A 288358-nucleotide genomic window follows, 5' to 3' on the forward strand; every position below is an offset into this window, starting at 1 on the left:
ATTAGATATTTGTTTTGCAAATACTTTCTCCCAGTGTGTAGCTTACCTTTTCATTTTCTTCACAGTGCACTTTGAGATCACTTTTTAAATTTTGATGAAATGTAATTTATCAATTTTTTTTCTTTTGTGGTTCATGATTTTGGATCCTATTAAAAAAATCCTTGATGTTACTAAGATTTTCTTCCTTATTTTCTCATAGTAGTTTTCTAGTTTAAATTTTATACATAGGACTATGATCTATTTCAAGTAAAATTTTTTTTAAAGATTTTATTTATTCATTCATGAGAAACACAGTGAGAGAGAGAAAGAGAGAGAGAGAGAGAGAGGCAGAGGCACAGGCAGAGGGAGAAGCAGGCTCCATGCAGGGAGTCTGACATGGGCTCGATCCCAGGTCTCCAAGATCAGGCCCTGGGCTGAAGGCAACGCCAAACCGCTGAGCCACCCGGGCTGCCCCCAAGTAAAATTTTTTGAAAGAATGCTCCTTCCCATCTTGTAGCCCAACAAGGCACCTGAACCCATTACCCTGAAATCAAGAACTGAGCTGAGATCAAGAGTTAGATGCCAAACCAAGTGAACCACCCAGGCACCCCTCCAGTAAATTTTGTATGTGGAATGAAGTACAGAGGTAAAGATGAAAGTTTTCTTTTCCTATATATATGTTCAATTGTTCTAGCAATATTTATTGAGAAAAACGATCCTATATTTAATTGATTTTTCTCTTTTGCAGAATATCAGTCGACCTTTTATGTATTGGTTTATTTCTGGATTCTATCCATTCTATCCTCATGCCCATCATTTCGCTAACATAGCATGCCGTGGTAATTCCTATAGCTTTATAATAAGGCATGAATTCTGGTTGCATTCGTTCATCAACTTTGATTTTAAAAATTATTTTGGCTATTTTAAATCCCATGCTTTTCCATGTAGGTTTTATTTTTTTTAAAGATTTTATTTATTTATTTATTTATTTATTTATTTATTTGAGACACAGAGAGAAGCAGAGACATAGGCAAAGGGAGAAGTGGGCTTCCTATGTGGAGCCTGACTCGACTTGATGCCAGGACCATGGGATCGTGACCTGAGCCAAAGGCAGATGCTCAACCACTGAACCACCTAGGTGTTCCTCAGTATAAGTAAGAATCAGCTTGTGAATTTAAATTTTTAAAAATCCTCCTGGTATTTTGATTGAACTGGATTGGAATTATAGACTGATTTGGGGAGAATTGACATTTTAACAATAATCGGTCTTTTTTTTAAAGATTTTATTTATTTATTTGACAGAGCACAAGCAGAGGGAGTGGCAGGCAGAGGGAGAGAGAGAAGCAGGCTACCCACTGAGCTGGGAGCCTGACAGGGGGCTTGATCCTAGGACTCTGGGTTCATGACCTGAGCTGAAGGCAGATGCTTAACTGACTTAGCCACCAGGTGCCCTAATAATTGGTCTTTAAACTCATTTCATATCTCCATTTATTTAGGTTGTCTGTGCTTTATCTAATCAATGTTTTCTAGTTTTCAGGCTATACATATCTTGCAGGTACATTATAATATATACATAGTGCACATATTTTGTTGTCTTTATATCTAAATATTTCATGTTTTCCTGGTGTTTTGTAAATGATACTTTAAAAAGTAAGTCTTTTAATTATTCCTTTTCAAAAAATATTTATTTATTTGAGAGAAAGAGAGACCTCCAAGCAACGGGGGAAGGAACAGAGCTGGAGGGAGAGAGAGAATCTCAAGCCAACTTTTGCTGAGCATGGAGCTAGACACAGGGCTTCATCTCATGACTCTGAGATCATGAGCTGAAATCAAGAGTCAGATGCTTAACTAACTGAGCAACCCAGTTGCCCCACTTGTTCCTTTCATAGAAAGAAATAGAATTGGGGCACCAGGGTGGCTCAGTGGCTGAGTGCCTGCCTTCGGCCCAGGGTGTGATCCCGGCGTCCTGGGATCAAGTCCTACATGAGGCTCCCTGCAGGGAGCCTGCTTCTCCCTCTGCCTGTGTCTCTGCCTCTCTCTGTGTGTCTCTTATGAATAAATAAATAAAATCTGAAAAAAAAAAGAAATAGAATTGATTTTTGTATGTTGACACTATATCTTGTGACCTTGCTGAACTCATTAGTTCTAGGAGTTACTTTTGTGGATTCCTAGGGATTTTCTAAGCAAAAAATCATGACTTGGTGAATAGGGACAGCTTTATTTCTTCCCTTTGAATCTGTATTATTTATTTTTATTGACTTTGTGCACTCATCAAGTTCTCTGGCATGATGTGGAATAGGACTGGTGAGCATAGACATCCTTGGGAGGATCTGTAGGAGGAAAATATTCAGTCTTTCACCATTATGCATAAGCTTATCTGTAGGATTATTATTATTTCTTTTGGCATATGCCCTTTATCAGATGTAGGAAATTCCTTTTCATTTGTCACTTGTCAAGAAATTTTATTATGAGTGATTATTGAATTTTGACAGTATTTCTTACATTTGTTGATATGATGAATGAATTACATTGCCTTTTAAATCCACTGGACTTGCATCATGAAAATATATAAAAATGAGTGATAATGCAAATTATAATTACTTTATTTATTGTATGCTAACAATATGCTCAGTACTTCCTGATTGGGAAATGTTGATTCTTTAGGCTACCTGACTCACTTCTGCTTCCATTGAAAGTAAGCCTTCTAAACTTCAAGGATACTATCTGAAGGAAAGCATTTGGGAAGGGAGTAAGGAATTATCATAAGTACATTAAATGGAACATGCCGTGGTAAAATATACAAATCTGCTAGAACGCAGAGAGTAGAGGTAGGTAATTTTAAGTAAGGAGTCTATTTTTAAGTAAGGAGGAAGAGTGGAACTTTTGGGGGTGAACAAGTAGAGATTTGGGCAGAATGGCATGTTCTGAAAAGGCATGAAGACTTAACACCTGTACCCACATTACTTGACCCCTGCATCTATTCTATCTCATATTCTTGAATTATGTACCTCTATAGTAATCCAGTTATCTAGTTCCACAAGAAAGAGAGTCCAAGAAGAAAGAAATGATGGTAGTGATGAAAATGATGTTGAATTCCAAAGTATAAGTGAAGGGTATTAGGAGTGGTGCTTTGTGCAGGCTAAGTCACCCAGGACTGCCATTGGCTGGAGCAGTGCCTTGATGACCAAACAAAGGGCAAGGGTGGGGCTCTCAGGAAGGCATGTATACAGAGATCATAATCACTGAGATAGACCACTGGGATGTTTCAACATGGCTGAGATCATAGTAAACTTCAGGATTTTAGCATAGATATGGACCAACCAACCACAAACACAGAACAACCAACCATAGGTAGGGAACAGCCAGCCCCCAGTAGGTAAGAACTGACCCCTATTACAGAATAACCATCCACAAGTGGTGAAGAAGGAATGGAAAGGTTGACCCCCTATCAATGTAAATCCAGAGAGTGCCACAATGTGGGATGCAACCATGTAGGTAGAGATGTCCACAAAGCTTGTACAGTGAAAAGATCTTCTGAAATAGCTATCACCCATTCAAGAAAGCACAAAAGGTTGAGACAAACAACATTTGTTACCACCTCCTGTGGAAGAGAATGAATCAAAATAGGAGTCAGAATCAGAGCAGAACTGAGAGATGGGGTGGGTGTCCATGGATCAATGTAATAATGTACTTTGTTTAGAGAGGCCCTGGAAATTTATGGATTATCTGTTGCTTCTCCAGAGGAGCCTGTCAAAAAATGGCCAACCACATAGAGACCAGATGTTATACCAACAGGGCACACAGATGGTGACAATTAAAATAAAATCAACAAGATATTAAAAAGAAAAAAAGAGGGCAGCCCAGGTGGCTCAGCGGTTTAGTGCCACCTTCGGCCCAGGTCGTGGTCCTGGAGACCTGGGATCGAGTCCCACATCGGGCTCCCTGCATGGAGCCTGCTTCTCCCTCTGCCTGTGTCTCTACCCCCCCCCCCCGCCCCGTGTGTGTGTGTGTGTGTCTCAATAAATAAATGAAATTTTAAAAAAAAGAAAAGAAAAAAGAAGGGCAACTCTTCTCCTAATCCTTGAGTCTTATATTGAGTCAACACAAATATTTGGAGCACCTTTATATATACCAAGCATTGTGCTAGATACAGGATATACGGCAATGCATAAGACCAATAAGGCTGTCACCCTTTATGGGTCCTCCAGTCTAGAAGGGAAGAGAAACCTAATCAAGGAATAGCACAATGTCTAAAAAAGAACTTTGGTAAGTGGTAACTAGGAAATCTACATGATACAAAGACTTCATTATGGAGGTTAAAGAAGCAGTTCTTGAGAAAAGAGGGGAGGAGAAGAAATCTGGGCTTCTACCAGGCTGTGTCCTTTATGGCTGCAGGAGGTAATCATCCCCAGAGAGTTCAACACGAATAGCATACCCAGGAGTTGTGCAATGTGATGATCCTGGAGAAATTGATGATTGAATGGAGATCTATAGATGATTTGGCATGGCATAAGTTAATATCATGAGGGCTTCTTTCTAGGAACAACATGTACGGAGTTCCCACTGCATAAGAGAGCAAACATGGAATGCCGGATGATTTACACAAAGGTTAGTGAGGCCAGAGTACAAGGCAGAAGAATGTGCAAGATAAACCTGGGCAGCCAGGAACAAGAACACTCCTGGCCTTAAAGATTTTTGTGGAGAAATGTATTTTTATCCTAAGAACCATGGGAAGCCAGTGAAGACTTGAGTCAGAAGTAGGGGAAGTCATGATTTAAAAAATTTCTGTGCCGTATATTAAAATAATTTGGGGCTGGGTGGTACATATGAGTAGATAAATTAGAGCCATGTGGAGTATTTCAGGCATTCATATTGAAGCAGTATATTAATGATGCTGGTAGAACAGAAAATTCAAAGGATTTATGTGTTTTTAGGAGATAATTTAGTTTTGGTTGTATATGGGAGGAGAGGAGAGATGTAAGGATGGCACCTAGTTTTTGTCTTGTGAAAATGGCTGGTTAGTGGTTCCATTCACTAAGAGGAAACTCTGAACATGGACCAGGTATGATTCGGGTTAGGGGCTGTTAACACCCATTCAGTTTCAGGGATGATTACTTTCAAACATCTGAGATACCATGCAGACTGTTGCTTATTCAGGTTTGCATTAAAAAAAATTGTTAACCATTTTGACTAGGATGTTGGTAGTGGAACCGGACTAAAGGGTATGAATTCAGAGGATATGTAGAATGCAAATTCAACACAACTTAGATAAATGGATTAAATATTAGGGATAAAGGAGCAGGAAATATCAAGGATGACTCTTCAGTTTCTGACTTCTGCAGTGACAGGGAAAACCCTGATCAGCAATCACTACTTGGATTAAAAGCATAAGGCTTTGGCTGTAGTTTCCCCCATACCATGGAGAAAAGGAAGGTGAATGCAAGAAAGGGTGTAGAAGGCAGAGGAGCTCCGCCATGTGCATATGTGATCAAAATGTGTGTGCACTTTTGCTGTTTTGCAGCATTAATTAGGCCACGAAGGATTCTCAATTGCTCATTAGCTCTTCCCCCACCGCTTTGGTTGCATAAGTAATCATTTCTAAGGCAAGTACTTAAAAACCGAATGTCATCACTTTGCTGGGAGGTGTTTCTATCTATCCTTTCAGCACAGAGACATATACTTCTGGGGCAATTATGTGATCTGAATACATTTCACTGGGTGATATTTTTCTTTGCATTTTCATGGCTGTGGTTCTGCTTTATCAAAAGCAAAAGGAAGATCAGTCATGAAGTTTGGAAATCACATTGACTAAACACCTGTTATAGCTTTTGCTTTCTATGCTAGTGTACCATAAGACTTGAGTTAGCCTCATAAATTTTGCATCACTGGCAATTATATGATGATTCTTCCTTCACAATGAAAATCCACTTGGGTTTGCCATGTAGACCATGGAGATAATTAAAGGAGATTAATCAAAGGCCCCTGTGATTAACAGTTTTTGACATACCCGCAAATCTACTGTAGGCGTCAGGTGATGACTGCTGGCATAGATTCTGTCTCCAGGACCGCTACCATTTGAATATTGATGAAAACCAGGTTAAAAAGGATTCTTCGTGAAGGAGCATTTTAAGAAAATCTGTATCTTTAAGTGGAACTTTTAATGGAATGGAGTAATCTTTTTCACCTCCAATACCTTCCACAGATTATCAAGTGACTGGTTTCTTCCTGTGTTCTTTTTTCAAACATGGCCAGGAGTGTCTGCCAAGCTCATGTGATACTTTTCAACAAGTTCTATCAGAAATGTAGGGGAAGGAAGCGAGGCCATTTGCAGGGCTTCCTTCCATAGAGGCAGATGGAACCACTAAGGTGACTTTGTTCTTGCCTCAGTTTGGAGAGTCCCTTTTCTTGGCAGCACTCCACACCTGCAAAGAGCACCTCCTAGAACTTGTGAATCCATTTTCTTAATGTAGTGACTGTTTTATACCTGAATCCTGGGAAATGAATGCTACTTTGGGAGAGATGCCCACAACAGGGAGTGTATAGACAGTGTGTCTGATATCATTGAGTTTTTGAGATGTCCTCTTTGGATTGGGGCCAGTGACTTTCTGAAAATATGTTGGTAAAATGAACATAAGGTATCCATGAGATGTGATTTTGAGGGCATGGCCTGGGTCTCTTTGATTAGGAGCAAGACATTTGGATGAAAGACCAATCCATTCCATTTTCGCCTTTCAGAAAAGGAATTGAGCACATGTGCCAGAGACAGCCTCAATCTCTATGTGGTGTCTACCCTATCTATGGAACTCATCTGTCTCATTCCATTCCATCCCTCTGTTTTATTTCATTCCATAACCTGTCCGTGATCCCTACCTCAAAATTTGTCCTTGTCAAAATATCTTGTGTTCTCTTGTTTTCAGCTGTGGTTTATTGGTCCTGACAATCTTTCTGGAAGACCTACTCTCAGGTCTCCTCTGCCCTATCTCCATCGTTTCTCTTCTGCCATTGTGCTAGTCCATTCCAGTGGGGATTGCCCCTTCCCAAAGCGTGAGGCCAGGAAGGCACTAAAAACTGCCTTTATAAATTAAGTCAGATGAGAAACCTGCATTTAGAATTCAAATAATAAAGAGTACCCGGAAAAAAATGAAAATCCCTCCTTATCCCATGATCCAGAGACAAGCCACTGTTAAGAAACACCTGGTGAACATTCTTCCGTCTAATAGTAGAAACCGAGATAGTTGCAAGTTGAAATGCCCGAGGTTACCCAAACATGCCATTTTATAACTTTCCACCCAAAAGCATTAAAGATCTCTTTCCATGTCAAGATAGGGAGTACAGTCATTTTTCATGGTGGTGAAATGGTGCATTGTGCATTGTAATAGTATTTATTTAATTGGATCGGCTGTTTGAACAAGGCAGGCGTTTGAAGTAGACAAAATGTGTCTTTATTGTCTTAGTCTTCTATTTGCTCCCATCTGCCCTTCTTGTTTTCTTCTTTGTTCTTCCTGTGCCTAGGTCCCTCTTGAGCTAACACACTGAAAAGCCTACTCTACTGGGACTTCCTGTGTCATCAGAGAATCTCTTGTAGTCTGAAGAAGTGGCAAGTCCCACATGTAGGGATTCCTCCTCGGTCCTTCAGATGGGTGGAAGGACAGATTATTCAGCATTCTCTGTCATTTGCCTTTTTTCTTTTCATTGTCAACTTTCCAGAATGACAGATTTTTCTGTAGCTCTTTTCCTAAAAATCACTTCCAATCCCTTTCTCATCCCCCAGGTGAAACTGTATTCTCACAGGCTACTAGTGATTTTCTGATCACCAGATGCAAAGCTCTCTTTTATTCCTTACCTCTATGCGATGTCGCTGGATTAGCCTCTCTTTAGAAGTCTTTCCTTGTAGATTTGTCCTCCTGCATTTCTGATTGTGCATCCTCTGTTCCCTTTGATGGCTTTTCTTTCTGCTTTCTTACCACAGGGAGCCTAGAGACTTTCTGTCTTTGGCCTTTTGTTCTTTTATCTTTACTCTTGCTCTTTTTTTTTTTTTTGTTTTCCCCTTAAACCATGCTCCCTTCAAACTTCTCTGTGTCTGTCAAAGGTTGACACCATGCTTTAAATCACTCAGACCTAAGAATTTGAAGTTCTCTTTGACTGTGCTTTACCCTCCTAATCTACCAGTCCTCACATGCTGGCAGTTATTTCTTCAAAATAACCTGCAGGCTCTTTCATATACTGTAAATTGCTACAACTTCTTTGAAAGGTGCTTAGACACTATCTATTAAAATCTAAAATGCATACATACTTTGACCTAGCTGTTCCAATTCTATGAAAGTATCCAATGGGAATACTCAAGTGTGCCAATATTATGTGAACCACAGTTTGCTTTGAGGCACTGTTTATAATAGGAAGAAAAGAATCTCCCCACAAGCTAACGGGGAACTGGCTAATAGTACATCCATTCCCTGAAATGCAGTTATGAGTAAGGTTGAGGTCAATCTGTGTGGTGACACAGAAAGATGCTCATGCATATTGTTAAGCTAAAATCATGTTTTCACTCAAAGCATCTTAGTTTTGTATATGTACCCATACAGAGACACATACACCCATATTCATGTTACATGTGTAAAAAAGCTGTTATGCACCAAATGGTTAAAATGGCCACCCATTGGAAGAGGGATTTGGAGGGAGCATGGGGTCTGCCCTTACTTTGTAATGCATATACTTATAAACTGTTTAGATGCCTTAAAATATTCATATTTTATAATGCTTCAAAATCTTTTCTGTATTATTTTTGTTATCCAAACTTAAATCTGCATCACCCACCATAGTCTGCGAAAGGCCTCCCGCTAGCTCCAACTGATTTACTAGACCTCTGACCTTGGACTTTGAGAACTTCTTTGAAATGAGGAGAATGGCTATCCAGGCTATCTCCCAGTCTTGAGATTCAGAGGAAATTGTGCCTATGCATGGGCTTTGAAAAACCTGTGAACCCAATGTTAACACAAGGCATCATCCCTGTCCCCTAACTGGTGGCATCTCCTGGGGTCTAAAGACGAGGAGGACCTTCGAGGTAACTTTGAAACACTGGAACAGCTAAGTCCTGCAAGGAGGTTCTTCAGCTTTAATAAATGAACCTTTCCAAACTGACGTTAACATTCAAATCACCTTTGCTTTTCACAAGATTGGCTGGGAGAGCAGCCTCCTAAAGCAATTCATCTTTGCAATGATAAACAATGCAAGCAGCTTGCTAGAGCTCTGCCATTAGACTCACACTTATTTGGAAGCCTAATTGGCACTATTAACATTCCAAGGACAAGGGAGCCTATATAATAATGTGGGCACAGAGCTAGAAATGTTTTCTAAATATTTACAAGTACATCAATTTCCCTTTAAATTAGCTGCTTTAATAAAAGCATATGGTCTGCCTAATGAAAAATCTCATTACTTGCATTGAGCTGTAGCAAAGGAATTGCAGATAGTATGTATGCGGTACAGGTGTGAAACGTGTTTACTGTTGCCCTCATTGCTTATTGTGTCTATGAAGACGTCAAAACATTTGTATTGGTATTATTCTTCACTTGCTATGAAGACAAATTGAAGAATTAACTGAGAGATTTGTGATGCTGCCATAGTCTAGTGCTCCTGTTATTTGAGTCCTTGGACAACATTGTCACAAGTTCTGTTTCTGTGTGGCCGCTGCACATTTATCAGACTATGTGGTAGGTGTGGCTATTACTGCAGGTGCCCGAAAGTGTGAACCAGAAGTCAAACATTGGCCTCAAAAATATATCTAGTTCTGGCAGCTGCTGCCACTCCCACTCTTTGGGCCACAAATGAGAAGAGGTAAGGGCATTCAACAAATGTCCCCCCACACACACACACTAGAAATCAGGAAGTAATAATTGCTGTGGGTACACAGGAGTGGACAAAGCCCTGCAGAACCTTACAGTCTACCAGATGGGTGTTCCTGTCCAGGGAACTTGATAATGTTGGTTGTGGTTGGCAGTGAAACTTAGGAGACAGAGAGGTCCATAGTGCTTTCCTTGCCAACATGGCAAGTTCTAGGCGGTGATGATTAAATAAGGTTAGGGATTGTAGGATATAGAGTTTATATTTATGGGCCAGCCACATGCTTTTTTAAAGTTGACAACACTGGTGCTATGCCAAACTTGTATGTATGTAACAATACGTTGCACTATGTTTTGCTGCTAGTGATGTGGGAGAGAGGTATGTTTTCTTAAGATAGGCTTCATGTTTCCCTTGGATTGAGTTCAGAAATAATTCACATTTTATGAGCAAAACACATATTTTATGTGGTAGATATCTTAGTCTATTTGGGCTACTATAACAAAAATACCACAGAATGGGTGTTTTTAAACAGCAGAAATTTATTTCTCACAGTTTTGAAGGCTAGAAAGTCCAAGATCAAGGGAATGGCAGATTCAATGTCCTGTGTGGGCCTGCTGCTTCTTCCTGTGGTGGTGCTGTGTCCTTACATGGTGCCAATGGAGAGAGAATGCTCAAAGGGTCTTTATTTGAAAGTCGTTAATCTCATTCCTGAGGGCTTCACCCTCATGGCCTAACCACTTCCCTAAGGGCCTATCTCCAAATACCATAAACTTAGGTTTTAAAATGAATATTGGAAAAAAAAAATAAAAAAAAAATAAAATGAATATTGGAAAGACAAACATTCAGTCTATATAAGTAGGATACTGCTTTATATCATTTATTGATATGATCTGTAACATTCATCAGTGTGAATCTATTTATTTATTTATTTATTATTTTTACAGGTTGGAAGTGGAAGTAATGTTAATTTTTTTAAATTTTTTTATTGGAGTGCAATTTGCCAACATATAGCATAACACCCAGTGCTCATCCTGCCAAGTGCCCCCCTTAGTGCCCATCACCCAGTCACCCCAACCCTGCCCACCTCCCTTTCCATTACCCCTTGTTCATTTCCCAGAGTTAGGTGTCTCTCATATTTTGTCACCCTCACTGATATTTTCAGTCATTTTCTCTCCTTTCCCCTTTATTCCCTTTCACTATTTTTTATTTAAATTCAATTTGCTAACAAATAGTATAACACCCACTGCTCTTTCCAACAAGTGCCCTCCGTAGTGCCCATCATCCTATTCCCCCACCCATCTCCCCTTCTGCAACCCTTTGTTTCACAGTAACTCCTCAAATTTAATTGGGAATTTCATTCCTGGGTTTTGGCAGTACAATTCAACCGGGCTTCATTGTTCCCTGCTATGTGCTGCAGGCACTATTCTAGACACTGGCCGGTATTACAAAGATGCGTAGGAAATAATCTTGTTTTCTTTTAGATACAGCAGCTAAAGCAGTAGGCTAAGTGTCCTGTGTGATCCTAAAGTCCAGGATGCACTCTCACATTATTCTTACGTCAACAAGAGAGGAAATACCAGTATTCTGGAAAGAAAGTGGTAGGTCAAAAGCAGTTGGAAGACGCAAAGGGCTGGTAGAGAAGTTGGTGTAACCATGGCCCATTGATGACTAGTGACTTATTGAGCAATCCTTGGAAGTTGAACATTGAACCATTCAAAATAAGATCTTCAACTGATTTTGTTGCTTTATGTATTATAGTATAAAGAGGCAAAACTTATTTCTACCCTGCTTAAGAAAGTCAAGTAACTTATAATGACCCAAGGATACATATTATGAAAAACAGTAACAGAATTAATGAAGTAGCAGTTTTAAAGCAGCTGATTTATATTTATCACCTTATTATTTCACAGAGAGACATCAATAATCTTTTAAAATAACACCTAGGGAATGACAGAGTTACCAAAGTTGGATCCAACAAATGCCTTATTGTAAGGTTGTAGATGATGAGTTCTACAGCAATAAAATGTCAAGGTGCCCGTGGGCATTGATGAGTTTCTGGGTGATTACACCATGAAACCATATTTCAAAATGTCACCTTTCTTGGCATATAGTTGAGTAGTTTGCAAAGCATGTTCAGTGTCCTGGATGGAGGCCACCAGCTCATGGTTTGTGTGGGGGCCACACAGTGACAAACTGTCAGCTTCTAACCTCTTAGACCAAGGCCACAGAAAGAAATCTTTTAAACACTTGCTCTTACCAGAGGATCGTGAAAGTCTAAAGCAGCTTTACTAATTAGAGAACATCCTGTTGATTCATTCTGAAAGGTAGCTTATTAAAGCCACTTAATTTTTTGCTTATTTAGGAGGTTCTGTCCACAATTGTGGAATGCTGGCAAGAATAGAGATACCTCAGTGACCCTCAGTCAGTGTACAGAATGTATAGAAGGTGTAAAATTAGAGGCTTCTGTTAGGAATTTAGTAGGTAAATTGTTCCAGAATTTCTGGGAAAGTGGTTTGGAGTTTCAGATTTACAAACCTAAGAACAGTATGCAAGTATAAAAATGATGTCTATAAGGAATTGAAGATACCATGGAGAAATGCTTAGAATAAATGAAGAAAAGCGGACAGCAGGGATCCCTGGGTGGCGCAGTGGTTTAGCGCCTGCCTTTGGCCCAGGGCGCGATCCTGGAGACCCGGGATCGAATCCCACGTCGGGCTCCCGGTGCATGGAGCCTGCTTCTCCCTCTGCTTATGTCTCTGCCTCTCTCTCTCTGTGTGACTATCATACATAAATAAAAATTAAAAAAAAAAGCAGACAGCAGAAATGTATATTTAGTACTCTCTCCACTATGTGGAATTAAGGGACCAAAAATGTGAAGGAAGTATGTGATATGTGTTTACAGTGTGTTTCTGTAGGAAGGTTTTGGGATTATGGGTGGTTGTTGTTTTCCTTTGCCATATTTTATGTCCTTTCCAAATACTTCTTCATGAATATGTGGGTTAAACATGATATGACTACATAATACTTTTTTAAGATTTTATTTATTTCTTCATGAGAGACACAGAGGGAGAGACAGAGACATAAGCAGAAGGAGAAGCAGGCTCCCTCCCAGGAACCTGATGCAGGACTCGATCCCAGGACCCTGGGATCACGACCTGAGCTAAAGTGAGATGCTCAACCACTGAGCCACTCAGGTGCCCCACACATGATACTTTTTATTAGAATAAAGCAATATGGACGAAGCACAAGAAACAAAATAGAAGTCATCCCTAACCCTCCCCCATGGCTTTTCATATTTTTAAATTTTGTATATAAACTTGCAGTTTCCGGCAACCTTACTATTTTTTAAAGTTTGATTATAGCATTAAATATAATTTGGCTCCTTTGTTTCATCTGCTGTGGTGTATTCTATTTCGTGACTTGAGCACACTTTATTTACCTGTTGTCTTGCTCATGGACATTATTTCTAATCTTCCAACGTTATGAATAATGCAGTGAATATTCTTGTGCCTTTCTCCTCATTTGTGTATATATGTGATAGTTTATCTAGGCAGTAATCAAGAAATTACACATCATGGGCCAAATCTGGCTTGTTGCCTGCTTTTGTAAATAAAACTCCATTGGAACACTGCTACGCCCACTTGTTTGTGTGTTGCCCATAGCTGCTTTCATGCCATAATGACAGAATTGAGTACTTGCCACAGAGATGGTATGGACTTCAAAATCTAAAATATTTACTGCCTGGCTCGGATTCAGAAAAATTGGTGACCCCTAATTGGGGGTCTTACCTAGGTATGAATGGTTGTTTCATGCAAAGTACACATCTGACAACTTGAGAGGTTATAGCTGAGTTACTCTGTAATTCAGTTGTGCAAAATGATCCTTTTTCACCATTGTGTATGATTTCCTGTGGACTTCATTTTTTTAAAAAAAAGATTTTGTTTATTTTAGAGGAAGGCAGAGAGAGAAAGCAGGAGCGGTGGGGAAGGGCAGAGGGAGAGGGAGAAGCAGGCTCCCCACTGAGCAGGGAGTCCAAAGTGGGGCTGGATTGCAGTACCCTGAGACTGTGACCTGAGCTGAAGGCAGACACTTAACTTACTGAGCCACAGGCGCCCATGAGACCTCCAATTTTGCCAATATTTGTCAATGTAAAACTTAAAAAATTTTCCCCTGGTTTTGGATGATACCTTGATCTCTTGTTATGTTAAATGGCATTTCCGTGATTGCTAGTAGGGTTAGGCAACTTTTCAAATGTTTATCAAGCTCTTTTTTAAATTTGTGAATTACCTGTTAATAGCCTTTGCCCAAAAAAAAAAAAAAAAAAAAAAAAATAGCCTTTGCCCATTTTTCTATTGGGCTTCCTGGGTTTTCTTAGGATTATTTCTTTATATAATTTTCTATTTTTTATTTTTTAAAGATTTTATTTATTTATGATAGAGAGGCAGAGACACAGGCAGAGGGAGAAGCAGGCTCCATGCAGGGAGCCCGATGTGGGACTTGATCCCGGGTCTCCAGGATCACGCCCTGGGCCAAAGGCAGGTGCTAAACTGCTGAGCCACCCAGGGATCCCCTATATAATTTTTTAAAGATTTTATTATTTTTTAAGTAATCTCTCCACCCAATGTGGGGCTCAAACTTACAACCCCAAGATCAGGAGTCACATGCTCCACAGACTGAGCCAGCCAGGCACCCATCTTTATATAATCTCGATGCTAATCCGGTGTTTATGGGTTTTTTTGGTTATTTATTAGTATAGAAATCTATTCCTTTTAATGGAGTCAGATTTGGCAGTTTCTATTATGGTATGTGCTCGTTTACTGATGTAGGAAAGATGTTATGGTTCGAAGCTGACAACCAAGAAAGAATTCTTGAGACCTTTTTGGTGCAAAGAAGTAGTTTTATTAAGGCACAGGGAAAAGACCTGTGGTTGGGCAGAAAGAGCTGTACGGGTATCATGAGGAGTGGCCTGTTACATACTTTCAAGTTGAGAGGGGGTTAGGGATAGCTTAAGTCTCTGAGGTATTTAGGAAGCAAGGTTTCCAGGACCTTGAAGGGGCTAGCTCTCGTTGGGAAAAGGTCATTTATTACCATCTAATAAAATCTGAGTCATGAGGCCCTTCAGATGTATATCAGTGGGTCATATGTGTGTGGGATGATTGCCAACACATATCTTGGGGGGGGGTAGCCATAAGGCAAGTTTTCAAAGGAATTTTTATATGTTAAAGTAGACTTACAGAGTCCTGGAGGTCGAGCTAAGATTGCCTGTTGCCCTTAGCGAAGTATTAACATCAAGGCAGTTGAGTTCCTTGAGGAATGTCACCCTGCCTGTTTTGAGGACTTGTCAGTGGGCTGCAGGTAGGAAGGAAATTTAATAATTTCTCTTCTGCCTTTGTTTCCCACATCATTTACTGTCTATTTTGAAAATTTTTCCCATCCTGAACTTATTTTTCTGCTTTCAGGACTTTCAAATTTTGCTTCTCATACTTATATTCTTAATCTACCTTTAGTTTATTTTTGTGGTGTGCCATGAATCTTTACCTGCTTTTCCACATAGGTCATGAGTACCTTACCTTGTCCATAGAGAGATCTATATAATCATTTTAATGACTGCATAATTGTCTATCATAATTTATTCAATTAATCTCCTTTTATTTTATATTTTGGCTAGATTTTCCCTTTATAAATAATGCCAAGGTGCACGTTCTTCTTTTTAAAGATTTTATTTATTCCTGAGAGACACAGAGAGGGAGGCAGAGACATAGGCAGAGGGAAAGGGAGAAGGAGAAGCAGGCTCCCCATGGGAGCCTGACTCAGGACTCGATCCCAGGACCCAAGATCACGACTTGAGCCAAAGTCAGATGCTCAAACACTGAGCCACCCAGGTGCCCTCCCCCTTTTTTTTTAAGATTTTGTTTATTTTTTTGACAGAGTGTGTGGGAGCACAGAGGGGGAACAGCAGAGGGAGAGGGAGAAGCAGGCTCCCCACTGAGCAGGGAGCCTGATGTGGGGCTGAGTCCCAGGACCCTGGGATCATGACCTGAGCTGAAGGCAGATGCATAACTGACCCATGCACTCCAGTGAATGTTCTTTTAAAATGAATGCATTTGCCATCAGAAAAGCAGAGAAAGCACAAATAGGGACACTTTGAAAGATACCAACGACCTTCAAAGTATTTCTACATTCAGAGTTCATGAATTCAACGAGCATTTTAAAGTACATCCTATGAGCCAGGAACCATAACCATATCTGGGTGCTAAAGATATATGGTATTTATGGTAGATTGTCCCTCAGCATCCACTCCAACTTCTTTCTAGTATGCTTTTCTGTATTGTCGAGGTTTGAAAATTAAAAGCCTGTGTCTCCTGAAGTCTCCTTGTAGCTAGAGTTCTGCTCATATTCATCAAATAGGTGCATTCCCATGGGATCTAGGGCCAGTAATGAGGTGGTGGCCATCTGGCTGTCTTAGCAGTTGCCCTGAGTACAGCTGTGAAGAGTGAGGGCATTTCTGATGCAGCCTTCTGGGATCTATTCACTAGCTTTGTGGGGGCCAGAGGCAGGATGTTGGTGGCTGTGCAGCTCAGTCTGGATTATACACATAGCAGTGTGTTCTGTACCTCAGTGGTCAGAGAAACAGCCCCCTTGATTCTCCACGTTTCGGAGGGGCCAGACAGACGTTTCCGGGAGCCATTCGTCAAGACCCAGTCCAGAGCCTGCTCCTCTGTCACTTCCAGCAATCTCATGAGTATCTAATCCTTTGTGTTATATTGCTTTCTGATTAAAAATTCTGGCGCGGGGGCACCTGGGTGTCTCAGTGGCTGAGTGTCTGCCTTCAGTTTAGGTGGTAATCCCAGGGTCCTGGGATTGAGTCCCATATTGGGCTCCCTGCAGGGAGCCTGCTTCTCCCTCTTTCTATGTCTCTGTGTTTCTTCCTCTCTTTGTGTTTCTCATAAACAAACAAACAAACCTTAAAACAAAAATTCTGGTGTGGTTTCTCTTTCCTGCCACTGAGTCCTGTCTTCTACAACTATCTGAAGGAGACAGAATGTAAGCAAGTAATTCCCATAGAGTTTGCCACATGCCAATCCACCTATGTATGTGCTAGGTGCTGTGGGATCACAGAGAAAGGACTATTTTTGTCCACCAGCTTGAAGAAAAAATTCACCTAGGAGGTGACTTTTTGGCTGAGAGAGGGTAATATGGGTAGAGAAAACAGCCTGAGAACGTCCAGAGACATGTGAGCCTGACACAAATAATTTGGTGTGGCTGATCTTGGGGCATGTGTAGTATAAAGAACATTTGCCAGTTGTATCTGGGGCAGCTTGGAAAGGCTTAAAAATGTAGCCCAGGAGACCCACGAGGAAGAGGATAGGACAGATGCAAACATAAATAAATGAATGAAGAAAGAAAGAAGAGCACATGATAGATTAGAGCAAAGTCAAGGATTCCTAAATTTTTATCTTGTAAATGCCCCCTCCATTCGGGCAAAAGCTCCCTGTAGTTTTTTTTTTTTTTAAGATTTTACTTACTTATTCATGCAGAGACATAGACATAGGGAGAAGCAGGATCTTTGCAAGGAGCCTGATACGGGACTCGATCCCAGGGACCCTGAGATCATGTCCTGAGCTGAAGGCAGATGGTCAATCACTGAGCCACCCAGGGGCCCTAAAAGCTCCCTGTGTTAAAAGGGAAACTGAGTGGGGAAAAATTAAAGAGGAAGACAAATCAGGAGAGACTCCTAACCCTGGGAAACAAAGAGTTGCAGAAGGGGAGGGGGTGGAATGAGGTAACTGGGTGACAGGCACTAAGGAGGGCACTTGATGGGATGAGCACTGAGTGTTGTATGTTGGTAAATTGAATTTAAATAAAATATTTAAAAATATAAAACTTTAAAAAATGGCAACTCAATCCTAGCTGTGTTATTTTCTCTGTGTCCCTTATAACTTGCAGCCCATGATATTGCTAAGTATTGGTTGAATTTTTGATCTGAGCTCATTGATTGTTCCTTTAAGAGTAGTTAACAAAGATAATCAATGTGCTATTCTGAGTCACTGTTTTGAGAAGATTTAAACCCTTGCCATAGATTATTAAACATTTTTTTAAAAATTTTATCTTTATGTGACTCAAGCAATAGCTTTTTCTAGGTTTCTTCATGAGTTGATCAGAAAAAGTATTACTGTATATCTCTAGGTTTTCCTGTCAGGTAAAATATGTCTTTCCCTAAAGCATTTGCTACACTTATCACTCCTGCAGCAGAAAATCTAGCTCTTTCGTGTCAAAACCAGCAATGGTCTCTAATGATCTTGGTGCCAACACTACCTCTGTTTATAATTTAAAAAGATATGCCATAAAACATTAGAGACCCTTTACTCCAGAGTATTTCCAAGCCCTGTTTTGAAGTTTTCTGTAGTCAGAGTTGGGATTTCTTTTTTTTTTGGGGGGGGGGGATTTCTTTTGAGTTAAATCTACTTTTAACATTTTTTTTCTAGGAGTAGAATAAGCCATACCTTTTTGTTCCTTCTTCTTAATAATATGAGGGTACTTGCTAGTTAATTAGAATGCTTGTTTTACTTCAGGTGCCATGGGTTAAAATCAGAAGGACCTTTTTAAAAGATACAACCAAAACATAGAACCCATCACATTTTGAGCAGTTAAAAGAATTCCCAGCTTTTTCACCCAATACTACTGGGGTTCAAACAAGGGAAAGATCACTGGTTAGGGGAAATCTGTAGAAACTCAGCTGAGCAAACCTTGTGCCGTGCTTTGAAGGAGGGCTAGGATCTGGGTAGGGAAGGAGCATTAGTCAGAGAAAGTAATATGGAGGGCAAAGATGTGGAAGTGAAAGTGGGGGATACAATACAAGCAACAGAAATTAGAAAGTACTGGGAGAAGGCAGACAGTCAGATGTTGAGAGGGCACATTATTTTGTTTCCTTTCTTCATAAGAATTATTGTTGTAGGCATGTGAGGCTGGCAGGGCAAGATTGGGATGATTGTCTAGGTGTTGGCCATCACTTGCATTGCAGCATGGATTGGACTTCCCAGATATTGAGCTATTATGTCAGAGCTGGCAGGGCCCTTAAGGGATCTTTACCTCCCTTTACAGATCTGGAAACTGGAGCCTAGTAAGAAAGGACTTTTTCTGACTCACAAAATGAGTCAGGCATCTGAATCTAAATAGATCATTGAACCTTAGTGGTGAAATTAACCTGCCAAATAATAAAGGGAGAGGTGTCAGCTGACTACCTTACTCTACTTACTTTCTGGTAAAGTCCCTACCTCTGGGAGGATGTTGCTTTCCTCTTGTTGGGTCAAAGCTGTTCCACTGAGTCTCTGTATGTCTAGTCTTGAGGGAGCACATGACTCTATTTGTTGACTAGGATAGCATTTCCTTTTCCTTCGTCCTCGTAATTACAGTTCTGTTTCTTTATTGAGTGAGGAAAGGAAGTACTTTGCCTTAAAATGCTGAAAAGGGCCCTTGTGGAGGAGCAGTGGATTTTGAGCTGGAGTTTATACATAGCAAGGTGGCTATTGTGTTCTGGTAGCTGCAGCTGGAGGAGAAAGAAACCGTTTCCAAAGTGGAATACCTTGTAGATGGGCATCTCTGTTTCCTAGGACAAGATTTCCTCAAGGCCTGTGGCTCAGATTCTCTTCCTTTCTTCTTGAAACCATGAGAACAAGATAACTCACGCTGATAGCCAAGACCAGGCAAACCTTAACACTGGAGTTTCAAGAGAGGATGTTGAAGAAGAGGACTTACACCTATTCTGTGTTGCTCAGGTAGTAAACTCTGCCAGAATAATGTTGCCAGTGAATTCACTGACCTAGTGACCACAGGAGAGATTATTTTTTTAAGATTATTTATTTATTCATGAGGGACAGAGAAGAGAGAGAGAGAGAGAGAGAGAGAGAGAGAGAGAGAGAGGCAGAGACACAGACAGAGGGAGAAGCAGGCTTCATGCAGGGAGCCCAACATGGTACTCAATCCCGGGACTCCAGGATCAGGCCCTGGGCCGAAGGCAGGCGCTTAACTGCTGAGCCACCCAGGGATCACCTCTTTTTTTTTTTTAACTTAGTTTTTACTTTACATTTTAAAAAAGATTTTATTTATTCATTTAGAGAGAGCATGAGTGGGGAGGTGGAGGAGCAGAAGGAGAGGGAGAAGTAGATTCCCCGCTGAGCAGGCAGCCCAACGTGGGGCTCGATCCTAGGACCCTGAGATCATGACCTGAGCCAAAGGCAGATGCTTAACTCACTGAGCCACCCAGGGGCCCCCACAGGGGAGATTCTTAAGATAACTAGGAAGTCTGAGACCGAACCTTAGGGACAGGTGGGCAAGATGAAGAAAATGCACTCTTGAGACATTCAGGCACAGATGAAAACAAGAAGCAAGGGCAGTTGTACGTAACCCAACTCTTGGTATAGAAATCAGCTCCTAGGATATACTAGTATTGGGTTCCAAGTGCAGAGTACTATAGATAGGCTTCCATCATTCTGATGAGTCTGGAAGATGGGTTTCCACTCAGTACAGTGAAGGTTATATATGAATACGATAATGGAAAATGACAGAGGTTGGTGACAGTGAAGAGAATGGCAGGAGAAATTCAACAGAAACAGCTGTCATTGATGTAGTAAGTCTTGGACATTAGAAATGAGACTTAGGAAATGCAAAATCTCTAAAGAATGCATTTATTTAAACATGTTTATGCTGCAGAATGTTAGGCCGTCTGGAGTTTCCTGAAAATGAGTAAAATCCTGTAGTGGGAATAGTATAGTGCAGTGATTCTAGACTTCGCTTTTGTCTTGATATCAGGCTTCCAACCCTGTGCCAGACATCTTCTATGTATGTGTCCTTGGACAAGTTATTTCATTTCTCTGATGTTCAATTTCCTTGTTTGTAAGGTAGAGGTAGAAATAGGATATGTCTTTGGAAGGGTTGTGGAGATTTCATTCGGATTATACATATATGGTATTTAGCGTGGTGTCTGGCACATAGAAAACATTAAAATATTGGGATCCCTGGGTGGCGCAGCGGTTTGGCGCCTGCCTTTGGCCCAGGGCGCGATCCTGGAGACCCGGGATCGAATCCCACATCGGGCTCCCTGCATGGAGCCTGCTTCTCCCTCTGCCTGTGTCTCTGCCTCTCTCTCTCTCTCTGTGACTATCATAAATAAATAAAATCTTTAAAAAAAAAAAAAGAAAAGAAAACATGAAAATATGACATCTAGATTCTGTTTCTCTGTTATCTTTACTCCTATTGACTTTGGTATTCTTTAAATAAACTTTTTGTGTTGGAATAACTTCTATGTGACAGAAAAGGTGTGAAGATGATACAGAGAATTTGTACCTTCCACCTAGCCTTTGCAAGTGTGTGTTACTTTGTACATTTGTCAAAACTAAGACAGAGTTGTTCTAACAGTTTTAATTAAACTCCAGACTTCACTTGGATTTCCCTAGTTTTTCCATTAATGTTGTCTTTGTATTCTAGGACAGAATGTCTTCTAGGATAGAATGTCCACTAATGTCTTGTATTCCAGTCTGGGATACCATATCATATTGAGTTGTTCTATCTCCTTCAATTCCTTGGATAAGTGGTAATTTCTAGTTGGTGTTTTTCATGACCTTGACAGGTTGGAAGAGCGCTATTCAGATATTTATAGAATGTCCCTCAGTTTAATATGAAAATTGTTACTAAAACTTTGCCATTAGACACTTATGGTAAGAAGATCTTACCCTTTCTTTAAAAAAAATTATTTATTTATTCACTAGAGACACACAGAGAGAGGCAGAGTTATGAGCAGAGGGAGAATCAGGCTCACAGGGAGCCTGATGCCGGACTCCATCCCAGGACCCTGGGATCACGCCCTGAGCCAAAGGCAGGCACTCAGCCACTGAGCCACCCAGATGCCCCAAGATCTTACCCTTCTATTAGTGAAAAGAGATGACAAATTAACTGAAAAGTGTACTTATTATATATTTTGTAATTAGCTGTGGTAATTAGATTATGTCTTCTCTTTGTATCAACAGTTCTTAGGACTATGCCTAGCACAGTTGGCAACTCATATTTTTGAAGGGGGATAAATCATTGTTCCTGATTTAATTTTTTAAAAGATTCATTCATTTTAGAGCATGGGAGGGAGGGACAGAGGAAGGGAAGGAGAATCTTAGGCAGGCTCTGCACAGAGCCTAACCTGGGGCTCAATTTGAGGAGCCTGAGATCATAACCTGAGCCAATACCAAGATTCGGACGCTCAACTGACTGCATCACCCAAGTGCCCCTTGATTTAATTGTTTATAGTACTATTTGTATTTTGATACATCTGTGTTGATGTATTTTATTTTATTTTTTAATATATTTTTTATTTTTTTAATAATAAATTTATTTTTTATTGGTGTTCAATTTGCCAACATACAGAATAACACCCATTGCTCATCCCGTCAAGTGCCCCCCTCAGTGCCCGTCACCCATTCACCCCCACCCCCCGCCCTCCTCCCCTTCCACCACCCCTAGTTCATTTCCCAGAGTTAGGAGCCTTCATGTTGTATTTTATTTTTTAATTAAATGATATCCCATTTAATAAGCCTACTTAAGCTTTATAAACAAGAAGCATCTAGGTAGATTTCACTATGTCTGTCTTGTCTGGGTCTGCTAAGTGAAACAGACATCACGCACACACTTGATACCCAACAGAGATGATCACTGATTTCTTTATTGATTGCTACGATCTACACCTATATGAGAAGGGATCTTTAAAATGCTGCAGGAAACTGAATAGAAAATGTCATTACAAAAACCAGGAGTAGCAAGAATTGTATAAAGTCAGAAAATTTCCTATGAATGATTGTATAAGGAGAGTATATGTGCAGATATGTGCACATGCGCCTGCATTTCTCCGGGTGTTAGAAAGTTTGTGGAACATGACTGGCAAGATACATATGCAAATGTGAAGTGATACTTTTGTTGGTAAGGGTGAGCTTAGAAGAGTGGTAAATATCAGAAACCACCTTTTTACTTTTTCCTGCTGTTAAACTTCTTTGTCCTAATGAGCAGCAATGAAGAAACACATTTTCAAGGAATTCACTGTGCGAACTCTATAATAAACTACAGCAAATAGAAGATCAATGCTTTTAAGATTCTAGGAAGCAACTAAATTTAGGATGAAGGATGTTTATTTATTTAGAGATTTTATTTACTTATTGGATATATAGAGAGAGTGAGAGAGAGAGCACGAGCAGGGTGGGTACACAGGGAGAGGGAGAAACAGGCTCCTTGCTTGGGATCCTGATACAGGGCTCAAACTTAGGACCCTGGGATCATGACCTGAGCCAAAGGCAGCCACTTAACCAACTGAGTCATCCAGGCTCCCCAGAATGAATGGTGTTTAGACCGCTGTTGGAAGACTCTGTCCATAGGGTTGCTGAATTTAAATGTGGACAGTATACGTAAATGTCTAGCTATTATGATTAAATTGTTCAGCATGCCATGTGGATTCCAGAGAGACCTAGGAACAGACAATCCAAACTACTTCATGTTTTCCCATCTGGAATTAGTAAACACTGTCAGATTGAATGAGAACAAGATAGCCAAGACCTCTGCCTCCTTCCCCATAGCTGAGACCTTCTCCCAGAACCATGCCCACACAACCCCACGAATGGCAAATGGAGCCAGCAGCTGGAATGTGCTTTTGTGTGGGCATTTGAACCCATTTACTGGCTATGTGCATAGACTGGATATGGAGAGATGCAAAAGGAATTTGTTTTTTTGTGCATTCTGTTCATGGTGCTGCTGTGCAGCATATGATGGAACAGAGTGCAGGAACTGTTAATATGTGATCTGACGCTGAAGGCGATGGATTTGGAACAAGTAGTTCTACTTCAGCATAATTGCTGCCTTCCCCTCACGCTTTCCCTTCCTGCGCCTGCTTTCTTCTCTCTGCGCCACTGTTGGACATTTCCTAATGCAGGAGGCAATTAATAATGGAAGTTGTGGTTAATCCAAATAGCTTGGTAAACAATAGGCTGATGGTTTATTAAATTTAGTTCTATTTTTTTGATTCCCAAATAGCCGTAACTAGAAGAAACGGGGAAAATAATTTACAAATCTGATGAGCTTACAAATTCATTGATTCATCAAACATTTATTGAGTACCTGTTATGTCTCAGGCACTATGTCGAACGTGACAGGAAGAACTAATGGCAACATGGGACAGAACTGTATCTGGTGTGCGCTCAAGAATGAAGTATTCCTTGGCCCCATAGTGGCTGGCGATGCCTGGAAAACAAGAATGTAAATCCTTCATGTTAATTTAGCTTTCTGACAAAATGATCGTTTGATTGTGGGAGACAAAAAGTGAGACAGATACTACTTTTAACCATGTAAAGCAAAGTACAGGATAGTTTGGTCTAATTTGCTTGGTTAAGTGACATTCTATATAACTGATTGAGAAATTCTAAAGTGCCATCAGTGCAGGCAGGGTTTTCATCCGTCTTCTCTTTCTGCTACAGAGTGATCATTTGCCCATTATTTTTTGCTCATGAGCTAGAAAGCCTGAATACTTAAAGTTCTATTTTATATCAGGGGCTTATTTTTTAAAGAAACTACTTAGAGCTGCATGGTGCTTTAGGTTTTAGGGACTCCAACTGTTGACTTTTTGTAATCTTTACTAAGTGTTTGGAGAGCACAGAAAGCCCTCTGCTTGCATGCTGGAGCACAAGTCCATTTAGGTCTGGGAAGCTTTCCATCTAGATATTTGAACAGTATTGTGATTATTATGATTATATATATATATATATATATATATATATATATATATATATATACACACATACATGTACTTTAAAAATCTCTAAAAGGGCAACAAAATGTAAGGTACATTAGACCCCCTGCTAGGCCAGACTTTTATCCAGTAGCCTCTGTATTTTAGAATACTTAGTCATGAATTTCAAAGTTGGGGAGAAAGAATTATGGACAGGAATGGATATTACGAAGCCCATGCATTGAAACTATGTACTTTACATAAGAGTATCAGGGTTTAGGGGGCACCTGGGTGGCTCAGTGGTTGAGGATCTGCCTTCGGCTCAGGTCATGATCTCAGGGTCCTGAGCTCAAGTCCCCCGTTAGGCTCCCTGCTCAGTGGGGAGTCTGCTTTTCCCTCTGCCCCTCCCCTCATTCTTACTCTCTCTCTTAAATAAGTAAATAAAATCTTAGAATAAAAAAAAAAAAGAGCGTCAGGGTAGCACACTCTGAGTCTGAGCTTCGTTTTTTTTTTTTTGTTTTGTTTTGTTTTTTGGTAAAGATTTTATTTATTTGAGAGAGAGTACCTGAGTAGGAGGAGGGGCAGAGTGAGAAGCAGACTCCCTGCTGTGCAGGGAGCCTGATGCAGGGCTCCATCTCAGGACCCCAAATCATGACCCAAGCCACTTGGGTCAACTGAGCCACCCAGGTGCTCTGAGCATTTTTTTTTAAAGATTTTATTTATTCATGAGAGACACACACACAGAGAGGCAGAGACACAGGCAGAGGGAGAAGCAGGCTCCCTGCAGGGAGCCCGACGTGGGACTCTATCCCGGGTCTCCAGGATCACACCCTGGGCCGAAGGTGGTGCTAAACTGCTGAGCCTCCTGGGGTGCCCTGAGCTTTTTTTTTTTTAAATACATGCTTCTTAATAAGCCTGGTTATGTGGTTGAGATGCAGCAGATAGTGGAATGCAGGTAGGGAAGGAAAGACTATTGTAGGTAGTTTCCACGACAGAAGAGTAGGCAGTCCACAGCCTGACAAGGAAGAAGAGAAACATGGAGAGAGAGCTAGAGCTGGATTCCCATACAGCATAGTGACTGTGGGTCCTATCAATGTCTTGGAGTCATTGAGGAAAGGTTAAATTATGCCTGTGTCATTTGAGATGACAGAGAAGTGGATAATACAGTCTCCCACCAATGTAGTTCAGATTTCAGAGTTTAAGATGTAAACTTCAGTTACCTGGAAAGCATCCCAATGTGAAACATGTCATTTTCCTGACAGAAAATTGAAGCATTGTTATGGGAATGTAATTATGAATTGCTCTTAGAAATGGATATTATCACTTGTTTTATGACAAAATAGCACCAAATGATTCCTGGCCCTGGTTTCGTGACACTCTATCATATTTCCAGTTATGTCACAATGTGTGAGATGTATTATGAAGCTCAAGCCAAGAGACCATAAGCAGTGGGAAGATTGCTTGCTCTCCATGGCATGCCCTGTGTCACACAGGATCTGATACCAACGGGGCCATCAATATTTTTGTTGAGTGTGTGTGTATGATATGTATAATATACACATTGTCTTAGGATATACAGCTGACCCTTGAACAAAACAGATTTGAACTATGCAAGTCCACTTTATATGCAGATTTTTCACAGCACAGTTCTGTAAAGGTATGTTCTCTTATGATTTTCTCAACTGTTTTTCTTCAGTTTATTCTAAGAATACGGTATATAATACATATAATACATATGACATACAGTTTAATTAACTGTTAATTAACTGTTTAATTAACTGTTCATGTTATCAGAAAGGCTTCCAGACAATATTAGGCTATGTATAGTTGTTCCTGCAGCGAGTCAAATGTTGTAAGTGGATTTTTAACGTTGTGTAGGGTTGGCACCCCTAATCCCTGTGTGGTTCACAGATCAACTACATATATATTACAGGAGGGGATGTTGAAAAGTCAAAGATTTTAGTGCATCCTACTGTTTTAAAGGTCAGTATAGAATCAGCTATTGCTGTATATCAAATAACAACCAAAATTATTTTGCTCACACGACTGTGGGTTGGGGGGGTGTCAGATTTGTGGCTCTTAGTTGCTGATTGGTTGTGAATTTGTTCTGTGGGTTTTGGACTACCCAGTTATTTTGGCATATTTTTCTCATGGTGCAAGAAGGTGAACCAAAACAAGAGAAACCTGAAGTCCTTCTTAAGATTGAGTCTCAAAACTGTAAAACTGTCTCTTCCACCCACATTCCACTGTAGAAAGTAGTCACATGGTCAAACCCATAATGTATACTGCTTTTAGGGGATGAAGTGTAAAGTGACATGGCAAAGGAGTGGGTCAAGGCAAGAGTGATGAATTTGGGGAAATAATTCAATCTAACATACTTATAAATCACAAATACATTAACAAGACTTGAAATCAGGTCTGTGATTACTATTGTTGGGCAATAATTGAATCTTTTCCTTTTATTTCTATAATATCTTACTGAGATCCAGAGTACATTCCAAAAACTAATTATTCATATAGAATTGAAAATTTTCTACCCAATCCTTGATATTCTAAATTCATTTTTTAAAGCTTTTATTTTTAAGTACGCTCTCCACCCAATATGGGGCTTGAACTCAGCACCCTGAGATCAAGAGTCACTTGCTCTATGGACTGACCAACTGGGTGCCCCAAATTACTATTAACAAACATTCTAGTAGAGCAGTATTAGAGCACCAAAATGAAGCCTCTGCAGCCACATTTTCTCTGTGCCTTTGGAATAGCCATAGCACAAAAATGCTATGGTACTTAAGAAAATAAATGATATTAAACAGATTGCTATTTATCTTGTGAGTGTGTCTCATTTAACTTTAGTGTTCAATAGAGGGTTAATGTGCTCTATTCAGTGGAGATTAGAATACCAGAAAACACCTCTTTGATGGGCAGAAGTGTGTTGGGTTGCATGAAGGTATCTTTTCTGTTTGACAGCTCCTCATGCTAAGAGTGAGTCATTATCTTGATGTTTAACATGTATCATCTGAGATAATACCTGGCACTGGTAGGCGCATTAGTATGGATTGGCACTTGGAGGGTAGTCACAATGTTTGCTAACATGTCTCTTAACTAAATTTAGTTACACAGATAGGCGAGTTCGATAATTTCTTAGTTGAATTCCCACAAGTCTCTTGTTAAAATACTTGAAAACATGTATTGCAATTATATTAGAACTCCTACCTCAAAATTAATTATTTCTATCCCTTTGCTTTCTTTATGAGGATGAAAATGGCACTGTGCATTTAAGTAGAATGTCGTGTACGAATCATCAGAAATAGTAGCTCTAATGTGCTCTAGATCTACCTAGGGTAGAGATGCTTAGCATGGGGTCCACAGATGGGCTTTGGCACATTGTGGAATAATCGATCATCTGCAGAATATGAATATATACACCTGTAAGAATTTCTTTCTCCAAAGAATGTCTGTAACCTTCATGAGAGTCTTTTAAAAGTCTAAGACTCAAGAAACCCTAACAAAATACTTGAAACATGTCTAGTGGAGTTTATTTTCTGTTGAGCCTCTTGACTCCTCCTTAATGGACCTCTATTTCTGCCTTGGTCAGAGAAAAAGGATGACTTCTGATAGCTTGATCAGAGTAGCAACCCTAAGGAAAATTGGCACTGTTCCAGATATGTCAAACTCTCAGTTCACTGTAGAATTGCAGCCTTTATGCTCAAGCACAACTCAACTCCTTTTTGAGGAGGCCTTCAATAAGAACCAGATCAGCAGCTTACTGATTGATTGATGGCCATGTTTTCTGATTCTTACTTCTGTGCTACTTACGTCAGTGATCAAAGGAGTAGTGCACACATAGCAGAGGGAGCTGTGATATCTCAACCTGCTGACCTGTTGTCTTAAGGATTCTTCTTAAGAGAGCATCACATCATATATTCCCTGTGTCAATGGTTCTCAAGTTTGGACATACAGCAATTGTGTGTTAGGAGCAAGCTAAAACTCTTTCTTATTCAAAATGTACTTTAGGATGAAAGTGAGTGAAATTCTTTTGATTACAGGGGTAGTTTTGAATCATCTTTAATTCATATTAAAAATGTTCACACACTCTGGTAATTTATTTTTAATAAGAAATGGATCTCATCCCATGCTAACACAACTGTCCCCTTGAGTGCTTTGGCTGCTATAAATTTCTGCAATTCCACTTACTGGGAATCTTTGTTCCTGTGTTCTTATCAGAGTCCTCCACTCTTTCAGCCTTTTAATTTTATATTCAAATCTAATCATGACCTTCCCTTGTCTTTTCTTAGAGGAAGAGGTTTCTAAGTCTAACCTGTCCATGCTTTGGGTTCAATAGCCCACATGGTACACAATGTAAGACAGTTCTATTATGTGGCCAATTGTGGGATACAACTTATAGTTGCTCTAGGCATCTGTAGAAGAGACAGCATCATGTAGGATAAGAGTTTTTGATAATTCTGTTCATGAACCAGATTGCTTTCTTATGGAAACCACAGAGGAATTTATGGAGCAGGTTCTCAGGATCCCCATTTTATTAAAGAGGGATGGACACTCATCAAAGTTAACAAAATTTCCAGCAGTCTCAAAGATGGTAAATATTAGAACAGATACTCAAGTTTCTCTGCCTCTAAAGCCAGAGTATGGCTGTTTTGACTACATGACTGTCTTTGTATGAAAGTGGGAATGATAGGGTTTGAGACAGGCCTCAATAGGCAAATAGGGTTTCAATAGGAAGGTGGGAGGAGAGAATTCCAAGGACAGAGAGTGAATAAGTGAGGGCAGAGTTGACAATGATGACCTTGCTGGTAAATCACAAGACCCACCTGGTTCCTGGTTTTAATGGAGACTCTGGGTTAAGGATAGGAATAAGAAGTTGCAAAAGAGGGCTGTTTTTTCCCCTGAAATCTAAGCCCTGTGGTTGAAGTTTGATGACAGAAACCACAGTAAATTTTTATTCTCTGATTTGAGAGGTAGGCTAGTGCATTGCGACAAAAATTAAGTCTTTATTTGGTTAAATCAGTTCCATGAAATATTGTTATCCTACATGTTTACTGTTTTTGTTTTTGTTTTCCTGAGAAACAGCAATTGAGGCGGAGTGGTGTGGGAGGAGGGGCAGGGCAGAGGGAGAGCAAGAATCCCAAGCAGGCTCCATGCCCCAGCAGGGAGCCCAGGTAGGGCTCCATCTCCTGACCCTGACAGGAGAACCTGAGTTGAAACCAAGAGTCAGATGTTTAACCACCTGAGTCACCAGGGGCCCCAATTCTACACATTTATTTTTTTTAATAAAATAATTTTTTATTGGTGTTCAATTTACCAACATACAGAATAACACCCAGTGCTCATCCCGTCAAGTGTCCCCCTCAGTGCCCATCACCCACTCACCCCCACCCCCCGCCCTCCTCCCCTTCCACCACCCCTAGTTCGTTTCCCAGAGTTAGGAGTCTTTCTTTATTTTTTTTTTAATTCTTATTTATTTATGATAGTCAGAGAGAGAGAGAGAGAGAGAGAGAGGCAGAGACATAGGCAGAGGGAGAAGCAGGCTCCATGCACCGGGAGCCCGACGTGGGATTTGATCCCGGGTCTCCAGGATCGCGCCCCGGGCCAAAGGCAGGCGCCAAACCGCTGCGCCACCCAGGGATCCCGAGTTAGGAGTCTTTATGCTCTGTCTCCCTTTCTGATATTTCCCACACATTTCTTCTCCCTTCCCTTCTATTCCCTTTCACTATTATTTATATTCCCCAAATGAATGAGAACATACACTGTTTGTCCTTCTCCGATTGACTTATTTCACTCAGCATAATACCCTCCAGTTCCATCCACGTTGAAGCAGATGGTGGGTATTTGTCGTTTCTAATGGCTGAGTAATATTCCATTGTATACATAGACCACATCTTTATCCATTCATCTTTCGATGGACACCGAGGCTCCTTCCACAGTTTGGCTATTGTGGACATTGCTGCTATAAACATCGGGGTGCAGGTGTCCCGGTGTTTCATTGCATCTGTATCTTTGGGGTAAATCCCCAGTGCAATTGCTGGGTCATAGGGCAGGTCTATTTTTAACTCCTTGAGGAACCTCCACACAGTTTTCCAGAGTGGCTGCACCAGTTCACATTCCCACCAACAGTGTAAGAGGGTTCCCTTTTCTCCACATCCTCTCCAACATTTGTTGTTTCCTGCCTTGTTAATTTTCCCCATTCTCACTGGTGTGAGGTGGTATCTCATTGTGGTTTTGATTTGTATTTCCCTGATGGCAAGTGATGCAGAGCATTTTCTCATGTGCATGTTGGCCATGTCTATGTCTTCCTCTGTGAGATTTCTCTTCATGCCTTTTGCCCATTTCATGATTGGATTGTTTGCTTCTTTGGTGTTGAGTTTAAGAAGTTCTTTATAGATCTTGGAAACTAGCCCTTTATCTGATACGTCATTTGCAAATATCTTCTCCCATTCTGTAGGTTGTCTTTTAGTTTTGTTGACTGTATCCTTTGCTGTGCAAAAGCTTCTTATCTTGATGAAGTCCCAATAGTTCATTTTTGCTTTTGTTTCTTTTGCCTTCGTGGATGTATCTTGCAAGAAGTTACTGTGACCGAGTTCAAAAAGGGTGTTGCCTGTGTTCTTCTCTAGGATTTTGATGGAATCTTGTCTCACATTTAGATCTTTCATCCATTTTGAGTTTATCTTTGTGTATGGTGAAAGAGAGTGGTCTAGTTTCATTCTTCTGCATGTGGATGTCCAATTCTACACATTTAAGTGCAAATGAATGTTCATTTATATAACCTTTTAGGGATTTTAAGGGGGTGAGGAGTTGGACTGTTTTGTGGGATTTTGTGAGTCACATAGCCACTACATTGGATAGAGACTCTCTAACAAAAGCTGATCTTATTTTTGGAAAATATATCTTGGGGTGCTCTGATGGCTCAGTTGAAACAGCATGTAAGTTGTGATCTCAGGGTCATGAGTTTGAGACCCCTATTGGGAGTAGAGATTACTATCTCTCATTTTGTTCCATTATTGGATTTTAATCAAGAGAAACAGTTGAGTCCACTAACCCCTTTTAAGCTACCACTTTCTGGCAGAATGACCTAATTTAGAGCTAAGTTTTTTTTCTTTAACAATATATTTATTTTAGAGAGGAAAGAGGGTGTGAGTGGGAGAGGGGTAGAGGGAAAGAATCTCAAGTTGACACCCCCTTAATGTGTAACCTCTTGCAGGGCTTGATCCCTTGACCCTGAGATCACCACTAGATCCAAAATCAAGAGTTGGCTACACAACTGACTGAGCCACCCAGGTGCCCCTACAGCTAGGATATAAAATTGGAGACAGTCTAGATAAGGAGCAGAGGTTTTCAAACTTGAGCCTATATCAGAAAGAGTCGCCGGAAGGTTTGTTAATACACAGTTCTTAGGGCACCACTTCCAGGAATTCCCATGCAGTAGGTCTCTGGTGGGTCCCTAAAATTTGCCTGTTTAACACTCAGGTAATGTTAATGCTATTTTTCATTGGCCTATACTCTGAGAATCGCTTTCAAAGGCTGATTCCTCAAAAGCACCCATCTCAGAATCAATCAGGTGAAATCAAAAACTAAATCCTTAGCTGATTTAAGGGAGAATGGAGCACTTTGGTAGAAATGTCCTGTGTTCAAAAATTGGGGTCAGTAATGGGGAGATCGTATCTTCCTTTCTTATGGAAAATAGTTCTGTAAACTGGAAAGAAAACTTTACTTTGGAGTCAGACTATCTGGATTCCAATCCCAGCTGTGATTTTACTAGATGTATGGCTTTGTAAATCAGTTAACTTCTCTGAGCTTCAGTGTCTTAACCTCTAAAACAGATTGAATAATTAGGATTGCTGGGAGGATTAAATGCAACAATGTAGGTTGAATTTGGATGTTTGTGTTGATTAGCTATTTCACCAATGTGAACTTCACTGAAGAAAATGGTACTTAAGTAGATTTTTTTAAGGTGTAAGTGGAATTGTGTCTTTACTTGCGCTTTCCCTTTATCAATTTGAATATTTATTTTCCTGAAGGTTGCTCCTCCATATCATGTTGCTATCTCTATAATGTCGTATCATAATTAGATTATTTGCCAGTTGGGATCTATGATTAGAAAATAAGTATTTCTGGGGTTCCTGGGTGGTGCTGTTGGCGAAGTGTCCAACTCTTGGTTTTGGCTCAGGTTGTGATCCTAGGGTCATGAAATCAAGCCCTGTGTTGGGCTCTGTGCTCAGCATGGAGTCCACTTGGGATTCTCTTTTCCTCTTCCTCTGCCCATTCTGCTCATGCTCTGTTTCCTTGTCCAAAATAAATGAATAAAGGGTCTCCTTGGTGGCTTAGTCAGTTGGACATCTGCCTTCGGCTCAGATCATAATCCCAGGGTCCTGGGATGGAGCCCCAATGTCAGGCTTCCAGCTCAGTGGGGAGTTTGCTTCTCCCTCTGCCCCTTTCCCTCCTGCTGCTTGTACTCACTTGCTCTCTCTCAAATAAATAAATTAAAAATAAATAAATCTTTGAAAAAAAGGAAATGAGTATTTCTGAAATTTTCCTAGAGTCAGACTCCTTTGAATTGGAATAATTTTGAAGTAGAAGGAAGGTTGCTGTCATGAAGAGTCAAAGGAGTAGCTATTTTATCTCACATTCCTGACCCTTTTCAGAATAAACTGAAGGAGAAAAAGGTTCCTGTGAGCCTATAAAGGCCTAAACTCTTGAGGTATAAGATTTGCTTTTGTTCCAGGGCAAGTGTCTTAGACAGTGAATGCTGTTGACTGGTCTGACAAACTATAACTACCATAGGTGTTGGCTTGGACTCTGTCATCTCCAGTCAAAGCTTGGGTCTTGGTCTCTGAATGGATTGATGTGATCTTTGATGTGCCTTTGGGTTGTAGTTGTCTGTCGGTTTGCTGCTATTTTAAAAATTATCTTGATATGTTAGTGTTCCTCTCTGAAACCCTAAAATCTTGCTACATAAAGTTTGGTCTGTGAGTCTAAGGTTCTTATCCAGACTAATGAGTCAGAATCTTCATTTAACAAGATCCTGAGATGACTCCCATGCCCGTTGATGTTTGAGAAATACACCTCTAGGTGACCTCCAAAGTCCTTTGAGGTCTAATGTTTAGGATTCTAAGGAAACTTGTAAATATTTGTACTCCTATTGTTCTCACTGAAGTTATTACTTGAACTAATCTTTTTTGTGTCTGTTACTTTCCCTCCCCCTCCACACCTAACGCCTGTCTTGTTCAATAAACAACTCGAATGTCAACTTCTGTTGTGAATAACTTTTGTTGTATTGATTCCCATTTCGCTTGTTCTTGTAAAATAGTATGTTATCCTATTGTATTCCAATAGACCAGAGATTTACCAGCCTGACTGTGAATTCAAATTGGCTGTACAGCTTTTTCTAAAAAAGATTCTATTTATTCATGAGAGAGAGAGAGAGAGCGGCAGAGATGCAGGCAGTGGAAGAAGCAGGCTCCATGCAGGGAGCCTGATGTGGGACTAGATCCTGGGACTCCAGGATCATGACCTGAGCCAAAGGCAGACGCTTAACCGCTAAGCTGCCCAGGCATCCCTGTGTACAGCTTTTAATCAAACACAGATTCCCAGTCCAGATCATTGAATCACAACCTTTGGTAGGTACAACTTAGGGATAAATATTAAAAATAATCTATGTGTTAAATTTGATATGCATTTTGAAATTGATGTATAATTGATATATAAAATTAGCTTCAGCTGTACAACTTAATGACTTCACATTTGTATACATTGCAAAGTGATCATCACAGTAAGTATAGTTAACATTTGTGACCCATAAATATACAATTTTTCTTTTGTTAAAAACTTGATTTCCCCCCCCGTGAGAATTGTGATTTATTTCTGAAGCATGCCAAAATCACACTAAGGATTCACCAAGGGGTGTGGGTGGGGACAAGGAGGCTCAAACACATACTGAGTGGCTAATCAGGAGTTGAGAGTGAAGGGGGAGTGGGTAGCTGGGGCCCTCATATGTCCCTCCGCTTTCTAATGGCACAGAGCCCTCTTCAGGCCAGCACCCCTCTCCATTCCCCATGTCTATTTTCTCTCCAGGGAGGTGGGGTAGGGGACCATGGGAAGAGGGTTTAGTGTGAGTGGGTCCCAGGAGGGTAAATGTGCCAGGGTGGGGTGGAGGTCCAAGCTTAATATGCACTTATCAGGCAGATTTCCCAGGGAGCTGAAATGGAAAAATATGGAACATTTCATGAATTTTCATGCCATCCTTGCACAGGGCCATGTAATCAGTGTATCATTCCACTATATACATTCCATTCCAGTATATACATTGAGTATATGTGCTGCCTTACTTAGTGAGCGAGCTCATGTTGAGAACTTTGAGGATCCTACTCTCTTAGCAACTTCCAAATATGCAATACAGTATTAACTGTAGTCACCATGCTGTATGTTACATCATCATGACTTAGTTATTTTATAACTATTTTATTTGTACCTTTAGCTCTCTTCACCTATTTTGCCTAAACCCCAGCCCCTGCCTTTAGCAGTTGCCAGTGTGTTCTCTATTTACGAGTTTGTTGTTGTTGACATTTTAGATTCCTCATATAGGTAAGACCAGATAGTTTTTATACTTTCCTGTCTGACTTAGCATAATGCCACCAAAGTCTATCCATGTTGTCCCAGTGGCTAGATTTCCTACTCTTTTATGCCTGATTAATATTCTATGGGGAGAGAGAGAGAGAGAGAGAGAGAGAGAGAGAGAGATCATATGCATGCAATCAGATTTTTCCTTATCCATTCTTCCATTGATGGTCTGTTATGATATTACCATATCTGAGCTATTGTAAACAATGCTGCACTGAACACCAGGGTGCAGATATGTTTTCAAATTAGTGTTTTCAGTTCTTCAGGTAAATATCCAGAAGCACAATTGCTGAATCCTATGGTAGTTTTTGTTTTAATTTTTGAGACACCTCTGTAGTGTTCCACAGTGGCTATTCCTCCGATGCCTATTTTTGATGGAGAACCAACATGAGAAAAAAAATAACTTGTCCATGGGCCAGGATTCCTTCTTTTTCCAGTATTTTCTCTGAATAAATACTTATTAAATGACAGACAGATGAATTACTTATTTGTCTTTCATGATAGCTTAGACTCTTGCGTGGCAGATCCTTGTGTTTCTATCTGTGACCTGTTAGAAGGCCTGGAAAATGATAGGTAGTCAACACATTAGTTTCTGTATTTGTACCCTTTTTGAAGGCTTTGGAGGCAGAAACAAACCTGAGTTAAATTCCTACCACTGCCATGTTATAGCTCTGTGACTCTAGTATTTACATGATTATTCACCTCTGTTCATCTCATCCATGGTTTTTGATATTTATTGACTGCTACATGCCTGGGACACATGCCAAACAAGGCAGATAAGTTCCTATTTTCTTAGAGCATACATTCTAGTAGAGTGACAGACAAAAGGAAATAAGTAAAAAGACCAATTAAATAAAAATTTGAATCAATGTGGTGAAGGCAACAAAACAGGAGGCTGAGAAATTGAATCATGTTCAAGGGTGGTGAAGGAATGAACGTTATAGGGAAAGATATTTAAGTCAACAATCAAAGGATGAAATGGATCTTGTGAAGGTAAAGAGGTGCTAATGGGCATATCGGGTAGAGACAATGAGGTGTGCGGTGGGTCTGAAGCAGGAAAATGCTCAGGATGTTGAAAGCCAAAGAGAATACCAATGTGACTGGAGCTCAATGAGTAGGGAGGGTTTCAGGCTAGGTCATGTTGGCATTAATGGCAGGGAAATAAGAATGCCTAAAAGTTGCTTTTGTCTACTTATCCTCCTCTGTGAGAAACACTGTATAGAATTATTTTCAGTCGGGCTAGTGCCCAATAATCTACAAGTAGTACCAAGGAAAACTGGTTTGAGGATTGATATAGCCTACAGAGGGCCTCTACCTTCAGCAAACTGATACCTATTTCTCAGATCTCTTGGCCTCTGGCCAACCATGACATGGAAATTTGAGATCATTTTCCATGTGAGGAAGGCAGGATAGATCAACATGACTGGGTTTCAAGGGATCTTGGCCCATTCGTCAATGTCAAGGAGTGTCATAACATGCTTGTGACCTTATTATGCAATGCTACCCCACCTAAAAGAAATGTCTGTCACATAGTGTCATGGATATCAATCAAAGTAGCAATTCTTTTAAGGCCTGGGGTGCCAAGAAGTGCTGTGGGAAGCAGAGAATTAGGAGAAAAGCCAAAACCTTCTACCCCCTTCTTCACTTAAACTGTTTGAACCTTAAGGAGACTTAAAGCAACTCTATCAAATAACTAGTGTGAGCATAAAATAAGACAGTGCATGTACAGGCATCCCTAGTGTCTGTCAGTAGATGATCTATTCTTCTTAGGTGACTAGGATTGAGTGTAAAGATGATAAAAACACTTTCCAAAATTATAGTGTACAAGATATTCCATGAAGGTAGTCAGTATGGTTCTTCATCCCTGCCTGCTGGTATCCGCCATGCTTGGTAGCCACAAAGTCTGAGAGCTAAGATACATTTGGAAAATGGACTTAATTGAAAAGTGCTAAGGGAATACAATTTCCTGTCCCCAGTCCATGGTGGATTTTTATCTGAAAAGAGGGATGAAGAGAAAGAACAGCTTTTCTTTTCTTCTTTTTCTACCCACCTGAAGCCCTGACAATCAGCTTGTAGCCTATACATTTGGCCCCACAGATGGGTGAAGGCTGTCGCTCATAGTGAGGTACATCGGTAAGTACAAGCAGCCAGTGAAGATTCTAGAGGTATAATGAAAGAAGCAAATGACAGAGGTTAAAGCATTTACAAAAATTCATGTTGAATTTGGCAGAAAATATGAGATAGGTTCTAGGAGAGTGTGTGAGTGGTGTGTGTGGGTATGGAAGATGTAGTGTATGTGGTGTTTGTGGGGCCCGATGTGTGCATCAGATGGCATGTATGGTATGTATTTGTGTGTGTCCAATAGCATGTGGGGCGTGTGTGTGTATGACAGGAGAGGACAGACAGGGACCAAGGATCTCCAGCATCTTTTTTCTCCCAATCCAGGAGCCTGTTCCTCCTTTGCCTTCTAAACCAGATTGTGGTGGGGAGTAGTACGTTCTTGAATTGGCCTCTTTGTTGTGTGACATATATTCCTTTTGCCAAGGATAAGTCATTTTTGTCAAACTCTAAATTGGGTCATTCATTAGTATGGAAATAAGGTTTTTTAGGACCAAGAACAGCTTATGTATAAATACTCTTTCACTTCAGCTCTGAACAAAGGAAGGATTGTGACTCAAATGCAGTCCGAATCACCACTCATGTATGCCGAAATGGTTGATGGTCTGTCCTCACCAGACTTTGCTGCTGGTGCACATTGGGTTGAGGAGATAGACATTACCAGCCGGTACTGAGAAAGACATGAAATGAATATGTGTAGTCTGTGTGGGTGGTTGGCAGCACCTCAACCTTCCTACCCTCCTTTGCTTGCGCCTTACTTGTCTGCAGGTGACACAGGTCCACGTGTGGATGGGGACAAGTAACCCAGAATTGAGGTTAGGTCGGCCTCACTGTGGGCACTAAACAGACATATAGAGGACTCTGAATATAAGTCTTGATACTTGTTTTTGGTAAATATTTTCTTTTAAAAATCATTAAGGCTCCCTGGAGTTCTTTCAAATGGAAAACCAATGTGCCATAATTTGGATCCCCCATAGGCTAATATGGAGCAATCCAGCACAATTTAGCTTCTATTGTAAGAGGTGATCATGTAAATATAAGGCTTTATATGCCCATATGACTAAGAGACTACTTTTACAGTTGGACAAAGAAAACAAACAGGCTAGGATATCTGTTCCTGTATGAAGCAGTGATTCTGCTGATGAAACCAAGTCACCTTCCTGACCCATCCATGGAATCACGTGGTCGGGAAACTCATCTTAGAGTTGCTGCTCGAATAAAAGAAAATATAACTATCCTTCTTTTCAACTAAAAGTGACTTGGCGAGTTGTGTCAATTAGCTAAGGCTTTGGCGTCACGTATCCTGTTTTTCTCGACCTATCCAGCCATCAGTAGCTAGCAATTTCATGGTTTGGAATGATCTGAGTAGCAATTCAAGAAAATACCATCCAGAACAGGTTTGGTTTTTTGGCATTCCCAATGAATATTTAATTACCAATGCACACTTCACATAGGACGGCAGGAAGTCATTCCTAAATGACTTCAAGAAATTAATCGTCTCCATAAAGAGAACAAAGAACCCAAATCTGGTTTCAGTGATAGTCCAAGTTTCATTCATCTCTACAAGGATTTAGTACAGAGGGTGGAAAAGCAAAATGTTTGGTCATATTTGATACAGACTTTCTTTCAGTCTAGATGTTAGTATTGAGAATATAAACTTACTTTATTTTCCTGGCTCCAATTAAACTGTTTCTGCCTGGATACAATGGAGGAAACATCAAATGGGCAAAGTCCAGGTCTTATTAAAAAAAAAAAACAAAAAGCACCAGAGGTCATGATCCTGGGGTCTTGGGATCAAGTCCTGCAGCAGGCTCCCTGCAGGGAGCCTGCTTCTCCCTCTGCCTGTGTTTCTGTCTTTCTCTTTGTGTCTCTCATGAATTAATTAAAATCTTAAAAAAGAAATACAAGCAAAAAGGAAAGAGTGGCACCCGGGTGGCTCAGTCGGTTAAGCGTCTACCTTTGGCTCAGGCCGTGATCCTGGGGTCCTGGGATCAAGTCCTAATCAGGCGCCCTGCTAGGCGGGGAATCTGCCTCTCCCTCTCCTCCTCCTCCCCTGCTCGTGTGCTCTCTCTCAAATACATAAAATCTTAAAAAAAAAAGAGGGAAGAAAGATAATATCAGAGTATCAAGCTCGTCATCTGTATTTATTTTCAGTGCTTCAATTAGTGTGGTGCAAGGATGTCTGTGAAGTCTAGAACCTAGACATCTCAGTTCCTGAATTCAAACTGTTTCCTGTTGAGAGCTGCCGGCTGCTTAGACTCGGCTGCTGGGCTGGTCACTGCTGATTCCTAATGTGTGTGTGAGAGAGCATGAGTCAGCCTGCCTGTGTGTGGTGTGCAGGGGCGAATTTTGAGTGTTTTCCGAATTCTCTGTCCCCAGTGTGTTGCAGATACTTTGGCCCCAGCATGCTTCTGTATAAGAGCCACATTATCTAAAGCCAGTATTTTGAGGAGACAGAGCCATATAAGTTGTATGAATGGGAGGAGGTCTCCTGTTGATAAGAGCTATCTCTCCAGTTTAGTGTAGTCCCAGAGGAGGCATGCACTTGAACTGATTCATCCTGTTTCCTTGGGTGGTGGGAATGTGTAGAGAGAAAGCTTTCCTAGACACAAGAGCAATAAGGGTCGGTCACAGGCGAGTGACAAGGACAGGAGCCCAGAGGACTAACTGGTACATGGGACCGCCACACAGAGTGGCTCTATGCTTCTAGGTACTTAGAACATAGAGTTGGTTAGGAAGCTCCCATTACACTTTCACTTTTTCACTCCTGGAAGGAAGCTTAGCAGAGAGGAGGCAGACTGAGTTTTATTTATTTTTTTTATTTTTAAAGATTTTTATTTATTTATTTATTCATTCATGACAGACACAGAAAGAGAGAGGCAGAGACACAGGCAGAGGGAGAAGCAGGCTCCATGCAGGGAGCCCAAAGTGGGACTTGATCCCGGGTCCCCAGGATCACACCCTGGGCTGAAGGTGGTGCTAAACCGCTGGGCTACCAGGGCTGCCCGTAGACCGAGTTTTAAATTGTAGCCTCACCATTGCCTCATCTGTGTGACCGTAAGCAAGTCATTTTTCTCTGAGCTTCGTTTTTCTCTCATGCAAAAATCAGGGTAATTCATAATGACCATGTAATTCTCATGTAATCGTAGGTTGAACGGAGTAGAAAGTTTCCATATATTTATGGGGCTTTTTTAAATTATTCCATAAATGGTAATTGTATTAGCATTGACTCATCGGCCTTGGGCTGGCTTTAAGTTCATTGTATCTGGAAGTGACTTGATTTAAAGGAGAGTGATCTCCTGGGAGCAGAAGTAATTATTGACTTACTCTTACTGTCCCATACTATTCTATTATTCTTATAAGATTTATATCCTGCTATCTTCCTGGCTTATGGAGCTAGTTTCAGAGCCTTCTCTACTCTTTATTCATGCAATGTCCTCAGTTGAGGTTCATGCCATCTGAATCATACCACTTTCTACTTGCTTTTTGGACCTTATAAGTCAGTTTCGTTAGCTCATGATTCTTTTTTATGTATTAGAAAATACACTTGGGATGCCTGAGTGGCTCAGTGGTTTAGTGTCTAACTTTGGCTCAGGGCGTGATCCCGGGTCCTGGGTATAATACTGCATCAAGCTCCCTGCGGGGAGCCTGCTTCTCCCTCTGCCTACGTCTCTGCCTCTCTCGGTGTGTCTTTCATGAATAAATAAATAAAATCTTTAAAAAAAAGAAAATACACTCCTTTCTCAAAGCCTTTTACTTATATTTGCTAGAAAATTATTATATGAATGTATCTGCTATACTAATGGTGCCATGTAGAATTGTACAGTGCACAACATGCACAACTGTACATGGTAGTCCACTATTTTGACAGTATTCATCCCTACTTCATTTCACTAACCTAGAATTACTACTCCACCTCCATCATATTACAATCCGATATCTTACTTTTAGACTGCAACCTCATACTTTTATTTTTCTTTCTATCAGTCTCAGTACAACTGCTCATACCCATGATACTTCGATGTTCATCCTCGTCTCCCAATGTCTCGTATTAATATTCTATTAACTGGTATCTGTATTCTGGGGTTCCTAAGGCTGAAATTAGGTGTTGGTTGGGCGAGGGCCTTATCTGGATATTCTAGGAAGGAGTCTTCATTCTTGTTCATTCCAGATCGTTGCTAGAATTCATGTCCTTGCAGCTGTCAGACTAAGTTCTCATTTCCTTGTTTGTTCTCAAACTCTAAAGCCTGCTTGTATTCCTCAGCTTGTGACCTTCTCCATCTTCAAAATCCACAACAAATCCTCCTGTGCTGCAATCTCTCTGATCCTCCTTTCTGGCACCAAGTTGACCACAGTCTGCATTTAGAGGACATGTATGATGAGATTATTAACACCCAGGTAACTCTCTTTGGTCAAGTAAGGTCATGGGAGTAGCATGCAATCCTGGGAGTAACACCAGGGGGGTAAAGATCATGGGAACCAAAATCTGGCCGGTGACATCGTATCTCCTAATTTCATAAGCAGTCCTAACCCCAAAGTTTATCACATCTGTCACATTATGCCATCATTCTTTATTTTCTCACCCCAAAATCTTAACCACTAATAGCCTACTGTTGCCTGGAAGCCTTACCTATAACCTAAATGATCCATTAACATGTTTTAGTATGTTATATATATTATCTACTGTATTCTTACAATAAAGTGGATAACAGAACATGCTTTTGAAATTACAAGGAAAATACATTTACAGAACCGTACTGTATTTATTGAAAAAATCCACATAGAAGTGGACCCATACAATTCAATCCTATGTTGTTCAAGGTCAGCTGTACTCAGCTACACTAAAATTATAGAACTGACTTCAGTTCAAGGTCTCCTTCTAATTAAGAACTAAAGGGGTTGCGAATTTTTGCCCTATGGAGTTCAAGGTTTTCTCCATTATCGTATTCAAACTTTTTTTCTCTTCCTAGAGTGAATAGTGTGTTTATAAGAGATGGAAACAGAGTGAAAGAGCCTGGTGTGCTTCTCTCCTGTTCTTCAGTCCTTGGTCATAGTTGAAACTTTGAACTAGGTAATCATTCTGCCATCTGGTGATTCAAGTTGTACTGAGGACAGAAGTGGGATACCTTTTGTTGGAAGAATCCATAAAAATTTGTTTTGGATTCTCTTTGGCTTCTTTCTTTATGCTCTTCCTGCCTCCTAATATATTTGTTACTTCATTATGTTTTTCCAATTTCCTTTAATGTGCCATGATTATAGATTTTTCTTTGTTTCATTTCTAAAAACTAATTGAATAGAATGTACAAAGTAGTTGAGTTTGAATTCTCACTGTTCACTCTAGGTGTACAATAAATCCTTTCCTTGAAGGCTGGTATCTAACATTGATATAAACCATGAAGCAAAACAAAAAATAAAAAAAAAACCAAACAAACAAAAAACAAAACAAAAAAGAAACCTGAAGCAAACCAAACTGAAGGCTGTATACAGGATGTCCCTGGGAATTTTTACCACCCTCAATTCAGTGTATTAACTGTGTTCATTTGGGCTCCTATATTTTTCTTAATGCAGTTTGGTAAAAAGTGTCCTACCTTCTAATCTAAGACCTTTAACTGGGTGATAGCACTTAGACCAAATGCTTCTATATTCTGAATATGGTCCTCTATGTAACGAGCCTGTAGATCTGACTTGTGCTATACTTTAACGATAAAAAAAGCCATTTAAGCACCTTTGAGTCAGAGAAATGAATGTAGTTTCAGTGGATAAAAATGAAATTCAATCTCAAGTATCAAGTTACGTAGCTAACTCAATTATTCACATTTTGGAAAAGAATGATGGGCTTTCTCTTGCTCTGTTAATTCCCCAAGTTGTTCTTAATTTAGCATGCTTCTCTTCCTGTGGCTTAATTTCTTCATTGTATAGATGCACAAGGAGCTTCTACTGTTAAGTTCTCCATGCTCTCTGGTAAGTACAGGTGCTCCTGCAGTTTTTAATAGCCCACAGCCTGTCTTTATTGAATTCCTTATAATCTAGCATTTCTGGAAGGATGTACCTATTGTTAGGAAATATGCTGTTGACATTATGGAGGGGACATTATTGGATAACCAAGGTTATGAACAATCCTGCTTTGAAAGGCAAGCACTGCTCCCCAGTACTATTAGGAGTACTGGTTGCAAAATGAATGGAGATAAGCACATAGCAGTAGATCATACGCCGTTTAGGAAAGTTTTTATGACAATCCAAAAAAGATGCAAAGGGCCAAGTGAATTTAGAAAATTGAGCCCCCTTTTCCCTTTGTGCTACCTTATATTAAAACCTGACCAAGAAACTTTACAGAGAAACCTGGGAATTATTTAGCTTACCCTACTGCAGGCATTTTACTAAGGGTAGAACTCTTGCAATGAGACGAAAAGCCACTTTCTTTAAAAAACCACAGATATTTTCCCATCCTACTTGGATGTACCCTGTGGGTCACAGCTGAGGGGATTAGCGGTAATATGCTTGTTCTTTCACTAACTGACGAGGTAACTGAGCCCCAGAGAGGTGCTGCGAACTGCATAACATCATACAGCTCGTTAGCGGCAGAACGAGGACTGGGCTGCTATTGTCTGTCCCCGGGTACTTTTTTACTGTACTACACTAATTTTCTGTATTTGTTTTTCCAACTCCAAACACTGTAGCAATAGCAGAAGTATCCCAATGAAAGAAAAAGTTACTTCCTTTCAAAAATCATTGATAATTTTCTATCCTACTTGGGGTGTATCCCATCTGTAACAGCTGAGGGGATTAGCTAGTAACATGCTTGGTTCTTAAGATAGGCTTGCTACTTTTCAAAAGGAATGATTCCAGAAATGCTTTTTCCATGCTTAGTAGAGTGTGCAACTCTGGTATGTGAGAGAAACCTCTTTTGTACTGTATGAGAGCTCCTTTGTTGCTTTACACTGTAGACCTTTTTAATGGAAGGAAGGGGGAAGGAGGCTATTATGCTGTTTTGTATTTAAGATTCAGAATTGTGTCCTTGGTGGTGCTGAAAGAAATTTTATGTTGGGATGTTAGGAAGTGTTAGGACTATTCAGGCAATTATTTATCAGTCTTTTTCAAGCTTTTCCATGTTAAAAAAAAAAGTGATCAAATGAAACTGAAATTGTGTACAGTGAGTTTGATGAAATCTTATAAGTACTTTTGGTTGCTAGGGCAATATTTCCTTTTGTCTCTGGTTAATGTGACCTCTCTCTCTCTGCAGCTTGACTTCTTGCAAGTAGATACTTACATTTAAAAAGGAAAAAATTCTGTGCTTACGGCAAAAGAATAAGGGCCCTTATGCGAACTTGTATTTCTTCAATAAAACTTAAAATGCGAAAAGACATCGTGTTCATTTGCACAGGTAATATGAGGCAGAATGGTTAGGCTTGAGTGTCCGAGTTTGAGCAGTTCTGTGCTTTTATACTTTTCTGGATGACTTTTAATGATCAGCCCAGCTTTGAGGTAAGGAGGCATTTCAGTACCACTTGTAACCTCCACCCTAATCATGAGTTAGTCATCCTGTGCCCATTCTCTGCCCACTGTTTTCCAAAGGGACACCTAGCTGAAATGGTGGGTATGAACAAATGTTGATTTGTTTGCATTTTCAATTCTTCATTATTACATACATATTTGTGTTACTGCAGCAACATGTTATCCCTCTGCTTTTTTCACTCTGCCCTGTTACCAGTTTAGATCAGATAATTCATTCTTTGTCATGGGGACTTGCCCTTGTCCTGTAGGATATTTAATAGCATCCCCACTTCTACTGACCAAATGCTAGTAGCAATCCAGAAGTTGTGAGAATGGAAAATACTTCGTCAAAGTGCTAAAGGTTACCTGGGGATCCAAATGGCTCCCAGTGAAGAACCATTGCTTTATCCTAAGGCAACCCATCTATTTTGGCAATTTAATTGCCTGTAGTTTGGGCAATGAGAAAATGAGTAAGTGGGGACTTGAATATAGTTACATATTTTAAAGATGTATATTTTGGGCCTTTTGATACTGAACTTAACTGGCTCCCTACTTTTACATGCTTAGGATTGGAGTGTTTATAATCCATTTTCCCAGTGGATTTTGTTCAACATCTAATTGACGTATAATTTATTGTTATTTTATTTTCTTAAAAAGATTTACTTATTTATGAGAGAGCGATGAGGGGAGAGAATGAGCAGGGGGAGATACAGAGGGAGAAGCAGATTCCCTACTGACTAGGGAGACCAACAATGGGGCTCAATCCCAAGACTCCAGGATCATGACCTGAGCTGAAGGCAGACGCTTAGTCAACTGAGCCATGCAGGTGCCCCTTGACATATAATTTAAATGTATAGCTCAGTGAATAATCTATTTAACTACCATCCAAGACAGTTTATGTTGCTTATTATCTCCTAATGTCCCCTTTCTGGGTAATTCCCTTAGCCCAAAGGATGATCACTTATCTGCTTTGTGTTACTGTAGATGGGTTTTGTCTTTTCTAGAATTTCCTACAAGTAGAATCGTATAACGTGTGGCTGTTTGTATCTAGTTTCTTTCCCTCAGCATTAATGTTTTCCAGATCTATTCATTTTTGCTGAATGTATAGGTATTTTTTTTATTATTGTTAAGTACCATTCCGTTGTATATTACCATTTGTTTATGCACTCATGTGTTGATGGACATTTGAGTTATTTGTGGGTTTTTAGGTTTTTTTCTTTAGTATTGTGAATATATCTGCTGTGAGCAGTCATGTGAAAATCTCTTTGTGGATATATATGCTCATTGTTCTTGCATATATACCTAGGAGTAGAAATCTTGTGTCATACCAGGTCATAAAAATATTTTAAGTGATTAAAAAATATATTCTAGGGGCACCTGGGTGGCTCAGGTCATGATCTTAGAGTCCTGGGATCGAGGTCCATGTTGGCCTCCCTGTTCAGTGGAGAGTCTGCTGCTCCCTCTCCCTCTTTCAAATCAATAAATCTTTAGAAAAATAAATACATAAATTTTAGTCCACAGAGAAAGTTCATGACATTTCAGCCATGAAATCTACCTGTAATATAGATATAATGAGGATCTGAGAAGTTGAATGGGAAAAAGGAATATATAGTGTTGAAGAACATGGGTTTTGGGGTCAGTAGACTCATATACGAGTCTTGGCCCTGCTACTTGATAGCTGTGTGGCCTTGGGCAAATTACCTGATGTCTCTGTGCCTCCATTTCATTGGCTATAATGAACAGATAATAGTAATAATAAGATAACAGATGATAGTAGATATAACAGATAATAGTAGTAATAAGCTGATAGAATTGTGAGAAGTAATTGTGATAATGCAGGTAAGACATTTTGCAGAGAAAGGGGCATATATTGCTATTAATAACAATGCATTGTATATGTTCTAAATCCTATTGTATGGGAAATTTATCAAGTTAGAGATTGTAGTTCAGAAATGCAGAACACTAAATGGAATGGGAAGTTGAGAGCGCAACAGGTGAGTGTAAAGGACCAGGGTTGTTCAGTGCCTGGGGCTGTGAACCAGAAGACAGGATCACATCATACTCACTGATGAACTGATTCAGATGAGTTGTCCAGGGCGGTTAGTCTACTGGAAAAAGTAAAGGCAGTAAGAGTTGAGTATGAGTGTGAAGAATCACACCAGAAAGAAAGGTGTTTAGAACAAAGGAGGAAGTAGAGGACCTTTTGTGTTAGAACTAAGGACTTGGGATGCTCAGTTATTTTTGGATCCCAGCCTCCTGTGTGAATCTTCTAAAAGTCCAAAACACTCTCCCTAGAAATCTACATGTGTGTATCTGCATGGAAACTTTTGCCTACAGTGTCAGAGCATTTGAAGATCCCTGAGGCCCAGACATGGACCCTACTAGGAATCAACAAACCATGGTCAAAAAGGGACATATCTGTAACAGGACGCAGGCTGTTGTAAGGACTTGGAACTGAAAAGAAGATCTGGAGCACAGTCATTTTCTTAGTAATAAAAGGGGCTGAAAGATACTGTTCAATATAAAAATAGGGTAGAAAGATTGAGGTGAACTAGATAGGGAAGACAATGAAAAACCTAAACATTATGTTATCATAGGAGCTAGTCCATGTCTGACCTTCTTGAGGTGTGAAGCAGAGTGTGTAGAAGACACAGATTCATGCTATGTATGTGCTGAGCCAAGCTCCTTGGGTCACATGGAGCTATCTCCCTGGCCTTTACCAGCTGGGGGAATTCCTAACATGGATCAGAGTGCTAAAAGCTCTGAAAAGAACTTTACAGGGCACAAAAGTACAACACTGTCATTTGACACATAGGAGAGCTGATTTGGAAGGAGTTTGCCTGAAAGCATATGGCTGCTTGGTAGCCAAGAGAAACTAGAGTCTTGATGTTGTGTGTTCTAATCCCTGTATTGTCCAATGTACTGCATTGCTTTGTATCCTTCCTGTGTTTAGAAAATAGCTAGGACAATTGAAAATATTTTAGAGAATCCTTGATCTTGGAGCTTTTGAAGGATTTTAACCAGAGAGAAACTGATTAGGCATAGAGTTTTGTGAGATGATTGAAGGTTGATGGTTTTGCTGCTTGTTTTCCCTAAGTGTCCCTTCATTGTGATTTTGGGGTTAGAGAATAGGATTAATATTCTTTTCCTGATATAACATATATGAGCAGCTTATAGTCTGAAGCATATTTTTGACATAATGGCAAATCTAAATATGGAAGAGGAAGTCATGTTGACATTGATAAATGAAGCAAGTATCTTGGCAAACAAAAATTTCCTAGATAGCTATCTCTATGCTTCTGTATGCTTTTAAGAGCAAATTGAAGGTGTAGGATTCAGGCCATTAACATAACTTATCTCACAGGTTTGGGGTTGGTGGGGGAGGGGGAATAGATGACAGAATAACGTTTGCTTTCTGAAAAAAGTATCCAATTGAAATATATCATAAATCTAAGGATGCTCAGTCAGTTTTACATGGAAGGAGATTGCTTCCATTTCTCCCTAACAATAAGTAAAAAAGTGAGCTGAATGAAAATTCAATAACTGTTCTTAAATCCATAAGAGAAGGAAGAGGAGAACACAGGGTAAACCAGTGCTCCCAAGATTGGAGAACTAGGTAAATACTGTGAGTTGTGGCTTATTAGGGCAGAGACTAACAAACAGAAACTGCCTTTAGAACCAGTGTCAGGGTAGGAAAACCCTGGACTGTAATTGTCAAATTTCTAGAAGCTCTGTGACAAACTCCAAGGCATACCTAGTCATAGGGTGGTCCCCATAATATTGTGAGATTTACCTTTCAAAACCCCACCAGATTCACTCAATAGATATTGTAGAAAAATTCCGTAATGCTTCTAGGAGATGCAGGAGAAAAGAAACCATTTTAAGCATTTATTTATTTATTGGGGGGGGGAAGCGAGCTGGTGGAGGTACAGAGGGAGAAAGAGAGTGAGCATCCACAAGCAGACTCCCTGCTGAGTGAGGAGCTGGAACCCAGGGCTTGTTCCCAGGACCCTGAGATCATGACCTGAGCCAAAACCAAGAATTGGCTGCTTAACTGACTGAGCCACCCAGGGGACCCAAAAAGGCAACTTAATTAATGAATTAATGAATTAATTAAGATTTTAGTTATTGAGGGAGAGCATAGTGGGGCAAAGAGAAGGGGAGAGGAACAAGCAGACTCCCCACTGAGTGGGGAGCCTAAGGTGAGGATTATGACCTGAGCCAAAGTTAGATGCTCAACTGAATGAGCCATCCTGGCACTCCCCCCACAAGGAACCATTTTAAAATGCACCAGATCACTCTGTTCCTAACAGGGCCTGCCATCATGGGAAACTCATTAACTAGAGCCTAACCTGCTGGAATATTATCAGAGCCTAAGTAAGCAGGGGAAGGGAAATAGTCAGCTGCAGCCCATTTTAGCCATCTCATTCCCCATAAGGAGTGGGGGATAAAAATACTGAGAAATACTTGTGAAATTCATAGTCCAGAGGGACAGGCTCACTAGAAGACTGAGACCTAATCATAGGACTACAGAACACTCCCTCTCTCCACACCTCCTCACCACATTACTAATGGCCTATTTACGGTAGTTCCTTTATCCTGTCTAGCTATCATGAAAAATTCACAAGACATTCCAAAAGGCAAAATACAAAATTGATAGGGACCCTGGGTAGTTCAGTCAGTTAAGCATCTGACTCTTGATTTCAGCTTGGTTCTTGATCTCAGGGTTGTGAGTTCAAGCCCCACGTTGGGCTTTATGCTGGGCATGGAGTCTGCCTTAAAAAAAAGAAGAAGAAAGAAGGAAGAATGAAGAAGAATGAAGAAGAAGAAGAAGAATGAAGAAGAAGAAGAAGGAGAAGAAGGAGAAGAAGGAGAAGGAGAAGAAGAAGAAGAAGAAGAAGAAGAAGAAAGGAGGAGGAGGAGAAGAAGGAGGAGGAGGAGGAGGAGGAGGAGACGACGGCGATGACAACGACAACGACGACGACATGGCAGACGTATGGGAATTATCAGATCAGGAATTTAGAAAAACAATAAATAATATGCTAAGCGCTCTAATGGATCAAGTAGGTTCCATGAAAGGATAGGCAATGTAAGCATAGAGATGGAAATCCTAAGAAGGAACCAAAAAATGCTAAAGATCAAAAAACACTGTAGCAAAAATGAAGAATGCCTTTGTCAAGTTTATTAGTGGGGAGAGTTGAGGAAAGAATCTCTGAGCTATGGAGGATATTTATAGAGGATATATATCAATAGAATCCTTAACAACGGGCACTGGGGGTTATTCTGTATGTTAGTAAATTGAACACCAATAAAAAATAAATTAAAAAAAAAAAGAATCCTTAACAACTTAAAAGCAAAAAAGAAAATAAATGGCTGGGGGAGAAAAAAACAGAATATCAAAGGGTTGTGGGACAGGTATAATATGTGTAACATGTAATGGGAATACCAGAAAGATAAGAAAGAAAGGCACAGGAGAAGAAATATTTGAAGCAGTAACAGTGGAGAATTTCTGCACAGTAATAGCAGGCACCAAGCCACAGGTCCAGCACCTGAACTCAGAGAACACCAAGCAAGACAAATACCAAAAATTACACCTCAAAATAAACATCATTATTTTATCTTATTTTGAATTGAAGCAAAGTTGACAATGTTACACTAGTTTCAGGTGTAGAATATAGTGATTCTAAACATCTATGCATTATTCTACACTCACTGAAAGTGTAGCTGCCATGTGTCACCATGCCACTGACTTTTTTCCTATGTTGTACCTTTCATCCCCATGACTCATTTATTCCATTACTGGAAGCCTATATCCCACTCCCCATCCTCATTTTGTCCATCCCTCTCACTCCCATTTCCCCTGGTAACCATCGTTTTTTTCTTGGTATTTATGGGTCTATTTCTTCTTTTTTTTCATTTGTTTTTTAGATTCTACATACAAATAAAATCAGTTGGTATTTTTCTTTGACTTATTTTACTTTGCATAATATCCTCTAGGTCCATCTAAGTTGTTACAAACAGCAAGATTTCATTCCTTTTTTAATCACTCAGTAATATTCCATTGTATATTTATATACCACATGTTTAATTATTCATCTGTCAGTGGACATATCAATTGCTTGCATATCTTGGCCATTGCAAATAATGCTGCAATAAACATAGGGGTTCATATATGTTTTTGAATCAGTGTTTTTGTTTTATTTGTGTCAATACCCACAGTAGTGGAATGACTTTATTGTATGGTATTTCTATTTTCTTTAAATATTTTATTTATTTATTTGACAGAGAGTGCACAAGCAGGGAGTGTAGCAGGTATAGGGAGAGGGAGAAGCAGGCTCCCTGCGAAGCAAGGAGCCCAGTGCAAGACTCGATCCCAGGACCCCAAGATCATGAAGCAAGCTGAAGGCAGCTGCTTAACTGATTGAGCCATCCAGGTGCCCCAGTATTTCTGAGTTTTTGAGGAACCACCATACTCTTTCCACAGTGGCTGCACTGTGCATGCGGGTTCCTTTTTCTCCACATCTTTGCCAAGACTTGTTGTTTCTTTTTGATACTAACCCTCCTGACAGATGATAGCTCACTGTGGTTTTGATTTGCATTTCCCAGATGATGAGCAATGTTGAGTGTCTTTTCATGTGTCTGTTGGTCACCTGGATGTCTTCTTTGGAGAAATGTCTGTTCAAATCCTCCACCCATTTTTAATCAAATTATTTTGTGTGTGTGTGTGTGTGTGTGTGTGTGTGTTGATTTGTACAAACTCTATATTTTGGATATTAACCCTTCATGGGATATATCATTTGCAAATATCTTCTCCCATGCAGTAGATTGCCTTGTCATTGGTTGGTGGTTTCCATTGCTGTGCAAAAGCTTTTTATTATGATGTAGTCCCACTAGTTTGTATTTGCTTTACCAATAAATGATTGGTCAGTTGATTGAGGAGACCTATCTAGAGAAATGTTGCTATGGCCAACGTCAAAGAAATTACTGCTTATGTATTCTTCTAGGAGTTTTATGGTTTCAGCTTTCACATTTCTGGTCATCAACAGACAAAAAGAGGAAAGTTACATGATTCTATCAATAGATGCAGAGAAAACATTTGACAGAATCCAACATTGTTTCATGATAAAAATTCTCAATAAACTGGGGCACCTGGGTGACTCAGTGGTTGGGCATCTGCCTTCAGCTCAGGGTGTGATCTCAGGGTCCCGAGATTGAGTCCTGCATTGGGCTCCCCACAGGGAGCCTGCTTCTCCCTCTGCTTAGGTCTCTGCCTCTCTCTCTATGTCTCTCATGAATAAATAAAATCTTTAAAAAATTCTCAATAAACTAAGAAGAGAGGGAAACTTTCTCAACTAGATAATGACTACCTATAGAGAACATGCTGGTAATGTCATACTTAATGAAAAACTAGAAGGTTTCACACCAAGGTTAGGTACAAGGTAAGCATGTCCCCTTTCACTACTCCTTTTCAGCATCTTACTAGTTTCCTTGTTGATGCAATAAAGCAGGAAAAGTAAATAACAGCTATATAGATTGGGAAGAAAGACGTGAAACTGTTTTTGTTTACAGTTGACATGGATGTCTATGTATAAAATATAAATAAAAACCTCTAAGAATATGCATTTACAGCAAAATTGTAAAGCAAAAGAATAGCGTGCAAAAGTGAGTTGCTTTCCTATACACCAACAACGAGCCAGTAGAATTTGAAATTAAAAGTACAATACTATTTATATTCACATTCCTAAAATTAAAAGACTTAGATCTAAATCTAAGAGAATATATACAAAATTCATATGAGGAAAATGATAAAACTTCAAAGAACAAAATTAAAAAATGGAGAGATAATGCATATTCATAAATAAGATTCAGTATTCTAAAGTTATCAGTTCTTCATCTATAGATTAAATGTGATACTAGTCAAAATCATAGGAAGCTATTTTGTGGATATTGATAAATGGTTTTTGAAAAGATTTTATTTGTGAGCTACAGAGCAAGTGACTCCTCACTGAGCATGGAGCCTGATGTGGGCCTCTGTCTCAGTTGACCTGAGCTGATACCAAGTGTCAGACACTCAACCTACTGAGTCACCAAGGTGCCACCTGACAAATGAGTTTAACAATTATATGGATAGGCAAAAGCCCCAAAATAGCTAATGCAATACACAACAGAGGAAAAATCTTGGATGACTGGCACTATCTGACTTCATATCAAGGGAAAGCTACAGTAATCAAGATAGTATGGTATTGGTAAAAGAATACAGCAGTGGAACAGCATAGAGAGCACAGAAATAGGTCCTCACATACATAGGGGATCAATCTTTGACAAAGGAGGAAAGGCAATAGAAGGGAATAATGACAGTCTCTTCAAGAAATGGTGCAGGAACTGGACATCTCCATGCAAAAAAAAAAGAAAAAAAAGAATCTTCACACAAACTATGCATTCTTCACAAAACATAACTCCAAATGGATCACAGACCTAAATGTAAAATGTACAACCATGAAACTGCTAGGAGATAACACGGGAGAAAACCTAGGTAGCCTTTGAAATGGTGATGTCTTTTCAGAGAGATCACCGAACATGATCTATGAAAGAAATAATTGAAAAGCTGGGCTTCATGAAAATGAAAAACCACTGCCCTGTGAAAGGCAGTGTCAATAGAAGAAAAGCTGTAGACTGGGAAAATATGTTTGCAGAAATCTCACCTGTTAATTTGCTATCCAAAGCATATATAGAATTGTTAAAACTCGGCAATTAGAAAACAACGTGCTTTAAAAATTGTCCAAAGACCATAGCAGACACCTTAGCAGAGAACGTATACAGGTGACAAACAGGCACATAAAAAAATGCTCCCTGTTCTATGTCACTGGGGAAAATTCAAATTAAAACAGTAAGCACAGTCCAGTGCCTATTCAAATGTCTGAAATTCACAACTGATAACACCAAATGCTGATGAGAGTGTGGGGTAACAGGAACTGCTACCTTGCTGGCAGGAACACGAAATGGTACAGCCACTTGAGAAGAGGATTTGGCAGTTTCTTTAAAAAGTAAACATACGGGGATCCCTGGGTGGCTCAGCCGTTTAGCGCCTGCCTTTGGCCCAGGGCACGATCCTGGAGACCTGGGATCGAGTCCCACGTCGGGCTCCTGGCATGGAGCCTGCTTCTCCCTCCTCCTGTGTCTCTGCCCCCCCCCTTCTCTCTCTCTCATAAATAAATAAATCTTAAAAAAAAGTAAACATACCCTTAGTACTGGATCCAGTGGTCACCCCCCTTTGTATGTAACCAGAAGGGTTGAAAACATGTCCACATGAAAATCGACACCTAGACATTTACAGCAGATTCATTCATAATTGCCTATACTTGGAAGCAACCAAGATGTCCTTCAGTAGGTGAATGGAAAAAGAAAGTGTAGTACAACCAGACAATTGAAAACCATTTAGCGCTAAAATGAAGTGAGCTATTAAGCCAGGAAAAGACATGGAGGAAAGTTAAATGCATATTATTGAGGGAAAGAAGCCCATCTGAGAAGTCCACTTAGTATATGATTCCAACAATATGACAGTCAGGTAAAGGCAAAACTAGGGAGAAAATTTTTTTAAACAGGGGTTAGGATTTGTGGTCAATGCATAGATAGAAGACAGGATTTTGGGGGCAGTTAAAATATCCTGTATGAGGGATCCCTGGGTGGCGCAGCGGTTTGGCGCCTGCCTTTGGCCCAGGGCTCGATCCTGGAGACCCGAGATCGAATCCCGCGTCGGGCTTCCGGTGCATGGAGCCTGCTTCTCCCTCTGCCTGTGTCTCTGCCTCTCTCTCTCTCTCTGTGTGACTATCATAAATTAAAAAAAAATATCCTGTATGATATAATAGCGAGCACATATCATTGTACACTTGTCTAAACCCACTGAGCCAATAACACCAAAATTGAACCCTTAGGTAACCTATACACTTGTGCTGATTATGTGTCAATGTAGGTTCATCCTTGGTAACAAGTGCACCATACTGGACAGTGGTATCCATAACAGGGAGGCTCTTCCTGTGTGTGGGCAGGAGAGACATAAGGGAAATCTCTGTATCTTCCTCTCAAGCTTGTTGTAGCCTTACAAAACTGCTTTAACAAATCATCTATACAAAAAGGTGCCTCAATAAGTGTTTCGTGAGATAGAGATAATATGTGCCATTGGAATTCAGGGGAGGAGGAAATTCAAATTGTCGTCGCAGTGATTGGGAAAGCATTGTTGGAGCATTTAGCTTTTGAAAAAATGTACTTTGAAACGTGAAAAGGGTTAACTTTTAAAAAAAGATTTTATTTATTCATGAGAGACACACAGAGAGGCAGAGCCATAGGCAGAGGGAGAATAGGCTCCCTGCAGGGAGCCCGATGTAGGACTCGATCCAGGACCCCGAGATCACTACCTAAGCCAAAGGCAGATGCTCAACCACTGAGCCACCCAGGCATACCAAAAGCATTAACTTTTTTAAGCTGTAAAATACATTTCAAAAATGAATAGCAAAGTCTTGTATCCTTACATACTGACTACATATATGTATGTTATATGTATACATTATCTCTATAGATTTACTCATACTGAATGGATAAAGAAGATGTGGTCTATGTATACAATGGAATATTCCTCAGCCATTAGGAATGACAAATACCCACCATTTGCTTCGACGTGGAGGGACCTGGAGGGTATTATGCTGAGTGAAATAAGTCAATTGGAGAAGGACAAACATTATATGGTCTCATTCATTTGGGGAATATAAAAATTAGTGAAAGGGAATAAAAGGGAAAGGAGAGAAAATGAGTGAAAATATCAGTGAGGGGGACAACACATGAGAGACACCTAACTCTGGTAAATGAACAAGAGGTAGTGGAAAGAGGTCGGCGGAGGGTTGGGATGACTGGGTGATGGACACTGAGGGGTGCACTTGGCGAGATGAGCACTGGGTGTTATGCTAAATGTTGGCAAATTGAACTCCAATAAAACAAATTAAAAAAAGATTTACTCATACTATACATAATGTTTCACAACTTCATTTAAGGAATATCCTGGATATATTTTCATATGAATGAATACATATAAAATTTCTAATAGTTCTATAGAGTTCCATCATATGGCTGTATGATAATGTATTATACTTTCCGTCATTGCTGGATATTCTCAATTTTGGGGGGTGTTTAGTACCATTACAAACAGTGCCACTTAAACATGCTTGTACTTTTATTTTTGTACATTCCTGTGGATTTTTCTGTAGGGAAGAATTCTTTGGAATGTAATTTCCAGGTACAAAAGTATATATGGTTTTACTTTTGTTTGGTAGTGTTTAATTTATCTGCAAATAGCTTATAACCATTTATATTACCACCAACCGGTTAATGCAAGTTACTTTTATCCTCATCCTTCCCAACACATGGTATTCAAAGTTTTACTCTGCCAGTCTTATGTGTAAAATATATCTTATTGTACTGCTGGGGATTTACCCCAAAGATACAAATGCAATGAAACCCCGGGACACCTGCACCCCGATGTTTATAGCAGCAATGTCCACAAGAGCCAAACTGTGGAAGGAGCCTCGGTGTCCATCAAAAGATGAGTGGATAAAGAAGATGTGGTTTATGTATACAATGGAATATTACTCAGCCATTAGAAACGACAAATACCCACCATTTGCTTCGATGTGGATGGAACTGGAGGGTATTATGCTGAGTGAAATAAGTCAATCGGAGAAGGAAAAAAATTACATGGTCTCATTCATTTGGGGAATATAAAAAATAGTGAAAGAGAATAAAGGGGAAAGGAGAAAAAATAAGTGGGAAATATCAGAAAGGGAGACAGAAAATGAAAGACTCCTAACTCTGGGAAACGAACTAGGGGTGGTGGAAGGGGAGGTGGACGGGGGGTGGGGGTGACTGGGTGGCGGGCACTGAGGTGGGCACTTGATGGGATGAGCACTGGGTGTTATTCTGTATGTTGACAAATTGAACACCAATAAAAAAATAAATTTATTAAAAAAAATCTTATTGTCTTAATTTGTACTTATGTATGAATGAGATAGAATCTTACATGTTGATTGGCTATTTTATTTTTCAGTGAACTTTTTCTTCCTGTTTACCATTCTTTTTTTAAAGATTTTATTTTTCAGGGGTGCCTGGGTAGCTCAGTCAGTTACTCATCTGCCTTTGTCTCAGGTCATGATCCCGGGATCCTGGGATCGAGCCCCACGTAGGGCTCCCCACTCAGCAGAGAGTCTGCTTCTTCCTCTGTGCTCTCCTTTTCTCTCAAATAAATAAATAAAATATTTTATTTTTCAATAGTCTTAAAACTGACATGGCAGCCCCACATCAGAACTCACAACTCTGAGATCGAGTCACATGTTCCACAGACTGAGCCATCCAGGCTCCCCTTCCTGCTTACCATTTTTTATTCAGTTGTTGTTGATTTTATGAACTCTTTGTCATGGAAATTCCATTCTGTGTGTTTAAATACATTTTCCAGTTTGTTATCTGACACTGATATTTTTTACCATATAGATATTTTAAAGCTATATAGAGTTGATCTTTCATTATTAACTATTCTTCTCTTTGGGGTAGGGCTTTGAATGGAGTGTTCTTATCAAGTAGTTATGATTAGGAGCTGTCTGCGGAAGCTTTAATACCTGGCTGAGGACTTGATCATGTTGCTGATGAGCAACCACTGCGGAAAAGAGGAATTGTAGGGTTTCAAGTAGACAGCTTTGGCAACATGGGAGGTGGGAGGTAGATGATAGAAGGGAGAAAGATCAGATTGGAGGTTAATGACTTATTATTCAAACATATTAGGACTGAAGTCTCACCTAGGGGAGTTTTGGTGGGCTTGGGAAGGTTTTATGAGATATTCCAGGGGAAGCGTTGACAGAATTTGCTGACTTGCCTGGGTGATAGTAAAGTTACCGATTATTCTGAACTGGAAGGTTTCTGATTCCATTGAATAGCATGATGATTCTCTCTTGATGTGAAATGGAATTGCATTTTCTTTCCTGCTTTATTTAGTTCACCAGTTACTATGAGATGCTCTATGCCAATGCCTGTGCTTATAGCTCGTGAGATATACATGGATTCTGGCCTCAAGGAATTCACAGTCTAGCAGAGAAGGCAGAGTGACGCATAAGCCAAACATGGCATTACAATGTGCCAAGTGTAGCAACAGAAGTATTCACAAGAGGCAGAAATGATACAGAGGAGGAAGGAGAAACTGCCTGGGGAAGTCAGGTAGAGTATAGCAGAAGGATGGTGTATATCAGCAGGCTTTGACAGGATAAATAGGAGTTTGCCACGTGAAAAGAGGGGAAAGAATATTTAAAGAAATATTTTTAAGAGATTTTTTGATTCATTTTATTTGAGAGAGAATGGCAGGGGGGTGGTAGGGCGGGGCAGACTCCCCACTGAGTCAGGAGCTGGACCTGGGGCTTGATTCCAGGACCCCAACATCATGACCTGAGCCAAAGTAAGATGCTTAATTGACTGAGCCACCCAGGTACCCTTTCAAGATGTGTTAGTACCATTACCAAGGCATGGAGGTCTGGAGCCCAGTTGGTGTGTTTAAGGAGAGTTGTGTGTATTAATAGCTGAATATGACAATGTTAAACCAGAAGGACGAAAAACAGGAGATGTGGCTGCAGGGACAAAGCAAGGCCAGGTGATAGAGGGAAGCCCTGCCAAGAATCTTGGAGACTCCAACCTCGGAAGGGTTTTAAACAGAGTTACTGACTAGGCTCTTAGTTTAGTGAGGTAACCCTCCTTGAGGGCTGATGAGTGGATGGTCAGTGAGAACTGCTGCAAGGCAGTTGTGAAACATGATGAAGGCCTGACTGTGGGCAGGAGAAGAGAGCAGAGTCCATTTGGAAAAGATTCAGGAGACTCTAAACTATATATAATTTATAGAAGATGTGAATTTCAACTAAATTGTCTTTTCCTGAGGCAGTTCTTAATAGGTTTGCTAATGCAATTTCCATGGGGATTCCTAATGGAATGGATGTGCAACAGTGGCAGGACAGGAGTGAAGGGCCTTTGGTCCTTCAACTTGAGCTTAATTTAGTGATTCTCAACTTGTTTGCTGCCTCCGCCCTGTGAAATTGACATCCATCAGCAACATCATTCATTACCCTGCAGTGATTTTCATCTTGGAGCAGCCGGGTTGGTATGAGCAAAGTTCCAGAATATCCCAAGGAACATGTACAGTTTGAAAAAGCCCCTGGGAACTCTATGCACCCGTCTTCCCTGATTCCTCCGAACACACACACATTTGAGAAATACTGGCAATTTTTCCAGCACTGGTGCGAGCGTGCACATGTGTGCACATGCACACACGCACGTGCGCACACACACAGTTGGCAAATGAATTCACATTCGCCGAGTGTATGTAGGCCTTTACTAAATCGGCCCCTAGTTACAGATGAATAAGAAGCAGCATCATTACATTCCAGCTTTCTTCTCTGTGATGCTGTGATTTTTAATACATTTCTGATAAATATAAATCAACTCATTGAGAGAAAGATAACCCATGGGGAGAGAGTTAAGGGGAAAAGCATGGAATAAATTCCCAATCTAGATAGAAGGGAATATGAGATGACTAGTTACTTTCACACAGTGGTGATTTTCGAGCTTAGTGCCATGGTAAAGCTTCCAGAGCGTGGCAAGTAAGGTAGCAAGTGCAGTTGCCAGTCGCGGGGGCAGGAGGAATCCTCTCTTTAAGACCAGGTCATTCTCAGAGCTCCCACACATTGCCTGGATGGCTGTATTTGACGTACCTTCTGTGCAGGTTAGGAGTTGACTCAGCAAAATGGTGTTTTTCTTCCAGGTCCTTCTGCCTCCCCTTTTTGTCACTGGCTTCCTAACTCACCTGCCTAAATCATTAGGTTCCATGTCACCCCCACAGTCCCTGCCATTCAATCGTGAGTTGGTCTCAATAAAAATGTCTGCAGCCTGCGTTTGGAACTACAACCCGGGGTTGTCTCAGCCTTGTGGATGCGTAAATAACATATACCAGGGAGAGTACTTGATTTTTCATACTTCCGTAAGGTCAGAGAGGAAGGTCACTTGGCATAAGAGCCCTGGTCTCCACCCTCATGGGGTTTGCAGTGTACCAACTGAGTCAGATGATGAATAGGCAATTATACTCATGATGACTCTTCCAGGAGGGGCAGTGGTAGGTAGTGACTTGAATAACAGCACGTTTAGATAGGAGCAAACAGTGTGATGTTTTGTGTGGTGATGTTGCAGCCTTTTTTTCTGATATGGCTTGGAACATACCCTAATATTATCAGGGTATTTATTTATTAATTAAAGATTTTATTTATGTATTTATTTAAGAGAGAGAGAGTGAGCCAGAAGGAATAGGGGGAAAGGCAGAGGGAGAGGGAGAAGCAGCCTCCCCTCTGAGCAGGGAACCCCATGTGAGGCCCCATCCCAGGACCCCAGGATCATGACCCGAGCCAAAGGCAGACACTTAACTGACTGAGCTACCCAGGTGCCCCAATCGAGGTATTTTCTATCATCCTATCTTTCAGAATGAAAATCTCTAAAGAGACTCAGTCTCTGGCACACTGCAGGGGGGATTGGCCTTCTGTTCCCTGCTTGAGTTTTCTCATTGAACCCTTCCCTTTCCTAGTGTTTGAGACTTGGGGAAGGAAAACCATAGTATCAAAGATGGATCACGTTCACTAAAATCAAGTTATCTTTTCCATGTAGATTCATCACACATTCTTTTTAAGGATTAGCCATTAAGAGAGAAACTCACTTCAAAGACAAAAACATAGTTGTGCCTCAACTGACTCAGTTCTGCGTAACCAGTCCCTCTGCCAAGAGTGGTTGCCTCCCCTGTATCCTGTCACTTTTTGATTTTTTTGAGCCATTTTTATTCACACATGCCATAAAGGCTTTGCACATGACTTTTCCTTCCTCTTGCAGCGAAGGGTCTACTATATACCTGCATGTTTGCTCACTTAAGTAACTATGCTCAAAAAACTCACATTCACCAGAAACTGATGGGGGCTTAAACTCTAGCAGCTCAGGAGGTTATGTGCCCGAGATTAAAGGTCATTTTGCATTCGTTTCCCAGTAATCTTGTGAGAAAGCATTCAGCAGACTTTTTAAATGTTGATTTTTTTTTTCTTTGCTTGTCAATTCGGGCCTCAGAAGTTTGGTTTCGTTTCGTTTGGTTTGGATTTTTTGTTTTTGTTTTTTTTTTCTGTTTTCGGGTTTGGGTTTTCATAAACTGTCACAGGGTCATGATACTTCTTGGCACTACCCAAATTATTTTCAGTAATTTCATTGATTTTATTACTATTCCTTATGTGAACATTTATGTTTAATCTGTACTTACATTTAGTGTTGCTTTCCATGTCTGAGACTATCCTTTCCAACTTCCAAAATCTTCTAGCACGCTGTTTAGCTTAGTGTGTTTTTGTGGTTGCATTGTGTACAACCATTCTGACTGGTAAGCAACACGTTTTTGAACCTGGATAGCTGTAGAGTCTCACAATTTTCGTGGGCCTATTCCAGCCCCTTGTGTCCTTGCTTCCTGTATTTGATGCTGTTAGTAGACCTGACTGGGACAATCAGCAACCAGAAGTGGTCATGCCAGTCACTGCTGCTACCAACGGGCTCATTTAGGGTGAACAGAATACGTTATCTTTGAGTATCACAACCCAGTGAGACAAGGCTTCCTTGGCACTGGAGTATGATGGGAATGGTCAGACTGGCAACCTAAAATAGGAATGTGATTCTGGATTGGAAATCAGAATGTTTCTTGTATTAGTTATTGCCAGAAGGTTAATGCGAACCAAGACTTGGGGACCAAGAAACCATGGTGAGGAGGAGTCAGATTTATCCATGCTCAGAAGAAAGCTCAAAGTCTGGAATCCAGGCGTCCGGGCATGGTGCAGAAAAGAAATGACATCTCTGAGGTAATGGCAGTTAGAAATCCAGAATTCTGGGTCCTTTCAGACCACAGACCGGCCATAGAAGCACAGGGGTAAGTCCTACTCTTAGGGATTGCTGAACTTTTTTGTTTGTTTGTTTGTTTTTGGTAGTTCAGACTGAGGCTAGAACTTCTGACTGAATGGAAGTGTAGCCCTTTATCCATGGGTATGAGTAGGGAAGTAGCTTAAAATGGATCTTAACCTGGCTAGGACTGGTTGTGAGAGCTGAGACTCGTAAAGAATCCTAAGCCCAGTGAAAATGGGTTAAATGATGATCCTGATAAGGACAATACTAATAACAAGTATTTTTTAAGTCTCTAAGAATTGCTGACATGCTTCATCTCATTTTACCCTTATAACAACTTGTGTGTAGGTGCTATTAATATACCCATCTTTACCAATGGGAAAATCCAGGCTCAGAATATCTTATTGATTTTTCCCCCAAGATCATTAAGTTGATAAACCGCAAAGACAAGTTGCACATCCTGCCTCTTTTTGTTTTTAACTATGTAGGCTGACATTTCCCCCTGAGCACCCACCCACCCAGGCAGGCAGTGAAGATCCTCATGAAGAAAGGAGTTAGGGTAAACGTGGTAAAGTGGCTGACTTCAGCACATACTTCTGACTCTCCTTTCTGCTTTGTTCCTTTGATGTCTGCCTGATACATAGTCTTTCAGTTGATCCCATTGATCAGAACAGGCATCTCCTGGGGGAAGTACTTCTAGCCTCATCCTATACTGTGCTATCTGAGGTTGTCTTTGTCACATGTCACATATTCACATTCAAATGAAAATGGTTCAGGATAGTGATATTTAACGTCAGTAGATTACGCCTAACTCTGTGGTATGATTGCTTTCTGTAATTAATTCTTCTATCATTGCACCATTATTTTTTTTGACTCTTTGTCCTTGGCTGATTACAGGCATGATTAAAAAAAAAATACTGCCGTGCTATTACTGTCAAGGCCTATTTCTTCTGTCTTCAAGACAGAATCTCTGTTACCCTCATTTCACATAAGCCTTTCTTGTCCAATTGTTGGTTTTTAGGTAGCCTATGGTGTTGCTGCTGTACGCCCTAGGTCTATAGGAACACTATCTTATGAAGCTGGTTTCCTCGAGCAATAATACCTCTATTTCATCACTAGAAGCCATCGCATATTTTTCACTTGGTACCTGAGCCTATGCCAATGTCCGACTTGATACCTTTGGCATTTTATGATAAGAGACCGGATCTCACATATAGGATTCATCACCAGTTTGGACTAATTGTGTGTCCAGATTAACTCCAGAGTCAGAGATCTTTCAGGATCATTAATTTCCCAATCTTTTTCTTTTGTCCCACTTTGAGGGAACCTTATATCTCTGCCTCCAACGTTCGTGGAACATATCCTTTCCATCCCTATTTCCTCATTTTGTCAGACTGTGAAATGGGGATAATCATTCTTGTGCCTTCCCTTACCCACAGGGTAGCAGGAGGATGGATGTGTTTTGCTTGTGGAGTCCTTTGGGCCCTTGGGGAAAATGACACTCTTATTAATTCAAGGCAGTAACATTGAGAAAAGATGACTGTCGGGAACACATATAAATTATTTAGCTTGATCATCTCAATTTACGTTTACCCAGGATTTTTTATAGTGTTTGTAGAGATTTCAGAGGCTGCAACAGATCACTCCAAAGCCATTAAGGGAGTTTTCAGGCATATGCTGATATTAGTTTTAGTAAAATATGGGGTTGCCCTGTGAGTAGGATCATTAAAATAATTGATTATTGGAGTATATTTCTTAAGAAAAGTAATCCAGAGTGAGACACCAACTCTCTCTCAGGCTTATAAAAAACAAAACCATACAATCTGTGATTGCAAGGCACAAGTGACGTTAGGGAGATGTCACTAGGCAAATAGACTCTTAAGTCTAACAAGAGGCGCGTGCCTGTTTCCTTTTATTCTCAGTAGACACAGGGCCCTTGGGGGCCACTAGTGGGGGTCCTGTGGCAACCATCTCTTGCAGTCAGTGTATGTCCTGCCCCCAAAAGTAGCAGCCAGGTCCCTGAGGCTGGATCTTCTGAGATCTAGGGCCAAATCTTGTGAGAACTCTCCTTGGCAAAAATGCCTTAGCCCTGGCCACAGAACACAAAACCCCAGTCTTCCATGTTATTAAACAAACAACAAGAAGAGATAAAGAGCTACTGACTAGGTCATATAACTGAACAAAACTGACATTGGAGATTAAAATGGAGCCAAAAAGAACTTCATATTCTCCTGCAGTTAATAAACCAGAGTTGAGGGATCCTGCATGGACGGCGAGGCTCTTCCCGGCCTCTTTTGGGGAGTGAGAAATTTTTCTTTGTCCTGGTTCTGTAGCTGTAGTAGGAATTAAATTTTCATGAGTCAGATTAACAAGAGAAAATCAAATTTCGTTTCCCACCTACAGAGAATCCACACAGACCTCAAATTCCAAAGACAGGCGAAATGAGGTATCTGTCATCCTCAACTAAGGAGAGAGTAAGGTAGCGGCCTGGGACTTCAAAGAGAAAGAGCCATTCTCAGGAAGATGAAACAATATTTGGCAAACAAATGTCTGTTGGGCCATACAGAAACAATGGGACTTTGAAATTTTAAACAAACAGGCCTTGCTAGGTACCTCCCTGTCTATCATACTTGGTTCATATTATAATGTAGTTTTATAGGAGCAAGAATGTCCTGTCCCCTTGTTGGGGAGCCTGAACTCTTGTCCCTTTAAAGGTCTCATTAGCAGGACCAAGAATCAAATTGACATGAGATGGATTAACAGGAGAAAATCAAATTTAATAGGTGTGTGTATGTGGAATCCACACAGACCTGGAAATTCCAAAGACAGGCAAAATGAGGTGTATATGTCATTGTGAACTAAGCAGAAAGAGTTAGGGGTCTGGGACTTCAGAGGAATGGACTGAACCATAAGAAGAGCAGGTGTTTGGTAATTACACGTTTGCCTTGCTATATAGATGGCTCACTCAGGTAAAACTCATCTCTGCAAAATAATAATAATAATAATAATAATAATAATAATAATAATAATAATAAATTTTAAAAAATAAAATAAAATTCATCTCTGCTAATAAATCTTATTCTGGAAAGACCCTCCAATCTGGATTCTCCTTTGGAGTTAAGGGAGGGGAAAAGTTTCTCTTGAGCCTGCAAGGTCTCATTTGCCTTCAGCTCAAAATAATTCTCATGTCAGATTGGCACATTGAGGGGTGGGGGAGCTGTCTCAAACCCCTTCATAGTTATCAGTGGTGAGCACTCTCTTCCTGGGGCAGATCTTCTGTCCATATTCTTTTTAGGCAGTTATGGGGGAGGGCCAAATTTCTTCCTGAATCTTTTGGTCTTGTTTATTTTCAGGTCAAAATAATCTAACATGCCATTGTAGCCTGCCTTGTGGCAGCCTCTCCTTGGCCACCACACCTCAGTGATAATCCTTGATGAGAAGCTCATTTTTCCTCTGCTATCTCCTGTTTCAGAGTGTGTTTTTAGGAGCAGTGGTAGGAATAGAGGTGGTTGGGGAACAGTGAGGAGGTGATCTTGTGTGGCTCTGCCCTCTATACTGGGCCAGATTGAATATGACACTTTACCCTGACCCGCACTTGCCCTTAAATAGAGTGCCCCTATCAGTTCTTAGAATCCTGCAAAATCTCTACAACCCCACAGGTAATCATTGCAGTTAAAATCTGTCACCTTTCCTCTCTTGACTTCTCCTTGAACTTTTTATGCCTTTCTCGATTCACTTTCACTTTTGTAGATTTACATTCTTGTTCTTCTCATTTGGAGGTTTTTATTGAAATCAATGTCCCTTCAGAATGATGAAAAGAAGAGATGAATTTTAACTATAAAAGTAAATAGCCAATCACTGATACATCAGACAACATCCCATCATCCACTCAGGAACCTCTGAAAGGGAAGATTACTTCTGTTGCACATGATGGCTGACTTGATTAAAATATTTAATGTTTTTTTATTCAAATACAGTGCCATCATCAAATGTTATCATGAATATTTACATACTCATCAAGTTAAAGAGAGGCTTTTCAGATTTTTCTGTTGGGTTTTGTTTGAGTCCTTTGATAACTGAAACAGAGCTGTGGACTGTTGTGTTCTTTCCAGCATATTCACAGAACTGTGACTGCAGACACACCGTTAAAATCTTGTGCAGAATCTGAGGCACAGATCCTGTAGGTCCTGTAGTATTTGTCAATCCCGAATAGCTGAGGAGAGGAAAATAATTTTCCCTCTACCCTTCTAGATACATGGCTGAGATCCCCCTGTAATAAAAAGACAGATTAATTGGAAAACAAAGTTTAATAACATATATACCTCTTGCATGCATGGGACCTACCCAGAAAAACTGAGTAACTCCCTGAAATGGCCCGAGGGGTCAGATCACCCTACATACTATAGTCAGCTAAAGACAAAACAAGTCCTTGAGGGGTGCAGAAACCAGTTACTGGAGGTTTTCAGGAAAGCCACAATGAAGGAGGGTATGGTGGTTATACAGATTTACATCTGTGCCTTCTCCATTGATTAGAACTTCTAATCCATTGGTCGTCTCTCCCACCCCACCCCTCTTATTGGTACAGAGAGGGGAAAACACCCTTACAAATGCAGATATACCTTATAAATGTAAATGTCTCTTACAAAAGGGAAACTTACAGAGCTTCACAATTTCTGTTCTGTTGTTTGTTGGAAGTAATCAGCCCTGAACAATCAATGTGTTGGCGTGGCATGTTCTGAGGTGGCAGATTCTCCTTCCCTTCAATTTAAAAGCTTCTGACAGTATCAGGACTTAGCAGAACACATGATTCCATTCTCAGCCTCAGGGCGAGTATTTTGCATAATTTGTTAAAGGTTTGTAGTGTGCCATAGTAGGAAAGATATGTAAAATAGAACCAGATTGAAGGTCTAGTATGTATTAATTAATGACTATGCCCAAAGCCACAAAGCGAGTAAGTGGCAAAACTGAAGCTCAAACCTAGGTTTCTCCGACTAGATAGCCTAATCTTCTAGATTCTAGCCATGAGGCTATCCCAGGTACAGTGACTTATGACAATTGCCATATTGTCTTGAGCATGATGTGCTAGACATTCTTTATGCATGATTGTTACAGTAGGCAATTGGCTAGATTCTAACAGGATACCTGTAGGCCAGTAAACCCAAAGTCTCTGCCTACCATCAAGAGAGTCCAAGGTTTGTCCTGGCAGTGCTCCACAAGAAGCCAGATCAAATCAGACAGGCCCAGGATAGCGGGTGCCATGACAGGAAACCCTTGACCAAATAAGTGGGAGAAGCCTTGAAACTCTGCTTCCAAGCAATCCCAGCTCCAAGTAATAAACATTCCACCTCCTTGTTTACAACTGTCATAAAAGGTGGAAACCCAAACCCCTGCCCTGGGCATTCATTGTGTGTGTGTGTGTGTGTGTGTGTGTGTGTGTGTGTGTCTGTGTATAGAGCAAAATGGAGTCTATCATGTCAAGCAAGGGCCTGTGTCAAACAATGACGTAAGCAGTTACAGTATTGCAGCTAGGAGATGTCCCTGAGACCAACATGAGCTGACACACTAGAACTGATAACCAGCAGACCCAGAGGAGGTCTGCAGAGACTCAAAACTGATTCAATCCCTTTAAAAAGGGAACGGTTTTGGCTGCAAACTGTCAGAATCTTCAGACCTTGACCCCTCTATGTCTGACCATTTAAAAAAGGCAACTGCCACCGAAGGCTCTGTCCGATTGCTCTCTGAACAGAACCGAGGTTCTTCCCTGCTCGAACATAAGCAGTAAGAGCCCAGAACTGACCCAACCTGCCCGAGGTCTTACCTCAACTGTGCACCCACAGACTGACTTTGCGTTCAGCTCATTCACTTCCTGCCCCTTTCCGTGATCTTGTTTGTTGTGTGGCTTGTTCTCTGTCCTGCTTGGTGTGCTGTGTAAAAAGCCAAGTTTAATCACGTGGGGAGTTGTCATGGAGTTTGGAATCCTGAACCTGCTTTGTAATTGTGATTTCACTTTGCTTTGCCATTGAATAAAGCTGACGTTGTGGAAAGACGCAACTCACGTGTGTGCCTTCAGAGTGTGCTCATGATGCTCCTCCCTCTGTCTTCGTCTCTCTCTTGTGGCTAGTTTGCTGTGCTGTGTCTGTCCTTGAATTCATTCCCTTGATGAAACCAGGATCCTTGGGTGACATCTTTGGGACAGGCTGGGTTGAGGGCCCAGGGTCTCCTCAGTTCACCTGAAAACATGATTACATTTAACGTGTCATGGGTGACTCCCTTGAAACTTCAGGAGATCTCTTTACAGTGTTGAATATGTCACTTCATTCCTTTGGACCTGACTTGCCTTCTCTTTTCCTAGGCTTTCTCAATCCTAAGTGTCCAGGAAGACCAATCAGGTGGTATGTATTATGAGGATATTGAGTTCCTGCCATCAAATTCTATGTGCATAGTCTGTCCTCCCTCACCCACTTCCTTTCTGCCTTTTGAGTCTGTTTTGTGGTACTGCTAGCTGCTCCCATGTTTCCGTTTCCCATATTCTCCTCCTACTACCTCTGCTCCATTGTTATCCTGTCTTGTCTCCTACCTCTCTTTCCTAGCAGCATTTAAATATGTTTACTTGTTCCCTTTTAAAAACTATCAGAAAACTCCTCCTTTACAAATCTGTGCTCTTCCTGGATTTTTGTTGTTGTTGTTGTTGTTTTCTAAGAGAGAGGGAAGTGCAGGGCAGAGGGAGAGAGAGAATCATAGATAGGCTCCACACCCAGCACGGGCTCCATCTCCTGACGAGAGCCAAAATCAAGAGTATGATGCCCAACTGACTAAGCCACTCAGGGGCCCCAACAATAAAATTGTTTGAAAGAAGTGTTTTCACTCATCACCTCTGTTTTCTCACCTCCAAGTTCATTTCATAGTGATCCGCCTTCTGCACTGTCCACTGTCCCTTCTCCAGATTCATTTCCTTTGAGTGCCAAAACAAATACACAAGTTTAGTTGGTTAAATGCCCATTTATTTTCTTACAGTTTTTTTGGAATCTGACAAGGACTCACTGGGTAAAAAATTAAGGAGTGGACAGGGCTACATTCTTTTTCTGGAAGATCTAGGGGAGAATTAATTGCCTTTCCTTTTCCAGCTTTTAGAGGTTGCCCACATTCCTTGGTTCCTAACTCTTCTTCCTCCATCTACAAAGGTTGTAATGTTGGTTTTATTTCTTTGGTTCTTTCTTGCATAGTCACATATCTTTCTGACTATAGCCAGGAATGATTGTTCTCTTTTAAGGACCTGTGTGATTAGCATAAGCTCACCCAGACAACTTCCCCATCTCAAATGAACTTAATTCCATCTACAAAATGCTCTTTCTTCTATAATCTACCATACTCCCAGGATCCAGGGATTAGGACATGGAGGAATAATCTTCTGTCAACCATGCCTCTTTTGGCCACCCCCCACCCCACCAATGTTCTCACTGAAATTGCCAAAAATTTCATTGTTGAGAACTCCAATGAGTATTTTCTAAAATATTTTTTATTGGAGTTCAGTTTGCCAACATATAGCGTAACACCCAGTGCTCATCCCGTCAAGTGCTCCCCTCAGTGCCCGTCACCCAGTCACCCCCACCCCCATCCTCCTCCCCTTCCACTACCCCTTGTTCGTTTCCCAGAGTTAGGAGTCTCTCATGCTCTGTCACCCTCTCTGATATTTCCCACTCTCCAATGAGTATTTTTAATACTTCTTTTGCTGTTCTTTGTTTCTACGTGTGACAGGGGTAAGAAACTCTTTCTTCAATCCTTTAATCTATCTCCTGTTAAGAGCAGTTCTTTTCTATCTTTCTGGTATTCATCTACTTTTTCCTTTAAAACTTGATGTTCTCCAGAATTCAATCTTCAATGCAATTCTCTTCTTTTATCTGTACAAACTCTGTTATTTTATTTATTTTAATGACTGAAACTGAAGTTATATATGCTGATGATCACAGTTCATAGCCCTTTTGAGTCCACAGACTTTAATGTCTGACTCTTACTATAACTTTAAAAAAATAACTTAAAAAAATTTTATATCTTCAGGCTTTATTTTTTCAGTTTTCTTGAGATGTAATTGACAACTGCGAGTATATGTATTTAAGGTGTACAACTTGATGCTTTGATAGATGTGTAAATTGTGAAATGATCAGCACACTCAAGCTAAGTAATCTATCCATCATTTCATGTCCTTACCATTTAAGAATGACCTTCTTAGCAAATTTCAAGTCCATTACAGTATTATTAACAGTAGAGTCACCATGCTGTATATTAGATCTCTAGAACTCATTCATCTTGCATAAGTGAAACATTTTATACATTGATCAAAATTTTCTTTTTCCCACCCTCCTACCCCTGGCAACCAGCATTCTACAGTTTGCTTCTATGAGTTTGACTATTTCAGATTCCACATCGGTGACAATGTGTAGTATTTGTCTTTATGTGTCTGGTTTATTTTGCTTAGCATAACAGCAATCAAAACAGTATGATACTGGCATAAAAACTGATATATATCAAATAAATAGAATAGAGAACCCAGAAGTAAATCCACACATTTACAGTCAGCTGATCTCATAAGGGTGCCAGAAATGCACAATGGGGAAAGGATAGTCTCTTCAGTAAAGGGTGATGGGAAAACTGGTTATTCACATGAAGAAAAATGAAATTGGACCCTTTATCTCACATCAAATAAAAAAATCAACTCAAAATGAAGACTTAAATATAATACCCAAAATTTTAAAACTAGTAGATGAAAACAGGTAGAAAGCTTCTTTATATTGGTCTCGGCAGTGATTTTTTTTTTGTTATGACACCAAAATTACAGTTTACAAAAACCAAAAACAGACAAAGAGGCTTCTGCATAGCAAAGAAAACCATTGAAGGAGTGAAAAAGCAACCTATGAAATGGGGGAAAATATTTGCAAACCATATATCTGGTAAGAGGGGACTATCCAAATGTCTAAAGTACTCAACAGAAAGCAAAAATTAAGAAAAACAACCAACCTGGAGTCCTGGCTGGCTCAGTTGGTAGGTAGAGTATGCAATTCTTGATCTCAGGGTTGTGAGTTTGAGCCCCATGTTGGGCATAGAGATTATTAAAAATAAAATCTTTAAGAAAAAAGAAACCTGATTAACAAAAGGGCAAAAGAACTGAATGGACAGTACTCACAACAAATATAAAAATGATCAACAGGTACATGAAATGATGCTCCATATTACTAATAGTTGGGAAAATGCAAATCAAAACCACAATGAGCGATCACCTCACAACTGTTAGAATGTCTATTATCAAAAAGAAAAGTGTTGGTGAGAATGAGGGCAACGGGAACTTGGGTGCATGTCTGTTGGGAATTTTAGCTGGTACAGTGATTATGGAAAACACTATGGAACCATCTCAAAAAATTTAAAGTTACTATATGATCTGGCAATATCACTTCTGCATATATATCCAAAGGAAATAAAAACAGAATCACTAAAATCATCTGCACTCTCATATTAATTGCAGTAGTATTCACAAGATCCTAGATAGCAAATATCCTAAATGTCCTTTGGTGGACAAATGGATAAACCAACTGTGTTCTACATGGAATGGAATGGAATATTATTCAGTCTTTAAAAAGAAGGCAATTCTTCACATTTGTGATAAACGAGGATGACTCTGCAGTCACATTTTTAATGTATTTCTCACAGGGACTTCAAATTCGGCATGCTTAAAAGGGAACTCAACAATTTCCTCCCGTATCCCTCCAAATCAGCTACTTCTGATTACTTAATTGGTCAATGGTAACAAATTGGCTCAGCCATAACGTTTCACAACATTCCTGGCAACATTCTCTTCCAGGCCAGCACCAGCCACTTCTGATCAGCAACTATATGCACAGTCCTTTCTCTTTGGGCTCTTTTCTTTTACATTTCTACTGCTACTATCTGTTGCCATTATCTCAGTTCTTGACATCGACAATTCTCAAGATTATTACATAGAACTTCTTGCTGCCTCTCTGTCCTCACAATCTTCTCCATACCATAGCCAGAAGAGCCTGTTTAAGACATGTCTTCTTAAGGTCCATTCGTTAGTTTTCCAGCACCTTCAGCATAAAAATTCAATCTCCTTAGTTGGACACACGTGTGTGTGTGTGTGTGTGTGTGTGTGTATACACACCTTTATGACTTGTCCTCATTTTATTCCATTTTCAACCCACCCTGTACCTTCCCTAGCACTCACCCCCAGACTTGTCATCCCTGATCCCCTGCAATCTAGTATTCTTTTGCCTTCTCAGGCTTTCATGATTTAGCACATGTTGCTTTCCTTCTTGACAACACTCTTCCTTCCACCTCTCCCATTCTTATTTAAGAAAAACAAAGACAAAATCAATAGGAAGAAAAAACAGGTTATAGAGATAAATGCCCTTTTTAGTATATGCCTATTTTATTTTTTTTCTTAATTTATTTTTTATTGGTGTTCAATTTACCAACATACAGAATAACCCCCAGTGCCCGTCACCCATTCACTCCCACCCCCCGCCCTCCTCCCTCCCCTTCCACCACCCCTAGTTCATTTCCCAGAGTTAGGAGTCTTTATGTTCTGTCTCCCTTTCTGATATTTCCCACACATTTCTTCTCCCTTCCCTTATATTCCCTTTCACTATTATTTATATTCCCCAAATGAATGAGAACATATAATGTTTGTCCTTCTCCGATTGACTTACTTCACTCAGCATAATACCTTCCAGTTCCATCCACGTTGAAGCGAATGGTGGGTATTTGTCATTTCTAATCGCTGAGTAATATTCCATTGTATACATAAACCACATCTTCTTTATCCATTCATCTTTCGATGGACACCGAGGCTCCCTCCACAGTTTGGCTATTGTGGACATTGCTGCTAGAAACATAGGGGTGCAGGTGTCCCGGCGTTTCATTGCATCTGTATCGTTGAGGTAAATCCCCAACAGTGCAATTACTGGGTCGTAGGGCAGATCTATTTTTAACTCTTTGAGGAATCTCCACACAGTTTTCCAGAGTGGCTGCACCAGTTCACATTCCCACCAACAGTGTAAGAGGGTTCCCTTTTCTCCACATCCTCTCCAAAATTTGTTGTTTCCTGCCTTGTTAATTTTCCCCATTCTCACTGGTGTGAGGTGGTATCTCATTGTGGTTTTGATTTGTATTTCCCTGATGGCAAGTGATGCAGAGCATTTTCTCATGTGCATGTTGGCCGTGTCTATGTCTTCCTCTGTGAGATTTCTCTTCATGTCTTTTGCCCATTTCATGATTGGATTGTTTGTTTCTTTGCTGTTGAGTTTAATAAGTTCTTTATAGATCTTGGAAACTAGCCCTTTATCTGATATGTCATTTGCATCTATCTTCTCCCATTCTGTAGGTTGTCTTTTAGTTTTGTTGACTGTATCCTTTGCTGTGCAAAAGCTTATCTTGATGAAGTCCCAATAGTTCATTTTTGCTTTTGTTTCTTTTGCCTTCGTGGATGTATCTTGCAAGAAGTTACTGTGGCCGAGTTCAAAAAGGGTGTTGCCTGTGTTCTCCTCTAGGATTTTGATGGAATCTTGTCTCACATTTAGATCTTTCATCTATTTTGAGCTTATCTTTGTGTATGGTGAAAGAGAGTAGTCAAGTTTCATTCTTCTGCATGTGGATGTCCAATTTTCCCAGCACCATTTATTGAAGAGACTGTCTTTCTTCCAATGGATAGTCTTTCCTCCTTTATCGAATATTAGTTGACCATAAAGTTGAGGGTCCACTTCTGGGTTCTCTATTCTGTTCCATTGATCTATGTGTCTGTTTTTGTGCCAGTACCACACTGTCTTGATGACCACAGCTTTGTAGTACAACCTGAAATCTGGCATTGTGATGCCCCCAGATATGGTTTTCTTTTTTAAAATTCCCCTGGCTATTCGGGGTCTTTTCTGATTCCACACAAATCTTAAAATAATTTGTTCTAACTCTCTGAAGAAAGTCCATGGTATTTTGATAGGGATTGCATTAAACGTGTATATTGCCCTGGGTAACATTGACATTTTCACAATATTAATTCTGCCAATCTATGAGCATGGAATATTTTTCCATCTCTTTGTGTCTTCCTCAATTTCTTTCAGAAGTGTTCTGTAGTTTTAGGGTATAGATCCTTTACCTCTTTGGTGAGGTTTATTCCTAGGTATCTTATGCTTTTGGGTGCAATTGTAAATGGGACTGACTCCTTAATTTCTCTTTCTTCAGTCTCATTGTTAGTGTATAGAAATGCCACTGATTTCTGGGCATTGATTTTTGTATCCTGCCACGGTACCAAATTGCTGTATGAGTTCTAGGAATCTTGGGTTGGAGACTTTTGGGTTTTCTATGTAGAGTATCATGTCATTGGCGAAGAGGGAGAATTTGACTTCTTCTTTGCCAATTTGAATGCCTTTAATGTCTTTTTGTTGTCTGATTGCTGAGGCTAGGACTTCCAGTACTATGTTGAATAGCAGTGGTGAGAGTGGACATCCCTTTCTTGTTCCTGATCTTAGGGGAAAGGCTCCCAGTGCTTCCCCATTGAGAATGATATTTGCTGTGGGCTTTTCGTAGATGGCTTTTAAGATGTTGAGGAATGTTCCCTCTATCCCTACACTCTGAAGAGTTTTGATCAGGAATGGATGCTGTATTTTGTCAAATGCTTTCTCTGCATCTAATGAGAGGATCATATGGTTCTTGGTTTTTCTCTTGCTGATATGATGAATCACATTGATTGTTTTACGGGTGTTGAACCAGCCTTGTGTCCCGGGGATAAATCCTACTTGGTCATGGTGAATAATTTTCTTAATGTACTATTGGATCCTCCAACCTTTTATTTTCAGGCTGTAGGTGTCCTTATGTCTACAATGAGTCTCTTGTAGACAGCAAATAGATGAGTCCTGCTTTTTTATCAGCCCCAGAGTCTGAAACCCTGAGCCTTTTGATGGGGTCATTGAGCCCATTCACATTCAGAGTTACTATTGAGAGATATGAGTTTAGTGTCACCATGATATCTATTCAGTCCTTGTTTTTGTGGATTGTTGCACTGAACTTCTTCTTAAAGGGGAATTTTAAGAGTCCCCCTTAAAATTTCTTGCAGAGCTGGTTTGGAGGTCACATATTCTTTCAGTTGCTGCCTGTCTTGGAAGCTCTTTATCTCTCCTTCCATTTTGAATGAGAACCTTGCTGGATAAAGTATTCTTGGTTGCATGTTCTTCTCATTTAGGACCCTGAATATATCCTGCCAGCCCTTTCTGGCCTGCCAGGTCTCTGTGGAGAGGTCTGCTGTTACCCTAATACTCCTCCCCATAAAAATCAGGGATTTCTTGTCTCTTGCTGCTTTAAGGATCTTCTCTTTATCTTTGGAATTTGCAAGCTTTACTATTAAATGTCGAGGTGTTGAACGGTTTTTATTGATTTTACGGGGGGGGGGGGGAATCTCTCTATTTCCTGGATCTGAATGCCTGTTTCCCTTCCCAGATTAGGAAAGTTTTCAGCTAGGATTTGTTCAAATACATATTCTGGCCCTCTGTCCCTTTTGGCGCCCTCAGGAACCCCAATTAAACGTAGGTTTTTCTTCCTTAGGCTGTCGTTTATTTCCCTTAATCTATCCTCATGGTCTTTTAATTTTCTGTCTCTTTTTTCCTCAGTTTCCCTCTTTGCCATCAGCTTGTCTTCTATGTCACTCACTCGTTCTTCCACCTCGTTAACCCTCGTCGTTAGGACTTCTAGTTTGGATTGCATCTCATTCAATTGATTTTTAATTTCTTCCTGATTGGATCTAAATTCTGCAGTCATGAAGTCTCTTGAATCCTTTATGCTTTTTTCTAGAGCCACCAGTAGCTGTATAATAGTGCTTCTGAATTGGCTTTCTGACATTGAATTGTAATCCAGATTTTGTAACTCTGTGGGAGAGAGGACTGTTTCTGATTCTTTCTTTTGAGGTGAGGTTTTCCTTCTAGTCATTTTGCTCAGTGTAGAGTGGCCAAAAGCAAGTTGTATTGGGAAAAGGAGAAAAAGAGAGGAGAGAAAGAAGAAAGAAAAGAGAACAAGAAAAAAGAAAAAAGGAAGAAAAAAAGAAAAAGAGAAAGAAAAAGAAAGAAAGGAAAAAAAGGGTGGGGGAAGGGAACAAATCAAAAAGCAAAAAACAAAAACAAAACAAAACAACAACAACAACAACAACAACAACAAATACACGGGGATGTATCTTCTGATTCTGTATACTTTAAGTCCCTTGACTTCCCCTGGAACTTGTCCGTCTCGCTGGTCTTCTGGGGGAGGGACCTGTTGTGCTGATTTTCAGGTGTTAACACTTGGGGAGCTGCTCAGCCCCCTGCCTGGTGCAGGGCTCAGTGGGGGTTGTTTACCCCGTGAGGCCCCAGGAGGAACAATCACAGTGGCAGCGGCCAGCTCTGGAGCCCTGGATTCAGCTCCTGCAGTAGCTACAGAGCTCTCCGTCTGCAGGGCCTGGAGGCTCCGGGGCGGGGCCGCTGATCTGCTCAGCTCGGGTCAGGTGCGTCCTTGCTGTCCTGGGCCCTCCCGGCCTCTGCCTGTCCCGGGGGGAGGCCGGATCCTGGGCCGTGTCCCCGGCACCCTGTGCTCCGGAGCCTGCGCAGTTGGATTCACACTCCCGTCTGCGCAGCCCCTCCGCGGAGCCGCCGCCCGAGCCCCTCCGAGCTGCTCCGGGTCCCGCCGTGCGCGCTGCAGCCCTTTAGGGAGCTCGGCGCACTCTCCTGGGCGCGCAGGTGTCTGTTAGTGTCCCAGGGAGCCCAAGGGCATCCCCGCCCTCCTGGGTCCTGCTCCAACTCCTTGCGAGCCCCTTTCCGCCCGGGAAGGTTGGTGCAGCTCCTGCTTCTCCGGGACGGGGCTCTCCTGTCCTGGGGACACTCACTCCGGCCTTAGCCCGGCTCCTCGCAGGGCCCCTCCCCCTTGGAGGCCTTTTGTGTCTTTATTTCTTTTTCCCCGTCTTCCTACCTTGATAGAAGCCCGAACTCTTCTCACTGTAGCATTCCAGCTGTTCTCTCTTTAAATCTCAGGCTGAATTCATAGATTTTCAGGATATTTTGAAGGTTTTCTAGGTAATTTGGTGGGGACAGGTGATTTGGAGACCCTACTCTTCTGCCATCTTGCCCTTCCTCCTAGTATATGCCTATTTTAAAGTTATTTTTAATTTTTTGATGCTTTAGTATATAAGCTTGTTGAAAATTATTTAAATATTTAAAGTTTTGGAGATCAAGCTAAAGTTTTCAATTACTCATTTCAACAACTATATGTATTATCCTACCACTTGTTTTTTTGACTCTTTGTCTTGGAGAGCTATGTCAGAACATTTAGATATATCTTATTCTCTTTAATTGTTGCCCACTATTACGTAGTATGGTCATGCTATACGTGCATGCAGATACTCTGGTATAGAAAGGTTGTCTCTGATTTGGGGTTTTATGAACATTGCCGCATGGATTGTTCCTGTAAAAATGCCATGCTGTGGACATGTGCAAATGTTTCTCCATGGTAGTTGACAGTGGATAGTATACCAATGACACTGGCTATTGTTTCCCATAATAGATAGTATCCATTTGCTTGTTTGTCTCTCTCACTGGTTGACAAGTTCCTCAAGAGAAGGAAGTGTATTTTATGGTTTGTGTATACTGAGACTTAAACAGAGACTGGCAAGTACGATGTGTTTAAAAAATACTTGTCAATTGAATGAGTCTGGATGCTTTCATTAAACAAGGACTGCTTCCTCACTGTTCCAAAGGCTTCCATACCTCTTTTTTTACTGTGGTCTTAATCCATTGTGTTTACCCAGAGGCCCCCTGAATCTTGAGCCTGGGGCCATATTTCTCTATCTGTTGCTTGAGAAAGACTTCTTAAAGCTATTTGAGCATGATTTTGAAGATACCACCACTTGAGTTAATTTCTTCCCCTTTCTTTGCAGACCTATCTACCTCCATTTCCTGCACCCAGCCTCTTGGGATATACACATTTTTGAACAGCATCACTCTGCAAGTCTCCTCCTTGCAGGTAAGGTAACAGAAGGTCTAGATGACTGCTTATTTTCTAACTATTGTTAATTCTTTGTTCCATGTCTGTAAAATGAAGACAATGTCTATCACTTATGTCCCCCACCATGCATATAGTAAGAAATACTTAGAATATCCTTTGAGACTTTCCAACAGTGGTGCTATACATACCGTATGAGTCAACCAAAGAAAGGTCTGTGTGCACATGTGCCCCATCAGCCCATTGTATTATGACCCTTTACGTCTGAGACTGTATATCATTCTCTTTTTACTGCCTGTACTTTTTACTCATGTATAGCTGTATATGCATTAAATCAGTGCAGTGGATATCATACTTACAAAGGTGTGACCAATATTTCGTTTTGCATGATTGACTATGCTAAGTTCTACAGTATTGGTTTGTTTCAGTCTGTGATACAATGCATTCAATGAGTGCCTCGTTTTTGCCAGTCATTATGCTTGCTGCTGTTGATACAGTTGTGAGCAAGACAAGAGTACCTCTGTTATTGTGGGATTTCAGTCTAGGGATCTCATGGCTGAGAGCTTTGTAAGGGGCTGTGAGGGTGAGACTTCCTCTTGCTCTACTATTACCCAAGGACTTTTCAATCACTTGGTCCCTAGGACAGTCTTTGCAGTCAGGCCTTACATAAAATGCTACCTGATGAAAGGGCATTAGTGACCACCTCTCATGCAGAGTTTTGCAAAGGGAAAGGACAGCCATTGTCTTGTATTATCTGTCATGGTTGGTAGAGATACAGAATATGTTCCTCTAGAACCATTACTCTCTGTTATTCCTTACAATGGCATACTCTTTATTGATGCAACTGAATCATCTTTCAGTACCTCTTACTCATTTCAATGTTTTACCCTAAACTACCTTCTGTTTCCTATCAAAATTAACTCTTCATTGTCTAAATGCTTGCTACTTTTATACCCATTTCATGGTCTTGCTTGCTTATGCTTTGCCTTCAGCCTGTCTTCCGTTGTTTATTGTGGCCAAACTAATTTTTGTTGCTTTTTCTGTTTTGCTAAACTAATTTTTCTAGCCTTAATCCTACATTCTCAGTGCTACACTGATCCTTCATGCTCTCATCCATTTAAAAACTCACCTCAAGAACAAATGACAGCATGCTGTCTTATGATTGTCTATATTTTCCCAATCAGATTAACCCTTGGAGAGCTGATGCCAGGTATTCTTCTCCTTCACAGTATTAGGTGCAGAATAGGAGATCAATAGAGAAATTTATTAATTTAGGGCTGTATCATGTAAATGACATTTGTGAAGACATGAATGGGTGGGAGATGCTTGACGCAAATGAATGAGGCTAAACCATTGTTTTTGTAACATTTTATTTCATTCTACATTCCAAAATAGCCTCTATGTGCCATGTGTGGTGATAAATTCCGGTGATTCACAGATGAATAAAAATAGGCCCCCTTTCCCTCAAGTATCTCATAATCTAGTTAGACAAAATAGACAAAATTTATTTATTTAACAAATAAATCCAGTATGGTATGATGACTGCTATAATGGAAGTATGCTGGTTGTGCCATGACAGTTCAGGGAAGCTGGCCTTTCTCCATCTAAGAATAGTCAGGGAAGGAAGGAAGTCAGGTAGAGCCAACTTTTGCAAGAGGTATATGATGAAAGTCATATTCAGTTTATTGGAGACATTGAATCCCAGCTACTTCTGAGATCTGTGATCCACCCAAATATCAATAACTGATATCAACTCCAGTCTGATGGGAGGAATATAGTGTCCCTGTGGAAGTATTTAGATGCTATTCAGGCCTTTTGATAACTTCAGTGCAAGAAAGCACTGAGCAGCCAGAAAGCCATTCTTTCTAGAATCTGAGCAACCTGGCACTTCTCAGCTGCAAGGCCCTTTGGATTGGGTGCCAGTTCAATATTAGAGATTTTTGAAGTCTTCAAAGTACACTTAGTAAAACAAAGTGGCAGGTGGAATACAATGTTTTCAGCATTTAAGGTTCTCATTGCTTGGCTAAACTTCATTACCAATATCAACCACCCCTATTGCTGAATAATCATCATCACTCCTTCATTTAGGAATAAACGCTAGTACTGAGTATACAAGGGAAGGGAAATTACATTGGCTTAGTTTGCTTCCACATGCTACATCCAAGGAGGCAAAATTCTATATGACTCTTAACTTACTTCTTGGCTGTACACATTTCAGTACTCTGTGTATGTTAATGTGTGGAGAAACTCTTTATTATGAATTCTTAATGAGCAGCATTGCTAAGAAAGCCACCTTTTGGAGTTGAGCTGCATAGGCAGGAGGCCTGAGTTCATGCTTCCAAACCTTTGGAGACTAATACCCTACCTCCTCTAGAGGCAGTTCATCTTCTGTTGATGTCTGAAATTGGCCATTGGCTTCCCAGAAGCAGCAGTACTATCGAGACAATCCAAGGAGAATATTCACTTTTGGCTGGACTTGTGGGAGAGCAGGTGGTTGGGAGTAATTAAGGTCTGATTCCTGGTGGCCTCTCACCAATCTAATTAGGTGCCCTCCACCACTAATGACTCTCATCCTCATGTTGGGCTATTTAAATCATCAAAGAAAGCCTTGGCCACAAAGATGTGTCTTGTATCACATTCAGTAATGACCTGCTGGGCTCTCTGGTCCCAGAACTCTAGTTTTCATGACTGAGGGCATTTTTAATCACCTGCACGTTCAGCCTCACTCTGGACTCTGGGCCTAGCCCTGGCTGAGATCGCAAGATTTTAAGGTGTCCTAGGACAGTAGCTTAGTTCCATAGGCATTATATTTGACCAGGATTTGATCTCATCTATTCGTCTAACAATTGAGATTCTCCTTTGTTTCTATGACAAAGACCTGTTCTTATACTCTAGTCCTTAAAACTGGGCTTCTATATTAGACACCCAGCCTTGAATCTTTTAGTCCTAGGTTCCAACCTTATTCTTTCTCTAGCCTTCTTTGAAATTTGAGCTGTTTCCCAGGATTCAGTGCATTGGGTTACTCTCTGCTAATTGCTAACAGACAAATAGTTTCTGGATGTCTAATGTTGTGTGCCATCTATACATCGGACTTAACACTGTCTTCTTACTTCTCGATGATTCTCATGTTGACCTTCTGCTTACCTCAACCAGCTATCCCATTCTTTTAGGTTTGTTTCAGAAGAATTCCTCTGGGGGCACCTGGGTAGCTCAGTGGTTGAGCATCTACCTTTGGCTCAGGGCATGATCCCGGGGTCCTAGGATAGAGTCCTGTATCAGGCTCCCCTCAGGGAGCCTGCTTCTCCCTCTGCCTATGTCTTTGCCTCTCTCTGTGTGTCTCTCATGAATAAATAAATAAAATCTTTTTTTTTTAAAGAATTCCTCTGAAGGCCACTTCTCAAATCTTGAGCACTTGTGCTTTTCTTTCTTTCTTTCTTTTTCTTTCTTTCTTTCTTTCTTTCTTTCTTTCTTTCTTTCTTTTTCTTTCTTTCTTTTCTTTTCTTTCTTTACTTTCTTTCTCTTTAAAGATATCAGCACACAAGCACTTATCTGGTTTTGTTGTTGTTATTGTCTCTTAGTAGCTATCACCACCACAATTATCCTCAAGTGTCTTCTCTCATAGATTGACTAGGGGATGAGACTGTCTTAGTTGCCCACGCATTGCTTGTTGACCTCAAAGTCAAGTCTATAGGTCCGGTCCTTTTTAAGGCTTTTACTTTTTTGTTGTTTTGTTATGTTTTACAAGGTGGGGAGAGGCAGAGGAAGAAGAAGAGAGAGAATCTTTCTTTTTTAAATATTTTATTTGTTTATTCATGAGAGACACAGAGAGAGAGGCAGAGACCCAGACAGAGGGAGAAGCAGGCTCCCTATGGGTTGCCTGATGAGGGACTCCATCTCAGGACCCTGGGATCACAGCCCCAGCCAAAGGCAGATGCTCAGTCACTGAGCCACCCAGGTGCCCCAAGAGAGAGAATCTTAAGCAGGCTTCATGACCAGTGTGGAGCCCATCATGGAGCTCAATCTTAAGACCCTGAGATCATGACCTGCACTGAAATCAAGAGTTGGACGCTAAATGATGAGCATCATTAGTGATGAGCCAGAGCCACACTGGCTTTTACTTCTAACAAGATAGGAACCTGTAAACATGGAGTATTAGAAGAGTTCTTATAGACTTTCTCTGTAATTTCTAACAACCTTGCTGTATGGTGCATTGATTTATACTCCTTTCTGTTATTTGTCCCAGCTTTTTCACCGTATTTCCAGTCCCTCCTTCCCCGTTTTATTTGGTAAAAACCTTGCTACAGTGAAAATCCCTTATTCTAGAAATGTTTATGTTCATTTACCTGTTCAACAATTGTTGTGTGCCTATTACATTCTATGCACTGTTATAGACACAAGGAATAGAGTGTTGGAAAAGGGAAAGCACACTCCTGCTGTTATAAAGGTTATGTTTTAGTAGAGATTTCTAATGAACACATTAAGAAGTATACAAGTAAAAAAATTATACACCAGTAAGTGATATGCAGTAAAATAAAAGACTATAATGGGAAAGTGACTGGAAGCTCATTTTTCTGATGTCAGAGGCAGCTTTTCTAGGAGGTGATTTTTGTGCTTAGAATTGAATAACATAATGGAGTCAGGAATGTCAATCTCTGAAGGAAGAACATTCCAGAAAAAGAGAACAACTGGTGCAAGGATTCTAAGACAGCTACAAATTGGCAGTTTTGAAGACAGAAGCATACTTTAATGAAGTGCCTAGTGGATAATAGTGATATAAATAAGCTTCGAGTAGAATCAATAGGACTTGTCCATGGACTAGATGTTAGGAGGTGATGAAATAAAGTATGGCTATGAGATGAGTCCTAGATTTTTCTTTAGATTTATGTATGTATTTGAGAAAGAGAGGCAGAGAGAGGAGTTGGGAGGGGAGAGGAAGAGGGAGAGAGAGAATCTGAAGCAGACTGCTGCTGAGTCTGGAACCCGACATGGGTCTCAATCTCACGATCCTGAGCCAAAATCAAGAGTCGGGTACTCAGCCAACTGTGTCACCCAGGCACCCTAATTCCTAGATTTTTGATTGGCCACTGTGTATATTTGACAATGTTGTTTTCTGAAATGGGGAGGAATAGTGAAGAATGTGTAAAAAGAGAGGGAGGGATGGAGGGAGATTGGTAACTTTTTGTGGACATTTTGTTTGAGATGCCTATCTTATATGCAAATGTCAGGTTATGGTTTAGGGGTAGAGATACAAATTTAACAATGCTCAGTAACCTGATTATATTTCAATCCATGGGATTACATAAGACTACCTAGAAGGAATGTAGCTGTATTTGAGAATACAGCTGGTGCCTGGGTCTGAGCCTTTGAACATTGTAACTTCAAGAGATGTAGCAGAGGAATATTGAGCAGTGTAGATTTAGTAGAAGTGACCAGTAGGAAGAAAGACAAGGGCACAGTATTAAGGAAGGCACAAATAAACGTGTTAAACACTTTTAGAGAAGAGAGTGGCAATCTATGCCAAATGCTACTGAGAAATCATGTAAAGAAAAGAGCAAAACTGACCACTGGATTTTACTACATGGATATCATTGGTGACTTTGACCATAACCATTTCAGTCATATAATGTTGACATAAGCCTGAGTAGAGTGGGCTGAACAGAGAATGGGATGTGAAGGAGCAGAAACAGATACACAACTCTTTGAAGAAATGGTGCTGGGAAATTGATTAGGGCAATTGAGTGTAACTGTATATGTATATCCCATATGTATGGGTATGGCAGGTTAAGATACAATTTTTATTTAATTTTTTAAGATAGGAGACACTATGTCATGTTTGCAGATTAGCATAATCTGGTAGAGTTTCAGGAGAGGACATAGTGATAGGATTGAAATTCTTGATCAGGTAAAGTGAAATGGGATCTAGAGGACAGAAGAGTGGTTCAAATGTAGCCAGTCTGAAGATACTATCAAGGCAAAATAATAGGTAAAATCTTGTCTCATGTGGATATTTTTCATGCATTTTTAAGTCTCTCTAAAAGTAATATACTCATTAGCAGTGACCAGTCTGTGAGCATTTGCTTATGACACCACTAAGATCTCTTAGTTGGACTTTTGCAGATAATCTATCTATCTTACTTTAATCTGGATGTTTTGGCTCCAGGCCTAGTGTGTTATGCAACCAACTTAGCCCTGGCACTCTAGGCTTTGAGCACAGATATCCTAGAGCTTTGGGAAGATCATGTAGGGCTTCAAAGGCACAGTAAAGAGTTTGGCAGCTTTATTGAAATATAATTAACATGTAACATTGTGTTAATTTAATGTGTACAAAGTGATAATTTGATACATGTATGTGTTGCAAAAATGGTTACCATAAGAGGGTTATTTAATACCTCCATCACCTCGCATAATTACATTTTGCATGTGTGTGGTGAAAATATTTAAGATCTACTCTTTCAACAACTTTTAAGTATATAAAAATGGGTTGAAGGACACCAGATGCTTCTTAATAGGAGATTAAGTGATGTGCTTTACCTTTGAAGATGATAATTCTTGCTATTCTGTATTGAATAGATTGGAGGGGGCAAGAATGGAAGTTGACTATGTCCAGAGGACATTGTTGGAATATTTTAGATGAAAGATGGTCACTTGTAACTATGAGTATCCTGGCTGTAGGGATAGAAAGAGGTAGATGGATGTGAGAATTATTCCAACTCAGTTTTATGATTTGATTAAATGATACTACTGCTTAAAGGAAAATTGATTTAATGAAAAGAAATACACACATATTTAAAATTTGAGTTGCTAATCTGTAACTGTGAGATAATTACGTGCTAGGGAAATAACCAATATAAGAGCACTTGGCACATAGTGGGCACTCAATTAAAAAGTGTTAAAACTGTCTTAAAATTTAACGTAGAGCTAAATAGTTGACTTGTTATGGGGGTACTTTGAGAAACCATAAATATAACCTGAAAGCATTACTTGGAACATTTCAAATTAATGGATAAGTTCCAAATCATTAAAATAACTGCAGACTTATTTCCAGCTCAGGCATCCTTCTGCATGGTTGTCTTCCAAGGGATAAATGCGCACACATACACATGCACACACACACACACACAATCATTAAAATTGATTCTGATCATGTATGCATGCTGTAGCAGGTGTACCAAGGGCTCTGCCCATTTGTAATTCTGTCCTTTGGAATTTAAAGAGTAAGGCAGGCTTTGCCTCTGGCATGGAGATATTACCCATTCATTAGGACTGGGCAAACCAAGTTGTTTATATAAGAATGGATCCAAGTATTGGCTTCGTCCTAAAGGCTAACCATTACCATACTAGATTCTGTGATTCTCAGTTTGCATTTTAAAGGACCACTGTAATAATTGGTTATCATAGGAAACCACACAGCATTACTTGGAGAAAAATCAAGACTGTGCAGATTACAGAGCATGTTTATGGTCAGACTAGGCTTGACATTTCTCCAGTGTTTGTTAAAGCGACCATCAAGTTATAGTAGAGGCTTTGTGTTATGGAATATTATGAAAGCAGGCAGGCAAAGTAGGGTGGGGGCCAGATCGTGGAAAGCTTTTTAGATCTTACTAATGAATTTGGACTTAATCCTGATTGCAGCAGGGATCCACTTGAGAATTTTAAGCAGGGGATTTTTTAAAAGATTTTATTTATTTATTCATGAGACACAGAGTGGGAGAGAGGCAGAGACACAGGCAGAGCTGGAGATGCAGGCTCCATGCAGAGAGCCTGACGTGGGACTCGATCCCGGGACTCCAGGATCATGCCCTAGGCCCAAGGCAGGCGCTAAACCTCTGAGCCACCCAGGAATCCCCTTAAGCAGGGGATTTTGAACATGATTTTCTTACAACTTCCTAAATAGAGAATTTTCCTTTACTTACAGTAAGCACCAGGGAGGTAATGTCCCTCAGTGGGCCTTTTATCACTCAGCTCTGGTGGCTCCTTAATATATTTGCTTTCTTATCAAGCCTCATCTCTTATTCCTTTGAATTTGGTGGTGATTTACTAAATGCCTATCATGTGCAAGGCTCTGTGCTAGGCACTTGTTTGCTGTTTGTATAGTAGAGATCTCATGTCTAAATCTTTAGGCAGTAGGAGTTCTGAAGAGGTATCTTGTATAGCAAACTGTATCTTTAAATGCTCAGATTTCATTTTCTTGCTGGGGGTTATTTTGTGGTTTAGGTGATTAACCCAGGGCTGCTAGATCCTACCCATGACTCTGCAGTCACTCCTGCCATTACGCAATGTTATTTCCTTTGCCGGTTTAATACTGCAACTAAGATCAAGTCCAAATGCCTTGGATTGGCTTACCAGGTCCTCATAAATCTGGCCTCAACCTGCCTTTCAGTCTTGTGTTTTCTGTTTTTGAACTTTCACCCTGATGTGTTCTGCATTCAACTTCTCCTAACCAGATTACAGAGCAAGCTTGACTCTGCCATTTTGACTTCCCCTCAGTAGATCATGATATTTCATATCTTTGTACTTTTGTATGACATTGCAGTTGATGACAATGTGTCATATTTGTTGCTTTCTTGGGACTGAAAAAAATTATGTGTTGAATTATATCTCAAACTTGCGTTATTCAAAAATTATAAATTATTTCCAGACAGGGACTATGTAAGGTTTGCCTCCATTTCTCTTCTTCCATTCAGGTCCCTGCTGGGTGGCTGGCTGATAGGAGATGGCCAATACAAATCAAGTAAATGAATGTATGTGCAGAAAATTTAAACTTATTTCTGTATAGCCCAAGCCAGGCAGAATCAGGATAGTGAGTTTGCCAGAGGCCAAGGGGTGTAGTGTAGTAGAGAGAGAAAGGGGGAGGATGTGTAGGGAGAGCCTGCGAGCCAGTGGGTAGAATTTTTGATTATCTACTGTTTTAGATCATCTGCCTCACTGCTTCACTCCATTGGTGTGTATAATTGAGAGCAAGGAATGGATCTTCTAGTTAATTGGCTTTTCTGGTTAACTAGTAGTTGACTGGAAAGTTTTCTTCTTTGGGGAAAAAAAAAACACTGTCTACCATATAGTAAATACTATTTTTCATCAGTGTAGCACAAAGCAAGAAATACAATTCTTTATTACTTGAGGAATCATATCTTTATGAGGATCAATATTTTAATACTAATTTATTGTAAAATCTGGTATTATTTAGTAAATATGTATTAGTTTGTACTTAGTGCAAAGCCTCCTGGAGGATACAAGATGAGTGATACCTGCTGAGTGGATAGGAGCCTGCTGGGTGCTTTGGGAGAGATTCATGGAAGAAATTGCTTGAATGCTGGCACTTGAAGAATGCTTAAGGCTTAGGTCGTGGAGAATGGAAGGGACAGAGATAGATTTCATGTTGTGAAAGTATGAAGCAGCAAGGCTTAAAGAACAGGTTGCAATCAGAGATTAGCTCTAGCTACAGAATGGAGATAAATAAGAGGATGAGCACCTTAGAGCAGAGCTAGTGCAATAGGGGACAAAACTGGAATGTTTAGGGGGTTAATTTGGATAGCTTTGAAGGTCAAGCTAAGGAATGTGGACTTTATTTTGTAGGCAACTGCAGCTGGGAAAAGACTTGATTTAAGCAGATCTCTCCAGCAGACGTGTAAAGGATGTGCTGGAAAGGAGAGACTGGAGACAGAGAAACCAATTAGAAGGTTGTTTCAATAGCCAGTTCATCCATCCATTCACTCATTTACTCATTCTTTCATTCACCAAGCATTAAATGAGCAGCTATTTGGAAAAGGCAGTGTTTCAGCCTGGAGAAACAGCAGGCTAAAGGAATGAGAAAGAGTGAGAAAATTGAAAAGAGACCTAAAGGATAGGGATGCAATTCCAATGTTTCCAGCTTGGAGGATTGTGCTAAAAGTTTGATTGAGGCTGGGCTATAGGAGTTGTCTTCTCCCTGTGGAATACTGTTGACCTTTGCCAGTGTAAAGCATGGGCCACGGGCCAGGCACCGGATTGGGGATAAGGGACCAGGATATCCCCTTTCAGACTCCTTTTCCTCGGATTGCACAGGAATCCTATTAGACTCATTCTTATGTGTGGGGAAAATAAGTCTGATCTCAGATCCCTCTGGGACTTTGGGAAGGGCTTGACTTGGGTCAGCTATTGCTAGTTCCCCTTTTATTGGCTATTGGAAAGGGCAGCATATCTTAAACATCTGCAATGTACCTGTGGAACATCAGGTGGAGGTCTACATTGAGGTTGACAAAATTGTTCTGAATTAAGGAGGAGGATGGTATTAGTGTAGATTATTAGGTACTACATTTTCAGAATTTGGTTATTTGATTTTAGGGGTGACATAAAGGGATGAGTAACTTTGAGGCCATTAATACCATTATCTGGATATATCTTTCCACATATTTATGTCTCTTTTGCCTCATCTGCCAAATGAGGTAGTTGAAATAGATCAATTTGGGTAGGGTGAATAACAGGTATCCTAAAGTCGTCTGTGTCCTTATTCAGAACTTATAAATATGTTATTTTATTCAACGAGGGGCAGGAGTAAGTTTGCAGATGGAATTAAGCTTGTTGATCCGATGATTTTAAAAGAGATTATTTTCAATTAGCTAAGTAGACTCAGTGTAATCATGAGGGTATTAGGTGGGGAGGAGGAAAGCAAAAGAAACAGAATCAGAGAGATGTCATCATTAGAAGCACTTGACCAACCATTGCTGGCTTTGGATATGGAAGCTGGCCACAAGCAGAGGAGTGCAGGCAGCCTCTAGAAGCTGGAAAAATTTTTTCCCATAGAACCTCCAGAAAGGAATGCAGCTCCATCCATACCTTGATTTTAGACCAGTGAGACCTATTTCAGACTTCTGCCCTTCAGAACTATAATATAATAAATCTATGTTGTTTTAGGTCAGTAAGCTAAATGTCATTTTTTTACAGCAGCAGTAGGTTACTGCTATGAATTTAGTGACCTCATTTCTTCAAATCTCTCTTAATCTAAAACTTAACAGAGATGCCCATCTTAATCATGTAGTGCAAAAATTATCTCATCTCCATTCTGAGAGAGTTGGATACTATAGAGCCAATGTTGAGCCCTACTATCTTATGCTTAAAAACTTCCAGAGGTGATTCTAATATACTACTTTTGAAAATTACTGTAACCTCTCCCTAAATGTCCATCCAGATGAGACAAAAGAGCCAAACAATAGATTCCTATAGTTGCAGCTATAGAAATTAAGGGGATGAATGAGTGAAAGAGGTGGGTTGTGAAGCCTTGAGGTTGTAACCTCATTTTTGGTTTTCATGTTTTAGAAACCTGCAATAGAATCTCTTGTGTAAATGTTGGAGAGGGTATGGAGAAAGGGGAACCCTCCTGCACTGTTGGTGGGAATGTGAACTGGTGCAGCCACTCTGGAAAACTGTGTGGAGGTTCCTCAAAGAGTTAAAAATAGATCTGCCCTACGACCCAGCAATTGCACTGCTGGGGATTTACCCCAAAGATTCAGATGCAATGAAACGCCGGGACACCTGCACCCCGATGTTTATAGCAGCAATGTCCACAATAGCCAAACTGTGGAAGGAGCTTCGGTGTCCATCGAAAGATGAATGGATAAAGAAGATGTGGTCTATGTATACAATAGAATATTACTCAGCCATTAGAAACGACAAATACCCACCATTTGCTTCAACGTGGATGAACTGGAGGGTATTATGCTGAGTGAAATAAGTCAATCGGAGAAGGACAAACATTATATGGTCTCATTCATTTGGGGAATATAAAAAATAGTGAAAGGGAATAAAGGGGAAAGGAGAAAAAATGAGTGGGAAATATCAGAAAGGGAGACAGAAAATGAGAGACTCCTAACTCTGGGAAACGAACAAGGGGTGGTAGAAATGGAGGTGGGCAGGGGGTGGGGGTGACTGGTTGAAGGGCACTGAGGGGGGCACTTGATGGGATGAGCATTGGGTGTTATGCTGTATGTTGGCAAATTGAACACCAATAAAAAATAAATTTATTAAAAAAAAAGAATCTCTTGTGTAGGAGCTCCTAGGTGGCTCAGTTGGTCAAACATCCGACTCTTGATTTCAGCTCAGGTCATGAACTCAGGACCATGGGATTGGGCTTCGCATTGGGCTCTGAACTTAGCGTGGAGTCTGCTTGTCCCTCTCCTTCTACTCCTCCTCACCCTCAATCAATCAATCAATCAATCAATCAATCAAAGTTTTAAAAGAAGACTCTCTGGGTAGGAGCTGTCTACCTGCTATGCTTATTAAACAAAAAATTTACTGCTGTAGAAAACTTTTGGTAGTATGTAACTATAAAAAAATCTTTTTCTTCTTGTCTTTGCATAAAGCAAATTATATTGTCTTGCTTAACGGTTTTTCTTTTTAGGTCAGCACAGGTTTAAAAAAAATTCTATAGATGAGTCATTTTTACATATTCTCAGTCTTAGAATGTCTCTAAAAATCACTCAAAAATCATTTTTCAAAGAACCATTAGCCAGCATAAAGTTTTGTGAAGTCCCTTTCTTGAACATCATTTATGCTATACACTCAGTAACCCTGAGTAGTTATTAATATTAAATTCTTCTTAGGACAATCCCCCAATACATTTTTTCTTTAGTGATATTCCATTTAAGAACCTGTTTTTGTCAATCATTTTCTACTTCCTCTTAAGAAGTTTTTTTTTTTTTTTTTTTTTTTTTTTACATTTAGATTTGGTTGGCAGCTGGACATTTTCAGGATACCACAAAGATATTTAAATCTTTTTATTGCACAATCTATTTTAAGTGAAAGAAATAGACGAGCAGGGCAGGAAGGATGAAAAAAAAGTCAAGGAGAGGTTCTAAAGTAATCCTGCCAGACTTCCTATTGGTTCTGTTCCAGAAGCACAAGACTTGGGTCAGCCAGACAGGAGCAGTTACCCATCAGTGCAGAAATCAGTCAGTTGGTCAGCCTGTGGCCCTCTGCAGATCCTCAATAGGACAGCTGGCAGAGCCTTAGGGGCAGGGAAATGAGGAATGGGACCTTTGGGTTCGAGGAGTTAAATAGGATTCCTTGTGAAGACAGAAGACAAGGCTGAGCACACAAGGGCTTTGCTTCAAAATGAGGGATAACTGCAGTGATTAAACACTCGTTTTAGCTCATTACCACAGAGGAGTGACAGCCCCAGTGGCAGCATATAAAGCAGGGGAAGTAGACCAAGTTAGAGCAACAGGAAATCAGGCCTTCTGTGTGCCAGCACCAAAGGAGCTTCTGTCATCACAATCTGCCTGTGACATGTAAGTGAGGTCACTTCACATGAATAATGCATGATGGCTAAGAGGGAGGAAAACAAGCTTTCACATCCAGCTGGGGCCTGAAAGTTTGCATTATATTAAAATAGATTATGAAAGGATAGCTCCCCTATATGTCTATGGGATTTCTGCTAGAGTGGCTCCCCTAGTTTCTCCTTTGTCCACTTTCCTATTTAATAGGCAGAACCCTTCCTCACATAGCCACAATATACCAATCCTATTTTTATAGATCAGTCATTAACCATAAGATCTGGCTGGGGCAGTATCCTGGACAGGGATTTAGATGATTTGAGTGCCAGCCATTGTTCTAGCTAATGATGTGATTAAGCAGATCATTTGACCTCTCTGTGAATGGGTACGATGATACCTAATCTTTAGTGCCTTACACATGTATCAAGGATCAAATAGGATGTGAATGAGTATGAATACTTAAAATATATATACCTATATATATAAACCAATCTATGTGCGGGGTATGATGGTTATCATTGTTTAGGCCTCTCCGTCTGGAGTAGATTTGCTTCAGGTCCAGAACAAAGAGGACCTTCCAAAGTAAGTGAATATCATGGATAAATGACCTACATACAGAAGCCCAGAAGGAGGGCAATGTTGTCAGCACTTATAAGTTATCACCATATCAAGCAGTGATTACCTAATTCTATTGTTTTCACAGGCCTGTTCTGGTGCTCAGTGTGGGTCGAATGAGAGCCTCAGATTTTAAATGATAACTAAGTAATTGTAGCTTTTCTTAGTGAGTACCATTTCCCTGGGAATAGTGTATTCCTAACATTTCAAAATGGGAGCAAGCACTTATGCTTCTGCACAAGATTGTAAAACAGGACCAGATTGACCCTTTCCCACCTGATATATACAATGGACAATATAAGTGAAATGATGGTTTTCAAGACACTGGACGTTAGGAAACAAAGTCAGTGATCCCATAGACAACTTCAGCAACCTTTATGACTGCCCTGGATTCCTGCTTGGTGAGACCTTCCAGGTCATACTTCAAGGGGGCACAATCCAGGCAGAGCCCAGTGAAATCTGGGTTCTGTGTTGAGATGGAAATGAGAGTCCAGGGAGACTACCAGAGCTAGAATTCACAGTGCAGAATAATGGGGGAGGAAAGAGTTGCATATAAAGAGAACTCTAGAAAAATGTAGACAACCTCCTTTGAACATTCAGATTAAACCAGATGAGCATTTGTATATAAAGAAATGAGACAGCTGGCAAAAGGAAAGCTCTTAAAGGACAAAAGTTAACAATGCTTGGCACTCAAAGCACTGAGAGTAGTACCTGTTTGTAACAGCTAGGCTGAAGACCTCAAGATTTAAAAGGTATTGGAATAGCGTTCATTCATTCATTTCATTCCTTTCTTCCTTTATTCATTCAGGCTCTACACCCAACAGGGGATTTCAACTCATGACCCAAGGACAATAGTTGCATGCTGTACCAACTGAGCCAGCCAGGTGCCACAGTATTGGGTAGCATAAATGGGAAGATTTCGAGTAGTGGAAACAATAATCCCTAGACTGAATGCTGCTCTGATTCTACCTAACAAATTTTAACATGAAGAGCCAAAAGGATCAAATTGTTCAAACCTAACTGTATCCCAGAATAGTGCTCAAGAAAATTTATACAAAGATAAAAATATCAAGCACTCAAAAAGGAAAAAATCCCAATGCCTGACATGCAATCAGAATTTACCAGTCATATAAGGAAATAGGAAAATTCAATTTAAAATGATGAAATCATCAAAACTGAACAAGAAAAACACAGATATTAGAATCAACAGACAAGAAATGAAAACCTTTATTACAGCTATATTTCTTTTTTAAAAAAGATTTTATTTCTTTATTCATGAGAGACAGAGAGAGAGACAGACAGAGAGACAGAGACAGACACAGGCAGAGGGAGACGCAGGCTCTACGCAGGGAGCCCAATGTGGGACTCGATCCTGGGTCTCTAGGATCATGCCCTGGGCTGAAGGCAGGAGCTAAACTGCTGAGCCACCCTGGGATCCCCCTATAGCTATATTTCTTATGTTCAAGAACTTAAGAGTCATGAAAGATGAAAACATGGAACAACATTGAACTAGAGATGAAAACTACCATATCAGAGATTTAAAATACACTGGATGGGATTAATGGCAGACTAGAGATTGCAGAAGGAAATATTCATTAACTTGAAGATATAGCAATACTAAATATCCACAGTGAAATAAAGAATAGAGAAGAAAATAAAGAACAGTATTAATGAGCTTTAAGATCACTTTAAGAAGTCCAATATACATATAATTTGAAGCTCTGAGAATTAGCAAAGAGATAGAGTCTGAAAAAATAATGGAAGAAATAATAGCTAAAAATGTTTCTAGTTTGATGAAAACTATAAGCCCTTAGATCCAAGATGCTAAGTGAATTTCAAGCCCAAGTTAATTGAACTACCCCAACACCAACGAAATCAAACTAGTTAAATCATTGTTAAAAGAATCGGAGGGGTACCTGGCTGGCATAGTTGGTGGAGCATGTGACTCTTGATCTTGGAGTTGTGAGTTTGAGCACCATATTGGGTGAGTTTGAGCCCCTCTACTGAGGAAAAAAAATTACCTGAAAGTAAAATATTAAAAGGAAAGAATTGGAAAGCAAAGGGAAAAAATATTACATTATGAACAGAAGAACAATGGTACAGATGGCAGCAAATTTTTCATCAGAAACCATTAAAGCAAGAAGATAGCAGATAAACATCTCTAAAGTACCAAAAAAAAAAGAAAAAAGCAAACAACTTATATTTCTATATCCAGTAAAAAATACCTTTCAAAAATGAAGGTGAAATCCTTTTACAGATACACAAAAGCTCAAAGAATTCATCTTCAGTCAGGTCTCACTATTCCAAGTAGGGTCTCTATTCAAGCAGAAAGTGATACGAGATGGAAATCTGTATCTACAGAAAGGAAATCTGTGTCTATACAAACTACTATTTAAATGTACTGTGGAGTTATAGCATATATGAAAGTAAAATATATGGCAGCAAAAGTACAAAGGTCAGGAGGGAAAAATAGAGATATATAATTTGTAAAATCCTTGTATTATACACACAAAGTAATATAACACTACCTGATGGCAGACTGATAAGTTTAAAGATGTATGCTGGGATCCCTGGGTGGCTCAGCAGTTTAGTGCCTGCCTTTGGCCCAGGGCATGATCCTGGAGTCCCGGGATCGAGTCCCACATCGGGCTCCCTGCATGGAGCCTGCTTCTCCCTTTGCCTGTGTCTCTGCCCCTCTCTCTCTCTGTGTTTCTCATGAATAAATAAATAAAACCTTTTTTAAAAAATAAAGATGTATGCTGTAAACCCTAAATATATCACTAAAATAACAAAATAGAGATATCTACTGAGGCAAAAAAAAGTAATGGAATCATTAAAAAAAATTCAATGAATCCAAAAGAAGGCAAGAAATAGAAAAAGAACAAAGAGCAAATGGACAAGTAGTGAATAGCGAGATAATAGACTTAAACTTAATGCTATAACATTATCACATTAAATGCAGATATTTTAAGCATTCCAAATACAGATATTGTTATATTGGGTAAAAAATAAATAAAAACACAAGAACACTTTAAATGTAAAGACAAATAGGTTATACATAAAGATGAAAAAAAAACTTGCTAACAAAATTACCTTGCATATAACATGCTAATCATTAGCCAAGTAAATATATTAATACACAAAGTAGATTTCAGAGCCAAAAATATTATGAGAAATATGGATGCTTATTTCATAACAACAATGGGTCAATTCATCAAGAGGCTAAAAACTCTAAGGGTGCCTGGTGGCTCAGTCTGTTGAGCATCTGACTTTTGATTTTGGTTCGGTCATGATCTCAGGGTTGTGGGGTCGATTCCCATATCAGGCTCCACAATCAATAGGGCATCCGCTTGAGATTCTCTTTTTCCCTCTTCCCCATCTCTGTGCTCACACATGTACTCTCAATCTCATTTTCTCTCTTTCGCAAATAAATAAATCTTTAAAAAAAAAGGCTATAAAAATCCTAAATGTTTATGTATCCAATAGTAGGGCCTCAAAGTATGTGAACAAAAGCTGATAGAACTGCAAATAGAAATGAAAAAAATCCCCAATTATGGTTGGAGATTTCAGTATCCCTCACTTAGTAGTTAATGGAAGAAGTAGGAACACCTAAGCTGTCTCAGTTGGTAGACCGTGTGACACTTGATCTCAGGATTGTGAGTTTGAACTCCAAGTCGGGTGTAGAGATTACTTAAAAATAAAATCTTTTTTAAAAAAATCGAAGTAAGTGGAAAATCAAAGGAATGGCACACTGTCAACCAACTTGGCCTAATTGACATTTACAGAATATACCACCCAGCAACAGCAGAATTCACATTCTTTTTAAGTGCATATGGAACACTTATGGGCATGGACCACATTATAGGCTATAAAAGTAGTTTCAAATAATTAAAAAGAATTGATGTCCTTCAATGTATATTCATGGACCACCATGAAATTGAAGTAGAAGACAATAACAAAAGATCTCTGGAATATCCATGAATATTTGGAAACTAACACACTTCTAAATAACCTATGGTTGAAAGAATAAATTAAAAAGCAAATTAGAAAGTATTTTGAGCTGGATGGTATATTTTGGTATAATTTAATGTAATTTTGGTATAATTTAATGCACTACCCATCAAAATGCTACCAGCATTTTCACAGAACTAGAACAAACAATCCTAAAATTTATATGGAACCACAAAAGATCCCGAATGGTCAAAGCAATTCCGAAAAAGAAAAAACTGGAGGCATCATTATTCTAGATTTCAAGCCATATTACAAAACTGTAGTCATCAAGACAGTATGGTACTGGCACAAAAACAGACACATAGATAAGTGGAACAGAATTGAGCACGTGGAAATGGACCCACACCTATATGGTCAACTAATCTTTGACAAAGCAGGAAAGAATATCCAATGGAAGTAAGTCCCTTCAACAAATGGTATTGAGGAAACGGGACCACTTTCTTATGCCATACACAAAAACTAACTCAAAGTGGATGAAAGATCTTAATGTGAGACAGAAAACCATCAAAATCCTAGAGGAGAACACAGGTAGAAACCTCTTTGACCTTGGCCACAGCAACTTCTTACTAGACATGTTGTTGAAGGCAAGGGAAATAAAAGCAAAAAATGAACTATTGGGACTTCATCAAGATAAGTTTCTGCACAGCAAAGGAAACAATCAACAAAACTAAAATGCAGCCTATGGAATGGGAGAAGATATTTGCAAACGACATATCTGATGAAGGGTTAGTATCCAAAATCTACAAAGAATTTATCAAACTCAACACGTCCCCCCCAAAAAAACAACCCAGTTAAGAAATGGGCAGAAGACATGAATAGATAACTTTTCTCAAAAAGACATCCAGATGGCTAACAGACACATGTAAAGATGCTCATCATTATTCATTGTCAGGGCACTACAAATCAAAACCATGATGATATACCACCTCACATCTCCATGGATGGCTAAAACTAACAACCCAAGAAACAATAGGTGTTGATGAGGATGTAGAGAAAGGGGAACCCTTTTGCATTGTTGGTGGGGATGCAAACTGGTCAGTCACTCTGTAGAACAGTATGAAGTTTCTTCAGGATGTTAATGATCCTATGATCCAGCAATTCCACTCTAGGTATTTACCCAAAGGATACAAAAATACAAATTCAAAGGGATACATGTACTCCAGTGTTTATAGCAGCATTATCAACAATAGCTGAGTTGCTGAGAGAGCCCAAATGTCTATCTACTGGTGAATGGATAAAGAAGATATGTATGTATATGTATATGTGTGTGGGGATATATATATAATGGAACATTACTCAGCTATCAAAAAGAATGAAATCTTCCCTTTTGTAATGACATTGATGGAGCTAGAGTCTATTTTGCTAAGTCAAATAAGTCAGAGAAAGACAAATACCATATTATCTCACTCGTATGTGGAATTAAAGAAATAAAACGGATGAACATATGTGAAGGGGGAAAAGAAAAAAAGGAGTGAAATAAGCCATTGGAGACTCTTACGGAAAGAGAAGAAACTGATGGTTGATGGAGGGAAGTGAATGGGAAATGGGCTAGATGGGTGAAGGATATTAAGGAGTGCACTTGTTATAATGAGCACTGGGGTTGTATGTAAGTGATGAATACAATAGAAGGAGCGCACTTGTAAATTCATTTACAAATGAATCACAGAATTCTACTCCAGTAACCAATATTGCACTGTATTAACATACTTAAAATTTAAATTAAAAAAGTTGTGTTATAATGCCAAAGAAAATTAATTGGAGGGAAATTTATTGCACATAACACCCCTACTAGAAGAGAAGAAAGATCGTAGGTCAATGATCTCAACCTCCAACCTTAGAAAACCACAAGAAGGCAAAGCAAATTAAAACAGAAAATGTAGGGGTGCCTGGGTGGCTCAGTAGGTTAATTGTCTGGCTCTTGATTTTGGCTCAGGTCATGATCTCAGGGTTGTGAGATAGAGCCCTGAGTTGTGCTCAGTGCTGGGCATGGAGCCTGCTTAAGATTCTCTCTCTTCCCCTACTTCCTCCTTCTCTTAAAAAATGTAGAGGAAAAAAAATAATAAAGATCTGAGCAAAAATAATAATACAGAAAATCAGTGAAATCAAAACCTGGTTCTTTTTTTTTTTAATTTTTGTTTTATTATCTATGATCGTCACACAGAGAGAGAGAGAGACAGGCAGAGAGACAGGCAGAGGGAGAAGCAGGCTCCATGCACCAGGAGCCCGACGTGGGATTCGATCCCGGGTCTCCAGGATCACGCCCTGGGCAAAAGGCAGGCGCCAAACCGCTGCGCCACCCAGGGATCCCAAAACCTGGTTCTTTTAGTAGATTGGTAAGATTGATGAAGTTCTAGCTAGACTGATCAGGATAAAAATAAGAAAATATACAAATTAAAATATTAGCAATGATACAGATAATATCTTTACATATTATATAGATACTAAAAGGCTAGTGGAGAAATTATGAATAACTTTATGCCAATAATATGATGGCTCCGATGAAATGTGGACACATTTTTAAGCACACAAACTACCAAACCTCATGTGCAATAAACTCAATAACTTGAATACACATGTATCTAGTTTTTAACAATTGAATTTACAAACCTTAACAGATCTAAATAGCTTCACTGTGGAATTTTGCCAGATATTTGAAGAAGAAATACTATCAACTGTATAGAAATCCTTCTAGAAGTATTTATGGAGAGGGAATAATTTCCACATTGTTCCAGTCCTCCAACATTGTCATGATTCTAAAAAGCAGAGGTAACACATTATGAAATAACTGCAGGCCTATATCTCCTATACATGGATTAAATAAATGTTCACAAATGAAATCTAACAGTATGTAAAAATGCTAAGACATCATGAACCAGTGGAGTTTATCCCAGGAATTCAAAGTTAGTTTAGTATTTGAGAGCCAATCCATGTAATTCACCCCATTAGCAGATTAAACAAGAAAAACCATAGGATCATATCAATTTGTACATAAAAAACAGTTGATAGAATCTAAGATCCATTCCTGACAAAACCTCTCAGCAAACCAGGAAAAGAAGGGAATTTCTTCAACCTGATAAGAAGCATCTACGCAGGTAGTATCATAATTAAGCTGAAAGACTGAATCCATTTCCTCTAAGATTCAGGGGATTGCCAGAGAGAGCAACAATCATTCCCCACAGGGTGAAGGACTGGTGCTCTCTTCATTCATCCCTACCGCATATTCCCTACCGCATTTCCCAACAATATCATGCATGTAGTTAATACTTAAGAAAACTATTTTTCTTGTGTTATAAGCTTTGAAGATTTACTCCCCTGGTAATGTTAACTAACTAGAATTTAAATAAAAATAAGACACAACAACAAAAAGCTTTATTTCCTTAGTAACTTTCAGGTATAAAATGCAGAATTAATAACTAGAACTATAGTCATCAAGCTGAATGCTACATCCCCATGACTTATTTTATAAATAGAAATTTGTACCTTCTGACCCCCTTCATTCAACTGCCCTCCCAAGCACCAGTCTATTCTCTATGAGTTTGGATTTTCTTGTTTTGTTTTTAGATTTACACAGAAAAGTCATATCAAATGGTATTTTTTTTCTGTCTCACTTACTACACTTAGCATAATGTGATCAAGGTCTGTCATTGTTGTATAAGAAGCCACAGCAGATCTCTTGGCTTCTTGTTCAGTACTTCCTCTGCACAGTTTTTAAAACATTTTATTTGCTATACAGCTCCTTGCTTGTATTGTAGTGCAGTTTGGTCTAGTGTTTTAGAGCAAGGTTCTTTTTTTACTTGCTGGATTCCTATACTTAATACAGGGCTGGATAGGACAGGGTGTGTGTGAGGTGGGTGGTGTTCCTACCCACCTTTCTATTTACTCTTTTTTCTGTCTCCTCTTGTGAACCTCCCTGCCTGTTTTGGTAGACTGCTTTCATCTGTTCTGCTTTTAAAACCACAAGTTCTTTCTTTTCTGCCTCTGTGTAGCTGGGAGTTCCTTTAGGTGTTAATTCTTTTCTGATCACTTCTTTCTCTCCATTGATCGATTGTTATGTGTACTTTGTTTAAAGGATCAAATAATTTCATCTATGTTGTTTAGCAAGAATAGTGATGTTGTATGTTATTTAATATAAACCGCTGGTTTTTATTTTTTTATTTTATCTTTTTTTTTAAGATTGTATTTATTTATTCATGAGAGACACAGAGAGAGGGAGAGGCAGAGACACAGGCAGAAGCAGGCTCCATGCAGGAAGCCTGATGTGGGACTCAATCCGGGGTCTCCAGGATCACACCCTGGGCTGAAGGTGGCACTAAACCACTGAGCCACCCAGGGATCCCCCCTAATCACTGTTTTTTAATGTACGTTTTCCCCCTACATAAACACATAAGTGTATTCAAGAATAACTTGTGTGCCTCTGGTGGATACACTTTTCAGAATCTTTATTTTCCTTAACAGTTTTTCTGGCTCAATATTTTATTTATTTTTAAAAGATTTTATTTATTTATTTGTGAGAGAAACAGAGAGAGAGAGAGAGTTAGAGACATAGGCAGAGGGAGAAGCAGGCTCCCTACGGGGGAGCCTGATGCGAGAACTCCATCCCAGGACCCGGAATCATGACCTGAGCCAAAGGCTGACGCTCAACCACTGAGCCACCAGGTGCCCCTCTTTCTTAATATTTTAAATTCATTTAATGTTACCAAGTCTACTTGTTTATAGGGTGATATCATATTGACATGCAAAGCATAAATTGTGTGTCTGTAACTAGAACTTCCTAATTTCCTCTCCTTCTTCTCATCCCACCCCAGTAAAAAAAAATTTCAGTAACAATGCTATATATTGCATGGTTTGTATAGGATTTACTCAGTCTTATAGACAACCAGGCTCCTTTATTGCCGTCAATGGGGTAACCAGTGACATTTGCCCATGTTGTCAGGTCAATTTAATTCTTGCATTTTCAAACAACCTTGTCATTTACACAGGTTGGCTCTGATTCACAGGATATAATAGCCAAGGGGGTGGTTACTTCCATTTGATTTTTTAAAATGCAAATGTAAGGCTCTGAAAGCAGCATGAGGTATGAAATGCTTTCCAAGTGCTAGGAGTGCAAAATACAGAGTGGCACCCACATACACTTATAATGGCTCTAAATACTCCTGTCGCAGAAAGGAAAACGGAAGAGTCCTGAAGTGTTTTACTGCCTCACAGAATACAGATGGAAAATCTGGGTCTAATGACTTTTCACTCGGTGTAGTTCAGCTGGAGGAAAAAAAGTCTTATGTAAGAGGATTTCATTGTAAATAAAATGAATCACTGACAAAATTTTTAAAAGAAAGCAATGCAAAAAAGACCAAAAAAAAATGGCTGTAAAGATGACCTAGTTTTTTTTTTGAAAGTGTTTATAACAAAGATAGAGAACATATGTACTGTTCTCGATGCAGACATAAAGAGCAAGATCCATTAATTTTCCATTAACCTGGTGGCTTTTTAGGTGTGTAATTAATGATCTATCATTATCTGTATCTCCCTGCAGTTCGAAAATTGAGAAAATGTCTGGGTCATTCAGGCCCTAAAGCAGTTTATATGAACTCTGTAAAAATTAAGGCAAAAAAAAGGTTTTGATTAGAGTATTATTAATAATGGCTTCTGTTCTCCATTTCACCATGTGCGTTGGTAGATAGCCTAAGACAGCCATCCAAAATGCTTCACTGGAATTATTAGTGGACCAAGAATAAACATTTCTATATTTCACATTAAAATGTTACCTGATTTTCATGAAAGTGTTACCAAGAATTCCATCTCCAAAGGAAAAATAAAAATATAATGTGCTTATTTTATTTATGACAAATAATTAAGGCAATTGTAAGACTTCAGCTTTCCTTCTTTTTTTCTTTACCTGCCCAGGGCAGCAAGGTTTTTTGTTTTTTGTTTTTTTTTTTTTTTGTATACTTTTGTATTGGAGTTCGATTTGCCAACATATAGTAAAATACCGTGCTCATCCCATCAAGTGCCCCCCTCAGTGCCCATCAGTCACCCCATAACCCCACCCACCTCCCCTTCCACTACCCCTTGTTCATTTCCCAGAGTTAGGAGTCTCTCATGGTTTGTCTCCCTCTCTATTTTTTTTCCATTCAGTTCCCCTCCTTTCCCTTATAATCCCTTTCACTATTTCTTATATTCCCCATATGAGTGAAAACATGTGATGATTGTCCTTCTCCAATTGACTTACCTCACTCAGCATAATACCCTCCAGTTCCATCCACGTTGAAGCAAATGGTGGGTATTTGTTGTTTCTAATGGCTGAGTAATGGTCCATCGTATATGTAGACCACATCTTCTTTATCTATTCATCTGTCAATGGACACTGAGGCTCCGTCCACAGTTTGGCTACTAAGACCTTGGCTTTCCAAGTTAGAATCTTTAGGCTGCTTCATGTAACTAGAAATTGTTCCAAAGAGATAGTAAAAATGGAGTGCAGATAGTTTCTGTCCCTAGTAAATGCGAAGAGCTTGGCGTTTTAGCCTCTGCAGCAAGATGTCTTAACCTCTCTGAATTTAATATTCCTAATCTGTGAACATGGCAGAAATGTTTGGGGAAAAGTGAAGGATTAAATGAAGGTAATGGTTGTTAAATGATACTGAAAAGTACTAATCATTTACTGATCAATAAATGATACTCATGGGAAACAAAGGCAAAGGAAAAATGAAATTTACTTACTCCTTACAGTCTACTGGCAAGTCCTCGAAACAGGCAGAGTGACCTTCCTCTAGCAACTCGGCTGCCTCGATGTTAATACTTCGCTAAGGGCAAAAGGGAATCTTAGCTTAACATTATCCCGCCATCCCCCCGAGGATCCTGTGAGTCTACTTTAACATATAAAAATTGCTTTAGGGATCCCTGGGTGGCACAGCGGTTTGGTGCCTGCCTTTGGCCCAGGGCGCGATCCTGGAGACCCGGGATCGAATCCCACGTCGGGCTCCCGGTGCATGGAGCCTGCTTCTCCCTCTGCCTGTGTCTCTGCCTCTCTCTCTCTCTCTCTGTGTGACTATCATAAATACATTAAAAATTTTGAAAATAGGGATCCCTGGGTGGCGCAGCGGTTTGGCGCCTGCCTTTGGCCCAGGGCGCGATCCTGGAGACCCGGGATCGAATCCCACATCAGGCTCCCGGTGCATGGAGCCTGCTTCTCCCTCTGCCTATGTCTCTGTGCCTCTCTCTCTCTCTCTCTGTGACTATCATAAATAAATAAAAAAAATTTAAAAAAAAATTTTGAAAATAAAAATAAAAATTGCTTTGGAATCTTCCTTTATCTCTACCCCCCAAGATATTGTGTTGGCAGTCATTCCCTGAACATATGGCCCACCGAGATACATCTGAAGGGTCTCATGACTAGGGTTTTACTGGACAGTAATAAATGACCTTTCCTAACAATAGCTGGCCCCCTCCAGGACCTGGAAGCCTTGCTTCCAAAATTCCTTAGAGACTTAACGCTCTCCCTAACCCACCCCTCCCAATCTGAAAGTATATAGACAGTCACCCCGGCACAACCTCACTGCAGCTATTTCTGCCCATGGGTCCTGCCTCTGTGCTTTAATAAAACCACCATTTTGCACCGGTGACATCACAGTACTTCTTTCTTGGCCATCAGTTCTGAACCCCCAAGCATTTCCTACATCAACACTGTTCTCACTCATCAGTAAGGTAGGGAGCAAGAAAGAATATGGTAAGGCTTACAAACACTATTATGGTTGGCACTAAATACCTTTGTTCCTCTGTATGCTGAAATGGTAAATGGTGAATAAGTATTAGATCAGAGTTGATCCACCAGGAAGCCTTTTCCTAGAAACTCTGTCACTTTCCCTCTTCTCTGTGGTGTAAGTGTAGAACATGTGGCTTGAAGTTGATTAGCTTTCTCTGTAAGGAACACAGATCCATTTCTTATTCTATACAGCCCTTGTAATCCATTGCCAGTGTATCTAACTAAATAGTTTCTTTCTTCTCAGGTCTGTGTACTTTTTCAGTTCTTTCTTATTTAAATACCTGGCTTTGTATATGGGATCCATTGGGTTATGAAAAGTGGAAATGCCTTTGTTTGCTGGGATAGATTCAGGAAAATGACTTCCTTGGTGAAGCTCTGCCATGTACTTCATTTTTACTTCTGTTACAGATCTTTGAGTAGTATTTTCTAGTCTTTACCATTGGTATACACATCCACATCCTTGACTCAATTCTAAGTTCTCTAGAGGCAATGCTGGTGTCTTGGTTTTGTGACCTTCATAGTTGAACGCAATACCTGATAAAAAGTGGATGTAACAAATGTTTGTTGATTCAGTAATTTACAAAGACTCTCCTATGTAAGAGATGGATGATACATTTTTGCCTGTCAAAACAAGAAGAATGATAATTCCAAGTATTGGTGAAACAGCAGAGGAACTGGGTAGCTGTATTGGTATTTACACCGTCCTTAAATTATTTTTCATGGCAGTTGTGTATAAATGAGGCAATGTTCATGGAATGCATTTTGACAATATGTTTTTAAAGTCTTAAATATTTTCATTCCTTTTGACCCTTATAGCATTTTTCTTTGGAAAACAAATGGTTGCTACAATTTAGCTATAAGAATCATCATAGCAGGGTTGAATATGATACCAAAAATATCTAAACAATTTCAGTATCTATTAATGTGAAAGTAGTTTAAATAGACTGTGTGATATGCATACATGATGCCACTACTAAAAAACAATGATGTAGAACCACTTCCATTTTTAATATACATCTGTGTATCTTAATATATCTATCTATACTTCTCTATATGTAAGTGCTGAGGAACCAGATACCAAAATGTTAAAAATGTTTATTTTGGGGTGGCTTAATTACATATGTTTTAAATTTTCTTTTACTCTGCTGATTAGTGTCCTCTTTTCTGAAGTGAATGTTTGGCACTCGTGTTAAATTTGTTTCTAAGTGAATACAAGAAAGGTAGGAGAAATGTTTGAACAAATGAATAATTACAGAATACTTATTAACAATTTCATGCTGATTCCATTCCTGATGGCTTAGCCCCAAGTCAGTGAAGTGCAAATGAGAATATGAATTTTAAAAAGGGTAATAGAGGTCATCCCAGTTTTCCATTTTAAAGAGAACTGACATGGAAATAGGACCCTGTTTTTCATTTTGGGTAATGAATACTTTGCAAGAACATGAGTAAATATGTGGTGAAAATGTTATTAAACATTTTTAAGCAATTAAAATAATTATGATTACCCTGTTATTTGGAAATGCACAGTGATTTTCAAAGAAAAATATATTCAGGTAACCAGATTGTCTCCTACTTTTCTGTGTGTTTGAATGTCTTTTTTTTCTTAAGATAGGGAAGTCTGGTTTTAATATCAGCCAGAATATGTAGAAAGAATCAGCATGATCATTTGACTATGGCCTACTCAAAACACATACACACATTCTTTGCTGAATGATTTAGTCTACTGATGTCTTTTTAAAGATTTGAAGACTATGGCTAAGCCTATAACAACAGTGCCAAATTTCTTTATTAAAAGATAAAGCAGCACTGTTTTGTTTTCCAGAAATACCACAGAAAAACAATGTTGAGCACTTTGGCATCTGCTTTAAAGCAGATGTGCATCACTTCTTAAGAAGTGAGAGTTTCAAAGAAACATAATTTCCACTGCCTAAAGGGAGATGGGTTGTGATAAGGGAGGGAATGGGAGACAACTGTAGCGTTGAGAAGTGTCCATGGAGAAGGATGATACTCCTGGAATCTTGCTCTAATAGTTCTCTCTTCTGTAGAAGCCAGTATTAGATCCATCTGGAGTTAGGTCCTAGTGTGTCCAGGGTATTTTATAATAAGGGTGAACTCACCCTATCTCGTAGTCCCATTATGAGGATGTCAAGGGAAAATTCATATTTGGATAAATGCAGATGTAGAGCATTGAATTCCCTTTTATCATTTTGCTTCTTTCCGTCTTTTTCTTTCTCATTGTTCTTTCTTTTTTTTTCCCCCAAAGGTTGATAATACTGAGATGAGCATCTGTGGTTGTGTGGATTATGTCACCCATTGATAATGGTAAGGAAATCAATTTGTATTTCCATAGGTGCTAAATAACCTGCAGAATCCAAAACTTATAAAGTATACTTACAGAAAACACTTACGGTCCTAACTGTCCAATAATCAAAACAAATGTATTTTCTCCTTGATTTATTGAAAGTATCACAATTATATCCTGTTTTATTATTTTTCATGGTACTTAACTACCTCTCAACAGAGTCTATATTTTTAAAAAAGTATTTTTTAATTATCTTTTTCTTCTCCTAAAATGTAAGCTATCTGAATAAAAGGAATATGTCTTGTCCTCTATTGTGTCACCAGCACTTAAAGATCCTGGCTTGTAGGAGGTGTTCAGTAAATACCTGTTGAATTATGTTGATTTTCCATTACTTTTTCTTGTATGGATAATAGTAGGGCTTTATATCTGCTTGTAGTTTTTAACCCTTTTAACATTTTATGAGAATGTTCACACTGTAGTCACCTTTAAGTTCAGAATGATCCATCTATCCCACTTGATGGTGACTCACATGGTTAGAAAATGGTGCATATGACAGTAAGGTTTGTGTTCTACTTCATTTTTGCAAATATTTATTGCCACTTGCTATGTTTCTGTTCATGTCCTCATTGCTGGAGATGACCAAAATATAGTCCTTGATCTAAATGCGCTCATAATCAAGGAGACAAAATTGCAAAGAAGTGATTTTGATATCTTACACTATGTATGAAAGTAGAGGGCCATGGTAGTACAAAGGAGGATGTGATTAACTCTAGTGGTTGAGAGCCACCTGGGTGGCTCAGTGATAGAGCATCTGCCTTCTGCTCAGGTCATGATCCCAGGGTCCAGGGATCGAGGAGTCCTACATCAGGCTCCCCGCAGGGATCCTGCTTCTCCCTCTGCCTATGTCTCAGCCTCTGTGTGTTTCTCATTCATCATTCAATCAATTAATCAATCTATCTATCTTTAAAATAAAAAAAAACCTCTGGTGGTTGGGAATCAAGATTGGAGACATGGTCCTTTGTCTCTGAGGCATTCACAATCAAGTAAGGAAGATAGAGACATAAATAGTATAATGTACTTTATGTTGTAGTAGAGATATAAATCAACTAACATGACCACATCAAGAAGATAACAGTTCTATCTAAGCTGTTAGGATAAGGCTTTATTTAACAGTTGATATTTGCATTGGGCCTTGCGTTCCCTAGGCACAATGAGTATAGAAGATGGAATGGGGTTGAGGCAGAAGCAGATGCATAGAAATTAGAGTAGCTGAAATGTAGTAGAACAGATGGAAGGGGGATCCCTGGGTGGCGCAGCAGTTTGGCGCCTGCCTTTGGCCCAGGGCGCGATCCTGGAGACCCGGAATCGAATCCCACGTCGGGCTCCAGGTGCATGGAGCCTGCCTCTCTCTCTGCCTGTGTCTCTGCCTCTCTCTCTCTCTCACTGCGTGCCTATCATAAATAAAAAAAAAATTTAAAAAAGAACAGATGGAAGGTACAGAAAATAAAGTCAGAAAAATAGATTATGTTCTATATGGAATCCTAGGCTTAGGTGCCTGTATAGTATAACATGAATAACGGTGACACTGATTGAAGATTTAGGGGTTCCTGTTTCTGTGTGGTTTTAGTTCCATGGGTTAACTTTAGTGATGTTCATCCCAGGTTGATATAGCTCTGGGAAATAAAATTTATACCAGCAAAGTCCCAAAAAATGTTGAGAAGTTAACTTATTAAATGACAATGATAAATATTTCTATCAAAAGGATTGGGATACTTTTTTTCATCTTTTATTTGGAAAAATCACAATAGGGCACAATTAGATGAATGAAAAGGTAAAGTGAGTTGTTATTAAGAAGACAGATCTATGGAGATGTTTGACTGGCTTGGTCAGAGGAGCACAGAGCTCTTTATATTAGGGTCATGAGTTCAAGCCCCATGTTGTGTGTAGATATTACTTCAAAACAAAACAAAACAAAACAAAACAAAAAGCCTTAAGGAAGAAGTCAAATCTGCGATAGCCAAATAAACCAATATCCTATTTTATAGCCAAATAAAGCCAATCTTACAAAATTGTGCCTGGGGGCACACAAACCCAGCCAGATATCTGAGGGAGGCTTGATTTCACTTTGAACTGTGTTCAGTGACTTCACCTGATTTACAATCTCCTGATTCCTCTCTAGTACTCAATTCAAGAATGTATCCTGCATTGCTCTCTAATGCAGAAAGACTTTCAAACATTACATGCTCTTACTGCTTTGTATAGAAAATTCCCATTAGGGCTATGAGTGGATGCAGGGTATTCATCCATCAGTCATTTTAATTTACTCTCAACATTGTGCTGTAAGGGAAAAAAGATGAAATATCAAGTAAATAATGATAGTGTACACCATAGCCAAAACATCTGTCTTTGAAGTGTAGAAACAAGAATTTACCTATTGTTTCATGGAAGTAAGGACACCAAACTGAAATCAATATATGTTAAAATTAAAAATGGCAACAGAGGCACTTCAATAATTCTAAATGTGGCCAAATTACAGAATATGTAAGGGCATGGGGAAATAATAACTCTAGAAGCAACTATGAGGGAGAAGAGTGGAGGAGGGAAGGAGAGAGCAAAGGGAGAGTAGTAAGTTAGAGGGAAGAGGAATCATGCTTGCAAAAGGAGATCTAACCTTCAACTTTGTCATAAGCTACCTGAGAGAAGGCAGCTCAAAAATGACCATTTGAAGCACTAACTTTGTGGCTACTCCTGATGGATTTTTTTTCTTTCATTCTTGCCACCTGTTTTGTGAAAGATAAGCTGAAGTGCCACATCACTGAGAGGAGGAGTAGGTATTAGTTGAAAAATTGGAGGAGGAACAAGGAAAGAATTGTTCTCTATTCTCCCAAGAAAGTACAACATTGCCTTAGGTCTCTAAATGTTTGAAAGCCACATTTATGTGGGGAGTTTTGAATAGCCTTTCTTTGGCTGTGTCAGAAACATCCTCTTAACTAGATATTTTTCAGCTCATTTGACGTTTATTACTTAGTCTGACATTATTTCAAATACCCAGAAGGAAAGATAAATGTGGGATCTAATTCGCAAAGAGTTCTCGGAGGAATGGAAAGGCATTATGACCCTTATCTAGGCCATTCTGGCCTTGGTTTTGTCTTCTTTCTTTTAACTTAGCCTCTGTTATTGAGCTCAATCTGAATTCAGTAGGATGATTTTTTTTGAGTTTCATTTAAAAAGTGACCAGCAATTAAAAACAAAATCTCCAATGTTTGGTGGCTTATGTTGGAGCTGCTGGAAAGGAAGCTTGAGAGATATGGAGAAGCTTGAGACATGGAGAAACCACACTGGAAGGTTTAACATGGGACCAAGTGGAGCAATTTTTTGTAATTCACAGCCATGACTCCCAGTGGTTGGATCTTCCCCATTTTGCTGTGCTCTACACTTTCTTGCATAAGCATTTGATCGTTTATTCAACAAACCTATATTAATAAGTGCTTACCCTTTATCAGGAAACTTGAAATACACAAATGAATAAAGATGTCACATTCTCTCTCAAGGAGCTGATGGCATAAAAGGGAATACAGTGCATAGAACCAGCAATTTACGAACTTACGAGCTTTGACAGGCATGTACAGACATAGGATTCTATGAAGACATATAGGAAGATACTTAACAAATTGTCATTCAAGGCTTTCAAAAGAAGATAAGGCTTGAATTTGTAGGGTAGGAAAAATAATTTTCCTTTTACCCTTCTAGGTTCTTGGCTGATACCCTCCTATAATAAAAGACAGATTAATAGGAGAAGAACAAATGGAAGTTGAATAACATGTATATCTCCCACATATGAGGAAGAGACCTGGAAAAACTGATTTAACTCCCCCAAATGGCCAATGATATCACCTTAAATAGTATCTCCACCAGAAAAGAAAATAAGATGTTGTAGTTGAGGGGGCCAGTTATGGGAGGTTATCAGGCAAAGCCCCCTAAACAGGATTAAGTTGTTCTGTAAATTTAAGTTCCTGTGCTTCCTATTGATAAGAGTTTCTAGAGATTTACTCATTCTCCTCCTCCTTGTACAGAGAGGGAGACATCCTTACAGATGGATATTTTCCTTATATCTACTAGGTTTTCAGAGCTTTGTTTGTGTCTGCTATATCCTAAAAATAACCAGCTGAAGGAAATGCAAATTGTACTTTTTACAATGAGATATCCCCTTGCACCAGTGAGAATCGCTAGTATCAAAGAGACAAGAAATAATAAGTATTGGGGAGGATGAGGAGGAAGGGGACCCTCGTGTACTGTTGGTGGGAATCTAAATTGATACAGGCACTATGGAAAACAGTATGGTGGTTCCTCAAAAAATTGAAAATAGGAATACTTCATAATCTAGTCATTCCATTTCTGGGTATTTACCCAAAGAAAATGAAGACACAAATTTGGAAAGATATGTGCACTCCTATGTTTATTCCAGCATTATTTATAGTAAAGATAAGGAAGCAACCTAAGTATCTATCAATAGGTGAATGAATAAAGAAATGGGGATACACACACACACACACACACACACACACACACAATCCCTCAGCCATTAAAAAGAATGAGATCTTGCTATTTATGAAAGCGTGGGTGAGCCTAGAGGGTATTATGCTAAGTGAAATAAGTCAGACTGAGAATATGAATATCATGTGATTTCACTTCCATATAGAATCTAAGAAACTAAACAAAGAACAAAACAGGAATAGATTCACAAATCTAGAGAACAAACTGATGGTTTCCAGAATGAGGGATGAGCAAACCAGGTCAAGAGGTCAAGATTAAGAAGTGTAAACTTCAATTTATAAAATAATGAAAAAATGAAGTCTCATGGGTAAAAATTATGGGGAATATAGTCAATAATATTATAACTTTGTATGGTGGCATGTGGTACTACACTTATGGTGAGGATCTCATAATGTATGTAATTGTAAGCTCATGGTGTTGTACACCTGAAATTAATATTGTGTCAACTATACTTCAATTAAAAACATATAAATTTAAAAAGGAAAAAAAATTCAGTCTTCCCAAAAGTTAGTTAAGAGAAATGAGTTGTAGAAGCAACAATAGATCACAACAGCATGAATAAACAAACATGTAAAGCTATTTCTACAATAAAAAAAAGTCAGTGGCTCAAAATAGTCCTTATATCAAAGATTGGGGTAGTGTAGCTCCCCTTCAAGCTGAATCAGAAAATTCAGAGTGAGAAGGATTGTCCAGGTAGAAGAAATTACATATGTCAAAGTATGGATGTATATAGGGAACTGTGAAGATAGTATATGACTGGAGGGTAGGGAGTGTTGAGGGAGGATCTTGGGAAATGAGGTCAAAGATATAGGCAGGAGTTATGCCATGCATGTCAAGTGCAGTTTGGGGGAGTGTAAAGTAATGTCACAGATCTATTTTATTTCCAACTGTATGTCTTTGTAGGTTTTCAGTGATGTAGGTACCCTATTTTCATCTAGCTTCCCCTGTAGTTGTTGCCTTTCATATAGTGCTTATTAAAGCTTCATTGACTTTGAACCTTCTGTCAGGCTAGTTGACTGGATGAATGGCCCTGAAAGAGTAAAGATAATGGGGCTAAAGAGTCTAGATTGGAAAATGTTCTTTGTGTCATTAGTGGGAGACCCCATGGATAAACAGTCTGCTATACTGAAGTTTCTGTTAAGGGAAGGAATGAGAGTACTGACCATTTCAGCCTAGGACGCATTGGGTGAATGCCCTTCTTGGTAAGGTAACTCAGGATACTGGTTTTGTATCTTAGTTTTTTTCAGAACAAAATCTCATTAGATCAGTTTGCCCACACAAATCAAAATCTAACAAATAAGATATTCCAAAGAAATCCAAATATCTCTCAATTTATGATAAAGATTATATCTGGCAGTGTACCTGATATCAATCTTTTGCACAGGGCACACACTTCTGTTTGGAAAGTTCATTCTGAAGATCAAATGGTATATCAGAATATTACTTTGAAAATATAGAGTTAGAACAAAGGTAATGTGGTGTTCTCTGGGGACATTTCCATCAAGCTATCTATGGTGGTGTGACTGATTGTCCTTCTCCACTCCTGAAATAGTACTCTTCAGAGAAGTGGTACTTGTTTTTAGAATCGGAGCACTGATTCTCCTGGACAGAGCACACTGACATAGTCTCACATGATGACTCTTCCTAGAATCCATGCAAACACTATTCTATCTCCACTTGTTATGACATGGCTTGTCACTAGTTTGGTCGGCATAGAGACTGAGTTGACATTAGACACTCAGCAGCAGCATATTTGCAAACCATTTTTTAGGATGGAAAGAATTTCTCTAGGTAGTCTGCTTTATCCATTACTTTCTTTTACTTTCAGAAAGTAACTTTCTAAGTTTGACAATTAATGAGAACAGTCCCCATTTTAACCTGCTGCATTTTTAGATCCTCCTGCCAAATTTGCCAATTAAGAGTTATACATTATCAAACAGGAACAAATTCATGAAGATTTCACTTCAATAATTTGTGAACAGTTTTTCAGCACCAGCATTCTTTTTGGAAAATGAAATTGTGTCCAAAACACACATAAAAATATTAAAGCAGGGCTCCAAGGGAACTCTATTTTTATCTGCTCATTTTACAGATATGGAAACTGATTTTCATAGAAGGTGACTTTCCCAGCACAGCTCAGCCCGTCTGAGGCAGATTGAGGACTAGAAGCTAGGTCTCTTGATTCCTAGTTCAGTGCTGTTTTTACTCCACCACTTAGTACTCATAAAATATGTACAAAGACAGGTATGGAAAGGCGAACTGATATCTGCATTGAATGATCTCTGCAAGGTACTCTTTGACAATTCTGGCTAGAAAATCTCCATTGAAATCTTCAAATACTCTTTTGATGGAAAAAAAATGAGCAATGGGAGGGATCATTTTTTCTACTAAAAATTTCCCCTAGAACCCCTGTACATCATTGTATTTTCTGACCCTTTTTGTTATTCAAACAGCCTTAGTGCCATTTACTTGAAGACACGTTCATGCTTTCAAAAATTGAATGTTAAATATTATGTACATAAACATAGAATATTTATTGAATATTCTTAATATGAATATATGCTACTTCTGCCAGAAACCCAGGGCAATGTAATTTAGCATTAATACAATTGTGTGGGTGGGGTGGGATTGGGTGGGGGGGGTAGTTGACATTTGTTGGGAGTATTTTTATTGTATGAGAAGAGTTTGAGCTGTATGGATTTTGAGGGCTCTTACTATATCAGAGAGATTGTATTCTTTTTTTAGGTTTTATAACTTGAGCTGGCCTTGATAATTAAGTAGGGCTGACCCTAGAAGATAGGTAGAAGAGTCTTAGGAGTAGTGGTTTTGCATGCAGTGGTTATCTTTCCTGGCTGACTGTTCAGCCAATAGAGTGCTGTCATATGGTGGAGAGATGGCTCTCGGATGTTTGGTTTGGGTGAATGGCAAGTCCTAACTCCTCATTGGGTCTCAATGTCCATCTCTGGAAAATGAAAAGGTAAAGATTATCTTCTAGCTCCCTAGCAGTTCTGACATCATACAATTATCTGATTCTTTAATTTTTCTGTTAATAATGAGTGCTTCGGGATCCCTGGGTGGCGCAGCGGTTTGGCGCCTGTCTTTGGCCCAGGGCGCGATCCTGGAGACCCGGGATCGAATCCCACATTGGGCTCCCGGTGCATGGAGCCTGCTTCTCCCTCTGCCTGTGTCTCTGCCTCTCTTTCTCTCTGTGACTATCATAAATAAATAAAAACAAAATTAAAAAAAAATGAGTGCTTCATCATTCAGAATCTGTGAAATATTGAGCATCTAAGCCATGGTACACTGTGTGCTAACTATGCTAGGATCTCTAGCTCTTTCTTTACAGCCTAGACATGTGCCCTTCTCCCAGACCCACCACTCTGGTCCATGAAAATAACTACTTGTGTGTATTCCATTGCCCCCATAGCTCTTGGCTTTTTTTTTCAATTAAGTTTTAAATTTTAATTCCAGTATAGTGAACACACAATGGTTATATTAGTTTCAGGTATACAATATAGTGATTTAGTAATTCTATACATTACTCAGTGCTCATCTGATAAGTGGACTCTTTAATCTCAATTACCTGTTTCGCCTATCCCCTGCCCCACAACCTCCCATCTGGTAACCATCAGTTTGCCTTTTATAGTTAAGAGCCTGTTTCTTGGTTTGTCTCTTACTCTCTTTATTTTCTTGTTCCCCCACCGCTGCCCAAATTCCACTTGAGTGAAATCATATGGTACTTGTCTTTCTCTGACTTCTTTTACTTGGATTGTAATCTCCAGCTCTATCCATGTTGTTGCAAATACCAAGACATCATTCTTTTTGTGGCTGAATAATATTCTACTGTGTGTGTATGTATGTATGTATATATATCACATCTTTATCAATTCATTTATTGATGGACACTTGGGCTGCTTCCATAGTTTGTCTATTGTAAATAATGCTGCAATCAATATAGAGGTGCATGTATCCCTTCGAATTCGTGTTTTTGTGGTTTTTTTAATACATACCTAGTAGTGCAATTACTGGATCATAGGATAGTTCTATTTTTAACTTTTTGAAGAGACTTCATACTATTTTCCACAGTGGCTTCCCTAGTTTGCATTCCTACCAACACTTCATGAGTGTTCTTTTTCCTCCACATCATTGCCAACACTTGTTGTTTCTTATGTTTTTTATTTTAGCCATTCTGACAGGTGTTAGGTGATACATTACTTATAGTTTTGATCTGAATTTCTCTGATGATGAGTGATGTTGAGCATCTTTGCATCGTTTCATGTGTCTATTGGTCTTTTCATGTGTCTGTTGGTCATCTGGATGTGTTCATTGGAGAAATGTCTGTCTGTTCATGTGGCCTGCCCATTTTAAATTTAAATTGGATTATTTGGGGGGTTTGGAGTGTTGTATACATTTTTTTATATGTTTTGGATATTGACCCATTTTCAGATAGATCATTTGCAAATATTTTCTCTCATACAGCTGTTTGCCTTTAAGTTTTCTTTTCTTTTTTTTTGCTTTTAAGTTTTCTTGATTGTTTTTTTCATTGTGTAGAAGTTTTTTATTTTGATGTAGTCCTGGTGGTTTATTTTTGCTTTTTCCCTTACCTCAGGAAACATTTCTCAAAAAATTTTGTAATAGCTGAGGTCAAAGACATCACTGCCTGTGCTCTCTTCAGGATTTTGATGGTTTCAGGTCTCTTGTTTAGGTCTTTAATCCACTTTGAGTTGTTGTATGTAGTGGAACAATTTGGTCCAGTTTCATTCCTTTGCCTGTAGCTATCCAGGTTTCCCCTCGCCATTTGTTGAAGAGACCTTTTTCCATTATATATTCTAGCCTCCATTTTTGAAGCTTAATTGACCATATAATCATGGGTTTATTTTTGGGCAATCTATTCTGTTCCATTGATCGATGTGTATATTTTAGTGCTAGTACCATACTGTATTATTTGATACAGCTTTGACATATAACCTGAAGTCTGGAATTGTGATATCTCCAGTTTTGTCCTTTTTCAAGATTGCTTTGGCTATTCAAGATCTTTTGTGGTCCCATACAAATTTTAGGATTTGTTCTAGTTCTGTGAAAAATGTTGGTATTTTGGTAGGGATTCCGTTAAATCTGTTGATTGCTTTGAGTAATATGAAACTTTAAAAAATTTGTTCTTCCAATCCATGAGCATGACATGTCTTTCCATTTCTTTATGTTGTCTTGAATTCCCTTCACCAGCATTTTATAGTTTTTAGAGTATAGGTCTTTGAATTCTTGGGTTAAGTTTATTCTTAGTTACCTTATTATTTTTGATGTATTTATAAATGGGACAGTTTTCTTAGTATCTCTTTGTGCTGCTTCATTATTTGTGTATAGAAATGCAACACACTTCTGTAAATTGATTTTGTATCCTGCCACCTTCCTGAATTCATGTATCAGCTCTAATATGTCTTTTGGGTTTTCTAGATATAGTATTATGTCATATGCAAATAGTGAAAGTTTTACTTCTATCTTACTGATTTGGGTGCCTTTTATTTCTTTCTGTTGTCTGAATGCTGTGGCTAGCACTTCCAATACCATGTTGCAAAAAAGTGGAGAGAGCGGACATCCCTGTCTTGTTCCCGGACTTAGGAGAAAGGCTCTCAATTTTTCCCCATTGAGTATGATGTTCACTGTGGGTTTTCATATAAGGTATTTATTATGTTGAGGTATGTTCCATCTAATCCTATTTTGTTAAGGGTTTTTTACCATGAATGGTAGTTGTACTTTGTCAAATACTTTTTCTACATCTATTGAAATAATTATGTAGTTTTTATTCTTTCTCTTATTGATGTGATGTGTCATGTTGATTGACTTCTGAATATTGAATCACTCTTGCATTCTGGGAATAAATCCTGATGAATTTGATCCTGATGAATTGTTTTTTTAAGATTTACTTATTTTAGAGAGCACATGAGCAGGAGGGGCAGAGGGAGAGGGAATCTGAAGCAGACTCTGCGCTGAGTGCAGAGCAGGGATCAATCTCACAACGCTGAGATCATGACCTCATCCAAAACCAAGAAATCAGTTTAACCAACTGCACCACCAAGGTGCCCCAGTGAATGATTTTTTAAAAATGTATTGTTGGACTCAGTTTGTATTTTGTTGAGGATTTTTGCATCTGTGTTCATCAGAGATATCGGCCTATAGTTCTCCTCTTTTTTTTCCTTTTTTTTTTTTAAAGTAAACTATATGTTCAACATGGGGCTCAAACTCACCACCCTGAGATTAAGACAGCTAGCCAGTCCCCCTATGTAGTTCTCTTTTGTTGTAGTGTCTTCATCTGATTTGATATCAGGATAATGCTGACCTGATAGAATGAGTTTGGAATCTTTCTTTCCTCTTCTATTTTTTTGGAATTGGTATTATTTCTTCCTTAAATGTTCGGTAGAATTCACCCGTGGAGCCATCTGGTCCTGGAATTTTTTTGGGAGTTGTTTGATTACTGATTTACTTTCATTGCTGGCCATCAGTCTGCTCAAATTTTCTATCTCTTCCTGCTTCAGCTTTAGAAGGGTTTATGTTTCTAGTAATTTATCTATTTCTTCTAGGTTGTCCAGTTGGTTGACATCTAATTTTTCATAATCTCTTATAATCCTTTGTATTTCTGTGGTGTTGGTTGTTATTTATCCTCTTCTATTTGTGATTTTGTTTTAGTCCTCTATTTTTTAAATGAGTCTGGCTAGAGGTTTATCAATTTTTATCTTTTCAAAGAACCAGCTCCTGGGTTCATTGATCTGTTCTATTGTTTTTTAAATTTTCTGTATCATTGATTTCTGCTCTGATTTTTTTTTAAGATTTTACTTATTTATTCATAAGAGACACACAGAGAGAGGCAGAGACATAGGCAGAGGGAGAAGCAGACTCCCTGCAGGGTGCTGGATGTGGGACTGGATCCCAGGACCCCAGGATCATGACCTAAGCCAAAGGCAGACGCTCAACCACTGAGCCACCCAGGTGCCCCTCTGCTCTGATCTTTATTGTGTCCTTCCTTCTGATTGTTTTGGGTTTTCTTTGTTCTTCTTTTCCTAGTTCCTTTAGGTGTAAGGTTATGTTGCTCATTTGAGATTTTTCTTGCTTCTTGAGGTCGACCTGTGCTAGTACATACTTACCTCTTAGAACTACTTTTTGCTACATCCCACAGGTTTTGGACTGCTGTGTTTTCCTTTTCATTTGTTTCCATGTACTTTTTATTATTTCTTCTTTGATTTCTTGGTTCACCCATTCATTGTTTAGTAGCATATTATTCAGCCTCCACGTATATGTGCTCTTTCCAGATTTTTACTTGCAGTTGATTTCTAGTTTCATAATGTTGTGGTCAGAAAATATGCATGGTATGACTTTGATCCTTTTGAATTTGTTGATACTTGTTTTGTGGCCTAACATGATCTAGTCTGGAGAATGTTCCATATGCCCTTGAAAGCTGTGCATTCTGCTGTTTTAAGATGGGATGTTTGGAATATATCTGTTAAGTCCATCTGGTTCATCATGTCATTCGAAGCCACTGTTTCCTTGTTGATTTTCTGTTTGGATTATTTGTCCATTTATGTATGTGGGCTGTTAATGTTCCCTACTAGTATCATATTAACTATCAATTATTTCCTTTATCTTTTATGTATTCAGGTGCTCCAAATACATAAATATTTGGGTGCATAAATATTTACAATTTACAATTGTTATATCCTTGTTGGATTGTCCCTTTTATTATTGGATAGGGTACTTCTTTGTCTCTTGTTATAGTCTTTATTTCAAAATCTTGTTTCTTTTGTCTGATATAAGTATTGGTACCCTGCCTTTCTTTTGACATCCATTTGCACAATAAATGCTTCTCTGTCTCTTCAGTTTCAATCTGGACGTGACTGTAGATTTTAAATAAGTCTCTTTTAGGGAACATATAGAGGAGTCTTATTCTTTTATCCGTCTTGTCACCCTATGTCTTTTGGTTAGAGCATTGAGTCCCTTTATATTCAAAGTAATTTTTGATGGATATGTTTTTATTGCCAATTTCTTACTTGTTTTGTTGTTTCTGTAATTATTCTCTGATCCTTTCTTCTCTTGCTCTCATTGCTTACTGGCTTTCTTTAGTGATATACGTCGATTCTCTTCTTATTTTTTGCATATCTATTTCTGGCTTTTGATTTGTGGTTACCATTAGGTTTGCATATAACATCTTCTACATAGAGCAATCTGTATTAAGTTGATGCTCACTTATTTTGAATGAATTCTTTACTTCACCTCACATGTTTTAGGAATATTATGTCATATTTTAACTTCCTTTTATTTTGTGGATCCTTTTTAACTTCCCTTTTATGTTGTGGACTGATTTTTAGATATAGTTATTTTTACTGCTTTTGTGTTTTCTACTTTTTATACTCTCACTTATGATCTTTCCTTTCCACTCAAGGTGTTCCCTTTAATATTTCTTGTAGAGGTGGTTTAGTGGTCATGAAGTCTTTTAGTTTTTGTTTGTCTTAAAAACTCTTTATCTCTCCTTCTATTCTGAATGATAGCCTTACTGAATAGAGTATTCTTGGCTGCAGATATTTCCCACTCAGCACTTTGAATATATCATGCTACTCTCTTCTGGCTTGCAAAGTTTCTGTTGAAAGATCCAATGAAAACCTTATGGGGTTTCCCTTATATGTAACTGTCTTTTGTCTTATTTCCATCATCCTCCCTCCCTCTCTCCCTCTCTTTCTTTCTTCCTCTCTTACTTTCAGGCTCCATACCCAATGTGGGACTTGAACTCATGACCCTGAGATTAAGAGTCACATGCTTCACCAATTGAGCCAGCCAGACATGCCTCTGTCTTTCTCTTTCTGCTTTTAAAATCTCACTTTTTTTTAAACCATTTCAGTTACTCTATGTCTTGTAGACCACTTTTGGTTGAACTGGTTCAGGGATCTCTCTGCCTCTTTGATCAGCATGTTTCCTTCCCCAGATTTGGGAGGTTTTCAGGTTTTCTTGGAAAAAATTTTCTGCTCCCATTTCTCTCTCTTTTCTGGATTCCCTATTATGCAAGTGTGATTGCATTTGATGGAGTCACTGAGGTCCCATTTGATGGAGAATAAGTCTATTCCATTTGCATAATTCTTTTGTCTCTCACTTGCTCACTGTGATTATTTTGCATTAGTTTGTCTTCTAGATCATTAATTTTTTTCTCTGCTTTGTCTAGTCTGCTTTTATTCCAGGAAGTGTATTTTTAATGTGAATTTCTGTGTTCTTCATCTTTGGTTCTTTTTTAACTCTGTATTAAGGCTTGCAGTGATGGCCTCCCCTCATTTCTCAAGACCAGTGAGTACCTTATTGATCATTACTTTAAGTATTCAATTAGGCACATCACGTATCTCCATTTCACTTAGGTTTGTTAATGCAATTTTGTCCTATTCTTTCATTTGAACCGTACTCCCCTGTCTCCTCGTTTTCCCTAATTCTCTATGTTTATTTTCATGTGTTAGTAAAGTCAGCTATGTCTCTTGCTCTTGAAAGTAATGGGTGGAGTGTGTGCTTGTAACAAGGTGGTGCCCATTTTCTCCTACAGGGATGCACCACTGCTGTGGTAACTAGACCAGCCAGAAACTTTGCACAAAGCCTGCATGGATGCAGTTTTAACAAGGTTACATGTGTCCTCCACAGGAGATGGGAAATGGCAATGTTGGCAAGGTTTGCACCAGTGGTTTTGGAGAGGGGAGCCACAGGGCCAAGACTGAGACAGGCCTGATTGGATGGGGTGGAGCCCCGTGTAAGCAAGTTAGGTGGTAAATGCTGACAACTAACTTGTTCCTGCATGTGACCATTTGTTTATGCTGGGTGGCATGGGAGGGAAATGGTGCCTACTTCCTCCTCTGTTCTGAGAGAAGTCCCTTAGGGAACTCTGAGATTAGTAACTAACTCTCCCTCCCATATGCCTGAGTCATTTACAAAATGCTGCTTCTGGGATGTGTCTCACTGGGTTGTTTGTTGTACTGTCTCTTATAAGGGTATAGACTCAGCTTCCTATGGCCCTCTGGCCTCTACCAGATCTGAGCCAGGGATTTTTAAAGTTCCAGGCTCAAGTCCTGCTGGTTGTAAGAACTTAGGAAATTTGGACCCTCCTGATTTGCAAAGCCAAATGCTATAGTTTTCATCTTCCCTGTACAGGCTTCCTGGTATGATAGCCTGTTTCTCATCCCTCTGTGCACTCATGGCTCCTTCTCTCTGGTAGCCAGACTTGTGGAAGTTAGCTCCCTACCACACCTCTGTCCTTCCTACCCTCTTCAGTGTGGCTTCTTCTCTTGTTTTGCTAGCCTTCATGTAATTTTTCTGGGTTATTTGCATTGATATGAGTGTTATCTAGTTGTATTCCTGGGAGTAGGTGAGTTTAGGGTCTTCCTGCTGTGCTGTCTTCCCCAGAAGTCAGTTGCTCTTGGCTTTTTAGTCTCATATTAAATTCTCTTTGACTACTGAAGATCAGATACTATCCTACATGCTAGAGACACAAAAATAAAAATTCCCATCTTTAAGTGGAAGAGATAAATAAGCAAATAGGTGAGTAGGTAGTGGTAATGCATTGTCAGAAGTGTTCTGGTAGTGGTATGAATGTGGGCCCTCTAGGGACAAAGAGGAGTATCTAGGACAGATATCTGTAAATGACTTTTGTAATTACCCAGTTTTTGTAAGTAGTTAGCCGTTCAGATTACCTAGCTCTAAACTTGACCTTGGGTAGCTTAGAGAAGCAACAGCAGAAGCACAGGGCAGCCCCAGTGGCACAGTGGTTTAGCGCCACCTTTGGCCCTGGGTGTGATCCTGGGGACCCAGGATTGAGTCCCATGCTGGGCTCCCTGCATGGAGCCTGCTTCTCCCTCTGCCTGTGTCTCTGCCTCTCTCTCTCTCTCTCTCTCTCTCTCTCTCTCTCTGTGTGTGTGTGTCTGTCATGAATAAATAAAAACAAAATATTTTTAAAAAAGAAAGAAAAGCACAGAAAGTTTGTGACTTGTGTGTGGCTTGCATTCCTGTATTGTGTTTGTGAGTCAGCTCCTTGGAATGTGGAACGCATTTTTCCCACAGAAAACAATGGTATCCATGGTAATTAGGTTCCCAGGACAGCCCATAAAAGCCTATGCAATGCAGAATCTAAAGGATCATGCTATATTAATACCATACATGCTAATGACCATGCAAAGCTATGCCTCTGTGGGAAAATCCATTCCATGTTTTAACCATGGGTCCCAGAAACATAGTCTTTCCCACTAAAGCTTCAATAGTGTGTGAAGAAATGCTTGCTATGCCATCCCTCTAGATGGTAAACCAGTGGGCTCAAGTATTTCCTCAGCTGCAGGTTTAATTCTGAGTGTTAGATGGAATTGGGAAGAGGATATCCCAGGAAGAGAGATGGAGGTAAGCAATTCCTCAGGAAAGCAATAAAGATGTAAAAAGAAAGGAGAGTCAAGGAAGTGAACAGCTACCTTAGAGAAGCATGAGTTCCCAAGGTCAACATAGGCAGGAATGAAAGTATAGCCAGGAAAGTACATCCTTACCCAGGGTAGTAGAGGGGAAGAAAGAGAGTAGTTATTCTTTATTGACTTCCAACTGAGTTCTAGTGTGCCTTAGATATTTTACATGCATCTTTTTAATTTTTATTATTTATTTTTAAAGATTTTATTTATTTATTCATGAGAGACAGAGAGAGACAGAGGGAGAAGCAGGATCCCTACAGGGAGCCTGATGCAGGAGTTGATCCTAGGACCCCAGGATCACCACCTGAGCCAAAGGCAGATGCTCAACCATTGAGCCACCAGGTGCTTCTACATACATCTTTTTTAATCCTTAAAACAATTTCTCAATTTCTTACTATTCCTATTTTCAGGGGAGATAACTGAGAAGCAAAGAAAAGACCTTCCCAGGATCATGCAGCTAGTAAGTGGCAAGACTGGGATTCATAATCAAATTCCATGAAGGTTTCATAAGAAACAAGTTCATTAGTAAGTAGTATTTGTAAACTGGCGATGTCACCTCATTTTTATGATGAGAAAAATTGAAGCAAAGGCTTTAAGATTCATTCTTTCAGAATATCACTGCTATAGAAAGGTAGTACCATCAGAGTCATAACTATGGTAAAGCCTGACTCAGCCCAGTGAGGTTCATTACATGGATTACCTTCTATCAGCAAGATAATGCATGTTCCTCCAAGCCTTTAGTGTACTGTTGAATGTTTTTGTATTTAAATAACATTCTGGTAGACTAAGTCTGCCTACAATAAGTGAAGCAATAAAGATATAAACACAGTACATTAGAATAAAATGGAGACCATAATTCTGACTCAAGGGATCCGAGGAGGTTTGTGAAAGACACAGTGGTAGTATCTGGAGTTGGGCCTTGAAGACTCTTGATAGTAAGTAATAGATAAGCAGACCTGGAGAGAAGACATTCTGGGAAGAGTAGCCAGATGCAGTGTGCCCATTTGTTGTGCACTTTACTTTGTGTTGGTGTCCTGGGTAACACTTGGTCAGTGTATGTTTTATGAAAATTATTTATTCCTAAGTGTAATCCTGTAAAGTGAGTAAATTATTAACTCGATTTTATAGATAAGGAAATTAAGATCCAAAATAGGCTATTTGTCCAAATCTACACAGCTAATAAATGGTGGAATCTAAAACCTACAAATTGAGTCTACACATTTACCCTTTTAATGGGGTCATTTTATGTGCTTTAGGGGGCACTCACTGTGGACCGAATTCTTTCCCCTCTACATTCATACATTGAAGCACTAAGTCCCAATTTGTTACTGTCTGGACGTGGGGCCTTAGGAGATAATTAGATTTAGATGAGTTCATGAGGATGGAAACATTAGGATTAGGGCTCTTATAATAAGAGATAGCAAAGATCTTGAACAACACCCCTTTATCCCAATCTGAATGTGCAGCAAGAAGGCAGCCATCTATAAACTAGGAAGAAAGAAAGCTCTCACCAGAACCTGACTATACTGGTACCTTGATCTTGAACTTTTAGCATCCAGAACTGTAAGGAAATTAAAGTTCTGTTGTTTAAGTGCCCCAGTTTACAGTATTTCATAATGGCAGCCTGAGGTGACTGAGGAGACATAGAATTTTGCCAGAATCTGGCGAGATTGGCTAAAGCAGGAATTTGAATGTTATATTCAGGATTTTGGACTTTGTTCACTGGCTTCCTCATATCAATTAAATATTTTTAGGATGAAATATGTGATTTGATCAGATGCTAATATTCTGTGCCCTCTGCATGGAACCAATAGAGAACAATGCAAAGATATTCAGGTGTAGACAAAATCAAGTAACAAAGTCTTTGGTAGATGATAAATTGAGTAGGTAGTTGGAAGAAAGAGAATCATTGGCTGCTTCACAGAGGAAACTGAGGTGGGGCTAGATAGGATTTGCCTAGGAGAGAGCAGGGAGGAGTACTCCACGGGCATACCTCATTCTGTTGCACATTCTTTTTGTTTGTTTTTAAATATTTTGCTAATTTGTTCTTGAGAGACACAGAGAGTTAGAGACATAGGCAGAGGGAGAAGCAGGTTCCCTGTGGGGAGCCTGATGCAGGGCTCAATCCCTGGAACCTGGGGATCACAACCTGAATGAAAGGCAGAAACTCAACTACTGAGCCACACAGGTGCCAGTTCTATTTTTTCAATAGCATTTGTCCACATTATGTCTGTCACATTTTATTAATTCTTGAAATATTTTAAACATTTTCATTATATTTGAATTGCTGCAATTTCATGGTCAAACTTTAAGGAATAAGGAGTTGCTGCTTCTTATGGATGAGCAAGGGAAGTGGCTTCTTGAGATGGAATCTACTTCTGGAGAAGATGCTGTGAAGATTGTTGAAAGGAAAACCAAAGGTTGTGAATATTATATAAACTTGGTAATGCTGCAGCAGAGTTTCAGGGGTTTGAGAGGATTGGCTCCAATTCTGAAAGAAGTTCTACCATAGGTAAAATAGCCTTGCTTGTTACAAAGAAATTCTTCATGAGGGAAAGAATCCATCAATGTGGTAAATTTTGTTGTGGTTTTATTTTAAGAAATTGCCACGGGGACCCAAACCTTCCCCAACCACCGTCCAGATCAGTCAGTGGCCATCAATATCATGGCAAGACCCTCCCCAATCCAGCAAAAATATTATGACTCCTTGAAAGTTTAAATGATGTTTAGCAGTTTTTAGTGATGAAGCATTTTTAAATTAAGTTACATATATCATTTGTTTAGACATAATGCTATTGCACTTAACTTAAAGCACCATATAGTGGAGACATAGTATTTATATGCACAGAGAAACCAAGAAGTCATCTGACTCATTTTATTGTGGTCTGGAAGCAAACCCATGGTATCTGCTATGCCTGTATTCCTGGAGAAGGGAATGGCATGTAGAAAGTCACATGAGGGGGAGTGAATGTGGTGTGTATTGCAGGACACAGTCCTGTTTGGCTGGGTCAGAGTGAATTGTAAAGGAAGATAGAAGAATGTAGGTTGTCATCGCTACACAAAGAACTGCCTGAGGGAACTGAGATGAGGTCTGGGGCCACATGGTTATGTCACCTTTCCTGAAGCTGAAGGACATCAGGCAGAAACTGTGCTTGAGATTCGTACATTTCTTTTGGTGCTAAACACTGATTGCTATATACTCAGTACTCTTCTTGGTTGTGTGCAGAGTTCCTGCCCTTAGAGAACTTTGAATCTAGTTAGGACAAATAGTCATATTTAGGCACTCACTAGTTAATCTGAAACAGAGTTGGGCAAAGAGACAAGGAGGGCTGGGTATCCTGCAAGCATATGTGCCCATGTTCCCCTGAGCATGAGGAGGGTAAGAGTTGAGGATAGGAGGTGGGACAAGGCCAGCTAAGGGAGACAAATTCTATAAGACTGGGATTTAAGGAAGAGAGGAGATTCCTTTTCATAAATATAAACACTTCAGCTATTGCCTCGGTGAAATTTCTCTTATTCTGTGAGAGGCAAAATTGGGTTATAGATGATGGTCTGCATATAGAATGTATGTCATTGACACATTTTAGAGGCCTGTCCACTGAGAGCTTATAGTTCTTGTTGAGTTTATGTACTTTTACTGAACCATTATTGAAACAAGTCTCTTCATTTCCTCATTGCTTTGCTTTCCTTTAGCATCTGAAATACCACAGAGACTCTGCTGATTTCCTACACTCAGAACTTTATTATTATTAACATAAAGGCTGTTTCTCAAGTTCTCCGAGCATTGATCAATACAATATCCTTTGAAATCAATTGGATTCATTAAGTAGAAATCGCAGAACAGAGATCTAGTCATCTTGAATGTTTGGAGCTTTGTTGCAAGTCTTTGTGTTGATGCATTTGTTGTTGTTGTTAGCAAAGAATATTTATATTGTAGAGGACAAAAAACATGGGGGTATTTAACAAAAAGAAAACAAATCAGGAATGATGGGTTTACGTGTAGGTATTTTCGTGTTACTATTCACACCCATCAATCTCTTCATTAACTTATAAGCCATTTATTTAGTCCAGCTCTAGGCAACATTTTTAAGAGCTGTAGGAGGCTGAGAAACAAGCACAACTTTGCCCCCGTCCATTAAGAGGTTTATAATTGGAGATATAAATATTACTTAACTAGGACTGTGTGTTATAAGAGTGGTGTAATTTGGAGAGGGGGATCTCATTATGGCTTGGCTTGGCTGCCAGAAGCTTGTTAGAAGGGAAATCCATGCTCAGGCTTGAGGAATGGGTACAAGGTGGAAAGTGTGAGAATTCATATGAGGAGCCCAGCATCAGTTAATATGCATAGGGAAGACTAATCATTGCTTCTTCAGTGGGCAGTGAAAAGATGGAAGTGGCAGTAGTGGAGGATTTGTGTAAAGGAGTCAGGAGATAGGACTTTGAAATAGCTGATTGGGACCAGCCTGTGGAGAGCCTTATATGTCAGGCTGAGATTGGACTTGATCCCTTAGGCAGTGGGGGAGTCATAAGACTGTGGTTTAGCACCTTATCCCTCAGACAGATATTAGACTAAAGATTAATTGTACCTTTATATATGTGTCATATCACAGATCACCAAAGGCTGCTATTCACCGTTGCAGTGTAAGTTAAGTAAGATCTTGAATCAAAAAGCACAGGGGATGGTTCGATATAAGAACAGGAATGGGAAAAAAAAAAGCATCATTAATATTCAAACCCTGTCATAGTCACAGTTGCACCTCACTTCTTTGTTCTATTCTTAATCTTCTTTAAATATTTTTAGCATTAACTACACTATATAAAGAATGCTAATGAAGAGTTAGGACCATTGTGCACTTGGTATCAAATTTTCTGACAAGATATGAATCCCCTTTAAGTGGATCAGTTAAGAGGGTATGGTGCCTTTAAATCGTTATAACAGGATGACTAGTACCAAATTGAGGGCAAATTAGGTGAATCACTACTATAAAACATCCAATCTATCCATACTGTAGCACACATTTTCTCTTCAAAATCAGGGAGGCATTAGAGACTCAAGCAGACATGCCTGGTGTTTTGATTGGGAGCCTGATCCATGATTTGGCATTCCAATAAGTAGAGGAAGGCTGTGTCTACACGGTGTTGATTTCTCTGTTTTATGCTGGGGAAAACAGAACTTTGGCCCACAATCCAGGTATTTCTGCATATTTCCAAACATTTCATACCAAGTAGGCAGCTTTTTTGCCGAATGTTTTTTTTTATATTAGTTTTGGGTAGATACTTGGCAATGGGTAAACAAAATTCTGTTCATGATGAGAAGGCTTTCTATTCAAATTTCTTGTGGAATTGTGTGTGTGAACTTAGAATCTTGGTAGAAATACGCCATTGTTAAGAAACTGCTGAAAACTGACTTTTGCTCTCTCTCATTCCTTCCCATCTCTAAAATGCAGCTGTCTAAGAAGCAGGTACTGACACATTTTATTCAAAGGGAAAGGCATACCCAGAAACAACCCATTTTTTGGCCAGCTCAGTTAAGAGATTTATACCATCCTAGGAAACAGCTTAATCTGTCCCTGTCTGATTTGTAAATCACAGCATTTGGCACTGTATTCCAGAAGCTAACAAATTGTTCACATTATAGTCACAAGATTTTTTTTACCTATTAACATATGTAGGAAAGCCCTGGGTTGGGGGTCCTTAGAAATTCCTAATTCAGTGACCATAAACACCTTGTCACTTGTGCTTTAATGCTCTAAAACCTTTCTCTTTGCCTATATAAATCCCACTTACCATGTAAGGTCCAGCTTGGATGTCCCCTTCTTCAGGAGGCTTCTACTGATGATACAAAAAGGAAGCACTCTCATCTTTCTCTATACTGGCACCTTGTTGATGGTCATGTAGCACTTACCACATGTAGCCTTGTACCAGAGTAATTTGGTTAGATTTTTCCTGTTGTGGAGGGCCAATTTCCAAAGGACAGAGACAATATCTCATATTTTTATATTGTCCCACAGAACCTACACCATGATGAGCACATAGCATGCCCTCTGCAAGCATTAACTGAATTAATTCAGGCATGATGTGTATTTAACTATAGACTTTCAAGGAGGGCAATGGGAAATGACATCTTCAACATGTGAGGCAAAGGCAATGCTTTGAAACACACTTTTAAGTTAATCAGTTTAGTTTTTGTGTGCTGAGTCCTACCATGGATGAATTTGAGGATATAAAGCTAAATTAAAGGGTCAATCTCGTTTTGGAAGAACAAGGGAAACCTGATCTGGGAACAGAAAAAAATTGGCACCATTCAGTAAACATTGAGTCTGACTTTCATGCCAGCTACTATGCCAGTAGTAGGAATCGAGAGATGAATAAGACATAATTCCTGTCTTTAAGAGGCTCCTGGTCTATGAACAAGGAATTTGGGGAGGTGAGATGTGTCAAGAAACATAAGGGAAAGACATTCGAGATTACCGACACCAATTAGACATTGGAGACAACCCAAATGAGAGCAGATTCTTGAAGGCCTAGTTTCCTACCTTACTGTTCCATGTTCTTGGCGACTTTTGATAATTCCAAAGGCATACTGAAGCAGAACAGGAAATGTCAACCGCTATCATAAGGTGATATGCACATTGGACTTCTTGTCAGACAAGTCACATTTGATTTCACTTACTCTTCCTTGGTACCTCCGCATACCTGGTGTTAACGTCAAGAATATGGCTAATACTCTAAGAAAAATAGAAAGGACATTTGCGAGACAGAAAAAGGCCAAAGAGGATGATATCTAGGGCCTCTGAAATTTTCCCTTGTCCTATATATACACACACAACCTGGACCATAGGGCTTCATCTACACACACATATACAACCCGTATTCCTATATTCTCTCTCTCTCTCTCTCTCACACACACACACACACACACACACACAGATGTGCACTGACATGTGTGCACATGCACACATACATACATGTTTGCACCCTTAGAAGCCCTGAATGTAGCCGCTGGCTCTTGATGGCATTCTGTCAGCCATGAGGTTTGGTGATAAGGTTATGGTGTGAGTTGAGTTGGAGGCTCACTTGTTATTCCTCCCCATGCCCCACACACCTCCAGCCACTGGAACCTGGTTTCTAGATTTGGAAGTGTCAGGTCTCCTTGAGAATCTCCTTCCTGGGGTCTGAACATTCATCCCAAGGAGGCCAGATGACAACCTAATCCCTTCACCTCTTCAAAACTGAGTTCCTTTTCATGGACAGTATTTTTCTTAATCATGGGGAAATATTTAAAAGAAATAGAAGAACAAATTGGTGCACTAATACTGGTTTTTAAACATGCAAATCTCTGTGCTGTTTGTGCTCCATAAAGAACTGGGCATAGGGTCTCTGCTTCAGATACTGAATTTTTGCTTTGTAGTGTTTGTCAAGTGGCAATGATTGCATACCAAACTGACCATCCGATATCCATAATGACCAGGAGCCATCTGCATGACTTTCAGGGGACAATTCATCTAGGATCCAAGTCTCTGGTTGGGATAACTTTAACTAACAAGGAAAGTCACAAAACTCCTTTTGAATGCCCAGAATTTACTGCCTGTGGGACTGGTGAACACGATGTGTTTTACAAAGATCAATAATACAATTTAGATGCTTGCTGTATTTCAAACTAAATGGAACAATATTAATTCAAAGTATAAACAGCAGTGAAGCAGCCCAAATGTCAAAGTTTTTGAAATGAGACATGAACTGAACATATTCCCCCCTCCTCCCATACCAAGGAGCATCTTAGCTATTTTTAATTAGAACTAGCTAAATATAGCTCTTATCTTTATAGACTAGGGATGTGGTTGACATTTGGCTAAATCTTTTTTAAATACAAGGCTTATAAGTTATGTTAGTTGCTGGGAGAGAAGAAATTAAATGCTCAGACTCTGAGCTGACCTAGTTTAGAGGTTCAAGCCAAAGAGAAAGTTCACAGAATACAACGAGAGTTGGAAAAACAGGATTTGTTGCTGCCTTAGTAGTAGCCTCCACTGAGACTGGGAGAATGGAGGCGTCTCCATGACAGATTTTTGAGAAGTAATTGTAGTCTTGGTAAAGGAAATCAATCACAGTGATATGGAGATCATCAAATAGGTCACACAGGAAGCATTGCGTTTTGGTCCACTGCAAATGGGTTGCCCCTGTTGGGGCATAGTAGCTGAGCTCCTGTGAGGGTTCAGAACATAAATAGGTTGTGTTACCACCTCTTTGATGGGCCTGTCTGCATGGCCTCTGTGTCTACCTGCTATGAACCCAAATGCTGGCCATGACCTCCCAGCTTGGCTTGATCATTTTGATGATGAAGATTATGGCTGACCTGAGCAGTCAAGCCACAGGATGCTTAGAGTTCTGGGAGTGAGGAAAATGGAAAGGCTGCTGAGGTGTCATTTGAGGTGACAGGCAGGATCCGCCAAAAGGAAGAGTGAGGATTTTCTAAACAAATCCTCCCAACATTTTATGAAATACCAATATCCATTCAAAGAACAGTGCTTAGGGATCCCTGGGTGGCGCAGCGGTTTGGCGCCTGCCTTTGGCCCAGGGCGTGATCCTGGAGACCCGGGATTGAATCCCACGTTGGGCTCCCGGTGCATGGAGCCTGCTTCTCCCTCTGCCTGTGTCTCTGCCTCTCTCTCTCTCACTGTGTGCCTATCATAAATAAATAAAAAACTTAAAAAAAAAAAAAAACAAAGAACAGTGCTTAGAAACAGTGGTTTGGGATAAAACTTATTTTTTCACTTTGATTCTCTGAGGACCAGAGAGCATGTGTAGAGCATGCAAAATGTATTTTCAGAGCATATATTATGTCCCTCCTCTTCTTTATCTCTACATGCTAGAGATTATAGAAACATTAGAAAGATAGGAGTTCATTTAGTTTACAAATGTTTTTTTATCCCCTGAGTGGGATGTTGTAGAAAAATATCCTCAAGTATTTGAGTATTGTAGAGAAATCAGATAATGTAAATAAGCAAAAATAAGAGCAAAATGATGATCACCCATAATGCAAACCCAGAGGCAACTATTACATTATACAATTTCTTATGCATTTATACATTTGTGTATGTGTATGAAAACCAGAGTATTATAAATATATATATAAATATGTAATATAAAAATAAAGACTGATGCAATGCACATGACGTGTATGTGCATAGAAAATATTGTATTTTTTAGACAATATGCCATTTTATATGCTACTGTTTTGTTTAATAACATTGTTTTATTCATTTTTTATTTTTTTAAAGATTTATTTATTGAAAGTGTACATGTACACGAGCAGGGGGAAGGGAAGAGGAAGAGGGAGAGAGAGAATCTCAAGCAGACTCCTGGCAGAGCATGGAGCCTGATGTGGGGCTCAAGCCCAAGACCATGATATCATGATCTGAGTTGAAATCAAGAGTCAGATGCTTTACCGACTGAGCCACCCAGGTGCCCCAACATTGTTTTATTTTAATAATTGGGCTCATGTAACCAAATAGTGGAGTTAGTACATATCTCACATCTGCAAGTTCTTTTCTCCTTCCTACATAGCCCAGCCAGATAATCAGGCATGTCCCCGTTGTAAGCGTAGTAGTGGTTTATAGCCAGCATCTGTTCTATTCTGATTGCATGGTGTCCATGCCATACTGATTGCCAAATATTGAATATTACCTCTGAATACTACAGGAAATCTTGACATGCTAAAGAATATTATAGAGTTGTGAGAATTAGGCCACAGGCAGCTAAGCAAAAACCTGCCATGTGTTAAGATGGCCATAGGAAAAATGGATGTCTATATCTCCTTTGTAGATGTAAGCAAAGGTAACAGTGCTGCTACTCAGTATTGACTAGGTTCATTACCCAATGAACAGTAGAGTCTGCAGAGAGAACTGGATTTACAAGCCTGGGATAGTTAGAGGTGGCTTCACAGAGGTGATACTATTTGAGATAAGAGGAGAAAGTGGGATGCAACTCGAGTGAAGTGAATAAGAAAAAGATATACTGTATTCAGGAACCTGGAAGATTAGATTTGCTTTTAGATTTATTCTCTTGCCTTGCTCTGTGAGGGTTTTGACCCTTGCAAACTTTATTGTTTGGTTTTCATAGCCAAATGGCTTCTGGTTTGATTTGACCAATAGGAAACATGAGTCAGTGATTGGAGGACAGAAGAAGACTGGAAACCATGGTATTTCCCCTCGCTATAGTTTGGGTTTCAGCCAGTTGGCAACATATCCTCTCATTGGCTCTTGTTCTTACTGAGAAGATGTAGGTAGAGTCTCAGATTTTGTTGAGTGTTATCTTCCTCTGAATTCCAGCTCCATTTTCTGGTCAATCTCACTCAAGTTCCCAGACTTATAATATTATTTCCTGCCTTTGTCCCTCAGCCCCATGGGTGGTAGCAGCTGCTTGGTGTTACTAAGCTGTAGGTTGTCTCATCTTTCCTCCCTATTTGTTCTTTCTGTTCTTCTAACTTGGTTATAACTTGTTTCCTATATTGAATTCTCTCTATTGAGCTAGCTGTTATGGGTTGTTTTCCTGGCTGGATCCTGACTGATAAGGATTGATAAAAGACAAGGCTGTTAAGATGCTTAGGGCCAGATTGGTGAACAACTCTATTTCTTGCACAGGTAGGCAAGCTTGCCATGCTATAAGAACCTCCAGAATGGTAGTAATATACAAACATATTCAGCCACTGAAAGGCTCATATTTGTCTCCTGTGAATTTCAGTTTATTTCCCAGGATGTCTCCTGTAGCAAAATTGGAAGTGAACTGTGCTTCTCTTCCTCTTCACTTCATGCAGTAATAGGCATCTGGTAGAGAGGAAGAAGATCAAAATGGAGTGTAATTGAGCTTCTTGGTCATGAATCCTGTAAAAGAGATAGAAACATACACTTAGTGGGAGCACTGACACCTGGTTCTGCCTTGGGAGCTATAAAAGCCTATCAGGAGGAGCCAATGTCTGAACTAAATCCAGAAAGTAAGCATATTCGTTTCCAATTGCTGCTGTAGGAAATTACTGCAAATGCAGTGCTTTCAAGCAACACAAATTTATCATATGACAGTTCTGGAGGTCAGAAGATTGACACGTGTCTCACAGGGCCAAAATCAAAAACTCAGTTGTCATGACTGAGTTCCTTTTGGAGGCTCTAAGAGATAATCATTGCCTTGCCTTTCCCAGCTTCTAAAGCTACCTGTATTACTTGGCTGGTGGTCCTCTTCTTTTACCTTATAAATCTGCACATCGTGTGTTCACATCTCTCTCTGACTCTGGTCCTCCTGGCTCTCTTATAATGACCCTTATGATTACACTAGGCTCAACTGGAGAATCCAGGATAATCTTGAGAATCAAATTTGAAAAATCCCTTTTGCTATGTAATGTTACATTCAAAGATTCTGAGAATAAGGATGTCTATGCTGCAGGGGAGTGGATCCATTATTCTGCCTACCATGGTAGGTTAGGTATCCATTAGGTAAATTGAAGAAGGGAAAGTATATTCTCTTCAGAAGGAGCAGATTGTGCTGTACAGAAGCATAGGAAAATGTAGCACATTCTAGTCCATCAGCAGATAATTATCATCACTGTCATTTCTCCAGCCAAAAAAAGGCATATTCACTAGGACCTCCAAAACAGACACTGGGCCTCACATCCCAACACTGCAAGAAGTATGTTTATGTAAGCCAAAATACAGGCTATCCTAAAGCTCAGCTGAATATAATCCTTTAGCAAAGTATAAAGGACATTGGACTTGGAGTCTGATGGTCCTGTAACCTGTTTCAGCTTTGCCACCTGTCTTAGTCCTTTTGGGCTGCTCTAACAAAGATACCATACACTGGGTAGTTCTGATCAACCAAAATTTATTTCTCACAGTTTTGGAGGCTGGGAATTTCAAGATCAGAGTGCTGGCAGATTCATTGTCTGGTGAAAACCAGCTTCCTGGTTTCTAGCTGGCAGTTTGTTTGCTGTATTCTCACATGGTAGAAGGGAAGAGGGAGTCATCTGGAACCTCTCTTATAAGGGTACTAATCCTGGTCACTCATGATCTCATCACCTTGAAATGTTGCACCTCCACATATCATCACAGTGGGCATTAGCTTTCAGCATATGAATCCTGAGGCGGGCGGGGTGGGGGCACATTCAAACCATAGGATCACCAAATAGCTTGTATACTTAGGGGAGAGACACTTACTCTCTTTTAACCACAGTTTCCTTCTCTTTGACATGGGTATAGAGCTCTTAACTTTGTGGGGCCATCTCTGACATCCAGGGAGATAAGTCCTGTGGAAGCTCCAAGCAGCTTTCCTAGCAGAGAGCTCCTCCTCTATTCAAGAAGACGAGGACAAATGCACCATTTTTCAAGGCTGAAGAGGCTGTGATCTGGTAGTTATCAGGCAAGTGTACCAAAAGGAGGACAGAACTAATACTGGAAATAAAGAACTAGCAAATGACACTGGAAAATCCCTTACAAAAGACAAAGTAACTGGGAGAATATTGATATATGGGTATTTTAGAAGAGAGCATGTATGGCAAGTGAATTAACTGCTACCATAGTGGGAAGCTATATTTTAGAGAGTCTTTATTCAGAATGTTAATACAGGAAAGAAGGACTCCTGGGTGGCTCAGTGGTTGAGCATCTGTCTTTCTCAGCATGATCCCGAGGTCCTGGGATCGAGTCCTACATCAGGCTCCCCGCGGGGAGCCCTCTTCTCCTGCCTATGTCTCTGCCTCTCTCTGTGTGTCTCTCATGAATAAATAAATAAATAAAATCTAAAAAAAAAAAGACAGGAAAGGGCCTGTATGAATCCCACCAATGCCAGGCCCTGAAGGGTGTAGGCTATCCGCCACCTTAGGCCATATTTAAAATACCTAGTCAATTTATGGACATGCTTGAAAGAGTTAGCCATTACTCAAAAACATGATCAAGCTAATGCAGTCATCAATCAAAATCACAACATTCAGGCATTTTGGCAATTATATGTAAAAAAAAAAAAAAAAGATCTTTAAGAATTATGTTTCTCATCTCTAGTGCCTAATACTGTGTGGAAAGCAAGCACCAGGCCAGGATTGAGTAGTAAGCAGATGTAATGAAACTCAGTAATTGTCCCATTTCTCCACCAATAACAGTTGCTAGCATTTAATGAGCACTTGCTGCATACCACATGATCTTCCCATCCCCATTCAGGGGAATGCACTATTATAATATCTACTTTATCAGTTAGGAAACAGGGGTTCTTTTTTTAAGGTTTTATTTATTTGAGAGAGACGGGTCCAGCACGAGCAGGGGGAGGGGCAGAGGCAAAAGGAGAGGGAGAAGCAGACTCCCCGCTGAGCAGGGAGCCTGATGCAGGACTTGATTCCAGGACCCTGGGACCATGACGTGAGCTGAAGGCAGACACTTAACCGACTGAGCCACTCAGATGCCCAGGAAACAGGTTTTGAGAGTCAAAGTGACTTACCCAAATTCACGAAGCCAGTAAGCAGTTGAGTTAGAAACTGAACCTAGTTAAATGATCTTAATCACTAAAAAAAAAAAAAAAAAAAAAAAGATCTTAATCACTACATCATGCTATTAATGTTCCATACCTCAAAAAAAAAAAAAAATCCCTCTCTGCCATTGGAAAAATGAATCTTAGTTTTCCTTTTTTTTCCTTTGTCCAACTTGTGCTCTGATCTTCTCAGTCTAGGCTTTTCTTAAGCTGGTCACTCGTTCTCTTACTTTCTCCTCTCAGTTCTACCCTGTTTCTATCCCTAAGCCCACCCATCCTTCAGGGCTCATGAAAATGAGATGGGCCTTGAAATTAGAATACACTCAAACTGGGTGACCTTGGACCAGAAATTTCTCTAAGCCCTGTCTCATCCATAAACTGAAGATAATAGAGCATAGTTCTTTTGTGAATTAAATGTAGTACCTCAATTGATCTCTCCATTCATGAGAGTGTTCAGGGATTTGTTTGGGTAGTCACCCAACCAAGACTGAATTCCAGTTCTATCACTTACTAGTTGTGAGACCTTAGGCAAGTTGTCTAACTGCTCTGTGCCTTAGTTTCCTAATCTATAAAATTGGAATAAGAATAATAAGAAAATAATATCTACTCTGTAGGGTTGTTGTGAGATTTAAGAGATGTAAAGTGCCTAAGTGCCTGACCCATAGAAAGTTTTCTAAATGTTAGCTATTACTAATAATATCCAGTGGTATCTCAAGGCTATGTTGAATTTCTAAATATCCCTTACTTCCTTTCTGTTCCCCATGGAATACTGATGTATTAATAATCACAAGTATGGCCTTCCCAATTAGAATTCAGTTTTCTAATCCAACATTTCCTCAACTGTAAAATGGGCATAATTATATATATAAAACAACTCTTTTGTGGTAATGTTCATCAGGAATAATTGGCAATAAAATATGTAAACCACTTAGCAGTGTGTGGCATGGTAAATTTTCAGTAAACACTGGCTGCTCTGTTTGTGTGGTCAACAAATATTTATTGAGCACTTTTTATATATCTGGTACTGTGTTAGGTGCTAGGGATGGGGTGCTCTCTGCCATCAGAGAGATTACATTCTAATAGGGAATAGAAATGTAGTGGTAATTGCTATCAAAAAGGGAGAAACAGGATGGCCAGGTAAGTATCTTCTGACAACCTTGAATCAACATGACATTGTAATAAGTTGATGAAGAGACAAAGAAAGGACTGGTCTGGCAGATGCCTGCATTGACCATTTGTGCTGGGTGCTGCATTTGAAGCTTAAAATGGCAGACAGTCAAAAGGCTGGAGGGTGCTGACTACAATTTGGCCAACTGCAGTGTCATTTGGCAGCAAGCCCCATTGACAATTAACCAAAGTCAGCAGTGAGGCAAATAGAGGTGACGTACTTTCTTTGTGAAAATCTCAGGATGTATTAGACTCTTTAGTTTTTTTTTTCACCCTCTTCTGGACAAACTGGTCCAAATGTTCACATTTTTTAAAAACTTTATAAAGCTAACTATAGCCCTTTGTTAGCCTCCAGAATGAAGCCAAGATTGCTTCCTAGGGGTTTCATGAAATGTATAGATCTCTATGGGACCTCATTTATTCTATGCATGAAACATGCTGATGGTACTGTCAAAAAAGGAAGTAATATCTAGCCAATAAACATCTTTAGGTGGCAGTGCTACCCGACTAGTGGCAGATTTGAAGATAACCAGTGCCTAATTCTAGCAGTACTTTTCTATTTGACACTACAAAAGCAGCCTCACTACTAAATATATTTTACTTTGGATTCATGTAGAGTCACTGACTTCTATCAAAGGGGCTAAATACTGGTAGACATGCCCACTATGTCAAAGCGATGTCTACAAGACCAGAAATGAAGATACTCCAAATTTAAACTAGACTTGCATTTGATAGCCTCTTTGGGATTTTACAGGATGAAAGTGCTGACAATTAGGGAAGAGTGACAATGAGCATAAATGATTATGTTCATCACATGTGGTAGAAACAACTTAATTGGATGACTCTTGCCCGTCAAGCTTAACTACCATTCAGATAATGAACTTGGAGGCCTATGGTGTCACTAAAATGCCATGTAAACTGCTCAGGTATTGAGAAATACCCACAGAAAATTTCAGCATTTTGAGAGAACAAGAAAGAATAGTGACATTGACTTTGACATTTTAGAAAATTAAGTAACAGAGATGCATTGACAGATGAACAGAACAGCATGATAGGATTCCATAGGAGGCAATATTAGGACAGACTTGCAGGTAGCTAGACAATGAAATCTTGTTAGATAACTGGGCCTCAGTTATTAGGAGTGATTAAGAAGTAGGCTCCACATCTTAAGACAGAACCTAGAAATACTTCGATTTTAAGTAACAAGATGTGCCAGATGTAATCAAAGTCTGATCTGTGCCAGACACTGGACTGGACACTTGGTACATACCAGCTATGTCATGCAGAAGCTCTCCAACCACAGGGAGAGACAGATTAGTCATTTAGTACATTAAGTCATGTTGGATGAAGAGAGTACTGTGGGAATACACAAGAGAGGAGCTAAAGCAAAACAGGGGTGGGAATGGCCCAGCTGATACCTGATAAGTTGGAATTAGTGAAGGAAAGGATAAGTTGAGAGGGGCCCAAAATCCTGGAGCACTTTGCTTAATATCTAATTGGTTTCATGATGGTGGTTTCAAGGTGAACTATTCTGAGTTAGTCATCACCTGTATCTGTACTCACAGCTTTCCCTCTACTTAGATGGTATGCCAACCTATTTCTCTTTCTGTGACCAACCTAACCATTCTTGACTTACATTGAAAATTTGCTGAATTTCCTGCCCATGTATTTGATTAAAATTGATCTCTCTCTGTTCATATATAGGTAATTCACACCACCCCTTTGTTTCCATGATTTTGAATGGAATATTGTTCTTGAGAATAAATTACATTTTGATGTCTTCTATTTTTCCTTACGGTGTGATTGAACTTGTTCCCCTATTCCTTAGAGTTCTAAAAACTAGAATTTAATTTTTAAAAAAGATTTTAACTTATTGGAGATAGAGCACAAGAGAGAGAGCATGAATTAGCAGGCAGAGAGAGAGGGAGAAGCAAGCTCCCCACTGAGCAGGGGCTTGATCCCAGGACCCTGGAACCATGACCTGGCTGAAGGCAGATGCTTAACCAACTGAGCCACCCAGGTGCCCCTAAAAACTAGTTTAGAACTAAAGTTTATTGGATTTGGGTTAAACATTTTTCATAGGAGCACACCACATCATAGATGAGGCTGTGTGTTATATACTACATGATATTCAGAGACATAATGTGTGCTTGACTCTGTATTAGTGAAAAAAAATCACTGGTTTACTATGATGACTGCTGGCTTCCTCTGCTGAAAAGTTCCCCTCTCCTACCTGTTCAGCTGACAAGTAATCCACAGGGTGATACTTTGACACCATGTGAATATGTTGTTCCCTGTCAACCTATCATCTCATAGTTTTCATATTCCTTTGTGATCCTTGCCCAGATGAATTACTTCCATGGGGATTTCAGTGTTGCCTATTCTTATGTATTTTGAAGGGAGACATAGGTTTTGTTGGAAGTTTTGCTTAAAGGCTAATGAACTTGCTCTGTCAGATTATATATGAGTACCATTGAGTAGTAGTCTTTCCACATAACCATATTTTCTCATCACCATTGATTGCCCTAAATCTAGTGTCAGTAGAGTTAACAGTCATTCAGAGGTTTTAAATAGTCTCTGAGCCAACACTTTGTGGGTATAGGTTTAAATAAGAAATATCATCATAGAGATGGGGCAGGAGCAGGAAGTTAACAACCAGGAAATGCCGGTGCTAGGATTCCTGAAACAAGGAACATGGCAAGAGAACCAAGGTAGAAATTTAAGTCAGAACAAGGCCACAGTGGGGTTTCACACTGAGTGAGTATGGCTAGATTATGGGTCACACTGAAGTGCCTTTAGAGACTGAGAGGTAAGGGAGTGGAGCAAGCCAGGTATAAGGAACCAAAAGCAGTGATGAGGCCTATGACCAAAATGGACTTCCTAGGTCCTGCGTAGACGGCTTCTATTAGCAATAGCTAAGTGTTGGGGTAGCGGTGGAAAATGCATCTTGTGTTTCCAGACCTTTTGATATTGCAAGAGAGACTAGAAGTCTGAATTATCAAGTTAAAACAATTTGAAAATGGGTATGACTGAGTCAAAAGATTAAATTGAAAATGTGTATAGTGTGACAAATCTGTTCCTGGGCCCCATATGGCTTGTGAGATACCAGTTTGCCAAATTTGGCTGGAAAAGCCTTACGCGTGTATTATTAAAGTGAGAAATCCAAGGGGCTAGGTTGGGAGTTGGGAGTATTCACTTGATGTAGAGAAGGGATCCAAAGCTCAGGAATTAGATAGTGCATGATAACAAGGAATACTTACCCATCAACTCTGTCCCTAACACAGTGCTTTCCTATTTATCTCTACTGCCTGTTTCTGGAATGGTTTCTAAGTTCTTTGAATGTAGGTACCTTGTCTTCATATCCATAGCTTTTTGCACATTACCTTCCATGTACTAGGCCCTCAATAAAGACATGATGATGATGATGATGATGATGATGATGATGATGATTTCTACCCAATAAAAATCAAGGTAAGTTATTTCATGTTCTTCTCATTATAGCTAAGTGAGAATGATGCATTTTGCACATAGCATAAAACACTGCAGAGTTAATCTGTGATCTGATTTTACCATTTAACGTTATTTTCAACAAAGCATTCATAAAATTCATGGCTGCAGCTGTTCCACGTTATTATGTTCTCTCTTGCAAATTTTCTTAACTATATGCCATTCCTCATTTTTATGTTGTAATGTTTGAGAAAGTAATGAATGATTAACGTAATCAGAAATACATGAGGTTGGGGGAAGATACACACACATATATTTTTAGTCATATTTGAAGAGTACTACTTAAATGATAATGCACTAATTCTATCATAACATCAGGGAAATTTATATTGTCTGCCTGGTCCAGCTCCATTTTCGGGAAAAATAAGTTCTTAAATATGTCACATCTATCACCCAGCTTCCAAAATCACACGTCTAAACTAGAATTGGGAATTTTTCTGTGTTCCACTTTCTCCCAAGCATTTTCTGATCTCTCTCTCTCTCTAACAAAATACCGATTTAAGGACAGAAGGGCACATTTAGACGAAAGTCTAAATGTAGGTGCTAAAGGCACATTATGTATTTTACAACTTTGGCTAGCAATGGCTCTGTTTAAGTGAGTAACTCATTAACCCAAAGGAGTAGATGTTTAATGGTGGCACTTTGGCAGAATGATTTTCCATTAATAATTCCATTTACTAAATGTCTTTCATGTGCCAGGCATTGTAATAGGTAATTTTAGTACTAAGTGTCAAATGATGGTCTCTATTTTTCACTACAACCTGGCAAAAGAAAGTGGTGTCATCCCTGCTTACAGATGAGGAAAGTGAGGCTCATAGGGTTTAAGTAACTTGTCTAATGGCACACATCTAGTAAGGACTGAAGTTATGATTAGTACCTATGTCTGCTGCAAAGCTGATGTTCTTGCCCACTGTCATTGTCATTCATATATGTATGTATGTATATATATGGGTGTGTGTACACACACTCTGTATTCACATTCCATAGTAATGTAGTCCTTAACTTGTATCAAAATTTATGAGTTTTGGGACGCCTCAGTGGCTCATCAGTTGGGGGCCTGCCTTTGGCTCAGGTCGTGATCCTGGGATCCGGGATCAAGTCCCACATTGGGCTCCTGCGAAGAGCCTGCTTCTCCCTCTGCCTATGTCTGTGCCTCTCTCTCTCTCTTTCTCTCTCTCCCTCCCTCCCTCCCTCCCTCTCTCCCTCCCTCCCTCCCCATGTCCCTCATGAATAAATATATAAGTCTTTTAAAAAATTTATGAGTTTTGCCTTGGAGATATGTAATTATAATGCACTCAGATCCCAGTAGTTTGGAAAAGGAAAAGCAAAAACCTTGATTTTTGTTGAAGTTGGTGGTTGACCAGATAATTCTCTATTAGTTTTCATGAGAAGGAGAGATTGGAGGGTTAGGAGCATTTGACCAATTTCCTGACTTGAGGAGGATCTTGTTCCCCTTAGTTGACAGTTACATGTGTGAGAGCTTTTCTTGAACACCACCACAAAGCCAGTGCCCTCCTCTTGGATCCCTGCCATCCTTGGATACTGCTGAAGATACTGTCCATACTGAGTAGTCCGCTGGCCAGACAAACATCATACTTGATAGTCACTGGGTAGGTGCTGGTGTTTGTTGAGAATTTATAAGATGTACTGAGAAGGACTGCTCTCATGTATGGTGGACAGACTCTGCTTGCTAATATCAAGTATGGGCAGAATGGTTCCATGAAACTCCTAGATAGTGCAACAGTGCTCTTCACAGTAGCCCTCTGCCATGAAATGCTCATTTATGTTCCAGCCTCCTCAGATCCTGCCTTCTCCCTCTCTCTACCCCTCTGACCTCATTATTCATCTCACCAAAACCTTTTTGCCCACCTCCTCCTTGGTTTGTGGATTTTCTTTTGCCTCTTAGAGGAGAATCCAGATTTATGAAAGCCCTGATGTTTCTCTCCAAACTCCTGTCTATGCCTGGACTTTTCTCTCTTCTCTAAGATCTCTAGAGACTAAATCTAGGTTTTGTTTCTCCTTTCTGTTATCTCCCTCACATAAAGTAATGACTATAGGACAGCCTTGCAACTTTGAAGGATGTGAGATTGTCTGGTGGTTCTGAGTGAGTAGAAGAAAGGCACTAAGGTTAACATTTGGAAATATTTCCCTGCCATCTATCTATATTCTTATTTATAATGTGAGATAGGAAGACTGATCTTTCCTTGATCACTAGAACCTGCATTCTGTGGTGCATTCATTTTTTTCAGGTTAATTCTGTTTTGCCCTCTCCTGACTGTTAGTAAGAATGCAAAATGATGCAGCTGCTATGAAAACAATATGGAGCTTCCTCAAAAAATTAAAACTATTGTGTAATCCCACAATCTCACTTCTAAGTGTTTATGCAAAAGACTTGTGATCAGGATCTTGGAAGAGATTTTAACACACCCAAGTTCATTGCAGCACTATACACAATCGCCAAGATGTAGAAACAACACAAATACCCATCAAAAGCTGACTGAATGGATCAGGAAAATGAGGTGTATACATAGAATCCAATATTATTTGGCCTTTAAAAGTGTGGCTATTCTGCAATATGGAACAACATGGATGAAGCTTGAGAAAATTATTTTAAGTGAAGTAAGGTAATAACAGAAGGACAAATGCTGCATGAGGCATCTAAAATAGACTCACTGGAGCAGAGTTGAACGGTGGTTGCTAGGGGCTAGCGGGAGATGGAAACAGAGAGTTACTGTGTAAGAAGTATAAAGTTTCAGTTATACAAGATGAATTGGGGCTAGAGATATCTTTTTTTTTGGGGGGGGGCTAGAGATATTTTGTACAACAATGGGCCTATAGTTAAAAATACTATATTGTGCACTTAAAAAAATCTGTTAAGAGGGTACATCTTATGTTAAGTTTTCTTATCACAATAAAATGTTAATAAAAATGAAAACTAACATAATGCCAGGCAGAGAAGAGAAAACTATAGTTACCTTTACCTCTGAAAACAAGGAAAACTAATCTGTAGTAATAACAGATCAGTGGCTGTTCTGTGGGAGGAAGGTGACTGGGATAGGCCACCATAGAAATTTCTGGCATTCTGGCAATATTCTATATTTTAATAAGGGTGCTGGTTATGCAGTTGTATGCATTTGTCAAAGCTGATTGAACTGTATAATTAAGATTGATACATTTCACTACCTGTAAATTATGCCTCAATAAAATGTTAAAAACAATCACTTAGAGCACAGCATTAATAGCTTAGTGTTAGTTTAATCATATACATCAACTAAGGCTAAAACAACTTCTTATCCTTAGAAAAACTTCTTTTACAGCAGACCTTACAGATGATTTGGAGAGTCATCTTGGCTATTTCAAGAATTTGAGAAGGCATTAACATAAGGTATATGAGTACTACAAAGTTGTGTAACTCTCATGTGTTCCATTTCAAATATTTATGTCAAATAAAATAGAAACGTAATATTTACCGAATGTTTGCCATGTACCAGACGTTACTCTAACAGCACAGATGAGTTTTGTCTGTTTTTGTACTTTTTATAAAATATAAAGTCATATTGAAAAGGAAAAGTAGTCTTTTAGAAAACCCTAAAGAAGCTACCAAAAAAGTACTAGGATAATTGAGATCAGTAAGTTCACAGGCTTCAAGCTCAATATACAAAAATTAATATACAAAACTCATCCCTGATGTTAGAACAGTACCTGACCCTTACCAAAATATATGCCTTTCATTTTCTTATTTCACTCGCTAGAACATCAGGTAGAATGTTGAAGTGTTGAGTGGACAGCTTAAATTCTGACTTTGAGGGAAACCATTTCGTCTTTCACTATTAGTATGATGTTAGCTGTATGTTTTTCATAGATGCCCCTTTTAATGACAATTTTTATAATGAATGTGAGGGAATTTCTTATGAGTGCTTTTTCTGCATCTATTGAGGTAGTAATATGGATTTTCTTCTTTAGTTTGTTCCTATGGTGATTTACATTGATTGATTTACAAATGTTGAGGCAGCCTTGCAATCTTGGGATAAGGCTTAATTGATCATGATGTATTATACCTTTTATGTGTTGCTTGACTCAGTATTCCTAGTGCTTTCTATTTTCCTGGACATTGGTGAATACATTTCTTTATTGTAGTATCTTAGCCTAGTTTGGGTACAGGAGTATTGCAGGCCTCATAGAATGGGTCCGAGTGTTCTTGTTTCTATTTGTTGGAAATATTTGTGTAAGGTTGGCATGACTTATTTTTAAAATATTTCATAGAACTCACCAAAGAAGCCATTTGGGCTTGAAGTTTTCCTTGTGTGAAAGTTTTTAATTGTGAATTCAATTTCTTTAATAGTTGTGAGGTTATTCAGATTTTCTATTTATTCCTGTGTCAGCTTTTATACTTAGTGTCATTTGTGGAATTTTCCCATTTCATCTGATTGGAGGATTTATTGGCATAATATTGTTGATACAGTCTAGTCACTTTATTAAAATATCTGTAGGATTTTAGAGACATTCTCTCTTTTATTCTTTTGTTGTAACTGTTTCCTTATTCTTGATTCATTTTTGGTTTGTGTTTAGGCTTTACTAGTCTGAGTCAAAAGAATATACTTTATTCTATGTTTACTTTAAATGCTATTACGAAGGTGTGACCTCCTTTGGTCTCCACTGAATGCTCTGGTGCTCAAAGAGGTGTTGACAATCTAGCTCAAAATCCAACAAACTGTAACCTATGGATCAAATCCAGCTTGTGGACCGACTTTGAGTAGCTTGAGAGGTGAGAATTATTTTTCCATCTTTAAAGGGTAGTTAAAAACAAATAAAAAGATGATTATGTGACAGACACCATTTGGGACCCACAGAGCTTAAAGTATTACTTATGTGGCCCTTTAATGAAAGTGTTTGCCTGCCCCTGCTAGCCAATGAGAACTAGAATATCTTGCAATCCTGTGTGAGCTCTGGGAATTGTTCAACTTATGATTTCCCTATAGTTGTTCCCTTCCCATCATCACAGAGTGTCCCCTTGGACATGAACAACTTCCTGTTCAGCCAAAGTGATAATGAGACTTGTAGATATATTTCTCTGGCCCATCTTATTATTTTTGTTTCAAGGATTTCCAACCTGTACTGTCTGTTGTCTCCTATATAAAAACAGATGCTTCCTATTCTTTGTCCTTTTATATTTGTGTTTCTAACAGCAGGAGGACAAGCCCAGGAGTGGTCACTCTTCCATAAAGAAAAGTAAAATACAGTTCTGATGGATTTTGTCAATTATGTCTTTATGGCTGTAGAGGAAGAGCAGCTCTACAATGTGGCTTTGGTTTACAAAATTGCCATATAACCTCTACCTCTGGAAGATATTTTGCTGATTGAGGGAAACAACAAAACTTCTTCAGAATAGTGATATGGCATATAGCCTGTTGCATTACTTCATTTTCACAGCAACACTCTGGGGTCCACAGAAATTAACTTTTCCATAGGCCATGGGTTTGGAATGGCAGAACTGGAATTTTAATCTACATTTGTTCGACTCCAAAACTTGACTTCTTGTCCAGTTCTTAACCACTATCATAAACTGCTTTCATGTAGCACATTGCAAAACAGCTGTGAGAGGGGAGAAATATGATGATAATAAGAAGGAAAGACCATAAAGTTTGCCACCTATCTCCTAACTTGTTCCAGATTCTTCCTGAAGAAATGGCTAATGTTTCTTTTCAGCCTTCTTTCTAAAAGAGAATATCGTTATAGAAAAATCTAACTCCATAATCACAAAATGTACTGGGGCCCATCAACCTTAAATCCACAGTGATTTTTCTCAATTTTTATTGGCCACTAAATTATCTCTTAACTGGAAGGACAATTAACACTCTTCTTTAGCGGTATTAAGTATGCATTGGCTCAGCCACTGAGCCTCCTTCTGGATCAAAGAGTTGTCATGAAATAACCATTGAATTTCAGTTTGTAGAATGCAGCAGACAGTACCCCAAAAAAGCTTTCTTTCATTTATAGGATACTAATTCAAGAATTTCATAAACACAATCATTCCTATAAGCAGGCAGCTTTGTTCTCAGATTCATTTGGGGGACATTGTAAGGCATCACTAAAATATGCACTTTTTTATGTCATGAAATATTCACATTCATTGCTTTGCCTTATGAGTGTAAACTGATGAAATGCAAACCACAGTATTGATATAAGCATATCGAAGCTTATGTTAACTAAGGTAATCTAGAAAGTGAGTGGAGAGTTACTGTTGAGACAGAAGGTGGTACAGCTGGAGTTCTAGAGTTTGACAACTGTGTGTGGGCACAAGTATCAAATTAGGCTCTACTATTGGTAGATTCTAACCTTACTTGGTATTGTCTGAGTGAAAGGCAGTATACAGTAGCATGTAAGAGATGAGCTTTCAAAGCAGGCAGACCTGATTGGAGTTCTAGCTTCTTCATTTGCTAGGTACAGCTGCCATGAACATTGACTGTGTTCACTAGCTATCTTAATGTTTGCTGCATAAATTGTAATATATTTAATGTTCAATGCTAAACTATTTATGATGGTCTGACCTAGGGAAACATAATGGCACTGAGTCAATGAAGGATGGACATTGGGAACAAAGGGGTTTGGGGTACAGGCCAGATTGTAAAGGGACACAAATTCTGAATCCATATACGGTGGGAAGAGGTTATGTTTAAACTTGTTGTAGGTACTTCCTGGATAGAGCCAAAACATGTTGTGGAGGGACATTTTATGTTTACAGATCCTTGGGCCAGAAATTGGGTCATGCTCAGGGTCAAGAGGTGGGGCAGTATTATTGGGAGGCAGGCTTTGATTGAAGCTGATCATTCCAGGACCAAAGTGAATGAGGCCCTTCCTTCTAACATTGGCCTTAGGTGCTCCTCATCAGCTCAGGTACAGAAGAAGATCTTGTTCTTAAAGACCAGAGGCTATGTCCTCACCTACTAGGCATCACCCTATGTTGTTAACTAAGGGCAATGCCACATTCTCTGGTGGACTTTGGTTTCCTTTTCTGTGTTTAGAATGTGAGTTCTTACATGTAAAGTTATCACTCTGGTATTAAATTCATGCTATTGGGTACACCAGGGAAGAAAAAAACATTTAAATTATGCTTTTGTTTTGCATCAAATGAACAAGCTGCTTTTTTGGTCTCTAATAATGGTTTGAAGTCTTAGGGAGACATGAATGAATGAGATTGGGATTTTTCATTGCAAAATTATCTGACTGTCACATCCTTGTATTTATGGCCACGGACTAAACTTAAAGCATAAGCAAGCCCTGATTTAAGGAAATGAAAGTATCAACAAAATAATAAATAAAACTATATTAATTTCCTATTGCTACTATAACAAATTGCCACATACTGAAGTGACTTAACACAGATTTATTATTTTACAATTCTGGAGGTCAGGAGAATGACATGCCTCACTGGGCTAAAACTGAGGTGTCAGCAGGGCTGTGATCCTTCTGGAGCATCTAGATGAGAACCTGCACTTTGCTTTTTCCAGCTTCTAGAGTCATCTGACATTCCTTGGCTCATTGCCTTCTTCCAGTAATCACATAAGTCCCATTCTGCTTCTGTTGTCATACCTCCTGCTCTGACTCTCCTGCCTGCCTTGTTCTCTTCTTGTAAGGACTCTTGTGGTTATATTGGACCCACCAGATAACTCAGAATAATCTTTTGGTCACAAGATCCTTAACTCAATCACATCATCAATGTCCCTTTTGCTACATATGGTAATATATTCACAAATTCTGGTTATTAGATCATGAATGTCTGAAGGATGGTCATTATTCTGCATAATAAATTTACTCATTATATTTTCCTGCCACCAAGGGTATGTTCTGAAAAGCTCTTTATCAAGCAGATATTTGAATACCGAACTGTATATTGCTATTTATTTTCATTGTGAATTCAGAAACATGCTCTTGTAGAAAAATATATTAAAGACACGGTAGAAAGAACTCTTAGTATTTCCTCCACAGACATCTTTCCCTTATCACTGGAATGCATATGCATTCGATTTTTCCATTTCAGTGTTACAGGCCATTGGTCAAACAAATAGTCTAACCGTGATCTTTCACCCTCCTTTTGAAAAGTACACACATATTACAATCTATCACCCAGGTATATCCCATTCAAACTTGTCATGCTAGCGTTTTAGGTGTTTAGAGGAGCTCTAAATATCAGGATACTTCTAAAGACAAGGTAAATAGACCCTAATTTGTCCAAGGTAGTAAAGATATTCTTTCCTCTTCAAGTATCCTTGACCAACTACCAATGAATGTTTATGGATCCTAGTGAATAACTGATTTCCAAAACGTTCCATCAGAGAAGTTAATAGGGAGGTCTGCAGTGCCATTGGACAAAAGGTTATGTGTTAAAGAGGTCTAGAATATGTCATAGTGGTGTAAGGATTATTTTGAGATGAAAACATTTAAGAAACAGCCGCAGGAAGAGGCTTTTTCTTAATTCCCTGTATCTTCCTAAAAGCAAAGCCTCCAAAAATAATTCAATTGGCATAAATCCCCTTCCTTGGGAGTTTCCCAACTGCAGAAGACCAACTCTTATCACTGACGAGAAGTCAGCACATATCAGCACCTGGATACAAAATCACCTAAACAGACATTGTCATAAAACTGTCACATTTCCCTTCTCTTTTCCTCAAGGCCCATTTCTTTTTCCTAAAAGCCATTTATTCTCCCACAAATAGGATATAATTGTTTGGAATACAGTCTAAGCTGTGTGTACCTAACTTCCTATTTAACAAAAGTTATAATCTAGTCCATTAAACACCACCCAATTTGGGCAATCTCATTGGGCCGAGTTTCAAACAAGCCCCTGGAATTCGGCCTTCCTGTATCCAAGCTATGTCTAGTTGTGTATGACCTTGGAACCAGTCACTGAATGTCTAGGGGTGACAGAGCCTCTTCTTTATATGAGCCTCATCAACTTTATGGGACAAACATTATCTCAGTATGCTCTACTCTGAGCTTAGTATAGTCTTGGCAGGGAGTTAAGCTTCATGGGCTGCTGCTTATTACCCCAAGTATCCTCAAAATGAATTTAGGCCCATTCTCCATTAATATTTATTGAAAATTGACAATGGTGCTATGCCAGGCCCTTGGTTACAATTTTCTCAAGGACTCTAGTCTTGTGTACTCATCTAATCTGTGTATTCACACATTTACAAATGCCAGGTGAAAATTATATATTCCGATACTTATTAGCTTTGTGATCTTTGGCAAATCAATTTACTTCTCTGATCCCTAATCCTTCCTAGCTTAAACAGGGACCCGGTGTGTGAAAAGGCTTATGAATTGTAAAATAGCATGCAAATATATGCTGTTTGTAATCTCCTGGACGCTCTTAAAGTTAACACCATGTCTAAATGATGCAAACAATTCAACCATGCTATAGCAGATAAGGTATATTTGACTATTCTTATGATTAACTGTAATAAATTTCATTTTATGCTTGCCAGTTTATTTTGTGTGAACAGCTTCAGCCATAGAGGAAATATACACAAACATAAATTCAATGTTCAGAGAGTGCCTGTACATAAAAAACACAAGGTTATGTGAAAATCATGGCAATGAATAGTCTTCATGTGTTTTGAGGCTCATTGTTTGAAATTCCTTATGGACAGTTCCTGTAAAGAACCAGATTACTTCCAAAGGGAATAGACTTTAAAAAAAAAAAAAACAAAGGGAATAGACTTGAATGAATGAATTAGAGACAATAATATTGTGGGAGACAAAAGTAGAAGGAGGAAAGGCCGTATACTCTTGAAATGGTGGTTCAGAGCTGCTTGAGATGGAAGTGACAGGCCAGTGTTAGAAGTTCGGAGGCCCAGGGAAGAGAAAAACTGTGTGGATTAAGAAAATACTCTCTTCTCTACTCTTTCCAGGTGTTTAATGCTCAAGGTAACTAAAAAAGGTTTAAAATAGGTAATGAATACCTGCCATTTAACTCTTTTTAAGAACAATGTGAGAGTGTAAATAAATGAATATAGAATTAGTACTCGTACTCAAAATAGTAGCTGAGAACAAAATGGTGAGACGTGGAGCTTGAGACAACCTGTAGGAGGAAAAAAAAAAAAAGAGCCAACATTTGAAAAGCTAGGGATTATGTTAGGTTAGTGATGTCTGTGGGTGGGGCAGGGGAGTGTGTGTGTAGATTTTTCCTCTGTCCAAGCTTCTTTAAGATAGACCGTGAATTAAATCCACATGAGCTAGATTAACCAGAGAAAATAAAATTTCCGACGTAGGGGAGAACCACACACACACACACACACACACACACACACACTCATGAGATTCCAAAAACAGGCCAGCTGAGATCTGTATCACCCTGAACTAAGAAGGGGGGGATTGGGGTCTGAAACTTCAGAGAGAAGGGATGTAACTGTGACAGCAAGATGACAAAGGGGAAATGTTTGCTGGGCCACACAGAAACAAAAATGGGACCTAGAGAGGAATTTTAATGAACTGACTTTTCTAAATTATTCCTTGCCTACCACTGCTAGTTCATATTACAATGTAGTTGTCTATGATGATAGCTCTCTTTCTAGAGCACGTCCTTTATTCTAAATTTTCTTTTGGCAGTTGTTAGGGGAGAAGGGTGGTGGGGTGACCAAAGTTTCTTCCTCAGTCTTGTGGATCTTAGTAATTTTCATCTCAAAATCTCTATGCCATTGAGGCTTCTCTCTCGAGGCAGCCTGTCATTGGCCCCTAAGGTACCAAGTACTTTATCTGAGTCTTCCTCTTCAATTTTTGCTTTGATGTATCTGCCTTCCAATTTATCAGTATATATGCCACTGTCCAAATAAAAAAGACTGTGTGTTTATAGAAAAGCCTGGGGAAGAGTCTTTCCAGTGTTTCTCTTTTTGTACTCCCTCCTTAGAGTCCTCAGCAACTTTCATTTCCTCCCTCTGCATCACTCCAGAAAGGCTTCACCCAGAAGCGAATGTCCACAGTTGGGTCAGACTCAGGACCTCTCTCAAATTTGCCCTGTGACTTCATGTTGCTTAAATGCTTAAACTGTCCTGATTGTTTCCTAGGATATTTCATTAGGATGAGATCTTAGCTGCTGAGAAGGTTTGAAATGCCAATTGTTTTTATTGTTGGAGGGTTTCTTTCACACTCACTGAGGCGGGAGCTGGAGCTGGTAAGAGCATGTGGATCTTAGCCCCAAGAAGCTTCATCCTGAGAATGTATCTTCAATGTAATATCGTGTGGCAAACTGAAGATCTGTGTTGAAAGGAAGAGTGTCACCATAATGACATCCATTTTTAAGGCTTTTAGGAATAGATGACTAGACTATGAATCCAGCCTGTCCCCTGGGGAGTGTATTAACGCATTTAGGCCATAGGGTCGATTGAGAAATGACTGCTGTGATGTACTTACTCACCAACCAGGGCCTCAAAGAGTTACTGAACCACTCCGAGGCCCTGAGAGTAATTTATACACTGAAAAGATTTGACTGAATAACTACAATCTGATGCGTTTTAATGGGCTTTGAGGAGCATCAGAGACCAACTTTTAGAAGAGCACTTGTACTTTGTAGAGGTGGGATTGAGGGCTACGCCATTTAGAATTTCCATTGCTTCTTTTGAAATAGAACAAAACTCCTGTTACTTTGACCTTTCCGGGGAGTAATTTCTTTTGCAGGCTAATGCTCTTCTCCTCCTCTAAATGGCTCGATAACAATTGAGGAAGAGGCAGATTGGGCAATCAGTCAAGATGCAGAGTGCTGAAAATGGCAAATGTTCAGACTGATGAAATTAGGAGACATTTCACAGATGAAAATCTGCCAAATGGAGTTTTATAAACACACAACATTGCCCCCATCCTATTGTAACCCCCTTATGCCACTCTTCTCCGTACAGGCGATGCTAATAGGAATTAGTCACAGCGGTGGTTGGCCTGTGTTTTACATTACAAAATACATCTTTTAGACCTACCGATATTAGAATTCCATTCTGTGTTTACTCCACTTAACAGCCTCCCAAGCATCACGTATTTCAAAAGTGATATTTTACCCTTCATTAAGCCTCGTATTCCAAGAAAAAGTGTCTTTGTGACATTTAAAAGAATGACGTTAGGATGATCTTTAAAGTCTAGAGACAGGATTCACAATGAAATAATTTGGGTGCCTAGTATATAATGAATCCATTTGAATGAGAACCAAGGGAAGGGGAAAGTGTCTTAAGCAAACATTTTAGGGTCTCACACAGGTTGCAGTTTTTTCCATCACTAAATTAATATAAGGGATACAGTGTTAGTTTCATAAAAGTTAATTAACTCCCCCCACAGCAGTGCTTCTCATAGTCTGGTCCATGGACCACCTTCACCTGCATCACTTGGAGTGCTTATTTAAATGCAGATTTTGGGAGCACCTGGGTGGCTCAGTCAGTTAAGCTTCTGCCTTTGGCTCAGGTCATGATCCCAGGGTCCTGGGATGGAGCCCTTGCATTGGCATGTTCCCTGATCGGTGAAAGCCCGCTTCTCCCTCTCCCTCTGCCCCTCTGTCCACTTGTGCTCACTCTTGCTATCTCTCTCTCTCTCTCAAACAATAAAATCTTTTAAAAAATGTAGATTTTTGAGAATTACCTCTAACTTGGAATTCTTCCTTCCTGGGACAACTGAGTGGCTCAGCGGTTGAGCATCTTCCTTTGGCTCAGGGAGTGATCCCAGAGTCCTAGAATTGAGTCCCACATCTGGCTTCCTGCATGAAGCCTGCTTCTCCCTCTGCCTGTGTCTCTGCCTCTCTCTGTGTCTCTCATGAATAAATAAATAAAATCTTAAAAAAAATAATTCTTCCTCTTCCATCCTTCCCTCCCTCCCTCCCTCCCTCCCTCCCTCCCTCCTTCCCTCCTTTCTTTTCTTTCAGAGGGAGGGTAGGGAAGGCCAGAGAGAAAATCTTAAGCAAGCTCTATGCCCAGCACAGAGCCCGACAAAGGGCTCCATCTCATGACTGAGATCATGACCTGAGCTAAAACCAAGAATCAGACACTTAACCAACTGAGCAACCCAGGCACCCCTCTAACTTAGGATTTCTTTTTTAAAAAAGATTATTTATTTATTCATGAGAGAGAGAGAGAGAGAGACAGAGACCAGAGACAGAGAGAGGCAGGCAGAGACACAGGCAGAGGGAGAAGCAAGCTCCATGCAGGGAGTCTGACATGGGACTCGATCCCAGGACTCCAGGATCAGGCCCTGGGCTGAAGGTGGCACTAAACCGCTGAGCCACCCGGGCTGCCCTAACTTAGAATTTCTGAGCATATGGGTATGAACCTTCATTTTAACTAGCTCTTTGGTGATTCTTTTGCCCAATAATGTTTGAGAATCCCTGTTCCAAAGTGGAACAGGATATGCTGATAGGATCTCATGTCAAAGCTTTTGGCTAAGAACACTCATGTAAACACATTTATTCGAGGGTTGTAGGCTTGTCAAACCACTATGAAAGTTACCACAACTGGATGCTTCATCAGTCACAATAAGGAATGCCAACCATGTATGTATAGCTGCCATATTGAAGAAATGATCTTACAGTTATGAAATCTGGAGGGTAAAGGAGATAAAATAGCTGGACATTGGCCAGTTGTAGGTGCATAGTAAGTGTCAGGGGAAGGAGATGTGTAGGGAACAGAGGAAAGGTAACAACATTCCCTGGAGGCAATTTTTACAGCCATTGACAGAGAGACCTAACAGAACAAGTAGATTTGGGACTTGGTTTAATCCATCAGAGGATGGTAGTGATAAAGACCAGGAGAGTTCAAGCAGAGAGGAAGCAGGAATATATGAGAGGGGTGGGCACTGTACATATACAGGTAGGGCCAAGGTTCCTTTAAAGTCCACGTACATTGACCATATAAGTCTTCTTAACATGGAGTCCTTCTACTCCCTGCATTATCACTTGTAGGTATTTGTCAGAATGCAAATTTCTGAATCTCAACCCACAAGGCTACTTCGATCCTATCATGTGGAGTTGAGAGTTCAGGAATCTGCACTGCGAGCATATTAAAGCAATCCTGATGGAAATGAAAGCTTAGCCCTGCAGTTAAGGTAACTATCACAAGGCAAAAAGTAGTACTCCCTTAGGATAGCAAAGCTTAATTCGGGCATTGTATGAATTTTTTATGGCTGTTGTGACAAGCTACCACAAACATGAGGCTTAAACCAACAGAAACCTATATACATATTTATTTATATAAATTAATTATCTTATATAATAAGGAGGAAGGGGCAAGGGAAAGAGAAAATCTTAAGCAGGCTCCATGGAGCCTGAGGCGGGGCTTGATCTCACGATCTTGAGATCATGACCTGAGCTGAATTCAAGAGTCAGATACTTAACTGACTGAGCTACCCAGGCACCCTAAGAACTAGTCTACAAGTCTGCAAACTTAGACAAGCTCCTTAACTTCTCTGTACCTGTAAAATGGGGGATAGTTATACCAATAGTGCCTTGTGAATATTTCACGTGTTCATATGTGTAAAGCTTTAAGAACATGTAAAAACACATAGTAGATGCTATATCACTGTTAGCTATTATTACTTTCCTAATAATTAGTCTCTCAACCTTACTCTTCTGTCATATGGGAGTCCCGTTTATTTTCCAGTGTAGTTCCCTAGGGCTGCCATGTGGTCTATTCTTAGGTGAACCAAACTCCAACGGTAGTTCAGAAATTCTACCCCCATACTCCTATTTGTGATTAGAAAGACTATGGATCTGCCATCAGTTAAGAACATTTATGTGTTCTTTGCAAGAGGTAAGAAGCACAAGGATCTTTTCCTATATAATCCCTGGTGATCCTCCTGCTTGCCCACTTATTTGTAAACACATAATTCTGGCTTTCCAGCTATACCAGCCTCTTCTAGGCTTTGGACATCGGTTTCTTTTTTTTTTTTCCTGCTGAAATTAAAACTTTTTCTTCTTCTGATTACCATAGCTGCTAACCACACCCAACTGGTAAATCTAAGGTGACTGACTCTAAATTGCCTAGTTGCCTTCAAAGTTTTTATATTTTTACTCTCATTGTCTTAGGTAAATCTCTTTCTTTTGCAAACCAGAAAACAAATCTTAAACCAGCTTAAACTCCACACTGTGCTTAGTTCACATTTCTGAGAGAGAAATATCATTGGCTACTGATCATTCAGTGGGATGGCTATTCTTGGGTTTGGTGTCCGAGTCTATAGGTAGATAGTGGTGCTGTTTATATAGACAAGGTGTGTGACTTGAGAAGACAATCCCAAAGTGTAAATGACTAACACTTTTGCCCATCTATAGGGCATGTACTCCCCTATGGGCTCTTTCTTATCATCTCCCGTGAGGACCCTAGCTCTACTCACCACTGGACTGCCTTTACCACGAGAAATAGCAACTGACTGACATGTCCATGCTTCCTTCCTTCTTAGAAAGTAGTAGTTAGGGGGCACCTGGCTGCCTTAGTTGGTGAAGCACGTGACTCATTCTCAGGGTCATGTGTTTGAGCCCCATGTTTGGTGGAAAGATGACTTAAAATCTTAAAAAAAAGGAAAGAAAATAAAGAAAGAAAGAAAAGGAAGGAAGGAAGGAAGGAAGGAAGGAAGGAAGGAAGGAAGGAAGAAAAAGAAAGAAAGAAAGAAAAGAAAGAAAGAAAAGAAAGAAAGAAAGAAAGAAAAGAAAAAAGAAAAGAAAAGAAAAGAAGTAGTAACAGCAACATTCCTTACCCTTTCAGAATACAGATCTTTGAAAGAACTCACATACTAGGTTACCAATTCATTAAACAGTGGGTGGCATACTAGAAAACTTTAGAAAGTGGGTCAAGACACCCGGGTTATAATCCCAGACTGAACCATACCATACATATGACTTTTTGCTTCTATGCTGAGAGCCCGGTGCCTTCCATAAGGCTATACTCATGTTTCCTTATTTCTCAAGACCAGCTGGGTTGCTATGGAAACTTCTATGTTGCCTATGCAACATAAATATTTGCAAAAAGTACAATCCTCAGCCAGCATTTGCTACAGCACTAGCAAAACTGCTTGCAGCTGAGCAATACTAGACATCCCAGGACCAGTGCTGTACCACGGAGGTATGTGTAGCACTGGTTGAGCTAAAGGCATGCCAGAAGCTGACTCGGAGTAGGTTTCACCATCCCTTTCCTTGAATGTGCCTGTTGGCACTCCTTCTGTCTTGGAGAATGACAACTGGCAAATTGCCTCGCCCTCCCCGCCCCCTGCTTTTTCTGTTTATTCTACAATTGCCAAGAGAGCTGTATAGGAAGATCGAACTCAAAATTAGATCCTAGAATAGATCCTTGAATCAAGGGATGAAAAGTCTGGAGCTGTGGTTATCCAAGGCATTTGTTTTCCGGCTTCTTTGCCCAGGTCTTTGGTGAAGGGGTTCTAAATCCCAGCAATCAGATTGAAAGTTTTGGCTGGCTTACATCTAAGGCCCTAGACTAAAATTTAGCTACTCTTCACAGGAAATGGAAACCTGTGAGCCTCATGACTAACCACCAACCTGTTTTTATTAGTAGTAGTAGAGTTAGTATTTTACTATGACACATGCCACTACCAACCTTGTTCAGCTTGTTATGTTTGTTGATCTTTGTTTTGGACTTTGCATTTGGTTGAAAGCATGGTACCTCATAGGACAGTGAAGCCATTCCACATGGGGAATAAAGAGGCCGAAGTAGGTGTGTATATAGTCATATAGTGTGTGTGTGTGTGTGTGTGTATACACTATATATATACTTGGTTTGTGTTTAGTTTCAGTATATGATACAAGCTGTTTCTAATTTCAGTTGATGTTCCTTCAGATACTGGAATTCCAGCAGATTTCTGCCTCGTCAATCATTTTGTAATGTATATGTGAGAGAAAATTTCAATTGCAAAGAATCCAAAAGTTTGAATTCCAAAGACTCCAGTTCTTTTCTTCTGCCCTTCATCTCTATTTTAATAGTAATACTAAAAGTTCTCTGTATTAAGTACTTTTTTTGTTGCCAGTCCCTGTGTAAGTAGATGACATGTAATATTCCTTTAAATCCCCAAAATAACACTCTAAGGCTGGGGGTATTGTCATTCATTCCATTTTATAAATGAGGGCTCTGAGACAGGGAAATCAAGCCAACACTTTAGACAACTAAGTTGTAGAACTATAATGTAAAGCCAGATCAGTCTTATTTCAGTACTCTTATTATTAATGACTCTACTGTTTCCCATGATATTATATTGCCTCAATATTTGGAGCTTATAGTAACAGCAAGTGGAGGCATAGCAAAGAAAAATAGTATTGGCTGTATATGGACAGTATAGGCAAAACTGTGGTCAGTACCAGGGCAATCATGGGGGATTTGGAATCATTATTAGAACCTGTGATAAGACTTTTTAAACTTTTGAGTTGTCACTTTTCATATATTTTAATAATCTGTGGTTCCCACTGATAATCTGGCCCAAGTTTATACTTATTGGGACCTTTTATACTCCTTTACACTGATAGGGCAGAGTCTGGAGGAAGTCAACTTTGTGTCACAGGAGGAAGGAGCCTCTGGTATGTTATGATTCTGAAGCTTGGAGCTTGGTCTTTATATCACAGTTGTTTATCTCTGTAAACAACTTTATTGAAGTGTAGCTTACATACCAAAGGTTTGTCCATTTTAAATTTACAGTTCAGTGATTTTTTTAAGTTAACTTAGAGGGTTGTGCAGCTCTTCTCATAATCCAGTTTTCAATTTTCATCTCCCCCAAAAGAAATACTACATCCATTAGCAATAATTCCTAATTCTCCCATCTCCCAGCACTAGGCAACTACTAATCTACTTCTTGTCTCTACGGATTTGTCATTTTGGACATTTCATATAAACGGGATCCTATAACAAGTGATCTTCTGTGAATGGCTCCTTTTGTTTAGCATAAGGTTTTTGAGGTTTGGGATGCCTGGGTGGCTCAGTGGTTGAGCATCTGCCTTTGGCTCAGGTTGTGATCCCAGGGTCCTGGGATCGAGTCCCACATCAGGCTCCCCGTGGGGAGCCTGCTTCTCCCTCTGCCTGTGTCTCTGCCTCTCTCATGAATAAATACATAAATCTTAAAAAAAAGGTTTTTGAGGTTTACTCATGTTGTAGCCTGAATCAGTACTTCTTACATGTAGTATCTGCACAGCTTTGAAAGACAAAAGCATAAATGAGTCATGAGAAGCTTTCCCTCTGCTCAAAAGGGAAAACATTTTCAAAAACTAAAAGTGGTGTTGCAGAAGACACTAAAGATAGGATTTAGGACAAGTGAGAAACAAAAGGGCTATAAGAAAATAAATCAACCTTAGCTTGTGAAACTAGAACTGATGAACTCAATAAATAGAACAACTGAAGTATCTGTAAGATGTTGCAGGAAGTAGAAGTACCAGGACAAAACCATAATGCTTTGCAGAAGATAATAAACTACTTCTTAAAAATTAATGCAGAGTTTCAGAGGAGACACCATACCTGATAAAGGGAAGATTATGAAGAGGAGAAAGAAATATCTTAGCTCTTCTTCTTTGGAGATATCCCCTTAAAAATCTGAGTTAGTTGGATTATTCATGATATTAGCGAATACACCAAAATTCCATCAGGTTCTATTAAATAAAAGCAGAAAAGAGGAAAGTTATAGAATCATAATTTGGGAAATAAAAACTCAGTGTATTGTGAGGTGGTGGTGAAGTGGGTATAGGTAATCAAAAGGTATACACTTCTTGGGTATCTGGGTAGCTCAGTTGTTTAAGCTATTGATTCTTGATTTCAGCTCAGGTCATGATCTCAGGGTAGTGAAATCAAGCCCTGCATCAGGCTCCTCACTCAGTGCAGAATCTGCTTATTCCTCTCCCTCTGCTCCTCCCCCTACTTGCATGCTCTCTCTCTCTCAAATACATTATAATTTTTTAAAAAAGATATAAACTTGCAGGCATAGAAAAATAAGTCCTGGGAATGTGATGTAATGCATAGTGACTATAGTAAGTACTATATTGTATTTTGGAAAGTTGCTAAGAGAGTAGATCTTAAAAGTTCTCATTACAAGAAAAAAATTATAACTGTAGTGATGGATGCTAACTGGACTTGTGATTATTCTGAGATGTACAGAAATATTGAATCATGTACAATTGAAACTAGTATAATGTTATATTGAAATTATGTTCTAATAAACATAAATATGAAAAAACATACTGCAATATCAGATATACTATAGATAAATAAGAGATGCTGGAAGAATATTGGCATAAAGAACAAAGTAGTTTAGATTAAAAAGAGGACTGAACTATGTATATGAAGGGAAACTATGGAAAATTTGAGAGTATTGAGCTAATAAGAAATGAATTATAAATGTCTATGGAAATGTTACTGCTTTATTTGGTGGTGGAAAAAGATGATAAATATGTATAACATGTAAATAACTTTGCTAATTAAAAGCCTACAAGGACCAAACAAGATAATGACTGGGAAAGCAGTTTGAAAAGTAGAAAGTGCTATGCAAATGTAGTTGCTGTTGTCATTAAGTTTTGTGCTTTAGACTTCACATTATTCTCTCTGTGGCAAGCTATTCATGGATGCTGCCTTATTTTAGTTCCTGTCTTCCTTGGCAAAAACACATTTTGTTCTGTGGCCTTTGGAATTTGGAATGTTCTCTGGTCACTGGCTTCTCTGTTGGGATTTCAGTTGCTTATCCTACTTGCCTTTCTGATTCTCTGGATTCGTGTCTGGACAATGGTGATACTAGGCTTACTCTGGGCTCTGATTTTCCCCCCGCATAAGGGTTTATGGCATGTAGCGTGGAATGGAATGTTCAAGGGGTCATGCCCATCATGCCATTTTGTGCGCTGTCGACATTACTCTTGGCCTTCCTTTTCTCTTCTTGTCAGTGGTGCCACCGTTACTTCATTCATCTAGGCTCACAAACATTTGAAGTCTCCACCCCCTTGGTCACTTAAAAATACTTCTGGGGCAGCTACCATATGCAAAGCCTAGCTGTGCTAAATATTGGAAGGATACAACTCATCACCAAAGCAGTCACAGTCAAATGTGAAATAAGATGCTTGTATAAGTTATAATAATAGAAAGGTTGATACGTGTTATAATGAAATTGTAAGGAAAGGACAAATAGGGGCGCCTGGGTGGCTCAGTCAGTTAAGCACTGGATTCTTGATCTCCAGCTCATGATCTCGGGGTCACAGCATAGAGTCCATGTGGGGTTCTCTGCTTAGCTGGGAGTCTGCTTGAGATTCTCTCCCCCTCCCTCTGTCCCCTCACCCACTTGCATGTGCTCACTCTCTCAAATAAATAAATCTTAGAAAAAGAAAAGGACAAACAGAATTTTAGCACAGAAAATGAGAAAAGGTTTCACATAGAAGGTGATATTTAAGCTGCATGTTTTCTCCTGTTTTTAAGGTATACATTTCATACAGAAAGAGTCACCCTCTTTAGCATACAATTCAATTACTGCATAAATCCCTCTGATCCTTCAGAACCAAACCTTCCCCAGACCCCTAGCCAACAACCACTCATTTGTTAGCTGTCTATGGTTTTGCCTTTTCCAGAATATCATAAAAAAGAAACCATACTTTGTAAAGCACTTGTACACTGGCTTCTTTTACATGCTATAATGCATTTGCGATTCATCCATGTTGTTGACTGTATCAGTAGTTCATTGCTTTTTATTGCCATGTAACACTCCATTTTATGGATGTATCACAGTTCATATATCCACCTACTAGTTCAAGAAATTTGCGTTGTTTCCACTTCAGGGTATACAAGTTTTTCATGACAACACAATTTTTTATTTCACTTTAGTAAATATCTAGGAATGGGATTGCTGGGGTGTATGGTGAGCTTTATGTTTAGGTTTATAAGACACTACCAAATTTTGTCACCCTCTCTGATTTTTCTCACTCATTTTCTCTCCTTTCCCCTATAATCTCTTTGACTATTTTTTATATTCCCCATATGAGTGAAAGCATATACTGATTGACATGAGAGACTCCTAACTCTGGGAAACGAACAAGAGGTAGTGGAAGGGGAGATGGGCAGGGGGATGGGGTGGCTGGGTGACGGTCACTGAGGGGGGCACTTGACGGGATGAGCACTGTATTATATGTTGGCAAATCGAACTCCAATAAAAAAACATACAAAAAAAAAAAAGACACTACCAAAGTGTTTTCCAAAGTAGTTATACCTAACATAAACGTATGAAAGTTCTGGCTGCTTTGCCTCCCTGCTGCTATTTGCTAATATTGGTTCTCTTTTTGTTATTATAGTATTCTAAATAGTGCATAGTGTTATCTAAATGTGGTTTTAATTTGAATTTCCTATGGTTAAATATGAAGATCTTTTCATATCTTTATTTGCCACTTGTATAGCTTTCATGACATTTCTATTAAAATATTTTTAACTAATTTGTTATTATTGAGGAATTTTTCTATTTATATATTTTTAATTGAGATATAATTCACATCCCATAAAATTCACCATCTTCAAGTTAACAAATGGCTGGGTTTAGTACATTCATAAAATTATGCAACCATCACCACTATCTAATTTTGTCACCCCAAAGAGAAACCCCATAGTCATTAACAGTCACTCTTCATTTCCTCTACCCCAGGCTCTGGCAACTACTAATGGATTCATATACTCTGGATAGTTTGTATAAATTGAATCATATAATATATCGCCTTTTGTATCTGGCTTCGTTCACTCAGCATATATTTATTCAAGGAATGTTGATTTTGTAGCATGTCCCTCATTCCTTTTATGGCCAAATACTATTCCATTGTATGGATGTACCACATTTGCTGATTCATTCATCAGTTGATGGGCATTTGGGTTGTTTCCATCTCTTGGTTTTTATGAATAATGCTGCTATCAACTTCTATGTAAAGTTTATTGAATACACATGTTTTCAGTTCTTTTGGATATATACCTAGAACTGGAATTACTGGATCATATGGTAACATATATTTTATATGTGCTAGATAAAACTGATTTATGGAGATAAGTTATTCACATGTTTTTTTCTGAGTCCTAGGGTTTCTCTCTCTCTTTCTCTCTCTCTCTCTCTTTCTACAAAGATTTATTAATTTTTTTGAGGAGAGAATGGACAGCAGGGGCAAAGGGAGAGAGAGAGAGAGAAAGAGAGAGAAACTTAAGTAGAGTCTATGCTGAGTGCAGAGCCCGAAGCAGGGCTTGATCCCATGACCCTGAGATCAAACCAAGAGCCAGACACTTAACTGTCTGTGCTATCCAGGCACCCCTCTTTTTGTTATCTTAATAGTGGTTTTTGGAATTCTAATTTGTTTATGGATCACAGTTTGTCATGTTATGTAAGAAATCTATGCCTAAACCAGGGTTACAAAGATTTTGTTCCATATTTCCATCTAGGTCTTTTATGGTTTTAGGCTTAACATTTAGGTCTATGATCTAGTTTTTGTTAATTTTTGTGTGTAACGGATGGATCAAGTTCATCTTTTGCATGTGGATATCCAATTATGGACACACTGTTATCTTTATTCTTTGTCATAATCAAATGGTTATATTTGTGTGGGTCTATTTCTGGACTCGACTCTGTCCCAACAATCCATATATCTATCCTTTTGCCAATACCATACTCTATGATTACTGCAGCTCTATAGTAAACTTTAAAATCAAGTAGGCTCATTTCAAATTTGTTCTTTTTCAAAATTGTTTGGATTACACTAGTTCCTTCCCCATCCTGTATGAATATTTTTGAAGCCAACTTGTCTACTTGTACAAAAAGATTCCTTCATAGATTTTGATTGTAACTGCATTGAACTTGTAGATCAGTTTGGAGAGATTTGACCTTCAAACAGTATTGAGTTTTCAAATCCATCAATGTTCTATGTCTCTCCATTTATTTAGGTCTTCTTTGACATTTTCCAACAATGTTTTGCAGGGATTTTTTTCCCACATACATATCTTACACATATTTTCCTGGATTAATTTAGACTAGTATTTTGTTTTTTGATGCTACTATAAATGGCACATTACATTTCAATTTCCAGTTCATTGCTAATATAGAGAAGTATAGTTTATTTTTACATGTTATCCTTGTATCCCAAGACCTTGCTAAATTCACTTACTTGCTTTATTAGCTCTTTTGTATTTTCCTTAAGGATTTCTATATAGATAATCACATCATCTGCAGATATAGTTTTATTTCTTACGTTTGATTGAGTGCTTTTAGTTTTGTTTTAAGTTGTTGTTGCTTTTGTTGTTTTTGTTGTTGTTGTTTTTTTAAGACTTTATTTATTCATGAGAGGCAGAGGGAGAAGCAGGTTCCCTGCAGGGAGCCCAATACGTGACTCAATCCCAGGACCTCTGAATCACAATCTGAGCCAAAGGCAGATGCTCTACCACTGAGCCACTCAGGTGCCCCTGTTTTTTGTTTTTGTCTTTTTTTAAAAATTTTTTTTAATTTTTTTTTAAATTTATTTATGATAGTCACACAGAGAGAGAGAAAGAGAGGCAGAGACACGGGCAGAGGGAGAAGCAGGCTCCATGCACCGAGAGCCCGACGTGGGATTCGATCCCGGGTCTCCAGGATCGCGCCCTGGGCCAAAGGCAGGCGCCAAACCACTGTGCCACCCAGGGATCCCTGTTTTTGTCTTTTGCAGTGACTAGTACCTCCAGGAAATATCTTGAATAGGATTGGTAAGAGTGAATCTGCTTGCTGTATTCCTGGTCACTGAAGGCTTACCTTTAAATCACTCTTTAAGTCACTCTTACCATTAAATATGAAAGCTATAGTTTCCTCAGGTTGGGGAAGTTCCTCTATAATCTTACTTTGCTAAGAATTTTATCAGGAATGGATGTTGGACTTTGCCGTGTGCTTTTCCTGCATTTATTGAGATTTAAGGTATCTATGAGTCATGTAGGTATTTTCTTAAGTTGCAGATTTTGATTATCAGTGTGGGTAGGGACTGAGGTTATGCATTTCTGATAAGCTCTGAGATAATGTTGATGTTGTTGGTCATGGACCTCACTTTGCCTAGCATGGACATAGGCTATACCTCTATGGCTTGAAGGGAACACACTAAAGGATGCTAAGAAAGTAAGACATGCAGGGAGAAATGCAGAGAATAGATTTTTGTCATGAAGGGCAGTGAAGGAGAGGATAAAGAATTATAGAGTGACCCACAGTTTTAGTATCTTCAGTACTAGGTTTGCCAAACATGAAATTAGTCTCGGTTTTTGCAGCAGAAGTTATGTCACTTATTTTGTACCTATTTATGATATTTAAAATCTCACGTATTTTTATAAAACCAGATATCTCTCACTGTCCAAGTCTGTTGGTTTCCAAGTTTGGATTGTGGTGGTTCAGGTCAGAAAGAACATCACAGGATCTGGATATATTTGGTTCTGATGTTTTGAGTAGTGAGTAGTAGTAAGAGAGTAGTAAGAGTCAAATAATAAAGGATATCTGTCCTTTTTTTAAGATTTTATTTATTTATTTATTTATTCATGAGAGAGAGAGAGAGAGGCAAAGACACAGGCAGAGGGAGAAGTAGGTTCCAAGCAGGGAACCCGATGTGGGACTTGATCCCAGGTCTCCAGGATCATGCCCTGGGCTGAAGGTGCCACTAAACTGCTGAGCCACCAGGGCTGCCCAGGGATATCTGTCCTAATGCAAAAAAAAAAATGTGTCTTAATCTGTTTGATTTCTGAGTTTGTATCACCTGAGTTCTGATAGTGGAACACTTTTTATACAAATTTTCCCCCTACTAGCTGCATAATCCTTTAAGGTTAAGATCATGTATTTATTTGTCTTTGTGTTCTCAGCCACTTGTATATCAGTTGGTACTTAGTAGGTGCTTATGAAATAGTCATTAAACCGTTGAAATGAGCTAAAGGGAGGAAAAACAAATAGACTACTTTGCCAAGGAGTTTACTTGCAGAGAGAAGGAGAGAGATAATTTGACAGATGAGAGGATTCAGGGCTGAAGGAAGATTTTTGTTTTGTTTTCTTCTTTTTCATTATTTTGAAGCCATATAGATTTGTGGCTGATTTTAGGCAGAGAGGAAAGACCCAAAAACGAAGTAGTGATTGAAGATACAAGAGAAAACAAATAATTAATAGAGCAGGTTTCTGTAAAAGATAAAGAACACAAGTAGCTAGCTTAATCATGGGGAGGGGGTAAACACATTACTTTAGCCCAATTTTTCACTCAGTCATGTAGAATCTTCATCACTAAGCCATTTAGCCATAGCCATCACTATAATCCACTCTAATCTAGGACCTCATTGCTTTTTTATCTCAGTAACTGTTAATTGATCTTCTTCTCTATAATCATGTTTATTCAAGAGTTTCTTTTGCATGTGCCTGGTGAAACTGTCTCCCAGAATCTTTTCCAGGAACAGCCCTCCTCCTGGAGAACCCAGTATGAGGCTCTTCCTTTCTGATTTCTGATTTCAGCCTGGCATCTCAACCCCTTGAGATGAATGAGGATGTTGGGTTCTTACTGTTTTCTTCAGCCTTATACTTCTTTATGGGTTCCATTGTCAAAGGTTAACATGTAACTCTTGATTCTCTTGCTATGTTGGCATTTGACACACTGGAATTTGTTCCTATAATTCAAGTGATAATAATACCTTCTATTTTCTAATCAAGGAGCAAAGATTTCTGCCAAGGAGACTTTTTCTAAAAATTGATTTCAAAGGAATGCCATCAAGTGTGTAGCTCCATATGCCTGCATGTGCACACTTGCACATATGTGTTTTATGTCACAAATATAATTACTCTTGGATATGAGTTTATTCTCATGTGTGGGCTAATTGATAGCTTACAGGGTATTTGTTTTCCAGTCTGCTGTTTTTGCTCTGAGCAAAAATTTACTCAGCTGATGAGAATATTTTGACAACTCTGCCTGTGTGTCCAGGAACTGCAATTTGGTATGAATTTTCTGGCTGCAATGACCCAATTTTAAGATGTAAAATAGAGTACTCTAAATTTATATGGAAATAATGTAGCAAACCTAATTCCCCCACAAGGAGTAACAAACATTAAGACCTTATACAGCTCCTAATATATAAAATCATAGGATGGAAATATCATGACTATAGCCTCCTTAACTCATTTGCAAATATTACAAATGTTGTTTACTGAAACTGAGTTCTAGCAAAAGTTACAAAGAATTATGGTTTCTAGCTTGAAAAAAAACAGTTGAATTTAATTCTTAGGAATGATTCAGTCAGCATTTTATGATTTATTTGTACCTTTAACAATATCCATCCTTTTTCAAAATTTGTTTCTCAATGCCCTGAAATATGAATATGCTCAAACAATTATTTTTAACAAAGCGTTTTGTTTTTCTTTGGGGTTCAGTAGTTTAATAACTGCCTTTATGTAATTCAGTGCGATTCCTATCTCATTCATTTCTTGGCTATTTCATTTTTAACATTCTGGTCACATAAAGGAATGCACACTGAATTTTATGGATGACCAAAGGAAACCAATCACTATATATATTTTTTAAAAACTCATTTAACATTTGCATAGGTGTTTTGTGAACTTTAATATTTAAAATCCTGAAACTCAACCAATATAAGTACTGAGCTGTCATTATTTATTAAAGATGCCTTTACCATAGAAGCCCTAAAATATCATTCTGTACTTGCTGACAGGGAAAGCAAAGCAATCTGCATTCCCTGGAAGGTGTGGTGTTTTAGCAGCTTTCCTCTGCAGATTGAGGCTAGCCTGACAAAATTGATTATATTGATCATTTTATGGGTCGATTGCCAAGAGATTGAATGGTTAATTTGATTTGGTCTTCTTAATGGCCAAAAGGACCAGATGGCTTGATTGGAAAGATGACTGAAATGACAAATTCAACTGTGAAAACATTTGAATCAATGATGATATGTTAACACCATTTCACATCTCAGAGAGATGTAGAAACTTCAAAGCCTGAATTTCAGATTAGACTGAAGCCTTCAGTCTTGATGGCTAGCTCAGAATTAGTATTGCAGTAGACAACTTTAACTGGGGTTCAACTGAGTAAATATTTGTGGAATGAATAGATAAATTCATGGTATTTTCAAATTTTCCATAATGTACATCCCATGCTAAAGAGTAGGATATTAAAGCAACCAGAAAGAAAAACAACAAATTGCTCATGCTATTGAAAAGTCTTGAAAGCATGCCCGAACTAAAATGATGATGGACCACGATATGAGGATCTATAATGAATTTACAGCATAAACATCGTGACTCATAAGCTTGTCACACAAGAGCAATTTGAAAAAGGAGTCTTGGCAAATTGATACTTGTGTTCCTTGCTCCCTTATATTCTGAAGGGAGATTTTTTACCAAGTATTAGGAAACTATATGAAAATGAAGGTCATTAACAGCTAAAAAAGGAAATGGCAGTTTTATGAAGCAAAGATTTGTATATATTAAGGCTGAAGTATCCGATCTAGTTCTGTGACTTTTGGCTCCATTTCTGACTGCAGTGGCAATGTCTACACATACTGAGTAGAATTGAGGTTGGAAGCAATTATCACAATGACTCTGTTATAGTATCTCCTTAACAAGGACAACATTGGACACAGATGAAATCCTCCAACTTCAATAAAATAAAATTTCCTTATAACTTGCTTTCCTTAAACTTTTTTAAAAACTTTTTTTAAAAAAAACTTCCTTTTTTATTGTTGCTTTTGATTGTTTTATTTCTTTCATGAGATTTTTCCTTGCTTGTGCATATCGGAAATGTTACCATCCTGGAGCACCTGGCTGGCTCAGTCAGAAGAGCATGCAACTCTTGATCTCAGGGTTAAGAATTTGAGTCCCACGTTGGGCATAGAGATTACATATATATTTATATACAAATTTATATATATTATATATTATTGTATTTTAATATATAATATATAAATATATATTATTTATAAAATTAAATTTTAAAAAAAGAAATGTTACCATCCTCAGGACACAGTACAGTAGTAGTTTACCTGTGGTTGAAACATGGCCTTTTTTTTAAGTAAACTCTACACCCAATGTGGGGCTTGAGCTCAGGACCTGGACATCAAGAACCGTATGCTCTGCCGACTGGTAGAGCCCCTACCAGGTCCCCAACAGGTGCTCCTAAACCTTGCTCTTTCTGTTCAGCTGTCTGTGGTGTTGTCCTTTTATCTGGGTGTCTGGGTCCTCAATATACAAAGTAAAGGTCCAGACAGGGGCAACCCTGTTTTTGGAGTCTTTCACCAAGACTCTAAGGTGATGGCCAATCAGAGTTCTGTTCTTGAAGTGTGAGGCCTAGATAAGAGTATGTGAATTTGAAGCAGGTTTATCAGAGATCCTTTGTCTCAGACCATGAATTTATCTATTCATTCCACAAATATTTTTTTTTCAAAATTTTTAAAGGTATTTATTTATTTATGATAGTCACAGAGAGAGAGGCAGAGAGACACAGGCAGAGGGAGAAGCAGGCTCCATGCACCGGGAGCCCGACATGGGACTCGATCCCGGGTCTCCAGGATCGCGCCCCGGGCCAAAGGCAGGCGCCAAACCGCTGCGCCATCCAGGGATCCCCATTCCACAAATATTTACTCAGTATCTGTTACATCCTAGACAATGTGCTAGGTGCCTGGTATACAATAAGTAATAATATAGGTGCAGACATTAGCAGAATAACCTCTCAAATATATTTGTAATTAAAACGTTTTATATGTAGTGTCACAGTAAAGGTCCAAGTGATATGAATGCATAATGCAGACTGGTGGCACCTTTAGATTGTTGATCAGGGAAAGTGCCCTTAAGACAGATATTTAAGCTGACATCTGAAGGATGAATAGGTGTGGACCAGATTAAGAGAGGTAGTGGGAGAAATGCACCGCAGTGTATGCAAAGGCGTGGAAGAGATAGGCTCTCTGGCTGAAGGGCAAAGAGAAGAGGAGAGACTAGCTCCAGATAAACCTGGAAAGGTAGGTCAGGTCCTGCAGGCTGTATTAGTTGCTAGGGCTACTGTAGGAAAGTACCAGAAACTAGTATGGCTTAAACAACAGAGATTTACTGTCCCAAAATTCTGGAGGCTAAAAGTCTAAAGTTAAATTGTTGGTAGAGTTGGATCCTTCTGAGGGCTGCAAGGAAAGGAACTTTTCCAGGCCTTTCTACTTGATTTCTATCTTACCATCCTTTCCCTCTGTCTTCACATTGTGTTCTGCGTATCTCTTTGTTTAAATTTCCCCTCTTTATGAGCACAGCCATCATATTAGATTGGTGCTCGCCCTAATGACCTCACTTTAACTTGATTGACTGTATGAAGACCCTACATCCAAATAAGCTCATATTCTGAGATATTGGGGGCCAGGGTTTCAACATAGGGATTTAGGAGGGACTGCACACATAAAACAGAGCCTTCGAGGATATGTTACTATTTTAGATTCTTTTTAAATGCTTAGGGCAGCCATTGAAGGATTTTGTTTTTTAAGAAGATCCTTCTGCTATGTGAGGAATCTATTGTAGGGGGCTATTTTAGATTCCTCTTGGGACACCTGGGTGGCTCAGTGGCTGACAGGCTCAGTGGTATAGCATCTGCCTTCTGCTCAGGTTGTGATCCTGGGGACCTGGGAGCCTGCTTCTCCCTCTGCCTGTGTCTCTGCCTCTATGTATCTCTCATAAATAAATAAAATCTTTTTAAAAAATTCCTCTTGCTGATGTAACAAATCAACACAAACTTGGAAGTTAAAAAGAAAAAAAAAACACATAGATTTACCAATCTTACAGTCCTGGAAGTCAGAAGTCCAAAATCCATTTACTATGCTAAAAATCAAGGCAGAAGTCTTCCTTGTGGAAGCTTTAGGAAAGAATTCATTTTAACTTTTTCAACTTCCAGAGGCTGTGTACATTCCTTACCTTATGGCTCCTTCCACCATTTTCAAAATGAGCAAGATAACATCCTCTCCTCTGACATTTACTCGATTCATTCCCTTTTCTATCTCTGACTCTACCTCCCTTTTTCTGAAAAGGACCCTTGAGATTACATTGGAACAACTGTGTAGTTCAGGATAATCTCATTTCAACATGCTTAATCCCATCTGTAGAATCCCTGTTACCATGTAAGGTAATAGGTGCACACAAATGAGGATGTGGACTCCTTCACAGGTGTACAGTGTTAGGTAGAGGGGGCATTACTCAATGTACCACAAGATCAAAGAATGAAAGCCAAAAGCCAGTCACAAAGCTTTTGTAGGAATCTAGACAGGAGGTAATGGTAACTTGGACTAGGTAGCAACAGACGTGCAGAAGTATTCAAATCGGAGAATTACTTAAGACACAAAATCGGTAGGACTTGCTTTTGACTTGGAGAGGACAGGGGAGTGAGAGATGGAGTCCATCATTCAGCTTCTATCTAATGTGCCTCCTGGCTATTGTGAATGTCTTCTTCCTATACTGGACTAGAAAATTACAACTTGCATTTTGAAAAGGTTCCTATATGTTTCTAAAAGTAGCCCTTTCTGCATTCAAAAAGCAGCTTTGTTTCTATGTTTATTTTGGCATAAGTAGACATTTTATTTTTAACTTTTTGGAAGAGTTGTGTAAAAACAGTTTGCTCAGATTTTGAAAACTTATGAATAAATCATTTGAAATGGCCTACTAAATTTGCTATTTATCCCATTAAGCTTGAAAATGGAAGTGAAAAAGAAGCTAAAGATTGGGAAAATAAAGTAAATTAGCAAATGAAAATTGGTTGATTGTTCAAACTGCATCAAGAGTGGGTGGCAATTGGGGCACCTGGGTGGCTCAGTGGTTGCACGTCTGCCTTTGGCTCAGGTTATGATTCCAGGGTCCTGGGATCAAGTCCCGCGTCAGACTCCCCACAGGGAGCCTGCTTTTCCCTCTGCCTATGTCTCTGCCTCTCTCTCTGTGTCCCTCATGAATAAATAAATGAAAGATTTTTTAAAAAAGAGTGGGTGGCAATTGATATTTTGAAAAGACAAAGAATTTTCCTGAGCAGATGACTGAAATTTTGTACATGTTTTGAATGACATTACAGGAAAGGAGGATGGATTCAAGTAGGAGGTTTCCAGAAAGCTCTAAGGGAGAAGACCAAGGTATGTTGAAAATTTTCCTTGTGTAATTCCTATAGACAGGAGCTTTGAGGAATATTTAGCGATGAGAAAAGGGAATCATACAACTGTATGGGCAATCTTTGGCCAGACAAATAGCACATTGTAGGTACACTCTGAGGCAAATTTAACAAAGTAAGATAACTATTTTATGATGTTAGATGGAGCTTTAGAACACATACCAGAGTCCCATTCATTTAAAAATCCCTCTAGGGGAAAAAAAAATTTAAAAGGATCAGCTTAAATGATGACTCTGCCCAGCAGTACTATTTGAAGAAAAGCTGTGTCGGAAGTTGATGAATTGTTGATTTCTTTCTTTTTTTGCGAGTTACCAGCTGAATTTGAAATTAAATACATCCATTGCATGAGGTGCTTTCCATTTTGAACTCTTTCTAGTACATTCTGTAGTTTAATGCCTTATTAACTCTAGTTTATCCCAAATGTGCTATGTTTGTTTTGTTTAAGGAGAACGAAAGTATCATACAAGTCTGTAGACATGTTTACTTGTACTAATCAAGCTATCTAGATCATTATAGATTCTGCACTGTAGCATCACTGGAATAGACTGAGACTTACCGAGGAATACAGTGGGGTCAACACTTTACCTCATATGCTCTGCCTGTGCCAGTGGCAGCTTACCCCAGAGGTAGAACCTCCTCCATTCACCATTTGAAATCTTAGTCCAAGCCTCCTTTCTGATAAACACTTCTTACAGTATTTAGGATTTTATTTCCTGATCTGGGGGGGAACATTTTGCTCTGTAATGGCAGCCTTACTAATTTACTCATTTAAGCACATCTGTACAACTTTGGCAGATGCTTGCTTTAGGAGAAACCACCTGATATAGATGCCTACTACTTAGAAACCTGACTTCTAAGCCTACTCAGTGTCTGAGATTAGGCCACCTAAGAGAGGAAGTTCATCCATAGATAGCATTTCTGGTTTTCCTATGGATTCAGAGGGGAAGCAGGAAGAATGAATAAATGAATGAGACATTATCTGTAATTACTATAACAATCTTACCACCTGTAAAAATAGGAGGCTGTATTAGGTCTTTAAGGTTCCCTTCCAGCTCCTCTGAAAGATGTATGGAGAGAGATAGCTTACTCTCTCATTCACAGAACACCTCCCCAACCCAACTGTAATATTCCTCCCTAGCCCTTTCAGCAAAAAGTTGGAAACATATTTTTTAAATATTTTATTTATCTATTAGAAAAAGAGAGAGCTATCAAAGGGAGGATCAGAGGGAGAAGGACAAGTAGAGTCTGCATGGAGCCCCATGCAGGGCTCGATCCCATGAGCCTGAGATCATGACCAGAGCCCAAATCAAGAGTCAGACCCTTAAGTGACTGAGCTACCCAGGTGCTCCAAGATTGGAAACATGTTAAAGCTGACCATACAACCACACCAACTGTGGGTATGTGAATGTCACAACATTTCTGAAGTTCATGTCAACTTACTGTTTATTTATTATCTCATGAGCTTATGAGTGAGTGTGCCATAGTGATCCTCCTACACATAGAGAACAGGTAGGAAGTGTAAGCCCACTGGGAGCCAAAATACCTGACTCCACTTGAAGTATGGTGGATGACATGCTGAGGTATAAGGATAGGCCACATGATATGGTAGAAAGAACCTGAGTTTTAGAGGCCTATATATATATGGGTTTGATTACTACCACTACCCATTTCTACCAGGATGATCTTACATAAGTTATGTGAAATAGGAATGATAATTTGATTGCCTAGCAAAGTAGGTATTCAGCATCTATCTGTCACAGTAGGAGAAACAAAGGTTGGGTACCAGAGAGGGAGAGGGCTGCCTACATACTTTTCTTTTTTTTAATATCTATCTATTTATTGATTTATGATAGACACAGTGAGAAGGAGAGAGAGAGAGATAGAGACACAGGAGGAGGGCGAAGCAGGCTCCATGCCGGGAGCCTGACGTGGGACTCAATCCCGGGACTCCAGGATCACTCCCTGGGCCAAAGGCAGGCGCCAAACCACTGAGTCACCCAGGGATCCCCCTGCCTATATACTTTTCAATGGTTCTGTCTGTTGTGGTGCCTAAAATCATCTTGTATCCCATTGCTGCCACCAATCTCTTGACTGATTCTTGACCTTAGCCTAGAGCTGTCAATGTTAGGAACATAAGCTGTGTACATATGCCCTTCTTTAGCTTTTTAGATGAGCAACATAATAAATCTCCCCTCTCCCCTCCGGCCAACTTAATGTGGCTGGCTTACACAGTAAGATGGAAAATAGAGTTAAGCATGTAAACGTTTGATTAGAAGATGGATAATATCTGTGATAGTTAATTTTATATGACAACTTAAATGAGCTAAGGGATGCCCAGATAGCTGTTAAAACATTATTTGAGTGTGTCTTTGAGGGTGTTTCTGAAAGATATTAGCATTTGAATCGGTAGGCTGAGTAAAGAGATCCACTCTCACCAATGTGGATGGACATCATTCAAACTGTTGATGACTGAAATAGAACAAAAAGGCAAAAAAAAAAAGGGGGGGTGAATTCCCACTCTCTTTTTTTTTTGAGCTGAGTCTTCCATTCCTCCTGCCTTGAGACATCAGAGCTTCTGGTTCTTAGGCCCCTGGACTGGAATGCATTAGACCATCAGCTTTCTCATTCTCCAGCCTCCTCATTCTCCAGCTGTAGACTGTGAGACTTCTTGGCCTTCATAACCACGTGAGCCAATTCCTAGAATAGATCTCCTTTTATGTATTTTTCTCTATATAACATCTTGGTTCCGTTTCTCTGGACAACCCTCATACAATATCAAAATTAATATTAGTAATAATAATTATAATAATGACAGCAAATAATTATGAGCTTTTGCAGTTTTCAGGCTTTATGCTCAGTCAGTACTTGACCTGCATAATCACTTAATCATCACAATAGTCTGATGAGACAGTTACTGTTCTTATTCTTCTGTTAAGTCAAAGCCATTAAGGCTCAGAGAGGCTAAGTAGCTTGCCAAAAGTCAGGCAACTAGTAAACATAGGAAGGGGGATTTCAGTCCAAATGTGTTTGACTCTGAAGCCTGAGTCTCACCCACTAAGCTATTTGCAGTGATCCCCAATTGCTGTGATACTCAAATGAGACTGTAATTGAGGTGGTGTTTTTAAAACCTGGAAGTACTATCAAAATGGAAGGGCTTATTATCACACAAATGATTAACTGAGGCTATTATTGTTTATCCAGATGCTTGGCAGCATGTAGACAAAGGCTGAGGCTATCCTGGACCCTTTCCAAGTGGCAAAAGCTTAAATGTAACATAAGCAAATTGATGACATGTCTTGACTCTCAGCGTAATAGGCAAAGCTCCTAAGTACAGCTTTAGAGCCAGCATACCTATCTTGTTTAAGTGACTGTATCTGTTTTACAATCCAGAGACTACATAACTTGAGAATGTTGGTGATTATTCTCCAGCATTCATTTAACAAAAGTTTATTGAGTACCTTTATTCTGTGCTCTACATGTTAATGGAGCATCTCTGTTTAGAGAATTCTTTCTCTGGGAAGAGGTTTGTTAACTTATATTTGGAAACATGAGCAGAAACATTGAGATAGAACTCATTTCATCAATGAGAATAGTCACTGGTTGGAAGTTCAGAGGTTTAGAGTAGGGGTTTTCATATTATGCATATCAAAATCATCCAAGAAGCCTGCCCAGGATTTTACCACTAAGATTCCAGTTTCCTTTGTTTGGCTGTATCAACAGCTCTCCTGGTGATTCTCATTGTCTAGCCAGGCTCGCATAGCCACTGGCCTATAGCATCTTATTCCATCCAAGCTTCCAGCTAATGAAGGGATGCAATAAAAAAAGAAGACTCTGAGAAATTTGACTTTAGGTCCAAACTACCTACTCCCTTTTCTCATTTCCCTGGATACTGTGGTCACCAGCATCCTTTTTAAATATTGGAGTGTGGGCTTATAAGATAAATATCTACACTATAGGGTGTGAAGATCTGGGAAATCAGGTAATCAAAATCTCAAAGGTTCTACAGGTCTAGCTGGTAATTCAAGTGAGTGAAGCAAGCCAGAAGGAGACTATGGTGAAGTGGAGACTACAGACTGCATGCAAAGTAAGGCTGGAGGTGGGGCAGCCAGCCAATTGTTCTCTTAGAGTAGAGTCAGAACTTTGAGAAAAGTGTTGTACTGAGACTGGAAGCATCACCTAAAAACTTGTTCAAAATGCAAATTTTCAAGCTCTTCCCCCAGAGCCACTGGACTGAATCTAAATCTGGTGGTGGAAGGACAGTAATCTGTGGTCTCACAAGCCCTTCAGGGGATTCTAATGCAATATAAACTTTTTAAGTCACTGCTATACAGCAATGTAGGCCCGGTGTGTGGCCAGATCTTCTGATTTTTTTAAAGAAAAAATAGGAATCTGGCTTTCTTTTATTGAGTAGCTTTTTAGTTGTGCTATGCATATTTGTGAAGCATCTCCTCCGCTTGAATTATTCTGAACACTCTTGGGTTGAACAGATGGGCAGCTGAATCAGGGTGTGTGTGTGTGTGTGTGTGTGTGTGTGTGTGTGTGTGTGTTTTAATGTATCCTGTGGTCCAAGGAAAATGTATCCCTGGGTTAATCATGCAACTGTCTCTATTCTACAAGGTTAACATAGTTTTGAAATATCCTTCATATCTTAGGATATTGAGCGGTAGGTTGGGCAATGTCACTGTGTAACCAGTTAAACCATAAAATTTGGAATACTAGAATAGATGATTTAGATATAAGAACCCCAGCCTAGGTATAGTATTAGTTTTAGGGATAAAACAAACAAATAACAAGCAAGGGCTATAGATTAAATCAGTGTCACAAGTTTAAATCCTGTCATTCCAAAATCAAATTTCCAGATGAGGTTCCTTCCTACCTAATAATAATAAATTAAATAGATCTCCAGTGAAGTCCTCTTAATTTTTTTCCAGCCTATTCCACACTTTTGTACTAGGGGAAGCATGTAATGCCTAGGGTGTGGCATTTACAACTCTTGGTAAAGACCTTAGCACTCTTTTTACATTTAAGGAATTATGTGTGTGAATGCGTGTATGTGAGATTTACTTGGATTTTGCTCATGAAATGGTGGATGTTGAAAGCTATTGTATGGCACAGAAATATTAGGGTTTAAAATGTACCAGAGGATGGACAACCATCTCAGTTTTCACAGGACTGAGGAAGTTCATTAAAAGAGGAACTTACAGTTTCAAAACCAGGACAGTCTAAGAAAACCAGGACAAGTTGGTCTAGTTTTTAGTGCTGATATTTCTCTTATATCACTTCTCTTTGGATGTTGAATACAGTAAAGGTAAGAGGTAGGAAGAAAAGTCACATTCTATTGTTAAAAGCAATTTTATAACTGGTAAAAATCAAAAGGCAAATGCTGTTGTAAGGCAAAATTTAGCCAGAAATAAGGAAATACTTTCAAATTGAGGTGCCACTCTAAAATGTCTCATGTGAAATACAATGTTCTCGACATCAATCCAACACAGCATGAACCCAAAAGAGAATTCAAAACATGGTCAAGTATAGATGCAAAGGGCTAAAGCTATTGAAATATCTGGTCTGCAAGGTAAATGAAAATCAATGATTTACAACATGATCAGGTTGGGATGATCCAGACAGAGTAGGAAAGTAGAGTACAAGGTGGATCAGGATGAGTAGTAGCAGTGAGAGGTGAGCAACAGAGTGTTGGCAGCCTTTTTTTATGTAGTGGTAGGTATCTCTAGCACAGGAATGGGCCTTGTAAATTAAAGGCATGGGGATGAGGAACTTGCTAGAATTGTCTGCACTTGATGAAATTTGGATGGAAATGACTTCATATTTCCATTCAATTTTTATAATCTTTTGAAAAGTCAGATTGTTAAAAAGTGGATGCTTCACATGCTTATATTATTGTTTGACTCCATTCCTTCACTTCTAAACTAGGGACAGTAAGTCAAACTTCATGAGATTAACATGACGGTTAAAGAAAATATAGCATCATGAATCATTTAGTACAGTGCTTAGACCATAAAAATTTTTCAGTAAATGATAGCTCTTATTATTATGAAAATTCTTAAAATATATTTTACTCAATCTTGTATTTCTTGACAAAAAATTGAAGTTTTTTTTGGTAACTTGCAAATTGTGGAGCTAAGCTTTTAAACTGGTTACATGTCTCATCTCATAGCAAGCATTTTGCCGAATTACTGACTCTTGGCACAAATATTCTCCTTATAATTGCTTTTTGACATGACCTTAATCATAATAACTTTTTCTCTTGTCCCCAATTTAAATTTTCACCAAACAAAGTTTGTATTGCATTTCTAATTGCTTTGTGTGACATTCTCCCTTATACTTGGATTTATTACAGCAAATCTCTTTGAGTCATTTGGGATATAACACTAAATCATATTAATGAAATAAACCCAACTCGTTGAACTTAAATCAGATGCTATACAACCATAAATCATGACATGTAACAACCTCTAGGTTTTATTATTTGCAATTTATAGTAACTCTCATTTGGAATTAATTTGACTAATTTAAAAGAATAGAATATTTCATAGCAAAGTAGAATGTAATAGAAGGTGATGAAATAGATTATTTATTAAGTACATGGGTTTTTGTAGTCAGATTGTTTTAAATCTTGGTTCTAATTGTGAAATCTTTTGGCAAGTTACAGACTGTAATTTATCTCAGCCTCAGTTTCCTCGTCTCTACAATAGGGAAAATAGTGTCTACCTTAGAGCATTGTCAATGAGGCTTAAATGAAATCAGTCATATAAAGTATCTAGCACTGTAAAAGATAGCTTAATAAATGTAAATTTTTTCTACTGTCACTACTACTACTATCATTTAAACATCATAAAACAATCTCTTAACATCATTTTGGTTTTGTTTTTCTTTATAGCAGTATAGCTTGACACAATGTTACATTAGCTTCAGGTGTACAACATAGAGATTCAACAGCTCTGTAAGCTACGTTACAATCACCACAAGTGTAGCTCCCATCTGTCACCATACAAGGCCATTACAATATCATTGACTATATTCCCTATGCTGTGCCCTTCATCCTTGTGACTTATATATTCCATAACTGGAAGCCTGTACTCCCACCCCATGTTCCCCCAACCCCTTGCCCTCTGGCAACCACCTGTTTGTTCTCTGTGTTTATGCTAAGATCCTCTTTTTTTTCTGTAAGATCCTCTTTTTGATGAAAGATATATTCTTTCTCTTTGAATCTGTTATTTTGTCTGATTATGTGACTCATACATTTTTTGAATATTAATCTTTATGCCTTGTCTACTTTAGTATATTGGTCATTTAGGCAAGAGGACTATTAAAAATATTTAACATACAACTTGCCAATTAGAGTAGGCACTGGCCTTAATTCATGACTTATCAGTGCATACTGGCTGTGAACCTGCTTTTGGCATATGGCTGAAGGCTTAGTCAAAATTCATAGGCATTTGAGAGGGCAAAGCTGACAGTGTGATTAGGCCAAAGAATATCTGACAATATGCATGTCCACAAAGACGAAAGTCAAATGGCTGTTTTGGCACAGTATTCTTTTTTTTTATAAGTTTATTTTTTTCCCTTAATCTCTACAGCCAATGTGGGGCTTGAACTCTAGACCCAAAGATCAATAGTTGCATGCTTTTATGACTGAGCCAGCCAGGCACCGCTTGGTGTGTTATTGGTTACTAAAATCCTTGCACATGATATAGGGTTTCTGTTCCAGCTTTCTATCCATTAAACTCTTTAGTTATGAGTATAGTGTTTGGTGTGGCATTACTATGGTACATAGTAGGACACTGATATGATGATATTTCAGCTTTTTTCACTAATTTAGGTAATAATTGTAGAGGCAGTAGATTGGCTCAAGGTTAAAAGGGGACACGTGTGTGTCTATACCACCAAATTGTAACTCAGTTAATTTCACTTCTAAAACATTTTGGGCCTGGCTTTTACATGCAGATTAAATATATTAAGGTCTAAGCCTAGGTTGACAATCCATGGTAACTTCAGATATTTTAGGGATATTGGTGTTGGTTTGTAACCCTCCTGGGAGCATCCTAGATGTAATCTGAAACTGGCACCCCTGTACACAGAACACAGGGACAGACCAAAGAAAGAGGCTGGCCATTCCCAGGTGGTAGATGGCAGTTTCAGTAATAGTAGTGGGAACTAACAGAGGAGGCTTGTCTTCAGTGGCAGCAAGAAGACAGGATACCTATACCTGCTCTCCAAATGTTAAGAGTTGATAAAGAGGCTCAAACTGGGCTCAGTCCTCTGTACCATGAAGGTATTCTCCATACCACATCACCATCTCAAGGCTATGACCTTGAAGCAGCCTCTGGTGTGGAAGAGGGAAGCAGAATTCACATTGCAAGGGGAGGGAGTGAGGAGCCTCTAAGTGCCTGGATTCAGCTCTTGGGTTAATTGGTCACATCATTTTGATGACTTTGTCTAACAAATGAGTATATTCTCCAACACAAATTAATTTTAACTATAAAAACATCTACAATATCCAGTATATTTGTCTAGATCTGTCAAGGGCCACCACACAAAGAAGGACTTTTTGAAAGAGAAACATGTATAAGGGAATAAGCAGAAGAGAGAGAGAGAGAGAGAGAGAGAGAGAGCAGAATGGCACCATTTAAATCCCTATGGATCTTGCCCAGCTGAAAACTACATAAATCCCTAGACAATAAGCTCTATAATCTTTTAAATTATATATTTTAAGTTTTTTGCTTAATCTATGTTGGGTGGGTTTCTGTCACCTATGACCTACTGAGTCCTGAATGATGCTCCTCTTGTGGAGATGTCCAAAGCACCTCTGTGACTCTTAAAACCATGTTGAAAATAATTGTTCTTGGGTATATTCTTCAAAATTGTATTTTTAGGAAATGAAGGAGGCTCAAAATACTTTTGGAAAGAAGAAACAGAACCATTGGGAAAGAGAAAGTTCATTAACGGAAAATGTAAAAGGAAATATGCTCAAAAACATAGTTGAGCAGTTAGCTTTTGAATGGTATTGAACCAACCTTGGTCCCATTCCTGTTCCAGAAATAACCACTGTGGCTAGAGACATACATTGTTCTGGATGGGGATGACTAGAACTGCATCAACTATGGCAGGAGTGGCTTACCATTGGGGAAGGAAAGGAAATACAAAAGGTTTGAAAATCAATGCCATTGAACATAAGTCAGCAAACTTTTTCTATGTAAAAGGCTAAATAGAAGATATTTCAGGTTTTGTGGGCCTTCTAGTCTCTGCTCCAGCCTCTCAACTCTACCTTTGTAGTGTGAAAACAGCCATCAACAACACGTAACTGAGTGGGCTTAGCTTTCTTGCACTAACACTTTATCTACAAAACCAGGCCATGGGCTGGGTTTGGGTCAATGGGTTGTCATTTGCCAACCACTGTCTTAGCAAGTTAATGGTAATGTTCTGGTTAACAAACCCAAGAAAATTTTCTTAGTGCTCATATTCTTTAAACAGAAGCTTAGAAACCACCCAAAATCACAGAAAAAGGAAGTTATTAAAACATTCCTTCTCAATCCTTCAGCATATGTCCATCAACCAAGAAGATTTGTATAGCTCTGTTCCCTAACATTTGATACATTAACCACTTGGATTTCATGAGATGATTTTAGGTGACACAAGGATAAACATTTAAAATTTTAAATAGTTATGCTAACACTTAAAATCCTCATTTTAACAGATATCACTGCTTATTATAGGGCTAAGTAAAAGAAAGTGTATTGATTTAAAGAAAACAAAATGACACATAAATGATAAAAGTTGGAAACTGCTAAAGAACATCAGTCTCAAGTGTTCCTAGTACAGTACCTTTAGATCTTTTAGATATTCTTCTTAACATTATACCTCCTCTTATTCATTCCATCATGCCTCACTCTCTCCCCATTCATAGGTTTCTTTTTGTTGATAAATACAGTATATTATATTTTCTCTTTCTTATCATTTTGTGCATATTTTCTTTTCTTAAGCTTACTTTACTATTAGAATACAGTATATATGTTGCATACAAAATATATGTTAATTGACTGTTTATGTTTACAGTGTGCCTTCTGGTCAACAGTAGGCTACTAGTAAAGTTTTGGGGGCATCAAAGGTACAGGGTTTTTGCTACATGGGGATTGGCTCTCTTAGCCCATGTTGTTCAAGGGTCAACTAATTATTTTAGGCATTTCTATCATCCAATGACTCTTGATTCTATTCTCTATTATAGAACATGTATTCAATAACTCTGTGGGGAAGATGTCAGAAGGGAGTGTCTCTTATTGATCTCCCATTCTCTGGTCTTTTTCATCTAAACAATCCTGTACACTTCTAGATTAATCCTACTGAAGTACAAGTCTAGCATGTCATGCTCAAGCATAGTCCATGATCTACATTACCTGTTTTTTTAAAGATTTTATTTATTTATTCATGAGAGACACACACACAGAGGCAGAGACACAGGCAGAGGGAGAAACAGGCTCCATGCAGGGAGCCCGATGTGGGACTTGACCCAGGGACTCTGGAATCAGGACCTGAGCCAAAGGCAGATGCTCAACTGCTGAGCCACCCAGGCGTCCATACATTACCTATTAAATAATCTCTAAATTCATAAATACAGAATTCAAGATCTTTGATAGTCTGCTTCCACCTAATTATATGTCCTTATATTCTACCACCTTCCTTTACATTCCCTGTGCTCCTGTGTACCCAGGTACCTCACAATTTCATTATACTTTTTCCCTGTCAACAAATCCTACCTCTTTTAGCCCAAATCCTATCAGTTTTGAATTATTAAATACATGATGCTGGATCCACGTAATGAATACTTTTGGCAGTTAACATGATGGTTGACAAAGGATTGTAATTTTCTTTTATTCATTTATATAATTAATCTTACAGAATATTTCCTATATGCCAGAAACTCTGTCCCATGCTAAGACAGACATACTTGATGCCATCATGAAGCTTATAGTAGATTAAAACAGGCAGGCATTGAGGAAGTCAGAGGGGGTGTGCTGAATGAACAATAATTGTGGGGGTGAAGTAGATATTTAACCTAGTCTAAAGGTAAAAGGAAGCTTCTCGGAGACAGTCATGTTGAAGTGATGCCCAACACATGGAAAAACAGGGATTCTCAAACTTTTTGGTTTCAGGACTCCTTTGTCTTCCTAAAAATAATTAAGAGCCTCAAAGAGCTTTTGTCTGTGTGGGTTGTATACATATCAATACTATTGCATTAAACAATAATTAAAATAAAATTGAAATTTGAAACTAGAAATTAAATTTGAGAAAGTAAAAATATTTACCAATTAGAAATAATAAACTTGTTAAAATACACATTTTTATGAAAAATATATTTTCCACATCACAAAAAAATTTAGTGAGGAGAGTGGCATCATATTACATTTTTACTAATTTCTTTACTATCCAGCTTAATAGAAGACTGCTATATTCTCATATCTGCCTGTCAGTTTAATCTTTTGTGATAGGTTATTTTGGTTGAAGAATATTAAAGAGGAGAATGTAAAGAGAATCCAGCCTCATACAGATACATAATTGTAAAATGGTGGAGTAATTTAATAGCCTTGTCAGATAAATGTAGATATTTCTCTTTGACACTACATCAAAACTCAAGTGGTAATTTCTCACAGTTCAGTTCCAATACAGAATGTGAAACTATCGATGAACTTCTCATATGTTACATTAAAATTAATTGGTCTACTTTTCATTTTGAATGTATCCTTCATGCATGGTTTTGACCTCATGGATCTCCTGAAAAGGGCTCTAGAATCCGCAAGGACCCTATCATCACTCTTCAACAGCTACTAGAATAAGAGTTACTCTGGTATTTCAGAGAGGGCAAGGATAGAAGAAATATTTCAATGGTCAAAAAAGTAAAGGAAAATGCTTAGGTTATGATGTTAACTGAATAAACAAGTTGTAATAGCCACTATAGTATATCAACTCTTTAAAGGAAAATGATTGACAAAGAATAAAGTCTGTAAGACAGTTCTCCAACATGTTAACAGCAATTCTTTACAAGTCATAGCCTGCCCTTTTTATATTTCTTTAAACTTTTTTATCTTTAACAATGTGCTGGTTATTACTTTGAAAATTGATGAACAATAAAATTCCAAGTATCTTTTAAAATTCTGCTTCTAAGTTATGTCCTTTAGAAAGCCTCTTTTCTCTCTCCTATGTAGAAGTCATCTGTCCTTATTTACTACTTTCTTAACATTTGTTTGCACTTTCTTAACCTTTGTTTGCACTTTCCTACTGGAATTTCAATTGTTTTGTAGTATATTGTAGGGATGCTCATACAATTATACTAGTTGTATTATTTGGAGTGTAGGAACTGGCTTGTGTTCCCCAGCAACGTACGCAGTTCTTTATATGGACAAAAGGGCTCTGGGCTCCTGGCTGGCTCAGTTGAAAGAGGGTGACTCTTGATCTTGAGGTTGTGAGGTAAAGCCCCACGTTGTATGTAGAGCTTAAATACATTTTTTTAAAAAATTAGAAAAAAAGGGCTTGAGAAATGTTTTTGAAATTGAAATCCTAAGTATTTCACACATATATATGATATTTAAATGCTGTTACTATATTACAAACTAGCTATCCTAGAAAATTTGGGAAAATCGAGAGAACTGTAGGTACGGTGAGGCAGTACATGGTTAATAGCAAAGGCTTTGCAATTCGTATTGACTTAGCTTTCATTAAAATTTTTTATTAATTTTTTTATTATTTATTCATGATAGACATAGAGAGAGAGAGAGAGAGGCAGAGACCCAGGCAGAGGGAGAAGCAGGCTCCATGCAGGGAGCCCGACGGGGGACTTGATCCCGGGACTCCAGGATCACACCCTGGGCCAAAGGCAGGCACTAAACCGCTGAGCCACCCAGGGATCCCCTAACTTAGCTTTCAAATCCTGGATTTGCCTATTACTATCTCCATGTGGTCATAACCAAATCTCCTAAACATGATTCTCGGTATCCCCATCTATGAAACAGAGGTTATAATCCTACCCCCTCCCTGCATTACTGTATGGAAATGATGAAATAATGTACATAAAACTCCTGGTATATAGTAATACTTGATGAATGTTAGCTATTTATTATTATCTATAACCATCCATCCAGAAATTCACAAATTCATTGTAATGAATGCATTCTCTGTTAGATTTAGAGTCACTGTCCACTTAATAATCCTGTTTCTGCTAATCACCCTTGAAAGAGTGTACCAATGATTGAGTTGGTTTGAGTTGATTCAACCTTCAGGCTATAATGTTATAAGCAATCTGGAGTGGTGGCAAGACATTCAGATAAACAAGTGAAGAGTCTAATTACCGGCAATTCTTTCATTAGAAAGCTGCCACTCATATTGTGATTTTTGTTACATTCGTTAATGACAGTGCTGAATGATATACTCTGTATTTTTGCTTAAGGAGCATGTCCTGGGGCTGCTTCAGCTGAATTGAATATCTGGCTACATAAGGGCCAAATAAACACATTTGTTTTCTGTCTTTTGTCAGACTAAGGTGAAATAAAATATGCTCAACATAAAAATTTTATCATTGACCTTCTTACATGACCAGGGAATTTCCCAGCTAATTATAGGTTGTTATGACTATATAACACTATGTCCATAGAATGCACTGGAAGCTGGTAGAAGATTCTTTCTGAAGGATTAGGTTATTAATGGACATCAGTGACCTGTTCTCATTTTTTGGATGTTCACAATAGCACTGTCACTTCCAGAGCTAAGCTAGCTATTCTATAGCAAGAGGAGAGCACGTTTTCACTGCTTCATCTTATGGGATACTATGTCTGCTTCTGATCCATGAACTACTTCCTTGCTTGTGATACCTTGAATCTTTGTGCTCCCAAGGACTAAACTGGATGTGAGAATATCCAAGGATCAGAGTTACCAGCTCTTGATTGTTTCCTTTGGATCTGGTTAGTGCCTTTCATTGTGGCACCTGGAAGATGCTAAATAGCCTACGTCCTAAAATTACCTACTTATGAATCCCTGTGCCAATCAGAATTCGCATTTCCTTGACACAGCTTATCTTATTTATGAATCAAGAGACAGGTATAATTTTGAATTCATTCACCCTCATATGGCAGTGACTGAGAATTCCTTATCCTCATAGATGCTTTCCAGGCTTATAAGGTAAACTCGTCCATTCAGTCAGTGTTTTTCCTATGTGCAAACCATTTACTATGGGTCTGTTAAATCCCAATTCTCAGGGAGCCTATACTCTTGAGAGTGAGAAAGACAAACAAAATTGTTAATACAGTGCAGTACTTGCAATGATAGAGATACAGTATGTTATAGAAGAAGGGTACGTAACTCCATCTTAAGGAGTCAAGAAAAGTGACTTGAAAGAAAAGATGTGAACTGCATTTGAGAAGATGGATTCAATCACATAAAACAGATAACCATGAGGCAACAGAGCTGAGAAAGAACAGTGCTTATGACAAAATCTACAAGCAATTCAGAGATAAACAGCATAAAAGAATGAAACATAAGACAAGAAGACAGAAGGAGGTGATAGAAGGCTTTCTTGTGTCAGAAACCTTGAGCTTTGATCAGAGGGTGATGAGAAAGCATATTTATAAGGCTGAAGAAAAAATCTTGCAGAGAGGGAGATACTGAAGATAGGGGGGAGGGAGTGAACGATAGAATGTGCTGAGAAAGATGGGAATCAAGAGCACAGATGGAAAGGTTGCCTTTGTAGGAAGTACTCAGTCTTCTGGACTTTGTGCATCTGTGAATATCCATTAAAAATTAATTTTCAGGGCAGCCCGGGTAGCTCAGCAGTTTAGTGCCACCTTCAGCCCAGGGCATGATCCTGGAGACCCGGGATTGAGTCCCACATCAGTCTCCCCTGCATGGAGCCTGCTTCTCCCTCTGTCTGTGTCTCTGCCTCTCTCTCTCACTCTCTCTCTTTCTGTCTCTCATGAATAAATAAATAAAATCTTAAAAAAATTAATTTTCATGTACTGCTTAGCTGTAAGACCTGCGTTCCTACTTCTCTTTTGTTTGCTGCCCTTGCCTTAGCCCTTTTAGCTCAATCCCCAAATTGTATCCTTGCCTAATGTACAGTATGATCGGTCCTGTGAAAATGGACCAGATTTTCCTCTGTATAAAGATGTACTGGTAGCATCTGAATGGCAGTTGACAATTTACAAAGCCTTTTCATGTCCATTATCTCACACCAGCCCTATAAGGCAGGCAGAAAAGCTGTGGCTATTTAATTCACTTACCCACTATCAAGTCACTTAAAATGAGTAACTGTCAGAGCTTCAACTGGAATCCAGGCCTTCTAATTCTAGGTTCAATATGCTTTTTGCTATACTCCAATATTTGTGCCAAGCTTTATGTACAAATGAATGGGCTGTATGGGGTGAATAAGAAATCAAACCCATGATCTAAACCTTTTGAGCGCAATTCTATAGGAAGCCAGTCTTGTGTGCCATTTTAGCTTAGAGCCATCATAAATAAACGAACCCAGTGTTTTGTATATGAAATGGGAAAGAGAACTTCGTTTCATCTCTGGGTATCTTTGTGGACAATGTATATGGAAACATTCTTTTTATTAGTCATTTACTCTTTTTTAAATCATTTATTGTTGAGTGAATTTGTAGGTAACCCAGACAATCTGATTTTTCTCTTTTCTCCTTACTAACCTTTGGGCCATCATCATACATAGAGTTGAAGTGAAGAAATATACTATATTAAGCAGAAGATAGTATATATCGGTAGTTTTGTGAAGGTTTAGTATTTGAAAGGGTTCAAGTTCAAAGCTCAAATCCACATTGGGTCTGTGGAATTTCTCTACCTTACACTTTTCCTCATTAGGATAATTAAGACCTTACTGTATGTATTAAGCCTGTGGCTCTACTAAAATATATGAAGTACATGAATAGGGGCAAAGTGAGTTATTTTATTAAAGGGTCTAGCATCTGGATTATATATTGCAAACTCTTCATCATTTATTTAGCTGTCTGCCACGGGAAATACCTCAAATGAGATGGCACTGAAGACGAAATTAGGATCATTAAATTATTCAAACCCTCCTCAATATATCATGCCCTCCTAGACTTTCTTTCATCCTTGTGCAGTTGTAGTCACAAATTTAATCTATTTCTCTGTTTGCTGATTGTTACTCATTCTGGCCATGTAGATGCTACATTTTAATTTTCACTCTCAGTCACTAACTCTGATTTAGTAGAATAATTTGCATCTATTTTCCACTTACAGTTGACACTCTCCTTATATTTTTGCATTCCCCTGACATTTTCCACTTTCTACAGTAACCTGCTATGTGACCTTCTGAAATTTTCTTTTTCTCTTTTGCCATTTGAATTAAAAGGTAGTGCCATTGTCTCTATTCCCTGGACTCATTGCAGTGTTTGCATTTCAGCTGGCTAGCTTGCTCTGGCTGCCAGATGAAGAAGGAACTGCAGATTACAGGGAAATGTGTCAGGTGGAGGCTGTCACTGCATTTTCGTGAGAGCGGGGACTGGTAAAGTGTTTGCCAGACACAACTGAACCCAATTATGATATGACTAATAAAATGCTGCTGTTAGCAAACATGCCTACAGTAATAGTGTACTTAAAGGTTATTCTCACAGGGACTGAGAAAGATGATCAAACTGCTTCTCCTCTTATGTGCATTTGGAAAAATCTATTGACATTTAGGAGAGAAAGTGTACTATATCAATGTGTGTGATTAACAGGATCCTGGGCCTAGCAAATGTTTCAAGCCATTTTTTTTCTACCCAGTAAATCACTTCTTCTTGCTCTTTATATGATGCTTTTGGGGCAATATCCATGTACTTAGTAGGAGTACATATTCATGAGGTGTTTGACTTTCCTCAAAATGTGTAAAGATGTGTAAAGTGCCGATGCCTCATTTATTCATAGTCATCTTCTCATTCAACAACTATTAAGTACTCCATTGATTCAAGGCTTTTTATTCTAGGCTGGTGATTTAACAGTCAACAGGTTTACATAGTACTTGCCCCCCATCCCTGGATCTAAGTTAAAGAAGAAAGTGCTATGCCAGAGAATATGAGGAGAAATTCACTTGAGCTATAGTAGTCAGGTAAGATCTCTCTAAAAATGTGACATTTTAGAGATTTTAGCTGACACTGAAGCCTAAATGCAAACCAGTTATTAAGACAAACAGGCTGAGGCACCTGGGTGGCTCAGTGGTTGAGCATCTTCAGATCATGATCCCAGGGTCCTGGGATGGAGTCCCATATCGGGCTCCCCACAGGGAGCCTGCTTCTCCCTCTGCTTATGTCTCTGCCTCTTTCTGTGTGTCTCTTATGAATAAATAAATAATTTTTTAAAGAAAAACACTTGCGGGGATCCCTGGGTGGCTCAGCGGTTTAGCACCTGCCTTTGGCCCAGGGAGTGATCGTAGAGTCCTGGGTATGGAGTCCCACATCAGGCTCCCTGCATGGGGCCTGCTTCTCCCTCTGCCTGTGTCTCTGCCTCTGTGTGTGTGTCTCATGAATAAATAAATAAAATCTTTAAAAAAAAGAAAAGAAAAACACTTGCTAAGTTACTATGATGTGCAAAACTATATTTGCAAGTTCTTTGAAGAAAAAAAATCATTCTCTAGATCAGTATCACCTACAGCATTAATACAGTGCCCTATTGATATTAAGTACTCAAATGATATTTTTTGATAGATTAGATACAGTGAAGAAATGCTCATAGTCATTATTTTACATAAAGCATCCTGAATTATCTATTGGATATAATTCTTTTAATGATTTTAAGTAATCACTACGCCCAAATTGGGGCTCAAACTCACAGCTCTGACCTCAAGAGTCCTATGCTTTTCCAATGGAGCCAGCCAGGAACCCCTATACTGGATAGAATTTTAAGAAATAAGAACTTCCAAGTTATATGCAATAGAGCAGTAAACTATTAGGAAATTGAGCTTGTTTTTAAAGGTATATTTATTTGAGAGAGAAAAAGAGTATGCACGGGGTTGGGGGGCAGGGAGAGGGAGCAAGCAACTCAAACAGACTCCGTGCTGAGTGCAGAGCTGAACCGGGGCTTTCTCTCATGACCCCGAGATCATGACATGAGCCAAAACCAAGAGTCTGACACTTAACCAATTGTACCACCCAGGCACCTCAGGAAATTGAACTACTAATCCTAATTCTGAAACTTTCTCATTGTGTGACTATGGACAACTGACAATTTAGTAACTCCTTAGCATCCTCATCTGTTAAAAAGTACTCGGTTTACCTACATCATTGGTTTATTTTTTTTAATTTATTTTTTATTGGTGTTCAATTTGCCAACATATAGAATAACACCCAGTGCTCATCCCATCAAGTGCCCCCCTCAGTGCCCATCACCCAGTCACCCCATCCCCCCGCCCACCTCCCCTTCCACCGGCCCTTGTTCGTTTCCCAGAGTTAGGAGTCTCTCATGTTCTGTCTCCCTTTCTGATATTTCCCACTCATTTTTTCTCCTTTCCCCTTTATTCCCTTTCACTATTTTTTGTATTCCTTATTTGGGGAATTAAATGAAATAGCACAAATTCAGTGCTTATGTATTTGTGGACTTATTTTAGGTCTGTTTCATGCTTTATTTATGTTTCAAAGTTTTGTTCAGTTATTTTCAAATGTGTTTTAAAATGTTATGTGTGTTAGAGCTGAGGTTATTTGCCAATGTTGTGTAATGCTATAAGCAAGTTTGTATCTCATTTGGTGTGTGGCATAGTTCATACAAGTATTCTGTTAATGCTAGCTTTAAATGACAGTGAGCCATGGTTAAAAGTAGCTCTAATTTCTGCATTGACCATATAATAGCAGACTCTAACCAAGACACCATTTCCTGCATATTGGTAACATGCCCTAAGCATAAGTACTTATGAAAAAACTATTGCTCTCCTACACCTGTAAATTTAAATACATAAGATGAAAGCAGTATATAGACCAAAGATGGCATTACTACTTTCATAGAGCCTTCTTAGAGGGAAATTTCTCTTCTTTCACATAAGAGTGAATGAATAGTGGTTTATGCTTCTAGGTATAATTATGTTGTCTTTGTGGTTCAATAATCGGATTCTAGTGTCAGAAGTAATGTCCAAGACTGCAAAATGAGCAAGAGGATACTGAGTGTCATTTTAGAGGAGTGCTGCAAGTTATCTCATAGGTCCTATGGGGTTTATCTGATTCTATAGGTATAGGCATCTTCAATTAACTTGCTAATTCACAACATCGTAGGGTTAGCTGTTAGTCATAGAAAACTGATGGCAATGATAATTATTCCAGAGCATGGATATGCAAATATATTTTGTCTGGTAGAAATTCTGCCCTGTAGAAGGGAAGACTCAAACACTGCATATTATCGCCTTGTAGGATATTGAGCAGTATTGCAATTACAAGTAAATTTATTTAAGGATTCCTGATTCTCTGTATACGTATACAGAAATTCTTATTTGAACCAGTCTTGAAATCATCTTTCTTCATTAATGAATTACAGAAAAACCTCAGACACATTTTCATTTATTTACATGAGACTTGTGTTTTAAATCTTTAAAAATTACACTTTAACACCTGTTTGGGGAGTATTTTTCTAGAAATACTGAAGAACAAAAAATAAGAGCTAGAAAGTACCTGAAAACTTTTAATCACATAGAAATACTAGCACACTGTGCAAAATATGTTAGAAAGTTCACTGCAGCATTGCTTGCAATAGTGAAAAACTAGAAACAATATGTTAGGGGAACATCAAGAGATTAAGTAGGGGTGCCTGGGTGGCTCAGTCCATTAAGCATCTGCCTTCAGCTCAAGTCATGGTCCCAGGATTCTGGGATTGGAGCCCCATATCAAGCTCCCACTTACTGGGAGGCTACTTCTCCCACTCCTTCTGCCACTTCCCCTGCTTGTGCTCTCTTTCTCTCTCTCCCTCTCAAATAAATAAATAAATAAAATGCATTTTTGAAAAAGAGGATATTAAGTAAATAAGGTGTGTATATACTAGGGGAATACTGTGTTGGCATTAAAATGAATGAGGTAAGCTGTATTTTGTCAAATGCTTTCTCTGCATCTAATGAGAGGATCATATGGTTCTTGGTTTTTCTCTTGCTGATATGATGAATCACATTGATTGTTTTACGGGTGTTGAACCAGCCTTGTGTCCCAGGGATAAATCCTACTTGGTCATGGTGAATAATTTTCTTAATGTACTGTTGGATCCTATTGGCCAGTATCTTGTTGAGAATTTTTGCATCCATGTTCATCAGGGATATTGGTCTGTAATTGACAAATACCCACCATTTGCTTCTACGTGGATGGAACTGGAGGGTATTATGCTGAGTGAAGTAAGTCAGTCGGAGAAGGACAAACATTATATGTTCTCATTCATTTGGGAAATATAAATAATAGTGAAAGGGAATATAAGGGAAGGGAGAAGAAATGTGTGGGAAATATCAGAAAGGGAGACAGAACGTAAAGACTGCTAACTCTGGGAAACGAACTAGGGGTGGTAGAAGGGGAGGAGGGCAGGGGGTGGGAGTGAATGGGTGATGGGCACTGGGAGTTATTCTGTATGTTAGTAAATTGAACACCAATAAAAAATAAATTAAAAAAAAAGAAAAAAAATGAATGAGGTAAGCATATACAAATGTACTGACGTGGCTATCACTAAGACGTTATGATAAAAGAAAGTTGTGTGTCATGTGAAGTATAATTCAGTGTAAAGTGAACAGTTAATATAGAGAGAGTATATCCCAAATTATACATTTATAGAAACAAGCCTAAAATATATCTATTAACTGATGATGATGGTTCTCTCAGTAATAAATTTGAAGAAATGTAAAGAGGCAACTTTTATAGTACATATTTCTATACTGATCATTTTTTAAAACCATGAATGGTGTATGATTTTGGAAAATTAAATGGCAAAAAATAAACTATCAAATGGCCAACAAAATAAAAAACAGCAACTGTGGTTTGGATTACAACCCAAGTAGAAAATAAGTATCAGTCAATAGTAAGAGAAGTATTTTAATATTTTCATTATAGAAGAATTCCAAGTTATGTGTGTATACACCCTTGTCCTTCCCCCAACCACCACATACACCCAGTATGTAGAACTGAATCTCCATCCCCTCTTTGAATGTGGACTTAATGACTCACTTCTAAATAAGAATGTGAAAAGGTAAAATTGAGAGCTTTCTAGTGGAGAAAATTGGCAACTACTACCTATGGTAGGTATAATGCCCATTTCTGCCTGAGATGTTTACATCAGATGTTACATCCTGATCTAGGAATCTGTAAATGTATTAGGAATATATAAATTATATATTTACATGATAAATGGGAATTAAGGTTGAAAATGGAATTACATTTGCTAATCAGCTGACCTTAAGGCAGGAAGAATGTCCTGGATTAACTGGCTGAGCCCAAGATAATCATGTGAAACCTTAAATAGGGAAGAGACGACCACAATGTCATAAGGAGATATGAGGGAAGCAGAATCAGAGTGCTGAAATGTGAGAAGGACCTGGCTTTCAATTGCTGTCCTTGAAGACAGCAGGAAGTGGCAATGAGCCAAGGGATACAAGCAAGTGGTATCTAAAAGCTGAAAAGACAAGGAGATGTATTATCCCCTAGACTCTTTAGAGAGACATTGCAGCCCTGCCAACACCTTCACTTCAGCCTTATGAGAGCTATGTCGGAGTTCTTGAACTCCAAACTCTAATATATTTGTACTGTTAGAAGCCAATAAATTTTGACAATTTGTTGTATCAGCCATAGAAAACTAGTGTGGATCAACTTTAACCAAGTGGTTGACACCACCAGTGATGGCATGTGCACATCATGTACTCCCTGATGTGATATGAGAAGAAGGGTGCTTCACCTCTTTGATATCCTTACGAAAATTGCATAACCTCAGGCTAATGACAAAAGTATTTTAAGACCCCAACTGAGTTACCTTCTATAAAATATCTGACCAGACTACTCCAAACATTAAAAGATCATAAAAAGTAAAGGAAGATTGAAAAATTGTCACATAGAGAACGCTGAGAAGACATGATGAAAAGCACTGTGGATTGGATCCTGGAACTGAAGAAGGATTGTAGTAAAACAAATTAGAAACAGTGAAGTTGAAACATAATCTAGGCTTTAGTTTATAGTAATTTTCCAACATGGGTTTCTTAGTTTAGACAAATATACTATGGTGTTCTAAGATGTTAACACTAACAGAAACCAAGTTAGAAGTCTACTGGGGGATGCCTGACTGGCTCAGTCAGTAGAGCGTGTGACTCTTGATCTCATGGTTGTGAGTTCAAGCCCCACGTTAGGAGTAGATATTGTTTAAAAATAAAATCTTTTTTAAAAAAAAAGAAGTCTGTTGGAATTCTCTGTAATTTCTTGGTAAATAGAGAGTTATTCCAAAATATGGTCTAGCCATATAATGTATTACATGAGGAAACAAAGTTCAGAGAGGAAAAATGAGTAAATTATATTACTTTGAGTAACTAATGAAAATGTTCATCTTTCTCCTTCCAAATTTATTTTTTGGTTGATTGCTCCCCCCCAACCTTAAAAATCTGTTTACCAAAAGTCACGTATTTTCATCTAATCCACATTTTTATCTTAGTATCTAATGCTCATCTTGCAATTCTTAATTCCTTTGACCTTTTCCCATGTCATTGACCTAAAAGAATACAAATATTTGTTCACAATAACCGTTTTAATTTCCCTTTTTAAGAACTAGTACTTATACCACCTAAACAAAAACCAAGTGCATGAAAAAGTAGGATGATTTTACTTGGCTATCGTTATTACTTAATTTTCCTATTGTTCGCCCTGATTGTATATTGACTCTGTATTGTGATGCATTTTAACTTTTCGAAATTCAAGTATAATTGAAATATAATGTTATATTAATTTTGAGTGTACAACATAATGATTCAAAATTTGTATAAATTGCAAAATCATCACAGTAGCTGTCCATCACTAGTCACAAATTTTTTGTGCAGTGAAAACTTTTAAGTTTTGTTCTCAGCATCTTTTAAATATACAGTACAGTATTATTTACTATAGGCATCATGCTGTTCATTACATCCCCATGGTTTATTTATTTATTTTATAACTGGAAGCTTGTACACCTTTAGACCATCTTTGCTTATCCTCACCCTCCCTCCACCTTTATAACTACCAATCTATTCTCTGTCTATAGAAGCTTGGTGTATAGAAGCTTGTGTTTTTAGCTTCTACATAAAAATGTGATCATATAGTACTTGTCTTTCTCTGACTTATCTCACTAAGCATAATGCTCTCAACTCCATTAATGTTGTTGCAGTTAGGGAAATGTACTTCTTTTTTATGCCTGAATATTACCCCATTATCTATTCATCTATTAAAGGACACTTAAATTCTTTCCCTATCTTGTGTATCGTAAATAGTATTTCAATGAGCATATGGGTGCAGATAACTTATTGTGTTAGTGCTTTTGTTTTCCTTAAATAAATACCCAGCAGTGAATTGCTAGATTGTATGGTAGTTCTGCTTTTAATTTTTCTTTGAGGAACTTGCATACTATTTTACAAAATGAATGCGCCAATTTACATTCCCACTGACCGTGCACAAGGGTTTTCTTTTCTCCACATCCTCCCTAACACTTGTTATCTCTTGTCTTTTTGATAATAACCATCCTAATAAATGTGAGGTTATATTATGGTTTTGATTTGCATTGCCCTGATTAGTGATGTTGATCATCTTTTCATGTACCTATTGGTCATGTATATGTCTTCATTAGAATAATTTCTATTCATATCCTCTGCCCACATTAATGACACTATTTTTCATTTTGCTATTGAGTTGTATAAGATCTTTATAGATTTTGGGCATTAACCCATTATCGTACATATAATTTTTGCAAATGTTTTCTCCCATTCATTAGGTTGCTATGTCATTTTGCTGATGTTTCCTTTGCCATGCAGAAGCTTTTTAATTTGATGTAGTCCCACTTGTTTATTTTCACTTGTTACTTTTGCTTTTTGTGTCAAATCCAAAACCTCACGACCTAGACAAAGGTCAAGGAGCTTACCACTTCTGTTTTCTTTAAGGAGTTTTATGGTCTCAGGGCTTATATTCAAGTTTTTAAAGCATTTTGGGTAAATATTTGTATATGGCATAAACAACAGTGGTCCTGTTTTATTCTTTTGCCTGTGGCTGTGTAGTTTTTACAACATCATTTGATAAGACTGTCCCTTTCTCCATTGTATATTCTTGGCTATTTGATCATAAAATAATTGGCTACACATATGTGTGATTATTTCTGGGCCCTCTATTCTGTTCCACTGATCTATGTTTTTGTTTTTTTTTTTAAGATTTATTTGAGAGAGAGATAGAATGAGTGGAAGGGGCAAAGGGAGAGAGATTCTCAAGCGGACCCTGCTGAGTGTGGAGCCTGATGCAGGGCTCGATCTCACCAGCCTAATATCACAACCTTAACTAAAGCCAAGAGTCAGATGCTTAACTGACTTTGCCACTCAGGCACCCCTATGTGTTTATCTCTATATGAATTTTGTACTTCTTTTTATTACTATAGCTTGTTAGTATACTTTAAAATCAGGGAGTATGATGCCTCCAACTTGCTCTTTCTCAAGATTGCTTCATGTATTCAGGATCTTTTGTCGTTCCATAAAGTTTATGTTTCATTTTTATGAAAAATGCCATAGGAATTTTGATTAGGATTATGGTGATTCTGTAGGTTGCTTTGGGAGTATATAGTCCATACAAATTTCCTTTCATGAAGACAAAGTATTTTTCCATTCATTTGTATCTTCAATTTTTTATACATATCTTAATATTTTTCCACATAAAAGTAGCTTACCTCCTTGATTAAACATGTTCCTAAGTATATTCTTTTTGATGGAATTGTAACTGGATCCATTTTAATGTATCTTTGTGAAAGTTTAACATTAGTGTTTAGAATGGCAACTGATTTGGGTATATTGATTTTGTATCCTGCAACTTTACTGAATTCATTTATTAGCTCTAATAGTTTTTTGATGGAATCTTTAGGGTTTTCCATATATAATATGCCATCTACAAATAGTGACCGTTTTACTCATTGTTTTTCAATTTGTTTTTTTGTTTTGTTTTTTTGTTTTGTTTTGTTTTGTTTTTCAGTTTGGATGTATTTTGGGACTGGCCACACTATGTTGAATAAAAGTGGACAGAGTGGGAAGTCTTGCATTGTTCCTGATTTTAGATGAAAACCTTTCAACTTTTCACTGTGGAGAATGATGGTAGCTGTTTCTTATATATGATGGCCTTTATTATGTTCAGGTACATTCCATCTACAGATACTTTGTAGAGAGTTATCACCAAAAATGGATGTAGAATTTTGTTTAATGGTTTTTCTGCATCTTTTAAGATTATCATGTAATTTTTATCATTGATTTTATTAATGTGGTGTATCATATTGATTGGTTTGTGGACGTTAAACCATGCTTTCCTCCCTGGAATATATCTCACATGATCATGGTGCTTGATCCTTTTAATATATTTTTGAATTTGAGTTTTAATACTTTATTGAGGGGTTTTTTATCTATATTCACCAGGGATATGGTCATATTATTTTCTGCTCTTGTGGTATCCTTGTTTGGTATAAGGGTAAAGCTAGTCTTCTTTTTTTTTTTTATTGAAGTTCGATTTGACAAGATATAGTATAACACCCAGTGCTCATCCCATCAAGTCTCTTTTTTAAAAAATATTTCATTTATTTGACAGAGAGCACAAGCAGGGGAAGAAGCAGGCAGAGGCAGAGGGAGAAGCAGGCTTCTGGCTGAGCAGGGATCCTGATACTGATGCAGGCTCAATCCCAGGACTCTGATCACAACCTGAGCCAAAGGCAGATGCTGAACCACCCCAGGCACCCCAGGGTAAAGCTAGTTTTATAAAATAAATTTAGTGTTGCCTCCTTTAATGTTTTTTGGAAGACTTTGAGAAGGATTGTTATTCTTTTTTAAATGTTTGGTTGGTTTTCGCCAGTAAAGCCATTTGGTTCTAGCCTTTTATTTTTTGGGAGATGTTTTATAGTAATTCAGTCCACTTACTATTAATCACTCTGTTTGGATGTTTGTTATGATTAGTAGAGTGCATGATTTTTGGAATTTATCCATTTCATCCACTTTGTTAGTGTATGATTGTTCATAGCAGCCTCTTAAAATCCTTTGTATTTCTGTGCTATCAATTGTACCTCTCATCTTACATTACTAATTTAGAGTTTTGGGGCTTTTTTTTTTGGTATCTGTAGCCAAACCTGAGTCAATTTTATCTTTTCAAACAATGACCTCTTAGTTTCATTGATCTTTTCTATCGTCTTTTGTATTTCTTTTTCATTTATTTCAATTCTTATCTCTGCCATTTCTTCTAACTTTGGGCTTCATATGTTTTTGTCTTTTTAGTTTCTTGAGGTGTAATATTAGCTCATTTATTTTTAATTTTTTTTCTCATTTCTTGCTATAGGCATTTAATGTTATGAAGTTCCCTCTTAGAACACTTTTGTTTTTTTTTAATATTTTTTTCAATTTTTATTTATTTATGATAGTCACAGAGAGAGAGAGAGAGGCAGAGACACAGGCAGAGGGAGAAGCAGGCTCCATGCACCGGGAGCCCGACGTGGGATTCGATCCCGGGTCTCCAGGATCGCGCCCTGGGCCAAAGGCAGGCGCCAAACCGCTGCGCCACCCAGGGATCCCTTAGAACACTTTTGCTTCATCCTATAGGCTTTGGTATATTTCTGTTTTCATTTACCTCAAGGCATTTTCTTTTATCACGTCTTTGATTTCTTCATTGGCCCATTGGTTGTTAATAGCATGTTGTTTGGCCTGCACATGTTTCTGCTACTTTCATTTTTTCCCCATAAATGATTTCTGGTTTCATACAATTATGGTCAGAAAAGATGTTGATTATGATTTCGGTCTTCTTAAAAAATATTGGGACTGGAGGTGCCTGAGTGGCTCAGTCAATTAAGCATCCAACTCTTCTTTTGGCTCAGGTCATAGGATGAAGCCTCACGTTGGGCTTTGCACTCAGGGGGGTGTCTGTTTGTCCCTCTCCCTTTCCCCATTGCCCACACACATGAACTCTCCCTCTCTCTATCTAAAAGAAATATATTGAGACTGTTTAGCAGCTTTAGTGATATTTCCTGGAGAATGTACCATGGGCACATATTAAAAATGTGTATTTTGATGCTCTTGTGTGAAATATTAATATATATAAATCTATTAAGTCCATCATCCAATTTGTCATTTAAGGCTAATGTTTTGTTCCTGAATTTCTGTCTGGATTATCTCTCCTTTGAAATAAGTACAGTATTAAAAGTCCCTACTACTGGGACACCTAGGTAGCTCAGGGGTTGAGTGTCTGCCTTTGGCTCAGGGCGTGATCCCAAAGTTTTGGGATTGAGTCCTGCATCAGGCTCCCCACAGGGAGCCTGTTTCTCCCTCTGCCTATGTCTCTGCCTCTCTCTCTGTGTCTCTCATGAATAAATAAATAGTAGTATTTTGTTTTGTTGTCAATTTTGCTTTGTGGTCAGTCAATATTTGCTTTATGTACATTTACTAATGGTCTGTCCTCTTGTTGGGTTGACCTATTAAGTCATGCCTTTGTGATTACATTTCTTTTAAATTTTATGTGTGTTTAGTGATCTCCACACCCAAGGTGGGGCTTAAACTCATGATCCCAAGATCAAGAGTTTTATGCTCTTCCGACTGAGCCAGCCAGGCACCCCTGTGGTCTTTGTTTTAAAGACTTATTTTGTCTGATATAAGCATGGCTTCCCCAGCTTTCTTTTGCTTTTTATGTGCCCAGAATTTATTTTTCTATCCCTTAACTTTCAGTCTATATGTGTTCTTACAGCAGAATTGAGTCTCCTATAGGCAGCATAGAAGATGTAGGTCTTGATTTTTGTAATCCATTCAGCTGTTCTGTCTTTTCATTGGAAAATTGTGTCAGTTTGCAGTATCTATAGTTATTTTTGCAATTTTGTTAATTGTTTTTTGATCTGTTTTGTAGTTACTCTGTTCTTTTTCCTTCTGTTATAGTTTCATAAAGTTTTGTTACTTTCTTCTGTGGTATACTTAGATTCCTATCTGTGTGTCTTTTATTTATGTACTGTATGTTTTTGTTGTGTGGTTACCATGACACTTATATATAACAACTTATCAGTTTAAATAGATTGTTATAAATATAACTAGTTAAGTTTGAATGCAGTTGAAAGATCTGTATTTTTTACTCTACCCCCTCAAACCCACTATATTATGTTCATTGAGGTCACCTTTTATATCTTCTGCATCCCTTGTCTTTTAACCTTTATAATAGCTTTATGAGAAATCCATCAACTACTATCAGTTTGTCTTTACAAGTGAGATATATATATATATATATATATATATATATATACACACTTCTTTCTAATTAGTGCCCTTCTTTTGTGCTTAAAGGAGTCCCTTTAAAATATTTTGTAATATATGACCTTAGTGGTGTAAACTCCTTTACCTTTTGCATGTCTGGAAAACTATCTGTCCTTCAATTCTGAATGATAAATTTGCGGTGTAGAGTATTCTTACTTGGAAGATCTTTTTCCTTTTGGTGCTGTGAATACATCATGCCAGTATCTTCTAGTGTACAAAGTTCCTATTAAAAAATCTCATCATCAGAAGACAAACCATGAGAGACTCTTAACTCTGAGAAGCAAACTGAGGGTTGTTGGGGGGATTTGGAGGGGATGGGGTAACTGGGTGTTGAGCATTAAGGAGCACACATGATATGATGAGCACTGGGTATTATACTATATGTTGGAAAATTGAATTTAAATTTAATTTTTTTAAATCTCATAGTCTTATGGGGATTCATTTGATCATAAAAAGTTGCCTTTCTCTTGCTGCTTTAGCAATTCTCTCTTTAAAATGTAAACATTTAAAGATAATGTATCTTTGTGTGCATTTCTTTGTGCTCTCTTATTTAGAACTCTCTGGTCTATCTGGATTTGGATATCTGTTTCCTTCTCTAGGTCAATGATGTTTTCAGGCCTTATTTTTGTCCCTTTCTTGTTCTCTTCTCCTTCTGAGACCGCTGTAATGTAGAATGTTAACTTAGACTAATAAACTATCTTCACTTGCTCTTTCTTCTCTTTATTGTACTTATTCAGTGAGTCCACATCCTGTCTTCAATTTTGCTGACTCTTTTGCTTTATCTAATTTGTTGTTGAAGCCCTCTATTATATTATTCAGTTTAGTTATTGTATTGTTTGGCTCCTGGACTTCCATTTCTCATTTTAAAAATATTTCTTTTATCTCTTTTATGAAGTTCTCACTGTGTTCATCCTATCTTCTCCCAAGTTTGGTGAGCATCTTTATGACCGTAGCCGTTTTTTTTTTTCATTCAGAATATGTTACCCTGTTCATTTTGCTTGACTGTGTGATGGTTCCTGTGCATTAGAAGAAGCAGCAACCTCTTCCTTCTTGAAGGAGTGGCCTCATGTAGGAGATGATCATTATCATTCAACTTGCCCGAACTGTTGGTTGTCTAGGAAATCTTTGTAATTGTTCAAGCCACTTATTTTATTTTTAAGAGTCCCCAGTTGTTGATGGTGTGTCAAGACTTTTCACTATCCCAAAGGGGAGGATCTTAGCACCAAGCCTGAGACTCATTGGAAACCTGATCCTCAAGCAGGTGTATTTGAGGTCTACAGATATATACAGTCTTCTAGAACCACAAATTTAAACTCCACTGGTCACCTGAGACAGGCAATCAATATGTATCCCCTGGTGGACAGTTACAAAAATTGGGGCTTCAAATGAGTTCATAGCTCATTTCTGGAGAAAGCAGCAAGCTGTAGCAAAAGAGGAAAATACATAAGTAGTATCCACCAGCCTGTATTCCTTAAGACTGATTCTGCAGGGTATCTGGCTGACTCAGTTGGTGGAATATGGGACTCTTGATCTCAGGGTCATAAGATCAAACCCCATGTTAGGCAAAGAGCTAGCTTACTTAAAAATAAAAAAAGTAATTCTGCAGCCCTCTAAATGTATGCCAGACTTGAAGCTTACTTCCAAGCCTGAAACTCCAGAACCAAATAAGCATCTTTCACAGAAAGATTCCTGGTGTGTTTCAATCTCTTTTCTGTGCAGTGCCCTGGGGCCAGTAGCCTACTAAGAACCAAGTTTCCAATGTTACAATCCTATGGGATCCATGAATGCAAGCATCTCTAGGTAACCAAGTCAGGTGATTGAGGGGTGTTCCCTGGACAGCACCCATAATAATAGGGGCACCAGATGAGTATAAATGCTCCCTCACAAGAAATGCTGGTTCTCTGTAGCACAACAGAGGTAGAGTTTGAAGATGGTCCCTATAAAGACTAGTTGTGGGGAGGGGGAATAAAAAGCAAAGAGGGTGTTTTTTTTTTTAAGATTGTTCCCATCATGGGAGCCTGGGTGGCTCAGTCAGTTAAGTATCTGCCTTCAGCTCATGATCCCCAGCGTCCTGGGATTGAGTCCCATGTCGGGTTCCCTGCTCAACTGGGAGCCTGCTTCTCCCTCCCCCTCTGCTCCCCCATCTCTCTCATAAATAAATAAATAAATAAATAATCAATCAATCAAATCTTCAAAAAAAATTGTACCCAACAGCTGGAGCATGGTATAAAGAGAGTGCAAGATGATACCCACCAGCCTTTGTCCCATAAAAGTTTTTCAGCATGCTCCTAGATGTGTGTTACATTAGCTGCAGGTTTTGAGGTCCTTCCTTGTTGTCTGGGAATAGGGTTTATGTAGTGATTATGTCTTAACCTCTTCTATTTTTTTAAAGATTTTATTTATTTATTCATGAGAGACACAGAGAGGCAGAGGGACAAACAGACTCCCCCAGGGAGCCCGATGGGGGACTCAATCCCAGGATTCTGGGATCACACCCTGAGACGAAAGCAGATGCTCAACCACTGAGCCATCCAGGTGTCCCTCTCCTATCTACTTTTATGAGTTTTTTTCCTCCTTAGTTTTATAATGTTTACTTGTTAGCCAATTTTTCTGGGGCACTTGGGTGGCTTAGTTGGTTGAGTGTCCAACTCTTGATTTTGGCTCAGGTCATGATCTCAGAGTTGTGAGATCAAGCCTCATGTTGGGCTCCCCACTGAGCACGGAGTCTGCTTGAGATTCTGTCTCTCCCTTTGTCCCTTCCCATACTTGTGCTCTCTCTAAAAAACAAATAAAAATATTTCTTAAAAAGCTGAATTTTTAGGTTTTTTCCTCAAGAAGTTGTTCCATATATAGTTGTAGCTTCAGTGTATCTGTTGAAGGAGGGGAGTACAGGATTGTCCTGTGTTGCCATGTTGAACCAGAATTCTTTTGTTATCTTGATGCTAGCCATTCTAACAGGAGTGAGATGATTATCTAATTTTGGTTTTGATTTGTATTTCCCAGATGGTTAGTGATGATCTTTTTGCATATCTGTCAGACATTTGGATGTCTTCTTTGTATAAATGTCTAAAAGATGGGCAGAGGAACTAAATAGATCCTTGTTTTTTAATGAGTTGTATGAGTTCTTTATATATTTTGGATATTTACCCCTTATCTGATAATATGGTTTACAAAAATTTTCTCCCGTTCTGCAGGTTGCTTTTTCATTTTGTTTCTTTTTCTCTACAGAAGCTTTTACGTTTGATGTCATCTTATTTGTTGATATTTGCTATTGTTTTTGCTTTTGGTGCAGTATCCAAAATATCATTGCCAAGATCAATGTGGAGTACCTTTCCCCCTCCGTTTCCAAGGAGTTTTTTGGTATTACATCTCAAGTTTAAGTCTTTGATACATTTTGAGGTATTTTTTGTGTATAGGGATCCAACTCCATTTTTCTGCATGGATAATGGTGTTTTACATTATAATGGTGTTCTTGAACACTCCTGTTGAAGTTGCATTTATGTAACTGTTTTGCTTTTAAATATATTGTTATTTGTGATTAACAATGTATATGAGGGGCTAGTAAAGATTACAGAGGACCTACCTTCTTGACACTGCCACTAGTTAAGCTTCCCCATGTCTAATGAATCCTAAGACTGGTTTAATTTTCCATATGTCCTATATCTTTCCTAAAGTTTCAGTACAATATCCCTCTTTTCTTACTCTTTCTTTTCTTTGTTTTCCATTTCCATATCCAATCCATTGTTCCCCATACTTAAAGTCTTACCTGATTTAGGATAATTTTATGTTTAGATAAGTACTTGATCCAAAAATTATAGAAGTGAGTCCATTAGAATTTCACACATAGTAAATTAATTATGTAGAGATAATTATCTGTGAATCTCAGATAAAAGTTAAGCAACTTGCCTAGGAACATAGAGTTGGTAGAACTCAAATTTGTCTATTTCTAAAGTCCATGTGTTTTGGCTCCACAATGTGGACTCCACACAGTAGGAGCATTGTGGGAAAAACCAGGCCAGATTTGACACAGTTCTTTGAGACAAAAAGACCAGTCAAAAGAAAGAAAAGTGATTGAAATCATGGGTTATTTTTCATTGTCTTTTTATAATGTCTTTTTTGTGTGCCTTGCATGAAGGAGAAGGCCCGGAAAGCCCTTTTGTCTGTTCATTAACTTATTAGCATCAGTAGAAATGTTTTTAACCATGACTAGCCACTCTGTCTCCTACTTCTCTATTTGTTATGTTAAAAGCAGCATGATCCTGGAAGTAAGGGAAAGGGAGAGGCTGAATAGGAAACATTTCTTATAGAACTGATAGTCTTGAGTTTCTTTTATACTGATAAAAATATCAATTCCTCCATCGACCCCCAACACACCACATTTTCAGACACATCCATATATATCCCACTGTGTCTTATGTTCTGGTTTTGGAAAGGATGCTGTATATCATTGTTTTGAATTATATGGATTCTCCATTCCTAAGGTCAGACCCTCTTTCAAAATACTAATTCATCATTTTCATGTAGATTAACAAATCATCAAACGTGTCTCAAAATCATGCTAAAGGGTCTGATCAGGGTCAAACAGTTAGGACATGTGCAATTTTATTGCACCCCCAAAATATTTTCAAAGTACACTACTAATTGAATCATTGAATAACGTAATTCTCTGGAAATTAAGTCACAAATTTGTCCAAGTTACTGTTTTCTGTGATCACTATGTTTAGTTACATGCACCTAGAATTTCTCTGAGTGAGACATGCCTATAAAAGTATACACAATGCCAAGTTTACTCAGAGACCCTTTTTTTTCTAGTTTTCACCTAGCTAATCAGACATTTATAAAAAGAAAGCTAGCATTTTATATCTTCCCTGCAGTCTCATTTCATTATAATGTGAGCATTATAAGTAGTGAACAATTATATACTAATGAGTTGGAACAATTATATACTCCTGCAACTAAATATGATATAACATGGTAGTAGCTTTTTCAAGAAATGTAATATTTATTAAAGTTTAAGCATTTCTCTATACATTAGTTTTAAAAGTAGGTGATGGGAAAAAGTTCTTACTTCAGGGTTAATATGCAACACTATAATTGAGATCAAAAGAAAAAGGTTTTGCCCTGCAGATGTGCCAACCAATACACACTACCCTGGCCAGAAAACTGGCCTACGTTAACACCCCTGCCTGACAGCGCCAAATCATATCAATGATTTTAAAGCCAAACAAAGCTTTCAGGTATATGTCTAAAGGTAGATCCAATTGTGGATATTTTTAGAAATTATGTTTCACCAGAATGAGAATAAGCAACTTTTCTTTATTTGCTGAATGTAATTATATATTAAAATATACAGTATCCTATCCTATTGTGAGTAATCAGGGCATGCAAATGTGCAGGTTTCATCCTTACATTTAAACATGTTTCATTGGGAGACAAGCAATGGTATTTTTTTAACATATTTCCTGAGGGAAAACATTTGAGTTTTGACAATTAAGGTCCTTAGGATTTATTTACGATGTCATTAGATAAGAATAATTCTTTTTTTTTTTTTTTAGATAAGAATAATTCTTAACTTATCCCAAATATCAAGAAAAATGAGGATATACCAGTTTATTTTATAAATCAATCTAGAACTTGTATATTTCATCTGCATAATTAGCTAATTCTGCCCCACACAGATAGTGTGAATCTCTAAATAGCTATTGACTAAAAAACAAAACAAAACAAAACAAAAAACCTAAAGCCTAAATGAACTTTTCCTAGTATTTTAGACTCCAAACAAAATCTGATTGCCTTTCTGTACTATCCAGAGCAATATATGATAATACCTACCTCTTGCTGAGCATTTATATATGTGCTAAGCACTATATACTCTTTAATGTAAACAACATTACTAAGAGTTTGTAAGGTCTCTTATTTAATGTCTATCCATAATTCTCCCTTGTGTACACCAAATGAACAGATTGCTCTCAGGCAATTGTTTCTAAATTCATTTAGATTGTGTTTTTTTTTAATTTATTTTGTATTGGTGTTCAATTTACTAACAAACAGAATAACCCCCAGTGCCGTCACCCATTCACTCCCACCCCCCGCCCTCCTCCCCTTCTACCACCCCTAGTTCGTTCCCCAGAGTTAGCAGTCTTTACGTTCTGTCTCCCTTTCTGATATTTCCCACACATTTCTTCTCCCTTCCCTTATATTCCCTTTCACTATTATTTGTATTCCCCAAATGAATGAGAACATATAATGTTTGTCCTTCTCCGACTGACTTACTTCACTCAGCATAATACCCTCCAGTTCCATCCACGTTGAAGCAAATGGTGGGTATTTGTCATTTCTAATAGCTGAGTAATATTCCATTGTATACATAAACCACATCTTCTTTATCCATTCATCTTTCGTTGGACACCGAGGCTCCTTCCACAGTTTGGCTATCGTGGCCATTGCTGCTATAAACATCGTGGTGCAGGTGTCCCGGCATTTCATTGCATTTGTATCTTTGGGGTAAATCCCCAACAGTGCAATTGCTGGGTCGTAGGGCAGGTCTATTTTTAACTGTTTGAGGAACCTCCACACAGTTTTCCAGAGTGGCTGCACCAGTTCACATTCCCACCAACAGTGTAAGAGGGTTCCCTTTTCTCCGCATCCTCTCCAACATTTGTTGTTTCCTGCCTTGTTAATTTTCCCCATTCTCACTGGTGTGAGGTGGTATCTCATTGTGGTTTTGATTTGTATTTCCCTGATGGCAAGTGATACAGAGCATTTTCTCATATGCATGTTGGCCATGTCTATGTCTTCCTCTGTGAGATTTCTGTTCATGTCTTTTGCCCATTTCATGATTGGATTGTTTGTTTCTTTGGTGTTGAGTTTAATAAGTTCTTTATAGATCTTGGAAACTAGCCCTTTATCTGATATGTCATTTGCAAATATCTTCTCCCATTCTGTAGGTTGTCTTTGAGTTTTGTTGACTGTATCCTTTGCTGTGCAAAAGCTTCTTATCTTGATGAAGTCCCAATAGTTCATTCTTGCTTTTGTTTCTTTTGCCTTCGTGGATGTATCTTGCAAGAAGTTACTATGGCCGAGTTCAAAAAGGGTGTTGCCTGTGTTCTCCTCTAGGATTTTGATGGAATCTTGTCTCACATTTAGATCTTTCATCCATTTTGAGTTTATCTTTGTGTATGGTGAAAGAGAGTGGTCTAGTTTCATTGTTCTGCATGTGGATGTCCAATTTTCCCAGCACCATTTATTGAAGAGACTGTCTTTCTTCCAATGGATAGTCTTTCCTCCTTTATCGAATATTAGTTGACCATAAAGTTGAGGGTCCACTTCTGGATTCTCTATTCTGTTCCACTGATCTATGTGTCTGCTTTTGTGCCAGTACCACAGTGTCTTGATGACCACAGCTTTGTAGTACAACCTGAAATCTGGCATTGTGATTCCCCCAGATATGGTTTTCTTTTTTAAAATTCCCCTGGCTATTCGGGGTCTTTTCTGATTCCACACAAATCTTAAAATAATTTGTTCTAACTCTCTGAAGAAAGTCCATGGTATTTTGATAGGGATTGCATTAAACGTGTATATTGCCCTGGGTAACATTGACATTTTCACAATATTAATTCTGCCAATCCATGAGCATGGAATATTTTTCCATCTCTTTGTGTCTTCCTCAATTTCTTTCAGAAGTGTTCTATAGTTTTGAGGGTTTTTATCATAGTCTGCTTTTGAAACACGGAAAGCAGACGTGGTGGGCTCTGATCTTATGTAATGGGTATGAAAAAGGGTTCATATCAATCATTAGATGCATTGTGAAAATAGAACAATGTCTTTAAAAATATACAGGTAGCCTCTATCATATCTGTCTTCATAAAGTATAAAAATCATTATTTTCCTTCATAGGAATAACTAATTATTAAGGCAAGAAAGAATTTCAAAGGAGAAAAAGTATGAGAAAAGATAATACAATAGATCAGTGGAAGAAATATGAAAAGGTAATTTTATATATTATTCAAGGTAGCCAGGTCCAAAAAGGATAGTAAGAACAGCTTCAGTAGAGCTGTATGTCTAGGAATGGATATGATCAATGAAATGTGGAAGAAAACCTAAGGAAGAGAAAAATAGAGTTGCTCAAGATGAACTTCCCAATGTCCTCTCTGGTCAATGCCATTGACTCATCTGATTGAGATAGAAAGAATTTTCAATAGGATGATGGCACTTTTCCCATAAAGCATGTAATGTAGGGGAAAAATGATGGGCTTTCTGTGTTAGACATTCTGGAGTATTTATGTTTACTCTACCACCTTGTGCAGTGTAAACTTTAAGTTACTTGAATTTCACTTGTGAATGCCTCCTCAGGATTTTGTGAGAGGCCAAAATAGCATATGCATGCCTTTAACACTGAGTCTTTCACATACTAGGACCCACCCAGAAATACCAGTTGTCCCTTCAATGTTCATAAAGTTTGTGTTATTATACTATAGTTTTCCGTTCTAGCACACTCTTTCTTAAAACAAACTATTAGGTGACAGGAATACATACAGAAGTACTGGAATAAGGAGTCCAGAATCCTAGATCCTTACACCTGCTTTCCTTTTAGCTTGTTGAGGGATATTGGTCAAGTAGTTTATGCTCAAATGTTCATTATGTTTTCCATAATAGAATAGGATCACATTATTTCTAATAGGCTTCTCAAATCTTACATTCTATGATTATTCCAAAAAGGGAGACTTCTAATGATTATTGATGAGACATAGTTAATTCTTAATAGCTAAAACTAAGCTCTAAATTGAACTATGTGACAAAATAATTTTACCTCTTAAAAAATTAATCCAAACTACCGCAACCTATACATACTCTCCAAAAATTAGAACTGTACTTTATACAAATACTTCTCTCCAAAAGCATAGACCTCTCAGTCTAGTTAGAAAAAAAAATTCATTAATTAAAAAAAAAAACATTCACTATTTTGACAAGAAGAGTTTTATAAATTCATTTGGGGTTCACTTCTCATTGCAGGATGTCTGCATAATTTTCAAATATCATAATGGCATTAATGTGATTACAACTTCCTCCATTTACAAGTGACTAAGATACAAAAAAGTTAAATGAATTACCCAGTGCTCACCCATGAGGAACAAAGCTGAAATAGAACATAGTTATTCTGATGTCAAAAATTCCATTCTCCCCACTGCAACCCCCACCATCACCTGATCCTAGACTCCTGAAGAACTAATTTGCTTTTGATAAGCTCAGACATGTCATTTTCTCTAAGTGCTCCTTCAATCTTTTCAGGAGAAAGGATAGCTCTAGTTCAAATTCAGCTGAAATAACATCATCTCAACTGAGATCACTTACATCCACCCAACATGTATGTTGCTTTATTTTCTGGTTGATAGTTTGGCTCTTTGTAGGGAAATTGATCTTTCACAGCTACTTAATACCATTTCTCAAAGTCCTACAGCAGTACTTTGCTAAATGGCATCCAGCTCATCTGGATGTGTTGAGTTTCCAGATCATAAACTTCTAAAGGGCAGAGTCTATGATTATTTGGCTAACTTTATATCGCTTGTGACTGTGGATGCTTAATAAATACTATTTCATGGTAATGATGATGATGACAAGTTAATGCTCTTCAAAGTGTCAACCAATCAGTCAATTTAATGAAAGTCAAACTGGTCATTTGATGTTATAAAAAAAATCCAATTACTTGATTGAATGAATTATTCAAATTGTAGCTGTTGCTTTTATAGACATAACATGAAAGTTGCTTCCATATTGAAAAGAGTTAAGGGAAGGAGGCAACATATATATTCATTAGTAGCCAATTTGATCTCATCATTCAGAAATGCAAAAAAAGCTGAGTAAAACTGCTGTTGAAATTAATAAAATATAATCATATAGTGGCATCGACTCTCAGGAATTTCCTATAGGTAGCACTTCTAAGCCATTAATTTATGGCATAATATTCTTGGCAGGTGAACTCCCCAGCTCAACTTCATTAATGATGGCCTAGCACAGTTAGAATTGAGTCCCCAAGCCAGGAAGCTTCCAGGTACTATTTTTTAACTTATGTAACTTTCACCTCCATATTGACCTTGGGAAAATCAAGTAAAAGTAAATCTAATGAAGACAATATACAATGAATATTATATTTCCAGCAACAGGATACTGAGGATCATCAGAATAACTTGATAAGTGCTTTAGTATACACATTTATTCGAATGTTTATATACAACTGGACAAAAAGAATAAAGGTGGAGGATTTACTACCCAACTTTATGACTTAATTCTAAGTGTTAAATGGTTTCACCACAAAAGGGAAATGATAATTATGAGATCTAATGGAGGTATTAGCTAATCCTATGGTGGTAATCATTTTACAATATATGTATATTGAATCAACACATTGTATAACCTTAAACCTATGCAATGTTATCTGTAAATCATATTTCAGTAAAGCTGGGAAAAATACAATAATCAGCACTGCAGAGGTTATGGAAGTATAGAACATAAATCAAGGGAACAGAAGAGAGTTCATAAGTAGATGAACTCATATATAGTCAAATGCTTCTTGAGAAATTTGCAAGGTAATTCAGGGGGAAAGAATGATCTCTTGAGGAAACAGTGCTGGAAAAATTACATAGACACATGCAAAAATAGAAAAAAAATTGAACCTCAATCTGACTTTATACAATATGTAAAAATTAACAGAAAGCATATAACAGACCAAATTTAGGAATGAAAATTATAAAACTAAGAATAAAGCAGGAGATAATCTTAGCAAGCTTGGATTTCACAGAAATATTTTAAATAAAATAGAACAAATTAATGAAAGTAATAAATTACAGCTCATCAAAATTATAAGCCTTTGCTCTTAAAAGGACAATGATACAATGATGAAAAGGTGAGCCATAGACTGGGAGAAGATATTTACAGTGAAAATGACTGACAAAGAATTTATACCTACAGTATCTACAAAAAACTTTTAGAATTTGTTAGAATACAAATCCCTAAATTAAAACTGGGCAAAATACTTGATAAGTTAACAAAACAAGGAACTCAGCAAATATGCACTTTATGCTCATTATCATTAACAATTATGAAAATGTCAACTAAAACCATAAAAAATTATATAAACACTTTGAAAATACTTAGCAGTTCCTTATAATGTCGAAAAACACCATCCATTCCACTCCTAGGTATTTACCCAACAGAAATGAAAGCATATGTCTACACAAAGATTTGTACCTAAATGTTTATAGCAGCTGTATTTGTAATAATCTCAAACTAGAAAGAAACCATATGTCTTACTGATATAAGTAAACGAATGAAAATTTTCAGTGCATTTATGTAACAGAATGTTATTCAATAGTTTATTGATACAGACAAAAGCATAGATGTATCTTAAAATAATTATGCTGAGTGAACAAAAGCCAGAAAATAAAGAGTCCCTACTGAAAAATCCCTTTTGTATATAAATCTTCATTAAAATACTAAGTAATTGATACTGACAGTATCATTGGTTGCTTGGACAATAATGGCTGCATTGTCCAGGAAGATAAAGATTACAAATGGGCACCAGAAAACTTTTAGAAGTAAACAGCTCTGTTTGTTTTCTTGACTGTGGTGATGGCACACATATATTTAAAAATGTATTTTTTTAAATTTTTTTATAATTTATTTATGATAGTCACACAGAGAGAGAGAGAGAGAGAGAGAGAGAGGCAGAGACACAGGCAGAGGGAGAAGCAGGCTCCATGCACTGGGAGCCCGACGTGGGATTCGATCCCGGGTCTCCAGGATCGCGCCCTGGGCTAAAGGCATGCGCTAAACCGCTGCGCCACCCAGGGATCCCTAAAAATGTATTAAATATTGGAGATATATATCCACCAATCTCTGTATATGTGGAAATTAAAGTCATGGGAGACATATATAGAGTTATGAGCCAGTGAGGTCTAAGAACAATAGTCTTTAACTACAACATGTAACAGAGAAAAATGTGCTTCCAAAGGAGGAGAGATGTAATGGACAGAGAGACAGAAAAATAAATAGGTATGTATGGTATGATGGAACCTAAGGGAAGAGTGTTTCAAGAAGGATTAAGTAGCTCATCAACAGTAAACAATACTGTTGAGAGGTAAAATGGGAACAGTAAAGTCTATTTAATTTAGAGACACTGGTGACCACAGCCACATCTGTTTTTATAGAGAATATGGGCAGAAAGCTGAATAATCATGGGTCAATGGAATAAAGTCAGGGAGACAGTTAATTAAAGAAAGTTTTAAACATTCCTTGCTGATAAAAGAGAAAAACAGAGATATGGATGGAAGATGCCAGAGGGAAGAGTTGTGGAAGTTTTGTTTTTTTTTAACTGAGAAAAATATTACATTTATAACATTGTTGAGCTCGACCTGACTCATGAGAGTCAGTTTAACTTATAGAAATTTTCAACCTTTTGTTAAACATGGTCATTTAAAAACACTAAGTTATATAAAACTTTGAATTAATTACATTAAAACTACAGACATAGAAACTCAAAAGTCATTACTTTAATAACCTCAAGTGTATATATAATATAGTTAAATATGTTAATTGTATCTGTAAAGTGGGACTATGATACATAATGTTTTACTACTGCACACCTCTTCTCAACTATATGGTTAGTAACACCATGTTGGTAGCTTGAAATTAGCCACAGAGGGAATTTTACTACACAGAAATTGATAAATACTACCAATAAGGGCTTCATTTATTCATTTTGTTGTTGTTGATTGTCTAGAAAGAACATGATACAGTTTTAATCCTTAATTTAAAAAATTGTATCTGTTACCATTATACTGTGAATACTTCAAAAAAATTGAGGAAATAGTCTAGCATTCAAACATTTATTTTTTATTTTTTATTTATTTATGATAGTCACACAGAGAGAGAGAGAGAGAGAGAGGCAGAGACACAGGCAGAGGGAGAAGCAGGCTCCATGCACCGGGAGCCAGACGTGGGATTCGATCCCGCGTCTCCAGGATCGCGCCCTGGGCCAAAGGCAGGCGCCAAACCGCTGCGCCACCCAGGGATCCCTAGTCTAGCATTCAAAAGTATTATGTGAATCACGAAAGAAAATCACATCACTGACAAAGGTTATATTCTTACATTTTCATTATTTCACTTTCATCTTATTCATTAATGTAAAGAAAAATATCATTGTTCAGGTCAAAACTACACTCATTTGTCAGTTACAATCACAGATTGGCTAGGAATCCACAAGTTTACCAGAAACAATGATGGAATCAGTTAATTACATGTAATTTACAGTATATATTTTATTATTTGTAAATTGTGTGCTATACATACTTTTTATTTATAAAATATATGGGATCCCTGGGTGGCTCAGCAGTTTAGTGCCTGCCTTCGGCCCAGGGTGTGATCCCTGGAGTCCAGGGATTGAATCCTGCATCAGGCTCCCTGCAGGGAGCCTGCTTTTCCCTCTGCCTATGTCTCTGCCTCTCTGTGTCTCTCATGAATAAATAAAATATTTTATATATATATAAAAGTGTGTATATATATATAATTATAATTTAAGCACATATATACCAACTTCCGGTTCTTAAACATTTACCATCATACTTAACTCAATAAAGCCATAATAAAACAGAGGAGCAAGAGAAAATATCCAACTGTAGTTGTTAAATTTTACTGCATTTTAAGAATGTGAAATGACCATAAACCATAAATGAGATAACAAGGACCTGAGGCAAGAATCAGAATATGAATAGGAGATATATTTGTGAAAGGTGTCCAATGTAGTAACAGACAGAGTTGGGGTAAGGTTCTGAAAACACTGAATTTACGAACTTAGATCAATAAAGTAGATTCATACCAGATCATGATCAAAACTCAGTTTGTCTCACTTGCCATTCAATTATGACCATATAATAAAAGTATTAAATAATGTTTACCAGTGTGCTAAACATTTTAAATACACTAATTCTTTTAAATATTTTAAGGGGCACCTGGATGGCTCAGTTGGTAGTGTGTCCAACTTTTAATTTTGGCTCAGGTCATGATCACAGGGTACTGGGATCAAGCTCCATTATCAGGCTCTGTGCTCAGTGGGGAGTCTGCTTGAGATTTTATCCCTCTCCTCCTTCCCCCTGTTCTCTCTCTCAAATAAATAAATTTTTAATAAATAAATAAAAATCCTTGTGCAATTGGTATTATTATTACTGCAGCCATTAATAAGCAGAGAAAAGTGAGTCTTAGGGAGATTTATTCACCTGACAATTTAGAGAGTTCATCAGTAGAGAAGCTAGCATTTGAATAATTAAGTCATTCATGTACAAATAATAAAAATTATATATTTAAACTGTACAAGGTGATATTTTAATATACATATACATTGTGAAATAATCATACTAAATAACATCCATCATTTTATATAATTACCATTTTTTTAAAAATTTTTATTTATTTATGATAGTCACAGAGAGAGAGAGAGAGGCAGAGACACAGGCAGAGGGAGAAGCAGGCTCCATGCACCGGGAGCCTGATGTGGGATTCGATCCCGGGTCTCCGGGATCACGCCCTGGGCCAAAGGCAGGCACCAAACCGCTGCGCCACCCAGGGATCCCACCATTTTTTTATTTTATGTGAGAACACAAGAGCTACTATCTTACCAAATTTCAAGTATAAAATATACTATTGTTAACTATAGCCACATTGCTGTAGACTAGATCTTCAGAACTTACCTAACTTAAAATTTTTAGCCCTTGACCACCATCTACCTGTTTTCCACCTTCACCCAATCCCAGACAAATCACATCCTACTCTTTTTCTACAAATGTGACTATTTTAGATTCTACATTTCAGTATGATCATACACTTTTTGCTTGTGTATATATGTGAAATATTAATATGTATATTACATATATAAAAACATACATTAACACACAAAAGATATGTGCTATACATATATATCTCACATTGTCTTTATCCATTAATGGACAGGTTGTTTCCATGTCTTGGCTACTGTGAATAATGCTGCAATGAACACGAGAATACAGATAGATATATATCCTTTGGATACACACCCCGAAGTGAATTGCTGTATCATATCATACTGCCATCATTAAATTTTTGAGGAATCTTCATTCTGTTTCCATAATGGATGTACCAATTTATGTTCCCACCAAAAGTATACAAAGGTGCCCTTTCCTCCACATTCTCACCAATGCTTACTATTTTTTGACTTTTTTATAAAAGCCATTCTAAAGCTATCAAGTGGTATTGTGTATTTGCTTTGCATTTTCCTGATGATGAATGATGTTGAGAACCTTTTCATATATCTATTGTCCATTTGTAAGACTTCTTTGAAGAAATGTCTACTTGTGTTCTTTGCTCATTTTCTTTTAAATAGAATTATTTGCTAATGAGTTGTAGAAGTTCCATATATACTTTGGATATTAATCACTTACATAAACACTCACAAACATTTTCTACTATTCCATAAGTTTTCTATTCACCCCCTTCCTAGTAGAAAGTTTAGATGCAATTCTACTTTACTACTGTGGCTTTCACAGTTCTGTGTCCTTGACATTTGACTTATTATAGTGTGTCTCTGTATGGTCTTCTTTGGATTTTCCCTCTTTATAGTTCTTAGAGCTTCATGAATCTGGGTATCCATTTCCCTTTTACATTTTGGGAAATTTTTGGCCATTATTTCATTAAATAAGCTTTCTGACTTTTTCTGTCTTCTGCTGAGATTCTTCTTTCAAGTGTATAATTTCAACTTCTTTTCAAAGCTTACTAATTTAGGATTTATTTTTGTAAAAATATGTTGACCAATATAAAAATGTTATAATTATTGAGCACCTTTTCTTGTGTCTGTATATTTCTTTGGAAAAATATCTGTTCGTGTCTTGTGCCCATTTTTTAATTGGGTTACTAATTTGGGGGGTATTGAGTTATAGGAGTTCTTTATATATTTTGGATACTAACTTTTTATCAGATATGTCATTTGCAATTATCTTCTCACATTCAGTGGATTGCCTTTTTGCTTTTGTTGTTTCCTTCACTGCACAGTTATTTTGATGTAGTCCCAATAACTTATTTTGTTTTTATTTCCCTTGCCTCAACATCACTCATTATTAGGGACATACAAATCAAAATTACAGTGAAATATCACCTCACACCTATTGGAATGGGTAAAATAAAAAAAATACAAGAAACAAGTGTTTGGCGAGGATGTGGATAAAAAGGAACTCTCATGCACTGTTGGTCGGAATACAAACTGGTGCACCCACTGTGAAAAACAGTATGGAGTTTCCTTAAAAAATTAAAGATAGAATTACTCTATGATTCAAGAATCACATTACTGGGTATCAACCCCCAAAATAAAAAAACACTAATTCAAAAGGATGCATGCACCCCTATGTTTACTGCAGAATTATTTAAAATAGTTGAGCTATGGAAGTACCCCAAGTGTTCACTGATAGATGAATGGATAAGGAAGAAGTAGTATATATATACAATGGAATATTGTTCCATCATAAAAAAGAATGAAGTCTTGCCATTTGCAACAACCTGGTCGGAGCTAGAGAGTACAATGCTAAGCAAAGTCAGTCAGAGAAAGACAGATACCATGTAATCTCACTCATATGTGGAATTTAAGAAAGGAAATCAATAGGCAGACTGGGGGGCTCAGTGGTTTAGCCCTGCCTTCAGCCCAGGGTGTGATCCTCAAGGCCCAGGATCCTCAAGGCCCAGGATTGAGTCCTGTGTCAGGCTCCCTGAATGGAGCCTGCTTCTCTCCCTCTCAATCTTTCTGTTTCTCACGAATAAATAAATAAAATCTTTTTTTAAAACTGAAATCAATGAAGAAAGACAAAACAAGAACTAGACTGTTAACTATAGAGAACAAACTGATGGTTACCAGAGGGGAGGTTGATTGTTTTTTTTTATTTTTTTATTTTTTTTATTTTTATTTATTTTTATTTTTATTTTTTTGATTGTTGAATGGGATAAATAGGGAATGGAGTTTAAGGAGTATGCTTACCATGAGGGAACAAAAGAGAGAGAGAGAAAGAGAGAGAGATGGGAGGGAATCTTTGAATTAACATTAAATAAACAAAATCATAGCCATAAACAACTCAAAGAATACAGTGATTAAAAAAGAACACACATTTTCTGAAACTCATTATGCTTCTATGTACTCCAGACTAGCTCCTCCCTGTATTTCTGTATATTGCCTGGCATTCTATCCAGCCAGTCTCCTTAGCCATAAGTCTGCTTATCCATACCACCACATCCAAATAGAAATAAAAGTAAAAATTTTATAATTGCATTTTAAAAATTATAAAACATAAACAGCCCATGTTAAACACTGATATCCCATGGTTGATTTGGATATTAAGTATTTTATATGTCATAGAAAAGAATTTTTAAGTATTGTAACCTTCATGAAATCTAAAAAGCTTATGTTAAAAGTTATTACCTTTTTTTGGATATTCTAAAGCATGCCAGTTTGGATTAGCTTTCAGACTTTCAGGGCATATAAAAAAAACTTAGAATAAGTTTGTTTATAGTTACAACAAAAATACCTTCAACTTTCAGATATTTAAAGAAAATACCCTAAAACAAAATTTTTTTAAGGACAACTTACTTCTTTATAAAAATATATATCATGTTATATCTTCCTGTTGGATTGTCCCATTTATTATTATATAGTATCTTTTTCTCATTACAGTCTTTGTTTTCAAGTCTATGCTGGGGGTGGCTGGGCAGCTCAGTTGGTTAAACATACCACTCTTGATTTTGGTTCAGGTCATGATCTGAAGTCATGAGATCGAGCACCCCATTGGGCCCCATGTAGAGCCTGCTTAAGATTCTCTCTCTCCCTCTCCCTCTGCTCCTCCTCCCGCTGCTTGTGCACATGCTCTCTCTCTAAAAAATAAAAAGATTTATTTTGTCTAATATGAATATTGCTGCCCTGGCTTCTTTTCACATAAATTTGCATGAAAAATATTTTTCCATTTCCTCACTTTCAATCTGCAGGTGTCTTTAGGTCTGAAATGAATCTCTTGTAGGCAGCAAATAGCTGGGTCTTTTTTTTTTAAAATCTATTCCATCATTCTAAATCCTTTGGAGTGATTAGTACATGTCCATGCAATGTACTGATTGATAGGTATGTATGTATTGCCATTTTCTTACTTGTTTTGTGGTTGCTTCTGTAGTTCTGCTCTAATGCTTTCTTCTTTTGCTCTCTTCTCCCACAGGTTTTCTGGCTTTCTTTAGTGATATACATGGATTCCATTTTCTTTATTTTTTGCATATCCGTTACTGGGTTTTGATTTGTTTTTGCCATTAGATTTGTATACATCATCTTCTGCAATCACAATCTATATTAAGTTGATAGTTGATTATGTTTGAACCCATTCTTTATTCCTCCTTCCCCCATGTCTTAGCTATATGATGTCATACTTTATATCCTTTTATTTTGTGAGTTCCTTGACTGATTTTTATAGATATCCTTGTTGTTTTTGTTCTTTCTACTTTTCTTACTTATGGCTTTTCTTGTCTACTCAAGTCCCCTTTAACATTTCTTGTAGGGCTGCTTTAGTGGTGATAAATTCCTTTAACTTTTGTTTATTTCTCCTTCTATTCTGGATGATGCCCTTTCTGGATGGAATATTCTTGGCTCCAGATTTTTTTCCTTTAAGCACTTCAAATATGTCAGTCTCTTCTGGTCTGCAACATTTCTATGGAAATAGATGATACTCTTATGGGGTTTCCCTTGTATGTAACTATATTCTCTTCTTTTAAAATTCTCTCTGTATCACTACTTTTTGCCATTTTTTTTTTCTTTTTGCCATTTTAATTACTATGTGTCTTGCTATGTGGACCACGGTGGCTTGATTTTATTGAGAGATCTCTGTGCCTCCTGGATCTGGATATCTGCTTTCTTCTGATGAGGGAAGTTTTCAGCTATTATTTCTTCAAATAATTTTTTGCCCTCTTCTCTCTTCTTCTGAGAGCCCTATAATGTGAATGTTATTTCGCTTGATGGTGTTCCTGAGTTCCCTAAGTCTATTCTCATTTTGCATAAATTTTTACCTCACCTGCTCAGCTTGATTACATTACATAATTATGTCCTTCAGGTCACTAATTTGTTCTTTGCCTCCTCTAGCCTGCTATTTATTCTAACTAATGTATTTTAATTACTTTTATATGTTCTTCATCTGATTGGCTCTTTTCCATATCTTTGTTATGGGGCTTCCACTCTTTTCTCAAGTCCAGTGAGCATCTTTATGATCATTACTTTAAATCTTCTATCAGCCATAATAGTTATATCTGTTTTGCTTAGGTCTCTTGCTGTGGTTTTGTCCTAGTCTTTCATTTGGGATATATTCCTGTGTCTCTTCATTTTGCCTAACTCTGTGTGTCTGTTTTTTGTGTTAGAAAAGTCATTTACATCTCTTGCACTGGAAAGTAATGGCCTTATGGAAAGAAGTTTTGTAGTGTACCCAACATGGTGCATAGTAAACATAAAATAACTAATTGATAGTAATACAATAATAGTAGGGGACTTTATCACTTACATCTATGGGCAGATCATCCAACCTGAAAGTCAATAAGGAAACAGTGGCTTTGAATAACACATTGGACCAAATGGATTTAACAGATATATTCAGAACATGCCATCCTAACACAGCAAAATACACATTCTTTCGAACTGCATATTCTCCAGAACATTCTCCAAAATAGATCACATATTAAGCCACAAATTAAGTATCAGGAAATTTGAAAAGATCGAAGTTATACCGTGCATGTTTTTAGACCACAGCACTATGAAAGTCGTAATACATGGACGTTAAATAATATGCTATGAAACAATGAATGTACCAGCCAAGAAATCAAAGAAGAAATTTAAAAATAGATGGATAAATAAAAATGAAAACGCAGTGGTCCAAAATCTTTGGGTTGCAGCAAAAGCAATTCTAAGGAAGAAGTTTATAGCAATACTGACCTACCTCAAAAAGCAAGATAAATCTCAAACAACCTAACTTTACACCTAAAGGAGGTAGGAAAAAAGAACAAACGAAATCTCAAACTAGCAGAATGAAGGAAACAATAAAGATTAAAGAAAAAAATAAATGACGTAGAACTAAACAAACAGATACACCTGGCTGGCTCATTAGTTATAGCATGCTACTCTCAGAGTTGTGAGCCCCATGTTGGGTGCAGAGATTACTTAAATTAAAAATAAAGAGAGAAACAAACAAAAAAACAAACAATAGAACACATCAGTCAAACCAGGAGCTTTCAAAAGATCAAGAAAATTGATAAACCTCTAGGCAGTCTCATCAAAAAAAAAAAAAAAAAGAGAGGACTCATGAAATCACAAATAAAAGAGGAAAAATAACAGTCAACACCAAAGAAATACAAAAAATTTTAAAAGAATATTATGAAAAATTATAAACCATGAATCAGACACCCTAGAATGGATAAATTCCTAGAAACACATGAATTACCAAAACTGAAGCAGGAAGAAATAGAAAATTTGAACAGACCAATTACCAGGTATAAAATTAAATCAGTAATAAAAAAAAGCTCACAACAAATAAAAGTCCAGGACCAGATAATTTCACAGGTGAATTTTACCAAACATTTAAAGAAGAGTTAATACATATTTTTCTTGGACCTTCCTAAGAAATAGTAGATGAAGAGCTCCTGGGTGGTTCAATCAGTCAAGTATCTTCCTTCAGCTCAGGTAATGATCCTGGGGTCCTGGGATTGAGCCCCACATTAGGCTCCCTGCTCAGCCTGCTTCTCCCTCTCCCCCTGCTTGTTCTCTCTCTCTCTCTCTCTCTCTCTCAAATAAATAAATAAAATCTTTTTAAAAATTGTTTCATGGAAGAGGAAGGAAAATTTCCAAATTAATTTAATGAGGCTAGCATTACCCTGATACCAAAACTAGATAAAGACACCACAAAAAAGAGAGAGAGAGAGAGAGAGAGAAGTACAGGCCAATATCTCTGATGAGCATAGATGTAAAAATCCAGAAAAATACTAACAAAATGAATCTAACAATACATTTTAAAAAGTCATTCACCATGATTAAGTCACATTTATTCTAGCCATGCAAGTGTGGTTCTATATTCAGAAATAAATCATTAGGATATGGGACATCAACAAGAGAAAAGATAAAAACCCTCAACAAAGTAGGCTTAGAGGAAAAATACCTCAACATCATAAAGGCCATATATGAAAGACCCACAGCCAATATCATCCTCAAATGGGAAAAACAAGAGCTTTTCTGCTAAGGTCAAGAATAAGACAGATATAGGATGCTTGGGTACCTCAGCGGTTGAGTTTCTGCCTTCAGCTCAGGGCATGATTCCAGACTCCCGAGATCAAGTCCCACATTGGACCCCCAGCATGGAGCCTGCTTCTCCCTCTGTCTGTGTCTCTGCCTCTCTCTGTGTGTCTCTCATGAATAAATAAATAAAATCTTAAAAAAAAATATGGTAGGTCCACTTTCACCACTTTTACTTATCACAGTACTGAAAGTCCTAGCCATAGCAATCAGACAACAAAAGGAAATAGAAGGCGTCCAAACTGGTAAGGAAGAAGTGAAACTTTTATTATCTGCATATAAAGAACCCTAAAAAGTCCACTGAAAAACTACCAAAACTGATGAGTGAATTCAATAAAGTTACAAGATAGAAAATCAATGTACAGAAATTCATTGCATTTCTATACAGTAATAATGTAGCAGTAGAAAGTGAAGAAAAGCATCCCATTTCAATTGCGCCAAAGATAATAAGATATCTAGGAATAAATCTAACCAAAGAGGTGAAAGACCTGTACTCTGAAAACTATAAAACACTCATGAAAGTAACTGAAGAGGACACAAAGGAATGGAAACATATTTCATGTTCATGCACTGCAACATCAAATATTTTTAAAATGTTATACTACCCAAGCAATCTACAGATTTAATGCAATCCCTATCAAAATATCATTAGTATTTTCCACAAAACTAGAACAAAAAAATCCTAAAATTTGTATGAAACCACAAAGACCCTGAAAAGCCAAGGGAGTCCTGATAAAGAAGAACAAAACTGTAGGTATTACAATTCCAGACTTCAAGTTATATTACAAAGCTATAATCATCAACATAGTATGTTATTTGCCATAAGACAGACACAGAGATCAATGGAACAGGATAGCCCAGAAATAAATTCATGATTATATAGTCAATTAAGCTTCATCAAAAGAGGCAAGAATATGAAAGGAAAAAAAGTCTCTTCAACAAATGGTATTGGGAAACCTGGACAGCATCATGTAAAAGAAAGAAACTGGACCACTTACACTGTACACAAAAACAAAGTTACAATGGATTAAGGGCCTAAATGTAAGACTAAAACCATAAAAATCCTAGAAGAGAGCACAGGCAGTAATTTCTCTGACATCCATTATAGCAACATTTTTCTAGGTATATCTTCTGAAACAAGGGAAACAAAAACAAAAATAAACTATTGAGACTACATTAAAATAAAAAGGTTCTGCACAGTAAAGGAAACAACAAAGAAAACCACGATACAATCAAATGAATAGGAGAAGATATTTACAAATGATACATCTGATAAAAGGTTAATATCCAAAATATATAAAGAACTAATACATTTCAACACATACAAATACATAACCCAATTAAAAAAATGGGCTGAAGACATGAACAGACATTTTTCAAAAGAGGACATCCAGATAGCCAACAGATACATGAATAAAATGTTCAACATCATTCATCATTAAGGAAATGTAAATCAAAACCACAATGAGATATCACATCACACCTGGCAAGGATGTGGAGAAAAAGGAATCTTTGTGAACTATTATTGGTGGGAAGGCAAACTGGTTCAGCCACTGTGAAAGCATATGGAGGTTCCTCAAAAAGTTAAAAAGAAAACTACCATATGATCCAGGCATTTCAGTACCTCGTATTTATCCAAAGAATACAAAAACACTAAAGATACACATATACACCTATTGTTTATTGCAGCAGTATTCACTAGTCAACATATGGAAGCAGCCCAAGTGTTCATCAATAGATGAATGGATAAAGAAGTGGTGTATGTCTCACACACACATATATACACACAATGGAATATTATGCAGCCATTAAAAAGAATTAAATCTTGCCATTTGCAATGACTTGAGTGGCTCTAGATAGTATGATACTAAACAAAACTCAGCTAGAGAAAGACAAATACCATGATTTCACTCATATGTGGAACTTACGTAACAAAAGGAAAAAAATGAGCAAAGAATAAAACAAGACAAACCAAGAAATAGACTTTTAACCATAGAGAACAGAGGCTTACTAGAGGGAGATGAGGGGGATGTGTGTAATAGGTGAAGGGAATTAAGCATAACACTAAGCTTAATGAGCACTGAGTAATATATGGAACTGTTGAATCACTATATTGTACACCTGAAACTAATATTTTTATTTTGTTGTTTTGTTTTTTTTAAAGATATTATTTATTTATTCATGAGAGACACAGAGAGAGAGAGAGAGGCAGAGACATAGGCAGAGGGAGGAGCAAGCTCTATGCTGGGAGCCCGATATGGGACTTGATCCTGGGCCCCCAGGACCACACCCCAGGCCGAAGGCACACTAAACTGCTGAGTCATGAAACTAATATTTTATTCCAGTGTAGTTAACATACAGTGTTACATTAGTTTGAGGTGTACATGAATAAATAATTAAAACAAAAAATTGTTTCCAATAAGAAAAGTAAATGATAATGTTCCATGTCATTGCATCTATAAGAGTTAAATAGTAATGATGATCAGGGTATCTGGCTGGCTCAGCCAGTGAAGCATGCAATTCTTAATCTTGGAGTTGAGTTCGAGCCCCATGTTAGGGTTAGAGAGTACTTAAAAAAATGGTAATGATGATTATAATAATGAAATCATATAGACTCTGAGTTCTGAAAAGCACACATCATGTTGATCAATTTTTCAACCAAATTCTTTGTTTTATAATTGTCAATGAATTCAATTGTATATGAAGATAAAACAGAAATAATAAGCCTCATACTATTCCAACTCCTAAGAAAATTTCAAATTAACAAATTATCTTTGCTGCCTTCAAAATGCATTATTTTTAATCTCAAATTTAATGTAAAGCATGACATATAATTTAATACCTGTTTCCACTAGCTAAATTATTTGATCAGACTTATATAGTGTGATGCTTCTTTGTGTGTTTTACACAACAGTTTTTAATACTGAAAAATACCACTTGATAATTTTAATCACAATTAATAATTGATTAATATAATAACACTTTATTCAGTATTTCAGATTGTGTAATATCCAATACAGGGAACAATCTAATAACCGTTCAATGTGCATTTCTACACTTTAGTAACACTACACCAGGAATTTGTTATTCCATTCAGTTGGATTATGTGTTTGCATGTATGTGATTTGATCAATGAAAAATAAAATTAAAATGTTTTAAATTGTGTACCTAGGGACGCCTGGGTGGCTCAGCGGTTTAGCGCCTGCCTTCGGGTCAGGGCATGATCCTGCAGACCCGGGATCGAGTCCCACGTCGGGTTCCCTGCAAGGAGCCTACTGCTCCCTCTGTCTGTCTGTCTGTCTGTCTCTCTCTCTCTCTGTCTCTCTGTGTCACTCATGAATAAATAAATAAAATCTTGTGTACCTAAAAAGCAGGTCAACGATTTTCAGGGTTGGGTAGTATAGTATAGAGAATATAGGAAAATGGTAAAAAAAGAAAAAAAATGATATGTAAAACCAATGCCTGTACTCATCTTTTTGTGGTTATAACTATGTGAATTATTAATTTGTGTTATTTGCTTTTCCTTAGAAGATAAATAAAAAAAGAAGATAAATCAAAGCCATACATTTGAATTTGAGGATTATACACAATACGTTCACAACTTTATGCAAGACTTTCCGTAAGTAACGCTGCATTTTAAAATCCTAGAATCTGAATATCTGTGATGATTTGTCTTTTGACCTCACAGAACAAGAAAAGAACATTCAACCAGGAAAGGTTATACTGATAATAAAGTTCTTAAATTTGAAAATGTCATCTTCTCCCTTTGTACAGGCCTTTATACAGTGTCCTAAGAGGATTCATTATGAGAATAATGTCAATCACAGCTTTAACACCTTAGTATGGAAGGAGCTAATGAGAAAGCACATTGGAAGGTGAGACTTCATGTTCATTTTTAAATAATTGGTCTTAATTTTTCTTCTATGGAAAGAGTTTAAATCACTTTATCATGAATCTATCTGAACCATTAATTTTTGCGGCTTCCAGGTAAAGTCCAGCACTTTGTTTATACAGAGTTTATGGGGAGAGGGCAGTAGAGTTCATCTAATCTTCAGTGATACAATCATCCATTCAAGTCCTTAGTATGATCCCTTGCAATGAGAGCACAGCATGCCTGCATATGTTATTGGTGATTCTTAATAGAAGGTGGTTCCCAAAACTCAGCCCCCTCTAACCATCTGGGTGACCAGGCATCTCCCAATTCAGGGTGAAGGGGAGGAGAAAGATCTGTTGGTGCCTGTGGTGCTACAGTTATGGCTAATGGCTAGCCTTTCAGAAGCCAGGGGAGGTCCAAGCCCATGCTGTCCTGCCCATGCAAAGTCCTGATGTTGCCTCCATGGTACTTGTTTGGCTCATGGACTTTGCTGTTAAGTGTCTGCCAGGAGTCTTTTCCACTATCCTCCCTGGGCTCAAATGAATTGTTTTCAAATTCAATGCTTCTTTTTTTCTGATTGATCAAATCTACTGTTGAAGTTTTGTATTTTCTCCATTTTATTTTTCACCCTCAGGATTGGTTTTGTTTTGTTTTGGTATGTTTTCTATCTCATTGTTGAATTTGTTTTTTTTCATATGTTTCTGTTGATATTTTTATTCTTGTTCTGTTAGAGTTTATGGCATTTCTTTAAAATCATGATTTTGTATTTGTCAGGCAACTCATAGATGTTTATTTCTTTGCATTAGTTACTGGAAGTTCATTGTATTCTTTTGTATTCCTTTGATGTTGCCTTGATTTGTCATATTCCCTGTAGTCTTGAATTGGTATCATCACATTTGAAGGAACAGGTCCTCTTTTATTGCCTGCCTTTCTAAGACTTTCACCTGCAGATGAGCAGAAAGTTGCCACCCAATTTGGGTACATGGTGACACAGGGTTCAATGCTGGGTAAACGGACACATGGGGATGCCAGTTTAGTGGGGTAGAAGTATGGTTGACTGCAGGATTGAATTATAAGCCCACACACAATACCAAGGCAGGGTTATAGGTCCATACACAATGGTGATACCAGAGCACAGTCTTGCCCACAGTGACATTATGGCTGGAGAGGGTAAAAAGGGTGGGGGGCAGAGTGGCAGCCCCTGTTCCAGAAGGATGCAGCAGTGGCTCTGGGGATGGTATAGAGACACAGACTCTGTGCAGGTCCATCAACACCAGCACTGGCCAAGACTCTGAGGCTCATCAGTGCTGAAAGATCATGAGTTTTTGTGGTGGTGACTTGAACTGTTGGGGTCCTTAATGGTGAAGGCTGCTGTTCTACCCTTTAGCGGGAAGCCACAGACAAGGGGATTCCCTTTGCCACTAAGCTATGTTGGCCTGGGAGATGGGGTGACACAGGCAAAATGCTTCCTAAGCTTTTCTATGCTGTCCTTCTTGGTTTTTGTAATCTGCTTTGTTGGTGGAGCTACTTCATTGTACTTTGGGGCTCTCCCTGCACTATTTTCATCCATGGGTAGTTGTTAAACAGTTGTTTCTATCGGGCATGAGGTCTGGGGTCACCTACTCTATCATCTTGCCTGTGTCTCCTGTTGGTCGAATCTTCTGTTGTTAATGTTTTCTAAGGCTAAATCTGGTTTCTATAATAGAGCATTAAACCACCATTTGCTTCAACGTGGATGGAACTGGAGGGTATTATGCTGAGTGAAGTAAGTCAGTCGGAGAAGGACAAACATTATATGTTCTCATTCATTTGGGGCATATAAATAATAGTGAAAGGGAATATAAGGGAAGGGAGAAGAAATGGGTGGGAAATATCAGAAAGGGAGACAGAACGTAAAGACTGCTAACTCTGGGAAACGAACTAGGGGTGGTAGAAGGGGAGGAGGGCGGGGGGTGGGAGTGAATGGGTGACGGGCACTGGGTGTTATTCTGTATGTTAGTAAATTGAACACCAATAAAAAATAAATTAAAAAAAATAAATCTTATGAAGAAAGGTATCCTTATCACTAAGTATACAATTTAAGGGTTTAATTTAAAAATCACAACTGCTAGTGAGATGAAATTTCTTAATTGAAAGAACAAAATTTGCCAGCTGCAAATCTGGGTCAGATCAGAACTGACATGAGATTACCTTAACTTGGGCCACAATTCAAATTCAGAATGAAGCCAAGCAAGGTAAGCAAGAACTACCTCTTCACAGTATTAGTCAGATACGTTACTGTTCCATGATCAGAAATGTTTGTTTTTCATTTATATAGATCAGTGAGTAATATATATAATTGTGAAAGTTCTAGAGAACTAACTCACACCTTTATAAGTCACAGCAACATTTAGAGGACAGTTTGGCAATCTCTAAAAATTTATAAGTCATGTATTATTTGACCCAATGGAATCTGTCATACAAAATATCATAAGCAGGTAAAGATAGAACTACCCATGGCATTGTGTTAATAGGGAAAAGTTGGCAACAATGTAAAAGTTTATCAGTATCAGACTGGTTAACTTAATCATGGTCCAATGATACTAGAAAATATTGTACAGCTATTAAACTGGATTATAAAATTATATCTATACTATGAAAAGTTACTGAAGATATATTGCTAAGCAAAAATAACACAACAATGCATGCCATGATATCAGTTGGGCACATACACAGGAACTTGTAAGATGCACTGAGTTGGACAGATGGATACGTATAGTTGCTTGTAGATGCATAGATCTATCTTGAAAACACAAAGATATGCTACAGCAAGAATTTCTGGAAAAAGAGCAGACTGAGAAATGGGACTACACTGTTTGCTTTGTTGCCTATGTGATACATTAAAATAAAATGGGCCTGTATTTCTTTTAAAATAAACCCAAGGGGCACCTGTGTGGCTCAGTGATTGAATACCTGCTTTTGGCTCAGGTTGTGATGTTGGGGTCCTAGGATCAAGTCCCTCATCAGGCTCCCCATGGGAAGTCTGCTTTTCCCTCTGCCTATGTCTCTGCCTCTCTCTCTGTGTCTCTCATGAATAAATAAATAAATAAAATCTTTAAAAATAAATATATAAATAAATAGAATAAACCCAAGCCTCCATACTGTTTTTGTGCCATTGTAGTATCAGTGAGCAGAAGGTCAGTGGGCAAAGATTTCAATTGGGTTGGTACACATGATAAGAATGAGGTAAAACCCTGGGTTTATTCTAAACTTCGTCTTTGGAACTGGAGTTAGGCATGAAGTCAGATTAGTTAAATGTATGTATACACACACACACACACACACACACACACACACACATACACACACACACACATATATAAAACAGACCACAGAATGTTCTTGACATTCCCAAATGCCACTGATGATCAGAGCTCTATTTGAAGACTGAAATAGAGATGTACAAAATGTAGCATATTATAAGGCCATTAAACTTTTCCATTTTCATAATAGAATAGCAATTATTTCCCACAGAGGCATGTGGAAAGGTGAGCAAAAATCATAAATAACTCCTTAAACACACAGAAGTGTATATTAATGTTCGAAATCTGCCAGCTTCTAACTTTACTACTGCTAGTGTCCAAAAATGAAAGCAAAGATAAATGTTTCTGGCACATTCTGACCATTTTTTCAGTGCATATAAGCAGTTGAAAAATAGCATCCTAGAAGACCTTCAAATATCATGTAGGATATTCAGTGGATATCCATAGTCATTTCTGGGTGTGTTTCTCTTGTTTTCATCTAGAGTTTCCTAGTAATGTTAAAAACTTGACCCTCGTCTTAATGCTGATTTTGTGATCTTTTAATTAAATCCACTTTGCAGAAAAATCTCAAACGTATGCATCATATGTGGGGCAATCAAAATAATTACACACTTGATTTAGTACAGTCTTTTTCCTGAACATTTTTGGTGGAAAGCTAGTAAAAAGGAAGGAAAATATAGGTATCCGGGGGGAAGTTCAGCTAAATATCAAAAGGAAAATGAATTTAAAGGAGGCATAGTAATGAAAGTTATACTTTATCATGGAGGAGGAAATGCTAGCATCAAGAGATGTCTGATCAATAACATTTTAAAAACTGACCCTTATGACAAAACATGAGAGACTCCTAACTCTGGGAAATGAACAAGGGGTAGTCGAAGGGGAAGTGGGTGGGGGTTGGGGTGACTGGGTGATGGGCACTGAGGGGGGCACTTGGCGGGATGAGCACTGGGTGTTATGCTATATGTTGGCAAATTGAACTCCAATAAAAAAACTTAAAAAAACTGACCCTTAACTAATAATTTGGATTTGACAAAATGAATCAATAGGTATCTTTTGCTTTACTCCACCTCAGTTATGGAAGACCATCTCCAAAATGGCCCCAAAGACCCCTGCCTTCTGAGATTAATGTGCTTGAATAATCCTTTCTCCTTGAATGTGGGATGGAACCAGCAACTTGCTGCTAACAAATAAAACATAGCTCAAGTGGTAAACTTCACAGAAAGTCACTTCTCAAGGTCAACAACATGGCTCTGGCTTCCATCTTTTCTCTCACTCTGTCTCTCTTGGAACCATTGCTCTGGGGAAACCAGCTACCAGAATTCTACCATATTCTACCATATAAGCAGCCCAAGTAGCAAGGACCTGAAATCTCTAGCCAGTGGACTAAGAGGAACTTAGGCCTGCTGAATGCCATGCAAGGGAGCTTCACAGTCACTCTTCTGAGGTCTGCCAAATGTCAAGTGAGTGATCTTGAAAGCAATTCTTCCCTCTTTGGAGCTATGTTAGAGATCTTAAGAGGTACCCAGGCAAGCCAGGACCAGATTACTGGCCCATAGAAACTATGAGAAGATAAATATTTGTTGTTTTAAACCACTGAGTTTTGTGGGACACCTGGCTGGCTCAGCTGGTAGAGCATGTGACTCTTGACATCAGAGGCTCGAGTTCAAGATCCCACGTTGGGTATAGAGCTTACATTTAAAAAAAATTATCTATCAATCAACTTTTTTTCTGAAATAGTGTGTTTAGTTTGAAGTGGTTTTTTTAAGGGTTTTATTTTTAAGTGATCTTGACACCCAACATGGGGCTCAACCTCACAACCCTGAGATCAAGTGTATGCTCTACCAACTGAGCCAGCCAGCTTCTTCTAAGGTTTTATAAATCATTTTTTTACACATATGAAAAGACTGCATTATCTGTTTGAAAAATACTCAGAGGTGTTATTTTTTTCTGCAAATAAAAATAAAAAATAAAAATGAAACAGTGTAATCACCCCAACTATTGGTTGTGTTGTATTCACTTCTCTTATAACAAGAATTCCTAAGATATGATGTACTTTAGGGTACACACTGAAATCTGAAATCTGGTGACCGGGTCATAAGTAGAAATATGCAGATGACTATATAAACTCTGAATTGTGCCTGCATCCATGAAGAACTCAGCAAAGTGTTTTAACATGTATTACCATATTTAATCCTTGTACAAAAAATTAGGGTTTTTTTTTTTACTCCCATTTAATACGTGAAGAAATTGAGGCATAGGAGGTGACAGAGGTTAAATAACTTGCCCAGAGTGACACAGCAAGAAGATTCAGACTCAGGCACTCAGAAGCCAGAACGTACCCTCTCATCCACAACAGTATGCACCTCTCCTATGAGACCACAATCAATTCAGAGACTGCCTTCTTTATATATAGTGTTATGTTCTGTTTGATTACAAAGCAGAGAAATTTAAGATGACAGATGTACATGTTAGCAAGGATAAATATTCACTTGTGATCAACCAGAAATGCCCTGTGAGATAGTATAATTTGAGTAGTTAAAAATGAGGTTTCCCAAGGGGGAGTGCCTGAATTCTGATTTCAACTCAGCCAGTAGTTTTGGTACAATTCCGGTTAAGTGTATTATCCTCCTTTAGATTTACTTCACTGAATGTAAGCTGGTGATCATATCAGACGTTACCTCATAAAGCTATTATAAGCATTAAGTGAAATAATACACAGAAGGGTTTGGAATAGTTCCTAGATACAACAAGGACTTAATAAATGTAAACTCTTACGATGATGATCATATTACCTGACAGAGAAAACAACATTTAACAGAGTTTTAGGCTCTTTACCTTCAGAGGAAAATAGCTATCCAAATTAAGTGAAAATAGGCTAAAAGAGAAACACAGTGAAAGAAAATAGCATGTATCAATACTCCACCATGCCAAATACTCTTTTTTAAGATTTTATTTGAGACAGAGACAGCACAAGTGGGAAGGGCAGGGGAGAGGTAGAGAATCTCAAGCAGACTCCATGCTGAGCATGGGGAGCAATGCGGGGCTTGATCTCACAACCCTGAGATCTCACTACCTGAGCCAAAACCAAGAGTTGAATGCTTAACGTACTACATCACTCAGGTGCCCCCAACAATGCCAAATACTCTTTTAGATGCACTGCAAACATCCTTTTCTTTAATTTTCACAGAAGACCGCATAAATAGCATCCCACTGTATAAATGAGGAAGCTTTAATTGAGGAACTTATCCAAGACTTAAAAGCTGCCAGATAACAGAGATAGCACAGCTATCAGGTACCAGAGGGTATTCAAATCAAGGTACAGTGGACTATTTCACCAAGACACACTTTTGGGCTTAAAGGACAGAGGAAATGAAAAATTACCATAAATTGTGAAGGCATAGCTGGTAACTTAGTTAAATTCGGGTGTTCTTTTGATTCTATTTGTATACATGTTATCTACTGCATGTCATGGGCAAACTTCTGTGCAGGATGCACATGGTTGCCAGGCAGGGCTATACAGTTTGTGCCCTGTATATGGTGCCCAGTCAAGGGAGTAAAACCAGAGTTGAAGTCCAGTCCATGATCCATTCACTGAGTCTTGAGCCTACGTGTATAAATTTGCCAGAGAAGAGGGACTACACACTAGTGAAATATGAGTTAACAGAGTCCTTAGGTCTTTGTAGTAACTGAACTGTGACGTGGAAATTTATCTAACTTTGCTTACCCTGTGAGGTTAATTTCTTAACTATTGCTGTTTACTTAGTACTGATGGGGGGATTGTGTTTATGAAACTATTACTTAGATGAAACTCAGATCCCACTTCAGCCCCCTGGAGTCACAGAAACAAAGGAACACAGAATTGGCCCCTGCTCTTTCACTACAATTTACTTCTTACTCTGTATTAAATAATTTGAACATTGTTTTGTTTAATTTTACAATTCAATTTCTTTAAGATTTTATTTATCTATTTGAGAGAGAGAACATAAGCAAGAGGGATAGGGAGAGGAAGAGAGAATCTCCAGCAGACTCCCTGCTGAGCTCAGAGCCCTACTCAGGGCTCAATTCCAGGACCCTGAGATTATGACCTGAGCTGAAGTCAGATACTTAACTGACTGAGCCACCCAGGCACCCCTTTACAATTCAATTTCTTAAGTGAAGTTATAACAACGTAAGGATAACTATGACTGTACTTACTTCTTCATCTCATGTCATTGACACAAAACTCTACTGAGGTGTATTTCACATAAAACAACCAAGGGGAGAAGATGTATTTCTTCTTTATTAGCAATGATACATAATGTCCTGATTATAAGAAAATACTTTAAAAATTTTATTGTAATGTTAGTCTCATTTACTCAAAGGAGTTTTCTAGCTGTTGTTATAGCATACTCAAAATAAGCAAAAGCCATAGGAGTTTGAGAAGGTGTGGAACAGAAACTTAGGTAGAAAAATAATTAAATGCCGAGGGGTGGTCAGTTGGTATGCAACAGAAACTCATGCTAACATAAGCAAATGCAGGATTTTACTATTAAGTACTTCTTGGGACACAGAGGTGGCTCAGTTAAGTCAGTTAAGCATCTGACTCTTGGTTTGGGCTCAGGTCATGATCTCAGGGTCCTGGGATCTTTGGCAGTCTGTTTGACATTCTCTCCTCCTCTCCCTCCCCTTCTGCCCCTTCCCCCACTTGCTCGCACTAGCGCGCATGCACACACACACACACACACACACACACACACACGCTGTCTCTCAAACCAATCAATCTTAAAGTACTTCTTTTCCCAGACCCCAAGGGCAGAAATGCAGTCAAGCCTCATGAGGTAGTAGAAACATGAATTGAAAAGCCATTTGGAAACTATTCATCCTGTGTGTTCATCTTTCTCCTTTCTTTTGGACTCATGGTTTTTCATTGTTGCTTCTATTTGACCTTTCAATTTCCTTTTTCTACAGATTGGCTTTTACAGCTTATCTCTACACATGGTGTAAGAGGGCTACCTCACAACGCTCAAGTCTTTTTTATGTTAAGAAGATTAAAATCACATTTGACCATATAGATTTGCTTTTAAAGCATAATAACCAATGTAAAAAGAAGATAGTGATCTTTGGTACCTAGTCTCTCACGTATTGGGACCGCATGTATACCTTCCTCCTCCTACTGTTCCCTCATTCCAGAGGCATAAAATGAGTCCCTATCTACCCTATTTTGTAGAGGCCTTTTTTCATCTACTTCTAAATAAATGACAATGTAATCACGAGGTAGGTATTTGAGTGTTTCACTGACAATTGCATTACAGGTGAGGAAAAAGATAAAAGGATTTTCATACTGAAATACAGTGTCCTACTGAAAGGAAGAAGCATTGCTGTGTAATAATTTCCACTATTCCAGGGATTCTAAAAATTAAGTATAATCTGGAGGAGTTGTTAAAACAGAGATTACTGGGCTCTACTCCCAGAGTTTCTGGTTTACGAAGTAAAGGGCAATAGGATGCCTGGGTGGCTCAGTGGTTGAGTGTCATGATCCCAGGGTTTGGGGATCAAGTCTCACATCAGGGTCCCCACAGGGAGCCTGCTTCTCCCTCTGCCTATGTCTCTGCCTCTCTCTCTGTGTCTTTCATGAATATATAAAATCTTAAAAAAAAAAAAAAGAAGTAAAGGGTGAGGCATGAGAGTTTGTATTTTCAGTAAGTTCCCTGGAGCCACACTTTATTTATTTTTTAATCTTTATGTACGTATGTATGTATGTAAACTCTGCACCCCACATGGGGCTCAAACTCAACCCCAAGATCAACAGCGGCATGCTCTATCAACTGAGCCAGTAGGTGTACCTCCTGGGGCCACATGTTAGAAACCACTGTATCAGCATATTTGTCATTATTATGTTTGGCTGAGTGCAAATTGACTTTTAATTTTTCTCATACATAACTTAGTCAAAGATGCTTTGCTGTGCTAGGCAGGCTGGCACTAATACAGGAAGGCAGAAGGCAGGAAGGAAGAGGAAATTAACCAGAGCTCGATTGGTTTTGTAAAATACTTTAAATCCATTCAATAGCTGCTGATAATAGGCTATCTTATGGTTCCTTTCTGAACCTCCTAGTATGTACTTCTATTGCTGCATGAAAGGAAAATAAAAACAAGGACAAAGCAAACAAAACCTGGCGTGATAAGATATGATGTTGCACATAGGGATATTAAAATGCAAAGACCAAACACTGAGGAGATTAAAGAGATAAAATGTTTAGTCTCAGAAGGTACCATTTTATTAAAAGATTAAGAATTAAATAATTCACCTTCCCTTTCGGAGAAAAATATCTGGTGAGAGATAATAAAGGATTTGAAATAATAAGAAACTAAATTCCACCAAAAATGTTTTAAAGTCATGGGTTCCCTGAAAGCATCGGTTTTAAAAAATCTCTTTCACAAACAATATATTCTCATCTCATTTGTGTTAATATGATCAAGTTCAAAGAGCTGTATCCAAAGATACACGACACTATGCATTTGTCAAAAGCCATAGAACTTGGCAGCAGAAAGAGTAAACTTGATGTCCGTAAATTTAAAGTAAATGATTTAAGAGGTCAGGAAAGCCCGGGATGGAAGGAAGACCATGATAAAAGCCCCTAACTATATTACAAATGCATGCAACAACTTCACTAAAAGAAGAGAGAGTAATTTTGGAAATGAGTGGAGACTGTAAAAGCAAAGGGAACTGTACATATAAACACTGTATCTAGTTGACAAAGCTATTTCCCATGGAAATATAGGTTAACAATTCTGAGACCACTATAACATGTAAACTAGAGCTGAGCAATGTAAGTTAATTGATAGCAAATGGTGAGAGCCAGGAGCCTTGTTATTGGGATAGGAGGTTACAGACAAGCAATGGGAAAAGGCTAGAATGATCATGTGGTAACTGATTAGAATGGGAAACATCACTTTGAACTCATGTTTACATGATAAACATGATAGATGCATATAATATACAGATTATATAGAGATACAGTAGAAAGATTAAAAACTCTATGCAAATACAGATTGTTATACTTCCATACATTTCTTTTTTAAAAGATTTTATTAATTCATGAGAGACACAGAGAAAGAGGCAGAGACATAAGTAGAGGGAGAGGCAGGCTCCCCGTGGGAAGCCTGATGCGGAACTTGATCCCAGGATCCCAGGATCACAACCTGAGCCAAAGGCAGATACTCAACCACTGAGCCACCCAGGTACCCCACTTCCATACTTTTCTTTACTCTCTCAGCTGCGAAAACCTAGAAACAATGATACCCCAGTAGCAATGAGCATGCCCTGCACCCAGATTTTGGTTTGTAATATTCTTCTCCAATAACAATTACTCACAAAAGAGGTTGATTCAAGGATCAGGACAGGTAATATACAAGATGAGCCAGCAGCATCTTGCATTGAACAAATTCAGGAAACGTTCAAAGAATCAGATATTCGGGAGTCTGTCAGAGGGACACAGAAGACAACTGAAAGAACTCTCAATGGCCAAAACTAGGTCAGTTTGACAAAGTACTATTATTAAAGAGACATAAAACTATAACCACAAGTCTATTGATATAAATGACTGAATAAATAAATAAAGGTGATAAATGTGGGAGAAGAGACAAATCTCCCATGAAGAATTCCAAATAATTTATGTAGATACTATGCCTTCAAGATGGTGGACCACAGTTCTCAGTCTAAGTCTGGGCTTCATGGAGTACGGACAACAGAAACAACAATAAATGTACGATGGAGAAAACTAATGCTACCTCAGCCAAGGTTAACATCATCTGTGATAAGCCATCTGGATAGTATGTATCTTTGATGTGATGAGAATGACACTTTACCTCTGGAGTCTTCCTCCCCACCATTTATAACCCCAGTCTAACAGAAATACTTCAGAGAAATTCCAGCTGGGGAAATTTTTACAAAATATCTACAAAATATCCACCTTCCGGGCAGCCCAGGTGGCTCAGCGATTTAGCGCCCCCTTCTGCCCAGGGCGTGATCCTGGAGTCCCCGAATGGAGTCCCATGTCAGGCTTCCTGCATGGAGCCTGTTTCTCCCTCTGTCTTTGTCTCTGCCTCTCTCTCTCTCTCTCTCTCTCTCTCTCTCTCTGCCTGTCTCTGTCTCTGTCTCTGTCTCTCATGAATAAATAAAATCTTTTTTAAAAAATCCACATTCCTCAAAATTGTCAAGATGATCAAAAGCAAGGGAAGTTTGAGAAACTATCACAGCCATTTTGCTTCTACCTAGGAATAGACTGGCTCAAATTCTTAACCATTTTTTTTCTTTTTTGCCACTTTTCCTCACCTTAGAGACTATGACAGTGGTATGGATGGCAGCAGCTTCAGCACTGAAGAAACCAGATGTTTCCAAGGCATTTCAATTGTTAGAAGTGACCAACTTTGGGTTTATTATGAGAGGTCAACCTGCACCTGAAGAATAAGAATTGCCTCCATTTCCTTGGCTGTGTACCACCATGATCACCAAATAAAACAACCACTCAATGAAAAAAACTATGGAAAAAATTAAAGTGGAATGATTTAATAGAGAGTGAAGTCTGAGAAAAATCAGTTAAGGGGGTAACAGTTGGAATTATGACCTGAATTGGTCATCTTTGGAGCTAGGCATATGACTGATGAAGGAACTCTTAGGGAAGAGAAATCAAAAGTAAAGACCAAGGAGGACATGGAGTCTGGTGATGAAAGGAAGATGGCAGTCATGCCTATAGAGGTATGGAAAAGGGTGCAAGGGAAGGATTGAAAAGTAGGCAGTTGCGTCAGGTGGTACCTTGTAGGCCAGGATTCAGTATTTGGATTTGTCGTTGTTGTTTTTTTTGTTTTGTTTTGTTTTGTTTTTTGGTTTTATCATTAGTTTTCAAGGATTTTAAGTACCAGAGTGATGTGGCAGGATAGGCTTTATTTTTCTCTTGTAGTCTTTTTTAACTGAAGCAATACATACAAATATTCATTACACTGAATAAATCTTTTATGCAAAACAAAGAGTTAATTCATGAATAGTCCATCCAAGTGTTTAAGTGTTAATTGTACTCCAACTTCAATATCATTAACTCAAAGCTATCTCCTCTCTCTTACAAAAGAAAAAAAAATCATTTTAATTGAACCATGCAAAAATATCATAGGTCATATGTGGCCTGCTGGCAGAGATATTTGTCTCTGCCCCTGGACTTCCTTTCAGCACACTCAAAAGATTAAACAGCAGAGTGAAGTGCAAAACAACTTCCTCTTAATGACCTGTTTTTGGCAGAACTATTTTATCTCCATTTGATAACTAGGTTGCTGAATGCCGCCAGTGTGGGAGAATTCTTAGACACATATTCTCAATAAACTTGTTTGTTGTTAATATTTTGGTATATTTTCTTTAACCTTTTGTTACACATTGGTTCCCTTTTAAATATAATTTCGTATTGAGATGTAATTAACATAAGATAAAATTAGCCCCTTTAAAGTGTCAGTTTAGTGGTTTTGGTTATATTCTAAAAGTGTCCAGCTATAACCAGTAATTCCAGAAAATTTTGCTCACCCCAAATGAACATCTATGTTCTTCAGTCTTCATCCACCAATCCTCTCATCATTCTCTAATCCAGCCCTCGGATACCTCTAATCTACCTTGTCTCTAAAGCTTTGTGTAGTATCAACATTTCACATAAACATAATGATGTATTGCCTTTTGTGTCTAGCTTCTTTCACTTAGCACAGTGCTTTCTAGATTTATCCATGCTGTAGCATGAATCAGTACTTTGTTCCTTTAGGACTGAATAATAGTCCATTGTATTAACATATTACATTTTCTTTATACATTCATTAGCTGATGAACATTTGATTTTGGTATTATGAATGATGCTGCTGTAAACATGTACAAGTTTTCATGTGGATATATATTTTAGATTCTCTTGGGTATAGGCTTAGGAATGGAATTTGCTGGGTTGATAAATCTAGGTCATTTTTTAAGTAACTTTCAAATTGTTTTCCAAATGGCTGCAATTCTTATATTTTCACTATCAATACAAGGGTGTCATTTTCTCTCCATACATTCCAATAATCATTATTTTTTGTGTTTTTATTTATAGCCATCCTAGTGAGTGTGGAGTATGGTCTCATTGTGACTTTGATTGGTATTTCCCTATTGAGAAATGATATTAAGTATTTTTACACATTGTAAACCTATCAGCAAAGATTTTTATTACTGCTTCATGCAGCTATTTTTTAAGTCAGGGAAAATATATAAAAATAGATAAATGTATTTTTATACATTATATTTCCCATTTTGTTACTATTCAGGGTGTTGTTTACTTACAAGGATTTACATTAGTCTCTGTGTCCCTACATTTCAGCCTGAAGAACTATTTTTAGTATTTTGCATAGGGCAGATATGCTACCCATAAATTTTCTTAATTTGTATCCCAACAATCCTCCACCTCCTCAGGCAGCCACAATGTTCAACAATTGTCTCTGGTCACTTTCAACAAATATTCTCAAGGAAAATGCTGTTCATAGCAGGCAATTACTTCTGGTATTCTTTCTACTCATCCCATATATTTTCCCTATAACATAAGATAACAAGAATGACTTTCAAAGTAAATATTTCAACCACCGGGCTGAAACAGCATTTAGAGGAAGTGGAACAAGATGGTATTTATGGAATATAAGTTAAGTTCAAGAAGATCAAATATTGATAGCTCACAAAAGTGAGTGAGGGATCTTGTTTTTTCCTTTGTAATAATAAATCCAAGATATTTTTAAACGCTCGCTTAGATTATGATGAAAAATAAGTGTCCCTGCCATTCATTAATCATAACGTTACATGTGCTTTCAAATCCCTACAATCCAACATGTATAATTATCCTCTACAACCCAGAAAAGAAGTGCCTGCCTGGAAGTGGTTTTGTGTTTTTTTTTTTCCTAGCTTAATTTTCCAGAAGGTACAACCTGAGGCAATCAAGAATATGTAGGAAATACTTGTATTTATATGGAAGCTTGGCATCTAGAGTTTACCCAAAGCAAACTACAGATAGCTCTAATAGTCTACTAAAGCTCTGTAAACACATCTGCCAGACATTGGCAAGTGAAGATAACTTGTAGAGTCTGAGTTTATGGCAGGTTGGCATTTTCTCACCTCAAACCATGAAAACAGTACTTCATCCATATGCTATAATGACAACCCTGACTTACTGTCTCCACTGTCACAATTTTCAGCAAAAGTAACTTAACTCCTGACCACAGGTTCAGTCTGGTTTGCAGCTCTAAGGAAAAACCTACCTTTTAGGTGACTTAAGTATAAGAACTCTACTCACAGATCCAAAGTTCTGAGGTTTAATATCAAGTCAAAGATACACTATTCACAGTGACCTTGTAATAATAATAACCAGTAATAATTAAGTACCAGGATACTGCCTTTATCCCTTAAATTGAGCTCCTCATCTCAACCATTTAAATGGTATTGTCTTAGTACTAGGTACAGTCAACTAATGAAGAAATCAAGAGTCAAATAATGCAGAAGAAATGCAAGTTCCAGAGATAAGTTTTTTCTCCTTTTTGCCCACCTGGTTTCAAGGCCAGAATATGCATTATATTTAGATAGTGTGCTTTGGTGGATCAGATATTCATGTTCGCTAACAACGAATAAGCTTTTAGTAGGCCTATGTTCTCATTATGGCTCATCACATATTAACTCTGACATTTCACTTTTCTAGGCTCAGTTTTCACATCTGTTTAATAGAGATAATCACAAGGTTGTCTCCATCTGTTTAATGAAGACAATCATAAGGTCATTGTACACATCAAATAAAAATATGTATTTAAAGCACTAAGCATCATTCCTGGCACTAAAGCTCAACCAATATGTTGGGGGATGAAAAGGTCGAGGAAAAGATGGTGGAGGAAGAAGGACATATGGAGGAAAATAAAACATGAAGAAGAGAAGTAGAGGTAGGAAGAAGTGACAGTGATCATTTTGGTGATGGTGGGATTGTGGCAAAGGACATTGGTTTCTGCCACAGTGCTTGTGTTACCTTAAATAAGATAGTTTATCAGTCCGATCCTGCCTCCACTTCCTAATGTGTAAAATCTAGAATCTGTAATAATTGCTATGCATACTTGCAGGACTGTAGTAAGAATTAAGTGAAATAAAGGATGTGAAAGAAACTTGATCCCTACTAAATAGCCTAAAAGGTATTACTACAAAAAGCGTTCTGTCTAGCCAATGTTAGGCAAATATGTAATAAAAGTAAGTGTTACCTGACATAAAGCTGTTGCTTAATCTCTTCCACACCATTTATATGGACCAGATTGCACCCAGAGAAGAGGACAGCTGTTACCCACCTACTCTGTAGAAGGTTTTTCTATGGGTAAAATAGAATACTATATTTGAAATTGACATATATGAAACATGTGCAGAGTAGAATTGGCTCTTATTGTATTAAATATACACCCTTGGGGCAGCTGGGTGGCTCAGTGGTTGAGCATCTGCCTTTGACTCAGGTCATGATCCCGGGGTCCTGGGATCCAGTCTCACATCGGGCTCCCCACGGGGAGCCTGCCTATGTCTCTGCCTCTCTTTCTTTGTGTCTCTCATGAATAAATTATTTAAAAATAAATAAACAAACACTCTTATCTGTGTACATGAATGACCTCTTCCAAAACTGGAGGATGATACAATTTGGATGAGTATAAGAAACTTTTCAGATCAAATGCTATGGGAATCCATTCAATTAATAATCAAATATATCTAACTTTTTAAAATGAATTGCCATACTTTTAGGATACAAAGATACAACACATGGTTGAATTGAACCTTTAAGCATTCAACCTTGGGAGAAAACATTTGTAACAAGGTGACTGGCACCTTTTATGCTTAGGATGAAAGGGTGCGGTGGCGTGATCCATTTGTCAGGCTCACCTCCTTGGCCTTGTCCCTAACGCTTTCTTTTTTTCTTGAAAACATTAAGGTCAAATTTTCTTTTCTATTCCCAGACCACCTAGATTCTAAGAGCCTGTTTTCAGACTTTTTCTCTTTTTTTATTAAGATTTTACTTATTCATTCATGACCTGCTTTAGTTCCTGAACCCTCAGAATTCAGTACATCAGCATAACTGAGGTCTTAGAACTCCACCCATGCTCCTTTGGTCAGCCAATAACTCTATTTGAAATAGGTAGATAGATGATGGACCGACTGACTTTCAGGAATTTCTAAGAAAAGCATATATAAGAATCACTTTAATTTAAAAAATAAAAAAAGAATCACTTTAATTATGTAGAGTCATATTTCTATCATTTTTTTTCTTGTGACAAAGTAGTATTGAATGATTTGTGAAAAGACACTTTGATGTACAGCAGTCTCTCAGTTATGAAATAAATACTCTAGGTCTTTATGCATTTGAAACTTAATTGATACTTTAGTTATGTTTTTACAATGGTATTGTCAAAAAAGAAAACCTTCAATAGAGCCGAAATTGATGATTTATGCTACAGGTAGAAACACTTAAGTCCTAGAAATCCTACAGACAGCATACCATGACAGAATGTCATTCCACCTCTCTGAAATTTAATTTCCTCATTATAGTTTGCCAGATAAAATACAGAACTCCCAGGTATATTCGAATTTTCAACAAACAACACATATTTTTATTATGATTATGTTACAAGTGTTGTATAGGACATATCAAGGCTTTAAAAAAAAGCTGCTTGCTTATCTGAAATTCAAATTTATTTGGAAGCCCTGTATTTTTATTTGCCAAATCGAGCACCCCTATAGTAAGATGCTAAGTTGAGAAGAGTTTGACATAGGTAAATTCTCAGGGCTCTTCCGGTGGGAAGCATCCCTGTTGCAGGGACATTCTGTTGCAGGGCCAGCCTGGCAAGCTATGTGCATATGAAAAACACATACAAGTATATGCTTGTAAAGCGTGGTTTTCAAACTTACTCCCCCTCACTTGGGGAACTTCTTAAAATGCCGAGTCCCATGCTACACCCTATAAAATTGTAATTCACCAGTTTTTGGGGGGAGGTCAGGGATTCTGCACCTTAACAGATAACTCTGGTAATTTTTTTTTAAGATTTTACTTATTCATTCATGAGAGACACACAGAGGCAGAGACATAGGCTGAGGGAGAAGCAAGGGCCCTGTGGTGAGCCTGACATGGGACTCTATCCTGGGACCCCCGGATCACGACCTGAGCCAAAGGCAGACGCTCAACCCCTGAGCCACCCAGGCGCCCCAACCAGGTAATTCTGATACAGGTGTTTCAAGATCATACTTTGAAAAACACTGACTCTCTCCTACAAGTCAGAAATCATGTCTACCCGGGTGGCAGAATTTCTTTACCCATCATTCATTTACAACCATGCTAAGAATTGAACACTGCTCTTCTAACCACACAAAAGAACTGTGGGCCACTCTGTTAATACTTCTTTGACTAACACATACTTAGTGCTAAATAGGTTTTCATTGGTTTTTCTGAGTGTGAGAAAAATTCAACTTAATCATATTGAAATACGAATGAAAGCCTTCCAAAAATAAATCCAATACAGTTTCCATTTAATAAAAAGAAATGACTTGTTGAATATCAGACATGGCAGTAATAGAACAAACTAGAATGGAGAAGCAACAGTGTGGAGCAGTGTTCCAACAAGAGAAAGCTAATCATTTTAACCCAATTTCATCTGCTATTCAGCCTCAACTCTAAAAGATCACCGAACACTACATAAAACCCCTGCATGAAGTTCATCTCCAATGAGGATTTAATATTCCGAAATATTCCCCTTTTTTCCCAATTTAATATTGCAGTACTTCCCCTTTAGAGTGTGTCTCAAGGTAACAGCACCTTCACCAGAAGTTGTTACTGGAAGCACAGCTAGTTCAACTTTAGTTGGTTGCTAGACGAAATGTTGGTTCAATTTGGCCATTAGACCAAAGATTGACTGTTTTGGGGAGACCAGAACCAGTTTTTGATTGACCCAGCCATAAATAGTTTAGTGTCTTGTGGGAGCAAATATCGAAAAAGGACACACGCACACATCGAGGTGGCCGGGGGGTGGGGGGGGGGAAGAGTACCTTAATTTTTGTTCAACTACAAACTACGTTTTTGTAAGGGATTCTCCCACTATAACAGTATCTGTGATTCTCTGAGGTAACTCTAAGAGGGCTGCATTTTCACCTTGTTGGAAAGAATTGGAAGCTTATTCCAGAATGGAATGGCAGCATTTCTTGGATAGGTTTTGTTTTTGCTCTGTGAGAATGAAAGCAGTGTATTGAACATGGTAGTTAGAAGTTTGATTCTGGAGCCAGAATTCTTGGGTGTCATTGCAAACTCTGCAACCTAGAAGCTCTATGACCCTGAAGATATATATACAGCTTCTCTCTGCCTCAATATGCATACCTCTCTAAAACGGGGCTTGAACCTTCCTCCTTTGTTCTGAGGACTTAATGAGGTAATGCGGGTGATGTTCTTAGGATAGGACCTGGTGCATAAGAACTGCATTATAAGTGTCTATGCGGGGGGGTATGTTTTACCACCATGCTTCTGATTCATGGCCTGTTTCAAACATTCTCCTAACAGGTGGTAAACCTCATTTACCATTTTGTTCACAGTACTTTCGAGGGGACCAAATAATGTCTGTTGCAACATGTTGAACTGTCAGAGTACAAACTATATGAGATGAAATGACAAATTAGTCAGATTACTTGTACCCATTGATTACGTAAATCGTTTCCAGGCCTTGTCAGTACATCGTGTTAAAGATAACGAAGGAGCACTTGATCTTGCAGGACTGAAGCTGGCACAGCTTGTTTTGATTTAGTTCTGAATTTAAAGCCCAAATAGGCTCTTACATAGTCCCTTTTCCTACTTTTGTCCTCTGTCAGTTGTGACTCATTCTGACTTCTGCTCAGAAAGAAATGCGACCAGGTCTTTCTCAAGGTTCTGTATACACAGTCACTTCCAGCTATTTTCTCTAAGCCGACTATGGAAGTTTCTTGAGCTATTCTACTCCTACCATGTCCCCCCCGCCCAAAGCTAAGGATACTGCCTGGCACAAACTAGACAATAAATATTTGCTGAATGAATGAATAGCAATAAATAATTTATCTCCACCAACGTAATACATTTGCTTTTGTTTATGCCCTTCCTTTTTGTCTGACTTTATGATCAGTTGTCTTTCTTTGTATTATTATTATTATTTTTAAAAGATTTTATTTATTCATGAGAGACACAGAGAGAGGTAGAGACATAGGCAGAAGGAGAAGTAGGATCCCTGCGGGGAGCCTGGTGCAGGACTCGATCTCAGGACCTGGGATCACAACCTGAGCCAAAGGCAGATGCTCAACCACTGAGCCACCCAGGTGCCCCTCTTTTTCATATTTTAATGAACCCCACACCAGTCTCTCCATTAATAGGGATTTACCCAGTGTTGTAATTCTGATATTTACTACTAACTGTTCTTAGCTAAATTATTCATGCCCAGAGGTCCTGTTTTCATCCAGAACGATTCCATCCACATCTCCAAAGCTTGGTCTGACATGTAAACAGTGATCATAGGAGAGAAACTCTGAGTCAGTGCTCTACATTGTAATTCCAGGCCAAGTTCCCTATTTCAAACCAGGCTCAAATCCATCATGAATCTTAGGGAAGAGATATTTATTATAGGAGGTAACTCCATGAAAAACAATTCTTACCTTTGTCTTGAGCCCATATTTGCCTAGTGACCCCTACGGCACAAAAGACTGTTAGATGAATACTTAATGATCAATGTCCCAGGCTACAGTAGGAAATGCCAGTGCAATTGCATAAAAAATAGACAAAAGCCTATTTAAGACACAGTGAGTGACATTTAATAATAAAAAAAGAAGTAACTGGAAGCTGGGGAGTAGCTAAGTTAGGGCTTTCACATGAAAGTTTGGTGGAGAGCTTCAGTTTGTGTCTTGGGGATGGAGGGCACCTACCAAACGTCCCATGGAGTCAGACTAATGAATCTCTGAGATCTTGCAGGAGGTGACCTTCAGTGGATTAGTCCCAGCTTGGTCCACCAGAATACCTCACAGGGGGCTTTTGAATATGTGCAGGTGGCACTCTGCTTAAAAGGCAGGCTTGGCCCAAGGGGAGAGATTTCCACTGATTACTCAAAGCCAACTTGACCAAATATACTTCTGTAGCTAACGTCTCCATGTGGATTACCTATAATGCCAGATCTTTTTTTTTCTTTCAAAAAGTTCTGCCTTTTTCATGATCTAGATAGTTTAAAAGATCTATAACTTTGAAGAAGCATTACGTTCCATTTTTAGAAAGTGAAAATTGCTGTTCTCGAATGGAAACAAATTTTGCATCAAAGAGCTTGAATTCAATACAGAGAGGAAAAAAGCCAAATATGTAAAGCATTCTAGCAGCTGGCACTGCTATTGGCAAAGGCTGTCTCTACACATGCAAAGTGAAGAGATAGGAGGTGGCTTTTAAATAATTCCAGAAGTTCCACACCTCTCTCATAATTATCTGAACAAACTAAACTGTACCTTGCCCATTTGACACAAAGACCTGACTCAAGAATTCCCTAAACTTTACATAGAGAAGGGAAGATTCTATCTCTGATACTACACACCTAGGTGTTTAGAATGATCTAGAGTATTGACTGCATTTTTCATTCTTCGGCTCCATGAATACTTAGCAGCATGGAACCAAAACTAAGGCCAATACAAGTAGTTGTAACCTTTCCCAAAGGGCAGAGAAAATTGTTCTCAAAATATTTGGTGATGGAGAGATGAAGAATGAGGTTGTGCCAGTCTAGTACAATCACAGTGGTACAATACTAATAGGCATAAAGCTGCCTGGATACCCAGAGCCTTGGCAAACCATTAGAGATCCAGCAAAGATCCACTGTGATCTGTCAATCTATAAGCACTGTTGGCAACCTCTTTGTCAACAAATATTATTTCACCTAGAAGGCCACATTTTGACAAAAAGATGATTAGACAAATGAAAGAGGGATTAATAACAACTCTTGAAATATTGACTAACTTCTTGACAAAGCAGCCAAAAAGAAGAAAGCTGTAGCTATTTAGCAGTAAATTCTATAACTAAAAAAAACAACAAAAAATAAAAACAACAACAACCCTTCAACAGACCCTGTGGTGGTGTTGATTCAGTGGGCAGTGAGATTTGAACTATTCAATGTCAACATTCCCTATGCACTCCTAACTCTACTGGTATTGTGACTCTTTGTAAGTGATTGCTTAGGGGAACAAGAGAGAAGGAGGAGAGGTGGGAGAGAAGGGAAGGAAACGTGAGGAAAAAGAGAGGACAATATTCATTTCAATGGGAGGTCAGTATTTAAGCAAGAGCACAGTATGGCAGATACAACCAACTTTGTTCTTCTCATGTAGTTCAGATTTCCATTAAGGCTGTCTGCTTGTGGTTTGGGTCTACTTGATAGATCTGTCTGGTTCCCAGGCCCAGGCCCAGCCAGAAAGTGTTGGTATAGAAAGGGAGGCCTGGAAGGATCTACCCTTCTCCCCATATGAGTTGGCTAGCCAGCCCCTTTCAGCAAGTTGATGACAGTCTCCAGGGTTCCAGTCAACTAAATCAACCATTGTGCAGACAGGGCCACCCACCAAAGCACTAATTCTACCCAAAGGTGTTATTTGGGGGTGGGAGGGGGGTGGCTAAGCACATGAATGCCACAAAATAATTTGATTTCTTCATAAGGACAAAATTCTCATTGATGAGTAGGAATCAGAGACAGAGTGTATGTCTTCATTTTTCGTAGGAAAATAATGAGATCTCATTGGTAAGGATAAAAGAAAACTCTTTGCCAATGATGTAACAGTCAATGTGGTTGAGAAAGGATATCTGATACTAGAGAAGAATAAAGAAAATGAAACTACCAGCACAAAATCTAAGAGTTCAAATTAATGTTGGCAGAAAGGAAGAAATAGCAGAAACCTGTGTGACAAACCATATCTGTAACAGATTTCCATTGGTCTTTTATGTGAAAATATTTGGATGCATAATTTTCCTGCCAAGACAGCTATTCAAAATTCTAAACCAAGATTTTTCTACTGCTGAATACATTTTTCTATTTCCTTTGTAACACGATATATTTGACAGATGGATTAATTCCATACGACATTTTATTTGGGCATTTTTGATTCAGATTTTTTGTGTTCCCATACAGCATACAGATTAAGGAAGCATGAATAATTGTTACCTTGGCCCCCATTATTTAAAAATATGTTCCATGTGATTTCTTTCTGGTTCCATAGGGTAGTAGAAAGGAAACAAACTGGTCTTTTTCGTGTGGTTGTTAGTTTGAGGAAATGTCTTGAATACAATCATGTCTCACAGAAAAACACTTAATCTAGGAGCTCTTCAGTCCAGAAACATTGGGCTAGATTATTGCTATGCCAGGCACAGAAGCTTGTTGAGTTTAGTTCCTTTGATCTGCCCATCTGAAAGTCTATCTCACTTAGAAGTCTTCCAAGTGAAGTTTCTTTGATCTCCTATGACCATGAGAACTCAGGATCTCTTTATCTCTGGAAATCTCTTGCAAATCAACTTTTTCTAAGGCTTTGCCCACAGGATACTTTCAGAAGAAAAAAAAAAGAAAGGAGGAAAAGGAGCTGTTTAGGCTATACTGAGATACTATACAGCAATCTAATCAACCGTACTTGCTCAAAACAAACAAGTTATATGAAATGATAAATGCTCATGAGTTTGGTCTAACACTTCCCTCATACTGCATCTAGAATATAATAAGCAATGAATTGATAATGAATTATAGGATGATTAATTTGCTTGTGTACAGAATGATTAACCCTCAGAAATCATAATTCATCACCACAAAGCATGCAGGTGTGGTAAAGCAATGACATTTTTTAAAGAGGAATAGAGAGAAGAAATGCCTCTCATGGATCTTTGATAGAGAAACATGTTTCATGCTCTGGCTTGAGAACATCAGTTTAAATTCCAGTGAGTTGACTGTCTTAAATATAATTGTACAATTCCTACAATTGTAAAGACTTAGGACTGTCCCCTGGGGAAAAGCCAATATTGCTCTCTTTGAAATCATAGAAATCATGCCTCCATTCGAGAATGTGAAATAGCTTTGAAATTGATGTGTTTGGTCATTACGCACGAGTACTTGACAAAGCTGCTTTGATTTCATAGATTGTAAATCCCTGCAACACTGCAAGAACCCATTTATGAAATTGAGGTATTGATTTTGCTAATCTATACAGTGATTACTAGAGGCAGCCTAATGAGTAGGTGCTGCCTGTACCATGTGTCTAAGAGGCACCATACAGGGCTGCAGTCGAAAGTTTGTTCCTTTAGCCCTGAGGATTATGGTCTGCCTGAGTTCTTTATTAAAATAACAATATTCCTGTTCAGGGACACACCCTAAAACAGTTTTTGTTCAGTAATCTATTCACTCTTTTAACAAATATATTGAGATTCTACTATACACAATGTACTTTGAGAAGGTTCAAAAATGAATATAATCTAATGCCCAAATCGAGGGTGGTCCTTAAAGATGAGGGTAATAAGGTACAAGATGGATGTGTGGCAAAGATCTGAAATGGAATTAGATAATAAGCAGAAATAGAAAACAGGCACTCGATACATATGTGCTAAGAAAATGATCAATTCAGAATATGAAGAAATATTACTAGGTAATGTATAGGTAAATTATATAATAGAGACCTAACATATTTTAGTTAACATACTCTTCATGCATTCCTACTGACTCAGGGCTTAGAAAAACCATTATTTCTTTCAAAGATGCATTAGGATATGAAGTTTTCTGAAATAACTGTAAATTTCTAGAGGTTTGGGGGATACATGTTGACCATAAACAATAGTGCAATATTAATCAAAACATTTTTAAAAATGGAGCATAGGAGGTTCATCAGTTGGGCATATGCCTTCGGCTCAGGGCCTGATCCCAAGATCCAGAATCGAGTCCCACATCAGCTCCCTGCAAGGAGCCTGCTTCTCCCTCTGCCTATCTCTCTGCCTCTCTCTCTCAGTCTGTGTCTCTCATGAATAAATAAATAAATCTTTAAAAAATAAATAAAAATAAAATGGAGTATAGGATATGGGTGGGAGGATGGGGTAACTAGGTGATGGGCATTAAGGAGGGCGCTTGAAGTAACGAGCACTGGTTTGTTATATGCATCTGATGAATCCCTAAATTCTACCTCTGAAACTAATAATATACTATATGTTAATTAAATAGAAATAAAAGAAATTTTTAAATGGAGTATATGATCTGATCCCTACTTTCAAGAAACTTATCACCTTAGGAGAGAGATATGATATGTGTACATATAGGTATGAGTTCAATAGAATGGGAAGGGGTTAGCTGGCAATTAAGACGATCAATGAAAACCAGAATAGACACCTGGAAGGAAGACTGGATTAGAAAGAGGCACCTCCAAAAAGATGTTAGAGGAAACGGATAGAAGAACTAAACATATCTTAATTTTGCACAACATCATTATGTTCTTTAATTTTTCCTTCCTCAAGTTAGCCAAAATGATGTGAGAAGGGAAATGAGCAGCTAGACTTTAAGCATAACCAGCTACTCCTCAGGAAAGATGTGCAGATAGTGATAGAACTAACCATCCAGTTCAGCTGAGGGAAGAAAAAAAAACATCAGCCTCAGGGGATTAAATTACAGACAAATAAATGAGCAGCCCAGGGTAGAACTCTTCTTCTAACCGGTGCTTATTCCCTAACAATCTAAGAGGGGGAAACAGAAAATAAACTATGACAAACACACTTAACCTCCAAGAATTGCAAATGAGATCTAGGTGCAAAAGATAAGCATGGAGTTCAGTTGAGAATTAAAAATATATTGAGAACTTACTGTTTTCTCTTTCTCTGTCAATGAAAATTTTAATATTATGAGGGTAACTCAAAGTTCTTTTACAAAATTCTCACATCCACAGAGTTTGGCTCAAGGAAGAAATTTAGGAATCCCTAAAAACACTGACACTACAACTCAATAACAATCCGAAGGAAACTATTATGATGATACCAGGAGAATAATAAACCCTCAACATCATTAAGAAGATTGATTGCAATGATAATGATTCGTTAATTCCAGAAAAGGCTTCTAGCAAACATTGACCTGTAAATAAAGTGAAAGACACCCAAATTTAAGTATTTCAGTTATAAGATGTACATCATTCTTAAATGTTGTAATATAATCTGTATTTGGGAGTTCCCTACAAATAATTCAGTGAATAGATCCCTAGTTGGATTGGCTACATTGAGGAGGACATTTGTAGTAGAGGAAATCTTTCTCCTTCTTCTCTTCTAGGTTCTTCAGCTAGTCTAATAATTAAACTGACCTAAAACAGATTAACAGAAGAAAAACAAATTTTGTATGGATGACAGCCCCAAAGACATGAGAGAGACCCAAAGTCAGTCAGGGAATTGAGGTTTAGGAGAAGGGGGGAGGGGGCAGCCCCTATGGCCCAGCGGTTTGGTGCCGCCTTCAGCCCGGGTTATGATCCTGGAGACCCAGGATCGAGTCCCACGTCGGGCTCCCTGCATGGAGCCTGCTTCTCCCTCTACCTGTGTCTCTGCCTCTCTTTCTGTGTCTGTCTTGAATAATTAAATAAAATCTTTAAAAAAAGAAAAGGAGAAGGGGGGAGGGAGTCTAGGGCTTCCATGGAGACAACTCACAGGAAGATGAGAAGAGCAGATGTTTGGTAAACAAATGTTTGTCATGTCATGCAGATAAGTCTTTCCTTATAAAGTTATCTTTCATATTAGCTCTTTTCCAGGTACTGTCCCTCTATCTAAATTCTTTCAGGAAGTTAAGGAGCAGGGGGTGGGGGGATTGATCATCCTGAGTCTCTTGGGCCTTTATTGTCTTCAGCTCAAAATAATACACATGCCAGAGTGGCATTTTTGGGGGTGGCATATTCTGTTCTACCTTATATTACATAGTCCCTAATCTGCAGTCTTTATAATATGTACTTTATAGCCAATGTATAGAAGTAGCTCTTTTTATTAGGAAAACAAATGGAAGTATTAGATAATTGTTGGCAAATCGAACTTCAAAAAAACAAATAAAAAAAAGAAGTATTAGATAATAATTGCTGTTTTTGTCGTTCTGGGAAACTTTTCATTCATTTCTGCCTTTGAGGAATTAAAGATTTTCTCAAAGGCTTTGACCTCTGGCCTCCTAATATACAATGACTCCCCCACATTGGTCTCAGTCACATGGAGTATTATGGATAGTTTTTTCATGCATGGGAAATTACCAAACAGTGGGGGAAAGAAAAGACTATGTAACTGGATTTTTTTAAAACATGGGATTTTTTTTGTCTTTTAAAAAGTGTAGGGATCCCTGGGTGGCGCAGCGGTTTGGCGCCTGCCTTTGGCCCAGGGCGCGATCCTGGAGATCCGGAATCGAATCCCACGTCAGGCTCCTGGTGCATGGAGCCTGCTTTTCCCTCTGCCTGTGTCTCTGCCTCTCTCTCTCTCTCACTGTGTGCCTATCATGAATAAATAAAAATTAAAAAAAAAACAATGCATAAAAAGTGTATTAAAAATAAACCTCAGGAGGTGTGGAAGGCAGTCCCCCAGTGAGAAGCAGTTTTCTTCTGATTAGAAAGCATGCATGCATGCATACCTATAATATAGATATGATTATGAATATAAGAAATTGCTTATTCTCTGCCTAGGTATATCCTTTGTAAGCCACCTCACTAAGTGCTGCCTGCCCCTTCCTTATTGCTCATGTATAACTCTCTAATCAGTAACGATTTGCTTTCTTTCATACACTCCCCCAAAATCTCTGCTAACTTTCCTCCTCCCACATCAAAACTACATGGTTGGATTTCAGTGCCCCAGTGGCTCAGAGGCAGTACTTTTTATATGCTGATCCAGGTTCTAACCCCTTAGAACAACCTCTATTACACTGCACAATCCAAAGTACAAAATCCCAGAATACTCTGGATCCATATAAGATATCCCATAAGTTGATATCCAACACTCTGTGTACCCATGACGACCCCACTCCTACTCTCTCACCTCCCTCCCTCCCCAGGTCGCTATTCTGTTCCATCATACTAAAGATCACAGCTTTGTGCCTAGAAGCAGGATTCATGGAAGGCTCCATAGAGGAAGCTACACTTAAGCTGAGTCCTAAATGAGTAAGCAACAATAGGAGAAAAAAGAACAAATTGTTATGGGGCAAAAATTCCACTGCTAGGTGTGCTATAAACACCATTTTACTGCTTTTCAAATGTAGCGGTTTTTATTTATTTTTACTTTTTTTTTGAGAGAGAGAGAGTGGGGTGGGAGGGGCAGAGGGAGAAGGAGAGGGAGAGAATCCCAAGAAGGATCCATGCCCAGCGCAGAGCCCAACATGGGACTCAATCTCACAGTCCTGAGATGATGACCTGAGCCAAAATTAAGAGTTGGACACAAGTGACTGAGCCACCCAGGCACCCCTGTAGTGGTTTTTAAATATGAAAATTTCTGAGGTCAACCCTAGCCCTAATGAAAAAGAATCCCCCAGTAGTGGAATGAGGGAATCTGCATTTTAACGACTTGTATAAGTTGATTCTGATGTACCTCAGGAGTCTATAGACTCCATAAAGTTAGTCTTCAAAATCAAAGTCATAACATTTTGCATGCTCTTAGACATAAGGACTTGTGATTTTGTGTTGTGGTGGAAACAGCAATTGGCTCCCATCATTTCTCAGAAAAAAGGTGCCTGCTCTAATATTCCCCCTGTTTTTTCAAGATATTTTTCAGATAGACAACCTTCTTTTTTTTCAGATAGACAACTTTCTATGCAATTGGGAAATAAGGGGTTTGGAAGGCCCCACTCAAAAGGTTACATGAACAATTTTTCAAAGCAGCAGAACAGGATGGTGAGAACATCTGAAAGACTAGATTTGGGTAGAGGATTTGGTGTAACTTAATGCTCGAGGGCTTTGATCTGAGTCTGAACATTCACTTTGCCTATTCTCAATTTGTTTCAGAAAAACCTCTGGCAAAATGACATTAAATTGAAAATCACTATATTTACATAGAATTTGAGATAAATGAAAATTAATTGCCCTTTCAGCTAATTCATAGTGGACTCATAAAAATGGTGTTTTATTCCATAAGGCCCTTCAGTATTCAAACTCCTTCAGCATACCATCTGTTCAGTCTTTTGGTGCATCTGCAAGTTTTATCTCAGTGACAGAGATCAGAGAGTTATACAGCTTTAGAATATTTTTAAAAGAATTAAAAAAAATAAAAAAATAAAAATGAGCAAGGAAAAAAAAAGAATATTTTTAAAAGATTGAAATGCTTGAAAAGTATACTACTGCTGAAGTCTCATGATGCTTATTCCCTAAATTGTGGGCATTTTTGTCAATAAGATAGCTGTGCTTTTTCCAGTGGATAGTCTTTCCTGCTTTGTTGAATTAGTTGACCATAGAGTTGAGGACCAATTTCTGGGTTCTTTATTCTGTTCCATTGATCTATGTGTCTGTTTTTGTGCCAGTACCACAGTCTCTTGATGATCACACCTTTGTAGTACAATTTGAAATCTGGCATTCTGATGCCCCCGACTCTGGTTTTCTTTTTCAATATCCCACTGGCTATTTAGGGTCTTTTCTGATTCCATACAAATCTTAAGATGATTTGTTCCAACTCTGTGAAGAAAGGCCATGGTATTTTGGTAGGGATTGCATTGAACATGTAAATTGCCCTGGGTAGCATAGACAGTTTCACAATATTAATTCTGCCAATCCATGAGCATGGAATATTTTTCCATCTCTTTGTGTCTTCCTCAATTTCTTTCAGAAGTGTTCTGTAGTTTTTAGGGTATAGATACTTTACCTCTTTGGGTAGGTTTATTCCTAGGTATCTTATGCTTTTGGGTGCAATTATAAATGGGATTGACTCCTTAATTTCTCTTTTTTCAGTCTCATTGTTAGTGTATAGAAATGCACTGATTTCTGGGCATTGATTTTGTATCCTGCCACACTGCCGAATTGCTGTATGAGTTCTAGCAATCTTGGGGTGGAGTCTTTTGGGTTTTCTATGTACAGTATCATGTCTTCTGCGAAGAGGGAGAGTTTGACTTCTTCTTTGCCAATTTGAATGCCTTTTATTTCTTTTTGTTGTCTGATTGCTGAGGCTAGGACTTCTAGTACTATGTTGAATAGCAGTGGTGAGAGTGGACATCCCTGTCGTGTTCCCGCTCTTAGGGGAAAGGCTCCCAGTGTTTCCCCATTGAGAATGATATTTGCTGTGGGCTTTTTGTAGATGGCTTTTAAGATGCTGACGAATGTTCCCTCTATCCCTACACTCTGAAGAGTTTTGATCAGGATTGGATGCTGTATTTTGTCAAATGCTTTCTCTGCATGTATTGAGAGAATCATATGGTTCTTGTTTTTTCTCATGTGGATGTGATCTATCACGTTGATTGTTTTACCAGTGTAGAACCAGCCTTGCATCCTGGGGATAAATCCCACTTGGTCATGGTGAATAATCTTCTTTTTTTTTTTAATTTTTTAAATTTATTTATTTATGATAGTCACAGAGAGAGAGAGAGGCAGAGACACAGGCAGAGGGAGAATCAGGCTCCATGCACCGGGAGCCCGATGTGGGACTCGATCCTGGGTCTCCAGGATCACACCCTGGGCCAAAGGCAAGCGCCAAACCGCTGCGCCACCCAGGGATCCCAGTGAATAATCTTCTTAATGTACTGCTGGATCCTATTGGCTAGTATCTTGTTGAGAAGTTTTGCATCGGTGTTCATCAGGGATATTGGCCTATAATTCTGCTTTTTGGTGGGGTCTTTGTCTGGTTTTGGAATTAAGGTGATGCTGGCCTCATAAAACAAGTTTGGAAGTATTCCGCCACTTTCTATCCTTCGTAACAACTTAAGTAGACTAGGTATTATTTCTTCTTTAAACGTTTGATAGAATTCCCCTGGGAAGCCATCTGGCCCTGGACTTTTGTGTCCTGGGAGGTTTTTGATGACTGCTTCAATTTCCTCCCTGGTTATCGGCCTGTTCAGGTTTTCTATTTCCTCCTGTTCCAGTTTTGGTAATTTGTGGTTTTCCAGAAATGCATGCATTTCTTCTATTGGCGTATAGCTGCTTATAATATGTTTTTTAAATGGTATGCATTTCCTTGGTATTGGTTGTGATCTCTCCTCTTTCATTCATGATTTTATTAATTTGAGTCTTTTTTTCTTTTTAATAAGGCTGACTAATGGTTTATCTATCTTATTAATTCTTTCAAAGAACCAACTCCTGGTTTTGTTGATCTGTTCTACAGTTCTTCTGGTCTCTATTTCATTGAGTTCTGCTCGAATCTTTATTATCTCTCTTCTTCTGCTTAGTGTAGGTTTTATTTGCTGTTCTTCCTCCAGCTTCTTTAGGTGTGAGGTTAGCTTGTGTATTTGAGTTTTTTCCAATTTTTTTGAGGGATGCTTGTATTGCGATGCATTTCCCTGTTAGGACTGCTTTTGCTGTATCCCAAAGATTTTGAATGGTTGTATCTTCCTTAGTTTCCATGAATCTTTTTAATTCTTCTCTAATTTCCTGGTTGACCTATTCATCTTTTAGTAGGTTGCTCTTTAACCTCCACGTGTTTGAGTTTCTTCCAAATTTCTTCAGTCTCTTCAATAGATGGTGCTGGGAACATTGGACAGCCACATGCAGAAGAATGAAACTAGACCATTCTTTTACACCATACACGAAGATAATTCAAAATGGATGAATGATCTAAATGTGAGACAAGATTCCATCAAAATCCTAGAGGAGAACATAGGCAACACCCTTTTCGAACTTGGCTACAGCAACTTCCTGCAAGATACATCTATGAAGGCAAGAGAAACAAAAGCAAAAATGAACTATCGGGACTTCATCAAGATAAAAAGCTTCTGCACAACAAAAGAAACAGTCAACAAAACTAAAAGACAACCTACAGAATGGGAGAAGATATTTGCAAATGACCTATCAGATAAAGGGCTAGTATCCAAGATCTATAAAGAACTTATTAAACTCAACAGCAAAGAAACAAACAATCCAATCATGAAATGGGCAGAAGACATGAACAGAAATTTCACCAAAGAAGACATAGACATGGCCAACAAGCACATGAGAAAATACTCTGCATCACTGGCCATCAGGGAAATAGAAATCAAAACCACGATGAGATACCCCCTCACACCAGTGGGAATGGTGAAAATTAACAAGCCAAGAAACAGCAAATGTTGGAGAGGATGTGGAGAAAGGGGAACCCTCTTGCACTGTTGGTGGGAATGTGAACTGGTACAGCCACTCTGGAAAACTGTGTGGAGGTTCCTCAAAGAGTTAAAAATAGAGTTTCCCTCGACCCAGCAATTGCACTGCTGGGGATTGATCCCAAAGATACGGATGCAGTGAAAAGCCGAGACACCTGCACCCAATGTCTATAGCAGCAATGTCCACAATAGCCAAACAGTGGAAGGAGCCTCGGTGTCCATCGAAGGATGAATGGATACAGAAGATGTGGTCTATGTATACAATGGAATATTACTCAGCCATTAGAAACAATGAATACCCACCATTTGCTTTGACGTAGATGGAACTGGAGGGTATTATGCTGAGTGAAGTAAGTCAATGGGAGAAGGACAAACATTACACGGCTTCAATCATACGGGGAATATAAGAAATATATAAAATATATGAAAGGGATTATAGGGGAAAGGAGAAAAAATGAGTGGGAAAAATCAGGGAGGATAACTGAACAGGAGAGACTCCTATCTCTGGAAACGAACAAGGGGTAGTGGAAGGGGAGGTGGGCGGGGGGATGGGGTGACTGAGTGATGGGCACTGAGGGGGGCATTTGACGGGATGAGCACTGGGTGTTATACTATATGTGGCAAATCGAACTCCAAGTAAAAAATATACAAAAAAAAAAAAAAGATAGGTGTGCAGCCAATGCGGGCTTTGTTTGATGTTTCTTGTAAGAATCAGAAATCATGGATGTTACTTTTCTTCATTGGACATTCCTGTTGAGATTTTTTAAAGGTTTTATTTATTTATTCATGATAAACACAGAGAGGCAGAGACATAGGGAGAGGGAGAAGAAGGCTCCCCCTGGGGAGCCTGATGTGGGACTTGATCCCAGGACCCTGAGCCAAAGGCACATGCTCAACCATTGAGCTACCCAGGTACCCAGGTGCTCCTCCTATTGAGATTGGTACACCTTACCGATAGCACCATGAATCTCATCAAAACTTATTAAACTATTACTCAGAAAGCTTCCAATATGGGTTGATTTCATGCTTCTATTTAGGGTAAATTTCTTTTTCAATTTTATAAGCCTGTAGAACTTATTTGTTTCAATTTCATTATCTCATATGATAGTTCATTAGATACTTGGGAAGTTTTTATAGTTTTAGTTTTAAATTCATATCCGTATTTGGGATTTTGTTTCTTTCCCTCAGAACAAGGAGAGCACATTTTTTTTCAGGAGTGAACAATTCTCTCCACCAAAGGTTCAAAATTAATCTGAACCAGAGAAGACTAGATTTTAAAGAAAACTCATTCTCACAAGCTATCTTATTAAGAATTCCAAGTTGTATAATTCCCATGATATTTTTCATATTAGGACAAGTACAAAATAATTTAATAATTAACTCATTAAAACATTTTATTGTTAAGTGTTTATTATTGTCTGTTTGACTTACCTATTTACTGATCCTTGACACTAAAACAGCAATGAAATCAAGATTATATCACAAACACTTTACTTTTCTCCTCTATGATATGAAAGGAAGGCATGTAAATATAATACTCTGGGATTTAAAAGGAGACTTGAGACTCTGCTTAACACAATGCAAAGGGATAGCTTAGAAACTTCACTTCTGCTCGTACTAATTGTTGACCTAATTTATCAGGAAGTGAAATGAGTAGACGTCAATCTTCTTGATCAATGTGATGAATAGAACCTGTGTGTTTCAGAGAACACCTTCTTACACGAAGGTCAGCAAATTCTTAAGGGAAAATGTTTGATAGATGCTATTAAATGTACAAGGCCTGGGTGTATTGCTTATTGACATGTTCTTAAATTAAATGATTTTCACTCATGCTTGAAGGTCAAACCAGCCACCCTTTGATAAAGCACCAGCGACAAGATCATTCTTGATGAAATGCTGAGCTCTTGGTCAGAAAATTAAGAGTTTTTTTATACGCTTAAAATAGATCTGAGGGCAAAGGAGGGAGAGGAAACAAAAGGTTTGTTAGGGACCCAAAGAAAACAACAGTTTTATATACAGTTGTTTTTCTTCTGGACAATAAAGCAGAAAATGCTTCTCATGGCCACCTAATGAGGGCATGATAGACTCCAGCCTTCTTAATTTGCATATTCAGACAACATGGCATTAGTACAGAGCATCCCGGTGCTCAGACATCTCCCTGGTAGCTGAATGCTGGTTTGCAAAGTGCCCTTGGATCCCAAACAGCTAAAAAGGCATTTGTGAGCAGATGGCAATTGTGTGATGAAAAGTCTAATTGTATTTGCCTTCTCTAATGGAGAGAGAGCCAGGACAGTCAGGCAGGTCAAGGCATGTGGGCAGGACTAACATATTGTGTGTGAAGAGAGAACTTGGAAAGCTCAGATGGATAGCTAATGAGACAACTTACAGGCCTCAATGCTGATTCTCTGTCTGCAAAATGATTAACGAAAGGCAAAAATTGAAGCAGTAATGTAGAAAATGCAGGCTCAGAAGCCTCATGAATGCATTCACAGAGCCCAGGGGCATTGAAACCAGACAGAACTATGCTCCTGAATCCCAACTATACCATCTACAAACTGTGTGACACCAGGCAAACTAATGCATTTCTCTAAGCCTTAGTCCTCTCACATATAAAACGGTAATAATCCACCCACCATAGCTTGCTGTGAGGATTACATGAAATGATATAAGTAGAAATAGCACTTAGAGCAGAGTGTTTGGTTCATAGTAAGAGCTTAATAAATATTACCAATTAGTTTTAGCAGATACCTAAATGATGAAGGCAGGGTTGGGGGCATGATGATGTTGGGTCCCCTAGAAGCAGAGCCGGGGGTAAGGATTATTGGGAACTAAATGCCAGTTGCAGGGCCACCCACAGTCATGTTTTAGTGATCTCAAAATCTGACTGTGGACCTCTTTTCCTAATTCTCTGTTCAGGAATGTTGCTGGCTTAAATGCAGCCATGGTAGGGAGTGTTTCTACCATAGAAAACAGTGAATACTATAATCAGCCTCCCTTACTCCGCCCATGCCAGCCGGTTGTTAAACATTTACCAGCACACCCTTGCTTATAAGTAAATCGAGGAAATTTCTTTTGAAATGTGATCCTTATATATGATTTCTAAGGTGGAGTAAAACCTGAACTAGTAAAAGTCCCAAATGTGTAGAAACAGCCAAGCTATTACCAGATAATGGCTTTCTTGATTTCATCAATGTCATCACTGTCCACCATTGTTGGTCCTTCTACTCACTCTTCTTCAGTCCTTCACTGATAAATAACCTGGCTCTAGCAATGGATAGAAACTGATACAGTAATGTGACTTTAACAATAGACTAGGGAGATTCAGTAGGACAGGAACACAGAATGGAGTCACTCAGCAACCTGAAGTCACTTGGAGAAGCAATGGATTCATTTACACCGTAGTTGATTTCTTCACAAAGGAGGCTATATCCTAACCCAAAGAGACAGTTCAAAGTCAGTGGTATTACTTCCCAAACCAGGTAATCAAATTTACTAAACATGTTTGCAAAGTCATGCTGAGGATCTTTGCAAAGCAGTCAAACTCTCTGTCTTGTGAACGACAACCATATAAGAACAACTGCAAACTGGACCAGACTGAGAATAAAGCAAGAAATCAGCCCCAAGGATTCCTTTCAGTGTGGAGACAAAATAATTTACGATGTCTCTAAAATCCTCCATCATCCTCTCATACTTTGGGGAAAACACAAAGCAAAACAAAAACCACTGAAACTCATTTTCAAAATTCACATTTGCTTCCTTAGGGAGTTAAGAGGTATTTAGAAAAAAAGATTTAATTACACCTCTGAGGATACAACCCCAGCCCAACTATAATCCAGGCATTCATAGAATAAGGCTTCATCAAAAAGTGCTTGCTATTGGTGGGTTGTACTGCCAGGTATCCTAGTCTATTTATAAAAAAAAAAAAAAAAAAAAAAAAAAAAAAAAAAAAAAAAAACATAAGGAGTAACTTTCCCAAAATCCCTTGAAACGCTGGGAGTAACATATTCTGAGCCCATAAGCAATATGACATTTGGATGGGTCCTTAGATTTATCTGTGACATTAGGAAATTGCATCATCATTCTTTTTTTAAAAAAGGTTTTATTTATTTTAGAGAGAGAAAGCATGAGCAGAGGAGGGGCAGAAGGAGAAGGAGAGGGAGAAGCAGACTTTCCACTGATCAGGGAGCCCAATGAAGGGCTCAATCCCATGACCCTGAGATCATGACCTGAGCCAAAATCAAGTCGGATGCTTAATTGACTGAGCTACTCAAGCTCCCCACAATGCTTTCTTATGTAAATGTTGCAATGCCCCTTTGTATAGTGTAAACTTTAGGGGGTCAGTGACCATGACTATTTCTATCACTGTTGGATTTTCAGTTCCTAACACAAGGCTAAGGTCAATAAGCGTTTACTGGATGAATGAATCAAATCATGTTAATCATGCTGCTCTGAAACATCCCATATCAGGATATAAAGAGTGGCTGTATTATTTTTAACAGCTTTATATTATTCCATCATATTCATTAACTCCTTTTCTTGTCCTATGACCCAGCACTACAAGGTCTTTACACAAAGGGTACAAACATAGTGATTTAAAGGGGCACATGCACCCCAATGTTTATAGCAGCAATATCCACAATTGCCAAACTATGGAAAGAGCCCAATGTCCATCAACAGATGAATGGATAAAGAAGAATATATGCCATAAAGTATTACTCAGCCATCAAAAGAATGAAATCCTGCCATTTGCAATGTCATGGACAGAACTAGAGGGTATTATGCTAAGTGAAATAAGTCTGTCAGAGAAAGACAAATACCATGATTTCACTCATGTGGAATTTAAGAAATAAGACAGATGAATGTAGGGGAAGGGAAGGAAAAATAAAATAGGGAGGTAAATCATAAGAGACTCTTAAGTATGGGAAACAAACTGAAGGTTGCTTGAGGGGAGATGGGCAGGGGATGGGATAATTGGATGATGGGCATTAAGGAGGACACTTGACATAATGAGCACTGGGTGTTATATGCAACTGATGAATTACTAAATTCTACCCTTGAAACTAATAATACACTGTATATGCACTAAATTGAAATTTTTAAAGATTTTATTTATTTATTCATGAGAGACACAGAGAGAGAGAGAGGCAGAGACACAGGCAAAGGGAGAAGCAGGCTCCATGCAGGGAGCCTGATATGGGACTCAATCCTGGGTCTCCAGGATCATACCCTGGGCTGAAGGTGGCGCTAAACCACTGAGCCACCCAGGCTGCCCTAAATTGAATTTAAATGAAAATAAAACCCTTTTCTGATGGCTATTAATATTTCTAATTTTTTCTATTAAACAATGTTTAGTAAATATTTGGGTAATTGTTGAAGAATATCTTCAAGATAAATTCTTAGCAGTACAATTGTTGGGCTAAATGTATATACATTTTCAGGCATCTGGGTGGCTAAGTGGTTGAGCGTCTGCCTTTGGCTCAGGTTGTGATCCCGGAGTCCTGGGATTGAGTCCTGCATCAGGCTTCTTGCAGGGAGACTGCTTCTTCCTCAGCCTGTTGCTCTGCCTCTCTCTCTCTCTTTCTCTCTCTCTCTCTCTCTCTCTCATGAATAAATAGATAAAATCTTCTAAAAATGTATATACATTTTTACTTTGAATATATATTGCCAAATACAGGATTTTGTTGCTGTTTGGAAGGCATAGTACGGAAGAGATATTCTAGAAAGAGTTATGATTTGGGCAGACTATTTGGAAGAACACTTTTCCCCCTTTATAATTTGTCTACCTATACACGGACACGAAGCAGCAATTATTAATTTAGATTTCTTAGATATAATGCTCCAAGATGTTCTAAGTTTCACTAACTTCTCTGCTTTGGAAGAGACCAAGATAACTTCCACCCCCTTCAATCTGTCTTGCATACCATGACCAATCAATGTACCTTAAACACCTTTAATTATGCTACTCAGATTGGAAAAATGGCATTGGTCTGGAATTATGTGCGATTCTTGTTTTCTTCATACTTTTCTGTGTTTTCCAAATGTTTTAAAACATACATGTATTTTTTAAAGATTTTTATTAAGTTATTTTATTTCCAGTATAATTAACATACAGTGTTATATTAGTACATGTATTGTTTTATAATAGAAAAATGTCATTAAGAGAAGAAGTAGCACTCTCTGGGACTTGAAAATCAATAGTAAATGAATATATATTTACTTCTCTAACCAAAAAAAGAAAGATAATAAACTCTTTATTTTATTTTATTTTATTTTTTTTAAAGATTTTATTTATTTATTTATTCATGAAAGACTGAGAGACAGAGAGAGCCAGAAACAAAGGCAGAGGGAGAAGCAGGCTCCACGCACCGGGAGCCCGATGTGGGATTCGATCCCGGGTCTCCAGGATCGCGCCCTGGGCCAAAGGCAGGCGCCAAACCGCTGCGCCACCCAGGGATCCCTAAACTCTTTTTTTTAAACTCTTTTTTTTTCAATTCCAATTGCTGTCTACTCTGTACAACTTTTAAATATCTCTATCTGGTAATTTGAGGCTCTCCATTATCTACGCTCAAACTTAATTTCCAAAGTTATCACTGGCAATCACCTTTTTGAACTCATTGCTAAATACATTAATGTAAGCATGGTCTCTGGAACAACATGCCTTTCATTATGGGTTTGTTCATGTCATTTGCCTGACCATATAAAATGTCTACTCCTTTTCCTCATTACAAACCTTAAAAAAACTCTCAAAGTCAAATGAAATTCTACTTCTTTAGGAAAGACTTCTTTTATTGGCTTACCCTGAAAGCTGTTTTTTCATTAATGCTAAGTTGATTTCTATCCTATACTGATAAATTATTAGTTTGCTTTTCATAATGAATTGTCCAAACATATAATTTTAAGAACCTAGAGCTGCACTGCTCAATAGGGTAGTCAAAAGTGATATAGTGAATGCTGGGACACCTGCACTCCAATGTTCATAGCAGCAATGTCCACAATAGCCAAACTGTAGAGGGAGCCATGGAGCCATGATGCCCTTCAAATGATGAATGGATAAAGAAGATATATATATATCTTCTGTATATATATATATATATATATATATATATATATATATATATAATGGAATATTATTCAGCCATTAAAAAGGACAAATACCCACCATTTGCTTTGATGTAGATAGAACTAGAAGGTATTATGCTGAGTGAAATAAGTCAATCAGAGAAGGACAGTCATCATATGGTTTCACTCAAATGTGGAATATAAGAAATAGTGAAAGGGATTATAAAGAAAAAGAGGAAAGCCAGATGGGGAAAAATTAGAGAGGAAGACAAATCATGAGAAGAGATTCGTAACTCTGCGAAATAAACAAAGGGTTGCAGAAGGGGAGGTGGGTGGGGGAATGGAGTAACTGGGTGATGGGCACTAAAGAGGGCACTTGATGAGATGAGCACTGGGTGTTATATTACATGTTGGCAAATTGAATTTAAATAAATAATTAAATAGTTAAACAAATAAAATGAAATGAACAATTATTAGCTGATTACTAAGCTAACCAGAGACTTCAGTGGCCACACATGACAATGAATATAAACTTTACAAAGTTAGTTCAAAAATACCCACTGGAAAGTTAAAAAAAAAACCCTTCTGGGATAAACAAAGAGCAACAACAATAAACCCTGTAGAAGAGGGAGAATCTGATTGAGAGTTGCCACATTTAAAATGTCCAATTTTTAACAAATAAATTGTGAGACATGTAGAAAAAGCAAGAAAGTATTGCTCATGCATAGGAAATCAACAGATTGTATTCAGGAAGCCCAGATATTGGACTTACTAGACAAAGACTTTAAGTTACATAGTTTAAACATGGCCAAAGAACTAAAGGAAATAATTTCTAAACAACTAAAGTAGGAGAATAATGTCTTAACAAGCACAGAATATCAATAAAGGCAAATAACTAAAATAAGGAACCAAGTAAAAATTTTGAAGTTGGAAAGTATAGTAACTGAAGTGAAAAATTCCCTAGACAGGCTCACCGGCAGACTTAAGCAATCAGAAGACAGCTTCTGTGAAACTGAAAATAGATTAAGTTTATACAATAAAAGAAAAAAAAAGAACAATGAATTGAGCCTCAGAGACCTGTGGGACAACATTAAACATACTAAGATACACACAGTGGGAGTTTGAGAGGGAGGAAAAAGAAATGGGCAGAAAGAGTAACTGAAGAAAGAATGGCCAAAACTATTCCATATTTTATGAAAAAACTCTCAATCTACTCACTAAGAAGCTCAACAAACTCCAAGTAAGATAAATTAAATACAGGTAAAAATAAGTCCCCAGTTGTAATCGCTACATCTTAAGTACTCAATAGCCACATATGGTTTTGTGGCTACCATATTGGACATTGCAGATAAAGACAATGTCAATAATTGCTAAAAATTCTATTGGAGAGCACTGACCCAGAATGTAAGGTTAGGGCTTTGCATATTGATGTCCGGTGCTCCCTAGTTCCCTGTTCCTGAGTCCCGTTAATTCTTTACCTAAAGGCACTTCCCACTCCTAACTAGCACCACCATACACACATCTCTGAGCTCAGTTCCACTTCTTGAACAAATTATAATCCTGTAAATAAAAAGGAATTTTAAGAGTTCTAACTAGGCCACCGAACTCAGTATTACTTCACTCTTATTCATAATCCTACCCTTTTCTTGTGCTCTCATTCTAATGACTTGATTTCTGACTTGTTTTCTGACAAAGTGGCCACCTTTAGTTCTTGTACTTGATTCCTATGTATATTTTTTCCCTCTGCCAGAGCACAGTTTTCTATCTTATAACCAGCCTGGGACCATAATTCTAGGACTAAAGCTCTGCTTTGCCTTTGCCAAATTCTTTCCCACAGGCTAAAGACCTTCAAAACCATAGCTCAAAATTGGAGTTCCTACTACCTATCACCAGTTTAGTAAACATTAATAATAGGGGAGAGGACTCATTTAAATGCCAGACACAGTTTAGCTGCTTTAATTCTCAGTGCAATGTTGAAGCATTGATCATGTATATTACTTCTATTTTAGAGATAAGGAAATTAAAGCTCAGAGAGATTGTGTAGTATGTCTAATGTCATTTAAGAAATAAATGACAGACCTGGTGTTTTAATCAGATTCATCTGGCTTTAGAATCTATATTTCTTCTACTATTATGTATACTCAACATTAGAGACTAGCTCTTGATAGTGTTTTGTAAGTTGGTGACTGGGATGATATAAACAGACATGGTCTGTTACATTATCATGTAGCAGACATCCCTTATTCCAACTCTCTGCCTCCACTGTTGCCTTTCTGTTGATCTGAGATTGCTTATTGCTGTTGTTGGCTCACCTACTTTATTGCTTCCTGATGGATTTTCTGATGTTGACTGTGGTAGTTAACTACTTGCCTATAGGCTCCTGATAATCATGTTTTATTTGTTCGACTGGACTTCTTTATTTCTGTTTGCCTCACCAGCATCTACTCCAATTCAAGGGAGACATCTAGTTTTCTGGTCCTGACCCTTTCAGTCCCTTTCGTCATAATGCCATTAAACAAATCAAGCCTATTCTACATATGACATTGCTTGGCACAGAGGCGGGCACATGGTAGGGACAAATATATATATATATATATATATATATATATTTATATATATTATATATTATATATTATATAATATATATAATAATATATATATTTTTTTAAGATGTTATTTATTTACTCATTTATCTATTTGACAGAGAATGAGAGAGCACAGGCAGATAGAGCAGTATGCAGAGGGAGAGGGAGGAGCAGGCTCCCCATGGAGCAGGGAACCCAAGGTAGGGCTCAATCCCAGGACCTAGGATCACGACCTGAACTGAAAGCAGACCCTTAACTAACTGAAGCACCCAGGACAAATAGGACAAATACATATTTGCAGTGGTTAAGCAAATAGTGATTTTTTAAAACGTACTCTTTTTTTTTAAAGATCTATTTATTTATTTTAGAGAGAGAGAGAGAGAGCATGAGAGTGCATGAATGGGGGGAGGGCCAGAGGGAGAGACTCTTTCAAGCAGACTCTCTGCTGAGCTTGGAGACTGCCACAGGGCGCAATCCTACAACCCATGAGATCATGACCTGAGCCAAAACCAAGAGTGGGATGCTTAACTGACTGAGCCACCTAGGCACCCCTAAAGAGTGATTCTTAATATAAAGCATTAAAAAAGGTACATGCAGTAAGTCTTAATTGCTCGGCTTCAGTAATGAATGTCTCCTATGTGGCATAAAATACCATGGGAATAAAAAAAAAATCAAGAAGTCACATAGGGTCAGGAAGAAGGGAATCCTTTGTGTCAAGCTAAGCACAACCAATAATTAAAACAAATATTAATATTTATATCATTAAAAATATTGGTGCTGTTAATTTTAAGCGGTGATAAACAAGCTGCCATTCATTGAATGGTGAATAAAATTAAAAAATTATGGCAAGTTCTTTACATATATCATTTGATTTAATCGCCTCACATTGAAACATAGGAGCATCATGACCTTTTTCAAAATGAAAATCTAAGTACTTTTACTAAGGTCAAATAATAACTTGAGAATTTCTGTAAAGGGGGGTCTTATTAGGGGTACATAATGGGAAAAGCAAAGGGACTTGTCTTGAAGTTTTGTGGGCAAGTTAAACCATTATCTTAGTTTATTGAGGTGTCTTCAATTAGTGTTTTTTTAATTTATTTTTTATTGGTGTTCAATTTGCCAACATATAGCATAACACCCAGTGCTCATCCCATCAAGTGCCCCACTCAGTGCCCATCACCCAGTCACCCCCACCCCCGCCCACCTCCCCTTCTACCACCCCTAGTTCGTTTCCCAGAGTTAGGAGTCTCTCATGTTCTGTCTCCCTTTCTGATATTTCCCACTCATTTTTTTCTCCTTTCCCCTTTATTCCCTTTCACTATTTTTTATATTCTCCAAATGAATGAGACCATATAATGTTTGTCCTTCTCCGATTGACTTATTTCACTCAGCATAATACCCTCCAGTTCCATCCACGTTGAAGCAAATGGTGGGTATTTGTCGTTTCTAATGGCTGAGTAATATTCCATTGTATACATAGACCACATCTTCTTTATCCATTCATCTTTCGATGGACACCGAGGCTCCTTCTGCAGTTTGGCTACTGTGGACATTGCTGCTAGAAACATCGGGGTGCAGGTGTCCCGGCGTTTCATTGCATTTGTATCTTTGGGGTAAATCCCCAGCAGTGCAATTGCTGGGTCGTAGGGCAGGTCTATTTTTAACTCTTTGAGGAACCTCCACACAGTTTTCCAGAGTGGCTGCACCAGTTCACATTCCCACCAACAGTGTAAGAGGGTTCCCTTTTCTCCGCATCCTCTCCAACATTTGTGGTTTCCTGCCTTGTTAATTTTCCCTATTCTCACTGGTGTGAGGTGGTATCTCATTGTGGTTTTGATTTGTATTTCCCTGATGGCAAGTGATGCGGAGCATTTTCTCATGTGCATGTTGGCCATGTCTATGTCTTCCTCTGTGAGATTTCTGTTCATGTCTTTTGCCCATTTCATGATTGGGTTGTTTGTTTCTTTGGTGTTGAGTTGAATAAGTTCTTTATAGATCTTGGAAACTAGCCCTTTATCTGATAGGTCATTTGCCAAAGTCTTCTCCCATTCTGTAGGTTGTCTTATAGTTTTGTTGACTGTATCTTTTGCTGTGCAAAAGCTTCTTATCTTGATGAAGTCCCAATAGTTCATTTTTGCTTTTGTTTCTTTTGCCTTCGTGGATGTATCTTGCAGGAAGTTACTGTGGCCGAGTTCAAAAAGGGTGTTGCCTGTGTTCTCCTCTAGGATTTTGATGGAATCATGTCTCACAATTAGTGTTTTTTTTTAAGATTTTATTTATTTATTCATGAGAGACAGAGAGAGAGAGAGAGGCAGAGACACAGGCAGAGGGAGAAGCAGGATCCATGCAGGGAACCCGACGTGGGACTTGATCCTGGGTCTCCAGGATCCAGGATCACACCCTGGGCCTAAGGCAGCACTAAACCACTGAGCCACCCGGGCTGACCTTCAATTAGTGGTTAATGGGAATTATGGGCAGGGGAAAGCAGTGATAAGGACACTGCCGCTGTTAAACTAGTAAATTGTTTGCTGGGATTTGGATGTAGACTGGCTGAATCTAAACTCAAAAATATAGCACCATGATATCTCACACAAAGCTACATTCCAAACAGGGACTCTCCCTCTCTCTACTCTAGAAAGTAGACACTGAGATCTGATCGGGATATTATCTTTAGGGAACAAATTATTTCAGGAAAAATTTCATCAGGAGTTTTTTGTGTTTTAAGAAAGCAGTTTGTGAGTTTTGTTTTGTTTTGGAAAAACAATTGACAAGATCCTTCAAATTTAAATTGCAGAGATTTTAGGTCACTATATGCAGTGGCTTTTCTTGGCTGCCCACAGGCAGTGAGTGATTTTTGTGGAGGTCTTTCCTGACTCATCCATCTGTAGTCATATTTTTACTGTTCCATAAGAATATCCAGCTGACTGATAACCTCCACAATGCACAGGACTTCTGAATCTATCAAGAGACTCTGCAAGAAGTGTGAGATGGTGGCTAAATTTCTTCCTTGATAACTGACCATATCACCCATTAATAGTGTCATTTCTCCTGGCATCTGTCAAATAAGACAATCTGAAAATTTGGAAAATGTCCCAAGGAAGAAAGATAACTTGAAGTCCTTAGCTATAGTGATTGTCTCATTTTTATCTCTTGTCTTGCAGAACCTGGTGTTCTGTGAGAAGTGCAAATGTCCTTAGTGAGCAAGTTATTGTGCAAGGTCTGCCCATTAGCTGATTGCTGAACAAGTGACAACAGAACTCCTGTGGGTTTTGGAACTGTGCTGATTTCAGCCTGCCTTTGTGCTATAAAATCAACCTAAAAAAGGCACATGATGACTCGAGTCATACATTAATTTTTATTTTTATATTAACTGCTTATCCAAACATAGAAAAAGCAAATGTGCAGACTCATGCCTCCTGCTTGTTTACCAATGCTGGAAAGTCTAATCAGTATCTACAAAGAGGTGCTAATGTTTAAGGAGGAAGCACAGAGTGTTCCAAGTTAGATTGACACCAGTCAGTGTTCTAGTATGTAATTCAAAATCTTTTCCTGAAATGTCTGTGGCCTTTAGTGATACACAATAAGAGAAAGCCACAGTCCCCTTTTAATCACTGTTTCTAACTAGTGAGAGCTAGATAAACACAAATCTACCTTAGAGGAGTGCTTCCACTGAGATAGAGGGGTTTGTGCTTCCCTGTGAACTTTTTTAAAAAGGATTTTTATTTATTTATTCATGGGACACACACACACAGAGGCAGAGACATAGGCACAGGGAGAAGCAGGCTCCCCATGGGGACCCCGAAGAGGGACTCAATCTCAGGACCCTGGGATCACCACCTAAGCCAAAGGCAGATGCTCAACCACTGAGCCACCCAGGCGCCCCTTCCCTGTGAACTTCTGAGTGATACTCACTTTCTTTATTCTTTTGTTTTGTTTTGTTTTGTTTTTTTCAGTAAGGTCTATGACTAACATGGGGCTTGGACTCATGACCTGGAGATCAAGAGTCATATGCTCTACCAACTAAACGAGCCAGGCGCCTCTGAGTGGTATTCACTCTCAGGATGAATGTTCAGCCTGTCAAGTCTTTATGGGTCTGGTTGAACAAATTCTAAGTCGTTTATATAAGGTGCCATGATGGCCTGAAAGATCTAGTCACTCTCAAGTAGGAATGTCTAGATCCAAAGGAAGATTATGTAATCTAAATGACAAATACAAAATAACAGAACCTACAGACAGAGAAAGTGCTGCACTTTCTGCTCCCTTCTCCCATGCTTCATACTACTTCAGGCCTCCTTCCTGCATGGAAAAAAAAAACAAAAAACAAAAAACAAAAAACCAAGAACACAAACTTGTAATAGACTGGGAAAGCAGGGATTTTTACTCCATTATATTGCCTCTGCTTCCCTCTGTTCCTCAAAGCTGAGTTTTATTGCTATTTTTATTAGGGCCAGGTATGCCCCACTTCCTGTCTGAGACAGACAATTTATATGTAATATCAACCACATCAGACAGTGAGACTCAGAAGTAAACTGCATAGCCCAAATTGAATTCCAGTCACAAGTAAGGGAGCCTCAAAATTGTTTCCCAGTACCAAATATGCCCATGATTTTGTGCCTAAAGACACTCAGGTGTTAGTTTGCTTCCAGTTGGCAGCTGTCCCTTGTCACTGCCACCCCAGTACTGAGTCCACAGTTTTGGATTTGGTCCTTAAAGTTTAAGGGCTCAGGGTCTTGGGGCACTTGGGTGATGCAGTTGGATAAGTGTCCAGCTTTTGGTTTCAGCTCCAGTCATGGTCTTGTGGTCATGAGACTGAGCCCACGTCAGGCTCCACGCTCAGCAGGAAGTCTACTTGGGATTCTCTCTCCCTCACCTTACCCCTCCCGCTTGGGCTCTCTCTCTTTCTCTCTCAAATAAATAAACCTTTTTGGAAAAAAAAGAGTTTGGGGTCCAGAATCATATTTCATGGTTCATATCCTAATTATCACTGACTTGCTTGGAGACTTTTGTACAAATAACTCAGCTACTTTGAACTTCAATTTTCAAAACTGGAAATTAAAATAGTAATCAAACCTGACTCATAAGGCCATTAGGAAGATTAAGTAAGATGGTACATCTAATGTAGTTAACAGAATGTCTTCACATAGCAAGGACATTGGATGTCACCTGTTGTTGTTATTACTCTTAATCACTCAACTAACCTGCTTAATGCCCTGATCAGGAGCTTTCTCTGAGCTGCACACCCAGCACAGTGGCTGCTTAAAGAGTTTTGAGGAAGAAAGTAACTAATGCTAGTCTCTCCTTATGTGTAGACTTCCTAGATGAGGACTTCCACCCACCTGCTTCTGTCTTCTATACATCCTGTTCAGTGTTTTGTCTTCTCTACTTGATTAAGACATTGAAACCATCTTCAGCACTGTGGTATGGTATACCATGCCTTTATGCATATAGTTACACTCTTAGCTCCACCAAACCTGATTAGACCCTTGCATGTGCCCCAGAACAAGATCCTAAACCCTTCCTCTTATTAATTGTTTAATACTACCTCTGGTACTCCTGAGTAATGGCAATAAATGATAGGTCAATAGCTTCCCTCTCTCCATCATTGGGGATTTCATTTTCCTTTTTTGTCATCTTGAGTCAATAGATGAAAGAAAGATGAGATCAATCAGGCTTGAACTTTCAGAGAGGAACCAACCAAGGTGAGCATGATAGGCATTAAAAATAGACCCTACTCTCCTTATCCTTGAAAATTATGCACCCTACCTATACATGGATGCCAGAAATTCCACAGCTAAAACTGTCCCTAATTTAAGAATACAATCCTTGGCTCAAGCAAAAAACCCCACAGAACAGCTAACATCAATCTACCATCCATTTTATACTGTTAGCCTTTTTGATCTCTCTCAATGCTCTCATTCTCTGATGAACCCACTTATAAACTCAAATTTGCCCCATTTCCTGAAGCAATCCCAACATTCAAGATTCACATTTTTTAATTGAATTTTTAATTGAATTTTGACACACAATGTTACGTTAGTTTCAGGTGTACAACATAGTGATTTGACAAATTTATACATTATGCTCTGGTTACCACAAGTGTAGCTCCCATTTACCATCATACAGTGCTATTATAATACCATCCATTATATTCCCTAAGCTGTACCTTTTATTCTCACAAATTATTCATTCCTAACTAGAAGCCTGTATCTCCCATTCCCCTTCACCCATTTTGCTCACCCCTCCCAACTCTTTCCCCTCTGGCAATTATATCATCAATATCTACTTGCTACTACACTGATCCCACAGAGAGAGCATAAGAAAATAAAAAGAAAAAATGGAAGTTTAAGTAGGCTGATACCTCCAACCATGGTTCATAGAACAAGGAAATAAGCATGCACAATTCCATGCATGTGTGCATGCTCTCAAGTATATGCACATACTCACCCTAGAAGTGATAGATTAGTAGAGATGGTATGTGTAAACGAAAAGGCAGGGAAGGGTGCCAGGCCGGCTTAGTCCGTGGAGTATGTAACTCTTGATCTCAAGTTTTGAGTCCCAAGCTGGATGGAAAGATTACTTAAAAATAAAATCTTAAAGAAAAGAAAAGGCAGGGAGATGGCCACGTAGAGGCAAGGTGAGGTGAAGCAGAACTAACAGGAGAAATTTCTAAATGATGGTTATTGAAAAAGGCAATGAAATCAGGTGAACAGGGACCCATAAGGGGAAATGATAATGTCACAGAGTAAAAGAATTAGAACAAGATCACAATTTCACACAAACCTGTCCATAGAGAAACAACATAAAACTTCACACAAATACATTGATGTTTTGGATATTAAAGCATATTAGAATAAAAAGGGTGAGTTCTAATCAATGCTGACAAATACCACCACCACTACAACAATCTAGACCAATATAGTGTCCCTATTTTTAGACAGATAGGTCCATAGGGTTATAGTAAAGAGCATTTCTTATAAAAAATTACAGGGATCCCTGGGTGGCGCAGCGGTTTGGCGCCTGCCTTTGGCCCAGGGCCCTATCCTGGAGACCCGGGATCGAATCCCACGTCGGGCTCCCGGTGCATGGAGCCTGCTTCTCCCTCTGCCTGTGTCTCTGCCTCTCTCTCTCTCTCTCTCTCTGTGTGACTATCATAAATAAATAAAAATTTTAAAATAATTACAATGATCACAGAACTCTTTCTGCAACATTTTTGAAATGCTCACTCACAATGTAAAAATTAAGTATAAATATGTATTCACTGAAAAGCATCCCTCTGACACCTTTTTTGTCTTTTCTCAATTTTCATAACTACTTTCAAAGAGATGAATGTTCTTTTTAGTTTCCTGTGTAGTTGTCTGGTGGTTTTTTAGGCAAATACAAATAATTTTCTCATTGCTCTATTTTATAAAAATGGCAGCATACTAAACATACTTTTCTGCATCTTTTTTTCTCATTTTAACTCTTAATCTTGGTATTCTTGCCTTATCAGTAAATATGGAGCTTCCTCATTTGTTTTTTACAGCTCTATCATAGCCCATTGTATGGATATACCACAGTTTATATAGCCAGCCCCCTAGTGGTAGACATTTCCACTGATTTTGGTATTATAACAATGCTACAATTAGTAAATAGGTACATATACCCATATTTTCTTTTGCACATTGTAAGAATACATCTTTAGGTGTATTCCTAGAAGTGAATGCATTTGAATATTGGGAGATATCACCAGATTGGACCACATATAGATTGTGCCATTTTGTGCTCCCATTATCAATATGTGAGAGTTCCTACTTCCCCATGGCACAGCCTCATTTGCCTTTGGATTTATTTCAACATGAAAGTTAACAAATGGCATGTTGATGTAACTTTAATTAGAAAATCTTTTATGAGTAAATAAGACCAAAGCCATATGTAATTGTTTTTATACAAACTCTCTGTTCTTATCTTTCATATACTTTTCTAGCTTACTTTTTCTTATTCATTTGAGGATGCTCTTTATACATTTAGGTGATTAACTCTTTGTACATGAGTTGTCTCGTGCAATCTAGTGTGTAGTGAATGGCCTATCCATTTCTTACTACAAGGCTTATATTACCAACTTTTGTTTTTGTGTATACACCTGTTCAAACTACAAATGTTTAGTATTGAGTTTTTTAAGGGCAGCTTTGCATCTACATATGGCTCAATGAGGTATTACCAATAGCTGTATGATGCTGCAGTTCTGTCTCTAATCCACATGTATCATGTCTTCAGTCTCTGCAGACTGAATAGTCTGTGTCAACATGTTGACGATGAATTATAAACCACTTTTAATGAGTAAAGTCACTTTCCCTTAGAATATAAGCTGAAAATGGAATCCCATATTTACACACAATCATGAAAATTATATTTCTTGTGATACATTAAAAACCCACCCCTTAAATCATCATCAATGACAGCAGTGGCATACCTGGCACATGACATTACAGATAGTGTTGCAGATAAAATTCAGGGTAACAAGTTGAATTTGAGTTTTAAATAAACCATGATTTTTTTAAAGATTTTATTTATTTATTCATGAGAGACACAGAGAGGCAGAGACACAGGCAGAGGGAGAAGCAGACTCCATGCAGGAAGCCTGATGTGGGACTTGATCCTGGGACTCCAGGATCATGCCCTGGGATAAAGGCAGGCACCAAGCCGCTGAGCCACCCAGGGATCCCCCAAACCATGATTTTTTTTAAAGTGTAAGTACACCTGAAATACTACATGGGCATAAACATAGTAAACCATTATTTGTTTCATCTGGAATTCAAATTTAACTAAGCATCCTATATTTTTCTTTGTGAAATCTGACAACCCAGATTGTATTTTTATATTTTTCTGAGAGCCAGATTCCACATCTATGGTTTGTTAAGTTTGAAGCTTGTGCCCAATTGATAATACATGGAATTTTGGAACATGATAAAAAATCTCCTGGACAATAATTTTTTAAGATCATCAAATTCTGTCACACATTTGATGTGTAAATGCTATCTATACTGTCTTCCATAGGCAGCCATTCATCTTGTAACTAGACACTAGAGTAGAAGGAAATTGTCACTACCTAAAAGACCACTCATTTAATGTTTGCATTAAATCATTCAGTAAACCATTTCTCAGATTAAGCAGATTCTCTTTTCTTAAACACTTTCTTCTATTCATTCTAGTATTAGAAGCTACTGAAAACAAGTTAAATCTCTCTTCTATAAGTCGGTCCTTCAAATACCTGAAGACAGGTGAAGACTCGAGATTATTTTCCCCCTTTATATCTTCAGTTGCTTCAGCTTTCTTAATAAAGAATTTATTTATTTATTCATGAGAGATACAGGAAGAGAGACAGAGACATAGGCAGAGGGAGAAGTAGGCTCTGCACAGGGAGCCTGATGTGGGACTCAGTCCCAGGACCCCAGGATCATGACCTGAGCCAAAGGCAGATGCTCAACCACTGAGCCACTCAGGTGCCCCACTTCAGCTGTCTTTTATAGAACAGTGTTCCTCTCCTTTTACACACTAGCAAATATTGATCTTATACCTTCTATGTGTCAGGCACCATGCTAGGTGAAATGACACTGTAATGAACAGCATAAAATTCCCACCACTCAGGACACAATTAGTCTAATGAGGGAACACGTTTATAAAACTTCAGTAAGATTGGGCAGCTCACCGGGTGGCTCAGTGGTTTAGCACTGCCTTCAGCCCAGGGCCTGATCCTGGAGACCCGGGATTGAGTCCCACATCAGGCCCCCTGCATGGAGCCTGCTTCTCCCTCTGCCTGTGTCTCTGCCTCTCTCTCTCTCTCTCTCTCTCTCTCTCTGTGTCTCATGAATAAATAAATAAAATATAAAAAAAAAGATTGGGCAGCCCAGGTGGCTTAGCAGTTTAGTGCCGCCTTCAGTCCAGGGTGTGATCCTGGAGACCCAGGATCGAGTCCCACCTCAGGCTCTCTGCATGGAGCCTGCTTCTCTGTCTGTCTGTCTGTCTGTCTCTCTGTCTCTCATGAGTAAATAAATAAAGCCTTTTAAAAAATAAAAATAAAACTTCAGTAAGAAACAAAAGAGACAGTGGTATTTGGACCAAGATTAACCCTTCTCTCCTCATCCCAGCTCAACAAGGCAGAGATTCCACTATAGACTGCTTCAACCAAGAGCCCAAGACTCCCTTTCTCCTCCCAATATTCAGACAGAAGGTTTTTTTTACCCTAGGAGGAACAGATATCAGTTTTTTTCTTCCTGATCCTTAGTATCTAATGCTAAGTCTCAGGAGAGTGTGGTGGGGAGATTGGGGCTCCCTTATACCTAAAATACACTCATGAAACAGAGATTTTACTTAGGGTACAGCACATGGAGATATTGGGGCCCTGACCACTCTTTCCTCGGCTTGGGATGATAATTTCATGCCAGTAAAGGCAAGTTGAGGGTATATAAGGCTGCTGCCCACCCCTCCATTGACTAGAGATGTCACTCAGAAAGAAGCTAGGTAAAAATATTGAAAATCAAAGACAAAAAGAAAATCTTTAAAGCAGCAAGAGAAAAATGACTCATTACTTATAAGAGAGTCCCAGTAAATTTAAGAGCTGAATTATCAGCAGACACAATAAGATTTAGAAGACAGTGGGATAACTTATTCAAATTGTTCAAAGGAAAAACATTATCAACTAAGAATCCCATATCCAGCAAAGCAACCTTTAAAATATGAAAGAAGGAGTGCCTGGCTGGCTCAGTTGCTAGAACATGCAACTCTTGATCTCAGGGTCATGATTTCAAGCACCACATTGGGCATCAAGCTTAGCTAAAGAAAATAAATAAAATATGAAAGCAAAATAAAGACATTCCCAGATAAACAGAAGCTGGGCAAATTTGTTGCTGTAATAACTACATTAAAGAAAAAGTAAAGAAAATTATTTTTTTTAAAGATTTTATTTCTTTACTTGAGAGAATGAGCAAGAGAGAGAGCAGGGGCAGGGGCAGTGGGAGAAGGAGACAACCCTGCTGAGCAGGGATCATAACCTGGGCCAAAGGCAGATGCTTAACTGACTGAGGCACCCAAGTACTCCAAGAAAATTCTTTAGGCCAAAAGCAAATGAGCCCATGAGGTAATTTGAATCTACATTAGAAAACAAAAACAAAAATAAAGGGTAAATGTAAATTAGGGTAAAGATAATTATGTAATTATAGAAGACAATGCAAATTCACATTTTCTCCTCTTGTGTTTAAAAAACAATTGTATATAATAATATGCATATGATGTATTGTTGGACTTACAACATACAGAAAAGTAACATGTAATATATTTGCCAACAATAGTACAAAGACAGTGAACAGGAACAAAGTTTTATAGGACTAAAGAAATTACTGCAGATGGCAAAGTAGAAGTATAACAATGCATTGCTGCTTGCAATCTTATTAGATATAATATGTATAACAATGGTACCACAAAAAAGAGGGAAATAGAAATAGACCTATCTAGGAGTAACATTTCTATATATTACTGGAATTAAACTAGTATAACAAATTGGAAATTGATTTGGACAAAATCCAAATCAAAGTATATGGTAAATCCTAGATCAATCATTAAGAAAATAACTTGAAAAAAACTGAAAATTTCTTTAAAAAATTTAAATACTGTATCATAAAGTATTTCCTTAATGCCAAAGAAAGTAATAATAGAAAAACAGAATAAAAGCATAAGACAAATAGAACACAACAAAATAAAATGGCAGACATAAATCCAACAATATGAATAATAATATTAAAGGTGCATGGAATAAATAAGGCAAAAGACAGAAATCATCAGGCTGGATTTAAAAAGCATGATTCAACTATAGCTGTCTAGAAGACACTGTAGACTCTAAGATGCAAATAGATTAAAAGTAAAAGGATGCAAAAAAGATATTTTATATAAACAGCAACCACAAAAAAAAAAAAAAGCCAAAGTGGCTACAATGGTACCAGACAAATGACTTACAAAAAAGATTTTATTTATTTATTTGAGAGAGAGAGAGTACAAACAAGCTGGGGGAAAGGCAGGTGGAGAAGGAGAAGCAGACCCCTCACTGAGCAGGGAGCCTGATGCGGAGCTTAATCCTAGCATCCCAGGATCGTAATCTGAGCCAAAGGCAGATGCTTAACTGACTGAGCCACCCAGGCACCCCAACAAATCACTTTAAAACAAGAAAATATTACCAGGGATAAGGAAGATTTTTTTTAGAGATTTATTTATTTTATTTTAGAGAGAGCTCGTGCTTGTGCATGGAGCAGTGGGGAGCAGAGGGAGAAGGAGAAAATCCCAAGCAGATTCCACACTGAGCCAAAGTTCAACTTGGGGTTCAATCTCAAAACCCCAACATCACTACCAGAATGGAAACCAAGAGTTGGCTGCTTAGCAGACTGTGCCACTGTGGTGCCCCAAGAAGTTTGTTTTATAATGATAAGAGTCAATCCAGCAGGAAGATATTACAATCATAAATATATACGTACTTAATAAGAGAGCACCAAAATACGTGAAGCAAACCTGACAGAAATGAAAGGAGAAATAAACAATTCAGCAATAATAGTTGAAACTTTAATACCCTACTTTTGATATTAAATAGAAAAATTAGAAAGAAGATAACAGGGAATTGGAACATGTGAACAACACTATAAAGCAACTAGACTTAACAGATCTCTGTAGAAATCTTTATGAAACAATATAATATACATTTGTTTCAAGTTCACATAAAACACTCTCCAGGATAAACCACATTCTGGGCCATAAAACAATTCTAAATACATTTAAAAGCATAGGAATAATACAAATTATGTTCTCCAAGCACAATAGAATTAAATTGTATATCAATAGCAGGAATAACACTGGGAAAATTATAAATATGTAGAAATTAAATAACACCTCCTAGGTAATCAATGAGTCAAAGAAGACCTCAGGAGATATCAGAAAATACTTTTTGAGATAAGTGAAAATAAAAACTCAATTTACCCAAACTTGGGGGATGCAGCTAAAGCAGACTGAAAGAGAAATTTGTATCTGCAAATGCCTATGAGAAAAATCTCAAGTCAACAAACTTTCTACCTTAAGATACTGGAAAAAGAGGGATGCCTGGGTGGCTCAGTGGTTGAGCATCTGCCTTTGGCTCAGGGCATGATCCTGGACTCCTGGGATCAAGTCCCACATCAGGCTCCTAGCATGGAGCCTCCTTCTCCTCCCTCTGCCTGTGTCTCTGCCTTTCTTTCTGTGTCTCTTATGAATAAATAAAATCTTAAAAAAAAGATACTGGAAAAAGCGCAAACTAAACCTAAAGCAAGTAGAAGGAAGAAAATAGTAAGGACTGAGCAGTAACTAATGAAATATAGGATAGGAAATGGTAGAGAAAATAAATAAAAATCTAGTTTTTTGCAAAGATCAACAAAATAGACCACCCTTTAGCTATACAGACCAAGAGAAAAAGAGAGAACTCAAACAGAATCAGAACTGAAAGAGAGGAAATTGCTACTAATTCTATTAAATAAGAAGGATTATAACTGATTACTATGAACAACTGTAAGCCAACAAATTATAGAACTCAGTTGAAATGGAAAAAATTCCTAGAAAGACAAAAACTGCTAAAAGTGATAATAAATAGGAAATCTAAGTCTAAAATAAATGAAGAGATTAAATTAGTAATCAAAAGCTAGCTGCAAAGAAAAGCCCAGACTCAGATGCCTTCATCACTGAATTCTAAACAAGCACTTAAAGAATACCAATTTTTCAGAAACTCTCCAAAAAAAATATACACGAGAAAAGACTTCCCAATTCATCAGAAAAAAACTACCAATATTTTTTATGTATGTGGATGCAAAAGCCATTAACAAAATATTACAAAACTAAATCCAGCAATATATAAAAGGAATCTATACATGATCAAGTGTGACATATCATAGCAATGCAAAACTGGCTCAACATCTGAAAATCAATTCATATATCACATCAATAAAATTAATTACAAAAATCACTAGATCATCTCAACGTATGCAGAAAAAGCATTTAACAAAATCCATCTCCCTTGCATGTTAAAAATAAACAAATGACAGAGCAGTACTTCCTCGACCTGAAAAAGGGCATCTACAAAACCACACAGCTAACTTCATGCTTCATTGTGAAAGACTAGGTGTTTTCCTCCTAACAGAAACAAGACAAGGAGGTATGCTCTTACTACTTCTATTCAATATTGTACTGAAGAACCTATTCAGAGCAATTAAGGTTGGAAAAATAAATAAAAGGAATCCAGACTAAAAAGAATAAAAGTAAATCTATCTCTATCTGCAGATGCCACAGTCTAAGATATCGAATTAAAAATTATTAGAACCAGTAAATAAGTTATGCAGGTTTGCAGGATATGAAATCAATATACAAATCAATTATATTTCTATACACTTGCATTGAACAGTCCAAAAATGAAATTAAGAAAACATATCCATTTGTAATAGCATCAAAAAGAATAAAATCTTTAGGAATAAATGTAACAAAAGTGCAAGAAATTGTTGAAAGAAATTAGTAAACATCTAAATAATTGAGAAAATGTCTCATGTTCATAGATTAGAAGACTGATACTGTTAAGATGCTGATACTCTCCCAAACTTACCTACCAAATCAATGTAATACTCCCCAGAATAAAGTGTTTTGAGAGAGAGAGAGAGACAGCACATTCACGTAAGTTTTATTATGGTAAATCAATATAATTATAATTATTTTATTATATGTTTTTGTAAACATCTTACTGAGCCTAATTTATAAATTAAACTTTATTGTAAGTATGTATATATAAGAAAGATTATAATAGATTATAATATACATATGGTTTGGTATTGTCCATGGTTTTAGGTGTCCACGGAGGGTTTTTGATCATAACCTTGATGGATAAAGGGGGACTATTAAGTTTTGAAATTGAGAAGTGTGAGCCCTCCCACTTTGTTTTCCTTTTTCAAGATTGTTGGGCTATTTTGGCTCCCTTGAAATTCTGTGTGAATTTCAGAATCAGCTTGCAATTTCTACTAGGCTATAAGTTGGGATTCTGGCGGGTATTACATTGATTTGGTAGGCAAGTTTGAGGGAGCACCAAATGCTATGTGATGAGATTGAGATGATGTAGGCATTGTGATGTTGCATTAGACTACTACTGACCTTCAGATGATACATTTGAAGGAGGATCATCTGCTTCTAGACTGCAGTTGGCCATGGGTAACTGAAAATGTGGATATGGGGGGACTACTATATAAATTAAATGCAATAAAGAAAGTGAGATACTGGAACAAGGATAGACCCATAGAATTGAGAGTTCAGAAAGAAACCCATACATCTCCAATGAACTTATTTGCAGTAAGAGTAGCAAGACCATACAACAGATCTTTATAGCTGATGCTGGGATAACTGGATAGCTATGTGAAAAATAATGAAATTGGACCATTACCTCACACCATATGAAAAAGTTAACACAATGTGGATCAGTGGCATAAATATAAGAACTAAAACCATAAAACTCCTAGAAGAAAACATAGGGGTAAAACCTGATGACCTTTAGGTTTCAATATTGAAAAGGAATTTTAGATATAAAGCCAAAAGCACGAGCAACTAAAGAAAACAATTGGACTTCGCAAACATTAAAAATTTTTGTGATTCAAAGGACACCATCAAGAAAGTCAAAGACAGGGATCCCTGGGTGGCGCAGCGGTTTGGCGCATGCCTTTGGCCCAGGGCGTGATCCTGGAGACCCGGGATCGAATCCCACGTCGGGCTCCCGGTGCATGGAGCCTGCTTCTCCCTCTGCCTGTGTCTCTGCCTCTCTCTCTGTGTGTCTCTCATGAATAAATAAATAAAATCTTTAAAAAAAAAAAAAAAGAAAGTCAAAGACAACTCACATCATAGGAGAAAATATTTTCAATCATGTATCTCATAAAAGATTGTATCTAGACTATATAAAGAACTCATAATTACAATAATAAAAACCAAAAAAACCCACGATTAAAACAGGCAAAGGGTCTGAACAAGCATTTCTACAAAAGTAAGCACATGAATGAAATGCTCAACATCATCAGTCATTAGGGAAATGCAAATCAAAACCAAAATGAGGTAGTATTTCACACTCACTAGAATAGCTATGATGAAAAAATATAGAAATTAATAAGTGTTAACAAACATGTGGAGAAATTGGAACACTGCCCCCCATCCACATATGCTCTGAAAGAATGTAAAGTGCTGCAGCCACATTGGAAATATTCTGGCATCTTTTCCAAAACATTAAACAAAGAGGTACAATATGATTCCAAAATTCTGCTCCTGGGACATACCTAAGAGAAATGAAAATATGTTTCCACAGAAAATGTGTACATAGATATTTATAGAAGTAACATTCTAATTAGCCAAACAATTGAAATAACCCAAATGTGCTTCAGCTGATGAACAAAATCTTTATCAATGCAGTGGAATATTGCTTGCTTATAAAGAGAAGTGAAGTACTGATTTGTGCTACAACATAGGTGAACCTTGGAAACATTCCGTTAAGTGAAAGAAACCTGTCACAGAAGACCACAAATTGTATGAGTCCATTCACATGAAATGTCCAGAACAGGAAAGTCTACAGAAATAGAAATTATATTGTTTCCTCAAGGCAGGGAGAGGAGGATGGGAGGACAGGTGTGTAATAGCTAAAGGGAAGGGATTTATTTCTAAAGTGATGAAAATATTCTAAAATTGTGATAATGTTGCACATATCTGTAAATATACTGAAAAACATTGCATGGTATATTTCAAATGGGTGAATTATAGGATATGTGAATTATATCTCAATAGACTGTTAAAAATAGCTAATGCTAAAGCATGAAATACTGCTATTAAAGAATACTAAAATTACAAATGCTAATGGGATAATTTCACTTTTTTTCCAATTAAATCATTTTATGGCTCACTGCTACTTGTAAAATAATGCCCCAAGTTCCTTATCATGTCATTTTAAGCTGGACCCTCCCTACTTCATACTCAACTACTGTCAGCTTTTTCTTGCGAGCTCTACCAAATATCACTACCAGACATTATGAGTTTTCCCACATTTACCTATCCATTCCTTATCTTCATACTGCTCATGTTCTATATCCTCTACCAGGAATTCTAGAATTAGGTAATTCCTATTCCCTCTGAATTCAGATCTCATCTCCTCCAAGAAAATCCCCCACCCAGCCTTGACTTATGTAAGGTTTCTCCTCTACACCTCCATAAGACCTCGATCTTTACACTTCACTAGTTATATTACAATAGATTACATGGCTTTTTCTTCCACTAAACCATGAGCATACTGAGGGAAAATACATGTTTTCATCTCTATCACACAGCCCAATGTTTGATACATGTATTTCTTGTAGGTATAAATACCAGTAAATTGCAAAAGCACAAAGATAGTAGGGAAATTTGGAGTTCAAGGAACTACGACTAATCTGAGAAATAATGAACTAAAGTCTGAAATTCGGGGATTCAAGAGATAATGTGATAGTGCAAATGATAGCAAGTGGTGATTAACATCAAGTGTATGGAGTGAGTTAAAAGTAATCAAGAATGATTCCCAGGTTTCAGGTTAAAGCAGGTAGGTACCATTATCAGAGATGAAAAATACTCACAGGGGCACTTGGGTGATACAGTTGGTTAAGCGGCCCCAGTATTAGTTTTGGCTCAGATCATGATCTCAGGGTCCTGGGATCGAGCCCCACTTCGGGCTCCATGCTCAGTGCAGTCTACTTGAGACTCTTTCTCCCTCTCGCTCTGACCCTCCCCAATGCTTGCTCTCTCTCTCTCTCTCAAATAAATAGTCTTTTTAAAAATTACGCATGGAAAAATGGGTTTTATTGTGTGAGTACTGGTGCCCTAGTGCATGGTGACATAATGAGATAGGGATGATAACTTTAATTTTTGATGTCTTGAATTTGAGATGCCAAGAGCATGACCGTTTTGCCACTGCCCTGAAAACTAGAGGCACCTGGTAAGCAGTTAGAGAAATGCAGTTGTGGGAACCAAAGGAAGTTTCTATCTAGAGATATAGATTTGGAAATTATTGATTTCCAGGTGGAATTGAAAATGTTGCCTTGAGGTATAGAATGAGAAGGAAAGATTCACTTAAAGGGTAGGGCCCAGAATTTAACACAGTACTTCAGATTTGGTCTGTTAAGCACAACAAAGGACTATGAGATATAGACCTATTTCCTCACTCCATCCAGATACTGCATTTCTATTGATATACCTTAGGGTTGCTTTAGCTCTCCTAGCAGTACTGAGTGATACTGATCGGTGAAAATATTGAGGTCTCATCCTTAGAGGCTGCAGTATTTCCCCAAATGAATACACATTCAGTTGGTTTTCTGGGTATAAGTAGATAACCTGTGATTTATCAGTGTTAAATTGTATCTTGTTACAATTGGCCATCACACTAGTATATTCAAATCATGTACTCTAATTCTGTTACTTAATGCATTTACTAACCTTCCCAATTACTTCACAGGCACAGATTGTATAAGTATGCCTTCTATACAACATGTGGGCCTTTAATAAATTGTTGGAAAAGACAATTTATTGTGGACAGATTCTTTCCTGGAAATCTCTCTTTAGAATGGCAGGTTATTAATCAGTCCCTTCGGGTCTGGCCATTAAAGAAGCTAATAATTCCCTGATTATACTGACAACTAGACCCAGGTTCTCCATATTTTTCACATAGATCTCATTCCATACCTAGTCAAATATCAAATCAAATATCACTGAAGTTCCGATTCATTTGTTTAGTGGATTTCCCTGATATCAAAGAGTATTAGGTTATACTGGCATGGCTTATTTCTAGTAAGTCCAGATTAGACCAAGTGATCATTGCATCTAGTTACATCTAGTTACAAACTTTACTGTAAAAGGATTATTCTAGAATTTGGCAAAAGATCATGTCAGTCTTGCTGTTGTCTCTTAAAATTTGAGATGCTTTCGGTTTATTTCTAATTTTCTATCCCTGAATTTACATGTTCATCAAAACCTGACTGCATACATATGAGCTTCAGGCTTCAATATAGCAATGCTAATAAAATGTACATGGTTTTGGTAGCCATTACAGCTGTTAAGTGATGCAGTACTTGCCACTGCCCTAAAGATGTTATTCATTTGAGTCTGGAGACTGGAATGTAAAGTCATGTGAGGGGGTTTCTGGGATCCTTTCTGTGTGGCAGAGCAGTCCCAGGTGAGCAAATTCTAATCAGTTCAAAGGATCAGCCCCAAGATTTAGCCAGTTATCAACAACATGATGCACAGGACAGAATATTGGGCCCACATCTTTACTGCACTCTGATAGAGATTATATATCCTACTTCTTCTCTTGGGGGGAAGTAATTAAGAGCACACACATGATAAAACAAGTGAGCAGAGACAATCACCCTACCTTTTGGCAACCCACCTTTTGATTCTTATCTAATAATAACCCTAGAATTGGTGAACATCACATGGATGATAGACCAAACCCACAATTACAATTTTAATCATAGCAGTTCTAATTAATAAACTTAATAAAGTATATAAGAACACAGAGATATGAAATAATAGGAGTGATTCGAGTGAATTTGATCAAGAAAAACTTTTAGAGAAAGCGAGTTTTCCTTTTTTAGTAAAAATTGTAGGGACACCTGGGTGGCTCAACGGTTTAGCACCTGCCTTCGGCCCAGGGCATGGTCCTAGAGTCCCAGGATTGAGTTCCACATCAGGCTCCCTGCGTGGAGCCTGCTTCTCCCCCTGCCTATGTCTCTGCCTCTCTCTCTCTCTCTCTCTCTCTCTCTCTCTCTCTCTCTCTCTCATAAATAAATAAAATCTTTTAAAAATAAAAATAAACATTGTATTTAAGGAATACAATGTGATGTTCTGATGTATATAGTGAAAGGATTACTACAGACAAGCTAATTAACAGCTCCATCCCTTCACACAGTTACATCTTTTTGTGTGTTGTAAGAGCACCTGAAATCTACTCTTAGCAAATTTCTCATATACAAAAGCAGGTGAGTTTTCAGCAGGTGTTAAAGTGGGTGACTCAGATTTGAAGGCCATAGTGCAAGTAGGGGCTCTGAACAGAAGGGAAACCTAGAGGATGGAGAAGCTGCTTGTATCTGGAGAGGTGGAGACAGGAAATCATTGGGAACTTCTAGAGCTGGGAATTCTGACAGTGCTGAATCCTGAGAGGATAGAAGCACTATAGAGAAGCATGGCTGCAGAGATTCTGCAGGCAGGTTTGGGTGAGGGAAGGCACAATGCCAGTGACATGTTCTAGACTCTTCTACTGTTACTGTTTACAGGGTGCCAAGTAGACAGAAAAAAACATTGTTCACTGTGTATCATATCACCCCAGGACTTAAAAATTGTGTCTGCTGGATTAAATACCGAATGACTAGAAGGTGAACCAATCTGATGCAGCTGTGTGTTCTCAATCTTCCCACTAAGTTCAAATTACTGACAACTATTTTTGTTCCCTCCTTTTCCATGTGAAAAGAATTCTCACTGACTGAGAACATAGGCATCAAGGAAGAGTAGAAGAGTTGTGATTTCTTTCATCATCTATTAACATTACCTGATATAGCTCAATAGCAGAAAACCTCTTTCATGACCATTTTATTGTCCCGCACATAGCTTTAATAAGGTGACCAACTCATCCTGGTTTGCTTGAGACTGTCCCAGTTTTAGTGCTCAAAGTCTCATGTCCTGAAAAACACTTCAGTCCCAGGAAAACTGGAATGGACGGTCATCCTAGCTTTAAAAATCTTTATGTTCCTACCATTTGTTGCAGGCCTCAGATAAGTTGGGACATTAACCTCCCAGAACCTTCCTATTGGTTTGTACTTCTCTATCCTGTGTGGTCTTATCATCCCCTTCATGCAGCATCTCAGGGAACACACTCATTTCTTTTTATAGGTTTTAGTAATTATTATTGTTAATAATAAATAATATCATTATTATTGGGATCGAAACCTTAAACAATTTTTCCTTGCAGAATCTCCATTTTACAACACTAAATTAATCTTCTAGAACTTTTTTAAAGTTTGTTTATGTATGTATGTATATAATCTCTACACCCAATGTGGGGCTCAAACTTACAACCCTGAAATCAAGAGTTGCATGTTCTTCTGAATGAGCCAGCCAGGCACCCCTCTTCTAGAACTTTAACAGACATCATCACACTGCATCCAGAATTCAAGGAATATGACTCTATTCATTCCCTAGGGCTGCCATAACGAAGTACCACAAATTGAGTAGCATAAGACAGAAATTGATTCCCTCACATTTCTGGAAGCTTAGAAACCTGAAATAATGGTGTGAACATGGCCATCCTCCCTCCAAAGTTTCTAGGGAAGAATACTCGCTTGCTTCTTCTAGCTTATGATGGTTGCTGGCAATTCTTGGCATTCTTTGGCTTATGACAGCATAGTTCAGATCTCTGCCTCCATCATCGCATGACCATTTTCCTTCTCTGTGTGTCTGTATCCAAATTTCTCTCTTCTTATAAGGGTCCTGGTCATGAGATTAGGAACCATGCTAGTCCAGTATGACCTCATCTTAACTTGATTACATTTGCAAAGACTCTACTTCCAAATAAGGTCATATTCACAGATTCTAAGTGAACATGAATTAGAGGCTGGCATGGGGATACTATTCAACTCAACATAATAACCTACAGTAATTCATACAATAACTATAACCTTATTAATAGGATGTCAAATTCTCTTTCCATGTCTTCCATTCAACAGTTCTATATTCATCCTTAATTCTCCTACTTAATCATGTTCATGATTACATTTCTCAGCTATCTTTCCATTACTATGGCAGATCCAGCCTTTGGTTTCTAGTATTTAAGTTCTGTGATTATAAGTTGAGCAGTGTACTCTCTTGACCAATTAAGTGTTTCTGGAGATTTTATATAAATTCAACCGCTGCAATTTAGTATCTGGTATTCTTAATATATTGTACCTTTAGTTAACTGGATACTTAAGCTGTTGACCAATTCCACTGGACCCTGAAATATAAATGTCTTTGTTATACATAGCACAAATAAAATACCCAAGAAATACCTTCTTGGTTCTTCAGCTCTAATCTCCACCAATCCACTTTCAAAATTACATTCCATTTCCAAATGTATCAGTGTGTTATGAAAACATCAGAATGTCTTCTTTCCCAAGTCCAAAGTCAAGGAGCATTTCTATGGTCTCTCTAGTCATGTTCTCAAATTCAGAATACAAGACAATCTATGCTTTTCCTGACTTCTCGATTCATGTATTTTTATATGTCTTTATACCAGTACCACACAGAAAATAATAGTCTAAGT

At 38.4% G+C, this 288358-nt stretch overlaps 2 long non-coding RNA genes across 5 annotated transcripts; both read left to right on the forward strand.

Annotated features, from left to right (window-relative positions):
• The first annotated feature begins 3238 nt into the window (after window positions 1–3238).
• Window positions 3239–41840, forward strand: LOC140627708 (uncharacterized). The gene is made up of 3 exons (XR_012026338.1): window positions 3239–3355; window positions 4520–4587; window positions 41586–41840. It is a non-coding gene; the product is annotated as an uncharacterized lncRNA (long non-coding RNA).
• Window positions 41841–77741: 35901 nt separating this feature from the next.
• On the forward strand, window positions 77742–236615 carry LOC140627486 (uncharacterized). Of its 4 annotated transcripts, none has more exons than XR_012026203.1 (7): window positions 77742–77830; window positions 105702–105760; window positions 122164–122278; window positions 170943–171000; window positions 224414–224504; window positions 224660–224760; window positions 236378–236615. It is a non-coding gene; the product is annotated as an uncharacterized lncRNA (long non-coding RNA). The 4 variants fall into 4 exon arrangements; XR_012026204.1 differs by having other exon boundaries at window positions 122164–122213; XR_012026201.1 differs by lacking the exons at window positions 77742–77830; window positions 105702–105760 and adding an exon at window positions 121449–121694.
• The last annotated feature ends 51743 nt before the right edge of the window (window positions 236616–288358 follow it).

The sequence above is a fragment of the Canis lupus genome, chromosome X, assembly GCF_048164855.1.
Source record: "Canis lupus baileyi chromosome X, mCanLup2.hap1, whole genome shotgun sequence".
In the NCBI taxonomy this organism is placed as follows: Eukaryota; Metazoa; Chordata; class Mammalia; order Carnivora; family Canidae; genus Canis; species Canis lupus.